The sequence below is a fragment of the Tachysurus vachellii genome, chromosome 1 (assembly GCF_030014155.1).
Source record: "Tachysurus vachellii isolate PV-2020 chromosome 1, HZAU_Pvac_v1, whole genome shotgun sequence".
NCBI classification, from domain to species: domain Eukaryota; kingdom Metazoa; phylum Chordata; class Actinopteri; order Siluriformes; family Bagridae; genus Tachysurus; species Tachysurus vachellii.
In genome coordinates, this window is record NC_083460.1 from 18,718,436 (window position 1) to 19,004,787 (window position 286,352).

At 40.2% G+C, this 286,352-nt stretch overlaps 8 protein-coding genes and 1 long non-coding RNA gene across 18 annotated transcripts; 7 read left to right on the forward strand and 2 right to left on the reverse strand.

Moving 5' to 3' along the window:
* Positions 1-4,588: 4,588 nt before the first annotated feature.
* psmd14 (proteasome 26S subunit, non-ATPase 14) lies at positions 4,589-21,938 on the forward strand. Its single transcript, XM_060875999.1, has 11 exons — positions 4,589-4,732; positions 5,750-5,804; positions 12,235-12,306; positions 13,732-13,851; positions 15,698-15,768; positions 15,887-16,037; positions 20,141-20,248; positions 20,613-20,687; positions 20,787-20,912; positions 21,502-21,564; positions 21,768-21,938. The coding sequence occupies exons 2-11, from the start codon at positions 5,757-5,759 to the stop codon at positions 21,864-21,866; spliced, it is 933 nt and encodes a 310-aa protein (XP_060731982.1). The 5' UTR covers positions 4,589-4,732; positions 5,750-5,756; the 3' UTR covers positions 21,867-21,938.
* A 571-nt stretch (positions 21,939-22,509) lies between these two features.
* LOC132850001 (T-box brain protein 1-like) lies at positions 22,510-26,043 on the forward strand. The gene is made up of 6 exons (XM_060876069.1): positions 22,510-23,391; positions 23,589-23,743; positions 23,904-24,025; positions 24,379-24,537; positions 24,759-24,820; positions 25,282-26,043. Exons 1-6 carry the CDS (start codon positions 22,751-22,753, stop codon positions 25,997-25,999), a joined length of 1,857 nt encoding a protein of 618 aa, XP_060732052.1. The 5' UTR covers positions 22,510-22,750; the 3' UTR covers positions 26,000-26,043.
* Positions 26,044-28,478: 2,435 nt separating this feature from the next.
* Positions 28,479-80,800, forward strand: slc4a10a (solute carrier family 4 member 10a). 4 transcript variants are annotated; one of them, XM_060876012.1, is made up of 27 exons: positions 28,479-28,652; positions 34,516-34,542; positions 45,478-45,559; positions 45,790-45,933; positions 46,056-46,197; positions 50,121-50,281; positions 50,384-50,572; positions 52,765-52,853; positions 52,992-53,149; positions 53,524-53,611; positions 53,685-53,831; positions 55,476-55,576; positions 56,522-56,696; positions 56,790-56,923; positions 67,699-67,944; positions 68,208-68,313; positions 73,092-73,253; positions 73,365-73,478; positions 73,750-73,911; positions 75,270-75,521; positions 75,598-75,666; positions 76,102-76,275; positions 76,372-76,494; positions 77,154-77,218; positions 78,041-78,151; positions 78,510-78,547; positions 78,925-80,800. In XM_060876012.1, the coding sequence occupies exons 1-26, from the start codon at positions 28,605-28,607 to the stop codon at positions 78,535-78,537; spliced, it is 3,297 nt and encodes a 1,098-aa protein (XP_060731995.1). In that variant the 5' UTR covers positions 28,479-28,604; the 3' UTR covers positions 78,538-78,547; positions 78,925-80,800. The 4 variants fall into 4 exon arrangements, with proteins under 4 accessions (XP_060731995.1, XP_060732004.1, XP_060732018.1 ...); XM_060876021.1 differs by having other exon boundaries at positions 46,059-46,197; XM_060876035.1 differs by lacking the exon at positions 78,510-78,547.
* Positions 80,801-82,057: 1,257 nt separating this feature from the next.
* si:ch211-227n13.3 (uncharacterized) lies at positions 82,058-84,936 on the forward strand. 2 transcript variants are annotated; one of them, XM_060876057.1, is made up of 6 exons: positions 82,058-82,144; positions 82,288-82,377; positions 82,922-83,139; positions 83,281-83,356; positions 83,443-83,556; positions 83,802-84,936. In XM_060876057.1, exons 2-6 carry the CDS (start codon positions 82,325-82,327, stop codon positions 84,478-84,480), a joined length of 1,140 nt encoding a protein of 379 aa, XP_060732040.1. In that variant the 5' UTR covers positions 82,058-82,144; positions 82,288-82,324; the 3' UTR covers positions 84,481-84,936. The 2 variants fall into 2 exon arrangements, with proteins under 2 accessions (XP_060732040.1, XP_060732031.1); XM_060876048.1 differs by having other exon boundaries at positions 82,865-83,139; positions 83,802-84,935.
* A 483-nt stretch (positions 84,937-85,419) lies between these two features.
* nxph2b (neurexophilin 2b) lies at positions 85,420-93,868 on the forward strand. 3 transcript variants are annotated; one of them, XM_060863941.1, is made up of 3 exons: positions 85,420-85,528; positions 85,833-85,940; positions 92,558-93,868. In XM_060863941.1, exons 2-3 carry the CDS (start codon positions 85,881-85,883, stop codon positions 93,296-93,298), a joined length of 801 nt encoding a protein of 266 aa, XP_060719924.1. In that variant the 5' UTR covers positions 85,420-85,528; positions 85,833-85,880; the 3' UTR covers positions 93,299-93,868. The 3 variants fall into 3 exon arrangements, with proteins under 3 accessions (XP_060719924.1, XP_060719916.1, XP_060719907.1); XM_060863933.1 differs by having other exon boundaries at positions 85,432-85,591; XM_060863924.1 differs by having other exon boundaries at positions 85,445-85,591; positions 85,796-85,940.
* Positions 93,869-94,611: 743 nt separating this feature from the next.
* On the reverse strand, positions 94,612-105,154 carry spoplb (speckle type BTB/POZ protein like b). 2 transcript variants are annotated; one of them, XM_060876081.1, is made up of 13 exons: positions 104,967-105,154; positions 102,719-102,838; positions 100,556-100,667; positions 100,206-100,322; positions 99,406-99,527; positions 99,097-99,248; positions 98,877-99,004; positions 98,462-98,639; positions 98,317-98,372; positions 97,857-97,979; positions 97,611-97,753; positions 97,092-97,145; positions 94,612-95,627 (listed from the first exon to the last, which is right to left on the reverse strand). In XM_060876081.1, exons 3-13 carry the CDS (start codon positions 100,583-100,585, stop codon positions 95,483-95,485), a joined length of 1,248 nt encoding a protein of 415 aa, XP_060732064.1. In that variant the 5' UTR covers positions 100,586-100,667; positions 102,719-102,838; positions 104,967-105,154; the 3' UTR covers positions 94,612-95,482. The 2 variants fall into 2 exon arrangements, with proteins under 2 accessions (XP_060732064.1, XP_060732073.1); XM_060876090.1 differs by lacking the exon at positions 104,967-105,154 and adding an exon at positions 104,850-104,874.
* A 21,213-nt stretch (positions 105,155-126,367) lies between these two features.
* thsd7bb (thrombospondin, type I, domain containing 7Bb) lies at positions 126,368-239,184 on the reverse strand. The gene is made up of 28 exons (XM_060863954.1): positions 239,008-239,184; positions 204,901-205,039; positions 167,086-167,920; positions 164,816-165,064; positions 164,452-164,612; positions 157,409-157,564; positions 155,639-155,839; positions 151,100-151,291; positions 150,024-150,258; positions 148,595-148,710; positions 148,371-148,503; positions 147,305-147,408; positions 145,871-146,062; positions 144,586-144,885; positions 143,999-144,177; positions 142,331-142,485; positions 140,955-141,105; positions 140,663-140,801; positions 138,730-138,845; positions 138,492-138,606; positions 135,719-135,864; positions 134,029-134,203; positions 132,642-132,815; positions 130,586-130,681; positions 130,206-130,288; positions 129,567-129,747; positions 129,344-129,431; positions 126,368-127,989 (listed from the first exon to the last, which is right to left on the reverse strand). Exons 2-28 carry the CDS (start codon positions 205,025-205,027, stop codon positions 127,908-127,910), a joined length of 4,881 nt encoding a protein of 1,626 aa, XP_060719937.1. The 5' UTR covers positions 205,028-205,039; positions 239,008-239,184; the 3' UTR covers positions 126,368-127,907.
* Positions 239,185-250,616: 11,432 nt separating this feature from the next.
* Positions 250,617-258,179, forward strand: lims1 (LIM and senescent cell antigen-like domains 1). 3 transcript variants are annotated; one of them, XM_060876104.1, is made up of 10 exons: positions 250,617-250,798; positions 252,638-252,800; positions 253,028-253,094; positions 253,310-253,430; positions 253,540-253,689; positions 253,880-254,030; positions 254,552-254,644; positions 254,978-255,026; positions 255,545-255,620; positions 257,149-258,179. In XM_060876104.1, the coding sequence occupies exons 1-10, from the start codon at positions 250,770-250,772 to the stop codon at positions 257,261-257,263; spliced, it is 1,014 nt and encodes a 337-aa protein (XP_060732087.1). In that variant the 5' UTR covers positions 250,617-250,769; the 3' UTR covers positions 257,264-258,179. The 3 variants fall into 3 exon arrangements, with proteins under 3 accessions (XP_060732087.1, XP_060732096.1, XP_060732105.1); XM_060876113.1 differs by having other exon boundaries at positions 252,641-252,800; XM_060876122.1 differs by lacking the exon at positions 257,149-258,179 and adding an exon at positions 256,009-256,224 and having other exon boundaries at positions 252,641-252,800.
* Positions 258,180-271,420: 13,241 nt separating this feature from the next.
* Positions 271,421-272,182, forward strand: LOC132841587 (uncharacterized). Its single transcript, XR_009647941.1, has 2 exons — positions 271,421-271,700; positions 271,808-272,182. It is a non-coding gene; the product is annotated as an uncharacterized LOC132841587 (long non-coding RNA).
* Positions 272,183-286,352: the final 14,170 nt, after the last annotated feature.

Consider the following 286,352-nt stretch of genomic DNA (forward strand, 5'->3'; position numbering starts at 1 on the left):
AAGTTCGAGTGTATGCACTGTTTACAGTAAATGAGTGTTCTCTACTTCTCACTGATACTTTTGTGATTCGGGGAGTTTTGACAAGTTTTATAGCCTTGATATTGTTTCTTATTCAAAAGTGGTGACAGAAAAAACTCAGCACCCCCAACATGAAACCTCTTCCCACGCCCCTGTCACAACCACATTATAATCAAAATGAATAATTAGGCTTAAAAGCAAATGTATATGTAAGGGAATCAAGTTTAACAATTACATGTAATATTGCTCCAAATATCATCAATAATGGTGTGTGCAATACCATGTATAACTTGCATTAAGTCGGTAATTTATATATATTTATATATATAAATATATATATATATATATATATATATATATATATATATATATATATATATATATATATATATATATTTATATACGTATATATATATATATATATATATATATATTTATATACGTATATGTATATGTATATATATATATATATATATATATATACCTACAGTTTTGATCTTAGGCTTTTCATTAAGTTATTTATTTCCACTATAACACTTGTGTTCCTGATATTATTGCATTTAATGAGGCCTCGTTGTATTTATTCTTACAATAGATTCCAGATGTGGTCAAGCTACAATTTTTTGAATAAAACTAGACTAAAATGACGAGACTTTTAGTCAACTAAAACTAAGACTAACAAAAAAGATATGTGATTGACTAAATATGACTAAAACTAACAAGGACATTTGGCACAAGACTAAGACCAAATTAAAAATAGGTGACGAAATTAACACTAGCTCAGAGCCCTAGCAGCTTTTAGAGACTGTCTATAGCTGGACATACTGTCCTTGTATGCAATTCTTAAAATCTCTAATTTATTTTTTCTCCACTTTTGCTCGAGGTTACAGGTTGCTCTCTTGAGGGTGTTAATATGACCATTATACCATTGTGCAGGTGTTTTGTCTCTAACCTTCTTTAATCCGATGGATGCAAAAGTGTCTAGTATGCTAGTAAAGATAGTGCCTATGCTGTCATTTCATCTAAATCATTTGCGATCAGGCTTTTTATTTGTGAATCTGTCTTTAGTGGTCTGAATAATGTCAAGTCGATAATGTGGTGAGACTTTATAGATTTTTTTGAACATGAACAGTAAGAAAAAAAAACAACAGACACATATTACAAACTAAATACTTAAAAAAATAACCATTTTGTAGTAGGGGTATCCATTGAACAGACCCTGCATCTGAAGAGTTCTAATGTAGTGTTTGCCATCAGATGTAGGGAGTGCCAAAATTACACAACAGAGACAATGCAACAGAGAAGAAAAGTGGAATGGAGGTGGATTAGAATATCGAATACATTCGAACCTCTTGGCTTAAAGGTGGGATCTCTGATATTTGAGAAATGCTTCAGAAAACTGAGTCGGGATGACAAGCTAAACAAAAATCAAAACAAATGTGTGGCCAATGAGCAGTAAGGGGCGGGTCTTGTCAACATGGGAGGAGAGAGTGTTCAGTGTGCATGTGTGATATGAGCAGAAAGCAGTTTTATCATTGACATGGAGGATAAAAACAAAGAAAGAAAGGCTTATGATAAGGCAAGAAGTAGGACCCGTGTTAATATAGGATCAGCTTTCCAGCGCTGGAGAGAACTGAAGGAGCGGGAAGTTGGACGCATATTCACAGATTGGAGATTCCCGAGTCAATAACTCCTGAGCTAAACGCTGTTACTATACAAATAACACCTCTTTTCTATCGTAGTAATATAGAGAGGCAGCTACAACCGAGTTTTGCTAGTAACAGCGTTTAGCTCAGGAGTTATTGACTCGGGAAACGCCAATCTGTGAATATGCGCACATGTACACATGCACACTGAACACTCTCTCCACCCATATTGACAAGACCTGCCCCTTTCTGCTCATTAGCTACACGTTTGTTTTGATTTTTGTTTTGTTTGGTGGCCTAACACAGTTTTCAGAAGCATTTCTCAAATATCGGAAACCCTACCTTTAAATGAAATAAATTTTAACTACAAACTAGGCCTGTCCATAGAATGGGTCCTGCACGAAGTTCTTCGCCCCTACTGGTGAAGCATATGTATGCTGTTAATGTTTATTAATGGATAAAGACTCTGGGAAAATGTCATTTTAATTAAGAAAGACCTAATATGGACCTATTGTTGTATTTATTATTTACTTATTTATATGGATTATATTTTGCTGTGACAAATTTTAACTTGGGGTGGATGGCGTGAGGTTTTTCACTTTTAATGTGTGATGAGTCTTTAGCACTTAAACTAAAGTGATGGGGAGTACTTAAATACAATACTGATAGCACTTAAAAAACAAACAAAAAGAAATTGGTCACTTTTGGCCCGGTTTTTTACCATTTTCAGCATTGATCCTGCAATTAATTTTAAATTGATGTACTTATTTTATTTTATATTATTTATTTAATTACTTATTGATTCAGTTCTGTCAGTTTTGTTCTACCTATCCAACCACACAGTTTTCAGACTGTAATGGGGGAGTCATTGTAGAACCTAATACTAGACCTGGGGACACCCTAAGGCAAAAAACAGACTTGAGCACACCTTAAGGACAAAAAAACAGACATGGTGACACCTTGAAATCACAGAAGCAGAAGTGAGGACAGACCTCATCTTATCTATCGAATCTGCTCACCATTTATCTAATCTATCTAATTCAAATTCAAATTCGATTTGTCCCATACACACATGACATGCAGTGAAAAGTTTTCGCATATCCCAGGTTATTATGAACCTGGGGTCAGAGCGCAGGGTCAGCCACAGTACGGCGCCCCTGGAGCAGGTGAGGTTAAGTGCCTTGCTCAAGGACCCAACCTTGATGTCTCAGCAGCTTGTGGGCTTGAACCCCGACCTTCTGATCAGTAACCCAACGCCGTAACCACCTAACCATAATGTATCTGTGCATTTTAGCTTGTTTTTTATTTCTTCTCTTTTCCCCCACAATATCTAACCTAGGGTGTTGTATCCTTATTAGAACAATAATTGCATGACTAGATAACTTCTTTGACTACTACTATTACTATTTTAAAACAATAATCAATTCATCTTACTTTAATCTGAAAATAAATAAATAAATAAATAAATACTACTACTAATAATAATTATAATAACAACGCTCACTTTAATTTGCTCCATGTTTCCCGTTTGAAAGCTGAAGCAAAATCATTTTTCGGTTTAATAATTTTTTACACCAGCTGTGATATCAGGCAAAAAAGATCCCAAGAAGGCAGAGCAAAATAATAATAATAATAATAATAATAATAATAATAATTCATCAACAGTTTAACAGCAGTTCTCTAATTGATGTTCCTAGTGATGATGATGTGCTGAAGACCTCTGAGCACAATGAGAATATAATGAGATTTTATCTTTATTCAGGAACAGGGAAATCTGAATGGCCACTATATTTATTGCACAATGATGAATACAATAAAAATGTGTATGATATTAAAATGCTTCTGAAGTGTTAAAACAATTGTTTTACAAAAGCCCATTAGAAAGTATATGGAGCTACAATACTATCATGATAAGTGGTGGTGCAATAGTGTGTTGGAATAGTGACAACAATAGGCCTTGTGAAGAGATTATTTCCTCCAAAGAAGCACAAACATGACTTCCTTAGCTATATTAGAAAAAAAAAACTATCACAAGAAATGAAAAACAGAAGGTGTGTAGTTTAATGTGTTTTATATAATGTTTTTTACATTTGAATTTTTTTTCTTGAGTGTGGAGGGGGATGAAATAGAGGTCTGTGCTCAGCGGAGACATGGCAGCAGGCAGATCTTAAGGTGTCAAAATTGCCTGGAGCAAAATGAAGGAGAAGAAAGAAAAAAGAAAGCAGAGACGGGTGGCCTCACACTGACAATTCATCTTTTGTGGAAGACCAATGATTAAATGGTCACTAATAAATATAGATATATTCAATCAGTTCGTCATCTTGTAGTGATTGAGCCATTGTGGGACAAATAAAGGTATATTTTATCTTATTTATAAACACAGCATTATCGGTACATGATTTTTTTTTTAAAGCTTACCCGTTATATATACAGCATGGTCATATGGTTTCATTTTATTATTATTATTTATTTTTTTATATAAAACAGTTCTTGGTTTTCAGAATTATTAAAATTATAATGATTGGAATATCAAAGTGTAGTAGAGGTTGTTAGTGTTCCATGTTTAATGTATTGTATATTGTGTGATACATACGGTTTATTTTACAGCATGTTGTCTTTGTGTGTAAACTATGCACTGTTTTTAAAAAGCAGGGGAAAAAGCTTTTTCATAAAAATACTTTTATTCAATAAATTCTGTGTGTGTGTGTGTGAGTGTGTGTGTGTGTGTGTGTGTGTGTGTGTGTGTGTGTGTGTGTTCCCTGATATTTTATCATCTGATCTTCGATTGGACCACAAAGGAAATAAGTCTTTGACACTATTTTGTGTTAAATCGTGTATTTTAGTTTCTATTATCTTTTGACGTTATCATTATTCACAAATTCCAGCCTTCAAGAACACCGTTTTCCTTCAACATGTGTAAAGTGAAAGATACTTTTATTTTGAAACATTTCCTCCCTCAATACTTTAAACCGGTACGGTTGCAGACTTCCGTCTGCTAATTCTAGCTGATTCACTGTAGACTTACTGAAGCTTAGCCCAAGTTCTGAGACGTTTTTTTAATAATACAGGTAACATTTTAAACTTATTTTTATTGTTTTTTTTTCCTGTTATACTAACACTCAGTTTGTTGAGCTGTTTTAGTGAATTAAATTTTACTCCAATAGTTTAGTGCATCACAGCTAGTTACCGGTTAGCTAACATTCACAGTGCCTTTGTTTTTAGCTTATTATAGAATTATAGAGTATATAAAATATATATAAAATTATATATATATATATATATATATATATATATATATATATATATATATATATATATATACACGTATGTATATATATACACGTATGTATATATATACACGTATGTATACACGTATGTATATATATACACGTATGTATATATATACACGTATGTATATATATACACGTATGTATATATATACACGTATGTATATATATACACGTATATATATATATACACGTATGTATATATATACACGTATGTATATATATACACGTATGTATATATATACACGTATGTATATATATACACGTATGTGTATATATGTATATGTATATATATGTATATATATGCATATGTATATATATGTATATATATGCATATGTATATATATGTATATGTATATATATGTATATGTATATATGTATATATATATACGTATGTGTATATATATACGTATGTGTATATATATATATATATATATTACTCGTTTCAGCGTTTACCCGCTTGACAAACAATAAAGCGCAGTTTAAATGTAAAATTCGTCGAGCATTCGCGAGTCCAAAATTGTGTGTATATTTTAGAAAGTGTGTGTGTGTGTGTGTGTGTGTGTGTGTAAGAGAGAGTGTATATTTTATAAAGTGTGTGTGTGAGAGAGAAAGAGAGTGTGTGTGTGTGTGTGTGTGTGTGGGGCTAGTTTAGTGTATTAGGGCCTCTTGTACATTTAAACTTCTTTCCCTAAATCAGATCATTTCTCCTGGTGATGATCATCATCTCATCTGTAGCTAATTACAAGTCATTTGTATGAACAGGATTTATTCTCACTCTAATGTTTGTGTCTGTAGATTTAACATGGACCGGCTGCTGAGGCTTGGAGGTGGGATGCCTGGACTGGGACAGGTACAGTGTTCAAGTCAAGTGTTAACCGTAGTGTTAATGTTTAGCTCAGAGCTCAGTCACTGGGCCATCTGTCTGTCTGACTGACTATAACATTTAGCTGAATATTCTTTATAAATTTTATTTGTAACATACATAACCATACACAGTGTGACATGCAATGAAATACTTTTTGACTGTCACACAAGTAGATTAAAATTGAATAGATAAAGAACATTTTAATTTTTTGATAAAAATCGTAACCATAAAATAAAAATAGATTACAAACTCTTACGAAAATAGAAATAGGATTATCCGTTCAAGCATTAATGTAGTTTTGAGTAAAACCGCAATGCAGTTCATTCTTTTTTTTAGCTCATCTCTTTGTTTGTTTGTTAAGCGATGCTCTGCCTGACCTACACTTGTTGTTTCCTGGGAACTTTGATTTAAGGATTATGTTCATGAGCTGTTTTTATTAAATAACCAAAAATCATTTTATTCAGCAGCATTTAAAACGCCACACAGTTTCCTACATGAATCCAAAGATGTTTGTGATTTTCATTCTTTTAGTCCAGGGGTGTCCAACTCAAATTCACAGTGGGCCAAAATATAAAACTGAGATAGTCACGGGCCAAACTGAATATTTATTGACTAATTAACTGCAACTGATATGTAATGTTCAACCTTTTTCATTTGGAAACAAACTTTAGTTTTGCTTGAACACAGGATTTGGAACAACCAGAGCTTGATATTACAAACACATAAATTAAATTTGAAATAAAAGACACATCAGTGGTGTTCATTTCTTATTTAAATAAATAAAATTAATTATGCCTCTCACTGTATCATTTTAAGTTCCTTTTGAAGTGGATCTTTTTTCAAAACCAACAACAAAACAACCAAAAATAATAATTTCATTCAATGAAAATCCAACCTTTCGACTATTAACAGTTCATGCCTTGGAGTAGAAAAAGTGCATAAAGAAAACATATATTCAAACTCAGTTTGCTACACTCTGATTTACTCTGCACATTGATCTAAGCCAGACACCTGGCATCTTTTCTTAGATGCAAGTTCATAAATGTCTGGGGTCAGGCTCTGAGCTGAGGAAATTCTCAGGATGGATTGAAGGTGTTCATCACTGAGTCGACTCCTGTGAGGTGTTTTGTTCAACTTCATAATAGAGAACAGTTGCTCACATAGATATGTGCTGCTGAACATAAAGAACATTTGAGCAGCCTGGGTACATAATTGGGGCATTGTGTCAGGGAGGAAACATAGAAACTGTGCAGCACTAACAGAGTCATACTTTGATTTGAGCGCGTCACTACACTGGAGTTCAATTAGCTCCATTTGGAGGTTGGTTGGTGCGCTTTCCACGTCGATCGCAAATGGATTAGTGAGCAGTTTAAATCTGCCTTTCTGGGCTTCAAAGTCGGCAAGTCGTCGGGAAAACTCGGTGCTGAGTACGTTGATTTCAGTTTTTTTTGAGTACGTTGAATACGTTTTTCAGCAAACTGTGCAGCATGGCAGGAGAAATTTGCTCTTTCATGGTTTGGCAGCATGGAAAATGACCCAAGTTTCCTTGCAGCAGCTGAGTCTTCCACAGACACAACTTAGCTTTAAAGGCCCTCACTGCAGCGTACATGTCTGTGATGATGCGGCCCCGTCCCTGAAGCTGCAGGTTAAGCACATCGAGATGGCTCATGATGTCACACAGAAACTTTTCATCCCTGAGCTCTGTTGTGTCTTTCCCTGTTGCTTTCCATGAACTGACTGATTTCCTCACGTAGCTCAAAACATCTGTTCAGTACTTTTCTTTTGCTTAGCCATCTCACCTCTGTGTGATATGGCACATCTCTGTATTCCGAATCAAACTCCTACAGAAAAGACAGAAAAGAACTGGCGGTGAAGTTAACCACTCGTGTTATGGTGCTCATAACATGTTCTATTTACAGGGCTTTGACACACAATGCTTCCCGTTGAATGATACAGTGATAAACTGTAAGCTCACCTGCATGTTCTTTCCGCATCTTCTGCCGAATCCTGCCGACCAATCCACTCTTTTGACCGCACATTGCAGGCGCACCGTCTTTCGTCATTCCCACAAGTCTATCCCAATGAAGCTTCATTTATTTACACATTTGGATACTTCTTCAAATATATGTTTTCCCGTAATCGTGCCATGTATTGATTTTAATCCTAAAAGTTCCTCTGTAGTGCACAGGCTCGAGCCTACTCCACGGATGAAGATTGACAGCTGGGCTGTATCAGATGTGTCACTGCTCTCATCTACAGCAAGGGAGTATGCAATAAAATCTTTTCCCTTTTTTTAGTTGTTCATGTAGATTGGTGGAAAGCTCACATGCACGCTCAGCCACGGTGTTCATGTTCAGGCTCACATTTAAAAAAATTTGCCTTTTATTTGGGCACACAATGTCGCAAACTTTGACAATACACTTTTTGACAAACTCTCCCTCATTAAAGGGCCGGGCAGATTTTGCAATCTCTGCTGCCACAATAAAGCTAGCCTTTACAGCAGCTTCACTTTTTGATTTTGCTTTCATGAACATAATCTGCCGGGAAATCAGACTTTTTTTCATCTCCTCCACCTTCTGGAGCTTCTGCTTTATGTCCAGGTCCTTATACTTCTCATAATGTTTCGTTTCATAGCGTCGTCTTATGTTATATTCTTTCGTTACAGAAACGTTAGCTCCGCACACAAGACAAACAGGTCTGTCCTTTATATTTGTATATAATCTGCCTCCCACCTGTCTTGAAAGGTCCTATTGTCCATTTTTCGTTTGGCCATTTTTGTGGAGGGTGGAGTTAACTTGCCCGATGTGACTGTAGCATGGTTATTAACGACTGTCAACAGAGAATGAGGGGCGCTTACTGTTCATGACTACGCGTCAATACAGTGGCAAGGCATTCTGGGATTTGTAGTATTACCGGAGCATGCGGCTAGCCAGCTGTAATGCACATTTGATTTGGCCCGTGGGCCTGAGTTTGACATGTGTTTTAGTCCTTAGTAACATTGAGGCTCCAGTCAGTTTGCTTGTATTTATGTATTTGTTTGTTTGTTTATGGGTTATCTGTTCAAACTGTGTTTTTGTGCTGTCTTTATCTAAACAAATTACAACCCTAAACTGACTTGCATGTATGAAGGAACAACATTACGTCCGTTATTAATGTTATTCATCCTCAGCTGCTTCTCTGGATCATGTCAAAATTTCAAGTTATTTTCATTTGCCAGTTTTCTGTTTAACCCTTTAACTTTTTGGCACTGCAGCCAGATTCTCCTAAAACCACGTTCACGTTTCTTTTGAGATCCCTTCGTGCACTTACGACGTGTGAGGTCTTATTTTGCTTGTACATTACAAGCTCTGGTAGCGTTGCTTCTTCAGACAAAGGTTGCGTTGTGAGTCATATTTTAGTACCACATATAAAACTAACTCAAATTTTTTTGCAAATCACACTGTCATGGAAGTAAGAAACCGGTGTCATGTTTGAAGATAACTATCAGATTTTGGCCACTTTTGCCTGATGTGTGGACGTAGCCCTAAAGACTCCTGACGTAAACACATATTTGTTGAGTTCAGATTCAAGTGAGATCTGAGATGTTTCCATATTCCTAGTGCAAACAAATCTTCCCTATGATTCACTTTATGCCTTTCCTACTTGGAAAGAGTTCTAAGACAGAGTGTAGACTTTTGAGTCTCTATTTATGTGAGAAATCATTAAATGCTTATAACAGCAAATAGTAACATTATAGTAACAGTAAAAGCAACTAATAATAATCATCGGACACAGATTTTGTCACCTAGAATGAAGGAAATGTAGAAAATGTTTTGCAGTCTGCACTTTAACTACACTGTTGTATTGAAAATGGAACATGCTAGAACGTTGAGCCATTGGATTTATGTGTGTAGAAATTGAAATAATTTTTAGCATTTAAAAAAAAAAATCCTTTTGTATGGATGCTGTAAGGGTTTTAAACTCTCTAATATTGTATGATTTATTCCCCTCTTTTAAATCTGACAAGCAGTGCATGATATCTAAAGTGTCTGATCCATATTAGTCAGTGTGAATTCTGTAATTAAACACCTTATCTGCCACAGTAGCAGTTATGAAGCACACAAATTCCCATATTTGACGTGACGTAAGATGTGCTATGTATCTAATTGTGCACAGGACCCAGAAAAGGTGCATTTGATGTTCTGCAAGTGCTAGACTTATATAATTTAATACCAGAATTATAAAGGCTGGTTTGTTCTTAACATTTTACTGTACTTCAGAAAGACAAAAGGAGAGGGGTTAAATTCCTATCTCCATTGTGTGTGTGTGTGGAGTTTGCATGTTCTCCCTATGCTTCAGGGGTTTCTCTACGTAATCTTCTTTCCTCTCCAGTCCAAAGAATTCCGTTAAAGATGGATTAAGTAGCGGAAGATTCATGTGGCTGCAAATGTTTTTTTTTTTTTTTTTGTTTTGGTTTTAATTCACTGTATCCTGCTAAAGCTAGTGCCAAAGATTGACATGTTCGACATTATTCACATTCACTAAGAAATGTCTTATATTTCTGGTTAGTTAAGAAAAAGTTCATCTTCATTTTGAGATGGTGTGTAGCAGGTCATTTGGGATGCAGCTAATATTTATTTTTTTTGTCTTTATATGTAAGAATTGAGAAAAATAGCATCTTGCGTGTCTACGTACTGAGTAACACGAGCCTTATTAAAACCTGTTCATGTTCCTGACACTCAGAATAATGTTTAGATAAAAACACCATTGATGTTAGTGGTCTCACTCTACTGTGATTAGCTTTGCCCGTTGATTACATTTGTCATGAATCGAGTGAAATACCATAACATATCAGTTTGAAAAGTTGCTTGAGAGTGCGTGTCTATGCTCTCATTCTCTTTTTAAGGCCTGTGGTGTGGTTGTGCTTGGTGGGGAGGGAGAAATCTCCAAAACCCTCTCCAACTCTGCCAATTAACACCTCCAGTAACAGGCTGCCTCCCTCAGATTCACACCGCTCCCAGCCAGCCAGTTGGGGGGGTTGTTGGGTAGGAGGAAGGGGAAGAGGAGGGGAGACTAACAGCTACTCTTATTTATTTATTTATTTATTTATTTATTTATCTATCCCTTCCTCCCTGTTTCTACCCCTTTCCTCTGTCTCAATATGCAATAAATCAGGTTTGGAAAGATTCTCAGTGATTTTTATTTAGATATATTTTAATTAAATCTTAGATCCATGGGAATCTGTAGAGTATTTAGGATCTCCCAAAAATCAGGGTTCCTGAGACACACACACACACACATTTATCCTTAATCTCATTTTCAAACCAAGCCACGGTTAGCTGTATGATTTTCGAATTCACACATGTCCATATGGCCTTGCATGTTCATTGTAAGGAGCCAGGCCTGAGCGTGCCTCACAGCCCCTTTAATTGTCTCCTAGCGGCACTTTTGGTTAATAATATGCATCACATGATCTTCCGTTTTGACGAGGCATATGTCTCAAGCTTTCCTCTTTCTCTCTCTCTCTCTCTTTCTCTCTCTTTTTGTTCTCTTATTCTTATCCTCCACTCTCACTTTCACTATATGTGGTTCAGGCTCCTAAACCCCACCTTTGAAAATGAATTTTGATTAGCCCCTGCTGGCAGACAACACCACTCCAGGGTGTGAACGTTCACCGCACCTGCTGCGTTCTCTTTATAAATCTCCCTGCTATTCCACTGTGGTGCACTAAAAATGCAAACCCCCCACCACCAAAACACACACCCCATCCCATGTCTCGTCATCATTAAAAATGTGTTGGTACAGCAGAGTTTGTGTAAGAGGACAGCAAGTAGTGGCCTGAAAGTTTCAACGCTTGTTAGAGGTAAAAGAGAGAGGGCTTCTACTGCAACCAGTCACATGCTGGTGATTGTGTAACTGATATGACTGCTCTAGACGTCACGTCTGGATGTGCCGGTCACACTCACTTTCACAAGTCATTAGCAGGTGTTTTTAGGGGTCTCATTAATGAAAGGCTAGCAGGCTAATTAATGCTGATTTCTTGCTGCTTGGGTTGGGGGCATGATTCGTTTATCTTTTTTTTTTTGCAGTGTTAAATATGTTTTTTTGGTGAGAACAGCAGAAATTTCTGGAGCATTTAGCGTTACCTAACCTGACACACCAAGGCTAAAACCCTCTGATTCAGAGAGTAACAAGGGGACTAGTCTTGGCCCTGTTTAGCCACAGTCTTGGCTGGCAGCAAAGTGAATATGTGAGGTGTGGCACAGAGGCACACGTCCAACTCGTGGTGCTTTTTTGAAAGGACTATTGAGGATCAACTATCCATCCGTCCATTTATCCGCCTGTTCACCCATGCATTGCCCCGGAGATTTGCTGATCGCCTTAATCTCTGTAATCCCCACAAGTGACCTTTGGTGCTGTTTTGTGTTTGATGCAGGGTCCTCCTACAGATGCCCCCGCTGTGGACACAGCTGAACAGGTGTACATCTCCTCTCTTGCCCTGCTTAAGGTAATTATACACACTCAGACACACAATTTAGGATCTGGAGCTTCTCAGCTTCGTCCGTTTGCCGTTATATCAGTTTCGTAACATAAAAGGAAAAGGCCACCCTGAAACATATAAGCATGTTTACATTTTATTTCCCTTTGACATGGTGGTGGCTAATAGCACTGATGCTGTAGGCGTAATTGTTAATATAGTTACAAAGCGCAAATTCAGCAATCTCAGACATGAGGGTTAAGTCAGGCTTCACTATTCATAAGTAAGGTTGCTCAGAATTTTCAAGAATTTTTTTTAATAGACAACAATTTTAACAAACAGACCTCCCAGCTGTTTGAGATTTATTCTAGATGACAAGCACGATGAAGTTGCAGCTTTAGACTCTTATCTGTTTGATCACAGTCCAGGTGAGCTGGAAAGACACAAAGGGGCTTTTTACACCTGGTCACTTCATGTGTTTTCTGTGATCCGATAGCTATCCGATGGTAAAAAGACCAGGTCTAAATGCCCTCAGAAACGTTTTCGAGACGGATATAAATCTGATGGTACAAACCACTTCAGGAGGTGGTCTGGGACGCATTTCAGATGAAACTGGACAGGTGTAAATGAATGTGGTTGTTCAAGCCACATACGTCAGCGCTATACTCCTCCCAAACAGAAGTATGTCACTCGCAAGTGATCTTTCACCCAGGTGTCTCGTTGGGTCTTAAAATGCACTGCTGCCACCAGCGAAAATGCAGCAAACAGTAAATGTTATTTTTTGTAGCATAACCCTCGTAACGAGTTTTTTCGTCGTCTTTTTTATTGCGTTCTGAAAACCACATACACCAAAGCGTGTTCCACTTCAATTACACCGGAAATGAGGTAAAATATATTTGCATTTTGGGCGGGAGTAGAAAGATCGGATTGATATCGATTTGCCAAGACGCATTTATGTGGCCTAATGTAAATGGAACAGATTTAACAAATCAGCTATCAGATCAGAGAAAACAAATGAAGTGACCAGGTGTAAAAAGGCCCAATGACTGAGCACTTCTGCATCAGTCACTTCAGTTAGTTCAGTTCCCACTTTAACAAGGAATCAGATGGCATTGTGGGTAATGAGGAACACAGTAAACAAATTATACAAATAAGCGTGTAATCCCAAAGATTAATCAATAACAAGAACTGAAATAAACTTAAAGAAAAATCTTTTCTTCCAATTATTTAAAATTGTGTGTAGTAAATAATAATAAACCATGAGTAGACACATGAATTAGAATAAGAAATGTGAAAGTGTTGTGAAAGGAGGAAGTTTCAAGCTGGAAAATGAAGACCAATGTTGTGTGGGAGTCTTCACTTCAGTCTCTGTGCTTTTGTTCTTCACTTGAAAGTGTAATGAATAAGATTGGTGTAAACGAGTTCCTGTGTTGTAAATCCTGTTTCCATTGGCAGATGCTGAAGCACGGCCGTGCAGGAGTGCCGATGGAGGTCATGGGACTGATGCTGGGCGAGTTTGTGGATGACTACACCGTACGTGTGATCGACGTGTTTGCCATGCCTCAGTCAGGCACAGTGAGTTTCTACAAAACATTCACACTCACCCACATACTCTCACCATGGCACAACTGCCAGCTCATAACATCGAAGTCAAGTTTAAGGTGTAAAACAGTTTTGTAAATATTGTATATTTGCTGAAGACCACAATGCAGGCTTACCTTAAATTAGAACAATCACAATTTTAACCGGGTATGTAATGTTTTTGATTCATTTTTACTCATTTACACACAGCACTTTTGTAGTTTTTTTTTTTTTGTCTGATTGTGCTCCATTTTATTTATTTATTTATTTATTTATTTATTTATTTATTTTTTCCCCCCCCTCACCATTCATGGAGGAGAAATGTAGCATATCTTTGTGTTTCATTAGTAAAGTGTTCTGCCAGTTCATGGATGCACACTGATTCTTCTCTAGCAGCATGTCTTTGTGTAATTAATGCATAATAAAAAACAAAGCATATTTCTCCAGTGTGAACAAACTTAAACAGCAAAACTATTACAACATATTTTTGTTTATTAAAATAGAATGATCCACTACAGACTGTTGGTGCAATACGTTTACTTCCACAGAGAGAAAAAGCAGCTCAGAGCTTCATTAAATCAGTCCTGATGGTGTGAATTAAAAAGGTTGACATGAACAGTAGGCTAATAACAAGATAATGGACTCATTTTTATTGCATCTGGACTGTTGAAGTTAAATGTGTGTAAAAGAACAGACTGCAGTTTTAAAGGATTTACCTCTAAATCAATATGGTAATACCTGATTAGAAATCATATTTGTGTCTGTTTTGCAGGATGAGAGAGTACTGTGTGTGTAAGCATGAGCACACAATAACCCTAGTGCTGGGTAAATATTAGAGTAGAATCCTGCATTTTAAAAACTAACGCTGTGTTACATATTCTGCAGTGATATAAACCCAGCTTTATTTAATAAAGAATGCTTTTATTTTTCACAACATTTAATGATAGAAATAATAAGTAGGCACACTGTAAATTATATTAATACTGTCAATATTCTACAATATACGTTTAAATTCATTAGAATTAATAGATTAAAAAGTAACACAATTTATTGAAATAAAAAATGTAATTGTTTAAAAATGTGTGAATGAAATTAAGTGATTTTTATAAGAAATGTATGTATGAATAATGTTTGTACAAAGTTCCTTCCTCTTTCATCAACATAGAGAAGATGAGAAATTGTGTCGAACTCCTTAAAACATACAATGACTTTTTAATAAAAAAAAATATCCACAGCTGAAAATTCCCATGTCCACAGTAGTCAAGACTTTAGTACAACTGGAATCACGATGAACTTGTCTAGAAGATGTTGCAAATGTTCTTTTGCCCCACACACACTGAGGATGGATAGAGAGAAAAAAAATTCTCCAAGGATCACCGAGGTTTAAAGAAGACTGAAGCCTTTTTGCATCACCAAGACTCTAAAGCTATAATTAGACTCCACCTCCATGCCAACAAACAATCTTGAAGGTGCCAGGGTTCTCTGGTTAAATGTTGCGTTTTGGTAGCAAAAGTTTAAAAATTTTCAAAGTGTTATCCAGAAACATCCCAGTCCCAGACCTATTTAAAAACCTGTAGTGTGAGTTAAAGAGGAGAGGGCCTAGGGGTTAGGGTTAGGGTTAACAAGGACCTAGAACCCTGCTGGATGTGGAGTAATCCAAAACCAAGGAGTCACAAATTAATACATTCAGCTTTGGTTTTATTTTCATGGAATAGATTTATTGCAGTTACAGGGGAGAATTTTGTTACTTTTTTTTAGCACAAGGTGAACAAGTTGAGACTTTCTTTCTTTCTTTCTTTCATGAGGGTGTCTTGATTATTAATGCTGATTGTGTTGACAGGGTGTGAGTGTGGAAGCTGTGGATCCTGTTTTTCAAGCAAAGATGTTGGACATGTTGAAGCAAACCGGAAGGTAAGATGAAACAAATGAAGTAAAAAGAAAATTAAAATAACTAATACAGATTTCTTACTAGGAGTATACGGCATGTTGGTGCTGTAACTCCTGTCATATTTGTGTGTGTGTTTTGCAGGCCAGAGATGGTAGTAGGCTGGTACCACAGTCACCCAGGTTTTGGCTGCTGGCTGTCCGGTGTAGACATCAACACACAGCAGAGCTTTGAGGCGCTATCTGAAAGGGCTGTGGCCGTGGTGGTGGACCCCATTCAGAGCGTCAAGGGAAAGGTACCTGTTAATACTCAATGTTTTATGCATAGCTTAATATGCAGTGTAGCATGCATGTATTCACACATCCATTTGGACACTGATTAAGCCACAAGCATTGTAAATAAGGATTTTTGTCCTCCATTGATCTCTGCTCATTTCACTTATCTTATTCATTCTTTCTTTTCTCCTGACCATGTCCTGTTACCCCCCCCCCCCAACACTTTATTTAGTTTCACATGTACTAGTACATTTTGACTCGCTTTCTGCGCGTGTGTGTGTGCGTGTGTGCATGTGTGTGCATGTGTGTGTCTGCATGCACATGTGTGTCTGTGTGAGGGAGAGCAAGCAAGAGAGATTTCCTGGCTGCAGGATTCAGTTCTATTAGCACCTTCTTTGAGCTGTATGAGGAAGTGTGAAGCAAATCTCTTCCTCTATTCGGTGCATGTAGGGGGTCGTTGGGATAACAAATGGGGGATTCTGAAAAGGTTGGTGAGATTGGATTGGGACAAGAAGAAAGGAGATGCCCACTGCACTCCTTCACACATGGTCTCTACAAAACCTGTTATTTTTGGGGTGATTAAATATGCTTCATGCAGCAGACTAGATTACTGAACAAAGTCCAGTCATTTATTGGAAAATTTTATCCACTCAAGTTTACCTTACCAATGTGGGTTTTTGTGTGTTATTGGTATTGAAAGCTCATTAGTTATCCAGTGATAGGAACACTTTCATTTCTTTTTGTGTCACCTTATGTCTATTTAAACAATTGCTAATCTGAAATGTTAGCTGTCAAATTTGAAAGTGGGCCATGTCCTCATTTGTCACAATTTAAACTTATGTGTCCCTTCACACCTCTTGTGATTGGCTGTATGCAGTGGTAAAATGGTAGCAGTGCTGTGGGAATGAGGTGTGCTAATGGTATTATTGTAGAACAATACCAGCATTCGGTTTTCAAGCTGGAGGGCTTGGTGTATACACCACAGAGAATTCAGCCTCTCCATGTCGTTTGCTCAAACAGGAGGCTCAACACGACAGCGCAGCGACAGCATGGCAGCCATGGCAGGCCAACATGCTGGATCCTCCTGCTCTATTTAAAATGCTCAGACTCACGATGCGAGCACAACTCTGCTGGTTTTCACAGAACTTCGCTAACGAGTCTCTTGGGCCAGGAGGTGCGGCTTTGTGCTCGCGCATCCAGTAACAGGATTGAGCCCTTTTTCTATTTAGTTTTCAGCGTGTCATCTGCTGTATTCTGGCTGGCTGTGAGAGTATTTTCACTTGAACTGTCTCTTATTTCAAAGGGTACCTCTTATGTTTACTAGTTAAATTCCCAGGCAGGAGTTACAGTGCCAGCTGTATGTACTAATATACAGCAATGAAAACATACCGATGTGCTGGGGGTGTGGTCTGCAAAGGAGGGGATTGGGTCTTATTAAGGACATATGTTTTGTGGTAGATGCCACTTTACCAATATTGTGTAATTGTGTATTGAGATGAGTTAGATGGTGATCACAGATTGACATCCTTTAAGGCTCTGTGTTACTAAAAATGGGTCAACATGGGAGGTGTTTCTTAGGTGCCATTTTCTGTCTGCAAAACTGACATAAGAAGTTAATAGAAACGCTATGACTGGTAATCCATCAGTGTTATGTACTTCATCACACTGGAATAGGTTAGAAATAGACCACATGGCCAGTGCACCAGGTTTTGAATACGTATACTGCTAACTTGGAGAGTTCAAGTAATGGGAGAAACATGTCCAAGAAACACCTGAGCCAACAGCTACCTAATTAAGTTATCTAGTTAACTAATTGTCTTCTGAAATAGAGGTCAAGTGTCAGGTCAGTATGGATGGTACAGTCCAGTGACAATTTATAGGAAAAATAATCTGTTCTTTGGAATGACTTTGGGTGGCATGGTTTTGCTGTCAATCTTCCTTGTACTGGATAAATATTTTGGCAGATTTGGCTTCTTTATATTTACATTTATGGCATTTGCCAGACACCCTTATCCAGAGTGATGTATAACAGTGCTTTAAGGGAATGCATTAACACTGGTTCAACTAGGTTACAGACTTAGGATACCACCAACCTAAAACTATATTCAGGGTTTGTTTTTTTATTTTTTATTTATTTTTTCATAAATGTACAAGTACAACAAACAAGGAAAGTGCTAGTTTAAGTATTTCAGCAAGAAGTAGGTCCCCACTTGCCGTGTGAAGACATCTAGTGACTCCTGTCATATTTGTGTGTTTTTCTAAGGGAAGCCTTAAGGGACCTCTAAGGAAAGTTCATTCATTCCTTGGTGCCAGAACAGAAAAGAGTCTTGTTGTATACTTGCCTCTTACCCTGAGAGATGGTGGGACCAGTTAGGGCAGTGCTGGTAGATCAGAGGGTGTGGAGTGCAGTGCGAGGAGTGATGAGGGCTTTGAGGTAAGAGGGAGCTGGACCATTTTTGGCTTTGGAGGCAAGCTTCAGTGTTTTTAATCTGATGCGTGCAGCTACTGGAAGCCAGTGGAGGGATCCACTGCCAGTGGGGTGGTATGGAGAACTTGGGCAGGTGGAAAACAAGTTGTGCAGCTGCATTTTGGATAATTTGCAGAGGACGAATTGCGTTCATAGGTAGATCTGACAGAGAGAGCTCCAGTAGTCCAGTCTTGACATGACAAGAGACTGCACAAGTGGACAAAAATGGCCGAATCCTTCTGATTTTGTAGAGAAGAAACCAACATGAGCAAGTCACATTAGCAACATGCAAGGAAAAGGACAGTTGATTATCCATGGTTACCCCAATGTTGTGAGCTGTGACTGAATGGGAGATCAAAACATCGTGTAGGGAAATTGAAAAATCTTGACCTGGGAATAAATCACCTGGATGATCAGCAGTTCAGTTTTGCTGGTATTGAGTTTCAACTGATGAGACATCATCCACAATGATATGTAAACCAGACATGTTTAGATCCTAACAAAAGCCATGGCAACTGAGGGGAGGGAAGGAGAATATTATTTGAGTGTCATCAGAATAGCAGTGGTAAGAGAACCCATGTGAGGAAATAACTTCACCAAAAGCATGAATATACAGAGAGAATAGGAAATGACTAAGTACTGAGCCCTGTGGGACACCAATGGAGAGTGGACCAGATGTCATCTTTATCCTAGAATAAAATGTTTTTTTTCCTGGTGTGAGTGGTCTCTTCCAATATGACTCCACCCCCACTCCATCCACTGTGCATGAGGATTTGGAGAATGAGTGTGAAAATGACAAACCAAAAGCTTGGCATTCACATTGGGGGATTTTAGCACTCTTCACAATCCTCATCAAAATGCCTGTTGTTGGAAAGGTTCCACAGATTTTTAAACTTTGTCCTACGGTGCAGTAAAGCTGTTCTCATCTTTGAGGTAGCCCACAAGATTGAAAGTAGCCCTTTAACATTTTTTTTTTGCCCTGTAATTTGTCAGTCTTTTGTGGATACTCCAATTAAAGCTAACATTATTCACATTAAACTTGAAGTTTAACCCAAGCTCAGTGTGATTAGATAAAATAGCATTACTATCTAAATACTCGACTTTGACTGTCCTATTTAGATAATGGCGTACTCCAAAGAAGCATTTCTTTCTTATTTTTTTTGTTCCCATGATTTACTTATGGATAAAAACCTTAGATGCATACATGTATAAATTCAGCAGTACATTCACATCAAGTCTTTCTCACCATTAAAATAGATGTGCGTCTGTACCCGTGTGTCTGTGTGTGTGCGTAAGTCTTTGTGTGCAAGTGCATGTATGTGTGTGTTCAGCTAACACAAATAGTTTCTCTCTCTCCAGCTAAAGTTTCAGCATGTGGCCATATAACTGTGTAACTGTTTTCCAACATCCCAGTCGGCAAACTTAACCTGAACAATTGCACCTGTGGGAGATGAGTATGTGCATGCACCAGTGCATAGCCAAAGAGATTGAGAGACTCCCATCATGCTTTATTCTTTTGTAGACCCTGACAGTTCTCCTCTTAGTGTCGTCGTCTAAACCTCATGAAATAATTACCAGAGGGAGCACAATGGTTCTGTCTCTGTACATGCAGTGTTTAGTAAATAATGTTCTGTAATCTGATTTCTTTTCCCCCAGGTGGTGATTGATGCTTTCCGACTGATCAATGCTAATATGATGGTCTTGGGACATGAACCACGGCAGACAACCTCTAACCTGGGACACCTCAACAAGCCTTCCATTCAGGCACGTGCACCCGTTTTATTTAGTTGAAGGCTAATTCAGCACTTTGTTTTTGAAAGCATGTGTGACAGCTTAGAAGTTTGGTCCTTAGTGAAATGTTCACATTTTCTACAATATAGTTCTGAAAACTATACACATTTTCCAAACTGATGACTTATTATGCAATCTGATCATGCAAATATTAGATAGATGTATGATATCTTAAAATTCAGATGTCGCATTTATAAAACATACACTCACTGCATTGTTTAATTATTTGGACACAGTGATGTCTGATGGGTTTTCTGAGACTGCCACACACTAACGGCCATGTTATTCTGTGCTGGTACTTTATGCTTACCCGATTTTTTTTGTTTTGTTTCCTCAGGCATTAATTCATGGATTGAACAGACATTACTACTCCATTACCATCAACTACAGGAAGAATGAGCTTGAACAAAAGGTGTCTAAACTCTTTAATCCCATAAAGTTGCTGGAAATGAAAACGTTATTCAAACTTTCCAGAGTGATCTGATCTCATGCTCAATTGTATTTCCTCCAGATGCTGTTGAATCTACATAAGAAGAGCTGGATGGAAGGTCTGACACTGCAGGACTACAGTGAACACTGCAAACTTAATGAGACCATTGTAAAAGAGATGCTTGAGCTGGCCAAGAATTACAACAAGGTAACGAGAAAACTTTTAGGTGAATTCTTGAGCAATGAAAGACAACGTGTATAATTTACCAACCAAAATTACAACCAGACAACAGGTTCTATAGAGTCATACCATGATATGACAAACCAGTATAACCAAATGTCAGTGTGCACCTACTTTTTAGGAACAAAGATGTTTTGTGTGTGTTTGCAACATATATAAAAACAAGTGTTCATGGCAATTTAAAACTTACACGTGAACAATATTACATGAGCAAGAATGCAGTGATACTGAAGATCATTATGAATGTGATTCCCCACAGGCATCTACACTACAGGGTTAGTCAGGGTTAGTAGCACTTTAGTAACTGTTTCGAACTGGGAAGTGGTATTTTACATGGTGAAATCACACGAATGGAGTTGATGGAAATCACATTGAAAAGTCCCAATGCAGTTATAGGAAACATATAAGCACTCTTGGAACAATCAGATTAGTCTAATGGAGCTGACTGTTCTTTATAATGAAGTATTAAATAAAATATATTTTAGGCACAGTTATGTAAGTTTACTATCTATACAGTTCTTCAACACTGTTAACGTTGCTGTCTGTGATTCTTTAGGCTGTTGAAGAGGAAGACAAAATGACTCCTGAGCAGCTGGCCATCAAGAATGTTGGCAAACAGGTTAGAAACATTTTCATTCATTCTTTTTTCAGTCTTTCTCTCAAGGGTTTGCTGTATATCACTGTAATTTTACATGTGCTTGCACTGGTTTTTGGCTCCTTCCAGGACAGAGTGATTCTCCATTAATTAAATGTGATTTTTGTTTTTAAAAAAATTATTTAAAAATTCTGTTATTCGTCTCTATCCTTTTTCTTTTTCCATAGGATCCCAAACGGCATTTGGAAGAGCATGTGGATGTACTGATGACCTCCAATATCGTGCAGTGCCTAGCTGCCATGTTAGATACTGTTGTGTTTCAGTAAATTTTCACTGTGCATAAACGTTAATATTCATTGTCTGTTGTCTTTTTAAGAAATAAACCTATACAAAATCCAGTTTTTTAAGTGTCTGGCTGTGTCTTTAGTCTACACGGTTATTTCCTTCTAAAGTACCACAAATCACATACAGTTTCTAAATGCTGCATAACCTGCCTTTTGAACAAATGAAACATTATGACTTGCTGTTGGATCTATAGCTCCATCTTATATTTCTGTTGGTGCATATCAAAGTCAAACCAGAATCCGTTATATAGCAGTATGTGCAATACAGAATGTTAGTCAATTAAATATCAAATATTAATTTTAATTAATTTCCAAAACCAGAAATAATTCTGCCAGTTAAAGTTTGTTGATCTTCACATGCTCTATAATTCTCTCTGGTAATAGAAAGTTAGCACTTAGAAGTAATTAAATAAGCATTTAATTCATATGGTTTTCCATATGATCCCTCAGCACTAGTAGTTGTCGAAGAATGGTCGAAATGTATGTATTAAACTATTAGTTGCAACTATCAAACAGGTGTAAGTGATATCTGTAGGTGTAGCTTTGCACTTATTTGTTAAAATCTTCGTTTTTCTTCCACTTTTTGGAACCTGCCAAGTTCTTTGGAACTTTTGCACGTAATTACATATTCAAGCCTTTGAAAGTAAGAAAATAAATAAACAAATCTCAGCGCGATGCTTTTGCACACTTCCCCAATTACGGCACGGATCGACGTCAAGTTGCTATAATAAATCGAGCTGTGCTCGGTACAGCCGGCTCAGTGCAAGGCGCGCGCACTGCCTCTTCATTAACGCGCGCTGTATTCACGAGGTTAAATACAACCAAGAACTTTGGCTCGCTTCGAAGTAGCCGAGTGTATCGGCGTGATGCACCTGCAACACTGCACTTCGCCATCGGCCAGAAATGCTGCCAGTGACTTTCCAGTCGAGTTGCTCACCGAGCACCACCCCGCGACGTCCTCCGGCGCCACCCCAGGGAACCACCCGGCACTAACAAAACTCCCCGCCGAGCTGACCAGCGAAGAAGACAATAGGAGCGAGCTCGCGCCCGCGCGCAATACCTCCATTGGGTCCGACGCGCAGCGCACTTTGGATGGGAGCCACGTGGAGAAGCGAAACGCGCCTGAGACGAACCGAGTGCGCACGACGACCGCCACCATCTCCTCCTCGTCCACCGCGACCATGTTCTCATACGCGGCGCAACACGGACACACGCTAACGCCTTTCTCCATAACCAATCCGGGTCACTTTGTGGCACATCATACCGTCATTCCAAACGGGCCGTACGACGGAGTCCTGTCAGGTGCGCCTCGACAGAATTACTCGAGCGCCGGTTATCCTTACGCACAGGCTTACAGTCAGGCATATCAGAGCGGCGCGTTGTACCCGCTCTCTTCAGCGCACGCGGGACTCATGGCCGGCAAAGCACAAGTCTATCTCTGCAACCGTGCGCTATGGCTCAAATTTCACCGGCACCAGACAGAGATGATCATCACAAAACAAGGGCGGTAAGGCTGGCAAATTTTTAATATGAAATCATCAAATCATCATGAAATCATCATCATCATCATCATCATATTATTATTATTATTATTATTATTATTTTGTTGTTGTTGTTGTTGTTTTAAGTATTATTTATTATGATTATGCCTAAAATGTTTAGAATATATAGTCTAATTAATGATTGCTCGCTATTTTTCTCTAGACGCATGTTTCCGTTCCTTAGCTTCAACATTTCTGGACTTGACCCGACGGCTCATTATAATATTTTTGTGGATATTATTCTGGCCGATCCGAATCACTGGCGTTTCCAGGGAGGAAAGTGGGTTCCGTGCGGAAAAGCGGATACGAATGTAACAGGTAATGTTCTTGTTAATAAACGCATCAAGTTATATTAGGAGTATAAAAATTATTCCAATAAAATTATTCCCAGTGTCAAACTATGTTTATTTTCCCTATTAAGTTTGTTTCCAACATACATTTTTGTATTGTATTTAATGACTAGATTGTATATTTGTAGGAAATAGAGTGTACATGCACCCGGACTCCCCAAACACAGGAGCGCACTGGATGCGTCAAGAGATTTCGTTCGGTAAACTGAAATTAACTAACAACAAAGGAGCTTCAAATAACAGTGGACAGGTAAATGTACAAAACGTTTATTGATTTCATTATTTGTTTTAATTTAATGAACTTGGCACGACTGAAACTTTGTTTCATTCTTAAATAGCCTTAAAGTTAACAAAAAAAGATTTCCTTTTTCTTTTCAAGCACCACTCTTCATGCTAACTTCAATTATTTCGACTTTTACATTATGGTTAAGCCAGGGAGGAGGTTTCTAAACCTTTTTGGCACAAGTATTACGCCTAATTGGCGCTTGTTTGTGGTTTCCAGCCTCGCCGTCAACCTCTGGCGCCTTGTCAAGTGGCTGGGGATCATGCATGATGGATTTATTAACACTTCTATTCTTTGTTTTTTTTTAACGGTTCGCCAAGATGGTCGTCCTCCAATCGCTCCATAAGTACCAGCCCCGAGTGCACTTGGTCGAAGTGAATGAAGACGGGACAGAAGACTCCAGCCGGTCCGACCGCGTTCACACGTTCACCTTCCCGGAAACGCAGTTCATAGCGGTCACCGCATACCAGAACACGGATGTAAGGACAACTCTTCACACTGGTGCACTAATAGCGTACACATTCGCACAGAACACTGCCGTCACACTGTTATAATAAAAGGCCGGGCTTAATTTTAACATTTATTTTAGCAATGTGCGTTCAGTGGATGTAGCTTTAGTTCTGAATGTTTATGGAATTTTCCTCTTGAAAGTTTTCCCCCCAAATTTCATTGTATTTTATTGTATTTTATTGTATTTTAGATCACCCAGCTGAAAATCGATCATAATCCTTTCGCCAAAGGATTTCGGGATAATTATGACACGTGAGTACTCTCGTTTTTATTATGACTGTTGCTTTTACTTTTACTCACACGCTTTGGATATATTTGTAGATTTACCGAAATGATCCATAAATTGGTCATTAGAGATTGGAATAAATATGTCTGTAATAAAAATGATGTAAACAATTTTACTCTTAATATTTTTTCATTTCGTTTGCCTGCATTTTTATTAATTGACTTCTTCCTATACACAGTTTCAGTGAAATTTGAAAAGTTTCTTTTCCTGAACGATTTATGTTCTAATAATATAGACTTTGTCTCTTATTAAATCGATCAACCAACCAATCTATCTATCTATCTATCTATCTATCTATCTATCTATCTATCTATCTATCTATCTATCTATCTATCTATCTATCTATCTATCTATCTATCTATCTATCTATCTATCTATCTATCTATCTATCTATCTATCTATCTATCTATCTATCTATCGTGTGCAGGATTTACACAGCCTGTGACACTGAGCGCCTTAGCCCGTCTTCGTCTGACTCCCAGCGCGCGCAGCTGATGTCGGCCCGGTACGCGGCTACCAGCTCCCTTCTCCAAGACCAGTTCGTCGGACATTATTCGGGTCCGGCGGGGAGCGTGGAGCGCGCGCTCTCTTTCACTAACAGCCTGGGGGGCTCGGAGCAAGCTGAGGACAGATGGTTTAATAACAGATTAGATTTTCCCGCTTCGACTTACGAGGCAGCTGATCTGACTGGCAGCCTGCCCTCCTTGCTGCCCTATCCTGCCACCGCAGGGGTCAAAGGTCAGACGCTTTCCGCTAGCCCAACTTCTGGTCGCGCGCTTCCTGCCTACTGCGCCACGCAGGCCGGCTGGGAGTCGCGCGCTACGGGTCTGCCGAGCTGGATAACGGAGACCAGTTTTGAGCGCTCGTATTTGTCTGAAGACGGACTGAACGTGGAGAAGGACGAGACAGCACCGATAGTTTCCGAAGCGAGCAAAGACAAGGACGCAGCGGATTCGGGATGGACAGAAACACCGTCTTCGGTGAAATCGGTCGATTCAGGCGACTCGGGGATTTTTGAGCAGGCCAAAAGGAAGAGGATGTCGCCGCCCGTTTCGGAGGAGCAGTCACCGCTCAAAAGGGACCTCCATAACGCACACGACGGAGCTCGGAATATGAACTACTTCACTTTTTATTCACATAGTTAAACCAGAGACCGTGTGGCATGGATCATATTTACTTTATATTTTTGTTTAGGTCTATTTATTTATTTCTTTGTTTCTTTATTTATTATGGAGGTCGGTGTCAGAAAAAAAAAAAATCTTGATCAGGCGCAGTAGGCCATTTGTTTCCAGAAAGCGTTGTGACTGAATCCATAAATCTGTAGTCAACTCAAATCTGAAAGTCAAATCGATAACAGACGCTGATGAACCGTTTATATACATTTACTTAGGGTTAATAACTAAGGGTTAATAACTTAGGGTTAATTCATTTTTCTGTTGTGGCTGGAGGAGAATGATCTTGATCTTAAAAGGACTAAACCATGACACCATTTGATTTGCGTTTGTTGTCATAATTTGTAGAGAGCCAATGACAAATAATAAAAAAAACGCCGATTAAATAAAATCAGTGTTAACTAATTCAATGTAATCAGTGTCTATAGCGTAGACAGAGTAGTTTCAGGCTAATTAACCTTAATGTCCCTTGCAAAAAAATATATATATATATTGATATATACATAGCCTAATATGTACCATACTAAATGGGCTATTTAGTCTTATTAATTGTACTTAATGAACGTAATTAAATGCAGCATATCCAGTCAAGATATTCAGTCCGTTGTGGATGCCAAGTATTGTAACTGTCTACTTTTTCACTGCAAACTGTGCAGGATACAATTTCCCTGTCAATCAGACTAAGTAGTAGTGGGTTATAGTCCTCCCCTAACTGGCGTAGAAAATACTTTCCAAATGACTATTAAAATGGGTCCTTATTGAATTGTAAAAATCTGAATGTACTTTAAACGTGAATTAAAAACGGAATGTCTTGTCGATTTTACTTTTTAAGTCTTTTTTATTTCCGTGCACGTTGATGTTAAATAAGGTGACTGCCATCTAGCGGCAGGTTGGAGTCAATGACGGATAGGGAAACGGGGTTAGATGGAGGCAAACGACGGGTCGTTCCTTGATATGACAGGTTTATTTAATTTGAGAAACTGAATCATAATTTTGGTAATCTGAAAATATTTTGTGTTGGGATTAAAGCAATGTATACTACTATAAAGCTATAAACAATGTTCAAATTGATCATTGGTAGTGCCATGATAATCCATTTAGTTTGCTACATAACAATTAAGAGCATTTTTAATTTTCGATTTTGAGATTTATCTAATGTTATTGGGGCACAGTGGACTTGCACCTTCAGGAATGGGGGGTTGATTCCATCTCTGCCATGTGTGCATAGAGTCTGCATGCTCTCCCTGAGCTTCAAGGATTCCTGTGGATTCTCCAGTTTCCTCCCCAAGTCTGTATGTGTGAGTGTGTGTGAGAGCTTGTGTGAGATTGTGCCCTGTGTTTTCTAGCACCCTGTCCAGGGTGTTCCCCACCTTGTGATCCAAGTCCCCTCAGATAGACGTAAGGTTCCTCGCAACTCTGGGTGAGATAAGCGGTGCAGATAATGGATGGATGGAAATGTTCATATGATCATATAGCAAGGTAGGCAATACATTTTCCTACATTCCATTTTTAACCTCATAATTCTACTGATATTGAGGTATAAGTGAATTTGAGGCATTTTTCAGTAAATATATTAACTCCATCTTGGTGGGTGGCACATAGGCTACACTCCATATTAAAAATATGAACACCGGACATTGACATATATATGCCTTTTGAACAGCCTATAAGGCATGGCATTAATATGGACTCCCCCTCTGTTTTCTGCAACCTCCACTCTTTTGGGAATTCTTTCCACTGGATTTTGGAGCATCAGTGACATCAGGCAATAATGTTGACAAAGGAAAACCCTTAACATACCACGTCTACATGTATGTCACTTTGTGCACAGCAACATTGTCATGCTGTAACAGGGTTTGTGTCTCTTTGTTCCAGTGAAAGGAGATTACAATCCTACAGAATACAAAGACATTCTTCACAACTGTGCGTTCAAATTTGTGGCAAAAGGTTTTGGGATTTTTGGTCATCCAAGACATTAACACACAAGTCTCAGGATTACTTGAGCAACACTAGCCACAAGGTGGCGACAGAGTCGGTGTATCACCAAATAATCATCCATAATCGTACAGAAGACGTGTTTATATATCCGAAATCTAAAATGTAAATCTAAAACATATCTAAAATGTTTTCATATATGTCTTTATGGCCACCAAATAAAATACAAAAGCTGTAGTTGTTCTTTTCTTTCTTTCATTTTTAGGATAATAGCAATGTGTGTTGTGTGTTGTTGTGTCTTCTGAAAGTAAACGCACATAGTCCTAGAATAAGCTTGCACCTTATTCTACCTAATGTCCTAATCCAGAGTCATGCAAAGGTTCCGCTTTAAACGTGTTGCATCTCGGTATAAATACTCACGTGTTAAGCGAGATGCGTCACACGAGCGCAAGTTGCACGCGCAGGGAGCCACGGCGTGCGCGAGCAGAAAAAGTGCGCGCGCTCTCTCGGAAAAAATTAAGAGGTTGGACGACTAGCCAATGGGTTCAGTGTAAATGTGCAGCTGCTTCAAGCACATCGGTGTTTAACTCGATATATTTAAACACTCAATACACGTTCAGTGCACATTTCGGAAGCGAAAAGAATGGACGTTAAAGACCAAGGAGCGCAAATGGAGCCTCTTCTTCCGCCGGTAAGAAAGAAATGTTTACATCTGCGTTTTTAGAGGAATAATAATAATAATAATACTGTAATATTACTGTAATATGAACACAATAATAATAATAATAATAATAATAATAATAATAATAATAATAATAATTAACATTGTTGCTTTTCTGGATGATATACAGTCTGTCCTGATTATACCAAGCCTCAAACAAAACAACGCGTTTCATTCATCTGTGTTTATTTCACTACTGAGCTATTGACTGATACAGACCTGATACACCTTTGTTCATTGTCTTCTGTCATGCATACGTTAAGTATCCACATCCTCATCCACATCCTCATTCACATTCACATCCACATCCTCATTCACATCCACATCCTCATTCACATCCTCATTCTCATCCTCATTCACATCCACATCCTCATTCACATCCACATCCACATCCTCATTCTCATTCTGATTCACATCCACATCCTTATTCACATCCGCATCCTCATTCACATCCACATCCTCATTCACATCCTCATTCTCATCCTCATTCACATCCGCATCCTCATTCACATCCACATCCACATCCTCATTCTCATTCTGATTCACATCCACATCCTCATTCACATCCACATCCTCATTCACATCCACATCCTCATTCACATCCACATCCACATCCACATCCTCATTCACATCCACATCCTCATTCACATCCACATCCTCATTCACATCCACATCCTCATTCACATCCAAATCCTCATTCACATCCACATCCACATCCTCATCCTCATTCACATCCTTATTCACACCCAAATCCTCATTCACATCCACATCCTCATTCACATCCACATCCTCATTCACATCCTCATCCTCATTCACATCCACATCCACATCCACATTCACATTCACATCCACATCCTCATTCACATCCACATCCACTTCCACTTCCACACCCTCATTCACATCCTCATTCATATTCACATTCACATCCACATCCACATCCTCATCCTCATTCACATCCACATCCTAATTCACATCCTCATCCTCATTCACATTCACATTCACATTCACATCCTCATTCACATCCACATCCACATCCACATCCTCATCCTCATCCACATTCACATCCACATCCTCATCTTCATTCACATCCACATCCACTTTCACTTCCACACTCCATTCACATCCTCATTCACATCCTCATTCACATCCACATCCTCATTCACATCCTCATCCTCATTCACATTCACATTCACATTCACATCCTCGTTCACATCCACATCCTCATTCACATCCACATCCACATCCTCATCCTCATTCACATCCACATCCTCATTCACATTCACATCCTCATCCACATCCTCATCCACATCCTCATCCACATTCACATCCTCATTCACATCCACATCCTCATTGGGCCTTTTTACACCTGGTCACTTCATGTGTTTTCTCATCCGATAGCTATCTGATTTGTTAAATCTGTTCCATTTACATTAGGCCACATAAATGCGTCTTGGTGAATCGGATATCAATCCGATCTTTCTACTCCCACCCAAAATGCAAATATATTTTACCTTATTTCCGGAGTAATTGAAATGGAACACGCTTTGGTGTATGCGGTTTTCAAAATGCAATCAAAAAGAAGACGAAAATATTCGTTACGACAGTTATGCTACAAAAAACAGCATTTACTGTTTGCTGCATTTTCGCTGGTGACAGCAGTGCATTTTAAGACCCAATGAGACACCTGGGTGAAAGATGACCTGCGAGTGACATACTTCTATTTGGGAGGAGTATAGCGCTGACGTATGTGGCTTGAACAACCACATTCATTTACACCTGTCCAGTTTCATCTGAAATGCGTCCCAGACCACCTCCTGAAGTGGTTTGAACCATCGGATTTATATCCGTCTCGAAAACGTTTCTGAGGGCATTTAGACCTGGTCCTTTTACCATCGGATAGCTATCGGTTCACAGAAAACACATGAAGTGACCAGGTGTAAAAAGCCCCATTCACATCCACATCCACATTCACATCCACATTCACATACACATCCTCATTCACATCCTCATTCACATCCACATCCACACAGCTGCTTCATGTCGCATAGGCTCAAGATTAGTACGTGTGTAAAACAAGAGTCTTGGTTAAACAGCAGCCTGTAAGTTTAAATGTGTTTCCTTGAGTCTCCTCTGACTTTAAGAGCCTCATGTTCTCTTCCTGAATCTCTCTCCCATCATGGGTCTGGAAGAAGGTCAAATCAAACATGCAGTGATTTAACGAGTGCCAAGGCTCTCCAAGTCAACATGTTTAGCCCCGCGCATTTTCTGAAAACTATTACAGAATATTGCAAAATCATTATGAGACTCATGAGCATATCTTTTGTAATTGTACTACTAGGGGATAGAAGCCACATTGCACACCTGCTGTAGTACAGTTAGGACATATGGAGTTGGTGAAATCTCACAGGTTTGTGTGACAGGAAATCATGTTGTTTGCTTCATAGTGTCAGCTCAGGATCTGATCAAGGGATGTAAGGTTTGTCTACATTGTTTGGCTCACCATTACAGCCAAGAACAGGTACACTGTTTCACTCAGGGCTTCTGGACCTTTACTAACCATTGTCAACTGCCATGGCTTCTCTACAAAATGCCATTCTGAATACTAATGGTCCCATAAAATTCATGAAGCACTTGATCTGAGCTTGGAAGACAGAGACCTAATTTTTTTATGTGGTAACAGAAAAAGTCAGTTCCTGCTTAGCAGGAATACCAATGCAGCCAAAGAGTGTGTTGTATGTGAGAAACAAGAGCAGTAAAGAACAGTGCAGTTACTGCAAAATCTTTTAGATAAATCAACATTGCAGCATGTTTCCTTGTGGTTTGCTTGTAATGAATGAAAATGGTAACAAAGTGCTGTCAATGGAAAAGCAGCTTTAGAGGTCTGTAGTGAGTAGCCCCTGTCAGCCAGCTGGCTAGAAATATGAAACGAATGATTCATTAATGAATACTTAGTCAACTTGTCTGCTGCTTTTATTTTAGAAAACACATCCTTTTGGATTTTTTTAACAAGATCAACTAGGGTGAGTTGTGATGTCTCCATGTGCAGCTGTTTAGTTATGTAATTAAAAAGATAGAGTTCCAGGCAAACAGTGTGCAGTAGGAATTCCTAAGCAGTTACCCATAAATGTTTCACATAATCACTGAAGAGATCCTGAAGTTAGATTTATCTCAGTCCCTTTAGTAATACCCTTTTCCTTGGATTGGGGTTGGTGGGGGTGGTCTGGATATTGGTTCAGGATGTTTTTCTTGTTGAGCAGATAGAAAATGTAATGTTCTCAATGCTTAAAGTCAAGCAGAGGAGGACAAATGGCGGTGGTTTCATGGAACAGGAGATCCCATTCCAGTCATGAATTGCCGAGACTGTTGATAGCTCACATGACCGTAGATGCATACAGCAGAGCCTGATAGTCTGAAGCAGAGGTGTCCAGTCCTGTCTGCAAATGGCCTTTGTTCATGCAGCTTTTCATTCCAATCAAAGTTTTAGCTAGACCCAGGCGTGTTTTCTGCTTGGTTGGAATGAATAAGCCTGGACACCCCTGGATTAAGGAATTAATTGATGAGTGTTTAAGTGAAATTCAAGTGTATTTGACCCAGTCTCCATTTGAGTCTCCATTTCCTTTGTTTATTGCAGAAGTATATTGAAGAAATCTTCCTGGTTTATGGGCAGTAGGAATACATGAGTTAGCACTAAGTTCAAAAGATATCTATAAGAGAACTTTCAAGGTTTTATTATGTAATGAATGCATAAGAGGTGGATGGATGTGGAAAATATCCTATAAACACTAGTCTTGAGTCTGTCAAACACTAGTCACAGTCTGTCATGACAGGAACTTGAAGTTGAACAGGGAATCCTGAACCGTCTAAATGTCTGGGACACGATGTGTATTAGAAAACATTGTTTTAATATAATGCATTATTAAGTGACAGAGACATGGTGACACAGCAGGTAGCATAGCGTGTTACATAGACTCGGGCATATTACAGCCCCTGGGTCACATCCAGCACTTTGGCTGTCTCTGTCCAGCCCGTGTGAAGTCAGTGAGTAATTGGAAATTAAATGTAAATAAGTGTACATCATGAACACAATACAACTGCATTGCTTTTATTTTGAAGGTTACTGCTACTTTTTTAACTTAGGCAAGTGTGTGTCTGCACACCTTCACAGTAATGTGTTGTAGGCACTGAGTTAGGTAAATATTTATTGACTGAAGTCAGATGTAAAGCCATGTGCTTTGTTTGTGAAATACAGATTGCTCTGTTTAAGGATTACAGTTTGACTGAAACATGCAGAGAAACACAAGACTGATGCCCAGCATCGGCAGGATGGTCAGTGAAAGGGACGGCAGCAGGGAGGGAGGGAGGGAGGGATGTGTTCACGGGCAAAATGAAATTGGACAAAGTGCCAGGTTTCTAAGTGACTAAATTAAAATGGAACAGAAATTAATTTTTTTTCATTCATACATTTCACATTCTCATATCATTCAACCAGACTTCAGTGCACTTGACAGACTGGATTTTTCTGACTGAACAAGAAAAACGCTTTTTTTTACTGTAAATTAATTGCTGGTCTTTATCACACTTATTTTCAGTATTGTTTTAAGTTTAAAAGTATGTTACATTAAAAATAAAATGAAATATTGATGCAATTACTGTTGTTTCTACTATTTTTTATTGCTATATTTGACCTTCTCCACATTTTCATTGACTTTTTGTAACATTTACTGTAGTCTAACAAGAAGCAGATAATCAAAGCGTTATAATTTAATGCTTTTCAATGAGGCATTCTGTTTTGTTGGCTTGTTTGTCCATGCAACAAAATTCTCATCGGAGCAATATCTCAAGAATGAATATCTAAATGTTTGTAACATTTATAATGGATTATTATTGTAGCAGCAATCTTGTCAAATATAGCAATAAAAAATAGTAGATCATGTCCGCTACAGCAAAATTTATCCAAAATGGGTCACATGGATTTTCTTCAATAGCTTCTTATCTATTATATATAATTTATGGGTATGTCAGGCATACAAATCAAATTAGTAGCACAAAGGACTAGATTCCTCTGTGCTGAGCTATATGTGTTCTGTTATATTTTACTTTCAATTGGTTGAATCAAAATAATTTATGAGTCATTAATTGGCTCTGATGTGTGGAGTAACAAAATGATCCTAAACTGACATTTATGAACAACCTGCAGAGCTCACAGAAATATAGTCCCCCCAATGTAAATGCACTTTGCATTTAACACACTGAAGCTTTGATAAGTGAGAGAACAGTTTCACTTCACTGCACATCCTGTAGTAGGCAGTGTTTCAGACTGCATGCATCATTAACACTTACAACTGGGTCAGGATTCAAGTTAAGAACATGTTGAAACATGTTAAAAGGGATGAAAATAGACATATATAGAGGTTTGGAGTTCAAATAAAACATTTGAACCAACTTTCAGGGTTAACTCCACATTTGTTCTGGTGATAAAGTGTGCATGTTGAGGAGTTTTGGGGTGGTGTAAAACAGAGTCATGCAGGGTGAGCAATCTTTAATTTTTTTATCTTTAGTTCAGAGAGGAAACTAGGAAACACCATAAACACCAGTTCCTATTTCTACAGTAATCAATTTGTTCCATGGATGTGCAGTTTTCTGACACAGGGTACTGGGTTTTGGACTTAAACCCTGCATTTATACATCAAGAACAATCCCATATTGATCCTGAAAAGCATTAACTTTTATACTATAAAAACACAGAACAAAAACATTGCTGAAGCTGAGTGTGAGAATTTGTCTTTGTAAATCCTTCTGAGCACCTTTAAATTCCCTTTGTGTCTTTTTGCAGGTTCAAAGCCCCGTGAGCAGCGAAGGGGTGAGTGTTCATACTGACTGTATCTGTGTCCTGCATGGTGCATGCTCAGTGTGCATGAGAGAATGGGCTTGTACGACTGCCGATTGATTTGGTTCACTGTATCACACCCATGCTCTGCGGCTGGGCTTCAGTCGAATCGAAAATGCGAAGAGGTCACAGAGATTTGCACAGTCACCATGGAGACAGATGTAAAATTGTGTCCTGATAATAATTTTCAATCATTATCTAAAGGGTTGCCAGACTGAGATGAAACCAGAGAGATAGAGAGCAAGAAATAAGTGTCAGTCTAATAGGAGTTTTAAACAAATGAAAAGTAACAACCTTTGTAAAATATTATCCATTAAGCGTTTAAAGAAAGAAGACTGACTGTTAGTCTAACATTTATTGAGGGAGTAGATACATAGAATGGCAATATTTATCAAAAATAAGCAAATGTATTTGCTCTAGCGTTTCCATTCAGTCTTTTCATTTTCACATAAAAATGTCTGAGTGAGAGATAAAAGAATGAGAGAGAGAGAGAGAGAGGAAGTGGGAGTGGTGTTGTAATTGTGTTCGAGCAGGAGAGGTTGCTGCTCGATTTTGGTCATTGGAAGAGCAGAGCTAGCCAAAGGCCCTGTCAAACAGACGGACACACAGGGGGAGTTTGAACTGCTTTTGTAGTCATGCTGATCTGGGATCTGTGTTAAAGATTTGCTCTTTTTTTGTCACCCCAGCCCAAGGCTTTTAGTTATATTTACACATCAGTCATGTGTAGCTTTAAATATTAGAGTCATTGTGAATAACTGATAATATTGTGCTGTGCCACAGAATTCTAAATAAGCATGTGCTAGTTCTCTACATATCCCAGAGTGCATTAGTTGTCTTTACGGAGGATGCTAAGACATCAAGAAGGCACAAGGAGAGGAGACAGAGGAGGGAGCTTGGTTTAGCAGACACACACACACACACCCACCCACCCACGGAGCAGTACTCATCAGACATACACACACACCAACAAAACACATGAGCTTAGGCTGCAGTCCACGCAGTCAGTGATGTCAATGCTCAAACATCCCTCCTGATTGGTGGATGGTGGATTCTCGGAAAAAAAAAACACGCACACAGGCTGGAGATCACAGTCGGACGGGTTTGCTGTGCTGAAAGGCTTGTCTTGGCGTGAGGCTTGAGCCTGGTGAGGAGTGCCAAAGCCCCAGCTCTGCCTGGAGTTCACCAGCCGCTGAAGCAGGCACCAGCGGGTACACAGCATGCAGCAGCGAGACTCTGAGCGCAGCAGCTTTAACTGCCAGGTAGGACCAAAACCTCAGAGTTCCTCAGAGCTGGTGGAAAAACTCTGACCAACTGACACAACTGCTGTGCCCTTGAGTGTGTTTATTTTTAATATGCGGGCAGCAGATTGTGTACTAATGTGGTGCATCTAAGAGATTGGGCTGTATTGTTAGTTTAGTGTTCAATATGATAATATAAGAGGACATATGCTAATGCATTCTGGGTATTAGGACAGGTTTATACAAATGTGCTCTTTGCTACAGCTTTTGCTACACCAGAAACAAGGCTTTATTCAATCTCCTCTTCCTTCTTTCACTCTGCTACTGTTTGTTTCTGTTTTTCATTTTGTTTCCCATTTTCTCCTCCCTCTGATGATCACCAGTCTGTCTCTTTCTTCTTCCTTCCTTCTGTCTGTCCTTTCCATTACTTTGCTCTTGCTTGGTGAAAACATAACTGACAGATTGAGTGCTTGATTCGTGCATTTACACACTGAGAAAGTTGGAGATCCCAATTCAATGATCTTTAGACCAAAAAAGCAAAAAACTAATAACAGATTAGAGGATGCACATGTGCATGGATGAAAGGGCAGATAGAGATCAGAGCTTATACAGCTTGTTACTGATTCATACATGGATCTTGCAGTAACAACACAAGTTTCTATTCAGACATTAACAAGACAACATTGTTGATGTATGATTAAGTGTTGTGATTGTGCTGATTTGGCACAGTTTGAGTGTGTAAGCTAGACACATTGACACGTCATGCGTGTGTGGCAGAATGCTCCACCGTTGGCTCCATTAAAGGATACTGATGCTGAGCTCCTTATCGCCATGGCAACCAGGGCCATCTGTAGGGATCAGACCCAAGGCTTTCAGCCAATCACATGGCTTGGATCCTACCCCCTCCATTCCTGATAATCTCCTCCTTTTGCTTCTTTTGGCTGAGGCTTCTGCACAATCACATAGTCCAGACGCACGAAATACTCACACATTTACATGCTGTCACTTGCACACAAACACACACACACACACGGAACAGATGTATGTAGGGGAAAAAACATTCAAATATGGACCGTGTTGCATTCTGTCACTGGTTATTTAGATCTCCTTTCTGGGTTCTTCTGGTTTCTGCTATTGTAATTTGGCCTGATCACGATGCTGTCACTCATCTATGGAAATGAGCTTTTTGTACACGTCAATCGCCACACAATAATTTGCTCTGAATACTGCAGCACACAGAATTGGGTCACAAGGCTCATTTGTCCTAGAAAACTGCATAACAGTCCATGTTTCACTACCCAGAGATTAGTATGTAGGGACGGTGCACGTGTACGAGAAAGAGAGAGACAGAGTTAAAGGGAGACTAAAGCTATTTTTTATTATTTATCAAGCACATGATAGGATACCAGAAATGCAGAAATACTAGACACAGACATAGATGCTGGCTAGATCTGTCTTTCTCAGGACTTCAGAATCAGCATGTGCAATGTCATATGCAACAAATATGTTGTCTTTGATTTTGTGAACATTTTCTAAGATATGGCAGGTGTCATGGTATAAAAACACAATTACAAACAGCTGATTTGATATTATAACTTAACACCTAATCTTTATAGTTCACAAATGTAGAATACCTAACTGAGGTATGCTGTAATAATCTGTAGGGTTGTGTAACTCTGTTCTGTTGCGTGAGCTGCTGATCAGCAGTGTTTTGATGATTGCTGTTCACACCAAGCCACTGTAATGAGTGCTGACCTACAGTCATTAAGCCGTACTCTCTGTTCAACACAAAACGCCTATACACATTAAACTCTTATGATATAATAAAAGTCATTTAGCAGCTATGAATGAAGTCGAATTCAAATTTTCATTAAGATTCCTTTTTAAGTGTGAAGATGCCAGTATTGTGTTGAAAAAAGCACTTAAATTCATAAGCTTGCAGTATTAGAAGCATTATATTGTATATATGTTTACACACACAAAGATCATCAGTCAGTAGATTGTATGGTCCCTTGTGCTTGTGTACATGCCTGACAACTTCAGGGCATGTTCCTAATGAGATGACGGATGCTGATCTGGACCAGGGCATCACTGAACTACTCAACATTCTGAGGTGCAACTTAGTGGCCTTGGATGGACCGCAACATAATGTCCCAGAAGTGTTCTATTAGATTTAGGTCAGGCGGGCAGGGGGGCCATGACCACAATTATCATTGTGCACCAGGAGGAACCCAGGACCCTCTACACCAGTGTAGGTTCTATACTCTAATATACCCTAAGATACCTAATGGCAGTTAGATTGCTGTTGTCTAACCTGTAGAGGTATGTTTATCCCTCCATGGATATGCCTCCCCAGACCATCACTGACCAATCACAAAACTGATCATGCTGAACAATGTTACAGGCAACATAATGTCCTTTCACATCTGTCACATGTGCACAGGGTGAACCTGCTCTTATCTGTGAAAACACCTGCTAATTCTGGTGCTCTAAGGCAAATACCAATCAAGCTCCATGGTGCCGGACTGTGAGGACAGGGCCCACTAGAAAACATCAAGCTCTCAGGCCACCCTGATGAAGTCTGTTTCTGATTGTTTGGTCAGAGAAGTTCACACCGGTGACTTGCTGGAGGTCATTTGGTAGGGCTCTGGCAGTGCTCATCCTGTACCTCATTGCAGATACCAGACCTGTTCATCTCTTCTAAAGTAGCTGCCTGTCTACTGGAATCTCCTCCATGCTCTTTGCTGGGAGACACAGCAAACCTTCTGGCAATAGTATGTATTGATGTGCCATCCTGGAGGAGTTGGACTGCCTGTGCAATCTCTGTAGGGTCCAGGTATCGCCTTATGCTACCAGTAGTGATACTGACCCTAGCCAAAATGCAAAACTAGTGAAAAAGTCAGTAAAGATCAGGAGGGAAAACATGACAGTGGCCTCCACTTGTAAAACCATCCCTGTTTTGGGGGTCATCTTATTGTTGTCTCTCTTGTGGTACCTGTTGAAATTATATTACCTGATTAACAAGCTCCTCTGCTACTTAACTGACCAGATATCCCACGATTTAATTGACTTGATCATATGTATATATATATATATATATATATATATATATATATATATATATATATATATATATATATATATATATCTTTTATCATGAACACTGACCTTAACTGAGGCAAGTGAGGCCTGCAGTTCTATGGATGTTGTTGTGGGATCTTTTGTGACCTCTTTTTATGAGTCGTCGCTGAGCTCTTGGAGTAATTTTGGTCGGCCGGCGACTCCTGGGAGGGTTCACCACTGTTCCATGTTTTGGCTATTTGTGTATAACGACTCTCACTGTGGTTCACTGGAGTCCCAAAGCTTTAGAAATGGCTTTATAAACTTTTCCAGACTGATAGATCTCAATTATTTTCTTTCACATTTGTTCTTGAATTTCTTTGGACCTCAGCATGATGTGTAGCTTTTGAGGATCTTTTGGTCTACTTCACTTTGTCAGTCAGGTCTTATTTAAGTGATTTCTTGATATTGAACAGGTGTGGCAGTAATCAGGCCTGGGTGTGGCTAGAGAAATTAAACTCAGGTGTGATAAACCACAGTTTTACCACAGATAAACCACTGCATGTTTTAACAGGGGGGCAAACACTTTTTCACACAGGGCCATGTTGGGTTTGATTTTGTTTTCCCTTAATAATAAAAACCATGTAAAAACTGCATGTTGTGTTTACTTGTGTTATCTTTGACTAATATTTAAATTTGTTTGATCTGAAACATCAAAGTGAGGCAAACATGCAAAAAAAATAAAAAATCAGGAAGGGGGCCAACACTTTTTCACACACTGTGTGTATATATATATAAGCATGTGCACACTTTCTCAGATGAATACTAGGACATATGTTCACACTCCAAGCTTCAGGTTGATTGTTACACATGTTCATATGAATAGTAACATTAATATCCATCTTAAATGTGAACAAACCTGGTCCTCAATGTGTTCCGCATGTACACATTAATTTCTTGTCCAGTAGTTTCGGTATGCAAACTGCTCTTGGTTTTATTTATTCCAAATATCTAACATCACCACCAGTTTTCCTGGCCTTCCACTGAAGATATTCAGCGCTGTTGATGTCCTCCATTGTTGTCCCAAGACACTGATAAGAGAATGTAGATGAGCATGCAGGTTAGGAAAAAGACTGTATGGTCAGGGTTCAGTGGTGGCTTACTTTTTAAGTCATTGATCTAATAATTGGAATAGTCATTATTTAAAACCCCTACATGTACAAGCTGCTGCTATTGAGCAAGGCCCTTAACCCTTTCTTAACTATTTCTATTCTGTCTCATTTTCACTTTGAATAAAAGTCTCAGTTAAAAGAATAAATGTAAGTGTCTCTCTTCAGCTGTTCAGTATTGGAGAGTCTATGCTCACTGTTGCGTCAGGTTCCTGTTCTTGGCTGACTGTTTTGTGCCTGCTGGGGAGCTTTTCTGCTCATCATGTTTGTCAAGAGTGATTGAGTTATTGTAGACTTCCTGTCAGTTCAGAGCAGTCAGGTCATTTCTCATCTGATCTTTCTCATCAACAAGATGCACTGCATTGTGAGAGCAACCACTCACGGGATGTTTTTTCTGTATAAACTCTAGAGACTGTTTTGTGCAAAAATTCCAGGATGTCAGCAGTTTCTGGAATACTCAAACCTGCCCATCTGGCACCAGCAACCACGCCAAAGTCAGTGCTGATTGATGTGAACATTAAAAGAACTGAAGCTCTTGCCCTGTATCTGCATGTCTTTATGCATTGTGGGTCTGCTACATGATTGGCTGATTGGAATATTACATGAACTGGCTGTTATGACTCAGGTCACTGTACCCTACTGCTGCAGATGTTTAGTCTGTTTTGTAGGTTATGTATGCAAGAGATGGAGAAAGAGATGCCTTCTATACAGAGCTTTTGGGGAAAAAGAGCTTTTGGAACAGATGAGGCTGTATGGGTTGGTGTAGTGTAGAGTTATGTAGTGTGCATGCATATTTAATGTTACAATAGCATCAGAGCATGTAGCTTCTGTACATCCTGTGTCTTCAGCGCTACCAATTTAGATGTAAGGAAACAGTATGAATAAAACAATATGAGCTTAGGCTTTGACTTCTGGTTGTGTTTTTGCATGTGACATTTAACAAACCTGTATCCACATTGCTGTCCAGCTGATATTTCCTTCATACAACAATGACCTTGAATATACAAGGCTGTGTGTGGTGAGTGTTGTGGGTGTATGTTTTTCTGCACACTGATTAGTCTCTAAGCATTGGGAGGCATTTCTTTATCAAAATGTAATGCTGTGGGGTCCTGGGTAACATGATGTTGTGCGGTGCATGCTGGGTAGGACAGTTGGGTGCGGACAAGAAAGGACAAAGATGAGTGGGAGGATGGGAGATGATAGAAAGTTTCTGCATGATGGAGAGGAACACGAGTGGCAGGAAGGTGTGAAGAAATGGAGGAAATATATAATATATGCTGGAGATAAGCCAAGGGTGCTTTCAGGTCTAATGTTACACTGTTTTACAGGAAGCTTCTTACTAATAGAATAATCAGACCCACAGAGTGTGTCATAAGCATTTATTAAGCACTTGTGTGTTCGTGCTTGTGTGTGCTCACTGTTTAGTGCCAAACAGGTGTCTTCATTCTTAAACCTAGATCTTTTTTAAAGCTCTTTTGATGCTGTTTATGTATTAAAACAGCATACAGCACAGAGCGTGTCCTTCAAATCACCTCTGTGAGCTCAACTGAATGAGAGCTGAGGTCTCAGCCTGATGATGTCACTGACAGACTGGAAACAATTTCCCTAGGGTTTTTTGGGTTAGGGTTAGGGCTGTGTTTCCATGGAGATACCGGGTTCTTATTTATGGCTGTATCACAGACATGACATCTCAGCTGATACACAGACAGAACAGTGTGAATCACATTATCAACACTATGCCCTTAGGCAGATTCCTTCATTTAATTATATTGCACTTGTGAACCATCAAATGTTACAGCGACAATCTATTTTTCAATCCTTTGCAAATTGGTCCATAGATGGATTGGAGAAAGTTAAAAAAAAATTGTAACCACCACAAGAAAAAAACTCCAGTGGATATTTATGGTCTTAATGCGAGTGACCTTCTTCCTACAGTGTTGCTTGAAAAACAAACAAATACAGTGTGAAAAAACACAGTGGTGTTTTTGTGTCCTGTCTATTTTACTAACATTCACACAGATCACACAAATCTGTTGGTTTTTGTTACTATTCTGGTTCCAGTGTATACATCTTCACTTCCAACACACTGAAAAAAGCTTACTACAAATGCATACATTGGTTCCATGTGAATGAACTGAGTAATATTAACACAATTTAAATTCAAATTCAATTTATTTGTATAGCACAAACAGAAGAGAAATGAATAATAATAATAATAAATGAATACATACAATTAAAGTTTAAATGTAATTTAAAAATATTAATTTAAAATTTATAATACTATATATCTATCCTTATCACTAATGAGCAAGGAAATACTTGCCAGGTTTCTCCGGGCGGCTCCATGCACAACAATCCCATGGTGTTCCATGTTTTGGCCATTTGTGTATAATGGCTGTCACTGTGGTTCACTGGAGTCCCAAAGCTTTATAAATGGCTTTATAACCTTTTCCAGACTGATAGGTCTCAATTACTTTCTTTCACATTTGTTCCTGAATTTCTTTGGACCTCAGCATGATGTGTAGCTTTTGAGGATCTTTTTGTCTACTTCACTTTGTCAGTCAGGTCTTATTTAAGTGATTTCTTGATATTGAACAGGTGTGGCAGTAATCAGGCCTGGGTGTGGCTAGAGAAATTAAACTCAGGTGTGATAAACCACAGTTACAGTATGTTATGTTTTAACAGGGGGGCAAACACTTTTTCACACAGGGCCATGTTGGGTTTGATTTTGTTTTCCCTTAATAATAAAAACCTTCATTTATAAACTGCATGTTGTGTTTACTTGTGTTATCTTTGACTAATTTTGTAATTTTTCTTGATGATCTGAAACATTAAAGTGTGATAAACATGCAAAAAAAAAAAATCATGAAGGCGGCCAACACTTTCTCACACCACTGTATATAGTGAAAAGCAATGGGCCTAAAACAGAACCTTGTGGAACACTGAACATTGCCTTAGTTTGTTTAGAGTGGTCACCATTTAGATCTACAAACTGATATTGATCCGTCAAATAAGACCTGAACCAGGAGAGAGCTGTCCCTTTAACACCAAAATGTCACTATCAAGTAGAATACCGTGGTCAATGGTATCAAAAGCTGCACTAAGATCAAGTAATAATAGCAAAGAGACACAACCCTGATCAGAAGCCAGTAGCAGGTCATTTACTACTTTAACCAGTGCTGTCTCTGTGCTATGATGAGGCCTAAATCCTGACTGATACATTTCATGAACATTATTCCTATGTAGCCAGTGCTAAGGGAATAATTTATTATCTGGGTTGGAAAGCTACTGGTAATAACTGTTTAAAGAAACATGTGGGTAAGGGATTCAGTATGCAGATTGATAATTTTGAAGAAGAAATATAAGAAAATAAGTCTCTTGAAAATAAGTCTCTTGAAGGGGATCAAAACCACATCCTCTTGTTAAGCCTCTCCTGAACCACAGACAACGTCAGAGGCGTCTTAGCTGGGCTAAGGAGAAGAAGAACTGGACTGTCCAGTGGTCCAAAGTCCTCTTTTCAGATGAGAGCAAGTTTTGTATTTCATTTGGAAACCAAGGTCCTAGAGTCTGGACAAAAGATGGAGAAGCTCATAGCCCAAGTTGCTAAGTCCAGTGTTAAGTTTCCACAGTCTGTGATGATTTGGTGTAAAATGTCATCTGCTGGTGTTGGTCCACTGTGTTTTTTGAAAACCAAAGTCACTGCACCCGTTTACCAAGAAATTTTAGAGCACTTCATGCTTTCTTCTGCTGAGCAGCTTTTTAGAGATGCTGATGTCATTTTCCAGCAGGATTTGGCACCTGCCCACAATGCTAAAAGCACCAGAAGGTGGTTAAATGACCGTGGTTTTGGTGTGATTGACTGGCCAGTAAACTCAGCAGACCTGAACCCCATAGAGAATCTATGAGCTGTTGTTGAGGGGAAAATGACAAACAAGACCAAAAAAATGCAGATGATCTGAAGGCCACAGTTAAAGAGACCTGGGCTTCCACACCACCTCAGCAGTGCCACAGACTGATCACATCCATGCTGAACTGAGGCAGTAATTAAAGCAAAAGGAGACCCAACCAAGTATTGAGTACATATACAGTAAATTAACACACTTTCCAGAAGGCCAACAATTCACTAAAAATGTTTTTATATTAGTCTTATGAAGTGTTCTAATTTATTGAGAAGCCAAAATCATCACGATTAAAAGAACCAAAGACTTAAAGTACCAAAGTACTTCAGTCTGTGTGTACTGAATTTATATAATACACAAGTTTCACTATTTGAGTTGAATTACTGAAATAAATGAATTTTTCCATGACATTCTAATTTATTGAGATGCACCTGTGTAGCTGCTGTTTGAAGACAAGAAGCAAAAAAGTGTCTCCCAAAGAGGAATAAAATTAACTGTGATAGAAAAGTAAAGAATTTCAAAAAGTGAAAATAAAAAACAGTATATGTCTACAGTGTGGGGATAAAAACAGACCCAAATGCAGGATAGCTAAAATAAACTCAATTTATTAACTAAAAACACAAAAAAGGACGCAGACGATACCAGACATGACACAAGACTTGACACAAGACGACAAAGACAAGGATTCCGCGCTGCCATAGGCAACGCAGCACGGTTAAATACACGACAATTAGACATAAGGAACAGGTGTGCAGAGGCGGGGAGGAAGAGACAAGGGCGGGGCAGACACGTGAACTCAGAACATAAACAAAAGCACGTGGCCAAAGTCCGGGCTGGATCCTGACACCAAGTGCTCGTTCTTTAATGTAATTAAGTAGACTGCATCTCCTGAATAGCAGATCAGGTTGCTAAACAACAGGTCCAGGAATCTCTACTGACTGGAAATGTAGCCTGAGCATCATACGATTCACACACAGTGACAATGCAGTCATTCATTTTCTATGATAGCTTCCAGAGTTTAACATACAAACAGCAAATCTCCCTCAGGAATGTTTCATTGTCTTGGTAAGAAAACTGATTTTGAAAGCTAGCTGCATAATCAGCTGATAATAAAAACACCTCCTGGTGACTTCAGTACAGTGACTGAAGACTGAAGATAAAATCTCTGTAGGTGTGAACATAGCATTATGTGGTGGTATCTGATGATAATGAACGTACATTTATGATATGTATCAATTCTGGCTGTAAAATAAAAATATTTTTAGAGGTAAATAATAATGTAATCATTTATTTTTGGTGTGTGCTTGTGTGCATGCATTATGAGCTTGGTTTATGTTATTTTTATACAGGATCTGTATATATACATGGATAAGTAAATTCACTAATCTGTGTGTGTTTGTGTGCTTGTGTGTTTGTGCGTGTGCGTGCGCCTGTGTGCACATATGTGTGGGTGTTTGTGCGCTTGTGTGTACGTGTGTGTGCATGTGTGTGTTTTTGTGCATGTGTGCGTGTGCATGTGTGTATGTATGTTTGTGTGTGCAGAGAAATGATGAGGAGGCAGTGTTGGACAGAGGTGGGACTCGCTCCATGCTCAATACCAACTTTGAGAAAGAGGAGCTAGAAGGTAGAAATTAATAGTTCTTAAATTTTAATTTAAACTGTGTGTGTTTGTGTGTGTGTGCGTGCATGCGTGTGTGATTTTTCTTACTGCTTTATCTCAGATGTATTTGGAATGTGTTGTGGTAGTCAGACAATCATAGTTTTTCAACTTTTTTTTTATGTGTACCAGTAGACATCACTAGACATAATTTGCCATAAGAATGCATTGATCTTTATGACTGTTTTTTGTTGTAGGCCACCGTACGCTGTACATTGGGGTGCATGTCCCACTCGGTCGGAGGTCACACAGGCGACATCGTCACCATGGACACCGTCACAGAAAGAGGTCGAGAGAAAGAGACTCAGGAACTGAAGATGGCAGAGAATCTCCCTCGTATAGTAAGTGTGTGAGTGAGAATTCTGCACAAAATGAAAGGCTCGTAATGTTGCTTCTTCAAATCTCTTTTTCCCCCACCCCACCAAATAAAAAAACATTTAAAAAAATCTCCCACCCCCCACAGCAGACACTCCATCTCAGAGGGTGCAGTTTTTGTTGGGGATGGAAGATGAGGATGAGGAGCACATTCCTCATGCACTTTTCACTGAACTGGATGAGATTTGTCTGAGAGAGGGAGAGGATGCTGAGTGGAAAGAGACTGCAAGGTACAACAATAAGCACACACACATACACACACACTCACAAGCGTGCATGTACATACATATACATGGACACACAGACACACACGCTTGCAAGCATGCACACACACAACCACACACTTGTATACATATGCTTGCAAGCATGCACACATACATGAATATGCACACAAACACACAGAAATACATTTGTCTTATTGTTTTACTTATTGTTTTGACTGCTTTCTGTGGAAACGTTGATAAATAAATGTCTCATGGAATTATATATAGCTCAAAGAACTTTTAACATCTGGCCTTCGCTACAGAGCCCCAAATACCAGGCACCAGAACAGTGTCTTCCTCCAGGCATCTACCTCATGAACAGTTAAATGTTCCACCATTATGCAACAACAATGTGCAATAATCTTACATTTATTTGTTACCATTTCCATCTTAGAACATCTCTGCACCTCATTCTATTTTATTAACTTCTATCATCTATAGCACTGAGGACTGCACATACAATTTATTTTTAATTTTATTTTTCTCTATTTGTATTTACATATGTGTATTTTTTATTCTCATCTTGTTTTTATTGTCTATGTGTTGTTGTCTCTGTGCACTGGAAGCATATGACACTAAAACAAATTCCTTGTATGTGCAAGCACACTTGGCAATAAAGCTGCTTCTGCTTCTGAAGACTGTTAGGGTAGATATTCAGTCTCACACCTCACATTGCATTTATACTGTGAACATGTTTTATATATCAGATGTTAAATCTCACCATCTGTCACCACTAAGTGTATATTTAGCTGGATTTTGTGATTTTTTTTTTTTACAGATGTTTGAGAATGCTTTTCTAATACAGTTTATCAGTACAGAGGCAAATGTTTTATGCTAATGACTTATTTATATGAATAATAGATGTGTGCGTTGCGGCTGGAGTTAATCCTCACCTGAGAATGGAGAAAATCCTGACAGAAGATGAAATTTTTAATATTTTTTTCTCTTAGTGTAATTTGTGTAAACTAAAGTGAGTCATATTGCAAATTGATTTGTGTAATGAGCACACAGTACATTCTCTCCCCTCCCCATTTCCTATGGAAAATAAATAGTGTGGGTATTGATTTGCTTTGAGCAATTGATCAGTGCAGTACGCTGGTTCCTGTGTGTCCGAGTACATCCTCTTTGATAATAGCACAGTGGCCCAATGATCTGTTGTTCCTCATATTTCACTGTGTTCACTGTGTTACATTCACTTCTTCTTCACTTACACATTATTTTCTTTATACTGTGTACTGTACTTCTGATGGACTGTAATATGCACCTTTACCAAGTGCTGAAGCTTTTCCCCCATTTTCTCCCTGATTTGGTCATCTGCCAATTCCTGCCCACTAGCCAGCGCTCTCCTATTACACAGTCACACAATTATTTATTTATTTTTCAAGATGCCATTGATGATGATATTTTTTATTTGCAGTATTTATGAAACTGCTACTGATACTATGAACAACTTGCCTGATTATACTTTCAAAGTGGACAGTGGACTTTCAAAGACACTGCCACCTTTTCTAGTGTCTCTGCCTGTCTATATACGGTGTTCTGTCTGTCCGTTGCATTGCAACAAGAGGCACAGGAGATGCAGAAAGAGAGGAAGCATCAAACTTAAAGCTTATCTGGCCTCCCGTGTGGATAATCCTGGCATTTGCTCTGAATAGAGGATACACTGAATATGGGAATTTTGACCTGTACTCTCAGAAGTACAGTTATCTGTAACTCAGAACAGCTATTACAGACGGCGGATGTTCGATTTCATGTCCAGCCAACTGATAAATAAGTTTGAACTTCTTTGATTTGACACAACAGTATCTGAGTATGATCCGAGGTATTAGCATGCCCACACACTAGACCTTATAATTTCACATGGTCTTCCTGTATCTGTCTCAGAAATAATTGATATTTGCATTTCGCACCACTTTCCTTTTATTTTTTGTATTTACTTCCTTTTTCTGTTATCAAATCTCCTGCTCCAGCATGCGGAGACCGTACCATCACTTCCACCAACACTAGTTTTTACATCCAGAACGAGTTAGCTTCTCCTCTGTGCCCAGAGGATTTAATCTTCGCTCTCTATTCCACCTGCTCAGATAGTTTGGACCCATTGCACCTTCTAATTACAGACCTATGAAAGCCAAACCTGACCTTTGGCTTGATGATAGCACATGTTCCCTCAGGCAGCGGTCTTTCTGACTATTAAAATGGCTAAATACCAAAAGATGCTAAATGAACGTACTTCTCAAGTACTTGATTGAAAGTAATTTACATCAGCTTTAATCGTCCTAGGGTGTTATTTAATACACTTCAGTCTGTTAAGAATCTGTCTTGTAATCTTCTGAAACATGTATCAAGGTCGACTTGTAATGAATTTCCCAATCATTTTGTTGACAACTGGCCTCTGTTAGGCAGAACATTTACTCTACTTCTAATGGTCTTGATATATGCTCTTCTTTTATGCCCTTGTCTATGTTTAATATGTTTGAGCCAGTGTCAGTATCTCTCTTCTCTGAGGTGGTCCAGCGGTTATCCACAACTAACTGTCCTTTGGACATTATTCCATCCAGAGTGTTGAAACAGGTTTTTAACATTGTGGGCCCTTGTCCCCTCTCATTTATTAACAGCTGCCTTAGTTCAGGGTCTGTCCCAGATGTCTTTAACAATGCTATGGTTACACCTCTTCTCAAGAACTCCAATCTTGATCCTGCAATACTGTCTAACTTTAGACCAGTGTCTCAGTTATCTTTTTTATCTAAGGGTTTAGGAAAAAGCTGTTTTTATCCAGTTATCATTTTGTCAAGCAGTCAAAAATTTAGGGGTGACTTTAGACAAGAGTTTAAATTTTCAGACACACATTCTGTTTGTCAAGGCAGGCTTTTTCCATCTTTGCCTCCTCACGAAGGTCAAGCCTTTCAGAATCTGAGTGAACTGGAGAAAGCCATTCATGCTTTCATTAGTTTGCTGCTAGATTATTGCAACACTGCTTATGCTAGAGTCAATCAAGCTTGTCTGCGTCATCTGCAACTTGTGCAAAATGCTGCAGTTCGTATGCTGAAAAATACTTGCAAACATGATCACAGCACACCAATACTGCATTCCCTCCACTGGTTTCCGGTACAGTTCCAGAATCAGTTTGAATTTTGATGTTTGTTTTGTATTGATGGCCTGGCTCCTTCTTACCTATGTGAGACAGTTAGGTTTTACCAACAAAATTGAGTTTTACGTTCTGCTGACCAAAACTTACTAGAGGTCCCTCGGTCGAGGTGTAAACAATGGGGTGATCACGCTTTTACAGTGGCCGGTCTTAAACTCTGGAATACTCTCCCCTCTGAGTTGCATACTATCACTGACCTGCCTTTGTTTAAATCCAAACTTAAGACTCACTTATTTAGAATGGCTTTTGGTTTATGATCATATTCTGGGTTTTGTATATTTTATTGCTATTTGATTTGCCATCATATTGTAATAGGTATTTTGTCATTTATTTTAATGCTGTGAAGCACTTTGGTTCAACTTGTTTGTTGTACGGTGCTATATAAATATATAATTGATTGATTGATTGATTGATTGAACAGCCTTCCAGGTGAAGGTGAATGATAACATTTATTTTACATGAAACGTTTCAAATCAAAATCTCAGGGCAGCATAACAGACTCAGACAAATGCACCATCTGCCATTTTCCTCATACACAAGCTCACAGATACCCCTGACTGATACACTGATTGACTGATTGCCAAGTTATTGCTAAACTTCATTACCCATCATCCCTGCACATCACATGACCTGGCCACATCTCTCACTAGCACCAACACCTGTCCTTGTGTACACTCATTTTGTCTGCTATATGTTTTTTTTAATCCATTTCTATCATTTTATTGTTTTATGTTGGTCTATGTAGATGGCTGAAATTTGAGGAGGATGTGGAGGATGGAGGGGAAAGATGGAGTAAACCCTATGTAGCCACACTGTCTCTGCACAGCCTGTTTGAGCTGCGTAGCTGCATCCTCAATGGTATCGTCATGCTGGACATGCGAGCTAACTCGCTGGAAGAGATATCAGGTGTTGTAAACCGTTACAACAAGACTTCTTCCAATGGAAAAAGAAAAACACAATGATATTACTGTATTATTCAGCTTGCTTTTGTCTCTTCTGAATGGACAGACATGGTTCTCGACCAGCACGAGATATCGGTCACGATCGGTGAGGAGGTACGTAGGAAAATCCGCACTGCTCTTCTTAAACAGCACCACCACCAAAACCAGAAGAAACTGGCCAACCGCATCCCCATTGTCCGCTCGTTCGCTGACATTGGAAAGAAGCAGTCTGAGCCACACTCTATGGATAAAAACGGTACTGGTGCTAAGTTTAAGTCAACTAAATTCAGAAGGTGTTTATTTTGCTATAGAAAAGAGAGCGAGTATATGATCAGTGAGTCTGCTATTAGTGAGTCTGCTATTAGTCTGCTACAAGAACTGACATTTTTTACTCAATAGTGCTACATTTAAGTTTATGCTCTGATTTAATATATTACTGTTGAGTTGCTTTGTGATTTTCATTTGTGAACTGATAATAATAATATTTTATTTATAAAGCACTTTAAAAACAGCCACAGCTGTAAACAATAAAATAAAGATAATAAATATGTAGTCAAAACAGAAAAAGATAATAAATCAACAACAAATACAATAAATAAACAAAAACTATAGGACATAAGCAGGAATAAGAGATAAGACACTGCAGAAACAAAATGGAATAGAACAATTTAGAGAAATAATTCTTGCCTATACAAAAGCCAGGAAAGAAAAAATGAGTTTCAAGTTTGGCTTTAAACATGGAGACTGTTGGCACCTGTCTAATGTGTGGAGGCAGGTTGTTCCATAGCCTAAGGGCAGATGGAGTGATGGCTCGTGCAGAATTGTAAAACATTTCAGCAAGGTAAGATGCGGCAAGGCCATTTATAAATTTAAAAACAAATAAAAGAACTTTAAATTGAACCCTAAAATACACAGGCAGCCAATGGAGTGAGGCAAGGATTGGTGTAATGTGGTCACTTTTCCTTGCTCCAGTTGCAGTGTAGCAGCATTTTGAACCAGCTGGACATAAGAAAGAGAAAGAGACTGGCTAACACCAACATAAAGTGCATTTACTCCAGCCAGGCATGGATTTCCATCTTAAAGTGCTGCCTAGACATACACATAGACAATACAGGGATTGGAATAGAATCCTACTGTTTGAATTAGTCCTGATTTACAACTCCCACAGATGCGCTCTGACCCCCGACACGCTCCAGGACTGCCAAGCTGCCACAGATTTGGCTAGTTAAATACTCCGTGGCTGCCAACCTTATGTATAGAAAACAATCAGCATTAAATTTTATACATTTCTACAAGAGTGTCAGAGTGCAGTGATAAAAACAGACCCAAATGCAGGATAGCCAAAAAAAAAAAACAGATTTATTAAACAAAACCAAACACAGACACAACAAAGAGAAAACCAAAAGACAAGGATTCCGTGGCACGGCTAAATACTAAAGACAATTAGACACATAAGGGACAGGTGTGCTGAGGTCGGAAGGAATAGACAAGGGCGGGTCAGACACGTGAACATGAAACGTAAACAAAAAGCACATGGCCAATGTCCAGCTCGATCCTGTCAGTACACCCCCTCGAGGCGTGGCTCCTGATGCGCCAATCCCGTATCATTCCTAATATCAGAGGAAACCATCCCGATGAGATCCAGGAGGGGGGAGTGGGGCACACGCAGAAATATAAGGATAGGAAAAAGGAGAAATCTCTCTGATTTCAATGGCCAAACTTTGCTAAAGCCTATAAACCCTGGTCAATGATACTGCCTTAAACACAATTGAAAGTATGTCTAGAACTGCTACTGATCACTTATTAATCAGTATTAATCAATTTCTAATTCTGATAATATTCTTATAATTAAGTCATGTGTCATCTAAGTTATCTCAATTTCATTTTGTTTGAGACTATGTTATAAATGTCAGTCTGTCCTGTCAAACTCTATAGTCATGAGCCATTGCTGGCTATGCCTGTAAAAACTGTGATCCAACAGCTCACACATGCCATCTTACTTTCCCAGTAGAAACACATCTCATTCATACATGGTGCATGGTTTTGCAGGAAAACAGGTCCAGTGTACTGTACTTTAGCACTAAGGGAGCTGTCCAGTATCTAGTTCTGAAACCTAGATGTTTGATGTGTGTTGAACAGTGCAGATAGAGTTTCATTTTATTTGAATCTTATCTGAATTACATCAGTGTAGCTGTGTAAGTAAAGTGCTATTACCTAATGGATATAATATAAGCAGCTTCAGACCAAAGAGTCATCCATAACATTAAAACCATGTTCCTAAGATTGTACAGCATTTTGTTTTGATGTTTTTTACATTCCTTCAGAAACTGATTTGTTCCTCACATTTGATGTTGCAATCTTGATTCTTAATTCTAATTATGGTTCACCACGTATTTGGTGTGATTTTTTGGGATCATTTGAATGAGCAGTGTTCTTTGTTGTTCTCAGGTCAGATGGTGTCTCCTCATTCACAGCCATGCTGCACAGAAGGCAGAGGCGATGGCAGTCGAGAAAACAGTGCAGTAGACTTCAGTAAGGTAAAACCCCTTTCTACACTCACACTGATTCTCAAGAGGAATGTCATATGAAACCCTATACTGTGTGGAAACATAATCCAAGTGAAAACAGGAAATTATCAGCAATATATGTAACTGCATCTTGTTTGAATTTTGCAGATAGATCTCCATTTTATGAAGAAGATCCCACCTGGAGCAGAGGCATCAAACATCCTGGTTGGAGAACTGGAGTTCCTGGAGAAGCCAGTGGTGGCGTTTGTGCGCCTTTCTCCAGCTGTGCTGCTCAATGGCCTGGCTGAAGTTCCAATTACAACTAGGTGTGCACCAGGAAGAACACGAAAACTCATACAAGCGCAAATATGAAGAAATGGGAGAAGTCACACTCTATAACAGAGGTGTCCACTCCTATTTGGAAAGAGCCATTGTGGGTGCTGGTTTTTATTCTAATAAAACATTAGTCGCACCTGAGTCTACTGAAAGCCAAGATCCGATAAACTGATTAAATATTTGGAAATAGGTGTGTATTTTCCTTGAATAGAATGAAAACCTGCAGATAAGATTGGACACCTTTGTTCTAAGAATACTGTCTATATTTCTTGTCTTGAACCTTTAGAAATTAATTGACCTAAAATATTTGGGGACTATTGCTATAATCTCATTCAAACTGCTGTATATTTGTGGTTATCTTCAGATTTCTGTTTATACTGCTGGGGCCGATGGGCAAAGGGCCTCAGTACCACGAGATTGGACGGTCCATTGCCACGTTAATGACGGACGAGGTGAGTGCCATTTTCCAACATTTCACCATCTTACTCATTTGCCTTTGCATTAATGGTTCCATGTCTTTTCAAGGTGTTCCATGATGTGGCATATAAGGCGAAGGACCGTAGTGATTTGGTTGCTGGAATTGATGAGTTTCTGGACCAGGTGACAGTGCTACCTCCAGGAGAGTGGGACCCCACTATCAGAATAGAGCCACCCAAGAATGTGCCCTCTCAGGTAACACATAAAACATTCGCAAAAGTACGGTTTTATAGAAATTGTAGCTCTTTTGGGGCAAACTGACCCTTAAAAGTTCAATAATACAAAAAGTAATTGTTGTCACATGTGATTTCTATCTGGTGTCATTTCAGTAATGAACATGGAACATGATAATTGTAGTATTAAGAAAAAATAACAATGTATATAAATATATATATATATATATATATATATATATATATATATATATATATATATATATATATATATATATACATACACTCACCGGCCACTTTATTAGGTACACCTGTCCAACTGCTTGTTAACGCAAATTTCTAATCAGCCAATCACATGGCAGCAACTCAATGCATTTAGGCATGTAGACATGGTCAAGACGATCTGCTGCAGTTCAAACCAAGCATCAGAATGGGGAAGAAAGGTGATTTAAGTGACTTTGAACATGGCATGGTTGTTGGTGCCAGACAGGCTGGTCTGAGTATTTCAGAAATTGCTGATCTACTTGGATTTCCACGCACAACCATCTCTGGGGTTTACAGAGAATTGTCCGAAAAAGAGAAAATATCCAGTGAGTGGCAGTTCTGTGGGCGCAAATGCCTTGTTGATGCCAGAGGTCAGAGGAGAATGGCCAGACTGGTTTGAGCTGATAGAAAGGCAACAGTAACTCAAATAACCACTCGTTACAACCGAGGTATGCAGAAGAGCATCTCTGAACGCACAACACGTCGAACCTTGAGGCTGATCGGCTACAGCAGCAGAAGACGACACCGGTACTAGTAAGGTGTACCTAATAAAGTGGCCGGTGAGTATATATATATATATATATATATATATATATATATATATATATATATATATATATATATATATATATATATATATATATAAGAAATATTTCAGGTTTACTCTATGAAATACAGTATGATAGTGCATGATTATATAAATAGCAGTAGGCATTTTGGTTTTCTTTGAACAGTACTAGACCACACTGTTAATGTTTATTTAATGTTCTATTTTCTTCCCGTTGTAACTGTCTGCACCGGTCATGAATACACATCTCAATTAGTTCTTTATAAAGAGTAATCTACAAAGAACAAGTCGTGAACTTCACAAAATCGTAATCTCATTAACCTTAATTCATAATTTATTATAAATTATAATAATGTCAAAATAAATGGTGTTATTACATTTATGTTTACATTTATGGCATTTGGCAGACGGCCTTATCCAGAGTGTGCTACAGAAATGCTTTAAAGTCTGTATTAATGAACATCCTGATACTGGTTCGGTGGGTCAGGGACTAATTTTATCATCAGTTTAAAACCTCTGATGGACAGTAAAATATATCTGAGTCAAGTAGATAGTACACAAGAGTCACAATCATGCCTTACCAATAGAGAATAGATTTAAGATAGAACAATTTAAAGCTTAAAAACTTAGTTATTAGTTACAATTTGCATGGATTATTGTCCATCTATAAATTCTAGTTTTTGTCCTACATCTGAAAGTTGTACCTAAAAACTATGCACAACTCAAAGTATGCAGTGAAATTCTGAATTCTGAGTCCACATATAGTTTCACTGTAAATGAATAGTTGATTGAGGTTCATAAAATTGTTGATCCTGCTCAACTTCTTTTATCTAGGAGAAAAGGAAAATTCCTCCCCTACCTAATGGAGTAACTGATCTGGGAGAGACAGAGGAGCATGGAGGCCATGGAGGACCTGAATTACAGCGCACAGGAAAGTAAGTGTGTGTGTATGTTATTGTGGGGTGGATGGGTTTTGAGGTGGTTTTCCAGCATTTTAGATGAGAATTCTCTGGTAAGATAAAACAACTCCAACTGTTCAGCTAAAATGATATGCAATATGAATTAAGTAATTCGGAGAACATCATCTGTAAATCATGGTAGTGGAAACATCAGGTGTGAGGGTGTTTTGCTAGAAAAGAGACTGGAAAGGTTAAGAACTAGAGACTCTCAATCATCACCTTGAAACATGTGTCAGGATTGGGTCTTCCAGCTTTTTGATCCAAAGCATGCCTAAGCAAAGTAACAAAAGAGCTTAAAGACAACAAAATATTGTAGTGGCCATCACAAAAGCTCCCACAGAAGATTTGTGGATTGAACTGAGAAGCAGGACTGAACAAGCAGGGCACCAAATCTTTATTAGAATATTAGTTATTAGAAGAAAATTAATGGATCTTCTGTAACTACTGACAATTATAGATTATAAATCATTGCCAAATATAATAGAAAAATAGATAAAATGTTGGCTACCTAGGAATCTAAGTTGCTTTATGTTCTGTGGCTAATTCTGTTTTGTTTCTACCAGGGTGGCATTTAGCTGCTGCCTTTTCTTCAGTCTATATCAAACCTTAAGTATTTTTCTGAGACATTATTACTGAATAAAAAAATATATAAATGAAGTATTGAATGTTAACTTATAGAAATATTAACGGCAAATGAAGTTATTTAACTTATTCCATAACTTACTTTATATACAGTATATATATATATATATATATATATATATATATATATATATATATATATATATATATATATATATTGCAGATCTTTATGAATCAATTTGGTGTTCATTTTAGAGTTACTATAATACATGCAATGATGTATATCATTTTTCACTGTGGAAGGAAATGCTGATATATAGGTTCTATCTGGTTCTTCAGGATTTTTGGAGGCTTTGTCCTTGATGTAAAACGCAAATCTCATCACTACCTGTCTGACTACACTGATGCCATCAGCCTACAGTGTCTAGCCTCCTTCCTGTTCCTCTACTGCGCCTGCATGTCTCCTGTCATCACTTTTGGGGGCCTGTTGGGAGAGGCCACGGAGGGTCGAATAGTAAAAACACAATCTTCATACAGTATGCTTTATTAGCACCCATGCCTATAGACAATATGTAATTCATGTTAATGATCTGTTTGTGTCTTTCAGAGTGCTATTGAGTCTTTGTTCGGTGCCTCTATGACTGGGATAGCATACTCTCTGTTTGCTGGGCAGCCTCTCACTATACTGGGCAGCACTGGTCCTGTTTTGGTGTTTGAGAAGATCCTATTCAAATTCTGCAAGTGAGTAATGTTTAATCCCCGGCTTTAATCCCCGGAATCAGAAAATTTTGGTTTTGTAATAAGGCTACATTCTCAAAATTTGCAAAGGAATAAACTGTTTTTCAAATGTAATTGTTTATTTTCCAAGTATGAAATCTTTTACACATTTGTAGTTTATCTTTAACTACAAATAGTTTTGTTAATGTGAGGTCAGGATCTAGTAAATCGTTGACTAGTATATGAGACATAAAAATAATACACTTAATACATTTATATCCCCCGCTATTCCTAAACAAACCTTTGCATGGATCATTTGTTATGGCTCATATTGTCATTCTGAGAAAAGGAACATCCTTTTTAAATATAATTTTAGGATAGAAACATATCCAAGCCCTAATTGGATGGTGTTTTTCAAAAGGAAACATTAAATTCATCTTGTCATGTATTTTCTCTGCCACTGTCCAAGTGCATTTTGTTTTGGTCCAAGTTTAATAAATGAATTATTTTATATATAAAATATATAACTTATATACAGTATATATATATATATATATATATATATATATATATATATATATATATATATATATATATATATATACATACATACAACACTGAAGAAATGACAATTTGATACAATGTAAAGTAGTGAGTGTTCAGCTTGTATAACTGTAAATTTGCTGTCCCCTGAAAATAACTCAACACACAGTCATTAATGTCTAAATTGCTGGCCACAAAAGTGAGTGTCTTCATAACTGAAAATGTCCATATTGGACCCAATTAGCCATTTTCTCACCCTGGTGTCATGTGACTCATTAGTGTTACAAGGTCTCATGTGTGAATGGGGAGCAGGTGTGTTAAATTTGGTGTTATCGCTCTCACTCTCTCATACTGGTCACTGGGAGTTCAACTTGGCACATCATGGGAAAAAACTCTCTGAGGATCTGAAAAAAGAATTGTTGCTCTACATAAAGATGCGCAGGCTATAGAAGATTGCCAAGACCCTGAAACTGAGATGCAGGACGGTGTCCAAGACCATACAGTGGTTTAACAGGACAAGTACCACTCAGAACAGGCCTCGCCATGGTCGACCAAAGAAGTTGAGTGCACTTGGTCAGCGTCATATTCACAGGTTGTGTGTGCGAAATAGACTTATGAATGATGCCAGCATTGCTGCAGAGGTTGAAGGGGTGGGAGTTCAGCCTGTCAGTGCTCAGACCTTATGCGGCACAATGCAAATTCTAAAGATGATGCACAAGTAAGCCTGCAAACAGTTTGCTGAAGACAAGTAGACTAAGGACATGGATTACTGGAACTATGTCCTGTGGTCTGATGAGACAAAGATAAACTTATTTGGTTCAGATGGTGTCAAGCCTGTGTGGCTGCAACCAGGTGAGGAGTACAAAGACAAGTGTGTCTTGCCTACAGTCAAGCATGGTGGTGGGAGTGTCACGGTCTGGGGCTGCATGAGTTGCTGCTTACACTGGGGGAGCTACAGTTTATTGAGGGAACCATAAATGCCAACATGTACTGCAACATATTAGTAGTAGTAGTAGTAGTAGTAGCCTTTATTGTCACTGGTCACAGGTACCAGCGAAATTAGCCATCAACCTGCCCATACATACAATACATACAATACAAGGGGAGGACAGGACAGGAAGACAGGGGATTGAAAAGAAATACAGCATAACATGAGGGAAGGGAGGAGAAAAAAACAACAACCCCCAGACTATGCTCCGGTGGGGAGTACAGTGTGGGAACAGGGAAAAAAAAAAAAAAAACATATTGAAGCAGCGCATGATCCCCTCCCTTTGGAGACTGGGCTGCAGGGCTGTATTCCAACATGATAACGACTTCAAACACAACTTTAAGACAACCATTGCCTTGCTAAAGAAGCTGAGGGTAAAGGTGATGGACTGACCAAGCATGTCTCCAGACCTAAACCCTATTGAGCATCTCTGGGGCATCCTCAAACAGAAGGTGGAGGAGCGCAAGGTCTCTAACATCCACCAGCTCCGTGATGTCATCATGGAGGAGTGACAGATGACTCCAGTGGCAACCTGTGACACTCTGGTGAACTCCATGCCCAAGAGGGTTAAGGCAGTGCTGGAAAATAATGGTGGCCACACAAAATATTGACACTTTGGGCCCAGTTTGTACATTTTCACGTAGGGGTGTATTCACATTTGTACACTTTTATTCACTTTTATTCACATTTATTCACTTTCCTGCCTCAATGGATCTCAGTTTCCATCTTCACTGGATCCCGATGTCATTGCCACGACCCTTAATCTGGCCCATACCGACCTGGACAATAAAGTTACATTTTACATTTCCAGCATTTTGGCAGATGCCCTTATCCAGAGTGACTAACATTATCTCTTTTTTTATACAACTGAGCAATTGAGGGTTAAGAGCCTTGCTAAGGGGCTCCAATAGTGGCAGCTTGGTGGAACTGGGATTGAACTCACAGCCTTCCGTTTAGTAGCCCAACCCCTTAACCACTAGGCTACCACATGCCCTACATATATACATACATATACATACATACATACAGTAGTTTAGGCACCCCTGACAATTTCCATGATTTTCATTTATAAATATTTGGGTGATTGGATCAGCAATTTCATTTTAATCTATCAAATAACTGAAGGACACTAAAGTAATATTTCAGTAGTGAAATGAGGTTTATTGGATTAACAGAAAATGCACAATATGCATCAAAACGAAATTAGACAGGTGCATAAATTTGGGCACCCCAACAGAAAAATCACATAAATATTTAGTAGAGCCTACTTTAGCAGAAATAACAGCCTCTAGACGCTTCCTATAGCCTGTAATTGTCAGCGAACGCGGGATAAAAACGGACCCAAATGCAGGACAGCTTAACAGAAACAGGGATTTAATAACTAAAAGACACAAAACAGGACACAGACAAAACCAGACATGAAGACAATTACAGAAGACAATAACAGGAGACAATAGGATTCCGCGCTGCACGAAGCAACGCGGCTCAATTAAATAATACAAATAACATAAACATAAACAAAAGGCACATGTCCAAAGTCCAGGCAGAGTCCTGACAGAACCCCCCCCTCAAGGCGCGGCTCCCGACGCGCCAAACCGTCCTGACAGTCCCGACGGGTCCAGGAGGGGGGAGCAAGGCACACGGCGAGGCAGGCGGGGGGAGCAAGGCACACGGCGAGGCAGGTAAGGGGAGCAAGGCACACGGCGAGGCAGGTGGGGGGAGCAAGGCACACGGCGAGGCAGGTGGGGGGAGCAAGGCACACGGCGAGGCAGGTGGGGGGAGCAAGGCACACGGCGGCGCAGCCAGAGTGGCCGAGCGACGTCCACAGCCGAACAGGAGGGCCGAACGACGTCCACAGCCGAACAGGAGGGCCGAGCGACGTCCACAGCCGAACAGGAGGGCCGAGCGACGTCCACAGCCGAACAGGAGGGCCGAGCGACGTCCACAGCCGAACAGGAGGGCCGAGCACAACCCCCGACGCACCACGGCCAGACCCACCTCTCAGAACCAGGAAAAGGGGAGGGAGGGCAGGGAAAAAAACAAAACCTTAACAGAACAGAAAAAAACTCCAGTGGGCAAAACACGGGCCTGCAACACCCCCCGCAGACAGGAAGTGGGGCGGCGTCCTCCACGGAAACCGGATGTGAAGCGACGCCCTCCACCGGACAGATGCGGGGCGATGTCACAGGACACCGAAAAAACAAAACAAAACTCGGGCTGGTGACACGGCCCGCAACCAGGAAGTGGAGCGGCGCCCCCCACGGAAAAGCCGGAAGCGGAGCGGCATACCCCACCGAAAAAATGCGGACCGATGTCACCAAAACCCGCAAAGTCCAGGGAAAAAAAAATCCAATAAAAAAAAAAATGCTCCCAAGCGGCCGGTCCAGGCTGAAGCTGTCCTGCTGGGTCCTGGTCTGGCGGAATCCTTCTGTCAGCGAACGCGGGATAAAAACGGACCCAAATGCAGGACAGCTTAACAGAAACAGGGATTTAATAACTAAAAGACACAAAACAGGACACAGACAAAACCAGACATGAAGACAATTACAGAAGACAATAACAGGAGACAATAGGATTCCGCGCTGCACAAAGCAACGCGGCTCAATTAAATAATACAAATAATCATTATACACAAGGGACAGGTGTGCAGAGGCAGGGCAGAAAAGACAAGGGCGGGGCAGACACCTGAACATGAAACATAAACAAAAGGCACATGGCCAAAGTCCAGGCAGAGTCCTGACAGAACCCCCCCCTCAAGGCGCGGCTCCCGACGCGCCAAACCGTCCTGACGGTCCCGACGGGTCCAGGAGGGGGGAGCAAGGCACACGGCGAGGCAGGCGGGGGGAGCAAGGCACACGGTGAGGCAGGTGGGGGGAGCAAGGCACACGGCGAGGCAGGTGGGGGGAGCAAGGCACACGGCGGCGCAGCCAGAGTGGCCGAGCGACGTCCACAGCCGACCAGGAGGGCCGAACGACGTCCACAGCCGAACAGGAGGGCCGAGCGACGTCCACAGCCGAACAGGAGGGCCGAGCGACGTCCACAGCCGAACAGGAGGGCCGAGCGACGTCCACAGCCGAACAGGAGGGCCGAGCACAACCCCCGACGCACCACGGCCAGACCCACCTCTCAGAACCAGGAAAAGGGGAGGGAGGGCAGGGAAAAACAAAACCTTAACAGAACAGAAAAAAACTCCAGTGGGCAAAACACGGGCCTGCAACACCCCCCGCGGACAGGAAGTGGGGCGGCGTCCTCCACGGAATCCGGATGTGAAGCGACGCCCCCCACCGGACAGATGCGGGGCGATGTCACAGGACACCGAAAAAACAAAACAAAACTCGGGCCGGTGACACGGCCCGCAACCAGGAAGTGGAGCAGCGCCCCCTGCGGAAAAGCCGGAAGCGGAGCGGCGTCCCCCACCGAAAAAATGCGGACCGATGTCACCAAAACCCGCAAAGTCCAGGGAAAAAAAAAATCCAATAAAAAAAAAAATGCTCCCAAGCGGCCGGTGCAGGCTGAAGCTGTCCTGCTGGGTCCTGGTCTGGCGGAATACTTCTGTCAGCGAACGCGGGATAAAAACGGACCAAATGCAGGACAGCTTAACAGAAACAGGGATTTAATAACTAAAAGACACAAAACAGGACACAGACAAAACCAGACATGAAGACAATTACAGAAGACAATAACAGGAGACAATAGGATTCTGTGCTGCACGAAGCAACGCGGCTCAATTAAATAATACAAATATTCATTATACACAAGGGACAGGTGTGCAGAGGCGGGGCAGAAAAGACAAGGGCGGGGAAGACACGTGAACATGAAACATAAACAAAAGGCACATGGCCAAAGTCCAGGCAGAGTCCTGACAGTAATGAGTGTCTGGATTGTGGATGAATGTATTTTGGACCATTCCTCCTTACAAAACATCTCCAGCTCAGTTAGGTTTGATGGTTGCCGAGCACGGACAGCCTGCTTCAAATTACCCCACAGATGTACAATGATATTCAGGTCTGGGGACTGGGATGGCCATTCCAGAACATTGTACTTGTTCCTCTGCAGAAATGCCCCAGTAGATTTCGAGCAGTGTTTTGGGTTGTTGTCTTGTTGAAATAACCAGCCCCCGGCGTAACTTTGTGACTGATTCCTCAACATTATTCTCAAGAATCTGCTGATATTGAATGGAATCCATGCGACCCTCAACTTTAACCAGATTCCCAGTACTGGCACTGGCCACAAAGCCCCACAGCATGATGGAACCTCCACCAAATTTTACTGTGGGTAGCAAGTGTTTTTCCTGGAATGCTGTGTTCTTTTGCCGCCATGCATAATGCCCCTTGTTATGACCAAATAACTCAATCTTTGTTTCATCACTCCACAGCACCTTATTCCAAATTAAAGCTTGTCCAAATGTGCGTTTGCAGACCTCAAGCGACTCCGTTTATTTATCCAATATCCAATATTTTACGTGGCCGGCCACTTCTGGCCTTTACAAGAACTGTGCCTGTGGTCTTCCATTTCCTCACTATGTTCCTCACAGTGGACACTGACAGCTTATATCTCTGCTATAACTTTTTGATAGATCAGTTTGATCTTGCATAGTGAAATGAATTGCATCAGCTATATATAACTGAAATGACAAGAAAAGCTTCTTGACTTGACTTGAGTTGGTAAGGGATCTAAAGATCTCAAAACAAATTTGTAATCAGCCGTTCCACTGTCCAAAAATCATTTACAAGTGAAGAATATTGAAAACAACTGCCAGCATAACCAGGTCAGGCCATCCAAGCAAATTCACCGTAAAAGTAGATGGCAAGATTTTCAATTCAATTAACTCCCTTAAGATGGTAAAGGAAGAAACCTTGAGAGGAACCAGACTCAAAGGGGAACCCATCCTCATATGGGTGACACTGGAGGATGTGATTATAAATATACAGTCAAACAAATGTTGTATTGGTGTAAGGATCACATGGAGTTCAGATCTCTTCTTTAGTATCACAGAGTCCAACTGGAGCTGGTAGGTCTGTAGATGTCTCAGGATTCTCACAGAGTCGGCCTCATCTCAGTGGAGGTCCAAAATATTGCACGGAAGACGATCGGAGCTGGTTACAATGTCTGGATGCCTCAGGATGGGTAGAAAGAGAGAAGCAGTGGAGAGGGATTAACAATCTGCTGTTCATAAAGATGTGCAAGTCTGATGTAATAGTGCACAATATTATGGGATGTATTACGTGTACGCCTGACTAAAGAGATGAGTTTTTAATCTACATTTGAACTGGGAAAGTGTGTCTGAGCTCCGAACAATTTCAGGAAGACTATTCCAGAGTTTGGGAGCTAAATAAGAAAATGTTCTACCACCTTTAATGGACTTAGATATTCTGGGAACTACCAGAAGTCCTGAGTTTTATGATCTCAGAGAGCGCAAAGGACTGTAACGTGCTAGAAGACTAGTTAGATAAATGGGAGCTAAACCATTAAGAGCCTTGTATGTAAGTAGCAGCAGTTTGTAATCAATTCTAAACTTAACAGGTAGCCAGTGTAGAGATGATAAAATTGGGGTTATATGGTCACACTTTCTTGTCCTAGTGAGAACTCTGGCAGCTGCATTTTGGACTAACTGTAGCCTATTTATTAAAGATGCAGGACAACCACCTAGTAACGCATTACAATAGTCCAGTCTAGAGGTCATGAAAGCATGAACTAGCTTCTCAGCATCAGATACAGACAGGATGTTTCTCAGCTTGGAAATGTTTCTAAGGTGGAAGAAGGCTGTTTTTGTAGTATGGGTGATATGATTTTCAAAAGACAAGTTGCTGTCTAATATAACACCCAGATCTTTCACTGTCGAGCTACTAGTAACAGAACATCCCTCTAAATGGAAGTTAAATTGTGAGAGTTTCTGTGTGCTGGTTTTTGGATCTATAAGTAGTATTTCTGTCTTATCAGAGTTTAACAACAGAAAATTCCAGCTCATTCAGTCTTTATCTCTCTAAGGCATTGAGTTAACTTGGACACTTTAGCTATTTCATCTGGTTTTGATGCGATATATAACTGTGTGTCATCAGCATAGCAGTGGAAACTAATCCCATATCTTCTAATAATGTTCCCTAATGGAAGCATGTATATCGAGAAAAGCAGAGGTCCTAGAACTGATCCTTGAGGGACCCCATAATTAACTGGCAATAAACTGGAGGATTCATTATTTAATTCCACAAAATGGTATCGATCAGACATGTACAGTAGGATCTAAACCAACTTAAAGCCTATCCATGAAAATTTCCATGAATATTTTGAAAGTAGTCTCCAAAAACCCTAAAATATCATCAAGGGACCTACAGCAAGCTCTTGCTACATTTGATGTCAAAGTGCATGAATCTAAAAGTAGAAAGAGACTAAACAACTTTAATTATCATGGGAGGTGTGCAAGGAGGAAACCTGTGCTGTTTACATTGAAGATGAAGTGGAACTAAACCTTGAATGACAATGACCTAAACCAGTAAATCCACAAAGGACTCGCTGAAAAGTAAAAAACTGAGCATTCAGAAATGGCAAAAAAGTCAAAGCCCGGATCTAAATCCTATTGAGACCCTGTGTGGTGATATGAAAATTTGAATTTTGCTTTGAAGACTGGGGGAAATTTTCTCCAAGTCGATGTCAGAAACTGGTACAGTAGATGGCTATAAGAATCATCTCACATTTCAGCCAAAGGGGGAAACATTAGCTATCAGGGCACAGGGTGTCCTAACTTTTTCCTCAGTTGAAATATTCATTTTGTTGATTTCTTTTGTTTCATAAGTGAAAACAAAATGATTTTTTATTATTTACATTCAATTACATATCTTTCATCTGCAGGTACAAATTAAAACATGAACATGTTGACATTACTTAATAAAGAACTGAATATTTAATGGGGTGTCCTATTTTTTTCACATAACTGTATGTATAATTATTATTATTATAATATAATATAATATATAATAATAATAATATAATATAATAATAATTATATATATATATATATATATATATATATATATATATTGAATTGTTTCCCGATATTATTATTATTATTATTATTATTATTATTATTATTATTTGGTGAGCACAATTTTTGGAACATATACAGCATTAAAGTAAATAACACTTATTTGGTTACATATCAAGTCAGCAATCCTCTGATGTCACCAAACTGTTGCATTCTTCTTTTATGAAGATTGTCTAAGCTTGTTCTGCAGTTTCATTTAGTTCCTGTTTGTTTCTTCTAGTTCCTGCATGTTGAGGGTTTCTTCTGTCTCCTCTTCAGGAGGTGAAACGGAGTAAGGCTGCTCAGTTGTGTTAAAATCACTTTTCTCCCTTTGTTGCCAATGTGTTTTGGGTCATGATGCTGCATGATGCATCCTTCCAAATAGATTGGATGCATTTTTCTGTAAATCAGAATGTTTCTGTAGACTTCCAAATTAATTTTACTCCTACAATCATGAGTTACATCACCAATAAAGATTAATGAGAATGTTCCAGAAGAAGCCAAGAAAGCGTCTCATGACACAGGGTGAGCTGATATGGTTTGGATTACAGTATGAGCAGATCATTTCTCCACACTTTGGTCTTTCCATCACTTAGAGGTTCATTTTGGTTCCAGAGCTTTTGTGGCTCATCTCTGTATTTCTTAGTGAATCCCAGTCTGGCCTTCGGATTGTTACTGCTGATGAGTGGTTCACATCTTGCAGTTTGGCCTCGACACCAGCTTGCTTTCAAATGTCTTGGATGGTGAATTTTGAGACCTTCCCCCCTGCTTTGTGGAGAATGTTGCTGATGTCACTGACTGTTTCCAATGTTGTTTTCCTTGGCTGACCTGTTCAATCTCTGTTGCTCAGTACACAATTGGTTTCTTTCCTTTTCTTGACATTTTAAATGGTCTTATTGTCTTTGCCTATGCTTCTGCATAGCTTACTTTTATCGCATATACAGCATTTTGTCTTCATCAGTGTTGTAATGTAACGGAGTACAAATACTTCGTTAATGTAGAAATTTCATGTATCTGTACTTTACTTGGCTATTTAAATTTATGTCAACTTTCACATTTACTCCACTACATTTCCTAGATAAAATGTATACTTTTACTCTATAACGCTATATTTCCACTAAGCATCTTCGTTACTCGTTACTACAAAATAATATCAGAAGAAACGTGTGCGATTGCAATAAGGGAGGTTTGGCGAATCCTAGATTGCATTACGCTCCGCACGGTCTATTTCAGCGTAATGTTGCCAAAGGAGGTGGAAGCACAACTTAAACCGCCATGGAAGCACCTACTGGAGGACCTCCCGTTATCGTAGACCAGGGGTGGCCAACCAGAGACCAAGAGCCACATTTTTTACTGTGTTACCGCAAAGAGCCGCATTATACACACGGGCACATATGAACATCACCTTTTTCCCCCCTGCCATTTTAAGAGCGAACTTGACACAAATTGTTTACTAAAATGATCTTGCTCCTACTGGGAAACTTTGAGGTATTTTCATCCCACTCACATGCGTGTTTGACAAAATTACCGTATTGAACTCAAGCGAAGCGAACACGCACATTAAAAAGACACAAATACAAACTTCGATATGAACGTAAGAGCCGCATGAAACTAGGCAAAGACCCGATTGCCCCACCCCTGTCGTAGACGACCACCCCGACGATAGTGGTGAACAGGGTGAAGACGATAATGTTATACACCCGTGGCCGTATTTGCAAGAAATGTTTCTGTACATTGGAATGAAAGATTCTTCCTACCGGATGAAGTGCCTCTTATGCCTACCGAAATCACTGAAATTTTACTTTTTACTTTTACTTCAAATACTTAAGTAGCTACATTAAATATCAGAAAATTACTTTTGATACTTAAGTACAGTATATATCAGATACTTTAAGACTTTTACTTGAGTAATATTCTAAAAGGTAACTTTCACTTCTACCAAAGTCTTTTTCTAGTACGATACTTGTACTTTTACTCGAGTATTGTTTTCTAGTACTTTATACAGCACTGGTCTTCATGTTGGTTTATCCTTTAAAAAATATGCTGTCTTCACTGTCAAAACTTATAATCAGTCCAAGAGTAGATATTCAGACCTATTAATTGTTTAACAATCTATTTAACATAGAATAGAGTATATTTGGGCAACAAGGCACCCAGTCAGTCACATGTTCCTATATTTTTGGACCGTACAGTCTTATGATATCTTTAGGGTTAATATTTCTAAAGCTTAGTGATGTTTATGTTTTTAAGGGAATATGGACTGTCCTACCTCTCCTTGCGTGTGTGTATCGGGCTATGGACAGCTTTCTTCTGCCTGCTCCTTGTGGCCACAGATGCCAGTTCACTGGTGTGCTACATCACCCGTTTCACTGAGGAAGCCTTTGCTGCACTCATTTGCATCATTTTCATCTACGAAGCTCTGGAGAAACTAGTGCACCTGGGAGAAACATATCCTTTCAACATGCACAATGATCTCAACAAGCTCACCCAGTACTCGTAAGTACATGTACACAAACACACACAGGAGCACGCACACACGCACACACGCACACACACACAGGCAGACAGACAGACAGACAGACAGACAGACACACACACACACACACACACACACACACACACACACACACACACACACACACACACACACACACACACACACACGAACGAACACGCAGACTATTTTATTGTCCTTCTTTTACTAGCACCATGATTCTCCTTTAAATGACTTATGTCTAAATCACATTGATTCCTTTCAGCTGTGTGTGCACAGAGCCAAAAGACCCAAGCAACAACACCCTGCAATACTGGCAGGAAAAAAACGTCACTAGCTCTGAGATTGACTGGTTAGGTCTGGATGTCAAGGTGAGAAAATGGGACTAATTCACATGTTTTCTGCCTTAATCATACTGGAAATATTTTGTGGTGTGTGTATTTAAAAAACAAACAAACAGTGATTTGGACTCATGGTATCTTAAGTCTTTAACCTAGTGAACCAGTGTTAATATTCAATGATAGAGACTTTTAAAGCACTTTTGTGCGTCGCTCTGAATAAGAGAGTGTCACATACTGTAAATGTAAATGTAATACACAAGTGGTCCACACTGTCATGGTTGGGGTGTTGTTTTGTTGTGGAGTTTTCTTACTTTCTGGAGAATAATACGCTTGTTAAATATTTGCTTTTATTCATAAGCAGAGAATATTACACAAAGTCAAAGATCAAAAAGTTCTACTTCCTTTTTTAATAAGGGTTCATCAGATTCACAAGAGATAACCTGACTAAATTAAAAAGCCAGTTCATGGAAAATAGAAGTAAACATCAAAGGAGGTAAACACAAGGAAAATAGATTTGTTGAAATATGACTGGGGGAAAATGACAGTTTTCTTTATCACACCAGTAGCATTCAGCACAAACGTTATATTCTTCACACATATTCAGAAAGGTTGCTTAGAAATGAAGTAAAAAAATACAGTGATGCCTCGAGATACGAGTGCTCTGACATACAAATTTTTTGAGATACGAGCTGTGATTCGACCAGATTTTTGACTTGAGATACGAGCATCCGAGCGGCCGCCGCCGAAACAAAGATCCCCAACAAGCACGTGTGCTCTGTTTCCCCCGCCTCAGCTTCCCGCGTCTCACTCGGTTAAAGCCGCCTTTTCACTGCACACGACAAACGATGGCCGATAAACAGGAAGTCATTCATTTCCTATGGAGAGTCGCAAAGGCGCTCTCCAAAGGCGCGCCGACCATCTGCGGATCCGTAATGTTCGGATCCGTTTCGAGGGTTTGATCCGTTAAAAAATTTTACTTGTGCGACTACACCGCATCTGATATGCCGAACGGACAGGTTTTTATTAAAACGACCGGCAGATGTAAGTGAGGAAAGAGTGACAAAAAAGGCAAAAACAAGTGAAGAGAAAAGCGATGAAGAAAATTAAGCAAAATTAATTCAATTCAATTCAATTCAATTCAAGTTTATTTGTATAGCGCTTTTTACTCATTGTCACAAAGCAGCTTTACAGAACATACATTGTCAGCTTGGCAATATTTCTGAGGTGGAAGAAGGCTGTTTTTGTGGTTTGGGCGACGTGATTTTCAAAAGACAAGTTACTGTCTAATATAACACCCAGGTCTTTCACTGTCGAGCTACTAGTAACAGTACATCCCTCTAATTGGAAATTAAGTTGTGAGAGTTTCTGTGTACTAGTTTTTGGGCCTATAAGTAGTGTTTCTGTCTTATCAGAGTTTAACAACAGAAAGTTACAGCTCATCCAGTCTTTTATCTCTCTAAGGCATTGAGTTAATTTCGACAATTTAGTTATTTCATCTGGTTTTGAGGAGATGTATAACTGTGTGTCGTCGGCATAGCAATGGAAGCTAATCCCATGTCTTCTAATAATGTTCCCTAATGGAAGCATGTATATCGAGAAGAGCAGAGGTCCTAGAACTGATCCTTGAGGGACCCCATAATTAACTGGTAATAAGCTGGAGGATTCACCATTTAATTCTACAAAATGGTATCGATCAGACAGGTAGGATCTAAACCAACTTAAAGCCTGTCCATGAATACCTGTGTAATTTTGTAAGCGATCTAGGAGAATGTTGTGATCTATAGTGTCGAATGCAGCACTAAGGTCAAGTAGAACTAATAGTGACATACAGTCTTTGTCCGAAGCTAAGAACAAGTCATTTGTAACTTTAACAAGTGCAGTTTCTGCTATGATGGGGCCTGAAACCTGACTGAAACTCTTCGAGGATATTGTTCTCCTGTAAGAAGGAGCTCAGTTGAACAGACACAACCTTTTCTAGTATTTTAGAGATAAACGGAAGGTGTGAAATCGGTCTGTAATTTGAAAGTCCATTAGGATCTAAATTAGGTTTCTTAATGAGTGGCCTAATAACTGCCAACTTGAAGGATTTAGGGACGTGACCTAAAGATAACGAGGAGTTAATAATATTAAGAAGAGGCTCACCGGCTTTATGTAACACTTCTTTCAGTAGTTTAGTTGGAATGGGGTCTAGTGAACAAGTTGGTGATTTAGCTGTAGTAATAAGTTTAACTAACTCTTCCTGACCTGTACTTGTAAAGCAATGTAGTTGTGTGTTTAGAACCTTAGGTGAGACCGGGATGCTAGTTGCTCTTATGTGTTGAGCGTCACCTATTTTATTCCTGATACTTTCGATTTTATCAGTGAAGAATCTCATAAAATCGTCACTACTGAACTGTGATGGGATTGTGTGTTCAGATTTTTGGTTTTTTGTTAGTCTAGCCACTGTGCTAAATAAAAACCTGGGATTGTTCTGGTTATTTTCTATGAGTTTGCTCAGGTGCTCAGCCCTGGCTGCTTTTTGAGCCTGTCTATAGCTGGACATACTTTCCTTATATGCAATTCTAAAAACCTCTAATTTAGTTTTTCTCCACTTTCGCTCGAGGTTACGGGTCTCTCTCTTGAGGGTGTGAGTATGACTATTATACCATGGTGCAAGCGTTTTATCTCTAACCTTCTGTAATCTGATTGGGGCAACAGTGTCTAGTGTGCTAGTGAATATAGCGCCTATGCTGTTAGTAATTTCATCTAGGTCGTCTGTGTTTAAGGGTACAGTAAGAAGTCCAGACAGATCAGGCAGGTTATTTGTGAATCTGTCTTTAGTGGTCGGAATAATAGTTCTACCGAGACGATAACGTGGTGAAACGCAGTTAGCCTGTTCTACAGGTAGTGTGTACATTATGAGATAATGGTCTGTGATATCATCACTTTGAGGAATGATATCTATATCAGTGACATCTATTCTGTGTGATATTATTAAATCTAGTGTATGATTACGACGGTGAGTTGCTCTAGTGACGTTTTGTTTGAGCCCAAGTGAGTTTAGTAAGTCCATGAATGTGAGTCCTAGCGCATCATTTGTGTCGTCAACATGAATGTTAAAATCTCCTACAATTAATGCTTTATCAAAGCTAACCAGTAGGTCAGAAAGAAAATCTGTGAATTCTCTAAGAAAATCGGTGTAGGGCCCTGGTGGTCTATACACGGTCGCTAGCGCAAGAGACATTTCGTGTATTTTCGTGTGCGTGTGCGATAGTGTAACATTAAGGACAAGCACTTCAAAAGACTTAAATCTATACTGTGTTCTCTGGGTTACAAAATTACAAAATTAATGTAAAGAAAACAGAAATTGTAGCAATTAAATTCAGTTAAGTTTAGAGAATTTCAGTTCTGTCAGGATCACTTGTCAAAAGAGAATTTATTAGATGATATGCATGCAGTTAGTGTTGGCGGTATGGTTCTGTTCTGGACAAAAATCCACGCGCCCATCCGTGCGCATGCGTGGTCAGAGCGCGAAGAGCAGCGACTAGAAAATAGAATAAACCCCCCGTATAACAGAACCACTAATCATGCATAGTATGCTGGCTTACGAGTTTTTGGAAAGTAATAAATGAATGAATTGATAAATAAATAATTATATAATTAGAGAGAGAGGGAGAGAGAGAAAAATATGTGGAGATTTATGACGTAAACTGGTACAAGGAACACAGGTTCCGGCATGGTGGAGTCGGGGGTTTGAGGAGGGAGTTTAAGTCTCTGCAGCAGTGAAGCGCTAGAGCGGCTCAATGAATGGGAATTTAAATTGTCGGGTAATATGGATGTAGTAACCGGATTGGTGCGTGTCGTCGACAGCTGATTAACAGCTGATGCACGCTTGACGACATGGCCTGCCAGAACGCGATGCTTGATTTAAGTTCGTTAATTTTAGTGAAGTTTAGTTAAGTTCCATTTAAGTGTAAAGTAGCATTAAGAGTGTACAGTAGCGAGTAAGTGAACGAAAGCGAAAGTGTACGTACGAGACAAAATTCCTCCTGTTTACTCCTCCCTCAACCTCCATGCGCATCTTCCGTAAAGTAAAACCAGTTTATTTTTTTAACATGTTCTTTTATTACTGTATGTATTTATACAACATTTGTCATTTATAAATACAGGTGCTGTACATTTTTCATATTCAAAACACAAATAAAACAACTGGAGTGGAATTTTGCGAGCTGGAACGGATTAATGGGATTTCAATTCATTTAAATGGGGAAAATTGTTTTGAGATACGAGCAAAGTCACGGAACGAATTAAACTCGTATCTCGCGGCATCACTGTACATACAATTTTATATGTTGCTGTTTTTATGTTTGTTCTTTATTCTTTATTTTGTTCATTTTATGATCTTTGAATGCTTAAACAATGTAATTAACTTTTTTGTTCATGACCATGTTAATGATCTGTATTCAATAAAGAGGGAAGAAAAATATTACAGGCAAGTGTGGGGGGTAGAACACACATGCAAAAGCATGCAAACGCACGCAAACACACACACACACACGCAAATGCACACACACACAGATGCAAACACACACACGCAAACGCGCTTGTACTGTTCAATAAATGATTTCATTTGTAATTAATGATATTCACAATAAATATTTTTTCTATGGAGCAGTATAGTCTGTAAACAAATCTTATACTATACTGGCCAGAAGAAGCTTAAGTGAATCAGTTATATTATTTAAAATATAATGACTAAAATGACCCTTTTAATTAAGAGAGTTTTACAGCAGTGTGGTGTGGATGCTTGGTGTTGTTTTGTACTACAGAGCTGTGTGGAGCTCAGGGGTGAGTTCCAGGGCAGTGCATGTGGTCATCACGGGCCCTACATCCCTGATGTTGTCTTCTGGTGCGTAATCCTGTTCTTCTCCACAGTTGCCATGTCTTTCTTCCTCAAGGATTTCAAAACTAGCCGCTACTTCCCCACCAAGGCAAGTGTGTTTGTATGTCACTGTAGTAGTTTTAGTGCAGTGTGGGAATATTTATGTGGATGTTTAGGTCTGTATCCTCACCTGTATCCTGCATGTGACTCTCTGCTACAGGTTAGGGCAATTATCAGTGACTTTGCAGTCTTCATCACTATCGTCACCATGGTGGGGATTGACTTTGCTCTGGGGGTTCCCTCTCCCAAACTGCAGGTCCCCAATGAATTTAAAGTGAGTCGCCCAGTAATACAATGAAAAACATCACTAACAGGACTTTCTGCAATCACTGAGCTGTGTCTTGTGTAACTTCCTGCTAGACATCACTTATATAAACATTGATGTATTTAGTTCTAAATCAATGTTTATATAAGATGTTCTAAATCAATATGTCTAGCTCTTAATAATAAAACACACACACACACACACACACACACACTCACACACACACACACACACACACACACACACATTAGCATGATGTCTGATCTCCTGCCCCTTACAGCCTACCAGAGATGACCGCGGCTGGATCATCAGCCCTCTGGGACCAAACCCATGGTGGACAATCCTCATCACCTTCATTCCTGCACTGCTGTGCACCATCCTCATCTTTATGGACCAGCAAATCACAGCTGTCATCATAAACAGGAAGGAGCACAAGCTGAAGGTAGAAAAAAGTCAAACAGCTCTATAACACAATTGCTTTCTGTCTTGGCTTCTAGGTTTTGGAGTATGTGGAGTATGCAGTTGTCTTTGCATCTGTCTATCTGTGTGTCTGAGACTTGAGATATTAACTCATCATTTAGAATGATTCATAGAGCTTCATTCCTGTTTGATGAATAATTTATAGGTACGTCAGTAATAGAAATTAGTAATAATAGGGTCTACGTAGTTAGCATATTTAGCATATTTACTTCCAGGGCTGGGAGTTTGATTCCCACCTTTGTCCAGCATGCATGGAATTTGCATGTTTCAACCAGGTACTTCTCTTTCTTCTCCTAGTCACTGTTGGCTGAAATGTTGTGTGTGTGTGCCTGTGTGTGAGTGCGTGTGTCTGTGGATCCATTTCTGATCTATGAGGTCTAAGACTTCTATCATCATCTTTCATTCATTCATTCACTACCGCTTATCCGAACTATCTCGGGTCACGGGGAGCCTGTGCCTATCTCAGGCGTCATCGGGCATCAAGGCAGGATACACCCTGGATGGAGTGCCAACCCATCGCAGGGCACACACACACTCTCATTCACTCACGCACTCACACACTATGGACAATTTTCCAGAGATGCCAATCAACCTACCATGCATGTCTTTGGACCGGGGGAGGAAACCGGAGTACCCGGAGGAAACCCCCGAGGCACAGGGAGAACATGCAAACTCCACACACACAAGGCGGAGGCGGGAATCGAACCCCCAACCCTGGAGGTGTGAGGCGAACGTGCTAACCACTAAGCCACCGTGCCCCATCATCTTTCATAAACATCTAAAATTTGTAGGTGTTATTTTCAACAGCTAAAATTCTCTGTAGATTTATCTGTACAGAGATAAAAATGTCTGGCACTAAACACCAACACTACTCTGACTAATTTATATCAGATTTGCGGTGATAAATTATTAATTTTTATACTGAATGAAAATGTCTGATAAGCTGATTTCTATTCAACTGACAGAAGGGAAAGTCAGTGTATTGGTAAAAAGAATTAATTAACTAAAAAATCAATTAGCAGGAAATGTTTCAATGATATGTAACAGAACAAGAAAATTATAAAATAATGCACTTTAAATGACAGGAATGTCAGTGCTGAAGTTTTACAACAAGGGTCATAGTCATTATACAGCATATAAAGTCATGATTGTCCTAATGTGTAGTAAACCAGGGTACTTACTAATGTCCTAATTTGAGTGCACAATATACTGATTCACCACCTGTGGGAGACGTTGAAGCTGAGTGAGACCCTGTGCGTTAAACATGGGCTCCTGATGAATGAGATTTTCATGCGCTTACAATTTTGCCTGTTTCTGCAGAAAAGCTGTGGCTATCACCTGGACCTTTTTGTGGTGGGTGTAATGCTTGGAGTGTGCTCAGTTATGGGACTACCATGGTTTGTGGCTGCCACCGTCCTCTCCATCACACATGTGAACAGCTTGAAGCTGGAGTCTGAATGCTCAGCACCCGGAGAGCAGCCCAAGTTTCTGGGAATCAGAGAGCAGCGCTTCACAGGTCTCATGATCTTTGTCCTCATGGGATGCTCTGTATTCATGACTTCTGTCCTAAAGGTCAGTTACCTTTGACCTTCAATATGTAAATCCCATTACTGTCTTGTGTGACTGAATGTGTTTGTTTTCTCTGTAGTTCATCCCAATGCCTGTGTTATATGGAGTTTTCTTGTACATGGGGGCGTCGTCTCTCCGAGGCATTCAGGTAATTGTAACTAGTGTATGCAGAACAGTCACTTTCCACTTGTTCATTAAACACTGATGGGGTTTCTGTAGGTGTAGAGCGCTCATCCTGATGAACCGTTTTTCTAAATAACGAAATGTATCAAATGAAGCAACACAAAAATATAATACACAATGAATTTGAATTCCAAATGGGATTGTGTTACTGAAGTCAAGAAGATTTTATTGTGATTTCAAACATATACTACTAATGCAGTACACAGTAGTGACCTCAGAGCTACAAAAAACTCAATAAAAATCTGTTTAACTTATTTTAATTTCCTTTATAAGTGTAATGTTAAACTGTCGTTGTTGCTTTCTGAGATTTGCCTACTAAATTTCAGTGTATTGTATCCAAAAAAATAAAAAGCTTCACTACCTTGTGGTTGCACCGGTGTGTTTCCTGTTCTGTTCTCAGTTTTTTGACCGTCTGAAGTTGTTTGGTATGCCAGCGAAACACCAGCCGGACTTCATCTATCTGAGACATGTTCCTCTGAGGAAGGTTCACCTGTTCACCATCATCCAGCTGAGCTGCCTTGTCCTCCTCTGGGTCATCAAAACCTCCAGAGCCGCCATTGTTTTCCCCATGATGGTAAATCCAGCTCTTGTTTAGGTGTGAGAGCAGAGGAAACTGTGAAGAGATGATGTTTGTTATGTTGCTAGTAAATTTGAGCCACTTTGTTTGCAGGTGTTGGCGTTAGTTTTCATCCGTAAGTTGCTGGACTTCATCTTCACAAAAAAGGATCTCAGCTGGCTTGACGACCTTATGCCTGAGAGCAAGAAGAAAAAACTGGAGGATGCACAGAAAGAGGTAGAACATTAGTCTATAGAATAACAGCCATCAATCCTTTCTTATGTGACTTGTTAATCTTTAAGGAGAGCTTTCAGGCTTAAGACATTAACTTTACAGTGCAAATGAACGAGCTGTTATTGTGGAAATTAACTTTTTCATATTTGTAATTTCATATTAAAGCAAAATCTAAGTATTTATGATCATTTGATTCAGTAAGTAAATATTTTTTTCTGTAATTTGAATACAATTTTATTATATTGAATAATCAAGTGGGGGGTCACGGTGGCTTAGTGGTTAGCACGTTCGCCTCACACCTCCAGGGTTGGGGGTTCGATTCCCGCCTCCGCCTTGTGTGTGTGGAGTTTGCATGTTCTCCCGTGCCTCGGGGGTTTCCTCCGGGTACTCCGGTTTCCTCCCCCGGTCCAAAGACATGCATGGTAGGTTGATTGGCATCTCTGGAAAATTGTCCGTAGTGTGTGATTGTGTGAGTGAATGAGAGTGTGTGTGTGTGTGCCCTGCGATGGGTTGGCACTCCGTCCAGGGTGTATCCTGCCTTGATGCCCGATGACCCCTGAGATAGGCACAGGCTCCCCGTGACCCAAGGTAGTTCGGATAAGCGGTAGAAGATGAATGAATGAATGAATGAATAATCAAGTGATTATTTTTTTCTTTTACAGGAGAACCAAAGTGTAATGGTGGAGGATGAAGTAATTGTTCAGGTGCCACTTGAAGGACATTACAAGTAAGCTAATGCATCACATTTTTTTGTTCATTGTAATCCTTTCATACTTCATTCAGGAAGAATTCTCAGGATTTGGCCTGGACTTTTTCCTGTTTGGACACCAGGGGGACATTCTGGCAGGCTTTGTTTGTTTGTGCCATGTGCCTTTGTGTTTTTGCATCATGTGTGTTAGCTCCTTTCCTTATCCGTTCCCACCTCTGCACACCTGTTCCTTGTGTTTTAATGATAGTCACCCCAATTTATACCAGAGTCCTTCTGTCAGGGAAAGGGGGAATAGTTGAAACCATTCCTACAAGAATATTTTCTTTAATATAAATTCTAATAAAAATCTTGACTTTGGCCTGCAAATAATTTGTAAACAAATTAATTTTTCTGATCTGAAATGAGTCAGGTCTCATGTGTGTTTTTCCCTCTGTTGATGATCTTACACTGAATTTTAGTGGTTAAAGGTAAACACCTTTAAATTTTAAATGATTATGAACAAACAATTGGAACAGAAATGGGTTTAAGATCAAAATGTACTTATTTATAAGTATATTTATTTATTTATTTATTTATTTATTTATTTATTTATTTATTTATTTTTACTTTTCCTTGAATATATTACCTTTAGCAACTTAAACAGAAATACAGATTGTCTACTTTCATATGAGTCATTAACCACCACTGTGGAGTTATACATGACAAAGACATTCAATACTGAACATGGGCACAAACAAAACAGAAGCAAATTAAATTTTTTGACCTCTGGGGAAAAAAGCGTTTAAAAATAAAGTATGACTTTCTTTTAGTCACTGAAAAGGTTTTCTGTGTTATTTTAAGGGATGACCCATCAACAGTCAACATTTCAGACGAAATGACCAAGACGTCTTTTGGAAATATCTGGAAAAGCCTGAGTACTGACGACAGCAAAAACGATAAAAGTGCAAAAAGGTTTGAATTTGTTCTATAATTCATTTCTATTAATTCTTCATTGCAGTAAACTTAGTGCATAGTAGTTAGGGTTGTTATGAAATTGGCATTTATTATAAATTATGGTAAGTAATTGTATTAGTTAATATTTATTTTTTTGTAATTTTCTTCTGGACAATTTCTGTCTGTATAAATGATGCTTTAAACTCCTGCATTTTCATCATCTGTGCTGTTTATGAGAGTGTGAGTTATTCTAATGAAAAGCTCCCTGAGCCATAATCCTCACACTGCCCCATAAAACACTTCATATATTCTCCTATTTAAAGAAAGAACCTTTCTCCTATTTTGACTGAATTTCTTATCCCATGTCACCCCTTAGCTCCCTCTCCTTACCTCCCAGCTGCTGACTTTCCAAAGGTAAGATAAACTCCCAGATTTTGTCCCCATCTAATCCTGCTCACATTAATGACAATCATATTTCCTATTTGTAAATATATAAATATATATAGGTCTCAGTGGATCCTGTGAACATGAGTCAGGAATATATGCTGTATATAATCTATAGACACCACACACACATCAACACATCACCACACACACAACTTTCACATCTTGGGGCAATTTAGCACAGCTATTCCACCTATATGCATTTTCACTTTGATTACATGTAAACATTTTTCATTAAAAAAAATAATTATTGATAATATATTTTTGTTTATACTTTGTTTAGACTTTTCATTTGCCTTCTTTATTTGTCTGACCCTCTCTTCATTTCTCTTTCTCTCTCACTATAGATCTTCAGTGAAAGGAATCAGAAGTCCTAAGAAACCCGATACAGTGAAGGACTGGAACGTTGACAGAGAGACGAGTTTGTGACGTCTCATGTTGCTTTTAAAAATATAAAGAGAAATTTTGTGCCACGATAGTAAAGAACTAATCTATGTTTTACTGTCGCTCACTGTGTGTAACACTGTGCACACTCCTTTCGACAATGTGTGTGTGTGTGTGTGTGTGTGTGTGTGTGTGTAAGCTGAAGGCCTGACAAAATGCATATTTGTAATTTTGTGTGAAAGTTTTGTGTGAAATCCTTTTACAGGGTTAATAATATCTTGACTTTTAGGAGTTTTACATTTGAACTTGCTTTTTGTTTTAAACCCAGACGTATTTTTATGTTTTGTATTTTTATGGTAGTGTTTAACCTTTTCAAACTTTTCAACCTTTTTAATATCCTTGTCATACAGTATGAAATATACCAACTTCAGATATTCTCATCAGATATTACATGTATTTTCAACTCAACTTCTTTGAACAAAATGGTGACAAATTAAAGAGAGAGACGACGTACAGTGCTGACGAACCGTCAGAAATCTTTCAGATTCTACAAATCTCTACAACCACAATAGAGACATGAACACAATTCTTATGACAGCTATTTCTTCACTAGGTGTTTTGATAACATTGGTACACAGTGCTGTCTCCGCAAATGGACTGTAAAAGCTATAATATACGAGTTCCATTTTCATTCTCTTCAACCTATGGATGTGGAAATTGTAGATTCATTTTGTAAAAGATCATCAGCACAGAAACATTTCCTCCTAAAGGAGATGAATAAATTTGTAACAATTTGCAGTGAGTCTTTCCTTTTACCAGCAAAACCCTGCCACACGTTTTTCCTCTAATTTGTCTCCTGTCTGTTTATATTACTATAATTGTGAAAGCAAATGAAATAAATATAGATCTATAAAATAATTTCCAAATATTTTCTGACCGCAAATACTATGATATATGGATCCCAGTAATCTCAGTCCACGTTATTAATGTATATGTGTGTACACGTGTCTGAGGATTTCACTCAGCATACAAACACTTTGATATGTTGACGCATTTCTTTGTAAAACCTTCCATAATAACAGCAACCAATATTTTTAAATGTACATTTATGGACTGTTGTATCTTGTATAGTGTGAAATTTATCTTCTTAGATTTACTCTCCAAAATTCTGAACATAAAACCTTTACACGTGGAACATTCTACATAAGAGCTGATGATGCTGCACACACTTGCAAATACTGAGTACTATATTTTGCTAAAATACTGCTTAGAACCATAATGTTTAGTAATACATCTGTTTTTTCTGTGCTTTCTAAGATTTATAACCATTGTGTCGTGATTAAGTGGAGATTCCTTGCAGGCAAAATACTGACAAGAGATGCAATAATCCTTTTCAATAAGAGGGGCATTATATCATGTATTGACCAGAGACAAAATGACCTCAGACAAATGTTCTGTACATCCAGTTGTGTATGTTGTTCATGTGTAATATGCAATAACTAAGAGTGTTTATTTCATATGTAGGTAGGAATAAAATAAATGACAGTGTGAACAATTCGATGGTGATGTGAACACCATGATGCTGTAATGACTTTGTTGCCATTTCTTTTTGCTTTTTTTGTGTAAATACTGAACCTCACTTACAGATTTTTGCAGAGTGATAAATTCAGCATTGCTTAATTTAAGTTGTTTCTGTTTATGATGTTAATTGATGACTGTGTGACATTACACCTGTGACACCTTCAGCAGATACAGAACGAGCAAATAATCATCTTTTAAGAGGGAAATTATGTACAGATTTTCTTTTCTTCACCATGCCACTGATATGTAACCACTGTATCATCCAAACACATTAAATATCTACAATTAAAAATTTAAGAAGTCTTTTCCTCATTTTTTTCCTGTTAAAAAGGCTAAAGTAAATGACTTAGTGCTGAATGACTGAGTTTGAGCCTGAACACGTAGTAGCTTGAAATCAGTCCTTATTTCAGTTTAGTAATATTATACACAAGAAAAAGCACATTTAAATATGTAGTCATTTTTCTTTCTGATAAAAATAAACCAACAATCAGGAACAATCAGGTGGGGAAAATATAAGTACACCCTTTAATCCAGTAACTCGTTTCTCTCACAGCGTTTTGACTCACTTACAAGGACACTCGATAAATAGAGGGGATGGTTGATGGTTATGAGCTGGTGAAGTGTGCCATGATTAAGCGTAATTAATCTTAGTGTATAGTGCTCTTGTTTTCTCAAACCTGAAGGTGTTGATTAATTTTCTTTAACAGCATGGCTCTTGTTGTATATCACGATTTAAACCATACATTTTATCAATGTGCTAATTCTATTATGTTATTTCTTATGTATACATTTAATGAACTCTGTGAATTCATCCAGGATGTGAAAATTAATTAAGTCATGTTACACTGTATGTAAGCTGCATTCAGCATTATGATCACATCTTTAGACAATCAGACACTTAATTGAGTCTCTGTGGACAATCTTGTGCTGTGTGCTTTCCCTGGCAGATGGAGTGCAGAGAAAGCATCAGTGCGTCGCTCTTAGCTCGAGTGTGTAAGGAGGAAGTGACACTGAAGCAGTTTCTCAGCTGATTTGTCTACCAAAGGGCAAGAATTAAATGTGAACCACAAGCACAACAAGTGGCCTGACAGAGAGAGGAACTGCTCAGAATTAAATACTCAAATGCTTTTCTGCCGAATGTACGAATGTTCTAAATGATTATTTGATTGATTTTTATGCTATAAATATAACTACTAAACTCGGCTCAGTCCAGTCTGGTCATTTTCCTGTCTGTGTGAGTGTGTGTGTGTGTGTGTGTTTGTGTGTATATGTGTATGTGTGTGTGTGTTTGTGTGTTTATTTGTGTGTGTGTTTGTGTGTGTGTGTTTGTGTGTATGTGTGTGTTTTTGTGTGTGTATGTGCGTGTATAGGTGTATGTGTGTGTGTTTGTGTGTGTGTGTGTGTGTGTGTGTGTGTGTGTGTGTGTGTGTGTGTGTGTGTTGTTTCTTTCTTTATATGCACAGTGCTTGCCCTTTATTCTCCGGCAGGGGGCGATACACATCACAGCCTAAAACTGCTTAAACTATTTGTTCCACGAAGAAGAAATGTGGCACAGTGTAAATGTTAAAAACAACCAGAGATAAAGAAACATGGATTTTTCAGGTAAAAGTTTTTTTTGTTTTTTTTTTTTAAGTAAGATGGAAATCATATAACTTATATTTCATCTTATATTTCTGTCACAGTGATGATTTAGACTGATTATTGTAAACTCTGATGATCTCTGTGTTTTCTTCTCTTTCACACAGATTAATTTACGTTTAAAAACAGCTTCATAAACTGAGCATGGACTTCATTAAAGAAACACAACAAACACGAGTCTGTCGTTTGGAGTCAAAGTAAGATCTTACATTTGGTCTCAGGAGACTTAACAACTAAAGTTATTAGTTGTTAATGATAAACCTTGGTGGACATTCTGTCTCTCACACATTTGGGTGTTTAACAAACAAAGTTTGTAGCACAAAATCGTCTACAATGTCTTTGTTTACGATGTGAAAGTTTTCACACTGGACGTGGACTGAATCTGATTTTTCCAGCTTCTTTTTTCACACTCACTTCATTCTTCATCACAAACATTTATGAAGAGAACATATTTTACAAATTAACATAGTTTTGGTTTTATATTATATTGTATTTGTATTATGGCATCTCACCTGTTTACAACAATGTTCTCCTCCAAAACTCAGTGTACTTCCTGAACAAAGTCCCGGTGCAACTGAACACACACCAGACCACCAGTGTGAAAACTCCTTAAAAGAAACAATATGCCATTACAATGACAAACAATTACAATGTTTTTTTAATTCTTTTGAATAATCAATGTAGGAAGAAAATATCTTTACCTATGGGGTCAAAAGCTGACGATACCCTGAAAACACTCAGGTTGACTAAAAACACATCAGGCCACACGCAGGGATCCGACAGTCCACCCGAGTCTTGTGCCGACAGTCCACTGGACGGCTCAGGTTCTGAGGACTCTGTGGTGTCCGGCCCCAGCTCACCTTCTGCTGCCTATCATTCACTGAGATGCAGGGAGTGTGAGAGACTTTTCTCCAAAATGATGAGACAAGAGCCTCCGAGAAAAAAACAACGAGACAAGAGTAAACATTTTACTGCCCATTTTGACAATGAATTCATGCAAACCTGGCTTGATCAGAATAATACGAGTCAAAAGGTTTTGGTTAAGGAGACGCTAATTTCTTGAGTATGTACCCTAACCCATCCTCTCTCTTTCCTCTCAGATCCAGCCTCACTATCATGTGATGAATGGGTCCTTAATAAAACATGGCAGCCGCAGAGACCGCAGCAATCCAGAGGGTATGTGTGGTTTTTTTTTAAAAAGTGCTTAAAAATAATTTTTTTCAATATTGTGATGCTTAATAACTTGTATGGTTTTTCCCTAGGAGGTTATGGGTGCACTTAAAACGCATCAGGTTGCAGGCTGCCAAGCAGTCAGATGATGGCATGACAAATAAAGCCTGGACTCTCTGCTCCAGACCTCACATGTTCCTGAAGAGGTTAGTCTCATAGATTGGAACCGCAATAAGAAATATACTTGTCTATTAACTGCTCACTAATTCTGACTAGTATGTGACAGGATAAAAAAATACTGTTCTTTAAAAACATCATTTTTATATTTATAACTATCAGCACTTATGTCTTTTAGTTATTTGTTCTCTAACAGACAATGGTTTAAAATATTTGATAGGGCTTCCAATGAAATGGACATAATGATTAGGGGCTTTTTAATTATTATTTCTAGGAACTTGTGTCTCTGCAAAAAGTTGCTTGGAAAGTCATCTAAAAGCAAAGCAAAGCCTCTGCATCAGCGGAGAAAACGAGCAAAACCTATACTGACTCTAAACAGTCTGAATTATCAAAGGCGAAAGAAAAGGAAATCCACAGAGATTGACACATTGACGCATCTGTCAGTGTCAACATCGGATCTCACAGGAACCTCGGAAGACGAACTTCCTAGAAATGATGACAGTCACCATGAAGGTTTTCAGAAGTTGGTGAAAGTTCCTATGAAACAATCTGTTAGTGATGTGAGCGCTGAGATTGATATACAGGGTAATTGCAGTGACCTGGAGGGAACTCGTAGGGTTCTGAAATTTGACACTTCACCTAACTGTGTGCTAGATGAAGAGCCACAGAAAACAAAGCACCACCTTGTACTTAAGAGTGCAAGAGGAAATTTAAAGGAAGGCCAAGCAGATTGTACAGTGCAAAATGGAGATCGCCACAGAAGACTTCATGATGTTCTGGGTGAGGATTCAGATGTGTTTAGAACACCCACAGATCTCTACAGCACTGATTTGAAGATCAGTAGGACGAGCAGGCCGTTGCGTTCGTTTGGTGCACAGAGAGACAGCTTCAGGACCATGTTAGCTGCACTTCAGCACGGTCAAAACCAGATTATTAAGGAGTCCCATCACTGATGCTTTTGCAGATATCAAAATTGTATTGCTTTTTTGTAATTTAGTGTTGTTCAGTCTACATGCCTCACATGCTACAGTATATTTGTTTTACGTGACTTTGCATCACTTAATGCTGCTAACAACACTCACTTGTCAAGTGTAGAAAATGTTAAGACTATTTAAAGGATAGCATGAAGCACACAGTGTTTGTGGCTTTATATGAGTAGTTCAAAGTATTTTGGGTTTTATTGTATTTTTTGGTCATGTTTGATCAACTTCAGTTGTTTTAAAAAATACTAATAAATCCATTTTAATAGTGTGCCGCAGTTTCAACTCTGACCACAAGGTGGCGGGTGTAGCACATAAACCCGACAAGAACTATTTAGGTGTATTACAGACTTAAACATTGTCATCCTTATATTACTATTATATGCTTGCAATAATTCAGATTAGATGTGATGTCAGCTTGTTACCAATAAACTGTTGTAAGAAGGAAGCTCAACATTCATTAATTACCTGCTAATTTGTTAAACAGTTTCCTGTTAGACACTTCATTACTGTGTGTGTGTGTGTGTGTGTGTGTGTCTCTTTATGTCTGTGTGTGTGTGTCTGTGTTAGTCACGCTTGTAGGCAAACCTACAAAAACAAATAACTATATTGAACATACTGCACTTTACATCTCCCATTTTAAGATGAATTATGATCTGCAGCCTGAACCAAAGTAGATCTGTTTACTATCTTATGTCACATATAGTCACATAATCATGTTTGAATATTTTACGGACACTTTATTACATAATTTTATATATTTGTGACGGTGACAATTATAATTTCATTTATTTTTATGTTGACGGTGAATTAAATATTTATGAAGAAATAATGATAACAAATAATGAGCACTTTGAGTCTTCGCTCGTGATTGGACACAAACTATCCGAACTGGAAATCTGCGTCCAATCAGAAGCCGCGCGTGCTGCTCGGCGCGCGACACCTGCACAGAGCGCTCGGGCCAGCTTTAAGCACCGGAGCTCAAAGCGGGAGCGCGTGCGAGTTTAACGGCGACCGGCAGGTGAGGAGCTTAGAGGGGATTTATAGAGAACGCGCTGCGCTTCATCATGAACGGAGTTGACCAGTGAGTTCTAACCGTTATCATATAGACACGTGACTGTAAAACACGTGATGGAGGTCTTTAGGTTAAATGTGCATTTGTTTTGGAGAAGTTTGTCTTACACCGTTATTTACAGTCATACAAATAACCTCATACAAAGCGAGGTTTCTGACTTAATGGTGTGTGTGTGTGTGTGTGTGTGTGTGTGTGTGTGTGTTTAATGTGGAGTCGTGTAAGTTTTCTCTCTTTTCTTCCTGACTTCCAGCCTGAAGAGCAGTTTAATCTGTGGACCTGTTATTTAATAACCATATTCATGTTAAAAGCCCTAAAGATGAAGCATCTCTCAGCTCTTCTGGTTTTGTGCTTGCACATGGTAAGATCATTTATTATTTACATTTTGTTTATTTATTTGTTTGTTTGTTTGTTTGTTTGTATTGCAGGTTAAATTGGGTAAAACTACAAAATCCAAAAAAAAAAAAAAAAAATCCTTCAGGGCCAAACTTGAAGAAATTTCCTGCTATACAGTTAGTTTCATAATATTTATTATTGGTTCAGATTAGATAAGTTTTGCCCAAAATGTAAAGTCAAAGAATGTCCTGTAATCAGCAGGTGTGCATTTTAGAGCACAATCCTACACATCTAAGTGTTTCTCCAACACACTCGATTTAACTAATCTGCTGTATAACAGATGAGGTGGGTGTTTGAGAGCAGCACAAGGTGTTCTCCAGGAGATGGGGTTCTGTAAGCACATGATACGCCTGCTACACACTCATATACTTAACATGATGTCATTTCTATCATGGATAACAGATTGGCTCACCCTATAAAATGTGTGTAGTTTAATAAGGAAACATTGCTGTTTCAATTGTGTGTAGACGAAGTCCGAAGAATCTGCAAAAACATTGCATTCCTGATATAAAAAATACAACACAATTTATATATAATACATCACACTATACTGTTTATTTTAAAAGACTTACTATTAAATATTTCTGAAATATAATCACTTGAAATGGTGAGTCAAGAGAAAAGAGTACATACAAATCAACAACTAACAGCCTATTAGCCTAAGAAAAAAGAGAGAAAGGACAATTCCGGTAATCCAGTGAATGGGGTACAACAGCTGGAGGTTGAGTAATGATCCTACACTCAGATTTTCATGACAATATGCAGTGTGAGCAGCACAATGCGCTCCTGTTCAGTTCAATTTTATATTTTCCAATCCTGTTGTGTCACATGCATTTCTATACAATAATTTAAAGTGAACAATGCTGGCTTTCTGCATGTCAATAAATAAGATGCATTTTAGTCAGTCTTTACTGCTACATTAAATCCAGTGTGTCACTGCAATGTATTTAGTGCAGATTAAACTGACAGATAGCAGGTCGGTGGAATATGCAGAACTGCAGAATGCTGTATTTATCTAATCCGTCTCCAGAAGAAATCCTTAATCCACCAATTTTACAAACCAAATTCTTTCTCACAGAGAAGCAAGTGAATGATTTATTTTCCAACATTAATTTGAAATGGTACATGTTCATAGTGAGGCCTACACACAGGAAAGGTTGTAGAGCTTAAGACAGTTAAATCACAAATGAGAATCAGCAGTGAGAACAGCCTGTCCTTAATCCTCTGTTTTTCTCTAAAATTCTTTGCACTTTATTTATCTTTAAACTGTAATAAAAATGTGCTTTCATTGGATTACAGCTCTAATCTTATGGTTTCTGAGTAGATTTATTGATACTTTTCAGGGAAGTGCTTATGTTGGAGTAAAATAATATTTTGTCTTGTGTCTTTTGTCTTTTTTAAAACCCATTCTTATTAGAGTTGCAGAATTTAAACGAGGGATTAGAGCTGACAAAATCTCAGTGTAATTGACTTGAATATTGGGTTTAACTTGGCCCTAAGGTTTATTTAATTGTATAAAGTGCTAAAAGAATGAGTTTTCACTTCAAACCTAATACACCACACACCTTTGAAGTGTGCATGGATTTTGCATCTTCTCCCTGTGTTTCAGGGGTTTCCTCCCCAGTCCATTGGCAAGGCTGATTTGAATCTTTTAAATGCCCATAGTTTGTGAATGGGTGTGTAAATATAAGTGGGCTTGCCTTCTCTTTACAGGTATGCTTGTTCCAAATGCTAACATTAACTTTGCATTCTCATTTCAGAGAAGTGCTGTCAGTGTGAAGAATGCTACTTAGTCTCTGAAAAAAACAGCATGTTTAACTCTGAAGACAAATCAATGGTTTTGTAGTTGCTTTGTGAATTGTGGTGCCTTAGTGATTGATGGTGTGTGTAGTTCATCTCATAGGCTCTGCATGCGAATATACAGAAGTGAAGGCAGAGATACTGCTGATGTCTAAGCTGTGGAAACTGCATATGGAATGATGATAAGTAGATTGCGTACTGACTGATTACTGACTAAGAGGCACCTCTACACCTACCAGCATTCTTTGGTGTCGGTTGAGGTTCTCCACATTATTGTTCTCACTGGAGGAACTATCTAAATATATAGTTTCAGCCTCACCTGCTAACGTGACAGAAATTGTGGCCCATTGTGTATGCTAATTGGCAGTGATGACCCAATAACTGCTTAGGTCACCTCCATATCACAAATCTTACATTAAAGAGTAAATGCCACCTCTGTACTGTTTAATTTTCCTTTTTTCCAAACCACCGTCTGTAGCTATATGTGAAAATATAACCATTGAAAGATTCAGAGATCGGTCACATGACAAATGCTGTTCATAACATTTTGACATTTCTGACAAAATCCTAATGATATTCAGATTGTATTGTTATCCTTCTACTCTGAATAAACAAATTGGATCTCACAACCCCATCATTACCTTTCAAAATTCAAGTTCAAATTTTATTTGTCACATACATAAACATACATGGTATGACATGTAGTGAAATGTGTTTCATGACTGTTCCTTATAGTGAGAAATAATTACAATAAAACTGAATAATGTAGGAACAATAAGAAGGATAAATAAATAGAAAAAATAAACATAGATCTGTGAATCTGGATATAAAAGATACAATAAGGATAAATAAAAGTAAGAATAAAAACAGATCTGTACGATTTGTAATGAATGGGATGGAATGCGTATGAGTATGAAACATATAATTTAGATCTATGGTGTATACATGATAATGTGCAAAGTTACATAAGGTAAACTGACCAGTGCAAAAAGAGTCACAAAGTGATGTGTGCAATGTATAGTGTGTAAAAAGCTCTGTCTGAGGCAGTAGTGTCATGTGTAAGTAGTGAGTTTATAGGGGCCTTGTTCTAGGTGTTCTTTTGGTTGAGGTCTCAGATGGTCTGTGGGAAGAAGCTCCTACTCCTTCTTTTTGTGATTGCCTTCATGGAAAAGAAACGCTTTCCTGATTACAACAGAGAAAGGAGTCCATTATTGGGATGGCTGAGGTCCTACACAATTTTCCTGCCTTTGGTCCAGCACTGCTTGCTGTAGATAGACTCCAGGTCAGGGAGCTCAGTGTTTCAGGTGTTTCAGGGTTCAGGTGACCACACAGCCCTCTGGAGAGCTTGCCTATCCTGCTTAGTGCTGTTCTCAACCAGGCTGTGATGCTGGTAGTGGCCAGTGAGTACAACAGAGGGCTCAGTACACAACCTTGGGGAGCTTCAGTGCTGGGGATGGGGGGGGTGAGAAATGTTTTCCCACCCGAGCTTGTGGTCTGTCTGTCTGACAGGAAGTTGGAAAGCCAGTGACACAGAGACTGAGTGAGTCCCAGTCCCTTTAACTTTGAGGTGAGTGTGAAGGGAATTAAGGTATAACATGCTGAACTGTAGTCTACAAAGGTTCTTCCCCATTTCTGCTGTCCATGTGACTCAGGACGGTGTGGTGAAGGTATGCGATGGTGTCTTCTGTGGAGTGGTATGCAAACTGAAGGGGTTCTAGTGTGTCAGGCAGTGAGGAGATTATGAAGGGCTTTGAAAGACTAGTCAGCAACTTCATCACGACGGAGGTCTGGGCTACAGAGCGATAGTGATGCTGTCTGGTCCTGCTCCCTTCCTGGTTTTCACTTTCCTGAACACCTTCTTCACATCATGCTCTGAGATCGTTTTCCTCTCCAGCTTTCTCAGCATGCGCACTGCTATTAGCAGCCTCAAAACAAGCATAGAAGGTGTTCAGCTAGTTCAGTTCAGAGGTCCACTATCAACTCCTTTGTCTTGGTGATGTTAAGGAGGAGATTGTTCTGACACCAAATCTCCAGACATTATAGACAATGAGGCAGGCAGGCTGGGTTACTTCAGGACAGGAACTATGGTAGGCTGTTTAAAGCATGTGGGGATTGTAGACTGTTCAGTGGAGTTGTTAAACATCTAAGTAAACACTGAGAGGCTCTCAGGACCCGCTTACGTAAAAATGTTGTGACCACCGGGCGATGAGACTGCAACCAGGAGTAGGGCATCAGGATTGATAAAGTAGGTCGGGAGGAAGAGACGATCAGACTAGGAACTCAGAACACTTTGAGCTCAGGAGTGGCATGTATAGCTCAGATTTCCCAAATGGAGGACATGATTTGGCCTTGTAGCTGTGTTAAACCGAGTGTAACAGTGGTCCAGTGTCCTCTCATCTCTGGTGGGGCAGGTGATGTGCTGGTAAAAATTTGGCACTGCGCATTTGAGGCCGGATTGTTTCCCATGTGGCCTTTTCCTCAGGATTTTACTTGGCCAGCTTGGGTCCGATCTAAACAACTGTAACTGTGTGAAAGTGAGTGGAATGTAGACTAATAGAAATGACAGTATTTCTGTCATTTTTACATCTTTGATCAGCTATTTCCTTAAAATCAATTTGAAAGAAAATCTTTCATTAGTTTCAGACATTCCTATTACAGTCTAACTCAAAATATCTCGAGCAATATGTAACGTTACATACAGTAAGATATACAGTTATTTACAATCCGATGTACAGATGGGTAAAATTAGATAATTAGGTTAATTAGCTTTTTACACTGTTGAAAATATGAGAGAAATCATATAGACTGTTGGTATTGAGACCAAAGAGTTCAGTTTTGGTTCATCAGACAATAGAATCTCAATCTTTAAGACTGAAATCCTTTAGGTACCCTCACATAATCCAAGTGAACTGCCATGTGCTGCCTGGCCATGTAACCATAAACACCAGATTAGTGTGGTGCTGCAAGGAAGGGTTTTTTTCGATTTCTGCATCAGAACTCTGGAATTCCATCATAGTTTCCTTAAGGGCTTGTACTAAAGCTTTTCTCCACCATTCATTCAGTTTGGGTTTGTGGCCTACTGTTGCTTTCACATGTCAGATCAATGGAAGCCACTGTCCTGTTCTGGACTTTCACAACTGCCGAAGGTATTTGTTACCTTACCCAAGATCTGGGCCTTGACATAGTTCTGCTTCTGTGGTCTACGGACAATTCCTTTGACTTAAGGCTTTCTCTGATATGAACTGTCAGCTTTGAACAGAGTGAAAAATTAAAGTGTTCCTTTTCCATCTCGTGTCCAAAGCTGACAGTTCATATCAGAGAAAGCCTTAAGTCAAAGGAATTGTCTCTTACCTTGTGAACTATTTACTATCAGGTGCAAGTAATGAAAAAGGTGATGTTGACTAAACATTACTAAAACTTAGCCACTTGGGCTGTTTGACACCAAACAGTAAATGCTGACTGGCCAGGCTTCTCTGCCTAGTCAGTACATTTATACTTACCGTATTTGGCAGATGCTCTTATCCAGAGCAACTTACATTTTTATTTCATTTTATACAACTGAGCAATAGAGGGTTAAGGGCCTTGCTCATGGCTCCAGCAGTGTCAGCTTGGTGGACGTGGGATTTGAACTCTCATCCTTCCAAGTGGTAATCAAACACCTTAACCACTAGGCTAGGTTGTCTCACATCAGCAAGGTGCAATAGAGACAGAGAATGCATACTTCCTAGAAATGAGGTTGATTCCTGAGTCAGCATATGTGCTTATCTTCTGCAGAAGTTGATCGGCACAAAAATTGATAGCACCACTGCCCAGGAAGCCCTCACCACACCACACCACACCACACCACACCTAGAATATGGACCTTACGTTAGATTCGTATCACCGATCATTGTTGTGATCTTTGGTAGTATGTTCACATTCTCAGGGAAGAAGCACTATTGCCCCTTTTCCAACAAAAAGAACCGGGTGCTGGTTCAGAGCTAGCACTGGTGCTGGTTCAAAGTTGGTTCCACTGGCGAACCTTCTAAGAACCGGTTTGCCTTTCCACCGGCTAGAGAGCCATCACAGAGCCGAGTCTGACATCACTGTATACGTGTCACGTGTCCCAGCAACTTTAGTGCAGCAGCGGCAAACACATCAACAATGGCGGATGTTGCTTTACTGTTAATGCTCATGGCTTTGTGAACCTACATTAACACCCAAACGCGGCGAATCCAATGTGTACGTGCAGCTCCATGTAATCTGTATAAACGGAGGTTGTTATCGAGAAAGTACATAACGTTATTTTATCATTAACACAGAAAAAATCAGAAAAAAAAACGTACTATCATGTGTGCTGATAATGTATCATATCGTGGTAAAGTAAAAGTGTATTAAACATTAGTATACTTAAGGTACAATATCTAACAGTAGCCCCGCCCACAGCCCCTGACATAAGCGGTTCTTAATTCTAGACCAGCAACGTTTTGGTGCTACTTAAGAACCCCTTTTCCTGGTTCAGAGCCGGTGCTTTGGCTGTAGAAAAAGAAAGAAAAAGTTCAAAATTAGGCTCCGAACCAGCACTCAAACTGCCTCGGTTGAAAAGGGGCATATGTTGCATAAGAGTGTGTACTATGTCCTCTTTATTTAGTCATGCATTCTATCATACAGCATGTCTCCTAGGCAAATGTAGAGATCTTTAGTCTACCATCTTATTCTCTTTACTAAAGCAGTCGTTGATTTGTTTTGGAAAGTAATGAAGCCATGAGGTAACCATATTTTTCTCCTGTTTTGTGTCTAAAGGCCATATGTGATGCAGAGCCCACTGCAGCACTAGGCCTTCTAGGATGGGGGGAGAGTACTAAAGATAAGAGCATTTCCCAGCATGGTTCACGCTCAGATATCCTCAAACCCCTGTGGCTTTTCTCACACCTGTCTTTAAACAATGAAGCCCCCCAGCAGCTTGCAGTACAAGACCTGTGGGCCTGGCTGTTTAATCATACAGAAGAGAACGAACAGAGTCTGGCTAGAGCCAAGCGGCGTCCCATTGTCAAGACGGGCAAATTCAAGAAGATGTTCGGTTGGGGTGACTTCCATTCCCACATTAAGACAGTTAAGCTTAACCTCCTCATCACGGGCAAGATTGTTGACCATGGCAATGGCACATTTAGTGTCTACTTCCGCCACAACTCCACAGGCTTTGGCAATGTTTCTGTGAGCCTGGTGCCACCCTCCAAGGTTGTCGACTTTGAGATCAGCCAACAGGAAACTCTGGATGTCCCCAAAGACACAAAGACCTTTAACTGCAGAGTTGAGTATGAGAAGACTGACCGGAGCAAGCGGACATCCTTTTGCAACCATGACTCCACGACCAGGGAATGCTTTCAGGAGCAGACACAGAGCCACGTCTCCTGGCTCTGCTCCAAGCCCTTTAAAGTCATCTGCATCTACATTGACTTCTTCAGTGCTGACTACAAACTGCTGCAGAAGGTCTGCCCGGACTACAATTACCACAGTGACACGCCTTATGCTTCATCGGGGTAGAGCACCAAGATTAATATGAGCAAAAATGTCTGTCGCGTTAAATTTGTCATCACAGCCCACATTTCTGTGTTACCTGCTTGTGCTGAGAGGGCAGAAGAAAGCAAACTGAGCTGATGGACATGCTGTGAACAAACATCACTGAAGGTTCATGATTATTTTAAGGAAAAGAATCTTAAAAATATGATAAATATACAAAACCAAACATAGTTTCTTGTGAGACACTTTTTACTAAATGTTCCAATGTTTTGCATGTTCTGTCCAAAATATAATAGTATTTGTAAACTTAACAGTATTTGCACACGCATCCACTCATAGCTTCTCACACTGACATCATGAGTGAAACATTCATTCAACTTGAACCATGATACCTTACTAGATGACTAATAAGAAAATAGATGTTTTTAATGGTGCATTATGACATCACCCCTTAAATGTGTTCAGTGTCTTTGTTGTATGCCAACAAACCAAGCTACAACGTGATTTGTTCTATAATCATAGTGAATTCCTGTCTTCTTGATTTCTGTACAATTCATTTTGAACATTAAAAATGTGTAAGATGCAAACAATTAAGCCAAACTCTGTTCCTCATTATAGTTATATAGACGATTTTTTAAACACAGGCCTGATTAGGGATTATGTAGCGCACTGCTAAATCACAAAGGCAGCTATGTAAGTAATGTATAGAGAAGTTAAAGGCCTGAAGCTAATCACATGATTTCACAGCTAGACAATATGAAAAGCTTTAGCAGTACATCTCAAATACTGCATAGATATAGAAAGGTTTCTGATTAAACTGGGGTTTTCCCCTTCTACAATACTTCACACTGATCTCCAACAATGCTGTTGTTAACTAACTATATTTATGTATTATTGTGTACATACTGTACAGTTCATTTCTACAGATGCTATATGTAAGCAATTCATTTGAACCAGCAAACATTTTTTGATTATCTAAAGAGTGTAGGGAGACAACACGACTCGACTGGATAATAAACACCCTAGAACACGCAGAATCTAAAACATCTGACTATTGGCTTGATCTGATTATAAAGGTCTAAACTGAAGACGGTCACTATTGAGTTTTGCTTTGTTCGTCCTGTCTTCCTTTGGGTTTTCTCTGGTTTTTCCAGAGCTGGGAGAAAACGTGTTGATGGATCAACTATGATAAATTGCCACTCGATGTGATGGATGGACTGAACGTGAGACAGGCTTTAAGTCCTCTGCAGTTTATCCTGCTTAAGGAGAAACAAACTGAGAATAAATGTTAAACACTGGGACTGTGTTGGTACGTAATGTCCAAAAATAAGCAATACTACTTGTGATTTTTGTGTTTTAATTTCAAAGCAACAAATCAAAGTTCTTTTAAACCACAATACATTTTCCAAACACAAAGAACTCTGCCATTTCATTGAGTAAGCAAAGCTGCTAATCATAGAAAATAAACTCCATACAACTAAAGTCAAAAATAAGTCTGTGTGAAAAGGAAAAAATGCTTTGTAAACAATATGATAAACAAATCTTCATATTTACCCAATAGTTAAGGAGGTGCAAAATATCGACATGTTCAGTTCTGCTTTCATGTAATACTCGTAATTACATACTCCAAAAGAATGCATCACATTTCACCAAGTATTCTAATGCAGAATCTCAGTTAATACTTCTGCCCATATTTACTGATGTTAAACACACTAGTAAACATTTCTGATAACATGGGCAACATCAGTTTTAAAAAGTCTCAGAGGAAATGATTTTGCACTTCATGTGTGGATCTGTTTTTTTTTCTGAATTCACACGTTATCCATTTTTTCTTCCAAAATGTCAACATCACAGGCAGGGCTTTAACATTCTGGATGCCAGTTAATGTGCCCCTGTTGAAAACACTTCACAGACAAGGGATCTAAACATCACCTTAAAACTACGGTGTTATGGACGAGTTAGTGCAATCTGGACAGGCCTGGAGGGCGAGGACATGTCCTTTAAGGCCATTTATCAAATGACACATCACTGAGCAGAGAGAAGCCAGCTCGGCCATCTTAAAGCTGGTTCCTTCTTCTCGCAGTGAGCAAAGAGCACTGTAAGCTAGTGCAGTCCTCCAGCTGGGCTTTAGTAAAGGAGGAGGGAGTGACAGGGTACGAGGGAATCAGGGCCGCTGCTGCATCTGTCTAAAGGGGGAAATAGCGAAGGTCAAGACTGTTTAAGCCGTTTCCTGGGAAGGCCGAACGGAGGGCACTGGGCTGAGGCGAGGGCACGAAAGGCTTCAGCCACTAGGTGAGGATGGGATTGGATCATGGCCTTCCAGCCTGCAGTCTCCATTATGTCTGCTGCATGACTGAAAGAGCAAGAAAGAAATGGGTGATTAAAAAACAAACAAACAAACAAAACAGTATTACACAGTATTTTATGAATTGTTTACAGAATGCATAATCCAAAACTGCTCCAAAAATTTCCTTCATACCTAAAACACAATTTACAAGCTTTGTCAGAATAAAAATGGCTTAAAACCTACAAAAAGTCCAGGAGTGTAACATGGTCCCTTATCCATGCTCACTCATTACTGCTCCAGACACCCAGCGTGAGCTGAAGAACATCACTGAATCATTTCCATTTCATCCTAGTTTAGTCAAGTTAAATTAAAACCAATTCAGTCTGAACAATTTAGTTCTGCATTCATTAATAATCTCTATTAGGGCTGGGCGATAAAACGAGCGGCGAGCAGCATCCCTATTACAAGCCCTGATAAAGGCCTGCTGTGGGGTTCGGTTGTGCCATTGCCATGTGGAAATGAGTGCTATGGCCGCCGGCGGTGAGGAGATTGTAAATAAAAAAGGAAAATGTCAGCAGTCTGTTTTTTTTAAGGAAAGCAAGCAAGTGTTGATTATTCTACATTTACCCAAATTAAGTACATTTTATTTATTAAGTATGAGTTTATTTAACACTTTAATCTTCATGTATATTTAATTTTTTTGTTTTTTACTTAAGGCAAATTTAGTTTAATAAAGAGTGCAAATTAAAAATACAGTAGTTTAATTAAAACTTTTTCTAGTGGTCATTGTTTAAAAAGGCTAATAAAATGTCTCATTAATATGGAATATATGAGAGACTTTTTTCACCGAGCTCTATTACATGAATTACTTATGAATATAGAGTTTTATTTTCCCTCGTATACAATCACTTAGGAATTTAAGTAGAAGAAGCAAAAGCAAATATGTTTTCTTTTCACATCCCAGCTTTGGAAGTGCTCCAGTGGTAGTGAGGGTTGGGGACCTTGCTCAGAGGCCCAACGGTGGCAGACTGGCTGTGCTGGTGCTTGATCCACAATCTTCTGAGCAACAACCAAGAGCCTTAAACCCACTTGAGCACCACTGCCCCTAAGGGAAGGCTCCATTCATAATTATGCTGCTGTTAGTTTAAAAGAGGATCCTAATCAATATGATTCATTAGGATAACAGCAGGATAAATAAATATTAGTAAATATCAGAATAATTTAAATATTTTAAATGATATCTCTAGCTCTAACTCTTTCCAAAATTTGCCTTATAATCCATCTCAGATTAGCACAGATTATGATCCACATCACATCATGCCTAGTTCGTTCAGCTATACAATACTGACACCTGATATATATCTCTCTCTATCTATCTATCTATCTATATATATATATATATATATATATATATATATATATAGATATATATAGATATATATCTATATATATATATATATATATATATATATATATATATATATATATATATATATATATAATAACGCAGCAGAACGCTGTCATACGTACTTGCTATTCCAGTTCTTCCCATCTTTACAGCCCAGTTGTCTTAATACGCTGCATCTGGAAAGGAAAAGTTTAGCGTTACAAAACATTTGCACTACTTACAGCGCTGACTGGTAGCAACCACATAACATAACATGATAAGCCTGACAACATTGTCAACATTTATATAAATATCTAAAAATATGGATATAATGTACCTTTAAAATAATTGGACAATAACTACCTTTGCGTAAAAAAGGCACATTTCTTGATAAAAGCTGCATATTAAAAAGGTACAAAGACATGATTCCAGTACTAATGTATGTCGTTATCACAGATTTCAATATATATGCAGTGTGTGTGCGAGTGAGTGAGTGTGTGTGCGAGTGAGTGAGTGTGTGTGCGAGTGAGTGAGTGTGTGTGCGAGTGAGTGTGTGTGCGAGTGAGTGTGTGTGCGAGTGAGTGAGTGTGTGCGAGTGAGTGAGTGTGAGTGGCAGTGGAACAGAGCAAGCAAATAAATAAAAGAAACAAGAGCAGACTTGCCTGTTGATGAAGTCTATGGCTTGTGTTTTGAGCTGTTCTGCACTGTGCAGATCTGCTAGAATGAGGATGTCTGCCACGTTTTCTACAGACAGACTGTTACACAAAGCCTCCTCACACATCACCTTCAATCTCTCCAAAGCGTACTGCACAAACGGAGAGAATAGCAGATAACATTCCAACCAATGACTCATGCACTTCAGAAGATCTTATCAATTAGTAGCTGGTCTACAGTCACTGCTTCCTCACCTTGTCCGCTGCAGCTAACAGATGATCAGCCATCTTCTCCAGGTTTGGAGCTTTGTCTGTGTAGATAAAGACCATCATTTCTCTAAACACATCCGGCTCCACATCGCTGATGTCCACACGGTTCTGTGGGAGAAGTCAAGAAAATCAACTTTGAAAATAGCTCTGGATCATCAGAGATCTGTTCTGTAATCCTCTGGAAGTGTAATCTAAAAAGACTCAGTAAAGACATATATAGGCAACACTGGTCTGTGCGGCACCTTCACTCTCCTTTCTGTATGAGTCACAGTACTAAATGTCTATGCAGTGCATCTATTAACAGATAGTGCTTTGGAAAAATGCAGTTGTAATAAAGCAGGTATTTTTGTAAATAGGACTTTAATAAAAACAAAAAAAAAAAAAAAAAAGGTACAGGGTTGGTTAAAGTTTGAGTCATTTTTTCAAAGAAAAAAGTAACCCTTACCTTCTTACTCTCTTCCATTTTGTGTTCAAACATGGCATTGAAAACTGGCGACCTCGCTGCAAAGCAAAGTTGACCTGATTAGCCGTCACAAATTCAACACCAAACCCCACAAATACAATTACATTTGTGTAAATGATCAGCCAACCTGCCAGGATGGATTTGTGTGCTTTAAACTCCTGTCCACCCACAAACAGGCTACAGTCAGTGAACCTGGAACCTTCCCACAGGCTGCCCAGGTCATCAGCCAGCTGACACTCAGGCACCTTCAGCATGTTCATGTTGGATTGACCGGAGATGTTCACCGAGTCTTGCACCACACTCACCTTTGAGCAACAATTAGAATATAAAATTCAGTCATTAAAGAACAGCAGGATGTGTGTGTGTGCGCGCGCACAGTAAATCGTGTTTTAAGGTTAATAAGAGTTTTGCTGTTCCACTGTTACTCATTACTGACTGCAGATCCCATGGTCTCATCACTACTAAGGTATGAAGCAGGATAAATGTCTCCAATCCCATTTCTTGTAGTAGTTCTCTATACTTCCATACAGAGATCACAATACCTCACAGAAAAGTGTAAGCTTGTCATCTGGTAGAAGTCCATTCGCTTCATCAAGTAAGAAGTCACGCCTAATAAACTTTTTGAAGCCCCAATCCTTTCCCTGGACAAATCGATATGCTCTTTGACTTTCTAAAGAACAATAAAGAAAACATGATCATTAGCAACCACACATACACACACCACTAACAGGGAGTAACAGATCATGTGGGGTTTTTCCTCACCCATGGCTTTAGTTTCTTCTCTTTTGGCATTCAGCAGGGAGAACTTGAACTTTGCTCGCACTTCACTTTTTGGACAGTTTACAAGCAGTAAGTAGAGGGACAAATAATCTTTACTCTCATCATCTAGTCCTTTTGGATTTACTCTTAAACACCTACAGAAAAGAAAGTCATGCAATATGAAAATTAGGGTTGGGGCAAGATATTAGTTATGATTTAGTATTTGCTCCATATGTCTGTAAAATGCTGTAAATAAAAATTAGGGAAAGGAACTTGAAGGGAAACAGTTGTGTGATAGAAAAGTAACCTCACCACTTCATTTTGTCATTGGGACCAGAAGAGAAGGTGGAACTTTTCAGCACTTCGCCCATCTCCTCTCTGCAAAAACTGAAGTTGTTTATGGTCCACATGTAGGAGAACTTCACTACTTTGACCTGCCAGGTAAGAGATTTTCCGTATTAACAATTAGCTGACAGACATTTCTTCTAAACAGAAAATGGTTTCAGAACCAGTTCCTAAATTAATCTGCTACCTAATAACTGTGACCAAACCTGCAAACTTCCTTGTCATTCATTAGAAATGCTATTAGAAAGGTTGAGTAATATTTCTGCACAGAGCTACTTTATGGGTAAAACTTAAAGGTGCTAATTACTATTAATAACAGTGCTAATCACACTGTTTCTTTTTTAAAAAGATGTTTTTACATTTTTAATCATTGCAAGTCACATTCAGTTGTTTAGTCCTTTACAATAATAATGTGCTGACAGACAGAAGAACGGCTTCCCGGTCCAACAGAACTGATTTATCTGACTACTTATCTGACTGTGACAGGCAGACTATTACATCATATAATAATAATAATAATAATAATAATCTCTATTAGTAGAAATGTATTTAAAATCTCATTACAGAGTCTTCTATAATATTTGCAAATATGATGATGCAGACATAAAATCTCTCTCCCAAAACCCCCTCCCCTTCTCCCTCAAATCAAATAAAAATTTTATTTGTCACATACATACAGAGTACGACATGCAGTTAAATGTTTTTTGTGTCTGTCTGGTATCCCTCCCCTACCCCCTCCCTCATCTCCCTCTCCCCTCCCCTCCCACCTGTGTGTAACACCAGCTCTCTGCCACAGGTCCTGAGGTCATCTCCCCTGGAGGGGGGGGTGTTGGGACCCGTGACATGGCCAGCTTTGTCCTCTCACGTCCCTTATGAAGCTTGACCTAAGCAAAAGAGAAAGTTATGCTACAACATCCAGAAAAAAATGAATGAAAAATTGAGAGGTCAAGACTAACATCAAGAAAATAGAAAAGCATGTAAGAAAAGTATCTGTAAGAAAAGTATAATAGTAATTTTTTAAATCAGGAACTGATTAAAATATGAATAAATCAGTCAGTATATAAAACAGCTAAAGTTACACTGACTCACTGATTTATTTATTGTATTGATCTCTTACCTTGTGTTTGGAGGGGGAAGGGGTGCTCATGCCATCCCGAAGAGCATGCTAATAAAACAGGACTCTACAGCTTCAACAGTGCATGCTGAGTTCACAGTCCTCACAGCCCATCCTACACACACACACACACAGGAAGGTTAGTTAGTTATTTATGTGTGCATGTTTAACCCACAATCCTTATCTGAGGGATTCCCTTTTAGTGTTAACACTAACATTGGCATTATTAATTGTATTAAATGAGGACAATTAACTTCAATTTGCTAGGCAGCTCTGCAGATTAATATCAGAGTGTCCTGGGACGAGATCACAAACTCTCTCCCCCCAGACAGGGATTTGCTAAGTACTACCTGATGTCACCTGGAATCCCCACCCCTTTCCTTACACACTAACTAGACAAGCTAAAAAAATATACTCATAAGTTTATATTTATATTTCATATTATCCCTAAAACATGACAAATATATTTACCCAGATGTAATATTAAAACTAACAAAAAACAATTATTCAGTCAATAAAATTTTCCATTGTCCAAAGATTCTAAAGATGAAAAATCAAAGGTTCACCTTTAAAAAAAATACAGAAATTACACACATGGTTTAAAAAAAAAATCAAAAAAAAAAAAAAAATCAGGAAAACAATAAAAACATTTGAAATGTCTAACAGATGGAAGTTTCCCAGGAAGATGATGTATTAGAGACTAAGGGGTTTGGTCCTAACTCTACACACTCTACATGCTACGGTGTAACAGCATGTTTGGGGGAAAACCAACAGTACACCTACCACAGGACACAATAAGGGGTGGATTATCGACTGTCTGGGGCTATTTTGTGGTATGGGATCTTTCATAAAGATTTATTAGGACATGAATATGCATGAGACAATAGTTTAAAGCCACAATATGAGATATAGCCGGACATTTAATCAACAAACAAATGTTTTAAAAAGTGTTTTCATTTCTAAGGCACAAAAGGTTTCAAAGGTTCCAAGTGAAGAACACTTGGAACAGAAGAGAATCTTTCAGCCTATGAAAATATCTTGAAAGGTTGAATATCTTGAATCTGGGCTTTTCTTGCCTCTGCTCCTGTTTTAGTGTTCAGGATTCCACAATCAGGAGAGATCTGGCAAAAATAAGATTCATGGGAGAGCAGCAAAGAGGATGGAAGAAAAGAGAGAGAGAAAAATAATACCACTAAGAATATAATAGATGCCTGTCACAGATAATGTGGATGATACACAAGCCATGTGGGAGAAGGTTCTGTGGTCAGATGAGTCTCAAACACATGCCAGGACTCTTATTATGTCTGGTGAAAAGCAAACAACATTCCACAGTGAAATCATCAACCTGCCAAAACCTGCTGGTGTCTCTACACCAGTGTGACTCAAAATAAGGAACAGTGTACATTTCTGATCAAGACAATGACAAAGTAAACATCCTCTAAAGAGCATTGTGAAGAAAACTATAGTACATTGAAGTGAAGGACAGATGCTCTGTTATTGAGTCTTATGCCTATATTCAGGTTCTCTTTAGTTAATTTAAGGTTGAAAACCTCTAATGTGCTTGAACATAGGAATCATTACCAGACCCTCACTTTCTGCAGTGCAAATGGAGAAGTTAAGTTTATTAACTAATTTAACTAATACAGACAATTATAAACTGAACCAGTTACCATTATAAATGTTAAAAAACCTATAAAGATTTATGCTGAATAAAGCCAACAGTAGGATAATGTCAGCTACTCAGAAAAGGCATTTGAGCTCTGTTAAAAGTTACTAATCTACATCCTTGTAATAACACAGAAATTTCTGGATTTCTTCTTTATACCTGTTCCTGAGCAGGAAAATATTGCACTTTCTGAGCTCAATGATCTCAAACTCAAAGATTTAAGATGCTAGTTTGGTCTGTGAAAGTGTAATGCTAGGTTATCTGTTTTAATCCAGAGTCTCTGAGTTTGTTCAAGACCAAGAGTTTATATATAAAAGATATTCTAAGAAAAAAAATATATATATAAAAAGCAATGATCACAATATTCAACATTTGAGTCTAACATATTTAGCTACATTTAATGATTTATTTTGTTAAAGCACTTGTAGACCAGGACAACATGGCTTACGCATTACCAAAAAGAACAGGTGGAACTGCTCTGAAACGCTTAGAACACTCACCACATTTTGGTGTGCTGAAATTAATAAGACGAGGCACCAGGATGAAGACCTGTAGACCACAATACTTGGCAGATGAGTAGAATTCTGGGAAAAGCCACTGCAACAGTATGGGAGTGAACCCTGCAATATAAATACAAAACTACTAAAACTAGATCTTCTAAAGTGTCTTTAGCTTACATTAAGCATTTAAAAAAAAAATAAATAAAAATTACCAAATATTTGTCAAAAAATAGAGTACACATTAAACTTGACTCATAGTATTTACATTTCATTCAAATGTGTTTAGTGTGATTATATTAACGTTTTATTTAAAAAAAAATCCACTTTTATTTCACTGAAATCTTTATCCTCAACATGAAAAGCTGAGACAAAACCATCCTGAATACCCAGGTGATTTATTGGCCTGCTTGTATTATGCGGAACTGGAAGCTACCTGGAACACAGCTGAAGCCCAAAACAATTAACTAGATTGTTACATGTAGGGTGGATTATTTCAAAAATCCACAGTTACAAAAACATGTGATGCAGAGACGATAGTTATAATGCCTCACCGCCTCAAGTGCTTTGTACCTTTATACACCTCTATACACCTCAGTATGAAGATTAGAGTTACAAACCAAATCAACATTTCATTTGACTGATAGTCGTCTTGTTCAAACATGAAAGTAACTAAACACACATCAGGAAATAAGAAAATAACACACACCAGTGTTGCCTGCTTTGTTGCTTGATTTGGTAACTTTTTAGACCCCTTTAATAACTTTTCTTTAAACCTTCCTTTTTCTCTTTCTGACCAGACGTTAATGACTGTCTACAACTTGATACAGATCTCCAGCTCGCAGTATAACTGTTCTTATATGAGAGCCCAATGACCAATAAAAACTTTACTGTTTCTAGTGTCTGAGCTCTTCATAGAATTCATACGTTAGATGTTTTGTAAATGTGTAGAAGTTTGTATGATTCCATGACAAAGATAACATTTCTATAATAACTAAATTTAAGCTAATTTATCATTTTCTATATTGATAACACTCTAATCTATTACACGAAAACCTTCCTATTTTAAAGGAATATCTAGTGAATATTATAATAGCTACAAGTAGGGAAAAGCACCTAGCCAGTAGAGCTACAGCTACATGTAGGGAAAAGCACCTAGCCAGCAAGGCTACAAGTAGGAAAAAGCACCTAGCCAGCAGAGCTACAAGTAGGAAAAAGCACCTAGCCAGCAGAGCTATAATAGCTACATGTAGGGAAAAACACCTAGCCAACAGAGCTACAGCTACATGTAGGGAAAAGCACCTAGCCAGCAGAGCTACATGTAGGGAAAAACACCTAGCCAGCAGAGCTACATGTAGGGAAAAGCACCTAGCCAGCAGAGCTACATGTAGGGAAAAGCACCTAGCCAGCAGAGCTACATGTAGGGAAAAGCACCTAGCCAGCAGAGCTACATGTAGGGAAAAGCACCTAGCCAGCAGAGCTACATGTAGGGAAAAGCACCTAGCCAGCAGAGCTACATGTAGGGAAAAACACCTAGCCAGTAGAGCTACATGTAGGTACAAACACCTAGCCAGTAGAGCTACAGCTACATGTAGGGAAAAACACCTAGCCAGTAGAGCTACATGTAGGGAAAAGCACCTAGCCAGTAGAGCTACATGTAGGTACAAACACCTAGCCAACAGCGCTACAGCTACATGTAGGGAAAAGCACCTAGCCAGCAGAGCTACATGTAGGGAAAAGCACCTAGCCAGTAGAGCTACATGTAGGGAAAAGCACCTAGCCAGCAGAGCTACATGTAGGGAAAAGCACCTAGCCAGCAGAGCTACATGTAGGGAAAAACACCTAGCCAGCAGAGCTACAGCTACATGTAGGGAAAAACACCTAGCCAGTAGAGCTACATGTAGGTACAAACACCTAGCCAACAGCGCTACAGCTACATGTAGGGAAAAGCACCTAGCCAGTAGAGCTACAGCTACAAGTAGGGAAAAACACTTAGCCAGCAGAGCTACAGCTACACGGCCTACATTTCATCCACGGCCCAAAACAAGTCATCTACAGAAGACAAAAGCGAACTAATCATTCCGAGTTGCATAAAAGACAAAGTAAATGTCATGACAAGATTCAAAGCCGTTACCTTTTAATAAGTAACAAAGCGATTTCGCCTCTTTTTCTTTTAGTTTTATAATTACACGGGAATGTTTTCTGTCTTTGTGTCGAACAACAGCGTCAAGATGAAAATGTTTTTACAAACCTCTCAGATAATCCTCACAATTGGTCTCGCTTTTACAAATAAACACATTCATCTATTTCTGCAAAAAACAGGGGACTTTTGGTCCTTTTGTGTGATAACGAGTGCTTTTCTGTCTCAACGCGAACACATAGCGGCGTCTGCAGTTCTACCGGAGAGCAGTGCGCATGCGCAGCAGGAGCAGCACTCTCAGAACTTCCTCCTGAAACCGTCCCGCACAATCACTACATAAATAAACTGTGTGCTAACTTTATATTGTGCTTAAATCAAAATAATCCCTGATCACATTAAATTAAAGTGTTAATTACATTCACACGGTAAAAAAACACTAATGAAAGTGAAATACAAAATACAAACATGATGCCAAAGTGTCACACTGTAAAACACACAACCTCCAATCCAAAGTTTTTACTTCATTTCTTCAGTGAAACCTTATTAGACTTAAATGCTGACTGTATGTCAGAAGCTAATAAACAACCTGTAAAACAATCTGCTTCTGCATTTCACTGTGAAACTTTGGCCCTTTACATACAATGTACATGACATGAATCTAGGACATTATATACCTCAGCGAGAGCAAAAACATATCTGCTATAATACAAAACAGTAGCTACAATAAACAAAAAAAAAAGAGAGATGATTCAGGTTTAGTCATGTTACTGTGCCTTAAATACTCTTTACACTGTACTTTAGACAGGAAAGAAGCTTTAGAAGTAAAAGCATTTCAGATGTTTGACCACGCTGTGACCTTAAACCTGTTTGAACCAATTCCCAAATCTTATCAGTGGATCTACAGTTACATTCATAAGATATTGTACTAAAATAATCTTGGGTAAAAACAGGGACATATGGACTGGTGGATGGACAGGTACACAGACGACAACACAAAGACATGACTCTTTTTCTGAAGTCGTTCTTTTACACTCAACATGTGACCTTGCAGTGCAGTATTCTGGCATGCTGTTATTGACCAGAAATTCTGATTGTCTGAATATCTAATAAACTTTACTTCTGTAAAAGACACACAGTGCCAAACCTTTTTACAGAATCAGACCTCTACGTAACCCATATAAGACTCGTATTGTTAACAGACAGCAATGTAGTGCAGTGAACAAAAGCTACAATAAATCTAAATCAAATTAAATCCCAGAGAATCAGATGTAATTCAATATGTTGATTTCTTAGCAGGAAAATCCTTGATTAGGTCGGTAATATCCACCTTTCTAAAGTTTTTTTTTGTAATTTTTTTTTTTAATCTTAAAAGGGCAGTTATGTATATTATTAACTACATATTATTATCCAAACATAATAATACATAACATAAACCAATACAACACACAATGTAATAATAAGCAAATCTAAGCACATAGATCAACAAAGTACATAAGAGCCAGAGGCAGAATTTCTTGGAAATGTGTATCACTTGATTGGAAATATATTTTTTGCTATTTTAGTTTTAATAAATGTATCTATAATCTAACCAACTACTCTATTGTTATAGGCAGCAAAGTTTTCATTAGTAACATAAACTTAATTAGTAATATCACAATAAATCTTATGTCACATGATCTCTTTACTGAAAAAAAAAAATCATCAGATAGCGACTTTAAAAAAATAATTCCTGTGTAAGACATAAAAACTTGTCAGAAGTGAGTGTAATTACTTCCATCATGTGTTGAAACATTTTTAAATGTGATCAGGCAAATATATGATGAAAGAAAATCTAATATAGAAAAACTAATATAGTTTCTGACCCCAATTTACCACCAAAATTGCCAACGTCAGGTAAGTAAGCATTAGAACTGGACTATGGACCAAAAGAAGGTGGCCTGGTCTCATGAATCATGTTTTCTTTCACATCATGTGGACAGATGGCCAAATGTGTGTGCGTCATTTATCTGGGAAAGAGATGGCACCAGGATGCACTACAGGAAAAAGACGACCCATCAGAAGCAGTGTGATGCTCTGGGTAATGTTCTCCTGGGAAACTTTCAGTCCTGGCATTCATGTAGATATTTTGTTGACACATACCACATAGCTGAATGTGATTTCAGACCAAGTACACTGCTTCATAGCATACCCTAATACATTTACAGCATTTAGCAGACTCACTTATCCAGAGTGACTTACATTTTTATTTTAATTTATACACCTGAGGGCTCAAACTCACAACCTTCAAATCAGTAGTCCAAAACCTTAACCACTAGGCTACCATGTCCCTGAATGACTGTGTCCTCTTTCAGTAGGATAATGTTCTCTGCTACTCTGCAAAAATGGTTCATGAATGGATTGAGGAACATCACAAAGAGATTAAGGTGTCGTCTTGGGCTTCAAATTCCTCAGATCTCAATCCTATCGAGGATCTGTGAGATGTGCTGGACATACATCTGATCCACCTTGCAACTTACAGGACATAAAGGATCTGCTGTTAATGTCTTGTAGCACAGCACACTTTAGGTCTTGTGGAGTCCATGCCTCAACACATACAGTAAGAGCTGTTTTGGCAGCATAAAGGGCAGTTTTGGCAGCATACTAATAATGAGGTAGGTTTTTAATGTTATGGCTGATCTGTGTACTGTGACGGTTGACTGTGCCCTTAGAACAAACTCTGTGCTGTTTGTATCAGCAAATAGCAGATTCTAGTGCTGTGGTAGCAGCGCCAATGGTGCCAACATGCAAACCAAAACACTAAAACGATTCAGTTAGGAAGATGATTCCAGGGTCACTTACAGCTTTCCAAAAAGACATGAGATCATCAGCAACTGGGTATTTTTGTCTGAAGTACAGACGCTAAAAAAGAAATTCACTCCTTTACGGACTATTCAATGGCTTGAGGAATGACTGACTTGCCATGAGATCCTTCTTGAAGGTGTCTCAATTATTGATGCAGTAATGAATTTATCACATAGTGACTATACATATCTCATATGCAGACTTTCTATATCTGGCCAAGAAGCTATTATTTACTTTTGGAAATGTTGCCCCACGGGCCCTTTTGGTGTTGTCTGAATGCATGTATCACAAACAAAAGGGCAAAAAAACTCATAAGTGATGCTGAAGTTAGCTCTGGATACAACAGATACACACATTCACACTTAATAGTGGCCAACTGACTGAGCTGATGTGTTCACCTAATGTCTAGAACATCAACCGAACTGCAGAAATTGATCTGAAAATAACTGAACAAATGACACAGTATAATTTATCACAGTCTTATTTTATCACTTTCTAGCAAGCAAGATTTGGTTTTCTATTTTGTTAGTTATATTTGTCTTGTATTGGTTATCTGAGATTTTAGAGAGAGAGACGGATTTTTTTGTTTTTGTTTTTATAAATCTGCATTTGGATTCAACCTCTAGTGCCTTGTTTCAGGAAACTAATCTGCAGGGAGATTAGTTTACATGGAAGTTTTAATAATATTTATTGATGTCATTTCTGATTTTGAATCATTTATATTGACATAAATTCTGATTTCTTAATCCTTAATACATGAGTTTATGTTTGCCCAGTGAGAGAGGAACACTGAAATAAATGCTGAAAAGGTAAAAATAATCAGTGTCACAGTGCTGCAGAACCCAGGAGAACTGAGGAAGATCCTCATCATTTACAGACGTGCCTTGACACTTTAGGCCCACTGGCCGATCAGCAGGAGTGTGCTCCAGCTCTTGGATACAAACCAGCACATTTTACAAAGGGGAAGGGGACATGCTGTCCCAGGTGGCTGAAGGAGAAGACCGCCTCATGCTGTACAGTACATCAACTGCAAGTACAGCACAACTGAGATAAAGTGTCTGGACATCAAGAGTGGTTCTTATACTCCATATGAGCCTCCACCCACTTCACCCTGCCTGCTAAAGTAGCATCTCATTCAGGATGTGATACAAGTTTGTGCTCAGTGTTCCAGGTTAGCTCAGTTACTAAAAGCGGCTACTGCAAATGAAGGAATAAAATCATACTGCAATTTGACATTATAAGTCTAAGGAGAAGTTTTTCCCTTTAAAACATGTTGCTGAGGAACATTTTTGTGCCTGTTAGAATAAAAAAAAGCATCTGCTTAGCTGCTTAGCTCCAGTTGGTGTGTCAGATTTCCCCATCACCCTGCCTTATAATTATCTGTCTTAATTAACTTTTTTGTTTGCGTTCTGGAGTCTAATCTGGGAAATGGTAATGAGTTTTAAAACCTGTGTGTGAAAGAGAGAGGGAAAGTGTGAGTGTGTGTGTGTGTGTGTGTGTGTGTGTGTGTGAGAGAGAGAGAGAGAGAGAGAGAGAGAGAGAGAGAGAGAACTACAAGAGTAAAGAGAGCTAACAGTGAATAACCTTCAGATATCAAAGTCAAATTATAAAAGGAATATCGCGAGTGACAAAATGCAGGTCTATAGGGGAATCTTCTAAATTTGTATATTTATTACTTCTCTCTTGACTCTTCATGCATATTATCTATTATATACTTCCATTTCTCCGTTCTAATCCCTACACTCATGCTTGTTTACAACAGAAAGTTAAGAGCTGACTGAAATCCTGCCCTTAGTAGTTCTGCTTCATTAACAATCCTGTTACAATGAAAACTGCTAAATTGTACAGATAAATAAACATAAATCAAATGTTAATTTTGTCATAAATTAGAGACACATAGAGACAAATCTATGTTCTGTATGTATTGTGTACAGAATGAGGAAAAGTTCAGCTGCTATTACCTACATTTCCCACAAATCACCTTTATACTCATTAATTTAGTCAGAAGCCATAGATGGTTAAGGGACATGTATTAGAGGACAACTATTGCAGCTTGGTACTTATGTGAACTCTTAACCTTCCAACCAGTAACCCAAAGCCTTAACCACTGAATGACCACAGCCTTCGTCAGCGTAGACCAGATAACATTATTAATGCTAACAGCCACTTTCACTGTTATCAGTCTGTTTATCCATCTAAACACAAGACTTTTGCTTAAATAGAGGCAGAACAGCCTAATGGTGTCCTTGGAGGTGAAAGCTGTCTTGTTATATATTTCTTTTAAAATTTTGCCATAAAAGTTCTCTCATCAGATGTTATACACTTTACCACATGGTTTGAGGAGATTCAGTTGGACTTGAATGCTCTAGCCTCCTACATCATAGCTCAAACATGTGAAAAATGTAAGTGATTGTTGACACATACACATGAAGTGAACTGTACTTGCCAGATATTGCATATTATATATAGGTCTCTTGGCACTGATATGTTTTCTTCTTGTCCTTTTGTCTACTTTGAAAGACATCTTGTTCTTTTTAATGGGTGTGTAGAGGTTTTATAACCACTGCCATTTTACAAAATGCTGTTCAAACAGGCAAAATTACATTCCTGAGAGAGATCAATTCAAGTCTTGATGTTTCATCCAAATTTGGTATTGCACATTGTTAGGATAAAATAGGACCTCTGCCAGCTTATGGGACCTCCGTATACTAAAAGAATTGTTGGCTATTTATGGACAGGAATGTCTTTACTGAAGGACCTACAGCCTAATGCAGATCAGACATTTGATGAGACAATTTATAGTGGATTGATTTATTTACTTAGATTGTGATTAATATAAAATTTAATATAAATACATATTTTCTGTTCATAGTTTTGTAGCAGTATATATGAACGGGGCTAAAGTGTGTTCTTTTCTTTTTTTTGTGGCCGGCAAGATTGTGGCTGAAAGCGAGAGGAATGTAGGAGAATCTATAACCTTTACACCTCAGGACGGAACTGTGGCATACTTCCCTTTTAAAAACAAGTAGTTATTAACACCAGCAGAAAGTTTGTAGGTCATGAATAATTAAAAAACTGGAGAATACCAGCTGAGTTTGTTAAAGAGGAAATACCCCACAAGATAATGACCATTTTGCTCTTAAAAAAAATGCAACATGGAAAAATGGCTTTATAGATACATGAATACAGCAGCATGAAGGATGACCTACATCTGCATTTCATCATATATTTATACATTCATTCTTCCTCATTTCTCCTTTTCCAGCTATCTTTTCGGAAATAAGCAGATACGATTGGTGGGAAAAGAGAAGAAGAGCAGAGCGAAGACGAGAGGGGTGTTTGTGCAATTCTTGCACCGCCACAAATTATTAGGGGTGTAACAATTCATCGATCCATGTTGATGCATCAACTAAATAGGAAAATAATCCGACATGATGCACAGAAGTCGATTGCATGCATGATTATTTCCACATGTGCTCCAACACATGAACTCGATCCACTTAACTCTGACACTACAGGTGGTGCCGTGGTATGCAGTTGTTAGCACTCTTTGAAACTTGAATACAAAACAAAGTGCTGCCAAAAGTTGAACAATGCAGCAACAACAGTCAGCAACTTGTCCGAGCAGTAGCAGTAAAAAGGGTTAGAGAAGTTTTACATTCTCCCATAGATAATAAATAATGGGCGTGGAAACATTTCAGTTTTAGAAAAATTAATGGACAGATCGATAGAACCTTTGCTGTTTGCAAAAAATGTAAGTGTGAAATTAAAACTCATATCTCTCAAATCACTTGAAAAGGCACCACGATGATGAAGACGGCGGTTCTAGCTTCAAGCAACCCCCTACACCTGCATCTGTAGCCCCACTTTTCCCTCAAAAACTGATCCACACTTCAGAAAGAGCGATGTGAAGAACATCTGTTATATATTGTTTAATTTGCAAAGACATGAGGCCCTATAGTGTTATTGAAAGCGAGTGTTTCCTTGAGCTGCTGCACACACTGGAGCTGAAATACAACATACCATCTAGACAACACTTCAGTGAAACCTGTATACCGAGGCTATATAAAGAAGTGAGAGATGACATTAAACGCGAACTAATAGATGCAGAATGAGTCGCAGTTGCAACAGACGGCTAGACTTTACACACAACTAAAGCATATGTAATGGCGATTTCATCAACAGTGACTGGGAAATGAACTATGTTCTTCAAACACCCTTTCATCTCAGAAAGGCATAAAATGTGCGGGTGAAGTCCGGCTCTTGGGGCTCTTGTGAGTTTATTCGATTGCAGCATGGTTGCTAAAACAGGATCTGATGACTTGCTGGAATTGTGCATTTGATTTGTTGGAGCGATATTTAGAACAGCAGGCAGCAGTGTGTGCTCAATAAAATGACATCACTACAGTAAAAGAGATGGTAAAACTACTTGGACCAGTGAAGTCCTCCACGACCATCATGTGTGAGGAGGGGCAGCCTACATTGTCAGTGATTGACACACACACAACTAGATCACAACTAGACAAATTATTGGATCATTTCCAAGTTGCCAAGGGTGGTGGCACCTTGATACAAGAAATGAAAGAAACTATGGCAAGAGAGTTGGAACATCGATATCTGGATGTGCAACGACTCTTACACCAAGCATCTGCCTTAGACCCCAGATTAAAAAAATTGTCCTTCTTGAATGAAAAAGAGTCTCATCCAGGAAGCTGCACAAATGATGGACCAAAAGGTAAGACTTTTTTGTCTGTTTAGTGGTGTATTTAAAATTGTGAGAGCATTCATTATCTATTTGTGTCTTTGTTTACAGACTGACAAAGCAATACAGGGTGAAGAAACACATCCTTGCTCATCTAGTGACCTAATTCCTGTTGCTTGTCCTAATGTATCCCAGGCTCAAACTGCTGATGAAGGTATGCATAATGATTTGTTTTTATTCAGAGTGCACTTTCAAATAGTTTTCGTCTAGCAATATCATGTGTTTCTATACCCAGAAATCAAAACAACAATTACACCTACTGTATTAGGTCATTATATAAACAGGCATTAAAAGTAATAGACCAAAAACCTATAAGATGGCACCATTGTATCATTCTAAGGAAGCATAATATATTGAGTTTTGACAGTTTTGTAAATTATTCATTTTTAAAACAAATTTTTAAGTGTATGAACAACCTTGCACCAGAAATACTCTGTCAATTTGTAGTGAAACAAAAGAGCGGAATAAGAACTAGAGGCACAACTAGTGGAAACTGTATAGCCGCAAAACGTAGAACAACATTTGGTCAGACGTCATTTTTAGTAAGAGGCATACATTTATGGAACGATTTACCACCAGAAATTAAAACATTAACAAGACTCAAGGTTTTTAATACACATTTAAAGCAGTGGCTGAAACTGAAACAACTCGACTGTATAGGATACAACGCAATGTATGCAAACATAAGGTTGCATATGTCAGCATGCACAGACATAAGCATACTTTTGTGTTTTGTATTGTTAAATATGTCTAGACTCTGTTTTATAGTGATTGTTATATTTATTTAAGCCCATTTTAGCTTATGGACGGAATGTATTTATTGCATGTATTTCAATAGCTATAAATTCTTGATTTAATATTCTGTAATTTCTGTTTTAACTTTACAAGCCTAACCAGGGACAGGGGTTGCAAATTAGTCATGGCTATAAACCTGTATGCATGGCATCTACTTTGTATTTTATAAAGCAATGTTCTATGCATTTGTCCCTGTCAAATAAACATCAATAAAAAAAATAAAAAAAAGACACTAGAGTATCTTTTTAGTGACACATTCTATACTGAAGACACTAGCCAGAGAATCAAAACCTCCAGATTCTTAAATACCAAGTCACACCACCCCAACATGTGCCAAATTATTGCTCTTCCTTTTGCTGAGTGCCTGAGGGGTCTCCAATCAACTGACCTTGCAGCTTTCTATGAAGATGAACCAACAGAGCATTCCTTCATGTGTCCAGTATATGCTCTGTGGTGCTATTCAGACTATTCAAGCCTCAGACCAACTCTCCTGTCATATATAGAAGACATTGGAGACTCCCATCAATAAGCAAAGATGGTGCTAGTGGATAAGGAACTCATCACTATGGCCTATGGGTTAGCTGTGACAATCCACTTTATGAGGAGCATCGCCTTGTCATGTAGTCTACTAGGTTAACTAGTTTCAGGTTTAACTTTGAACAAGGTTATCTGTGTATCACCTGTATATTTAAACCACATATTTATATAATTAATTATTAGGTTATTAATTTATCAATGACATTATCAGCCGTCTCATCAGAATAAAGAAAAATTGTGATCGGAGTGAAATGATTTTTGGTACCAGACAAGATGGTTTAAATATTCCTGATTCTGCTGAACTCCACAGAAGTCTCTGAAATTTGTTCAGAATGGTGCAATAAAGTAAAAACAGTAACTCAAATAATCACTCTGTCAGGACTCAGCCCATACTTTTGGCCACGTGCCTTTTGTTTACGTTCCACGTCACGTGTCTGCCCTGCCTTCGTCTGCCCCTCCCTGTCTCCACACCTGTTCCTAATCGTGTCTCATTGTCTTTTGTATTTAACTGTGCCGCGTTGCCTTGTGCAGCGCGGAATCAACTGTTGTCTTCGTCTGGTTTTGTCTTTGTCCTGTTTCGTGTTCTTTTAGTTAATAAATCCTGTTTTTGTTTAGCTATCCTGTGTTTGGGTCCCTTTTATCCTGCGTTCGTGACACACTCTTTACTACTGTGGTGAGAAATCTCTCACTCACTCATTTTCTAGCCTGTGGCGTCATCTCAGGCGTCATCAGGCATCAAGGCAGGATACACCCTGGACAGCGTGCCAACCCATCGCAGGGCACACACACACTCTCATTCACTCACGCAATCACACACTACGGACAATTTTCCAGAGATGCCAATCAACCTACCATGCATGTCTTTGGACCAGGGGAGGAAACTGGAGTACCCGGAAGAAACCCCCGAGGCACGGGGAGAACATGCAAACTCCACACACAAGGCGGAGGCGGGAATCGAACCCGCAACCCTGGAGGTGTGAGGCGAATGTGCTAACCACTAAGCCACCGTGCCCCCTTGGTGAGAAATCAGAATTTATTTATAATTTTTTTCAGATTTCATCTGCCCTGTACATCTGTGCCCATGATGGTCTTGGATTCTTGTTCTTGGCTGATAGTGGACCCTAATGTGGGCTTCTGCTGTTCTGCTGGTCTCCTCCAACTCAGACCTCTATGTATTGTGCATGCTGAGATGCTTTTCAACTCACCACGGTTATGAAGATTGATTATATGAGTTACTAGATCCTTCTTGGTAGCTTGAATCAATCAGGCCCTTTCCTCTGATCTCACATATCAACAAGGTGTTTATACCACAGAACTGTTGCTCAGTGGACGCTGTTTCTTTATTGCACATTTCTGAGTAAACTCTAAAGACTGTTGTGTGTGAAAATCCCTGGAGATCAGCAGTAATAGGAATTTTCAAACCGGCACCAACAATCATACCACAGCTGAAATCACTTATTTTCCCCACATTCTGCCTCATGACTAACTAGATAATTGAAAAGTTAGTAATCTAATAAAAATCTTCAAGTCATTCTCTTTACAAAGCCCTAATTTATTCTGTGTCTTTATGAAGCATCTGTAATCACACCAGGGTTTACACTGAGTTTTATTTGAATGGCGATAACAATATAGGCAGAGATGATAACAAAGCTGTGAACAAGATAACACCTTTCTTCAGCAGTGACAAGTTGCTTAAGATTCGAATAAAATAAATGAGCATGCTGACTGCTGACAACCAGAGAAGTAACTAATTTTCACTCTAGAACATCCCACTAGATGTCTTTGTTGTCTTTTCTTCTTCTTTCAATATTAATATTCTATATTATAGTCCAGTGGTGACTGTTATTATATTTTTTAATAAGAGAAGCAAAGGTCTCTGTTATTGAAGTACATCTGTACAGTATACATCTGTGTATTCCTTTTGAATTCTCTCATCTGTTGATCTGAACTGTGGTCTCTTCTCATAAGTCACAGAATATTACGTATTGTCTGCCATTTCAAAATAAAAAGCAGCTAAGCTTATAACTAGCTAGCAAATTACACTTAGCTACATTTCCACAGATGTACTGTGCCCATGACTAACTTAATGATATGAAATGTATTTATTATTATTATTTATTATACATACAGGTGAGGAACATTTTAAAGTTTGTTAAACATCCTCAGATGGAGTCTCCTCTTTGCTGTTATAATGCGCTCCATTATTCTAAGAAGGATTTCCACTAGATGCTGGATTGTGTCTGTTTGGATTTGTGTTCATTCAGCTACAAGATCATTAGTGAGATCAGACACTGTTCAGCTCTGGGGTTCAGTCGGTGTTCCAGTTCATCACAAAGGTGTTCAGTGGTGTTGAGTCAGAGTCAGGGCACTGTGCAGGACAATCGACTTCTACTCCAACATTAACACACCATGTCTTCATGGAGCTCTGTGTTTTGTGCACAGGGACATTGTCATGATGGAAAAGGGTTTTTGTCTCTTAGTTCCATTGAAGGGAAACTGTAAAGCTACAGGGTATAAAGACATTTTAGACTTTTCCATACTGTTGTGTATGTATTCTAACTTGTTGTAACAGTTTGGTGAAGAACAACATATTGGTGTGTTGGTCAGGTGTCCACAAATTTTTGGCCATATATTCAAATTCAAATTTAAATTGATTTCTATAGCATTTTTAACAATGGACATTGTCTCAAAGCAGCTTTACATAACATAAAAATAAAACAAAAGGTTAATATAAAGCTTAATATAATACATATATTTACATAATTAATATATAGTGTATTTCAGAAAGGAAATATAATGTCACACAATTTCCTTTTGGTTGGACTGGTATGGCACGTAGAGTTAAATCCCGTCTGCTTTTACTCACAGCAAACCATCATTGCAACAGTCCCTTTAATTAACCAGAAAAAGACTATTTTGTCAACATTTTCCCCCAAATAATATTAACATTGCCAATATATAATAATGATTTGATTAACACTGATTAATGTTACAGTAGTACAGCAGTTACAGTATTAAAGGTTTATAATAAATTGCAAATGTGTATTTTGTGCTTCTTTTTCTACTCCCTTCACATCCACTGCTATTGTTTAATCAGTACTTACTGACCTTGTCACCTGTCCGAAGCTCCAGTGTATTAGTTGGGGTCTGTATTAAAATTCAACCCTCTGGGGAAAGTAAAAGCCTTTTAATTTCCCTGTGACATTAAAAGTGCCTGGCTGCAGGGCAATCTCTGGTGTTCATGCAGCGCTATGCAAATTTCAAGCAAGCAGCAGTCGCTCTGCATGGCTCTTTTTTTAAGACTCAGTGTTATGCTGAGAATAAAATCACACTGAGGAGAAGTTATCATCTTATAATCTTGCATAAAATTGCTTGTTAAAATGAAGGTATGCAAGACAGCTTATAATGTTATTCTATGTTTCATCGATCAGAAAGAAAACACACACACACAAGCACATACACAAGCACATACACACGCACATACACACACACGCGCACGCACGCGCGCGCGCGCGCACACACACACACACAGTCATTTATTCGGTATCATCTCAGGAATCCTTCAATCACATGAGATTACAATTCGTTTGTCTGTATCATTATGCATGAGTGAACTTCATAAAAGTAAAGTTCATAACTGACAATCATTTAATTACAAACTAAAAATCAAATGAACCGGAGGTAGATTAATTAATTGACATTTGCATGATGAAATGTGATTGATTGCAGTCCCAGTAAACATACATACACGCTGCTTTAGTAAACGCAGTGTAATCGCTCAAGATATAACACTAAATAAATGGCTATAAGAATAGTTAATAGGATCATGGCTTTTTGCGATTCAGTGGAAATACTGCACTTATATTATAATTATTTTTATAAATATTATAAACTTATAAATACATTTGGATATGCAATTGGAAATACCAGTAATACAGCAACAAAAAGATTCAATATCATAAAATTCATTAATGTTTAGCTGACATGGAAAATATTTTCCATTTTAAGAAAGATCTGATAAATTGTAATCAAAATGAGATCCATTTTACAAATAAGTATTAAATGTATTAGGTCATTTTTATCTTATTTGTACCAGTGGATATTTGAGTAGCTATTGGGAGCAAGAATTCATATGAAATTGAAATTCATTTAAACTTTTGCCAAATAATAAAAATTGAAAAAATGTAAATGTACCCTGAGTAAATAAGTATATAGCAGCCTGTACTGCCAGAGACACTTTGCTCTGCGGTGCCTTTTCACTGAGAAAAAGAGAGAGTTTAGCATAATGCCTGACAAACAGGAATAATAGCTAGCACCTTATCTGTGCAATCAGGAGAGAATAGATGGTGTTGTCAAATTCCAGCCAGAGAAGTACACAAGGACTTTTACCCAGTGGAAAACAGCCAGTGCTTATTAACTCTGGTTCATACAGTCAAAGCACTGATACATGAGGCTGTAGCACTTGGTCCTAATCAATGAGAAGTAACTACACTGAAATAATGTCAAACTGTAGAGAGCTGGAGATCTATTCAGCCTGGAATTACTCAGTACTTATTATGAAGCTCACTGGCTGTTGGCTTATTATGAAGCTCACTGGCTCATTGGTACAATCTACAATCTATTGTAAGAATGACAATACATTATGTAATACAGAACATGCTCATATCTGTATAAATGTAAAAGTTTTCTATGTAATGCTTCAAACTGGCTCCAAGTCACTTCCTGTCTAGGTTGCTGGTATATTTAACACTCAGGTCACGGTGCATCACGACAGCCGTTTAGATGGTAGTTCTGGAGACGAGGAGCCGAGTGACATTGATGTATGATCTCTGTTAAAGCAGTGTCTTAGTCTGTTGATTACCATGGGCTGGGACTCCTCAGCTGGTTCTGCTCTTGGGAAACACTGATATTTTTTTCTAATTAACCTCAGGAGCATTTTTTTGCTCACTAACAATAAAGAAGAATTTGCGTTCGCAATGCTTTGTATTGCGTGGCTTTCTAAAGGACTTCACTGAAAGCGCCAATGGCTATTACAACACAAATAGCTTTTTATATCAAAGTTTAGATTGTTTCATTCTTGGTCAATGGACTCAGACGTTCACTTTGTTCAAAAGGTTATCACCCTACGCAGAGATGGTTTGAGAACGTCTTGCATCATAAATCCCAACATTGCTATAAAGATGTCTTAGCATGACATGAGATAAACAGCTCAGTAGTCCAAGCTGGCCATGTTCAGGTTTTTATCTGAGCTCACAGCAAGCCCAGCGAGGACGTGTCAGGATGAGCTTCGGCACTCGGCGCATTTACAGCGTAGTATTAAAAGAGAGATGTTCAACCATTGAACATCACCCAGAGCAAAACCATCAAATCTCTCAGGAAAGAAATGGATCAAGTGAAATATAATGTGGTCACAGGCTCCCTCCAGGCAGCTGCACTTAAAGCCTTGCATTACAAAGTGGATTGCAGCATGGTGCCGAATTGTGTCTGGGTTAGGGAGATGATGAGGTGCTATGCCAGGCCAGGCCCTGAGCACCAAATGTGACATAGAGTGAAAAAGAGAGAGACAGAGAAAGAGAGAGATAGAGAGAGAGAGAGAGAGAGAGAGAGAGAGAGAGAGAGAGAGAGAGGCCAGAGTAATTCTGCCTGCTGGAACGAGTTTTCTCTGCCTGAAGAGCCCGGGCATGCATCCATCGTCTATCTCACAAAACAGCATTTACACACTCAATTTTTACCCACAAGTCCCATATTTCGGAGAAGTTTTTCTTTTTCATTGACTAAATGGACAAGTATAAGGAGAACGGGAGATAGAGAAGAAGAGAGAGTCAGAATGTACATTTGGCAGTGCCGATAAGACGTCAGAAGTGGGTCAAGGACTCTTGCGGCTTGACAATTTGCTGTAATTACAGAACTCCCAGTGCCATAAGTGGGAAGATCAAATCCGACATGGGATTTGGGAAGCCATTGTGTTGCTCCCCCTTTCTCTCTGTTTCACTTGTTAGCCAGGCGTTTTAGCTGGATTTATTTGCATAGCCATTTGTAGCCAGTTTGTGTAATTTAGACTGTGTAATGTTCTAAATATAATAAACAAGTCCAGTTTTTCAAGGACAATATAAATCCACAGAACCATCCATTTCAAGATAAGGGAAGAATTTGAAGAATAGTCTTTTTTTTAATGGCCAGCAACAAACTGTTCAATTTTATGAGCCATCTAATTCCCTTTCTTTGAAGCTGAATACATAAAGCTCAATGATGTAACCTGGTTCCACAGGTAGGATAACCTGATTGTTGCCTTGACAACACTATTGGCAGGTGGAATTGACAAAGAGGTGTTCAAGCATTAAATGTTACACGTGCAACACTTCACAAGTTATTGAATATAATACTTGCACGTGATGTGTAGCCTGCGGCTTTAATTACCACCGTGCTTCATTCAGCAAGCGTTTGCAGACAGATTCATCATGTAGTTTTCTAGCCACAGTCGATTATTTCAAACTTTGTGATAGGGATTTAAAAATGACACCTGGTTGTAGGGAACCTGGATATTATCCCAGGGGACTCAGGGCACAAGATAGGAGACACCCAACCCATCACACACACACACACACACACACACACACACACACACACACACACACACAAACATACATACTACAGATCATTTTGTATTAGGATGAAACCTGAGAACATGTAAACCCCACACACAGGGCAGAGATTGGAATGAAACCCAGCAACCGTGGAACTGAGAGGCAAATATGCTCACCATAAAGCCACTGTGACTCCGGTGTTTTATTCATCTTCTACCGCTTATCCGAACTACCTCGGGTCACGGGGAGCCTGTGCCTATCTCAGGTGTCATCGGGCATCAAGGCAGGATACACCCTGGACGGAGTGCCAACCCATCGCAGGGCACACACACACTCACACAATCACACACTACGGACAATTTTCCAGAATGTCTTTGGACCGGGGGAGGAAACCGGAGTACCCGGAGGAAACCCCCGAGGCACGGGGAGAACATGCAAACTCCACACACACAAGGTGGAGGCGGGAATCGAACCCCAACCCTGGAGGTGTGAGGCGAACGTGCTAACCACTAAGCCACCGTGCCCCTCTCCGGTGTTTTATTACAACCAAAATATAATTTCAGCTTAAAGTATGGTGGAGAACTTTGGGGCTAATATCACAGCTGCCTGAACTGCTCTCAAAAACCGAGAAAACAACAAATTCTTTTGCAAGACATTTTACAGGACAATGTCAGGGTCGCGGTTTCTCACTTCAAGCTAAGATTAAATATCTGGAAGAATGGCCTTAAAGTCCTCCTTGTCATTGTGCAGCAGCTACAGGAAATGTTTGGTGCAGCTTTCTAAAGGAGCTTCTAACAATTATTAAGTCCCTTATGTGTTTTGTCATTTTTTTTCAAGCAAGCTCTAAAATATTAATCAATGTGTTGAATAAAGATCTAATAAGGGTGTAATTATTTCAAGCATGATGTGTTGATCCATAGATGTGTTAGTTTGTGTTTCTGTGCTGAAGAAAAAGGAAGTAACAAGGTAGTGACTTCTTTATTACAATGAGACAGAAGTATATTAGTTTGATTTAATTTTATTTGTATAACTAACATTTTTATTTTTGGTGGTGGTGAGAAAAAACTCTGAGATGATATGAGGAAGAAACCTTCAGAGGAACCAGACTCAAGAGGGAACCTATGTTCATCTGGGAAAGTGTGATTATAAACCAACCCCCTTCTGTAATTGTATACTAAAATGTTCAATGAGCATCAGCATCATTTCTGAATTCATTATAGTTTTAATCATTATTGCTGAAGCCATCAAATATATAATGAAAATATGTACATTTAAATTTTATTTGTCACATATATAAACATACACGGAATGTAGTGAAACGTATCATGAAAGGATACTGGAACAAATATTTGTGTCTTCAAGAAGGTTCTAATAGACTAATCTTTGTTTATGAAGACAAGTTCAGGTAAAGTAATGTACTGTAAGGTACTTTATTATCATTGTTTACAATACAAGACATTTAGTGTGCCAACTGTCAGACAGCAACAAGGACAGTTAGACGTAAGACTCTAAAAGAACTGACACCATAAAAATATATACAAGATTGAATTAGTTAATGAAATGTATAATGAGATATAACATAAAACCATTAGAAACATATTGTACATCGTATATGGTGAACTGTACAAGACAAGGCACAGACAACAGGGATTGATCTTAACTTTTTTGTTTGTATCTTCCATAAACAGGCTTTAACAATCAGCAAAATCCTGAAGTATTCTACAATATATATTTGAAGAAGGTGTGGAGAGGTTGTGTAACGAGGCAAAGAACAAACCATCATTATGAGGATGAAAGAAAGTGTCTGTCAATGTTTGTGTCAAACATACTCAAGCAAGTGCCATCATTCCCCTGACCTGTCCTGGTCTGACAGCAGACCCACTCATAACCAGCGCTGCCGGGGCTCCATGTTTGATTGATAACGCCTGCATGAAATTCAGAAGGTGTCGAGCCGCCTCCTTCTGGTGAAGACGGAGTCAGAGAAAATGAAATCGATCAGGTTTTGTGGAGACAAGTCGCTCCAACCGCCTCTATCGCACTTTTGTCAATAGGCCTCTACCTTTATTGATCCTGAGCGAGAAAACTTCTGCTGGCATTCTCACCGGTCTAACTGATTAAACTGCTGCAGAAAACAAATGATAGATTTGATTAGAGGAGAAAAACGCTGAGGTTTTAAAGCAACCAGTCAGTAAGATAAGAGATCTCTTATTTATGACTCATGGGTAGAGAAAGACTCTTCTGATGCCAAAGGTGTAAATTCAGGGACAGACTCAGATTCTGCATAAACACATTGGTGGGAAGCTTTTCTCTTGGAAACCTCTCAGCTATTTTAATATAGCTTTACTAATATTAGGCAAAGAATAATTCCTTGTATTACAGGATCAGGTACAAAATGTTTAAGATGGAGGCTAGGACCCGGATTGAGAAATGCACATAGATTTACATAAAGAACATGTTTATAATTCTAAATGATGAGGCATCTTCAGTTCTAGTAACTGAATAAAAGATAGATGAAGGAAAGTTAGTCATGTTTAGATGAAAACTGATTATCTAGTGGACCATTCAGATACTTCACACTTGCCCACATCACATGCTGCTGGAGGTTTTGTGCTGGTTTTCATATTTTGTGCACACACTAACTCTCTAAAAGTTATTTTCCTGTTACATTTCTCATAAAAAACAGTGAGCTGGTGATTAAGAAAACACAGCATGTTTGTGTGTAGAATGACTACGTTGTTATTAGGTGAAGAAGGGGATTCGTCATCCCTGTGGGTGAGTACTTTAAATAGTGTAAGAAGTGGCAGACTTAATTTTCCCAAGCACAATTACACACATCACCTCTCTCCTGAGACATCAGGAAAAATCAGAGGAGGTAGAAAATAGTCTTAATAAAACTTTTTTTTAATCCTCTACCTTTTTTTGACTGGTTTATGCTGCATGGTGATTGGAGTCATGTTACACTGGTTTAATGAAACAGTGAGTTAAAATCTGTGACCATAAACTTCTCACAAAGAATAAAACACATTATGGTTTTCTAAATAATTTTTAATAGATACAAAATATTGACAAGCAGCAGACCGTTTGTGGTAGTTTAAGATGTTCCCTTGTTCAGTGAAGATGATGTGTTTCTAGATAAACTACATCCACACACACACAAACACACACACACAGACACACACAGACACACACACACACACATGCTTTGGAATAGTCTTCCTGATAGTGTTCGGGGCTCAGACACACTGAGTTTAAATGTAGATTAAAAACACATCTCTTTAGTCAGGTGTACACATAATACATCCCATAATATTGTGCTCTGTTTGTTTTTGTTACATTCATTCATTCATTCATTTTCTACCGCTTATCCGAACTACCTCGGGTCACGGGGAGCCTGTGCCTATCTCAGGCATCATCGGGCATGAAGGCAGGATACACCCTGGACGGAGTGCCAACCCATCGCAGGGCACACACACTCTCATTCACTCACGCAATCACACACTATGGACAATTTAATTTTCCAGAAATGCCAATCAACCTACCATGCATGTCTTTGGATCGGGGGAGGAAACCGGAGTACCCGGAGGAAACCCCCGAGGCAAGGGGAGAACATGCAAACTCCACACACACAAGGCGGAGGCGGGAATCGAACCCCCAACCCTGGAGGTGTGAGGCGAATGTGCTAACCACTAAGCCACCGTGCCCCCGCTCTATTACATCAGACTTGCAAATATTATGAATAGCAGCTACGCTAATTCCTCTCCACTGCTTCTCTGTTTCTACCCATCCCGAGGCATCCATAAATTGTACCAGCTCCAATCTTCTTCCGTGCGATAAAGATTTTGGACCTCCACTGAGATGAGGCTGACTCTGTGAGAATCCTGAGGCATCTAGAGATCTACCAGCTCCAATTAGACTCTGTTATACTAAAGAGGAGATGTGAACTCCATGTGATCCTTTGCATCAATACAACATTTGTCAGACTGTATATTTATAATCACACCCTCCAGTGTCACCCATATGAGGATGAGGTTCCCCTTTGAGTCTGGTTCCTCTCAAGGTTTCTTCCTTTACCAATTTAAGGGAGTTTTTCCTCCCCACAGTCACCTGAATCACCTCAGACTTGCTCATCGGGGATAAATACAAACACATTTAAATATATCTAACATTAATCTTTAATTTTTGTATCATATTAATCTTTATATTAACCTTTTGTTCTATGTTTATGTTCTGTAAAGCTGCTTTAAGACAATGTCAATGTACTGTAAAAAGCTCTATACAAATAAACTTGAACACACCTGAAACTACAGTAAACTTCAGGCTTGTTCTCAGCTTTTACATAAAACATTACATGCACATTTATTTCTGAGGTACAGTCCACTCCATAAACCCACTTTTCCTTAGGCACTTAGACTTTACCTTTATTTGCAGTAAATTATCAGATTTAATTTATTTGATATAAAATAAGAAATTTGATGCAGCAGAGTATTTATTTTTAAATAGCTTCATTTGAAACCCAGTCAGCCGTCACATTCATCACTGTTTCCCTTCACAGCGACAGCATGATTCCTGTCCCACAGTTTCCATGTAACAGTCTCTCCTGGACCTCCTGATTTGGCAATTGCAGGAATTAAAGCAAAATCATGCAAACTCCATGATATTCTATACTCCATGAATAAATAGAATTTTTGAAAAATGTAGTTTTCCATCTAAAGCACAAAAAGCCCAAATTTGCAAATTTTGAAACACAGCAGCAGAAACATCAAACATTTTTGGCCAAAACAATCACAAATAAAATTCTAGAGGGACTGTTTTTCTGGAGTTAGATAGACTGTTCCTTCTCATGATTATGCAACATCTAGAAAGGCAAAGTAATCATAGTACCTTAGATTAGTCAAAGAGCAATTAGAAATGATCACTGGCCAGTCAAAAGGAGATGATTATTTATCTCAACATAACAGAATTTCAAATGACTTGTGAATGAGTTTGTGTATATATATATATATATATATATATATATATATATATATATATATATATATATATATATATATATACAGTATATAGTGAGTTTCTGTCTGCTGGGAAAATGCTACTTGAAGTAAATTTTCCTGGAATGTGGCAGTGAGTAAACCCTGGGTTTGATGTAAGAGCTAGTTTTGTGGTAAGGTACCGCATGCTGTACAGGAATGATGTATGATCCTGCGGCTGGATGATGTGTTTGTTTGTTCAGCGCACACGTGAGAAGAATCTCACTGGGCCAGGATGCTATTAGGACCCAAGCTCACAGTCTTATCTCATCTGATAAGACACACACTGAGCAAGAAAGTGCTTCCTCTCAAATACAGCGCAGACAGAGGAGAGTGGAGAGATAGAGGAGTGGAGAAGAAAGGAGGAGTGGAGTGTCCTAGAAGATAGGACAGGTGAAGGAGAAAGTCAACTCCAATCTCTGGATAGTGAAATGCTTGATACAATCATTGAGGCTGTTGACTGTCTATAATGTCTCAGAGCGTCAGTTTTTAAACCTGGTTCAGCAGACAGGCGCTAGAGGAAAAGTGTGTTCATGTACTTGATGACACTGCAGGATGTGTGTGAAAGATAAGTGCGAGTATTTTAAAAAATAAGTGAATTATTAATCTTGTGGTGAACTCATTTAGAGATAAAATGATTCAATGTCTAAATAGCCTTCAGTACTATCTGTTTGGAGCATAATAGGTTCTTTTTAACTTAAACTCATAAATCAATGTACCCAATTTCATATCTGAACCTGGGTGAGGCTTATCGCAGACCTCCAGTGGTGCTGGGGAATCAAACTACCTTAGGAATGGAGTTGACTCAGACTGCTCCCAGTCTGAAACTCTTCTGTAAGTTATTTGACTCGATTGATGCTACGTGTGAACAGAGTGCAAAATACAGACAAGTGAGGAGGATGTATTTTCATCCAGGTGCTCAATTTATTGTTTACCAGATTTATACAGAGTTGAAAACTGGACAAACTGGACTGACCTTTGTTGCAGTCAAAGAGGACAACTATTTATTTTTTCTGTGTATAGTGAAGATCTAGAATCTTGAAGTTTTTCTGTGCACTAATTTCTGCTAGTTTTTAGCTTGCATTATATTACCACCTATCGTGCGATGAAGATTTTGGACCTCCACTGAGATGAGGCCGACTCTGAGGACTCTGAGAATCCTGATGCATCTAGAGATCTACCAGCTCCAGTCAGACTCATACTAAAAATGAGATGTGAACTCCATGTGATCTTCTGCATCTATACAACATTTATCAGACTGTATAATGAGGATGAGGTTCCCCTCTGAGTCTGGTTCCTCTCAAGGTTTCTTCCTTTAAAATTTTTCAAAAAACTTTAAAAAGTTTTTCCTCCCCACAGTCACCTGAGTCACCTCAGACTTGCTCATTGGGGATAAATACACATACACATTGTGAACTAAATATATCTAATATTAATCTTGAATTTTGCATTCTATTCATCTTTATATTAACCTTTTGTTCTATGTTTATGTTCTGTAAAGCTGCTTTGAGACAATGTCTATTATAAAATGCGCTATACAAATAAACTTGAATTGATTTTAATTGAATTGTAATGTCCACGCTTGTGCAGCCTTCTCCTGGAAGTTTATCCTGTGCATCTACAGTACATATAATGATTCCACTAACTCTGTGATGCTGCTTGTCTTCAGCTTGGTATCCGTTTAAGTTTGGTCCAGTTCAGCTGTTTGGGACTAATGGGAAATGACAGAAGCGCTAAGTAGTGGGGCAGCTTGCACAGATGTCAGTGACGGTTTCACTTAATTTCAGAGCAGGCAAAAGAGAATCTGACAGATTAAATTACTAAAATGAATTAGCAAAAGATGCAGCTGGCTTAGGGTCACGTTAGCTGGCTCACATTTTTGTCACAATGTGGATTAAAAATCTACCCACAAATTCTAGGCAATTCACTACAGCATCCATCAATGTGGGTTATGTCCAACATGTGTGCATGATTCTCTGTTCTCAGAAGATTTACATTTTTCTACAAACCATTCAGGACACAGTCCTGACAGACATATCACAAAAAGCTATATAACCGCTGCTGATCCTCTGACTGAATTAAGCCATACACTATGATGATGATCCAATGTCTAGAATTAACAATATGCAGTGGTGGTCATCCTGAAGAAGATGAAACTGTAGCATCATAAAAACAACACCAACATGAAAGTTTACAATATCTGTAACAAAACAAAAGCCACATTATTATACTGCACTAACATAGTGCATAAAGGGAGTCCATCTGTTTGAAAAATTAACTAAATCTATTTTCAGGTCACTTTTCTCTGTGTGATAATTCTCCAGCTTTTTTTAAGCCCACTGTACATTTATAGTACATTTGTTTCGTAAAAAAATGAAAGCACACACATTACATGTAGAGGCACAGGGCTTGGTTTGAAACAGCATGGTTCTTGCAGCTGGAATGACCTTGGTTTTTCTCAGGAGGTCTCTGTGTTGCATAAGTTGTTTTCTCATCGGCAGAATAGTCACATGTCTGTGTCTCCATCATAGGCCAGTGCTAAAGCCCTTTGGGTCCTGCTGGAGTTTGGGTCATCCTTAGGGTTTTTGCTAGTAGAATACACGCACACACACACACACACACACACACACACACACACACACACACACACACACACACACACACACAACAGGAAACGATATCTCATACACTTCCAATTTCCACCACAAGAGGGCAGCACTTTACTAGTAAATTATCCGTCTGATTCTGTGACAGTGCGGTTTAATTTTTAAGTATTTTATTACCACATTAAGTTTTTTAACCTATTTATGACGTCATGAAAAACTTTTACGTTTTAAGCTTCATGCCATCGCAGTTAAATTGATGGCTCTTATAAATAACTTTAGTGTAGCTGTGTTAATATATCCAAGATTGTGTTAGAATTTTCTGTGCTATTTGTTAGAATAGTATTATTTGTGCATATTTATGTCATCTTTATGTCTTATTTGTTGGTTTGTCATTAATTTTGTTTTGTTAGTTTTTATCCTGGTGAAATAAAGCTTATTACTACTTTAGGAGAAAACGTCTACATGGCACCTAAATAAGCTGTTCATCACAACACAGTAAATGTACACACATGTATAAAGACTCTTAGATTCCAATTGAAATGAATTTCAATAACGTTAGAGATTGAGCAGAAAAGATGATAAACTACAGATTAAATGTAAAATAATAATTAAGCGAGATAAAGATTCTGAAAACAAACTAACATATTTCCAATATCTTCTAAATGAATTTTAAATTCCTGGATAGATAAAAACTTTGATAAGTGTCTCACACTCATTCACACACGCCCTTAGACACTTATTCACATTTTGTGCCTTTTTTCTGGTCTCGATAAACAGTGCTTTATTATTTAACCCCCTTTCGCCACTACACTAGAATTCCATACTGCATTAATTATTTTATTGTCATAAGTCTGATCTAAAATGAGTCAAATGAATAAAATGAATCAGACTTCATCTAAAATGTTATCTTTCCAAGTGAGATGTGTGTTTTTCCCTCTGTTAATTTATACTGATCTTTAGTAGTTGAAGGAAAACACCTTCACATTTTAGATAATTATGAACAAGTTCTTGGGGCTGAATTGGGTTTGAGATCAACATTAAATTTGAAGAAAAAAAAGGTTTTTATAACTTTATAACTTTTCTATGAATATTTTGCCCTTATTAGGCTAGATAAAACCAGAAGTGTTTATAGATGTAAGTTTATAGATGTAATGTTGACTTTCATATTAACACCACTGTGGAGTGAAACATGATAGAGACATTCAATGAACAACATGAACACAACAAAACAGGAGCAAAGTATTTTTGGCCTCTGGGAAAAAGAATTAAGATCATCATTACAGTCTACAAGCACTGGTAACACTACAGACTGTGAATACTGACATATTACACTTACCACAGTAGAAAGGACATTGTGATGATGAGTAGGATCATGATGAATCCACCTGCCATTAACCCGTACACCCACAGCCTGACCTGTCCATCTGGTGATTAACAGAGAAGGCAGCTTCATAACAATGACTCACCTTCTGATCTGTAAATAGCTGAAATTAAGAAAAACTAGAACAGTAAATAAGAACTATTGCATTAATATAAGGAGATAAATGAGGCTTTTTCACCCGGTCCGAGTGGCTGTAGAGTCCAGGCTCTACTCTCATTCTGCTTGTGTAAGCGCCTCAGACGACCACCACTTCTGTTTGCTTTCTTAAAATCTGACTCTGGGGTTTTCATACAGTAATCTAAAAAGCCACTAGAAGTCATGACCTCAGTAAAGCCCTTCTCACAGCCACACATGCCACTCTGAAAGAAAGAAAGAAAGAAAGAAAGAAAGGAGTGATGTGTTGTCATCAGCCATTAACCCTGTGTTTTTAACCCTGTCACACTTTTTTGAAGTGTCAAGTATGGTAAGAATGCTCGACTATCCAGTGTATCGACAATACACATATTCCTCATATTATCTCAGTGAGTTATTCCTCACCACCATCGCCTCAGCTTGATTAGGGATAGATGTTAGAGATAAATAATAATTACATTTAAATTAAATGTTTATTCTGTTTGTATACTTCTGTAAAGCTGTTAAGACAATATAAATTTGTTAAAAGCGTTATACAAACAAACTGAATTTGAAATAGAATAATTTATCTTAACATATTATTTTCTTTGTGAAACCTTTTGACATCTTGTTCCACATCATTATTTGTGTCGTTATACTAATATGTAAAGTGACAAATCTGTCACAGTGCCACAGAACTGGTTACCTGTGTACAGAAGGAGAAAGGCTTGGTACATGCTGGAGTGCACTGACGCACAGTAGAGGGTTTAGTCTGAAGAAAACACCCTCCTAACAAGAGAAATACATGACCATAATCATTCATTCCTTCATCTACATTAAATCAGGGCTACAAACACAGGAGTGTATAGAACTGTAATATGGACTGTAAAACAATGCACCACCCCCTCATAGGAAATACATACAGTCCTCATTATATTCTTTGAAGTGTTAATGAAATAAGAAGGAGCCCAATATGATGCTGCCACAATGTTTATATTATATCAGTAAGCTCACATGTATCATCCACAGTAAAAGCTTATTTTCACTATATGAAGTACTTTAATAATGTGTAAATGGCATTACTACCAGTGACATTAACCCCGTCAGAGCGCTGGCACCACACTGCTCTTTGATTTTCTTTCCATTCACCTGTGACCCACTCATAACTGAGACAGGTTCCTCCTGCAAATAGACACAACAAACACACAGACAGAAATGTCAGCAAGTACTGTATACACTACTTAACGAATGTATTTGTAACATCGCGGGTGCCTTTCAGGAAAATCCGCAGACATCAGCACACCTCTTTATAGTCTCTTGTTCATGTGACTATAATTAGCGCAACTCACAACTTTTCACAGCATTATTTAAGACCCTGGGTTTCAAAACAAATAGTCTGTGCCAGAGTAGTTTGGTAATATATAGCATAGTGGTCATTTCCCTGAGAGCCAGGAGTTAAAGCTTTAGGAGTCAGAAGTCAGTCTCAGTCTGGGGCTCTCCCCTCTTCTCCCTCGATCCAACCCCACCTCCACCAGGGCCTGCGGACATAGAGGGTGTCCCAAATGACTTCAGAGACCTCCAAGAGGTCTTCTCTAAGCAGAGGGCCCAGGCCCTGCCACCTGACCAGCCTTTTCCAGGGGCAGGCTCAATATATCAAAGATTATATATCCACATTATTAATATTTAGTGATACCATTTGGCCTAATGAATGCCTCGTTTCCCAATACCTTATTAACAAGGCCCTCAGGGAGACCATGAGCCACTATGCATTTGTGTACCTAGATGACACTCTCATCTTCAGCAGTTTGTTGAAAGAGCATATCATACAGGACCATTGGGTCCTACAGTGCCCTGACCAAGAAGCCTCTGGGTAAGTTTGTATGGACCATTGAAGCACAGGGGGCATTCGTGGCCTTGATGAAGAGGCTGATTTCGGTCCCAGTGCTTCAGATGCCTAGCCGAAATCAGCCAGGCGACTCAGAGGCCCAGTTCATAGTGGGCTTCAATGTTCCCAACATAGGAGTAGGGGCCGTCCTGTACCAGCGATCAGGATCTAAGAAAGAGCTGCACCCCTGTGCATACTTCTCTCATCGACTGATGACACCAGAAAGGAATTATGATGTAGGATCATGATCTCCTGGTGGTTAAATTGGCCCTGGAGGAGTGGAGGCACCCATTCCTCATCTAGATGGACCACAAGAACCTGACCTACATACAGCAGACCAAGCGACTGAACCCATGACAATCCAGATGGTCCCTGTTCTTTATCCGATTTGATTTTGTTATCTCTATCAAACCTGGTTCGAAGAACGCCAAATCAGGACCCTGAACCCCAAACAATAACTCCATCTTTTAGGACAGAGGCACCTTTATGTTGGAGTTTGGAGGGGGCAGCATGCCGGGCACTATGACATTAGCCCGACCCGGCCTTGAAGCACCCAATAGGAGCTATATAGCAACCCTATTTCGACAACAGGTTCTTGCCTGGGCCCACCCCTCACCTTTCGCTGGGCACCCAGGAGTAATGAAAACCTTGGAGTTCCTGCGGCGCTGGTTCTGGTGGCCCTCTCCTAGATTGAGATGTCTGGGCTTTCGTGGCTACCTGCCAGACATGTGCCCGTAACAAGGAGGCCCGGACGTGTCCACAGGGCTTTCACCGGCCCTTACCTATAATCTCATCCGTGGTCACACATCTACCTGGACTTCATTACTGGCCTGCCTCACTCCCAAGGAATTAATGTGATAATATTGGTAGTCTCACTCCTTCCTGCGCATGTCACCCTTCAAATGCCAGTTCGGCACTTTTTTGGTTTGCTGAGCAACAAACCACCCTTCAGACAGCTGCTCAGAGAGCATGCACGGCCAACTGTAAGAGATGTGCGGCACCCACACTCCGCCTAGGTCAGAGGGTCTGGCTGGCGACCAAAGACCTGCCCTTGTGGGTGGAGTCCAGGAATAGTGCATAGCACACCGAGAGGTAATATATAAGAGTAGGATTAAAAAGGTTTCAATTAAGTTCCAGGGTGGTAATTTGTATCAGAACGCATGCCTCCTTGCATCAAACCCTGTTTTGGCCATTTCCAGTTAACATAAGCACTCCACCTTTCCCTATTATTACTTTTAGTTGTATATATATACATACGTTGGCATGGTCGTGTTTCGTAGACTTGACTCGGACAGGAGGCCTTGTTCTCCAGAACCTGGACAATCACTGCTCTGGATCGAGCCTGGTGTCCCAACATCTCAAAGCTCCGACCGTCCAGACAAAGCAGCTGACACACACTCCATGGTGACCAGCTGGTCAGATGACAGTCTCCTGATGAGATGTGACAATTAAGCAAAGTGAGTCATGTTCAAAGTAAAATAAAAATTTCTTTAAATGAAATAAGGTGATTTTATTCCCATATGACACACCTCCTATGTCTTCACGTTACCAAGCATGGAGTATCTGTTTATTAACACAAATAATATTTAGACAGAGGCTATTTGCACCTGAGTTAAAAACAGTGTGCACCATGACTCCTACCTCACATTCATGCTTTACCATATAAAAGGATATAGTACAAAAATACTAGGTAATTAGCCATGTCTCAATATTTTATTGCACCTACATATTACTCAGTAGAATAAAGTTCTATGGACTTTAATAATTAACAGTTCCAGTTTTGTATTAATTAGTATAATATATTAATTAGTGGAATTTGCTAATAAAATTACATTAGAAATGTTTTTTAATGGTGAATGTTTAGAGCAGCGGTGTCCAATCTTATACGGAAAGGGCCGGTGTGGGTGCAGGTTTTCATTCCAGCCAAGCAGAAGCCAGAGTCTATACTAAAAGCCAAGAACAACTGATTAAACAGGTGGAATCAGGTGTGGCTTCTGCTTGGTTGGAATGAAAACCTGCACCCACACCGGCCTTTTGTGGATAAAATTGGACACCGCTGATTTAAAGGTACCCAATTTTGACTATTAAATCACAATATAAATAAAAGAGTTCATTTTTAACTCCCAACATTAATCTTGGTTCCATAACTCTGCAAATACTAACAAAAAAGCCAATCTATGTGAGGGCTAATCATTTTTGATCTAAGATGATTAGCAAGTTTACTAATGATCTTAACAATACAAGGTTAATTTAATATAAGCCAGCTTTAACTAATGTAACTTGCCTACTGGTTTACGATATAATAAGAAAGGTTTAGCTAGTTATTCTTATTATTGTTTTTAAATATGATGTGCAGCCTAAGATGACCTCCTGGTGAAGAGGAAAGATCAACAAACTGAGCAGCTGGTAAAACTGTTGTGTTAAGGTTTGCTTTCTCTTGTAGTTAACAGGGCTAAAAAAATTTACATTCTGTTAAAATATGAACAACTCTTCTTTTTGGTGTTAATGATGCAAATATTTGTACTGTGTGGCCTTCTATGTGCTAAAAATAAGAACTATATACTGTTACACATATGAAAACCCAACGGCCTTTTTTCCCCCAGGATAATTGTGTAGGTAGTGAGAGGTAGTAGGGTTTTTTTACCTGGACATGGGATGGAGCAGGGCTGCTGTAGTTCAGTCATCATTGCTTTACTTAGTCCGTTCTCCACACAGTGCTCCCCCTGCACTGATTTGGGTTGAGGAGGACCAGAGAGAGAACCCCAGTGCACCACACATGACATATTTCTCTCCTTCACCCCGTCACCACACTCCGCACCCTCAATATGTACACACAAGCAGGTTTATTATGATTAAGGTATTATGATATATGCGAAGTTGTTATCTGGACAGTATATTGAAGGAGTGCATTATTCTTTGGATAATTAAGGTTTCTTAGTAGGTATGTATCTTTTACCAAGAAAGGTGCTTATAATAATCTACCTTTTAAGACTTAATTTAACGACAATTATGGTTCAATCAAAACTTTTTTATAAAATCCACATTTCCAGGTGAAAGTCATTAATGTCTACTCCCTTTTTTTTGGTAGAGTGTACTTGAAACTCTTTGTGGATGTCAGATCTACTCTTCTAGGATAGATTCACCCTGTGGCACATTATCGCTCAGGCACTGAAAATATTTCATCACTGACACATCAGTTTACATCCTGAGTTATAGAAGTATTTACTGACACATTCTGCTTTATTTTAAATATGCTATTTTCTCATTTTGGACCTTTAAGACTGCATTGGTGTCATATGAGATTAGAACGGGAAAGATTTATTAGGTATATCTACCTGGCTATTGAATATCTATTCTTTCAAACTTAAAAGAATAATTCCAGTCTCTGTTCATGTCTCATCAAAAGTTTTTGGTAAATTCATGAATAAGTCACTTTTAATTTCCAGGTTTCACACAGCCACAGATGGTAAGACAACAGTTAAGTAACAGTTAAGCTTCTCGTGTGACTCCCATAACAGTGCTGAAGAGAAGGCACCGCTTCAGCACCTAAGTTAGTACTGAAAGTGCTGCTGTGAGGCAGAGCTGGGGCAACACCATCAGACCAATCAGAACCGCCGTGGTTTCCTCCAGTAGAAGAGGAAAGAGCCAAGCAATTCCAGGCTCTGCTTAGAGGTATTGTTGGCTATTTAGCCAAAACTAGCTTGTTTTGTGTGCTGTCTCTCTTTCTTACAGAGAGCCATGAGAAGCATGGCTACACCTAGCAAGGCTAAGTTCATGCTGCTACTGCACTGCTACTTCCCCTAGTGCAGTCTCGCATACTCCACCTCCCCATCGAGGTCATGGACTTCACTAACAGACCTCCTTCACCGGCCTCCATCACTTCACGCAGGACAGCAGCTTAAGTTACATGTCTTCTTCTCACTACTCTTTCACTCCTTTACTTTCTTCTTCTTTATTCCATTGTAAATTAACTGCTCAAACTTTTAATACTTCAGATACTTCAAATCTGAAAAAGTGATCTCCTGGGGTTTTCACACAGAACATGTTTTAGTTTAAAGTGTGGCAGAAGCACTTAAAAAATATAAAACATCCAGTGAGTGGCAGATCTACAGTACAGCATCTTTTTCCATGTTTTTGTAACTGAAATCACATTTTTCCTCATGTAGGATGTAACCGAAACTCTTGACCTGTATCTGTAATTACATATTTTGCTGATGGGATGACTGCATGAACGAGCAAGCAAATAGTTTAATTATCAATAAATTAGTTAAATTGTATGCTGTCTGTAAGTGTGTACTTGTGTGTAAACTGTACAACAGGAACAGCATTGCTACCTCCACATTGCAGGAGCTCCAGTCTCCCAGCATCCAGCTGTAACATGGCTGAATGGGACATGGTTTTGTTTGAGAGAGCTGAGAGGGGCAGGGCCTTCCACTGTCTCCTGCCTGATGCACAACTAATCTGGATCGTGTCATCTGACCTGACACACACACACACACTCGTTATATTCCCAGGAGCAACAGCATTATTTATGCAGTTAACTGTAATAAGCACCAGGAGCAGAGTTCCCTGCTGAATGAAGACGTGTTAAATTAACACATAATGAACTGATACTTTAGAGGATTACGACTCTGAAAGGCTTATGAGTGACCTTTTAATGAGCTCTGATCACATAGTGAGCAACAGAGATCTGAAGTGATCTGATAATTATGCTTTAACACGATACAATTTATAAGTTTCTTTAAATCTTTGTGCATACTATATATTTATATTCAGAAGAATAGGCTATGACTGACTAGCTATAACTCCCAGAACAAACATTACACAATCATTAGATAAAATATAGGTAAGTCTTTAACTTGTTCTGTGGTTATGATCCTGCATCATAACCACAGAATAAATCATGAGTTGCCATGACAGCTTATGTCCAGCGATATGAGAGTGACATGCATCCGCTATTGGGAATTGCCATAATAATATTTGATGCCATCACAGCTTACATGTTATACTGCTAATATTATATGTACTCTCTTGATCATATTAGTCAGTTTAATGACAAATGACAGGCAATGCTCTTTTCTGATTGGCTGGGAAGTCAATTAATGTCTTAGTTTCTTAAGGAATTCAAGTCCTTATTATTTTGCTTATATTTGGTTAAAAATGTTAGTGCTTCTGACACTTATTTTCTAGCATACTGAAATGTAACCCAAGACAGTAAGCATGAAAAACAGCTTGGACTTGACTTATATTTATGAACAGTAGGGGAGAAAAGTTTATTTTACAAAGTAAAAAGTTAAATAAATGAAATAAACTAAAACAGATGGAAATGTTTTAATCAGAAGTGACAAGAACAGAAGCACTTAACATTCTTCAATAATGTGACATCTGTATTAAAAAAAATCTACTGATGTGGATGTGGATGTAAAATCAGGTAAATAAAATAACACAGTTGATGTTTTCAATTAGAAATGAAACATATAGAAAGCCTTCGAAGACGCTTGAATCTGAAATTTGAAAAATTCAAGTTCAACTAGAAATTTCACACTTCTAATTTAGAGTCTGGGGTCAGCATGGATTTTTCCACAGAGTTTCCCCTAAAGAAGAGTGTAATGGGTGCTGAGACGGATCCATACGTGGTATATCATGGAATATTAATGAAGAAAAACCAGCAGATAAATCCAAAACTATAGGAAGAGACAACAAGACGAAACACAAGGCAGGCAAAAGTTTCAGCAACAATCAAATCAGTCCGTGAAGCAAACAAATCCGACAATGGCAAAAACAAAGAAATGTGTGTGTCTCCTGTGCTTGGCTTGTACATGTCGTTGGCAAATCGCCCTCTGGAAACATGTGTTGGTGCTCTCCCAGAGCTCGTTGCACCAGGTGAAACCAGTCGTCTACCGCCAGGAAGTCATATGGCTCCCCAGACCGTGAAAATAGGGCTGGCCTAGAATGCACTGAAAAGGTGTGAGGCTGATGGAGGCTCAGGTAAGGGAGTGCTGTTATCCACCGCTGTGGTCCTCAAGGGGATTGGGCAGGGAATAGTTCCTCAATGAGCGGGTGGTGGATAATGTTGACAGTTGACCCAGAGTCTATTAGGGCTGAGACAAGATGAACAGTACCACCATAATAAATCAGCACAGGTATTTGGAAGCTCGAGGGAGTGGCAGGAAAGCTCACCTTGGATGAAAGAACAGCAGAGTTTTTGGATTTTGGAGCAGATGGAACAGTGCTGTCTGTGTTGGGGTTCTTCCAGGGGGACCCGGGTGCATCCAATTTGCATGTGTTCCTGTGTTCCAAGATATGGGTGCACACGGTTGATGCAAGCATGGAGAGGCTGATTTTGGATAAAATTTCTCCAGTCAAATGGCTGTGGTAACGTATTGTGACAGTGAGATTCTTGTTGTGGTAGGCAAGCTCAGCCTGCAGGGAGGGGTTGAGACTGGAAGAATCCTGATTGCAGAGATGGATCCATATGCAGTATAGCAAAGGATCTTTAATAAAGAAAACCTGACAGATAAATCCTAAACAGTAGCAAGAGAAGTCAAAAAGTTTACAAAGCTGTAAAAGAATCTGCTTGGGCACAGAATTTCTCACTGAAGCGAAATCATGAGACAGACAGTTATTCAAAGTGCTCATGTACTGTATTTATTCAGCTCAGGCTGACTGTTTGAGAGACTAGGTCAGAGAGAATAGATTAAAATGGTTTGGACATGTGAAGAAAAGGGAGATTGATTATGTTGGTAGAAGGATGGAGGTAAGGATTACCTGGATTAATTGTTAAACCTGGTTAAACTATGAGCAGAGTGAAACACGAATCAAGTAAACAGGGGAATTATTTCAAGTGTGAAAAGATCTTTTTTTTTTCATTTATTTAAATGATGGTAATTTACACCAGCCAAAGCATCAGAACAGAATGAATTGCTTTATTGTCATCTGTGATTTTCTATTTTTGGTAATAATTCAATCATTATCTTGGCTATTTATAGATTTTTTTTATACTAAAGCATTGTTGAATTCTCAAATCCGATTGGTCAGAAGGTGTTTATCAGTTTTTATAACAACTCTAACAGTATTACATAAATAAAGTTTGATTTATTTAATTACTTTGCGCTCCACAGGTGTGTGAGCACTCGGACCAGAGTGACCAGTCAGACAGCAGGCAGTCAACAGGACAGCCGACTTCACATGGAGCAGACAACTTCCCTCGTGAAGGACCCCACTGGTGTTAGATCACAGATAAGGACTGAATCGATCAGTGTTTAACATTTCTCAAATCGACACAGATGACAGAGTATTATGGAAGAACAGAATAATGGTAAAACCATGTTCATGTGTTCGTCACCTCCTTGCACATGCTGAGTTCTACGAGCTTTCCTTTTCCATCAATGCAGTTCAGCAGGCGCGTCTTCGTTCCTTGGCCACATACTGCATTGTCACTGAGCCGACAACTGCTCCAGTCTTTGAAACATTTATGAAGTTACATTATTACATGCTTATAAAGATATTTATATCATGATCAACTGAAACAAATTTATTTCTTAGAAAATTAATAAATTCTACTTATTTTGTTCCTAATCGATGGTGTTATCATAATAAACAGCATTTCACTGCATGTCGTACCCTGTATGTATGTGCATGTGACAAATAAAATTTGATTTGATAAATTAGATGAAAATACTGACAGCTATTCTGAGCTAATTCTGTTACACAAGTTGGTATTGCCCAACTACTGCCTCCCAGTGCCGGTGTTGACCGTGACCGTGAGAACAGATCACAGAAAGCTTTAAAAATGAAGAGGAGGAGCTGCTTTTCATTTCAGGTCAGAGAGGGAGGGTGAAAAAGAAACATACTTAGAGCTAGCTAGGATAATCTTGTTAATGACACTGTGTATTGTAGCTAGTTATCTAATTTATTAAAATTCTGCCATAACTATTAATATAATTAGTGACAAAACACTAATTATAAAGATTTTTACTATATAGTATTTTATAGTAAACATATATTTTGTTATCTTAAATGTTATTTTAATAGTTCCTATTATTATCCTTAACAACGAGGTTGTTCACTCTGGACATCAGGTTGCTCTGTTCTGGACATCAGGTTGCTCTGTTGTCTGTAGACAGATGGCTCACTTCTGCTTTATGTATCTGAACATTATGAGGTGACGTAAAGCTTCGACAGAATCATCACATCCAATGAGAACATCCCCTGTCAGGGTCATGACTGGACATTCGCTGCTGGTACTCTAGTGTATGTTTTGTATTATGTCATGTGCTATTGTCTGGTTCATGTTCACATGTCCTTGTCTCCCCCTAGCCTTAATTCCTTCCCACCTCCGCACGCCTGTCCCTTAAACGCCTTAATTGTGTCCGCTGTCCATTCCTGTCGTTTTGCAGCATAGAATCCTTGTCTTTGAGTTTACATGTCAGTTTGGTGCCTCCAGTGTCGGTGATATCTGTTTGGTTATGTTAATAAATCATGGTTGTGGTTATCCCTGCACCTGGGTCTGGATATTTGCCCTGTTACAGGTATCCCCTCACTGACATACTTACAATTTCACTATTTTCACTTAGTTTGTGTATTTTAGACATTTCTGTTGTCTGTGAACATTTTTCATAGATATGCTTTGGACATAGATAGATAGATAGACAGACAGACAGACAGACAGACAGACAGACAGACAGATAGTTAGGCGCTACCAGCCGGCTTTTCTGTGTATTCCTCATGATTCTTGCTTTGCCATTTCCTATTGTTCTTCCTTCCCATCATGTCACCTGTTCCACATCTGATCCTAATGTTCTGCCCTATATATATTAGGCTTTTTGTATCTCTCTTTGTCAGTCATTGTTTCATGTTTGTGAGGCATGGTTTGATGTTTCGGGTTTGCATGTTTTTGTTATGTTTGATTAACCGTGCCGCATGTGACTTGTGTTAGATTTAAGTCTTCTTGTAGTCCATTTTGCTCATTTAAGCCGTGTTTCAAATAATCCTGCATTTGGGTCTGATTCTCTGATCGTGGGTGATAGTGACTAGCATGTAGATACAGAGTCCCCACCCGTTATAGACATTATGCAGTGGAATGGCAGATATAACAAAAGTTTTTTTCCCTATCTATTTATTTACTTTTTTAAATTTAGTTTAAAAATAAGAGTAAACCCTCATTCATGTCACTCCACATTGTTCAAACCAAATGGTGGTTTGCTCTATAACAAATGTCTATAACACTAGCAATGTTAGTAAGAACAGTGTGTTTGTGCGTTTTTGTGTATAAGTACCTGAATAAGCATAGGAGTAGGAGACACAGGTAGTGTTGGTACAGGACTGTGTCTGATTCAACTCAGGACAGGTGTGTCCACTTCCTGGCATCCTCAGCACTCTTTTACTCCTCCATCTAAATTCCTTCTCATTACAGCTCTACACACACACACACACACACACACACACACACACACACACACAGCTACTAATTGCTATGCTAAACCTTAACCTCGGTAACCAAAAGAAACCTTTCCAGCTCTTTAAGTTTTCAGAAACACTTATAAAATAAGTCGTCAGTCCCTCACTCACCATAGGACATTCAGTCCACAGGCTCCATTCTGATGTGACACACTGGCCAGGGCAAGGCAGGTAGCAGGCTTGTGCTGCGATCGGCCGAACAAACTGGCGACATAAAGAGTCACTCACACTGCTGCGCCGTTCCTCTTCTTTCCTCACACACCTGCAGTACAAATCCTATAATGCACTGGATGATTTCTACAACTTTCATTATTCATTAGGCAGAAAGACAACAAAGAAACATTCATAGGATGAGTTGTTCCTCTTGTAGCAGTCAGGGAAGTGCTTCTTCTCTCTGAATGCAGAGACATAAAGGGAGAGCTTCTTTCCACAGACCATTCAGTCCCTCAACCTCAACCAGACACGAGTGGAACTTGAACTTTTATGGACCTGTCTGCACATCGCCCACTACCTAAAGTGGATATACCTGCACTTTACTCATAATAGTCATTGTCACCAATATCTCACTTTGCCGCACAGCTCATGTATCAAGTCATGATCGCTTTCTTCTTTTTACATTTACTTTGTTTGCACTGCTACACATTTTGTTTTGATTCATTTCATGTCTCTGCCCCATATTTCCACCCATTGTTACCATGTTTTGAGTTTTGCCTTAGAATAATCTATCTATTTTAAGTCGCAGTCTTGAATTCCTCTCAAAGTTTCGTGTTATTTATGTTTAGTGCCTGTTAATACCAATGCTATGTTTTGCTTACTCTATCTTGACCACAGTTCTCTTCCCAGTTCTTGTTCTTCTGTATTTTTTCACTTGCCTGTTTGTTAATCTCCTGACCTCTGCCTGTTTTTTGGTTTTAGAATTTTCCTCACGTTTTTGCCTGATTGGATTATTATGGATACTAAATTTTGTCCACATCTATGCCTCCTTCGTGACAGTCACACTGTCATCATATCATTTTATTCATTTTATATCAGCAATACAATCTCTCTACTCATTACACTTTCTTACCTGTAGAGTTACATACTATTTTATAAAAGGAAGCCTGTCATGTTAAATAAGTCTCAATGTCATAGATTTTGTAGCCCAGTTGTAACCCAAGTCCTTGTGAATACTGTGACTTTGTACTCATCAATCTATTTGTCAGTCTTATATCCTGCTCTCCATTTTAAAGAGAGATTTATGAGCCCATCTATTCATATGACATTGGCAGGATGTCTCCAGTCTTTCTTATTTTTATTTAAAGAGCTGAATTTCAATCAGCTATAGCCATGTTTAAGAAAGTAACTTTCAAAGTCAGAGCACACACAGAATACCTCACTGATGAGTACAGGTTTAGCCTGAAGGGGCTGAGAACACTTTAAGCATCAGTGATGATGCAAGAAAAATCACAATTCACGACAAGTGTGGCATAGCAGTGAAGTGAGCCCACCTGATTCTCCGGGTCTGGATACCTTCTCCACATGATGGCTGGGTTTGTCTTGTGATGCTGATAGCACTGGGTGGGTTGATGACACACATGGACCATGGCTCAGCTTCCCAACTGTACTGATTGCACTCAGAGTAACAAGGCACTACCTCAGACACCTGGAAACGAAATCCATGATTAAATCGCACCGTCCTGGCTGAAAACACAGACACATACATTTGTATTTGTAACAGCAGCATGCATTTCTGAGTAGAATCACTAACCTGAGCCTTTGTAGATGTCCGTACAGAGATCCGAGAAGAAAGAAAGGGATAGAGAAAGTTTCCATTAATGACTATTTTGAACTTGTTCTCTTTCTTGATGACCCTGGGTCAGTGTTTTAAGGGTTTATTTATAAGAGTGAAACTAAGCTTGAAAAAATGTCTCCTGGTTCTAATAAAACATTAATGCAGTTCCATTTGCCCCGAAGGAGCACGGTTTAAAGGGCAGTAAGGCGCAGCATATAAACAGAAGAGACAGAAAAGAGATGCTGTTGGATGAAAGATCCAGAGAGACACTAACTTATTTAGACTTGCTTTACCACAAAAGCACTTTGGAAACTTCAGGTACACATAACAGGGTCGAATAGAAACAGCTTGAACCTAAGGTACCAAGAACTGAATTTTCACACCACATTCTCTTCTGTGGTTCCCTTTCATAGTCACACAGATGTTATATGGTTGAAAGTGCTGTTTTATTTTTATCTAAGCATAAGCAGAAGCCATTTTTATTTCCTTTCTCCTTCACTTGCTATTTTCACAGGACACATCAGTGTTGATGCAGGTCTCGTAGCACAATGAGAAACACTTAAAATCTGTCAGCAAAGTGGAATTTTTAGACCAATGTGATACAGTCATATGCAAAAGTTGAGGCACCCCCAACAATTTTCAGGATTTTCATTTATAAATATTTGGGTGTTTGGATCAGCAAATTCATTTTGATCTATCAAATAACTGAAAGACACAGTAATATTTCAGTAGTGAAATGAGGTTTATTGGATTAACAGAAAATGCACAATATGCATCAAAACGAAATTAGGCAGGTGCATAAATTTGCTTTAGCCAGTATTTAGTTCTGGAGAGGTACCAAATGTGATTGTGTTTTCTTTCATTTGAATGCTTTTATGTGCTATCTGAAATAAATTATTTTGTAATTACAACCCGGTCTGATACCCGACTCAGCCATAACTGAACTTGTGTGTCTTTGGAGATTAATGTAAGGCTGAGTCCCCTGTAGTAGTACCCCCAGGGTGGTGCAGTTGGCTAATTTGACTTGCAGCCCAGAGTTAATATATTCCCCTTGAGCTGCCAAGAGTGAGGTGTTCAGGCATGCGTACCGCCACATTAGCAAAATCAGGAAACTAGTATGTGCAAGCAGGTCTTGAAGGGGCAAACTAAATAAAATCTCAATCTCTTGTTTTATGTAGCATGATGTTCCTGGAGAAACGTTGCACCACCACCGTTACCAGAATAAGCAGTTGATGAAGCAGTTAATGAAGATAAATGATGTAACTCATCACCAGTGTATACCGTTCATACATGGTTAGTCACCGGTCTAGTGAAACAGAGCCGCTCTGACCTAAACTCCTATTAACAATAATGCAAAATTTATCTGGAGCAGCGCTACTCTCACCTGATTTTTGACATTCAGCTTCGGACAGGGTCGTCCTCCATTAGAAGGCTTCTCTCTTAACCACCGAGCACGCACTTTCACTCCACCACCACAGGGGGCACTACATGAGGACCAGGTGGACCATTCACTCAGCCTGCAGTCGACAGGACACGGCACTGCACACGCTTCCTCTTCAACACCTGGAATCCCAGACCATTTTTAGCAGCCAATCAAAACACCTTAGTGCATCTTATTATTCAGTGACAAATTCCAAAGTCCAAAACACTGCAAAGAATTGCTTTCATTAACAGTTATGCAAGAGAACGATTTTTCAAAGAAAAGTTTCATAGATTTAGAGGTTAATTTAAATAGTTGAGCTTAAATTTATTCAAACAAATTATGTGTTTCACATAAACATTTATTAACTGCTGCATCTGGTGCCTCTTAGGCTTTTCCTTTCTTTTTGCACTACTGAGAAAATGCATAAAAATTCTTATCCCAGGTTATCACAAAAGCAGTATTAAAGATTAATACTGAAGATTTTTTCCCCCTATAACAGACACTATTGTGCATATCCTACTGTATAGCAGGTAAATGATGTGCCTCACCACTGATGTTGCAAAGAGCAGGATTAACCAGACGCTCATGTTGGTCCAGACATGCCAGGGCTCTATAGCGCAATCCTTGTCCACACTCCTTTCCCTCTGCATGCATATGCTCGGCTTGGGTGATCCTCTGGACCAGATGGGAGCTCCTCTTAGTAAAAGGATACCCAATAGGTGGCTGAAGCTCAGAGAACAGGCAAGGAGACCATAGTCCATGGGCTTGTGTGTGATACTCAGAGCAAGGACATGCTTCTTTCTCCACTAGTCTCTCCTGCTGGCAACGCCACCATTTCTTACTGCGGCCTGGAGGATAACATCGGACAAAGGGAGGTGTTGTTAAAGTGATGTTTTCATTACCCACTTTAGAAAGAGCAAAACAGACCCATGTGCAGCAAGCTGGTGAAATCAGTCTAAGACACTCTACTAGATGTCTGACATGCAGGGCTAACTTAGTGCTAGCTGCTGCACAGAAAACGTTATAAAGACAAAATGCTGTAAACCTTATACATTATATAATGAATAAAAGTTGGTGTTCAAAAGAGTTACAAGTTATAAGTCAGTGGTAGTACAATACGAAGCCAATTATATTATTTCATATACATTTACTCAAGTAACAACTAGTTCCTACTGAAACACAATTTCTCCATTAAGCTAATCAGATGGACTCAGTGTTGCCAGGACACACTCTGGATCTATTGTCACCCTGAGCAATGCATATGAAACATGTACTAGACCTCTCTCTCTGTGTGTGTGTGTATATATATATATATATATATATATATATATATATATATATATATATATATATATATATATAGGGAAAGTGGCAGATGGTTTAAGTATTTCACAAACTAATGATCTCCTGGGATTTTCACACACAACAATGTCTTGACTTTACACGGAATGGTGTAAAAAACAAAAAACACCACGTGTGTTAAGGGTCTGCAGACTGAAACACCTTGTTGTTCTCACTCCTCTTGGAGATCTTAAAAGCTCCGGTTCATTTTCATACATCCTTCCACAGAACTGACCCTCATTCAAATGTTTGTCAATTCTGGTGAATCTGCAGTTTCTGAAATACATAAAACTAGCACATCTGACACCAACATGCATGGCATGATCACAGACATAGAGACGCGTATCTGCAGGTGTTTCTGCATTGCACTGCAGCAGTGATCAGCTGATTAGACATCTTAATGATGGTGCATGTGAACAGGAGTTTCTAATGCTTCAGAAACTGGCAACCCATCAACAGACATGTTCTGGTATCAGTGCTTGTATGTGATACCCAAGAGTGTGCGAGTTCGAGTGCGTGATCCTCCACAGCTCTGGCACGGTGAGAATTTGCTCCAGGAGCTGAAAATGCAGTCATCTTTGCATGCTACCCTGCATTTCTGCACTGCAATTGGCATGGCCCCTGCCCACTGCACACATTCTGCCATGTCTGCAGGAGCATCGTCCATCCCAACACATGTCACTGCTGTAGAACAGAATTGGGAATAAACAATAAAAATGAAAAATACTGTTATTATCCTGATTTCTTCATTAAAACATAAAATTGGTTAGAATTAGTTAACCACTTACTTGTTAGCACTCGCCTGACATTACGCCTGACACCTCATGAAATTAACATACAAGGTGAAGGAAAGTACAACGATCCTCCAGGAAATGTGAAGAGAGTCACTGCATCTTTCCCAATGCACCTTTCCAATTTGAACCCTTTCTTCACTAATAAGAGACACTCAAACACTGGCAGCTGATCAACATTACAACAATTTTTGTTGCCAGGGTTACGAGTGCATCCCTGCTGTGAGCTGATTGGTCACTACTTACACTTAAATGTGTATAAAATGCACAGCTGGCTAATTACAGCAGGGCAGTATGGTGATGTGAGCAGCTGCATGGCATTTCAATAAACAGTAATAAATATTATTTAGTGGTTTAAAGCAAATCTATATAAAAGTTTCTGTTTTGAAGATTAATTCAGACATTCTACAGTACTGCAGAAAATGTCACTGCACCATAGAAACAGGAAAATCACCTCCATTTTTAAACCTCAAAACCCCATTCTATGTGAAATATGCAAATTAGAAAGTTTCCATAGCCTATGACATGCACATCCCCTTCTTGTGGTAAAATGGTGTTATGTGCTTTCATAAATTTTGCGTCTCGTATTTTGTGTTCATTATCTTGGTTTGTGTCTTGTGTATTTTTTATTCCCAGGATCATGTGCCTTTGTTTTTGTTTCTTATCTTTGCCTCTGTCCTGTCATTGGTCTAATGAGTTTCAGAGTTTTTTGTCCTCGTTCTTGTACTTATTAAGTCTTATTGTGCAGTTGTGTAGTTCAGTCTGAGTTCAGTCCTTAGTTTCCATGTTTCAGATTTTTTTGGTTTTAACTCACTTAAAATAAAATAATAAAATAAACAAAATAAAATAAGACCCTAATCAGATGATGCCTGTCTGTGCTGTGAGCACTGATCCATAATTGTAATAATATAATAAATAAACAAAATTCTCAATATACACACGTGTATCTTGTTCAAATCCACAGAATGTTACACAAAAGCCTGGCTTTTACAAATTAGTGCTCATAATTAATGATGTTAGCACACTTCACTGTCACACGGCATCTCAATTTTTAAAACGTTTTTTTTTCATTTTTCAACAGTAAGTCCATGAAACAAGTATTGGTTTAATCTAAAAATCCCAAATCTTGACTCACATCTGGTCTGCAGACCGATCCCACAGGTTTCACTATGGCTACCAATCGTCTGTCTCACTGAATCAGGGACCAAAATGCACTGATTCCAGTGATGCGTCTGCCACCTGCCAGAAAAACAGTATTGAAACATTTCAGTAAAAAACAGCACATAATTACTGACATTGCATGAGATCATTTATCTTATATTTGAAAAAATACTAAAGAACAAAAATAATGGAAAATCCAGTAGAGAAAAGAAAATTAGATTGTGATCACAGTGTGTGTCAAGATTAACTAGTTAGTTGCTCATTTCTTGCTTTTTGTCTACTAGATTTACATTATATATATATATATATATATATATATATATATATATATATATATATATATATATATATATATATAAATAATGTTTTTTATTAATGCAAAAGCTGAATCTAAATATCTCTCTTACTTTACTATACAGTAGATGTAAAGCGGTATTTAAGCCACTTTACCGATATTTAAGCCATAATATGTCCGACATAAGATGAGCAACAGCTTCACAGAGATTGTGGGGACCCTGTGCTCCCATAATGCAACTGGACTGGGCTGAGTGTAAGCAGGCTGAGTGTAAGCGGGCTAAACCATTCTTGACTAACAAGAGTAAATTTTTAAATTGTTTAAGGTTTAAGCAAGGGGGAAAAAACCTTGTGTTTGCGGCTATTATGACATCATGGGTCACATCACAAGGTGGATGTACAGAAATATGTCTGGATTGTGTTCATGCGACACACACATTGTGCATGTACTGTATGAAAAGTCAGTGGGTACTGAGTCAAATGCAGTAAGTAATGAATAGAATGCAGTAAATACTGTCACAGTACACAATTCCGGAGGTACCAAAGTGTTCCTGCTTAACCACAACTATTTTATACTCAAGGCGCATGGATCCTAAGACTCCTGCTGAGTACAATTCAGCGTGTATGAACCAGGACACTCAGTTGCCTGAGATATGCATCAGAAGCGTTTGGACAATGTCACTCAAACATTTTACATTCTGTAATATTACACATCATACAGGATACATTTCAGCTCCAGATTTCACCTGTATGTTGGGCAAAGAGGCTGCAGGTCACATTTTCTCTCTTCCAACAGTGTAGCTGGACATTCCTGACCACCGCTGGCTGGCCTCTGTATGATGATGCGATGTCTGGACTGGGTCCTAATACTGCTATTCACTGAGAAAATGAGTTCTGATGATAATCAAACATACAAAACCTGATAAATGCTGTACATTTACCTATAAATGGGATGTGTGTCTATATTTACTTGGTGAGCAGGAGGTTGGACACGGGCCCCATTCACTGAAAGGTGTAACGATGCAGTCCATCTTGCATGGAAGAATACAGGAACGCTTCTGTTCTGGACGAGTTGATTCAGGACAGCTAAAGGAGAAGTCAATCATATAAACAAATGTGTGCTTAATTAGGAATTATATTTTTATATATGTATGTATATATATATTTATATATGCCACTGATGTTATCAGTAAATCAAGGTCATCATGTGTGTTTCATCACATTTTGAGATGCTTTGATTTGTCAGTGGTTTCAGCGAGCAAGCGTTCTGCTAGTGGATTAACACCTTGTCTAAAGTGTTGTTCACAATTTTATCCAATTTACTTATACTTATCCAACTTTTACTGCATTAAAAAGGGACAATTAATACAATGAAATTAATTAATTGTGTTATAATTAGGAACATATCTGAATAGAATTCACTGATTTTTTTTTTTTGTATTTACCTACATAAAGAATTACAGAGTGACATATTGGGCTGTCTGCCACGAGCTTTAGACTTTAATAATGCAGAAATGAAAATCAAATATATTTGGAGGATCTCGCAATTTTATAAGATGACTTGATTTTTTGCAGATTTGGGCTGAGATGTTGTAACCATCACACATTAAAGTCCTCTTTGAGTCGCATACATAGAAAATAATTACACAGGTCTCTTCACTGCAAGGACTTTAAGCAGTTTCACCAGTCAAATAGTTTTCTCCCAAAACACTCCAGTAATTGCATCAAAAGCTTTAAAAAAGCAGCAACAAAGTCAAGTATTTTGGCAGCAAAAATTACAAAAACACTCACAATCATGGAGGGACTGATTATGGTTACAGGAAACTACCAGAAAATGACCCACAGTGAGGAAGTGGTTGTTTATTCTTATACGCTACAATGAAATGCTTTTCTTTGCTTACTGCAACTTTTAGAACACATTGTAGTGAGAGCTGAAGACAGAGCTGTTTATTTACCCTAAATAGACTCACAATGTGAATGGTACATGCTTTGGTCTGTTCACACGGCTAACGATGCTGTAAAAGAGAAATCATTCAGCATGATCTGTGACTGCACCGATATGCAGAAAACTAATGTTTCAAATGATCAACTGTTCAATTAAAAAATAATTGTCAATAAATGTCCCAAAAAGAATTCTGTTTTAACCATTGTAGGATTCATTTCTATGTATTTATTTCTTACATGGTCTTGAGTGTGTTCTTTAGTGTGCATGTGCACCTCAGTATAAAAGTCTTACAGAGTGCACAGTGACAGCACATCTCATGTCTTTGACTAAACCCTGGCTCTTAGTCTGCTGATTCTTCAGTCATCTAGAAATCAAATGAAACCATGTTTGATCAGCCAACAACAGTATTTGTCCCAACCTGAGACTCCTGTGCTGTTATCCTCAGAGTTCCTACCTGTAAGGCTCCAGCTTGCCGCTGTCGGATCTCCTACAGGACACAAAGCGAGTCTGTATCCCAGTGCCACACCCCCTTTCCTCCACCTCTTCCTGTTCTGTGATGTTCTTGTCTGTGCCCGAGTCTGGAGTGCAGTGACCCCATGGGGAAGTTTCCCAGTAGTACACTGTGAAGCCCAGAATGCCACAGACTCTCCACTGCTCTAGGACAGGTGCAGGTAAGCATCCTATTCCATCTGTATTCACAGAGCATACACGGTCAGTGAAACCTGGTAAAACATTATAACACTATCGTATGCGTATTAACTTAAAAATGCAGTCATGCTGAGAGGTGACAACTTACTGGGTGTTCTATATAGATGTGAGTTCAAACAGGCATCAATACAACTTGCTAAAAATGTACAAATTTTTTTATACATTTCAGTTTGACAATTTATGAGTCATTGTTTAAGATTCTTAATTAACATCATTAGTGTATTATCCAGAACCAGAACTGATCTACAGTCCTCTGATCCAAAGATCTTTCATTTAAATCTTAGACATAAATGAAGAATAAATAAAGGTTTCTACTTTCATGTATGTATACAGGAGTGTGGCTCATAAACACGTGACTCTTTCAAACATTACTCATTCGAACACATCAAAATATAGTGTAACTCAAACCATGCATAACAACAACAACAACAACAACAACAACAATTATGTAAAAAAAGTTCTCTCTACACATGTTTAAGAAATTATTTCTGACAGCAGAAACCGTGTCTGATTTCTGCTTTCTGGATATAAAAAAAACAAAAAACTAACTAACTAATAATTGCTTTCAGACATAAAGCATTCAAAGGAGCTCATTTGCATGATATTCGCCCACTGTTTTTGTTTGCCATCAATTATTTTGCCACAGGACTGACCAGTGGTGCATATTAATTTGAATCCTCAAGCAAATCAATAATTCAAGGCTATTTTCACACTTGGTGTTACATATTCAGTGCCAGCCGCCATTGCCATAAATTATAATTAAGATTAGTTGTTTCCCTGCTGGGGTATTTATGTGATTTGATGGAGGTTGAAATGTCTTACGCTCTCCTGAAGGTGCGAGAATGACACGAGAGCGGGTTTGTTTGCCCTGCACTTGTTTGCTGGAGCAGCAGTGGGAACAGGAGGACCAGGAGCTCCACTCTCCAAGCACACAATCTTCAGGACACGGCATCTCACACGACTTCTGTAGAGGAGGAGGATCACCTGGACACCGCTCATTGGGAACGACGTCTCCTGTAGTATAAGAAAGTGTGATGGATGTTCGGTTTGCTTCTAGTTTCATTTGTCTTTGTTGTAGATTTTAGACCTGAGAGCTTCAACTTTGATTCAAGTTCATTGCACTTCGATTCAATTCACTCATTTTCTACCGCTTATCCGAACTACCTCGGGTCACAGGAAGCCTGTGCCTATCTCAGGCGTCATCGGGCATCAAGGCAGGATACACCCTGGACGGAGTGCCAACACATCGCAGGGCACACACACACACTCTCATTCACTCACGCAATCACACACTATGGATAATTTTCCAGAGATGCCAATCAACCTATCATGCATGTCTTTGGACCGGGGAGGAAACCGGAGTACCTGGAGGAAACCTCTGAGGCACGGGGAGAACATGCAAACTCCACACACACAAGGCGGAGGTGGGAATTGAACCCCCAACCCTGGAGGTGTGAGGCAAACGTGCTAACCACTAAGCCACCGTGCCCCCCGATTCAATTCAATGTGCTTTATTACAAAATACATTTTATAAAAGTAGAAAGGACTAGTTCACAGACACACACAATTATTAACACAATCTCATTCAATCTCACACAATTACAAAAATGCAAATCAATTTGAACAATGTGCAATACTAAAATGTACATTTAATGACTCACTAAGTGAAATTAGCACAGAGTTTGTTATTTTATGAAAGTGCCATTTGATTCCTCTTTGAAAAATCACAATGTTTAGATGTTAAAAAATAGCTGTTTTGGACAGAGTCATTTTCCTGACTGATCGAGTTGAAGTATATTAGATATGAATCAAGTAGGCACAATAGGAAACGGGATCAAAGAATGTCTGTACACAGAAAAAAAAAATTCACACTTAAGTCTTGTCTGGCATTTAATGCCATGTTTAGGATTGCTAAGCATAAAATATCCACCAGCTTCACAGTATAAATAAACTGAAGATCTAGGATATTGAATTCAACAATAAGTTCTGATTGAATATTTTACATAATTTTACTGGGGGAAAGAAGGCCAATGATCACTATTTAACAATTCTGTACAAATGACTTACATATCTGATAAATGACTGAACCAATAGACTGGATGTAGTCATACAAAAGGATCTGAAGTTAAACTGATGATCACAAACATTCTCAAGTCAAGAGTTGAAATGGCAGCACAGTGTCAACAAGAACATACTGAATAACTAACATGAGCTAATTCCATATAATGGATTGGTTTGTGTGTGTGTACTCATTAAATGGAATGCACAATTTCAACATTCACCCCTAACTAATATTTTGTTGAAGCACCCCTCAGTCTTTTTCGGCATGGAACATATTTTTTTTTATCTTGTGACAAACAATGCATACTTTTTTTAAGCTCTTTTACATAATTTATTTTGCTAAATTCATGATCGTTAGTCATTTACATCTTTATTTGATCTTGATCTAGTTGATCTTTACTGCTGTGACATGCAAAGGCTTTATTTGGCAATGAATTCCTACCCAGTCAGTTTTCTATTACCAGACATGCTGCACCTAAATGGCTCCTCTCCTTTGGTTTCAGCAGTAATGGACTGTTAACATCATCCACCACCTCGTCCAAGACCTCGAGCTTCCTATCACCCCATGCACCGTCCGTCTAAATATCACAGCATAAGCATCCAACTGGGGGCAGTCTCATCATGCACCAAACACTCCTGCTGACTATCCAGATTGGACTCTTCCACTTTGAGTAAATAACCATGCTAATCACCAACTCTCCTGCTAACCAAATCATCCTAGGCTTTTCTTGGCTCCAAGATCATGACCTACAGATATCTTGAGCAGGAAAGGAAATTAATCACTGGTCCTCCTAATGTCAGTCCATTGCCTAAAACATACCATGCACCAGACCTGCCGTACTACCACCATAAAAAGTCATGACCATGTCCAGGGAATACCGAGACCTGAAGGAGGTCTTCAGTAAGGAACAGGATACTATGTTACCCCCCCACCGACAATGGGACTGCTGCATTGACCTCTTACCAAACACTATCACACCCAAGAACTGCATCTACCCCGTCTACCCCAAGACTCAGACCATAGAGGAACAGATCAAGGAGGCTCTGACAGCTGGCTTCATCCGACTTTTTCTTTGTAGAAAAAAGAATGAGGGCTTGCGACCATGCATTGACTATCGGGGCCTTAATGCCATCACTGTGTAGCACCCCTACCCCTTATTGCTGTTACCACCTGCCCTAGAGCAGCTCCAGGAAGCTCAGATATTTACTTAGCTGGATCTAAGGAGCGACTACATCCTGGTTTGCATAACAGGAGTGAGAAATGGAATATGGCATTTGTCACTTTACTGGGCCACTATGAATATTTAGTGATGTAATTCCAGTGCAGTGTAATCTTTTTTGTAATTTGTCATAAAATGTTTCTTTTTTAATATTTTATATGCCTTAGTTTCACATTGAAGATAAAAAATGTTCTGAAATTATTTATGATTTTATTTTGATTGATTTGTACTTTGATTTTAGACTTTGTTTGAAAATATATATATATATATATATATATATATATATATATATATATCTATATATATATATATATATATCGTCGCTGTCAGTCAGAATCCTCGTATCTCCAAAACCGTTATTTTTCAGGAAATTAAAAAAATGCTATACCTTATCTGTAATGCACAGGGTTTAGTCCGCGTTGCAGTGGATTGTCTTGCGCTAAATTCCTGCCCTCAGACAAGCACCAGAACTAGCGGGGGTCAAGGATTTTTTTTCTTTGAGCCCAGTGTTTTGAAGACATTTACCTCAGAAGATGTGTTGATTCGTTGCAACTCTTCTTGAGGAGAAATATGCCGCGAAGCTCTCCCACGGAGTGAGGAAGAGGTGGACAGTTGAAGTGTCCAATGGAGTTAAGAGATTTGCCCTCAAGCTATTTTCAAGACTTTAGATTGGTTAATAACTTGTAAAAATAACAGACCCACGTGGGGACTGACCAATAGCATCGATATGTGAAAAAATATGAAATTGACAAAATTTGGACATACGAGGTTTCTGCCCGACAGCGACGATATATATTTATTTATTTCACATCAGCATGTTCTATATATGGGGTGTTGTATGATCTAATAAATTAGGCTAGACAGAATAAAAAAAAGGTTGTATTTTGTGAGATGTAAAAAAATGCTGAATCTTTCAATCAAGCCCACACTCCCTCTTCTGAAAACACACTTTCCACAATTCAACAACTCTGAAAATAATTACAATTACACATTATTTGTTATTATTACTAAAATTCTAATCTTTCTGAAACTTGCACAAAACTCCTAGCAGGTTCTTCTAGCAGGTTTTGATGACATTCAATTTAACTGAAACTTTAACATAACTGAAATCTGGAAAATGGATTCTAGTGCAGGCAATTTATTAAATTAATCACATGAGTCATGAGATTTGAATGACAATATTGCTGATGTGGCACCATTTCCCATGAACTCTTTAATATTAATGTTGATCTGATGATCAGTTAATGAGTACCACGATGCTACAATCTAGTAGTTAAAAGGCTTGGGAATGAGAGTATTGCAAGATGTTAGTCTAATGATTAATAAAATAAGTGCAACATAAATAAAGAATATTTCAGGATTTGGTTATAGAATTATAGAACTATCACAAAACTAATTATAATTTTTTTATGACATATTTCATCAATATTTAATAATTTAGAAGATTCGAAACATAGAATCCGGAGCAGTGTGTCCAGCTCCCAAAGCTGAATTGACTACATTATGTCCAGTCACGGCTCACATGCAGGAATAATGCTTTGTATTTTTTTTTCCTTTTAAGAATTTACAGCCTATATTTCCTGCAGTGACTGTTTATTTGTAAATTACATTTGACTAGCTTTGTGACATGCTTCACACAGCCAGAGGAAAAGTGACGAACACACTTGCACTGTGTGTACGAGTGTGTGTGTGTGTGAGAGAGAGAGAGAGATGCGGCAGACAGCCATGAGACATCTGTGCCCCTGACTGAAACCCCAAAGGAGCCTTCAAAACATGGCTGGAAGCCTTTAGCGATCATCTCAGGGATAAAATATATGGAGCTCTGGCTCCCACTGGTACAGAGGCTACTATGTCCACGTCTCTTGGTGTTTAATGACGGTCATTAGCAGAGTGTCCCATGATGTCCTGCTCTCTCAAAGTCAGTGTGTATTCTGATAAATGAGCCACATTTATCTCTGTGGGGATGAGGTTAGTCCATTCCAGTGAAAGACAAAGAAGTGGAAACATGATGTCTAATATCAGTGTGTATAGGATACAGTACTGTGAATTAAGAAAAAAACATGACAAAAGAGTGAGGAACCTGTCACAGAAACACACTCCACTGCCTGCTCTTGGACTCCGTGGCCACATGCTCCATCCTGAGGCATGCAGGGTCCCTGAGATATCACATGCCACTGGAAGCTTATGGGGTGATCACAGGTCATCGCTTCACTAACATGAGGGCAGCTCTCAGACTCACCCCAGGGCTCCTCAACAATAAAGCGCATTCTCGACTTAAAACCTGAGAGAGAGAGAGAGAGAGAGAGAGAGAGAGAGGGGACGGGATGACTGTAGAATCGTTTTGCCTGTGAGGTGGAATAGTACTAGTGTGACAAATGACAAGGTAAGTATGAAATGGGTTTCTGCACCTGTCAAAATCTATAAGCATTTCTCTCAGTTTACTTATGCCATTACATTCATATTTGAGCAATCTTAAAACAAACACACCAGAGGAGACTGCACTCATTTTATGTCTCAGACAGAAAGCAATCTAGAGCTGCAGAGGGTTTTTTTTATATCTGCATAATGATTTAACTGATACAATGGAGAGAAACAGTAAAAGCAGTAAAAGAAGCCGGCTGCAGACCAGAATATGAAATGAGAACAATGAACATGTCATGAATCAATGGAAAAATGGAGAGAAAGCTGCTAATTAAGTACAGACTCAGTGACCGAAATCTACATCATAAACACAAGTCCTATAGCAGGTACATGGAGGTTATTCTTAAATTATGGTAACATTTCAACATAGTTATAACTTTATAAGTAGAGTGAGAATGCATTGCATGTGGGATAGCTGGTGAAATAGTTAATGACATATATATAATCAGAAGAAATAGAGTTTAAGCATTGAATCACATAAAATGCAGGGATTATAAAGACTACATATGTCAACCACCATAGTAAGCTCTTTCACACATTTACAGCCATTAATTTATTTAGCAAATTTCCAAAGCAACTTACAAATCTGAAACCGATAAATCGATATATAAAGCAAAGGACAATACGTCCACACCATACAAGATATTAAAATTGCAAAATTTCATCAATGAGTGATAGACATGGTAACAAGCATCACAACATTTATTACATTAAACTAGATCCTCTAGGACTGCAACTGCACGACTGAATGCAAAATAAAAAAATACAACACAGATTTGAACACAAATACAGCTCCAGGAGAGACTCTATGCTACAATACTATGAACATACTATAATATTTTATAAGTTTGCAGCTGTTATTTTTTCACTGCTATGCCTCATGACAAAAAAAAAACAAATACAAGAGGTTGATAAATTGAGTCAGTGTTTTACGGCACAATCATTTGAATAGATACCATAAAGTGAATACAGGACAAAAGACATATTTACTACTTCACCAGTTATCTATCCCAGATTTGGTAGACCAAAATCATGTTTCATGTTCAATACTGAGTACTGGTGTTACTCAACAAAATTAAAATAGTTAATGCTCTGAGTTGGTGATCAGAAGGTTTCCCTCTCAGTTCAAGCTCAAATAAATGTATATGTGTCCTATAAATAATTCCAGTGCAGCATTCAATATTCCTTTAAGAAATTAAAGAGAAACAATTTGCTTTCCCCCTACATTCTTTCTCTCTTTTACTATATCTTAATTAAACATAGATTAAAAATGGGCACAGAGAATAAACTGGGTCCAGGATATACAGATTATACAGCATCACAAATTCTGACATTAGCTCAACCTCAACAAGAAAATGTGCTGGAAATGTGTGAGTTTACTTCGATTGAAATCTCCCATGAGCTTTGAGTGGGATGTTTCATCTCTCACCTTTTGTTCCAGGATGCTCTACACTGTTGTCATGGATACAAGGTCCCCAAGGTGACCAATCAGAGAGATGGCAAGGTTTAAAACATGGAATGGAACAAAACTGGATCATTGATGGAGGAGGATTGTAGCATAGGTTCTGCCCAACAGGTCGGGATACTGGACAAACAGAGAGACATGTTATACAACTTTTGTCTGTGAGTGATATTAATACAGAAGGATAATGTGTAAGTAATGGTCAAGTCAAGAAGCTTTTATTGTCTTTTTTAATCATATATATCTGTTGCAGTGCACAGTGAAATGAGACAACGTTTCTCCAGGACTATAGAGCTACATAGAACAAAGAACAAGATAAGGATTTAATTAAGTTAGTCCTAGACACATAAAGTGCATCTGTGCAACCTGGTGTACACAGTGTACACAAGACAAAGACAGTGCAGGACAAACAATACAAGACAATAAACAAAAGCAGCACTGACCAGAAATACTGTACTGAACACATTAGCATTATAGCAGCTGTTATATGAGGTGTTGTAATGTATTGTACAAAACAGCAGTCGACTGAAATGTGTAAAACAGAATGTGTAAAGAGCAAAAACAGTGTGTAAAAACATCATGTAAACAGTTTGATATGGTGGTGCTGTAGACTTGGATGTATATTGGAAGAGCATGTACAGTATTTGATGTAGGTCAGTGCAGTCCACATGGTTGATGCATATGTGTGTGTGTGTGTGTGTATGTGTGTGTATTGTGCCCGGTAAAGTTCAGTTCAGTTTTTGTGGAGTCTGATGGCTTGTGGAAAGAAACTGGCACACAATCTGGTTGTGTGAATGCTTTCATGACCTGTTACTGACCTCTGATCAGGGTTTTGCCTCATTGCTAGTTTTACTTGATCTTAGTGCAGCTTTTGACACCATTGACCATGTTATACTACTTGATAGGCTAGAACATGTTGTCGGTGTTAAAGGGACAGCTCTCTCCTGGCTCAGGCCTTATTTGACAGATTGATACCAGTTCATAGATCTAAATGGTGACCACTCTAAACAAACTAAAATAATGTTCGGTGCTCCGTAAGGTTCTGTTTCAGGCAATTTGGTGCAATTATTCATAAACATGATATTAGCTTCCACTGCTATGCTGATGACACCCAGCTATATGTTTCAGATAAGTCAGATATGAGCTAATAAGATTGTTATTACTATTAAAGAATAGTTCTTAAGAAAACTATTAAAGAATAGTTCTTTAACATTAGACAGTCGATGCTTACTAATTTCCTCCTGCTTAACTCTGACAGACAGAAGTTCTTTAACTAGGACCACGAGCAGCCAGAAGTAAGCTTTCTGATTACAGAGTAACTCTGAATGGTCTTTCTATTACATAATGTACAGCAGTAAAAGACCTCGGTGTGATTATTGATACCGGTCTCTCATTTGAAGCTCACATAAATAATATCACAAGGCCTTCTTTCATCTCAGAAACATTGCTAAGATAAGAAATATGATGTCATTACATGATGCAGAAACACTAGTTCATGCATTTGTTACCTCTAGGTTGGATTATTGTAATGCTTTGCTGTCTGGATGTTCCTTATGTAGGAGCATAAACAAGCTCCAATTAGTCCAGAACACAGCAGCTAGAGTCCTAACTAGAACCAGAAGATATGAACACATCACTCCTATTTTATCCTTATTGCATTGGCTTCCAGTCAAGTTTCACATTGATTTCACATGTGAGGGGTGTGTGGGGTGAAGTGTGTGTGTGTGAGAGGGGTGTGGGGTGAAGTGTGTGTGTGTGAGGGGGTGTGTGGGGTGAAGTGTATGTGTGTGTGTGAGGGGTGAAGTGTGTGTGTGGGGGTGAAGTGTGTGTCTGTGTGTGGGGTGAAGTGTGTGTGTGTGTGTGTGGGGTGAAGTGTGTGTGTGTGTGGGGGTGAAGTGTGTGTGTGTGAGGGGTGAAGTGTGTGTGTGTGAGAGGGGTGTGTGTGTGAGGGGTGTGTGGGGTGAAGTGTGTGTGTGTGTGTGTGTGTGTGTGTGTGTGTGTGTGGGGTAAAGTGTGTGTGTGGGGGCGGTGTAAAGTGTGTGTGGGGGGTGAAGTGTGTGTGTGTGGGGGGGGTGAAGTGTGTGTGTGAGAGGGGTGTGAAGTGTGTGTGAGGGGGGGGGGGTGAAGTGTGTGTGTGTGGGGTGAAGTGTGTGTGTGTGTGAGGGGTGTGTGGGGTGAATGTGTGTGTGATGAGTGTGTGGGGTGAAGTGTGTGTGGGGGAGTGAAGTGTGTGTGGGGTGAAGTGTGTGTGTGTGTGTGAGGGGTGTGTGGGGTGAAGTGTGTGTGTGTGTGTGAGGGGTGTGTGGGGTGAAGTGCGTGTGTGGGGTGTGTGGGGTGAAGTGTGTGTGTGAGGGGTGTGTGCGGTGAAGTGTGTGTGTGTGTGTGGTGAAGTGTGTGTGTGGGGGGGTGAAGTGTGTGTGTGTATGTGAGGGGTGTGAAGTGTGTGTGAGGGGTGTGTTGGGTGAAGTGTGTGTGTGTGAGGGGTGTGTGGGGTGAAGTGTGTGTGTGAGGGGTGTGTGGGGTGAAGTGTGTGTGTGTGAGGGGTGTGTGGGGTGAAGTGTGTGTGTGAGAGGTGTGTGGGGTGAAGTGTGTGTGTGGGGGGGTGTGGGGTGAAGTGTGTGTGTGTGTGAGGGTTGTGTGGGCTGATTGTGTGTGTGGTGAAGTGTGTGTGAGGGGGTGAAGTGTGTGTGTGTGTGTGGGGTGAAGTGTGTGTGTGTGTGAGGGGTGTGTGGGGTGAAGTGTGTGTGCGTGAGGGGTGTGTGGGGTGAAGTGTGTGTGTGTGAGGGGTGTGTGGGGTGAAGTGTGTGTGAGAGGTGTGTGGGGTGAAGTGTGTGTGTGTGTGGGGTGTGTGGGGTGAAGTGTGTGTGAGGGGTGTGTGGGGTGAAGTGTGTGTGAGGGGTGTGTGGGGTGAAGTGTGTGTGTGAGGGGTGTGTGGGGTGAAGTGTGTGTGTGTGAGGGGTGTGTGGGGTGAAGTGTGTGTGTGAGAGGTGTGTGGGGTGAAGTGTGTGTGTGTGTGTGTGAGGGGTGTGTGGGGTGAAGTGTGTGTGCGTGAGGGGTGTGTGGGGTGAAGTGTGTGTGTGTGAGGGGTGTGTGGGGTGAAGTGTGTGTGAGGGGTGTGTGGGGTGAAGTGTGTGTGTGTGAGGGGTGTGTGGGGTGAAGTGTGTATGTGTGAGGGGTGAAGTGTGTATGTGTGAGGGGTGAAGTGTGTGTGTATGTGAGGGGTGTGAAGTGTGTGTGGGGTGAAGTGTGTGTGTGGGGTGAAGTGTGTGTGTGGGGTGAAGTGCGTGTGTGGTGAAGTGTGTGTGTGTGTGTGTGAGGGGTGTGTGGGGTGAAGTGTGTGTGTGGGATGTGTGGGGTAAAGTGTGTGTGTGAGGGGTGTGTGTGTGTGGGAGGTGAAGTGCGTGTGTGTATGTGAGGGGTGTGTGGGGTGAAGTGTGTGTGTGTGAGGGGTGTGTGGGGTGAAGTGTGTGTGTGTGTGTGCACTGAAGTGTGTGTGTGTGTGTGTGTGTGTGTGGGGTGAAGTGTGTGTGTGGGGGGTGAAAAGTGTGTGTGCGTGAGGGGTGTGTGGGGTGAAGTGTGTGTGCGTGTGTGAGGAGTGTGTGGGGTGAAGTGTGTGTGTGTGAGGGGTGTGTGGGGTGAAGTGTGTGTGTGTGCGTGTGTGAGTGGTGTGTGGGGTGAAGTGTGTGTGTGAGGGGTGAAGTGTGTGTGTGCGTGTGTGTGTGTGGGGTGTGTGGGGTGAAGTGTGTGTGTGCGTGTGTGTGTGAGGGGTGTGTGGGGTGAAGTGTGTGTGTGTGTGTGTGTGTGTGTGTGAGGGGCGAAGTGTGTGTGTGAGGGGTGTGTGGGGTGAAAAGTGTGTGTGCGTGTGAGGGGTGTGTGGGGTGAAAAGTGTGTGTGTGTGTGAGGGGTGAAGTGTGTGTGAGGGGTGTGTGGGGTGGTGTGTGTGTGAGGGGTGTGTGGGTTGAAGTGTGTGTGGGGTGAAGTGTGTGTGTGTGGGGGTGAAGTGTATGTGCGTGTGTGAGGGGTGTGTGTGGTGAAGTTTGTCTGTGTGAGGGGTGTGTGGGGTGAAGTGTCTGAGCGTGTGTGTGTGTGAGGGGTGTGTGGGGTGAAGTGTGTGTGTGTGTGAGGGGTGTGTGGGGTGAAGTGTGTGTGTGAGGGGTGTGTGGTGTCAAGTGTGTTTGTGTGTGTGATGGGTGTGTGGGGTGAAGTGTGTGTGTGTGAGGGGTGTGTGGGTTAAAGTGTGTGTGTGTGTGTGTGTGAGAGAGGGGTGTGTGGGGTGAAGTGTGTGTGTGTGTGAGAGGGGTGTGTGGGGTGAAGTGTGTGTGTGAGGGGTGTGTGTGTGAGGGGTGTGTGTGGTGAAGTGTGTGTGTGGGGTGAAGTGTGTGTGTGAGGGGTGTGTGGGGTGAAGTGTGTGTGTGTGAGGGGTGAAGTGTGTGTGTGAGGGGTGTGTGGGGTGAAGTGTGTGTGCGTGTGAGGGGTGAAAAGTGTGTGTGCGTGTGAGGGGTGAAAAGTGTGTGTGTGTGAGGGGTGAAGTGTGTGTGAGGGGTGTGTGGGGTGGTGTGTGTGTGTGAGGGGTGTGTGGGGTGAAGTGTGTGTGTGTGAATGGTGTGTGGGGTGAAGTGTGTGTGTGTGTGTGTGTGTGGGGTGTGTGTGTGAGGTGAAGTGTGTGTGTGTGTGTGTGTGTGTGTGTGTGTAGGGTGAAGTCTGTGTGTGTGTGTGTGGAGTGTGTGAGGTGAAGTGTGTGTGTGTGTGTGTGTGTGTGTGTGTGTGTGTAGGGTGAAGTGTGTGTGTGTGTGTGTGAGGGGTATGTGAGGTCCACAATGCTGTTGGCTTTGCGGATGCAGCGTGTGGTGTAAATGTCCATGATAGAGAGACGAGAGACTCCAATGATCTCAGCTGTCCTCACTATCCGCTAGTGATGGCCGAATGAACCAGCTCACCAAACCGGACTGATTCGTTCTAAACAGTTCGAGTCTTGAGTCAGCGCTGATCCACAAGTTACTGAAGTTACTCACTTTCGGTCATGCCTGACAGCCCCTCCGACTCTAAATAAACTAATAATCCGGAGTATATGTAACCCCTGTACACTGAACTGAGACATGTGCTGAGCTCGAGCTGTTGATACTGCGCATGCGTGAATACTGAACCGATACAGCGAATCATAGGTACAGAACTGAGAACTGTTTCTTTCAGACGCGTCCGAAAACCGATGAGCTGTTGATACTGTGCATGCTTGAATCACTGAACCGATACAGCGAATCATCAGTACACTGAACTGAGAACTGTTTGCTTCGGACACGTCCGACATACTGAGAACTGATGAGCTGTTGTTACTGCGCATGCGTAAATCACTGAACCGATACAGCAACAAAGGGAAATGATTATGATTTAATGTTTTATCAACGTATGAGCGTTTAACTCAGTTGCATTAGTTTTTGAAACAACTGATGGAGCGAAAGAAACATTTCAAAATGATACTTTTTTTGTAAGTTTTTGTAAGTTGATGAAGATTAGTTTATTAACTTTATATCTTTAAGACACGTAAAACACCCACGTTTGCACATCAATGCCTGTACTGGGTGTTTTAGTTGCAAAACTTAAATGTAAGAAACGTATTCAAGTAAAGTTATGATTACAAAGAAATTTTCAAATGTGTTAAATTGATTGTATTAATATCTGCCGGCAGTGGCGGGATGAAGGAATTTACGTCATTACGTTATTGTGAATGACGTCATTACGTCAGGACATAAAAGAACTGGTGAACTGGATTATTGAACTAGTTCATTAAAACGAACTGTCCGAAAGAACCGGTTTGCGGAAAAGAACCGAACTTCCCATCACTACTATCCGCTGCAGGGCCTTGTGATCCGAGATAGTGCAGTTCCCAAACCAGACAGTGATGCAGCTGCATGGCCAGGATGGGGGGAGGGAGATGTGCCTTTCTCAGCCTTCGTAAGAAGTAGAGACGCTGCTGGGCTTTCTTGGTGATGGAGCTGGTGTTGAGTGACCAGGTGAAGTTCTCTGCTAGATAAACACCAAGAAATGTGGTGCTCTTGATGATCTCTACAGATAATCCATCAATGTTCAGCAGAGAGTGGTCGCTCTGTGCTCTTCTGAAGGCAACAACCATCTCTTTAGTTTTATCAACATTCAGAGACAGGTTGTTGGCTCTACACCAGGCAGTTAGCTGTTGCACCTCCTCTCTGTATGCCGACTCGTCATTCTTGCTAATGAGACTCACCACGGTCGTGTAATTGGCGAACTTGATGATATAGTTCGATCTGTGCATTGCTATACAGTTGTAAGTCAGCAAGGTGAACATTCGACTGACCATGCAGCCCTGAGGGGCTCCAGTGATCAGTGTGGTGGGGCTGGAGATGATATCCCCAATCCGGACTGACTGAGGTCTCCCAGTCAGAAAGTCCAGGATCCATGTGGAAGAGAGATGATTGTGTTGAATGTTGAACTAAAGTCTATGAACAGCTTGTCTTGAGGCATGTAGGAACAACAGCGCTGCTCAGGGAAATGTTAAAGATGCCAGTGAAGACATCCACAAGCTGTTCTGCACATTCCTTGAGCACCCTGCCAGGAATGTTGTCTGGTCCAACAGCCTTCCGTGGGTTAACTCTGCATAAAGTTCTCCTCATTTTCAACAAATCTCCCGTCACTTTCATGGGCAGGTGAAGCGGTCTTGTAGTTTGTGATTTGTATGCCCTGCCATATGCGACGGGTATCTCTGCTATCCTGGAAGTGGCTATGGATTGTCTGGGTTTGTGAGCATTTTGCTCCTCTGATGGTTTACCCCATGCTGTTCTTGACATATGATATATTATATATGATTAAATTTTTTAACTTGCATGCAAAGCCACCAAAGAAGTGATGAATAGCATGGTATTAAGGAACCATTTCACAAAACATTACAGAAACAGCCATGCAATGATGATAATAAGAAAACCTTATGGTGCTGCACAGCAATTCAGCATTCCCAATGTTTATACGAGTGATGTTCTTACTGTGGGATTTTGTTGTGTTGGCAAATATCCTAACACAGTAGGCCTCCCGGGTCTGGATCCCACCTCCACATAGGAAACTGCTGTTGCCATGGCGATGGTCATGCTGACTAATAAGAGGTCTTATCTGACATGGACCCCAGTTCGTCAGCTTCCAGTCATACCTGTGTTTCAGCAATGATATCAGCAGTGAATATTACTCAATTCACATCACTCAATCCACATCATTATTGTTCCTTTTGCAGGTTAATTTTTTGTGATAAATATGTCCCAATCCTGCTGTTGGAGTATCTATTAGGTATCTCAGAAGGCCAAAACTAAAGGGATTAAATCATTTACTATATAATGGACATTTCTGATCATTTACCTGGGACAAAGTGGAAGCAACTCTTCCAGTGTGTTACAAGTCTCTACTTCTTCCAAGGCAGGACATTCTTCTCCTCCAGCAATAGGAACTTTCCTCACACTGCGCTTCCTGCTACGAAAGCCTGCTGATTGCTCTATTGCCCTACATGTTTTAGAGCACAGGCTCCATGCTGACCAAGCAGCAACGTCACAGTCTCTTGGCATCAAGCAAGAGCGAAAGTTTACACTGGTGCCAACATGGTCACAAAGACTGGAAAAGGAGGAAAAACTTATCTCATGATCATTATTCACTGTAGAGAACTGATCTAAGCCCAAAACATTCACAGTATTACATAAGACTCACAAAGAATAATTTCCAAAGTATATTTGTTAGATTTTAGAATTAATGACACATTTGTTACTCAATTGGTGAATTTCATCTATTCGCTCTGTCTGAATCTATTAGCTTTCATGCACAGTCCTATTACAATGACATTTAATCCTTAATAAACAAACAAACAAACAAATAAATAAATAAATAAATAAATAAATATAAATAAAACAGTGTCTTCAAAATCTTGTTTTTTTTATCCCAATAAAAATCTTGGTTAATTTTGAAGCGACTGGAGAACATTTGGACTTCACACCTGTTCTATTGTGCCCTTGAACTTTATATGCTCTACAAACAGGAAATCCCCGTAACAAGAGAAGAACAGCTTTAGATTTTGTGGGATCTCTCTCTGGTTGTGTGGAGGTGAATTGTCCCTGCTGAACCTGAATGGTGTTTCAGTATTTATTAAGAAGTATATTGAAAACATCAGCGTAGACATATTTGGTCTATTGCAAATTCATAAATACTGCATGAGCATAATATTTTCATGTGTAAAATTACACACTTTACATACATACTCTGCATGTATGTGTATGTGACTAATAAAATTTGATTTGATTTGATTATTTCTTACAACGATAACATAAATACACAGATATTCAGAAAAAAACAGAAAAGAAATTGAAGATTTAATGCGTTTATTATTTTAATTTGTGAATCATTTTTTAGTTCTTCTCATATGCAAATTTGATGCTGTGATAAAAGTAACAGCTACTACAGTTTATAGACACAATTAAGCCATAATTAATCAGTATAATTAACTGGTTGGGCTTTCCCAGAAATGTTAATTACTTTACTCTCTAATTACATTCTAATTGAACAACTAAATTTGACAGAGATGCTCACATTTTCTCAGTGTTAATATGATTGAGCTTCTCTTTGGACATTTTAATATGTATGCTAATGAACTCTCAAATAGGTTCTTTAAAGGATCATGAGAAAGTGTTGGAGTATCTATTGTTGGTTCATGGTACAGGATTATATTAAAATGTGGAGTTTTAGTGGCATCTAGTTTGCTCGTCCTGTATCGGAGTTTTGAGACGTGCTAACGTGGATCAAACATATTGGCTTGTAGGATATAACTGCTAGATGCATTCAATGCATGGTTCTAATTTAAAAAAATAAATGTAGTTTTTCGTAATTATACTTTAATAGTCATTTTAAAAATGTCCCCATTTTTCTCACCAATTTGGTCACATGCAAATTCCCACCCACCAGGTAGCTCTCCCATCATACAAAAGATACTAACCTAAGCTAAGCTAAGCTTAGGAAGAGTGAGGCAATGCGTTCCTCCTCTAACCCTTTGTTTTTATCCATGGCAGTGGCAGATGCTGTTGGTTCATGCAATATTGTTTTATTCTTACATCCCACACCTTTATATTGCATAACACTAGTCATAAGGTTTCGTGTGTATTTATCGCATTATGTGAGAAACAATATCTTAAAAATAGAGAGAAATTAATTTTTGGTGAGTATGGAAATCCTCATAATACACACAAATCACAACACACACACACACACACACACACACACACACACACACACACAGAAGACTGAGAAGATCTGTAAACAGACAGAAATATTCCTGCAGTCAGTTGGCATTTTCCAAACAGGCACAAACATTGGTATTCATTAGCTGTGAGTGTCAAAGGGCTTGGATGTATTATTTGCATATGCCGAGCTTGTAATGACCCAATGTGCAATAATTTGAAACAAAATATTCATACACATGCAACTGAAAGCAGATACAAGGGAACACATATACAAGACTGTCACCAGGTTGCAGTAAAAAACAGTTTTTATTGTATCTGTTAAGATAATTGCATGGTGCATGGGTATTTATGATTTATTTCATTAATTGTTTAGTGATTATTCATTCATTGATTGATTATTTAACTCACCTTAACATAGCGTTTTTGCCGTCACTTCTCACGCAACGAACTTGCCGTGTTTGGTAGCCGATGTGCATATCCCATGCTGCTTTGAGGCTTCTGTGATGATCATGGTGATGATGAAAGAGGAAATTCCCAGCATGCTGCTTGACGTTATGTGATGATTTGACCACTATGTGTCCACTCAGACTATTACTAAATTCAACTGTAGTCCTTCCACTAGGCATCAGGCCTTTGCGTCTGCAAGGACTCCACGGTCCTGCCCACAAGCTGTAGCTGTGTTTTTGTTGGTCAGAGGGACACTGGGCAACATTTTGACTACAGGGGCGGACCTGCGTGAGGCTCGGACATGGAGATCCACCATAAAGAGGCGGGGCTAACACCTGCCGTGTACGGTGCTGTAGAGCAGGAGCACAGGTACGGCTGCAAGATGACCAGTGAGAGAAGCTTGAAACAACACAGTCAAGCGGGCATGGCAGCAGACACGCCATTTCCAGCTCTGGGGTGGGAGAAAATGTTTCACACATATGAGAGCTCACGGTGGTGCCATTCAAATGAAGTACACAGATTGCAGTACGCTTCTGCAGGCCATTCTGTGCTGTCACACATTGCTCGGTAGCCAAGGGAGGAGTTGGAGAACATGGACCCCATGCAGATGTTTGCCATTCAAACAGCTGGCGCTGCCACTCACACACCTTCACACATGTGCGCTGGAGAGCTGGACGCTTCCAGAGCTGACAGTTGGATTGGTGTGTGCTCCAGCCTTCAGAGTGAACACAGAAGACAGAGCGAACCTGCAGGCCTGCAGAACCACACTCTGAAGCTTTGCACTCACTCCACATGCCTGTAACGAGAGTCAGAAAGGGAGAAACACAGTAATTGCTCTTTATTTTAGTTCTGTTCATGGTCTGAAACCTGTACACCTGTTTATTTACCAATTATCCAAGCAGACAGTCATGTGTCAGCAGTGCAGTACATAGTAATGAAACACGCCACAATAGTTATTGTGTTTAGCTATTGTTCAAATCATGCATTTAAATAATAACGGTATGTGACCTCAGTTACCATCTTATGGCTGTTGGCATCAAATGGGTTGGTTTGAGTATTTTTAACTGCTGATTTCAAGAGATTCTCAATGCCTCCTTCAGTTGTAGCCTATCCACCTCAAAGTTTAATGTGTTGTGCCTTCTGATGGTTTTAGGCTCATCTATGGTTGTAACAAGTGATTATATGAGTTACTGCAGCCTTGTAATTCTCCTCTAATCTATCTCTTCAACAAGGCATGCAGAAGTGCTGCATACCGGATGTATTTTGCACCATTCTGTGTTTATACTTTTTAAAAAATCTGCATTTTCTAAAATTCTCAAGCCATTCAGGTTGGAACCCATAACCATGCCACAGTCAAAACCACTGTGATCACACCTTTCAATATTCTGATGTTTGATATCAGAGGTGGGTAGTAACGAATTACATTTACTTTGTTACATTTACTTGAGTACATTTTTTGGGTAACTTGTACTTTTTGAGTATAATTAAAGATGCATACTTTTACTCTTACTCAAGTAGATTTTTAGTGGAAAAACTTTACTTTTACTTTGCTAAAATCGGCGGCGTTCCTCCGTTACTCAAATGTTAATAAATATGAGATTTAATAAATAATTAGTTTATATGACAAGTTTCGCGAGACATTGGAGAGGCTGCTTTGCGAGAGTATGCTGCGCATCTCCTGCTGAAGTTTAGCGCACCTTTAGTTGGAAGATGATTGCTGAAGCAGAGGAAGACGTTTGCGCTTTATCAAAGGCAGATCACCCGTGGCCTCAAATTAACTCTATATTTTCACTCCAAGATGTAAAAAATAATAGCTTTATAATGCAATGCATTCTGTGTGCACCAAAACAAACAAACATCGCAGCTTACAAGAATTCCAGCTCCAACCTAAAAAACACGTAGCGGTAAGTGTCAAAATTATGCCTATTTGATGGTAATTTGGTAACTATGGGCACTTTGACCTTAACGTAATACTACATTTCACACACTGTCTGAATGTTTTCCCTCATATACGCTCTCGTGCAATCCTGTGAACCCTACAAACAACACGTTCATGAACAAATGTTCATTATTGTCGTGACGAGACAAAGGCGAGTGAGGATCCAAGTGCAGTTCAGTCTTTTAATAAACCAAAACAAGAAACAGGCAAACAAACGGGCAGGCAAAACAGGGCAGAACACTGAGCACACAGGAAACAGGAACATCGACACCAACATACAACAACGACCAACAGCAGGGAAGTGAACAAACAGATTAGATATAGCAAACAGGAACCAATCACCAAGCAGAGACAATCAGCGACTAACACGATACACCTGGGGGGCAGATAGAGTGCAATTAGTGTCCATGGTAACCAATGAGTGGGTGGAGCAAACAATTAACAGCAAGGCAGACAGCAGACAGAAACAGGGCAAAACACAGACAGACTCATTACAATTATAAGCGTCTGCATTTTCAAATCCATGTTCCACAAAATAAATTGAATTGCATACTGTAAGATGTTTTGCATTTATACGCAAATCCTGACATCTCACTTAAGTTTTTTTTTACTTTTTTTTTCACTAAAGCGTAGAACATATACAAAATAAAAACGGAATTATATTTTGTTTTATCCATACCTAAAGAATACATGTACTTACTTATAAAATGTAATAAATGTAAGAATAAAGTAAATTAATCTTATTAATCTTATAAAGTATATATATATATACACTTCAACCTGTGTTTTATAATAGCAGAATAAAGAGACTTTTAAGGAGAGGTGTGTGAAAGCTCTCCAAGTAGTTTGAAAATCAGTGTTTTTGCTTCATATCAATCAGATGAGAAGTAACTAGTAACTAACTACTTGAGTAGTTTTTCATCGGATACTTTTTTACTCTTACTCAAGTAACTATTAAGATTTTTACTTTTACTCTTACTTGAGTAAATATTTCCATAAGTACTTGTACTTTTACTTGAGTACAGATTTTAGATACTCTGCCCACCTCTGTTTGATATGAACACGATCTGAAGCTCTTGATCTGTAGCTGTATGCTTTTTATATACTGCACTGATGTGATTGGTTGATTGTATAACTATATTATCAAACAGATGTGTATTCCTAAGATGTGTATTCCTGTGTAAATAGTGAAGATAGAAGATATATTATATATGAATACATGAAAATCATGATTCCATATGGAGAGGAAAACAACATTACTCTAAAATATTACATCAGTGTAACCCAGTCTACTATATTAGATTAGTATCACTGTAATAAGAGAGCAGGGGTGGAGGGGGATTGGGGGGATTGGGCATTTATAGAGATTATAGGGCTCATACCGAAACTGAATGCTTTCTAGAGACTAAGAAAGTATGACATCATCATCTGTTAGACCACATGGAGAGTTAAGGCTTGAGGATCATATCGTCAAATCCCCAATTCTCTAACCACAGCCACAGGAGGTCATATCAGAGTGTGAAAACAGGTCCAATAAGAAAAAGAGGTACATGGACATGGAGAATACATTTAATATTGTAAGCTTCAAACAGGCATCTCAACTAGGCTATGTTCTTGTGCATATTATCATTTATTTAAAGAATAATCTCTATTATCCTTTGATATGGGATCTTTCTTATTATAGAAAATAATTCAGACACAGTCATCTCAAATTGATTTATTTATATTTTACACTGAAAATAAAAACAGTGAATCTACTGTTAACATGTTAATTACTACATGAAAACTACCTCGAAAGCATTTCTGCTCATTGCCTTCTATTACATGCTGTTAATTACTCCTAATGAGCTGGTTGTGCTTTAGCCTAATATTATTTAAACTACCCTTGGTGAAAGATATAGCCCTGTTATAACCAAGATAATGCTGGGACGTGCGATAATGCTAAAGTTGGCTGTCAGAGTGGGACTTGATTACTTAATTTCAGTACATTTCCTAAGATATGGTTGGGCAGATTTTATAATATTGGGCTCATTAAATCTCAATGCTGAGTATTGCATCTGTACTGGTAATGGTTTAAATATACTGCTAGCAATGGGTGAATTAGGCACCTAAAGCTTTAAGAAGCTGTAAAGCTTAGTAATATAAAAGAGAAATTCATCTTTTGGAGTCTACAAAATTTCCAGCACTATTCACTCAGCAGAATTTTTCATTTGGCAAGTACCCGAATAACAAAAGACACATTATCAAGCCCAAAAGGCATTACTTAGTATTTTATTAAACCTCAAGAAAACATAAGTTCCTCCATGGTACAGTTTATTGGATTCAAAGGTGTTCAGAATTGTTCAAAATGAGTCTTTAAATAATTCTGCACAGCCAGCTTTCTCATATGCAACTGAATGTGGTCTCTGATTCTTTAAAGTTCACTCCTGCTCTTAGACCAGTGAACTGACATGTGAACTGACTTTAACTATATCCACAAATAATGTATTTATTTGTAATGTTTAGCTAATAAAATCTAATTAGTCACAACTGGCCGTATACATACATGAACCAGACCAAATATCAAAATGCTCTGACTGTACAGTGATTGTTGGCACCAGAAAGTTTTTTATGACTAACTATTGAGAAACTGCTGGTCTGCTGGCAGTTTAACATACAACAGTTTCTATAGTAAGGTGTGAAAAGCAAAATGCACTGTAAACAGAATCTGAGTCAGAAGAATTTCTTCAACCAAATAAGTAATTGAAAAATAAACATGTGCAATCAGTCAGGCTCGCACCAGTAATCAGGAAGGATCAATAGGCTTGGAAGATTGCAGGAAACAATTTCAGAATAATTGTTAAATGAAATATGCCATAGTAGTTCACAAACGAATGCAAAGCAATATGAGTCAAATATAAAAAACAGTTATGGTGAAAAATGTGTTTCTTTAAAAAGACAAGTGTCCAGCCTTTGGAAGACAGACACAATCCTAAAGCTCCTGAAGGCAAATTCCTTGCTCACTCCATCAGTAAGACTGTTGGCATGGTAGCAGCAAGCAGACAGATGGAGAGAGAGAAAGGGGAAAGGGACCATTCTCTTGCCAATGTACATGTTAGAGGAAAAGAAACGAATTACTGCTTTAGGTGGGTGAAAGATAAAAAAAGAGAATGATAATTATGTGCAACGGAGGCAACGAATCAAATCCTACAGAACTGTATAAAGCTTAGTATAACATCCATTCAGACATCAGGTTTGTAAGCTAATCTGGTGTCTGGTTGTGTTTGTTATACTGTATATTATTTATGTAAGTGTGTGTGACTGATGTTTCTAATTGATTTATTCTGGCATTGATTTATTGACATAAGATTCTGTTATGACAATTTCTGAGCTGACACCTGTCTCTGTGGCTTTATATTATTATATTCATATTATACTGTATATTTATGGTATATTTATGATTAGATGTCATGAATCTTTACAAAATATCATGACAGTGACGTGATGGTTATTCATTTGTTCATTCTCTTCATGCTTTATACTAAATACTTTATCAGCTGCACCACCATGCACCTGAGAAAGAGAGAGTTCTTTAAATAAATTAAACACTACAGGCTGAACTCACCTGCAGAGACAAAGGCACCACCTTCGCCCAGTATATCACATTGGTTATTTGTTTGGACAACCTAATTCGCAGTTGGCCCCCACGCTCACATATCTCATTGGAACCCATCAGCTGTTGGTGGACGCGTCATTGTCGGTCCTCAATGGACAACCACAACCGTCCAAGGTCACAGGTATGCTTCATGTCCAGAGAAGTATGACCTCCGCGTTCCCAAGGTGAGCCCCTGTGATCATCCTCAAAGTTAAATATTGACTGAATTAATTCTCCATGGTAATACTACCTACCCTGTCTTAGTTCTAATAGATTTGGGGTCCACAATTATCAGAAAAAAACATTATCCACTGTCAACTGGTGGAAGATCTACAACTCCACACCATCCCATGCACCATTTCCCTGAGAATTAAAGTGGATGACAAACCCATAGGGGATGGCCTCATCACACACCAAACTATTTAATTCACAATACAAGTGGGTCTTTTTCACATGGTGAAAATAATATTGTTTGTCACATTCACCCCTACTAACCAAATAATTCTTGGATCCGCCTGGCTTCAAGACCACAACCCACAGATATCATGGCCTCACAAAGCTGGTCATCATACTGCCAGTGTATTAATCACCTGCTCACACTCCCCACTCATATCATGTCAGTTGAGAGTCTTAAGACCGACAAACAACTGGCCATCCCTGGTGTTTATCATGACTTAATGGAGGTATTCTGTAAGAAACGGGCCATCCAGTTTCCCCTGCATTACCGTGGTGACTGCACCATTGAACATCTCCCTAACGCTGCCCTACAAGGGTCTGATTTACCTCCTGAAACTAAGGCTATGGAAGAGTACCTAGAGGAAGCACAAACAGCCAGCTTTATCAGACCCTCCAACTCTCCAGCTGCTGCAGGATATTTTGTTGTGGAGAAAAAGCATGGTAGAATAAGGCCTTGCATGGGTTGAATGCCATTACAGTCAGATATTCTTGTCCTCAGCCCCTAGTTCCCTTAGCTCTTAAACAACTCCGGGAAGTGCGAATCTTCACAAGATTGTCTTTGCGCAGTGCTTATAACTTGATCCAGATAAGGTATGGGGACGAGTGGAAAACTGCCTCTCTCACCTAGGAAGCACTAGGGAGCACTATGAATATCTTGTTATGCCAAAGTCCTGTAAACACCAACTGTTTGTGAAAGGCTAAAAAAGTTAATTCCACCGTAATACTGTCATGTTCTTAGGATATAATATTAACCTGCTAAAAGGATGAGAACTTTAGGAGAGTGTGTGCATGTGCTTGATAAGATCTGACCTTGCTGAGATGAATGGGAGGTCACATAAACACAAATGAATACACACATATCAACACACACACACACCAGACAACAAAAGCACACACCTATGGTACAAAAGGGAATGCTGAAACACTAGAATTTGCCTCTTCACTGTGTAGACTTGGCACTCTTTAGACACCTTTTGCTGCAGCAAAATAAAATTCTTTCTTTACTTCTGTGCTTTTACCACCACCTCTGAGTCTGAGTGTTTTTTACATGTAAATCAAAACCACAGTCCTCAGACATAAAACAATTTGTCGACTCCTGCTCCGCCCACGTTGTCATGGTGCTGGTTTGTCTGGGTGATTCTGGTGAAATTCAGCAGTTAGAGAAAGAGAAGTAGGAGAAGTATATTTTTGGAATTAACCGATGATTGTTCTTCAGGGCAGGGGGGCACGGTGGCTTAGTGGTTAGCACGTTTGCCTCACACCTCCAGGGTTGGGGGTTTGATTCCCGCCTCCGCTTTGTGTGTGGAGTTTGCATGTTTTCCCCGTGCATCGGGGGTTTCCTCCGGGTACTCCGGTTTCCTCTCTCGGTCCAAAGACATGCATGGTAGGTTGATTGGCATCTCTGGAAAATTGTCCGTAGTGTGTGAATGCGTGAGTGAATGAGTGTGCGTGTGTGTGCGCCCTGCAATGGGTTGGCACTCCATCCAGGGTGTATCCTGCCTTGATGCCCGATGACGCCTGAGATACTGTAGGCACAGGCTCCCCGTGACCCGAGTTTGGATAAGCAGTAAAAAAATGAGTGAGTGAGTGAGTGTTCTTCAGGGCCGTATCCCTCCCATTTGACCAGATACTGTAGATGGCCCCTGAATCTCCTGGAATCAAGGATAGAATTGACCAAGTAGGCCCTAGCTTTATTTACCTCTATGGGAGGTGGTGGTGGTGGGTGGTTGTTGTTGGAATTTCTGGTGTGGGCAGGTTTGTGGAGGGTGTAATATGGTAGCTCGCAGGCAGTTATAGTTGATAAGTTACCGGGTTAATTTGTCTTACTATTTTAAATGGGCCTATGTACCTGGGGTTGAGCTTGCAAAATGATGTCTTAAGCCGTAGATTTTTGGTGGATAACCAGACTTGCTGTACAGGTTGATACTGGGGATGAGGGTGCCTTCTAATGTTTGCCTGAATGCACTGGTTATTAATTGCCCTTTGCAGTCTCACATGAGTTGGAACCATTCATCGACCAATGGGATATCCGACGGTTCACCTGACCAGGGGTTGCTGGTAACCAAGGATGCATTTAAAAGGAGTCAGGCCAGTGGGATAAGGGTATTCTCGACATTTTCTGCCCATGGGAGAAATTACTCCATTGGTTCTAATTGTTGGTTAATAAGTGCACAGATATCGTCCTAGCTTCTGGTTTAACCGTTCTGCTTGTCCATTGGATTGTGGATGATAGCTTGACGATAAACTGACATTAATTCCCAGTTTTTCACAGAATGCGCTCCAGACCCAGGACATAAACTGTATTTCTCTGTTGGACACAATGTCCTCTGGAATACCATAGTTTCGGAACACATATTCAAATAGAGCTTTGTCTGTCTACATAGCCACAGGCAAATTTTTTAGGGGAATCAATTTGTAGGCCATTGAAAAGTGGTCGACCGCCACAAGGACCAAAGTCTACCATCATGTGGGTCCAGGGACGCTGAGGTATTGGGAGCGATTCTAGGAGAGCAGCAGGTAGTTGGCAGGAGGTGCGTGTTTGGGCACAAATGGGGCAAGCCTCGACGAAAGTTTTAACATCTACTGACAATGCTGGCCACCAGAAGGCATTGTGAAATAGTTTGTACGGTTCTCTAAATACCTGGGTGTCCGGAACTCTGAGAGGAGTGGACCCATCCCATAGTACGCTGTCTGAGATCTATAGGTACATACTTTAATGTGGGTGGACATTCAGGTGGGGGCGGTTCATCTTGTTGTGCCCACTGAATTTCCTCCATGATATCCCATTGTATGGGTGCTATAATCAAGTGGGTGGGAAGGATAGGTTCAGAGTTTGACCTTTGACATAAAGGGTCATATCAACGGGATAGAGAATCTGCCTTGCCACTCTTGGTGCCTGGTTGATAGGTAACAGTGAATTGGAATTGTGAAGAAAAGTGCTCACCTTGCGTGAATTCAGATGTTTAGCATTTTGGATATACCGTAAAACTTCAAATAATAGCCCGGGCTTCTATTTACCCAAATCGCCAAACTGCACCGGCTTGTATTTGAAACAGGCGTCTATAAGAGACAGGCCTTTAATTTAGTGTTGAGATGTTCAAGCATGACAGTAGAAGGTTACATTCTACTAAGGTTATATTACGTTTTATTCATAATTTATAGTTGTGCGTCTTCTGACTGAAAAGTCATTGCGCTTCAGGAATTTGTCCAGCCAGCCAGCGCTTGCAGTAAAACTCTCCTCATCCCTGCTGTCACTCACTGTTGCATACACTTCTTTTGCCTTGGCCCTGATCATTTTACGTGAGACTCTGAGATGCTTTGCCCGCATGCTGTGGATCCACTCACACACGCTCACCTCCAGCTCTTCACTGGCCTTCTTCCTCCCTCCACCTCACAGTCTGGCCCTTTTGTCATCTTCCTCGGACAGACGTTGCAGTTCAGCTTTATTTTTACGCCATTCTCGCACTCTCTTTGGATCAACCGAGAAATGTCTTGCCGCTGCTTCTCCCGAATTGTTTTCAGCAAATTTGACAACTGTCAGCTTAAATGTCAAATCATACTTTTTTCTTTTTGTCTCCATGGGGGTATTGAGAGAATTAAGAAAAACTGAAGACTAAAAGAAAGTTCGTTAACCTCTTTGTTATGTTGCCATAGTGATGAGTCGTTCATGAACGGTTGCATATGTCATGTGAAATCTAATCAAAACATAGAACAGACGATCTGACGGGTTTTAGAAGATCAAATACAACCCGATACTAAAAAACAGACCAGGCCTCTATTTGAGACTGGCCTTTATTTACCCAAACCTGTCGTCACACCAGGCGTTTAAAAGAGACAGGCGTCTATTTGGGACTCGGCTATTATTTGAAGTTTTACGGTATTCATGATGTTTTTGTAGTCTGTCAAGATGTGAAATGGATGTTGGGCCCCCTCTAGCCAATATCTTCATTCCTCTAGAGCCTCCTTTATGGAAAGTAGCTCCCGGGTTCCCACATCAAAATTTGCTTTGGCTAGGGTAAGTGTTCTTGAGGAAAATGCACATAGATGAAGCATGGCAGGAACCCCATGATGTTGGGAGAGCATGACTCCTATACCACAGCATGAGGCATCAACCACTACTACAAACGGCAGGTTAGTATCAGGATGTCGTAGAATAGGGGCTGTGGTAAACTGGTCCTTGAAGTTTTCAAAGGCCTTCTGCACTGCATCTGACCACTGTAAATTGCAGGGTGTACCACATAGCAGAGATGTGAAAGGTGCGGCCACTGTTGCTGCGGGTAAAGTGCCCTGCCTCCAATGCCTCCGTGATATAGTCCAAGAGAGTAGTTAAGACCCATAGGTGGGAAGGAGTTTGGGAACAAAACAATGGCACAATCCCAAGGCCAGTGAGGTGGTAGTGTAGCTACTTGTGATTTACAGAACACTTTCCTCAGATGCTGATATTCCCTGGGTATACAAATGTTTTGACTCTTGTTGGGGCTATCAAAGGTGTTAGTATAACATGGGAGCTTTCAGACACCGGTTAAAACAAGGTGGAGACCAACATAAGAGTTCCTTGGTCGACCATGAAATCTGTGGGTCATGATCTCAGAGCCATTGGAATCACAGAGTGATTTGGTTAACTGGGGAGGATGTGATAAACAGGACCCCTTTCTCTGTATGATAAAGTCCTAGGTGCAAGGTAATAGAAGGGGTTTTTTGAGTGAGGAAGCTGTGTGAGTGGGGAATAGCTTTTTCTGGGCAGTGGTAGCATATGTGTCCAGCTTGGCTGCACTAAAACAGAAATGATGGCAGAGGTGCCATTGGCACTCTTCAGCGGATACCTGGATGGGATACTTGCATGGGCTTTGGTGTTCCTTCAGCAGGAAGCTCTTGTGTAAGTCGCAAGCTGGATGGCCGGTTATGGATGAGGTTGTCTAGTCGAATGGCTGGTGAAATATATCGTAGCATACGGCTGTTTATCGGTGTCTTATGTAGCGGCGGCCCAATCCAGGGCTTTTCCAGTGAGGAGAGACATAAGGGAAGCACACTTCACCACATCCTCTTGGTAGGCATCTGGCTGGTAGTTAAAAAATATATTGCATTGATGAAGAAATCCCTTACAGTGATCAGCTTATCTATAGAACTTTTTCGGGCACACCATGCATACATATTCCATCCTGAGAGGGTTACGTAGCATTCGGAGGAGGTAAGTCTTTGTGTTCTGAAACGTGATTAATTCCTCCTGGTACGCTGTTAATTGTTCTCCTTGTTGATCCACCAGGGCTTGTAATTGCATTACGTCCGCTGGATCCATGGGGGCTACATTACAGTATCCTGTAATGATGGAGTACATGAATGCAGAATGATAAACAGCTTTATTAACAAAGCAGGCAAACAGATCCAAATCGAAAAAGCAAAGTCTTAGACCGGAAATACAGGCAGGAAGGTCGAAAAACACAGGTAAGCAGTCAGCAAGGCAAAGGTCCAGGCGAGGGCAAGGCAAACAGAGAGTAACCCAATAAACACTGGCAATGGTCATAAACTGAAGAAAAACATTAAGCAATAGGCAAAATAAGGCTTGGTACACACAGAGAGACGATACTTTGTGTGGTGTGTATAGTGCACATTGCTTAAATACCCGGAAGGAACACAGAAGTTAGTATTATTTATTTACATATTTATTTTTACAGTTCCAAAAAATAGTAACATGAATTTGCAAGGTGTGTGGTGTTACTTTTTTGTTTATGTGGTATTATTTATTTTATTTTATGTGGTACAATTTATTAGTTTGAAGATGAAGAGGATTTCTTACAGAATGTACTGTATATGTCCATGTGTACCTGTTATAAGAAGCCTGTAACTTCTTAATCATCTAAATAATTCAAGGAATGATTTTGTTCATAGAAGACCTTTAAACCTGATGTCAAAAAAAAGAAAATGTACATGGTATTGTAGGTTTAGTGGGCCATAAGTAAAACATAATAAGAATCAAAATGAAGAAACTATAAGCTATTTTTTCTGTTAAGTGTTTTAGTTTATTTATTTAAGAAATCAAAAAGCAAACAAACAAGCAAAATAATAACACTCAACCTTCCTTAATGATATTACTGGTTTGGTTTTAATCAGTGGCTTATTCATTAAAGTGGAGTGCATATTTATAATCAACTAACTTATTCCACTGCTTCTACTCTTCTCTGCATGAACAATAGTTAAGTTTCTAATATTTGCTCATGCATAATCACTTTAAAAGCATACATTATTATGAATTTAACAAGCAAGCAATGGAGTCAAATTAGCGAGAGCAAAGGGCGATTGCTGTAGGAGAGAAAAGTACTAGGAAACATGATTTCAGAATAAAACAAATTAGAACTGGAAGAATTATGCACTGCAGAGCATTAATTAGACTATAATGTAGGAAATCTTTATAGCTATGGTTATGGGGCTGGTAATAGCATACAGATGGAATTCAGGCTTGAGCGACCTTGTTTTAGTATAGAGGATAAATAATGCGTCTCATATTGGCACAATATTTCATGCCTGCTCTGTCAGTCAGGCTGTTGTCAAAGTAATGGAAGGCAGACAGATGGAGAGACGGGGAAAGGGAAAGAGGAGCATTCATTTAGCACTGTAAGTGTCACCGAGCTTTGATGGGGTTAGTATGAGGACAGCAGAGGCATGCCTGATACTAAGCGTCTGAATTGAACAGGTCATTGGATTTTATATGGAGTTGAAGAAAGTGGAGTAAAAAAAGAAACAAGGTTTAAATAGTGCTATCTTTCAGTTACACTTCATGTTATATCACATCCCTCTGAACTGGCAGCTTGTAGAGTATATCCTTTGGAAGTATCATTTAAAAAGGCAGATATATTTAAAAATGTTATATGATGATATGTGGATCAACAACCCTATAAACAATGCTTACCTTGGTTGTCACAAGTAAGGAAACCTTAATGGATCTACATTCCATTCCCCATGAACATCACCACATCTATATGTGCTTGTTCAACATCGCATTACAAGGTTTCCTGCTATATTAAAATGCACTCTTTTCGGAAGAATTTCCATCACATTAGTGAGTTTGGGCATGTAATTCTTGAGACTCTTGCAGCATTCTAGTTCATAAACAAGGTCAGGGCTCTGTGCAGGATAATTGTGGTCTTCCACTTTACCCATAACACACCATGTCTTTATTGTGCACAGGAGCATTGTCATGCTAGTACAGGGTTTGAGTCTCTTACTTCCAGTGAAGGGGAGTCTTAAAGTTACAGCATTCAAAGAATTACATCTGTGTAATAGTCAGGTGTCTGTATACTTTTGGCCATGTATTTTATGTAGAATAAAAGCTTACAATAAATAAAGAAGATGAGCATGTACAATAGATAAAGGAAGTAAGAGTGATAGGTGACTGAGAATAATAGTGATCAGTAATAGATAACTGGGAATAATAGTGATCAATGATAGGTAATTGGGAACAATGGTGACCATTAAGAACAACAATGATCAGTGATTGGTCACTTGGAATAATAGTGACCAGTAGGAATATTGGTGATTAGTGATTTTTCACTGTGAAAAACTACCAATATTAATAAAGCTAATCAATAATTTGCCCCTGTAAACAATGGTGACCAGTCTTAATAATGTTGATCAGTGATATAGGTTACTGTGGACAATGGTGACCAGTGATTGGTTGTTTGGGAACAGCCAGATTTTACACACTGGTAGTGATTCTATGGAACCTGCTTTGTGAACTTGTATATAAACATCATTTGTGATAAAGAACTGTATTGAGTACAGGACTGTTCCTAAGGTCTGTTTAAAAAGTCTCTGGATGTTTTTCTTAATATAGAGGCACTAATTAAAAATAGGTTTCAAGTGTGTTTAAAAAATGCTACTTCAAAACTTTCTATATTCTAAATTGTTCTGATATTAACAGTAAAAGTTCTAGGGAGTGAATAACTAAAAACTTTCCCAATAGTCATTGTAAGTTATCGGGTCTTTCAGACTTATTTATCAAATCAATTACATTTCCATCTTTGTACATATCCAGTTAATTATTAATACTAGAAATAATAAAATAATTAGAACCTTTTAGGCATGACATTAATGTGACTTAGTTATTTTGTAGAATGAATTCAGTTTGCCTTGCTGTGCTGCCCTTTACTCACCATGGTTTCTATTCACTTTTTAAATATCACCTCTGCATCCCAGAACCCATTTTCTGGTGCACAGCAATTTAATGCACTGCATGCACTTTCTCACTCAAAGTGAGCTTTTGAAAACCTCTCTCTTCACAATAAAACTACAAAACTGTACTTACTCAGAACCGAGCCTTTCTACCTTCCTATTCTCTATGTGCTAATGGATAATATGGGCACTTTTTCTTTAATTTTTGTTGTGCAGTTACTTTGTACATGCATCACACAGTATAAAACTGCTTTCAAGTCTCTATCAATGAGTACATTACAACTATTTCACTAGGTTACTGACTTAGGACACCATCAACATAACTAAAGCTTGTTCAGGGTTTTTTGAATATACACATAAAACAGGAAGTTTCAGGAAGTTGTAAATATTCACCCATCGTTTGAAGATAGCCAGTGACTCAGCTCTACAGACATCTAGGGGAAGTTCATTTCACCACCTTGATGAAAGAACAGAAAAGATTCTTGATGTAGCTCTAAGGTAGTGAGGTGCAGTTTGATTGATAAGAGCTTTGAGGCAAGAGGGAGGGTGGGGTGGTATGTGAGAACTTAAGCAGGTTGAAAACAAGTCATGCAGCTGCATTTTGGATCATTTGCAGAGGATGAATTGCGTTCATAGGTAGACCTGACAGCAATTAGTTGCAGTAGTCCAGTCTTGAATTGACAAGAGACTGAACAAGTACCTGAGCAGCCTGTGTGTACAAAAATGGCAGAATCCTTCTGAATTTGTAAGGACAGTTGATTGTCCATGGTTACCCCAATGTTGCAAGCCAAGACTGAAGGGGAGATCAGATCATGTGCAGAGATTTGCAAGTTCCAGACCTGGGGATGAATCACCTGGATGATTATCAGTTCAGTTTTGCTGGGATTGAGTTTCAAATGATGAGCCATCATCAACAAGATGTGTCTGCCAGCCATACTGAGAGCCATGGTATCTGAGGGAGGGAAGGAGAATATAAATTGGGTGGGATCGGCATAGCAGTGGTAAGAGAACCCATGCGATGAAATAACTTCTCCAAGAGAGTGATCATACAGGGAGAAAAGGAGAGGACCAAGTAATGATCCCTGTGGGACAGAAAACAGATGAAGCTTGGCTGATCTAGCAGCAGGTAGTATAGGGTAAGAGGCAAGATCTGGCTCGAGTTGTGATTTCTTTCACTTCCTCTCTGATGATCTTAGTTCTCTTCTATTGCTTTGCAACACATCTGATAGCCAGGGAGCAGAACAAGAACTCTTCTTGGGTTTAGTGGACAGAGAACAGAAATCGTCCATAGTTGAGGAAAGAGAGGAAAGGAAAGTGTCTTTGGATTAGTCCAAGGATAGTGAGATGGAGTCAGGATCAGGAAGCTACAGAAAAAGGGAAGATAGTGTGAAGGTTTCCACGGGGAAGAGAAAGATAGTGATAGTGACGGATACCAGGTGATGGTCAGAGATGTGAAGTGAGGTAGCTGTCATGTCTATAGCTGGGGAAGGATGGGTGAAAACCAGGTCTAGGACATTTCCTCCCTTGTGTGTGGGGAGGCGGTTGTTGAACATCAGGGAGAAAGAGTCCAGAGGATTCAGGAGGTAAGAAGACTGAAGCTTGTCGGAGAGGAGGATGAAATCGCCAAGCACTGGCATACTTGTGCTGTCAGAAGGGATTAACAGCTATGGTCAGGTTAAATGCATATTTAGAAGAACCATTAATTAATTGTTCTTACCAGTCACTATTATGAAAACCATAATTCCACCAGGTACTGCTAGTTCCTAGTGACTGTCATGGTGGCTTGGACAATTCCCTGCTGGAACACCAGGGGGCATTACAACAGGGGTTTGTATATATTCTGTGCCACGAGTCATTGTTTCTGTTTTGTGCTCATGCATGTTTACTCATCGTTCGTTACCTGGTTTTCTCTGTTTTATGTTTTTTGGTTTTTAGTTTTTATCTTGTTTTGTATATTAGTTGCTCAGATTTTAGTAGTGTTTTCCTGTGTTCATTGATGTTGTTATTTTTTTTTAAAAAACCCTGTCTGTTATCTATCCATGCATTTGAGTCTGGACATCTGTTTACACAGAGTCACCTGTTTCTAACAATGAAATGGAATGACAAAGTGTTAGCAATATTCCTGTGAAAGTCAGGTCCATGTTGACAAAATGTAATTGCTGCAGATTTGTTAGTCATATTTATGCTCTGAGTTTCCCATTATACCACATCCCAAAGATGATCTATTGGATTCAGATCTGGGGTGTGGTTCACAACAACAAAACTCATTGGCTGTGGCAGTTCTTGAATGTTAATGGGCCCAGTTTATACCAAGAAACCATTCCTCACTCTGTTACATCACTTCCACCTCTTCCACCAAAATCATTTTGCTATGTGTGAAAATCCCAGTAGGTCAGCAGGATCTGAAATACACAGATCAGACTGATCTTTACCAGTGTCTGCATGATTGCATGCATTGTGCTGCTTACAATTGGTTGATTGGATAATTGGACAAATGAGCAGTTCTACACATGTTTCTGTTAAAGTGTAAAGAAAGATTAGAACATAAATGGCATCAAACTAAATTATCATGTTGTCATGCCTCTAGAGAAGCTATATGACTCAACTTATTATAATAATTTGTTAAGACTGGCTAATAATATAATTTCTGATCCCAATCATGTTCTGCCTAATGAGTTTGAACTATTACTATCAAATCGGAGGTACAGAATCCAAACAGATTCAAAAAATTGAAATACTCCTTTGTGCATCAGGCGATCCTTGAGCTAAATTGTAATTATAAATATTGTAAATGTGCTGTGTTGTGTAGTGGGATGTAGTAAAAGTGAGTTTGTGTATTAAGTGATGTTGTGTAAGAGATGATTGCTGCAAACATACTGTGATGCAAGAAAAATTTCAGACATGTTCTGACAATAAAGTATTATATCATTATATCATATCATCAGTATTTTGATTAGAATGGAACAAAAGCCTTCATAGCTACAGAAAATATCTTAGTGCTGTTAGATCAGTGTATTTCTCCAGCCTTATCGAAGATAACAAAAACAATCCTAAATTTTTAACACTAGCAAAATTAACTATGAATAAAAACACTGTCGAAAAGCGCACACCATCTTTTTGTAGCAGTAATTACTTCATGAATATATCAATGAAAAAAATTTATATCAGGCATAAAATTCAGACCATTATACTAAACAAATTAATAGATAATGCCATATATAATATTTCTGTTTTTGATCAGTATTTAGACCGTTTTAATCCTCTTCAAGAGACTGACTTATTTTCACTGATTTCTTTTTCAAAATTATAAATCTGCATACTGAATCCCTTACCCACCTGTTTCTTTAAACAGTTATTACAAGTAGCTATCCAACCCATTTTAAAGATAATAAATTATTGCCTTAGCACTGGCTATGTGCCGAAATCTTTAAGCTAGTGGTTATCAAACCTTTGATTAAAAAACCTGACCTCGACCCAAGCCAGTTGTCCAACTATAGGCCAATATCAAACCTTCCCTTTATATTCAAGATCCTAGAAAAGGTTGTAGCTCAGCAGTTATGTTCAGACCTACATAAGAATAATATTCATGAAATGTATCAATCAGGATTTAGGCCTCATCATAGCACAAAGACAGCACTGGTTAAAGTGCTAAATGACCTGTTATTTGTCTCTGATCAGGGTTGTGTCTCTTTGCTAGTTTTACTTGATCTTAGTGCAGCTTTTGATACCATTGATCATTCTATACTACTTGATATACAGTAATAGAACTTGTTGTTGGTGTTAAAGGTACAGCTCTCTCCTGGCTCAGGTCTTATTTGACAGATCAATATCAGTTTGTAGACCTAAATGGTGAACACTGTACTGTTCTCTTTATATGTTTTGCTATCCAAGCGTTAATATAAATAAACAGCAAGCCAAACTCTGTTCAAGAGCCAGGAAATGAGCGCCTTGCTCCTTTAATGATAACTTGCAGTTACAGGGCAAACTCACAGGTCAATGAACCGAGTAAAACTGTAAATGAAATGAAAGAAATAAACTTATTAAAATGCAAAATAGCATTATATTCAACAGCAGTGTAGCAAACAAAATCCACACAAAAGATTATCTCAAATTAGCAAGTGGCTAATGTAGCATGCTAGCGCAGATCAACAATAACAAACATCTCAGATTATAAAGTGATTAAACATACACTTTAATATTATCTGCCATAGAAAAATTATTCGATACAATCTTACAACCGGTGCTTCTATAGCATTTTGAAGAAGGATTAACTTGGATGCAACTCAGCATACACTACACCATGCTCGCTGCTACCTGGTTACCCAACATGCTGCGCTTGCAGAGACGCGTCAAAATAAAAGTCCTCCTATACATATTACACATTACACAGCCTCTAAAAGAGGAAGAACAACCACTCTAAACAAACTAAGGCAATGTTCGTTGTTCCACAAGGTTCTGTTTTAGGCCCATTGCTTTTCTCCCTATATTTGCTACCCCTTGGTGAAATTATTCGTAATTATGGTATTGGCTTCCAGTGTTATGCTGATGGGGGCACTGTGGCTTAGTGGTTAAGCCCTCCACGGTCGGGGTTCGATTCCCGCCTCCACCTTGTGTGTGTGGAGTTTGCATGTTCTCCCGTGCCTCGGGGGTTTCCTCCGGGTACTCCGGTTTCCTCCCCGGTCCAAAGACATGCATGGTAGGTTGATTGGCATCTCTGAAAAAATTGTCCCTAGTGTGTGATTGCGTGAGTGAATGAGTGTGTGTATGTGCCCTGCGATGGGTTGGCACTCCGTCCAGGGTGTATCCTGCCTTGATGCCCAATGACGCCTGAGATAGGCACAGGCTCCCCGTGACCCGAGGTAGTTCGGATAAGCGATAGAAGATGAATGAATGAATGAATGAATGAATGTTATGCTGATGACACACAGCTATGTTTCAGCTCAGTCAGATGTGAGTCACCAGCTTAATAAGATTGAAGATTGTGTGAAGGACATTAGACAGTGGATGCTTACTAACTTCCTCCTGCTTAACTCTGACAAGACAGAAATTCTTGTACTAGGACCAGACACAGCCAGAAGTAAGCTTTCTGATTACAGAGTAACTCTGGATGGTCTTTCTATTACATCATGTGCAGCAGTAAAAGACCTTGGTGTGATTATTGATACCGGTCTCTCATTTGAAGCTCAAATAAATAATATCACAAGGGTAGCCTTCTTTCATCTCAGAAACATTGCTAAGATGAGAAATATGATGTCATTACATGATACAGAAACACTAGTTCATGCATTTGCATGCATTACCTCTAGGTTGGATTACTGTAATGCTTTACTGTCTGGATGTTCCAGTAGGAGCATAAACAAGCTCCAGTTAGTCCAGAACACAGCAGCTAGAGTCCTAACTAGAACCAGAAGATATGAACACATCACCCCTATCTTATCCTCATGGCATTGGCTCTCAGTCAAGTTTTGCATTGATTATAAAATACTATTATTAACCTATAAAACACTTAATGGTCTTGCGCCACAGTACCAGTGAGAGATCTTTTTTATGATCCGTCATGCCTACTTCGATCAAAAGGTGCAGGCTATTTGTTAGTACCTCTAGTAAAAAAGTCTCCAGCAGGGGGCAGAGCTTTTTCTTACAGAGCCCCACAGTTATGGAACAGACTTCCAATTAGTGTTTGGGACTCAGATACAGTCTTAGTATTTAAGTCCAGGCTAAAAACACATTTGTTTAGTTTAGATTTTTATGAATAGGTAAAGGAGGTAAAGGAGTAGATTTGGAGGGATCATCGTCATAGAGTGTTTGGTGAACAGGGATGTCTGGATGTTGTCTCCTTACCACCCTCGCAAGTCGCTCAGGTTTGCAGACTGTGGAGCAGTGTGGCGCTTTACATCCCAGGAAGCCGTCATGTCTGTGTCACCTTCTGGCTGTAGCCTTTAAGTTATGGTGTCATAGCTAGTCTTGCCTGAGTCCCTGTCTGCAGTCCGCACATAAATTACATTGTCCATAAACCAATCACAGTCATGCCTAACAATTTTCCTCTCTCTTTGTCGAGCTATATATGCCACTCCGGAGCTCCCAGTGTTCCAAGTCCTTGGCCAGATCGTCTCTTCTTATGGAGCAACTTCCTCAATCCTGATGTTCTACCACTAGCTTCATCAGGGATTCCTCTGCATGGTCAGCCATTTTATCATGGGATTGTTGTGGACGGAGCCGCCGGAGACTGTCATGCCTTCTTCTAAACCAATTTTGTGTCAGCCAGCTGTATGGTCTTTTCTTTGTGTCAGCCAGCTGTATGGAGCTCGGAGTTTACGATGACCCATTAGTTCCTCAGGAGCTCTCGGCTGCACTATTATAAACTGTTGTAGAAAGGACATTATTTACATTTACATTATTTACTGTAGAGTGTCACCCAAATGAGGATGAGCTCCCTTCTGAGTCTGATTCCTCTCAAGGTTTCTTCCTCTTATCATCTCAGGGAGTTTTCCTTGCCGCCGTCGCCTCTTGCTTGCTTATTAGGGATAAGGATAGATATTGTCATGGTCGACGCACCTACCTGCCTCCCAGCCGGCAACACCGAGAAGCATTGCCGGAATATTAGGCAGTTCCGGACTACTATTCCCACAAAGCCTCACGCCGGCCTAATTACGCCACCAGCTGTTTCCCATTTCCCACGATATAAAGACTGAACTTGAACTTCCCCCCAGTGCGAAGTCTCGGCTAGCGTTTGCTGTCATTCTGAGCGTTTCCTTGTTGCTATCCTGTTTTCCGGTTTTGACTCTGTTCTGATATACTGATTCTCTGATTGTTTGCTGCCTGTCCTGACCTTCTGCCTGCCTTTTCGTTTATGATTTTGTGCCTGCCCTTCGATATCGTTTTGCCATATTTTGACCCTGCCTGTCTGTGTACGATCTGTTAATAAATTCACGCTGCACATGGATCACCAGCCATACGACTCCTTCTTACAGGAGACTTCGCCACCAAACGATCCAGCAGCCGTGTTTCAGCTCGCCACCCAGCTCTCCCCCAAGCCCAACAGCTCGCTGGGCACCATCAGCAGTTAACGCGACTCACCTCGCTCACTGGAGAACTCGCTGTCACCCTACAGGGCCTACGCGTGGCCACCGCGGCGCCGAATCCTGGCCCGCCGACGGCTCTCCCTCCCATTGGTCCGGCAACCGCTCTGGCCGTCTCCAGCCCACGGCTCGCGTTTCCGAAGAAGTTCAACGGGGACCCCGGTAAGTGCCGGGGGTTCCTGATGCAATGCTCGCTCTTCGTAGCGCAGCAGCCGGCATTGTACCTGACTGCCGCCAGCCACATAGCCTTCGTATGCAGTCTCCTCACCGGGAAAGCGCTGGAATGGGCCACCGCGGTATGGGGAGAGGACGCGTGTGTGTGTTCTGTGTGTGTGTGTTCTGTGTGTGTGCGGTGTGTTCTGTGTGTGTGCGGTGTGCACTTCCTCGCCCAATTTCGGACCGTCTCCGACCACTCCGCCCCACAAGGGAGAGCGCGGAGGTGCACCTGTTAGCCGTCGGCCAAGGCGACCGCCCGTGCACGGAGTACGCGCTCGCCAGCTGGCTGGGAGGAGCGCCCCTTGTGAGTGCTGTACCGCAAGGGCTTGAATCCGGAGCTTCAAGCCGAGCTCGCCTGCCGAGACGAGGGGTGGACCTTGTCAGAGTTTATGGACCTCTCCATCCAGATCGTCAACTTAATGCGGACTCGCCGGACAGCTGTGTATGCCCCCCGAGCGGAAGCCACATGCGCACCCCGTACAGCAGATCCTGAACCGATGCAGCTGGACTACACACGCCTCACGCCTGAGGAACAAGCGCGCTGTTTCCGTCTCCACCTCTGCCTGTACTGCGGGGAAGCCGGACACAGACTGGCGGCCTGCCCCACCAGACCTCCCAGCAGGCGAAACACCACGGTGAGTTCTGACTCCTTCACTCCTCGGCCCCCTAGCTGCGCCCAAGTTCAAGTGCAAATCAGTATACGGGGGAAGTGGATTAGTCTACCCCCTCTCATTGATTCCCGGTGCCGCGGGGAATTTTATTTCAGAAGAATTCACTCACGCTCATGAAGTACCAGTAACCTCATGTGTTTTTCCTCTGGCAGTGGAGGCGATAGACGGCCGGCCGCTCGGTGAAGGCCGCATCACTCACATCAAAGAGGACCTCCAGCTACAGGTGGGCCCTCACCACCAAGAACTCATCCGGTTCCACATCATCCACTCTCCGCGTCACACCCTCATCCTGGGCCTCCCCTGGCTGCAGCTCCATAACCCCGTCATTTCCTGGAGGGACCTGCGCATCTCAAGCTGGGACGAGACATCAGCAACTCACCCCAGGGCCGTCACATCTCAACACCATGATCATGGTGTGCGCCGCCTCCAACATAACCGAACTCCCCGCAGAATACCAGGATCTCGCGGAGGCCTTTAGTAAGACACGAGCCACCGAACTGCCGCCACACCGACCCGGCGACTGCGCCATAGAGCTCCTTCCCGGCACCACACCTCCTCGAGGGAGAATCTTTCCCCGTCACAACCTGAAACCGCGGCCATGAAAGAGTACATCGAGGAGGAGCTCAAGAAGGGGTTCATCCGACCCTCCGTTTCTCCAGCATCATCCGGGTTCTTCTTTGTAAAGAAAAAGGACGGATGCCTCCATCCTTGCATTGATTACCGAGCCCTGAATGACATAACCGTCAAGTTCCGGTATCCTCTGCCCCTTGTGCCATCTGCCTTGGAACAGCTCCGCCGGGCTCGATATTTCACGAAGCTGGATCTGTGTGCGCGTACAACCTCATCCAGATCAGGGAGGGGAACGAATGGAAAACCACCTTTTCAACCCAGTCGGGCCACTACGAATATTTGGTCATGCCGTTCGGCCTTTCGAACAGTCCAGCCGTGTTCCAGTCGTTTATTAATGACGTGTTCCGCGATATGTTAGACCGATGGGTAATCGTATACATAGACGACATCCTAATTTACTCCGAAACCCTGGACGAGCACATCCAACACGTGCGAGCCGTACTCAGACGCCTCATCCAGCACCGCCTGTACGCCAAGGCGGAGAAGTGCAAATTCCACCGAACTTCAACGACCTTCCTAGGCTATGTCATCTCGGCCGAAGGGGTCGCGATGGATGACTCCAAAGTGCGCGCAGTACTGCAGTGGCCCTGACCGCAGAGCGTTAAAGGGCTGCAGCGCTTCCTGGGCTTTGCCAACTTTTACCGCCGTTTCATCCACGGGTTCAGCGCGATCGCCGCGCCACTCACGTCCATGACTAAGAGGGCATCGACTCGGCTCACCTGGTCCCCTGAAGCCACGACTGCGTTCCACCGCCTGAAAGAAAGTTTCACCTCGGCCCTCATCCTCCACCATCCGGATCCGAACCGCCCGTTTATAGTGGAGGTGGACGCCTCCAGCATCGGGATTGGAGCGGTATTGTCTCAACGCCAAGGGGCGGCCAACAAGATGTTCCTGTGCGCGTACTACTCGCGCAAGTTGTCCCCGGCAGAGCGTAACTACGACGTGGGGGATTGCGAGCTGCTCGCCATGAAAGCTGCTTTTAGGGAATGGCGGCACTGGCTAGAGGGTGCTCTGTACCCGTTCACGGTTCTCACCGATCACCGTAACCTGGAATATCTCCGCGCCGCCAAACGCATGAACACGCGCCAGGCCAGGTGGGCCATGTTCTTCACCCGATTCCGATTCTCGGTGAAATACCGACCCGGAACCAAGAACGCCAAAGCCGATGCCCTGTCCCGAATGTTCCGGGAACCCGGCTCGGACACGCCCCCCGAGCCCATCATTCCTGAGACCCACATCCTCGCACCCATCCAGTGGGACATCATGACCGAGATCACCCAGACCAACGCACAGACGCCACCGCCTGCCGAGTGTCCGCCCTCAAAGATCTACGTGCCAGAAAACCTACGCGCCAGCCTCCTGGAGCTCTTACACTCCACGCCTAGCTCCGGTCACCCCAGCATTGCCGGAACAATGCACCTAGCACAGAATCAGTTCTGGTGGCCGTCTCTGTCTGCGGACGCACAAGCATTCGTCCGCGCCTGCGCCGTCTGCAGCACCTCCAAGCCCTCTCGCCAGCTCCCCGCGGGCCTCTTGATGCCATTACCCACACCACAACAGCCCTGGTCGCACATCGCATTGGACTTCATCACCGATCTTCCCCGCTCAAATAACTGCACGGTCATCCTCACAGTAATAGACAGATTTTCCAAGGCCTGCCGTCTGATTCCCCTGCCTAAGCTCCCCACGACTTTCGAAACCGCCGAGGCTCTGTGTAATCACGTCTTCCGGTACTATGGGCTGCCCGAAGACATCGTTTCCGATCGCGGGCCCCAGTTCACCTCGCGCGTCTGGTCAGCGTTCTTCAAGCAGCTCGGCGTCAACGTCAGCCTCACCTCGGGGTACCATCCGCAGGCCAACGGGCAGACGGAGTGGTTGAATCAAGAACTCATCCGCTTCCTCCGCTCTTACTGTCACAACAATCAGGCCGACTCAAGCAAATTTTTGTTATGGGCCGAATATGCGCAAAATTCCCTCATTAAACCCGCCACCGGTCTGACTCCGTTTCAGTGCATCCTGGGCTTCCAACCTCTGCTGTTCCCATGGTCCGACACGCCCTCCAAGCTGCCGGCTGTCAACGACTGGTTTCGCCGCAGTGAGGAGACGTGGAGCGCGGCACACCGGCAGCTGCAGCGAGCCGTGCGCAGACAGAAGACGCAAGCTGACAGGCGTCGCCGAGAGCATCCCGACTACCAGCCTGGTCATTGGTTCTGGCTACATCTACCCGTGACCTCCGCCTCCATCTACCCTGCCGTAAGCTCAGCCCCCGGTATGTGGGGCCGTTCCAGATCGCCAAACAGATCAACCCGGTCTCCTACCACCTGGCACGCCCTCCAAAGTACCGCATCTCCCCGACCTTCCACGCCTCTCTGCTGAAACCCGCCGAGGGACCTGCAAGCCGCCTAGGGCGCCCCTCCTAGTTGGCGACGAGGCGGCGTACCAGGTCTGCAAGCTACTCGATTAAAGACGCAGAGGTGGTCACCTGGAGTACCTGGCCGACTGGGAGGGGTACGGACCGGAAGAACGCTCCTGGGTGAAAGCAGGGGACATCCTGGACCCCTCGCTGACCGCCGATTTTCAGCGGCAACATCCGGACAAGCCGGCACCCCGGCCTCGTCGGGAGCCGCTCACAAGGGGGGGCTCTGTCACGGTTGACGCACCTGCCCGCCTCCCAGCCGGCAACACCGAGAAGCATCGCCGGAATATTAGGCACTTCCGGACTACTATTCCCACAAAGCCCCGCACCGGCCTAATTACGCCACCAGCTGTTTCCCATTTCCCACGCTATAAAGACTGAACTTGAACTTCCCCCCAGTGCGAAGTCTCGACTAGCGTTTGCTGTCATTCTGAGCGTTTCCTTGTTGCTATCCTGTTTTCCGGTTTTGACTCTGTTCTGATATTCTGATTCTCCAATTGTTTGCTGCCTGCCCTGACCTTCTGCTTGCCTTTTCGTTTATGATTTTGTGCCTGCCCTTCGATATCGTTTTGCTGTATTTTGACCCTGCCTGTCTGTGTAAGATCTGTTAATAAATTCACGCTGCACATGGATCAGCAGCCGTATGACTCCTCCTTACAGATATCTAGTATTTTACATTTTAAATGAATATTTTTAAAATTTATTTTAAAACTTCAATTGTATATATTCACTTAGCTATTTTCATTCTTATTTTTCTTCTTATTATTATTATATATTTATTTATTTTCTCTCTTCTGTTACCATACTTCTGTAAAGCTGCTTTGAGACAATGGGAAGTTAAAAGCGCTATACAAATAAATTGAATTGAATTGAAGTGAATACTGTATGAACTTGTCACTTTGTTTTTTATCAAATATGATGTTGCTGATGTGTTAGCGTGTCATTGGCTCACAGGTTTAGTTTCTGTTTTGCATTTTATACATTAAAAATCTGAGCTTGCGTCCTCACTCATCTCATAACCCTGACAATAAATGACAGACTTTTTTGACCAAATTTGAACAAAGACAACTTAACAGAACAAACAGGGGTTGATAAGCATGCTTTTATCAGCGAATGTTGAGCTTAAACTGTTTTGTACATTGACGACAAATAAATCATTGCAATTTATTACTTGCACCAAAACGTAAGTTGAACTGTATTGTAAACTGTTCCTACACGCCCAGTTTTCCTCTGTTATAATCACTGTTTTCCATTAATTGTGTTTCTATAAAAAAAATAGAGTGACATTTGGGATGGAAGTATTTGTTTTATTAATTGTCACTTTTATCAATTAATTATGTTTCCTGTAGTCTTTTTTGCTATTGCCTTCACCAAAAACAATATTATAAAAACCTACAACTTTAAACATGTATATCCTTGTTACTGGATATCATTACTACTGTAAATTAGTTAAGTAATGAAAAATATTGGTATAATAGAACATACAAATTCAAACATAACCACAACATAACACTGGCATTTTGCTATGGCAGCCCCACTTTGCAGTAACAAGTCCAGATTACAGCATATAAAGAAATCTCAGACAACTGTGTGCTTCCCATTTTGTGGCAACAGTTTTGGAAAGAACCACATATGGGTGTGATATTCAGGTGAGTTCAGATTTTTCACATTCAAATTTTTTTTAATAAAAAAAAACCTTTTATTAATGCTTGTAATGTGAAGATGTAATTAACTTCAGGTTAATGTCTTTGTTTTAATCAAGTTTACAGATCTTAATTAAAGCACAGGAAAGCTGCTTTTCTAATAATGAGCATCTTTCGAGATCTCACTATTTGAATAATAGCCTCTCTTGGTTTCTACGTACATAGGGGATGTAAATGACATTATTAAAAAGAGAGACAGATGAGAACCCTCAACATCACGTAGAAACACAACCAAACAAATTATAGTTTTCACAAGAACAATAGGTCTTTTCTTTAAATACTTCTCTCTTATACCCACCCCCACCATTGAGAACTGCATGAGGAATAGGATGTCAGCTCTTGTCAGTTGTAACAATAGGGCAAATGACAGAATAATTACATAGTAATAGTCATGGAAAGAATTACAGTGCTCTTATTCTCACACAGGATTTGGCAGAGAAGATGTGGGTACTATTGTCTTGTCATTGGTGTAGAGAGGACGGACAATGACACCCAGCTGGTTTACAAAAAAGGCATGTTTAGAGCCTTAAATGTGACTGTGACCTGTGCTGTGAATGTTTACTTGTGTTTGAGTAGATTATTCAGTAAGAGATATGAGTAGCAGATATGATCATATAACCTGTGATTCTGCTCATGTGGAAGTTTATAAGAAGCTGATAAGAAAATGTAATGTTTTAATATACAGTTATTAATGTTTTTAATATCCATTAATCTTTTTGTCTATTGTAATGCCATTTTTTTATCAACTTCTCAGCTACAGTTTGTTGGATGTATACATAGCTGAAGCATGACCAACTCTCTGGCTATGGCAAGCTTAGCTAGAAAGATCTTGGGTGAATTCCCTTTTCACAAAGACAAACAGCTGAGCAACACTAGATTTTTGTTCATTATTAGACATGAATTCATTCTGCAATCATGCCAGCATAGACAAGGCCTGTTATTGCTCTCATAAGATGTTTCTAAAGATTCCTATTAAAGCAAAGGGACAAAGGGAGGCTCTACCCAATATTAGTAAACTGCTTCTAATAAAGTGCTCTCTGTGTGTTGAATCAGCTTGTATAGATAATTATGATATTTCCATGCTTTTATATGCCTGTGTATAATTACAATCCAATATTTACCTATGTGTAAAATTTAACAACCTCAGGGATCGGTCTTGTGGAAGTCAGCTCTGTCTGCTTCGTCTCACAGTACATGAACAGAAAAGTATCAGAAAACAGTGTTCTGTTCTGGGAAAGATTCAATACTCTCTACTCCAGAGCCTTACATAGATGTGACATCAGAGAATACTCTGTATAATAATAATAATAATAATAATAATAATAATAATAATAGTATAAATATGTATCTGTTTGTAATATATTATTATATTAATAAAAGAAGACACATCTTCACTACTATTTGCAACATGATCCTCATAATTTGAAGAAAATGACTTGCAGTGTGCTTTCTGCCGAGCGGTTTCACTCATGTTGAAAGGTGATACACACTTAAGAGTGCTGAACTGCAGAATGTGGACTAAATAATAACATATTACAAAACTAGAACTATATTCAGTTAGAAATGATCATTATTCCTGCATTACATGGAAATTTTCCATATGAAAAACAACAGATTTGTAAGGTTTATACGTATACAGTAGTGCTTGATATTAGATATTGAGGATCAGACAATATGAGAGAAAAAGAATGGAAATACGGTGAAGGAAAACTCTATCTTCACCTTTATTGGAACAAGAACTGATCTCCAGTAGAATTCATGTATATGTGCTGTTCAAAACCAATTCATCTTTTTTACATTCTCACAGCTCACTGTTTTTTTTAACACTTCTTAATTCCACTCCCACCGTAGACACTCTTTATCAAACTCCTTAAAATCTTTAACAACTGAATAATTCCACTGAATATTTTTTTAATAGCTAACAATAGCATTTTTGGCTGGCGATATAAGTGCATTTCTTTCCTATTATAATGACACACACACCAAAGATCGTATACACTGATGCCGGATAAGCTGGTCTGAGTATTTCATGCAGTGCTGATCACGGATTTTCAGTCTTAATAAGAAAAGGTGAGGAAAGCAAAAGAACATCCAGTGAGATGTTGATGAGAAAGGTCAAGGAAGAAAAGACCAGTCAGGAAGTCAGGAAGAAAAGTGCCATGGCAAATAAAGTCTTTAAGGAAGCAAAAGACAATTTCATTTTGGATAAGAAGTGCAATAGTGATGCAGTAATGCGGTAACTGTCAGAAGTTTTGTTTACTTCATAACAGTTGATAACTTCAAGACTACATTCTATAACTAAAATTAATTTCCTGGTTTCACCAGAGCTCTCAAGTGTGACGCATTAACGTGACAGTCCCTCATGTCGGTCTTTTGTCACGCTCTCCCACCACACATTGTATTTGTCACGCAGAAAAACTGACTATTTATCATATATTTAATAAGCCGCAGCATATAAGCCCAAAATGTATCAGTCCGCACCGTTGTCTCTATGGAACCGGGCAGGAATCAAGCGCATCTCCCTTGGAGTTCTTAGTCAAAAAAGAGGCTATACAACAGCCAATCAGAAAATAGCACTATTGTATCTGGGAAAAATTTAACGCAACAACCAAGGAAAAAAAAGAAGATCCTGGAATTGTTCAGCATCATCCTCATTCACCCACAGAGAAAACTACTGGAGCTGCGAGCATCACTTTGAGCACAGAGTAAGTCATGATCTCCTGTTTTAATGTTACAACAAATTCACAACTTGTTTGACACAAACAATGACATTGTGACTGCTGTTAGTGACGTTTCCCAGATAAACAGCATGAGTTTTTCATGAGTGTCTGTAACTTGGCCAACAGTTTTACAGCCTGTTCACAGACAACACCTGCTCAGAACAAGTAGTCTAGGCCAGTGGTTCTCAAACAGGGGGCCCTGAGATGGTGCCAGGGGACCCTGGGTAACTGACAACACCTGCTCAGAACATGTAGTCTAGGTCAGTGGTTCTCAAACTGGGGGCCCTGAGATGGTGCCAGGGGGCCCCGGCTTTATGACATTTTATAAAATAATAAATTTATCATAAATTCTGTAATATGTTTTGTTTACTTCAAATATTAAGTTTTGCAAAGTTTTATGTCATAAATTTTCTTTTGGGGGGACAAGTAGGGATGCACTGTATACACGGGGGGCCGCACGCCGAAAAGGTTTAAGAACCACTAGTCATATTTTCATTATCACACGATGACTGACATTTTGTCACATTAAACATCTCTCTCCAAATAGGCTTAATAATTTTATTAGCACTAAATAAATTAAAGATTTCTCTCTGCATTGTCACCTCTGGCTTGCTGATTAGAGATCAATTTAAATTCTACAAGCTTATATATTTCTATAACACTGTTTTGTGACAATGTCCATTGTTATAAGAGCTATACAAAATAAATTAGTTATATCAGTTAAGAAATAAAAAAAATCTAGCCATGGGGGTCACAGTCCAGTGACTTCTGTGCCGGTCCCAAGCCCGGATAAATAGAGAGGGTTGCGTCAGGAAGGGCATCCGGCGTAAAACATTGCCAAATTTAATTATGGGAATCATCAGTACGAATTTCATACCAGATCGGTCGTGGCCCGGGTTAACAACAACTGCCATCGGCGCCGTTGACTTACAGGGCACCTGTGGAAATTGGGCTACTGTTGGTGGAAGAAGTAGAGGAGGCAGCGAGAGAGAGAGAAGACAGACAGAGAAAGAAGAGGAAAGGTAAGAGTGTAGGACTGAGAATAGGAACTCTGAATGTTGGTACTATGACAGGGAAAGGTAGAGAGCTGGCTGATATGATGGAGAGAAGGAAGGTGGATATACTGTGTGTACAGGAGACCAAGTGGAAGGGTAGCAAGGCTCGTAGTATAGGAGCAGGATTCAAGCTGTTTTATTATGGTGTGGATAGTAAGAGAAATGGGGTAGGTGTGGTCCTGAAGGAGGTGAAGAGAGTGTCAGACAGGGTGATGAGTCTGAAGTTAGAGATTGAAGGGGTGATGTTGAATGTTGTTAGTGGTTATGCCCCACAGGTAGGTTGTGAGTTAGAGGAGAAAGAGAGATTCTGGTGTGAATTCGATGAGGTGATTGAGAGTATTCCCAAGGGTGAGAGAGTGGTGATAGGAGCGGATTTTAATGGACATGTTGGTGAGGGGAACACAGGTAATGAGGAGGTGATGGGCAAGTTTGGAGTTAAGGAAAGGAACCTTGAAGGACAGATGGTAGTAGACTTTGCTAAGAGGATGAACATGGCTGTGGTTAACACTTATTTTCAGAAGAGGGAGGAACATAGAGTGACTTACAAGAGTGGAGGTAGGACAACACAGGTAGACTACATCCTTTGTAGAAGAGGCAATCTGAAAGAGATTAGTGACTGTAAAGTGGTAGTGGGAGAGAGTGTAGCCAGACAGCATAGGATGGTGGTGTGTAGGATGACTCTGATGGTCTGTAAGAGGAAGAGGTCAAAGATAGAGAAGAAAACTAAGTGGTGGAAGCTGAAAAAGGAGGAATGTTGTGAGGAATTTAGACAGAAGTTGAGGCAGGCTCTGGGTGGTCAGGTAGTGCTGCCGGATGACTGGGAAACTACAGCAGAAGTGATCAGGGAGACAGGGAGAAAGGTGCTGGGTGTGTCATCTGGAAGGAGGAAAGAAGATAAGGAGACTTGGTGGTGGAATGAGGAAGTTCAGGATAGTATCCAGAGGAAGAGATTAGCCAAGAAGAAGTGGGATATGGACAGGACTGAAGAGAATAGACAGGAATACAAGGAGTTACAGCGCAGAGTGAAGAGGGAGGTGTCTAAGGCCAAGCAGAAGGCATATGATGTGTTGTACACTAGGTTAGACACTAGAGAAGGAGAGAAGGACTTGTACAGGTTAGCTAGACAGAGGGATCGAGATGGGAAGGATGTGCAGCAAGTTAGAATTATTAAGGATAGAGATGGAAGGGTGCTCACAAGTGAGGAGAGTGTACAGAGGAGATGGAAGGAATACTTTGAGGAGCTGATGAATGAGGAAAATCAGAGGGAAAAAAGAGTAGAAGGGGTGAACTCTGTGGAACAGGAAGTAGATAAGATTAGAAAGGATGAAGTCAGGAAGGCTTTGAAGAGGATGAAAAGTGGAAAGGCAGTTGGTCCTGACGACATCCCGGTAGAGGTCTGGAAGTGTCTAGGAGAGGCAGCAGTGGAATTTTTAACTAGTTTGTTCAACAGGGTATTAGAAAGTGAGAGGATGCCTGAGGAATGGAGAAGGAGTGTGTTAGTGCCGATCTTTAAGAATAAGGGTGACGTGCAGAGTTGCAGCAACTATAGGGGGATAAAGTTGATGAGCCATACAATGAAGTTGTGGGAAAGAGTAGTGGAAGCTAGGTTAAGGAAGGTGGTGGAAATTTGTGAGCAGCAGTATGGCTTCATGCCCAGAAAGAGCACAACAGATGCAATTTTTGCTCTGAGAATGTTGATGGAGAAGTATAGGGATGGTCAGAGGGAGTTGCACTGTGTGTTTGTAGACTTAGAGAAAGCGTATGACAGGGTGCCAAGAGAAGAGCTGTGGTACTGTATGAGGAAGTCAGGAGTAGCAGAGAAGTATGTCAGAGTGGTGAAGGACATGTATGAGAGGAGCAGGACAGTGGTGAGGTGTGCTGTAGGTCAGACAGAGGAGTTCACAGTGGAGGTGGGACTGCATCAGGGATCGGCTCTGAGCCCTTCCCTGTTTGCTATAGTGATGGACCAGTCAGAGGAGGTCAGACAGGAGTCTCCTTGGACGATGATGTTTGCAGATGACATTGTGATCTGTAGTGAGAGCAGGGAGCAGGTGGAGGAAAACCTGGAGAGGTGGAGGTTTGCGCTGGAGAGAAGAGGAATGAAAGTCAGTCGTAGTAAGACTGAGTACATGTGTGTGAATGAAAGGGGGGGAAGTGGAACAGTAAGGTTACAGGGTGAAGAGGTGAAGAAGGTACAGGAGTTTAAGTACTTGGGGTCAACAGTCCAGAGTAATGGAGAGAGTGGGAAAGAAGTAAAGAAGCGAGTGCAGGCAGGTTGGAGTGGGTGGAGAAAGGTGTCAGGAGTTCTGTGTGATAGGAAATTATCAGCAAGAATCAAGGGGAAGGTGTACAGGACAGTGGTGAGACCGGCCGTGCTGTATGGTTTAGAGACAGTGTCACTGAAGAAGAGACAGGAGTCAGAGCTTGAGGTAGCCGAACTGAAGATGTTGAGGTTCTCTTTGGGTGTGACAAGATTGGACAGGATTAGGAACGAGTACATCAGAGGGACAGTCCATGTTGGACGTTTGGAGGACAAAGTTAGGGAGGCGAGATTAAGATGGTTTGGACATGTTCAGAGGAGGGAGAGTGAGTATATTGGTAGGAGAATGTTGGACATGGAGCTGCCAGGCAGGAGGCAAAGAGGAAGGCCAAAGAGGAGGTATATGGATGTAATTAATGAGGATTTGAAGCTAGTGGGTGCAAGTGTTGAGGATGCAGAAGATAGGGTTAGGTGGAGAGAGATGATTCGCTGTGGCGACCCCTAAAGGGAAAAGCCGAAAGAAGAAGAAGAAGAAGAAGTTAAGAAATAAAAAGCTTATTAAGTAAAAGTCTAGTTGATTTGTCAATTTAGGAAATATTTACTAATTTCTGAATGTGTAGTACACATTATCTGCCAATTATACACAGATTTCATGGCTACCAGACTCTGCAAATCCTGGCAGCGATTCATTTGATTGAACACATCAGCAGTAATGTAGGCTCTGATTATTAGAGTGTGATTAGCTAAAACATGTGTAACAGAATAGATCTTTAAGGTGACAGATTTGATGTGACGCAGCGTATTTTTATCTCAAACTCATTTCAGGTCTGAGATCTTCTGCAACACAGAACCAGGCAGTAATAGACAGCACTTATTTAAAAGGAACCTGCACTCTATGGCCATTAAATATTTCAATTTCAAGAGCAATTTAAGAAGTAAATACATGAGCAACAAGTTAAACTCAAAACCGTGTGTGTGTGTGTGATTAATTTTGTGAATTGTCCTGCTTTTTTTAAATAAATCCTGTGACTTTTTTTTTCCAAAGTGAAGGTCAAAATGTACCACAAACTGCTATGACATGATCTGGTCCATATCTGACCAACTTTGTTCAAAATTTGAGGTATGACTGCCGTCAATCCCTAAATAATGATGACATAGGCTAAGGATGACATTAAGCATCAGAGCTACAGACAAATCACCTCATAATTCTATTTAATTACTTACACAATAGCTGTTTTTTTATAGAATCAAATATATTTTCTAAGAACTCACTCATTCTTCTATTTTCTGTAGCACTTTTCCTACACAGGGTTGTGTGAGCATGAAACAAGGGGCAGCCTGGACACAGTGCCAACTCATCTCAGGACACAATCACACACACTGCGGACAGTTTACACATGCCAATTAGCCTACAGCTCATGTCTTTTCATGAGGGAGGAACCTGGAGCACCCAGAGGAAACCCCCAAAGCACATGGAGAACATGAAAGTCCAAACACACACAGGGTGGAGGCAGGAATTGAACCCCAGATGTATGAGGCAAACATGCTACCCACTAAGCCACTATGAGAATTTCTTCACAATTTGTTGATTGTTGTTATTTCTGTTGATGGATTGCATTGATTCAGATCATCTGACCTCTATGGTGTAGGTCCCCCTTGTGCCACCAAAGCAGGTCTCTCTTGTTGAAGACATCAGAAGGTGTGCTGTGGTATCTGGCATCAAGACAGATTATTGAAGTCCTGTACTGTAAGTTGCAAAAGGAGACCTAAATGGATCAGACGTGTATCCAGCACATCCCACAGATGCAGATCAGATTATGATCTGGGAAATTTGGAGACCAGGTCAACACCTTGAACTCTATCATTCAAGGTGAAGAGGACACTATCATTAGGGAAAACTGTTGCCATGATCCTTACAGTTTTCCATTTTTCCTGTTCCATCACATCCACTTGGAGAACTGACTGTTCACTTTGCTGCCTAATATTTCAAACCTTTCAACTGCCACTTATAGAGATAATCAATGTCATTCATATCAACTGTCAGTGGTTTTAATATGATGCAAAGGTCTTTTGGCCTTATGAAGATGTTTGGTTACTGATGTTAAAGTTAAGATTACATTTAGTTGAGCCATTGAATTTAGAAGTATGTCACTGGTAGGTGCTTAAATGTATAATTAAGAACACAATTATAGGATGTGGACACCCAAAAGGATAACAAAATACAGACAGGGATAATTGCACTGTGAGATGTGCAGCTTTTACTGTGTCTCTCTTGATTGCCACTCCAAGTTTTTCTATCCTAAGGGGGGTCCTATCTTTCTTATTCTCCTCTTCTATCATTCTCTTTCATGCCCTCTGTCACCCATAAATGACAGAAAGACAGGTGAAAAAATTACATGAAAAAAGTTGTGGTAAGAAAAGGTCTAAAAGGGAAAGGAGTTCGATCTGGAATGAAATTTAAATCTCAGAAGCACTACAGATTTACTCTCAGCATGTCCTTCTACTTGATCTTTCATGTCAAACGAGACAGGCCATCAATGCATTGTTGAAGTTGTCATGGCGATGGAGATGTCTCATTAGATATGATGTTTGCCTGGTAATGAAATGTACATGCACAAAGACTCATGGGAGATGCAGCAGGCGGTAAAAAGGGGATTTTTCTTTTCTTCAACTGACCGCATAAACAGAGCTGCAAATCAAACCAAGGATTTGAAGATAAATACATTCAGAATTGATTTTTACTCTTATCTCTTTCGTGTTTTCTTCACTCTCAAATTATTATAAATTCTAAAAGAAAAAAAAATTTAACTTGCGGATTAATTATAAGTGGTGTTTTTCTTTCCATCTGTAGTAACTTTGTAATAGCTGGAGCACCTGCCCAATATTCTAGTTTCCCTTTATTTTAAAGAGAAGGCCATTTACAATGTCCTGTTAATTACATCTACCAGACTGAAGGATCTCTTGAAATTGAAAAAAATTTACTTTCATTTGCATGCTATCATTTATGCCTTATCATTTGATCCAATTAACCTACCATTAGCCATGTGCAGAGAGGTGAAATAAGAAAGTTATTTTATATACTTCCAGTCTTTGCACATGTCTTATTTCAAATGTAAAGTGTTTTCAAAAGTTTTCACACATATAATATACAGTATTTTGAAAACAGAATGCATGTATTTTTAAGCATTAACAATGTTCTGAATAAAGAAAAATGAACATTGCTGCAGGGGACAAAGTAGCTTAGTGGTTAGAACATCTGCTTGCTCTCCCTTTGCATTGGGGGGTTTCTTCCGTGTACTACAGTTTCCTCTCGGGTCCAAAAAGCTGATCTGTAAATTGTCTGTAGTTTGTGAATGGGTGTGTGAATATGATGGGCTGGCACCGTGTTCACTGTACCCCCTGTGTTACCCTCTGTATTACCCCCTGAGACCCATAGGATAGGCTCCAGGGTCCACAAAATTCAGACATGCACAGTAAGAAGTATTCTTACTGAATAGTTCCTATTCTTCTTAGCAAACTGTCATCAATTCACCTGAAGTATTTACATACATTTTCAATGGGATTTACGTTAGGCCATGAAATGCATGTTATTTTGGCTCTATGTTTGGGGTCATTGTCGTTGCTCAAGTTTCTTGGCTCATGAGAATAAATTCTCCTGGTTTATTACTCCAAATGCTTCCTTCAGTGATCTGTAGTCTCAATACCCTGTCCAGTTAATCAGCTTTACAGCACGATGCACACACCACCATGCTTTAGTGTAATTATGCTACAGTGTAATTGGGATCATAAATGAAACCCTTCTTTTTCTAAAACTGAGTTCTACTTTTGTTTCTTTGGACCAGTTTTAAAAGACTTCTTATTAGTGTAGATGATTGCGGTGCACATCATTGCTTATTATTCTCTGTGTAACTGTTTATTCTGCTTTCTGTTAGTCCTTCGACTCTGTTTCCTTCTTTTTCATGGACATTAAAAGATTAAGCACAGAAACAACACTCAGACAGTAACTGAAGCTCAGGATTAAAATTAGGACCCTGAAGCTATGATGTTACCCTCTGCAACACAGTGCTGCCCTTTTGTGCAAATCATGTTTTATTTGTGTCAGTCAGTATATCTTTTTTGTCTGGAGATTTTTTACATGAATCATTCTAAATGATCTAAACATGTTGAAATAAACACGGTCAATGGTCTAAACATGAGGAACAGAATCATTAAAATGTAATGCACAGCTCTGTAGCATGGTCAGTGGAGCTCCAGCTGGGCTGTAGGGTGTGGACACTAATCTCGCATTACACACACAGGGGGACTGACATGATTACTGTAATTCTACAGCAGCCATAGATTCACCCTTATCCTGGAGCTGTGATGGCTAAAGATGTTTTTGTGCTTATTTGCTTTTATGTACTAATTTGTAAACTTTAATGAACATCCTCAAACACTCTGAGGACTCGTCTATCGAGTGTCTTTGAGACACATTACATATTTCCATATTTTATCGTAACAAATCCCTCCCTCCTGAGTTTTTCCTGACTCAAAACTCAAGACAGACTCCACTGAAAACTCTAATAACGGTTAATTCTTTTTTCCCCAATTTCTTTTATTTTCATTTTCAATATTGGTAGAGGGAAGACATTGGGATTTTAATGGTTTTAATCTCTTTCCTTGTCTGATCTGTAAGTTCATGTGCTTAAGCAGTATTACACCCAAATGCACCAAAATCCCCTCAGAATCGAGAACTGAATTAAATATTCATACTGTATCTGCTCGACTAGTTTCACTGTGCTACTGGTTTCTGAAATGTAAAAATTGAGGCAGAAAAAAAATGAAGTCATACCTGTTTTCCATGAGAATGGACTCTTCTTTGGAGCATCTGTGCTCGCTGCGGTGACAATTAGAGAAAGGCAGAGGAGAGAGTTCTGGATGAAGGAGAAAAAGACCAGGCCGTGCTTTAGAAACCTCATGCTTCCTTACACCTGAAAGAGAAAGAAACATGTACAGCACTGAGATTGTCAATCACCGGTCATTAACTGCCCTGTTACAACACAGCTTGGTCATTTCTTTTCTTTAAGACACGTATTTAACTTGGTAATTAAGCAGGGAACTGAAACAGTTGTCTATCAGCTGAAAATCAAACAGAGCAATTAATGAATTCAGATTTATATCTTTATATGTATTTTTTTAATCTTCTTAATTGTGCGCATATAAAACATGCTGTAATAAAGTAACAAAAAAAATAGAAGGAAAAGAAAACAATGAACAAAATGCATAAAGCTTTGTCCAATGTGCAAACAAATTCTAATTCCATCAGACACTTAGTGCTCCATCAAGGATGAGATGCACACAGACATGTTTCAGGGGGAAAATAGTCTCCTGCCGTGTCCTGGCTCCTGCTCAGGCCATAGAAAAGGATCTCTCGGCTGGAGAGGTGATATTTAAGAACTGAATAGGAAACTCGGTAAGAGCAGAGCAGCGTGCTGAATTCATTCAGCCAAAAATACATGAGTCAGATTCACTCCATGCAAAAAGCATGTAGAGAGAAAAAGAGAGCAAGAGAGAGAGAGAGAGAGAGAGAGAGAGAGAGAGAGAGAGAGCATCTGCCATGTCATTATAAGGCTCCAGGCTTCTCTTATCCACAGGAAAACTGAACAGAACAAAGTACTAATCAGCACCACCTGCTCTGCATTTATCAATCAACACACACCCTATATAAGTCGATCTCAGTCACTCAGTCTTTGTCTGGTCTCGTATGTACTAACGTGTTTTTTCCCGCAGTCATTCAAGCTCCAGACTCCCGTTTGCTTTTCAACAATCGGCTCTCCTTCCTTCTCCCTCGCCTTCGGGGCTACAGGATTATTCTCCAGCATCTACTATCTCCTGTCAAGGATCCTGTCTCTCTTATCCCTGTGTTTTCCCCAGCGTGTGTGTTTGTGCGTGCTGCAACTTTGTGGTGCTTCTTACAGATCATTTGCGATACATCTGTGCACGGACTTCAATAAAACATCTCGTTTGTTTTGCTTACCCTGGCCCGTGGCTTGTGTATCATTACAATATATATATATATATATATTTTTTTTTTAATCTTGCTAAAATGATTTCTTAAGTCTGCACCTCTCTAGTTATTCTGATTCTCCTTAAATAAAGAAATTTCAGTTCAAACTCATGACTTGGGAAGACTCAGAATCAATGATTCCTTATAGAATCAATGCTAGATCTTCTGCTGTGTTCCTTTCATTACACATGACAGCAATTATTTATTTATTTATTTATTTGTTTATTTACTTATAAGCGTATCATGTTTCCACACACTGACTCTTCTTTTAAATGGAGAAAAGAAAGCCAATTTTATTTTTTTATAAAGAAATGATGTTGGATTTTCTTCTTTTAAGAATTTACAAGAAGGACTGTGGTTAATTAAAGTCCACATGTGCTAGATGGAAAAATACTGAAAACAGGAGCTGTGAGAGAAGGAGAGTACAACACCAAAAATATTAAATTTGTTTACACGCATTCTGTTGAACTGAACATTTGCTGGAGTCTTTGTTATTTGATGTGTCAGATTTCTTTCACTTGCCTTGGATGTAAATGCTCTGATTTACAAACTCACTATAAATTAGGCTGAAAATGATCAGACAGAGAATTTAGTTGTGTTTTTATTATATCAGAAGCATCTAATTAAATCAATGGTCTCTCTCTCTGTCTCTCTCTCTCTCTCTCTCTCTCTCTCTCTGTCAGGGATCAGCGCGGATCTTGGGCCATGTGCTGTTGTTATTGTTATTGTTGTTGTCACGTGTCTGCCCCACCTTCGTCTGCTCCTCCCTGTCTCCACACCTGTTCCCAATTGTATCTCATTGTCTTTTTGTATTTAAGTGTGCCGCGTTGCTGATGGCAGGGTGGATTCATTGGTTACGTCTAGTCAAGGTTAGGTTTTGTCGTTTGTATTATCGTAGTCCCCGTCATTTACTGTCTTTGTCTTTATCATTTATTAAACCGGCTCGGCCGTGGACATTGCTCGGCCCTCTCTGGCTGCGCCCCTGTGTGCCCTGCTCCCCCCACCTGCCTCGCCGTGTGCCTTGGCTCCCCTCGCCTACTTCGCCGTGGTCCTTGCTCCCCCCACCGGCCTCGCCGTGGTCCTTGCTCCCCCCATCTGCCTTCGCCGTAGTCCTTGCTCCCCCCATCTGCCTTCACCGTGTGCCTCGCCCCCTCCCCCCCCGGACCTTGTCAGGATTTGCCGCTTCGGGAGCCGCGCCTCAAGGGGGGGTACTGTCAGGGATCAGCGCGGCCAACTTTCGGCCATGTGCTGTTGTTATTGTTATTGTTGTTGTCACGTGTCAGCCCCACCTTCGTCTGATCCTCCCTGTCTCCACACCTGTTCCCACACACTCTCTCTCTCTCTCTTTCTCTCTCTCTCTATAATCCGTCTCTAAATGAAATCATTTGATCCCATTCCCAGCTCCATACCTGCTCTACTCTGCTTTCTCCTCCCATTCTAAACACTTCTAGCGAAACTTATTCACTGTTTTGTCACTACATCCTTCACAATTTGAAAACATTATTCATTTCTGTTTTGTGGAGTCCATAAGTATAGCATAATTACAGACATTATTGAGTACTCCAAAGGTGAGATGTAGAGGCTGGATAATAACCTCTTCAGCTCTTAGCTTTTTTACATTTCTGTGTATCACTAAAAGGCCGCAGCTTGACACTAAGCGTCGGACTGGATGCTATAAGATCAAAAGATTCCCAGCCGCGCCTGAGTAATTACAAAGATAATCATTTCAGACACGGCCCCGTTCACAGACACTCACACAAAGAGAGACCAGAGTTTCCAAAATGTTGGCTGATTAAAACGATCAATCTTTGTTTTTAATTAAATTGATTCGTAAAAGAGGTAGTATCTGTCAGAGAGTTTGATTAAACAGTTTGTTTGACCAATTAAAGGGAAACCACTTTTTCATTACAGAAAGCCTATAAATAAACGTCTTGTGGATTGTTAGGACAGGGTTGTTAGTGCCAAGGAATGAAGATCACGTGCACACTACACACTACAAAAGGGACAAATGTTTACTGAAATGTTACTTGAATCTGATTGGTCAGATCAAACAGCAGCTCTGAGTGTGGTGCAGATTGTTAAATGAGGGTTTTATTAATATACTTGTTCTAATAGATACACTACAGTTAGTGTTAATTACATGCAGATGCAGATACTCTGACAATTTAACACAACTGAAGACTAAGAATAATAAATGGATTAAAGAAATTTTCTTAGTCATGTGACTATGCTTGGAATCAAACAATTACATTTAAACTCCCATTTAAAAGTAATCATCATTCAAAAGACATTCTGATTAATGATCAGCTGTTTCTATAGGATCATCTTCTGTAAGTTTTTCTTGATTTTTGTTTAACTGAGCAATCTTCAAAAAGTTTAGAAAGCAGGTTCAGGATCTCTTTGCCAAAAGTTATTTGATCAGGACAGGGTTTCAGAAGAACTTTCCAAACATTACATGTCCCATAGAACACTGTGAAGGCCATCATCAAGAAGTGTAGAAAATGGGGCAGCACAGTGGCTTTACCTAGAACAGGATGTCCCTATAAAATAGATGACATGATGTAATATCAGGGAGGCTGCCAAGAGACTTGTAACATCATTAAAGGAGCTGCAGGAATAATCTGCTCACCTCCTGAATGTAACTTATTTTTTCTTAGAACCCTATGGCAAAATGTGTGATGGTCCACTGAAACCGAAGTAGAACTCTTTCAGCATCAATTTAAAAGATATAGTGAAGCACGGTGTTGGCAGCATCACGCTACACAGCTGCTTCTCTTCAGCTCAGACTGAAGCTCTGGTCAATATGGAGAGATTCAGAGATAACTGTAAAATATCTATTTTGTAACAAAAGCTGCAGGCCTCATTTAGACAGCTGAAGATGTAGAAAAAAAGGATCCAAAGCACAAATCCATGTCAAAAAACAAAACGCTTCAAGAAGAAGAAGATCAGGATTGTAGTTGTTGAACTTGGTAAACTTTTTGCATTATTAAATGTAATTATAAACTGATAAAAAAAAAAAGCCATGGCAATTTTCCATGATATTAATAGATACCAGATGCAAATAATCAAAGTGGAAATGATAATTTTTCTCCATCTTTTTCTCCTGTTTTGTTGCTTACTAAATACATGAAATATAACAAAAGGATCACTAGCAAATAATTCCAGGCATTTCACCTTCTTTCATGTCCTCCACACATAATGTATTAATAATAACATTCTTATAATATAATCTCTCTTTCGCTGCTATTTAAAGTGCCACCTGATTTAAGTAGAACTGTAAATGATCACTTCTCCTGGAAGATAGAAGTTAAATGCAACTTTTATCTAACCTCATTGTTAACACTATTGCTTTAATTAACCTGGAAGAAACTCAAATTAACCTCAGATCACTGCGTCTTGAGTGCAGAACAGATGGAAACAGCCTTCTTATGGAAAAAAAAAACAACAAAAAAACAGCTCTCTTTATGAAAATAATTCACTTTCACCGTCAGATCCAGTATATTATATCTGCAGTGAGCTGCAGCACAGCAGCAGAATGAAAAATGCTAATTGTCAGTAGTAAAGGTTCTCTTTCATCATCTCGTGTTCGAGATCCACCTATGGGAAGGGCATCCGTACCTGACCTCTGCAAAAGCATCCAATTGCACCAAGTCTGGCTTGACAGACAGGAGCGCGTGCCCAATGGCAACCTACCTTTCCTCAGTTAACATTCGCTTCTCGCGACTTCTGCTATCCTACCTCACAGCTCCCTGGTTTTTTGGACTGCACTTTTTGTCTTTAGGAGGACATATCGTTTGATCAGCCTCCGCTGGACGTGCTTGTCCTCAGCCAGGTTAGCTTCGTGAGCCGCCCACGCTCGCACCCCCCTTTTTTCTGTAGGCTGCCCGCCTGCTTTTTTTGCTTTTTTTTCTATGGCGCTTTCTAAAGCGGCACCGGCTACTCCGGTGGACAACCTATCGTGAGCCTGCCCAGCTGCATGCGGCGCGCTCATCGCTGCGAGGGATTCCCATCCCTTCTGCGTTGTTTGCACGGGTCTCAAGCATGCGCAAGAAGCTACTGACCTCCCGGAGAACTGTAGCCATTGCCTGGCACTCCCAAAAAAGCTCCTGCGTCGCAGGCTCAAAACGGCCACTTCCCAGTGTGTCGACTTCGAGCTGTCCGACTTGGAGGGGGAAAAAGGCAACTGCGCTGCGCACCTCCTGTGGTGCGACTTCCTCTGACTGGGCCAACATGTGTCCTTCCCCGTTTGAGGATTTGCTTCCGGCCGATGACCATTTCCCTGAAGGGCCAACAGGTTCCGGGCATGAGGTCCAGGCGGGCCTTCTCGATGGCTCGGATGACGAGGAAGCCATCCCGTCTTCCGCCGTCCCTCAGGCTCCCTCCGCCCCACCTCAATTGGTACTGTTGGAGCTTTGTGAACGCGTTGCTGCACGGCTCAGTATCAAATGGCCGGCTCTCCTGAATGCTTCGGATCAGGAGAGAGATGTATTTAAAGCAGCTTCTGCCCGTCCTCCCTGCATGTGCAAAACACATGAGATATGATCTGAAAACACGGTCTGAAGTGAAGTGAAACACATGAAGTGAAGGATATGGCGAGTCTTGGCATAGGCGATATCCCCCATGATCGAGCCTTCCATCGCCAGACACCTTAACCCATCTCAGGGCGGGCTGCTCGCCCCACCCAAGCCCGTCCTCCCAGGCAAGATGGATTGCTTCTCCGCGTCGAATTCATCAGGCGTTGTGTAATGCCTCAGCTCTTTCTATCCGAGCACTCAATGTCTCCTTGCTGTTGTCGGCGTATCAGGCCGAACTCCTGCTTGATTTGGGTCAACAACTGGAGAATGGGTTGCCATCGCCCGATCTCTGGAAGGAGATCGTCACGGTTAATGACCTCGTTCTCCGCAATACCTGTCCAGGCGAGCTGGCGCACTATGGCTTTGTCGGTGGTCAGAGAACGCGCACTGTGGCTCAATCTATCCGGTCTCCCTGAAAGTGAGAAGCGTTGCATCGCAGGAGCGCCGGTTGAACCGGGTCAAGCTCTTTTCGGCCCGGCCGTTGCGCTGATGGAGCAGCGTTGCGATGATAAAAAGAAGGAGGACGAGGCTTTCAAACTGTGTCTTCCTAGGAACCCGGCGCAGCACCAGAGTCCATCTGGGCGGCCGCATAACGCTCCTGCTGCGGGATGCCATTCCCACTACACTGGCAGGACCAACAAACCCCGCGGGAAACCACTGGCTCAGCAGAGTGGGCCTCCCCCCGCTAAGCCCTGGGGAAAGATGTTTTTCGCCGCAACCGCGGCTAGGAAGCCTCCCAACCCCGCTCCTTCCGTTCCAAAACGAAAGCGGCCAACCTGATGTTCGGCCACAGGAGGTTTTCGATCCGCGTTCATCGGCGGCCAGCCCTCTGGACAGCTGTTCTACCCTCCAGGTTCGCCCATCCAAAAGACGGAGGTTCTCCTTCGGCGAGGTCAGCCCCCCCTCGCAGGCGAGGGTCATTCTCTGTTCCGCACAGGCTTCACTGTTCCCCGTGTCGTCCAGGATGCGTTTCCCCATTCCAGTGGAGAAGGACGTGAGATTGAGTGCAGAAGCAGTGTCACCAAACACCTCCCTTCACACTCCTCTCACAAATTTAATAAAGGCTACAGCCCCAGCTTTCCACAAAAAATGAAAACTTCTCTGGTTTGGCCACTAGATGGCGCCGTTGTGCCATCAATGAACAATCCGGCTCCCGGCATTCCACAAAGTTGTGTGTAAGCCCTCGGGGGTCACGTGACAGCCTGGCTGTCTGTCTCAGCCCCCGATTAGGTGATTCACACAGTCACGAGGGGTTACAGACTTCAGTTTGCCAAATCACCCCCCGCGGTTCAACGGACTGGTCTGGTCCCATATGGACCAGAGCTCCGCTCACATTCTGAAAGACGAAATCTCATCTCTTCTCAAGAAGGGAGCGATTCGAGTTGTATCCCCGCATCTAAGCGGTCAGGGGTTTTACTCTCGCTATTTCCTGGTCCCGAAAAAGGACGGTTCTCTCCGGCCTATTCTGGATCTCAAAGTGTTGAACAAACATTTAAGGAACTACAACTTCAGAATGTTAACACATGGCTCTCTCATACGTTCAATAAAGCAGAACGATTGGTTTTGCTCGATCGATCTAAGTGATGCTTTTTTCCACATAAGCATCTATCCTCCACACATGATATTCCTTCGTTTTGCCCACCAGGGCGTATGTAACGAATTCACGGTCCTTCCATTCGAGCTCGAGTCCGAGGATGTTCTGTCTGTGTGCGGAGGCGGGGCTTGCGCCGCTGAGAACAGCGGGTCTCAGGATCCTGACGTACATAGACGATTGGCTTATTATAGCCGATTCGAGAGAGAAAGTGATTCAAAACTCTGCCCGTGTGCTCTCACACATGTGCTCGGTTTCAGAGTCAATGTGAAAAAGAGCAATTTCACTCCCACTCAGGAGGTCATATTCTTGGGTTTGGAGCTGAATTCCCTTACAATGCGCACGCGCCTGTCACGGAAGTGCATTTCTTCATTCATGAAGTGTCTCTCACGGTTCAGGGAAGGAGTGCGGATACAGTATCGCACGTCTCAGAGTACAGGGTCTTATGGCTTCAGCTGTCCATGTCTTGCCTCTAGGTCTTCTGAGAATGAGGGCTTTCATGAAGTGAATTTTGTCCCTTCATCTCAGCCCATTGCGCGATCTTTGCCGCTATGTCACGGTGACACACGCTTGCATGCTGCGGAGTTTTACACGCATGGGACCCCTCTCGGGGCGATCAGTGGTAACGAGTGGAAAGTGGCACCCCCTTCGGCATGGACGCTCTGGCTCATCCATGGCCCAGCGTGCTGCTCTACGCTTTCCCTCCGCTCTGCCTGATATCCCTGACCCTGGCCAGGGTCGCTGTGCAGGGTTTGTCTCTGATCCTCATAGCTCCCAGGTGGCCTTGGCTAGCGGAGATAATTCCTCTTCTATATGCGGAGCCTTGGCCCCTCCCGTTGCGCACGGACCTCCTGGCCCAAGCGAACGGGGAAATCTTTCATCCTCACTCAGACAGGATGGCTCTCTGGGCCTGGCCCGTGAGAGAGAGAATTTAAGCACTCTGGGGCTTCCCCCGCATGTTATTGCCACAATTCAGAGTGCCAGGGCCTTTTCCACACGTTCTCTCTATGATTGCAAATGGTGTGTGTTTGAGGAGTGGTGCGAGGAGCACCAGCTCGTTTCATATCTGTGCTCAGTTGCTGATATTCTGGGCTTTTTGCAGGACCTTATCGTTTTCGACGATTAAGGTCTATTTAGTGGCTATCGCTGCGTGTCACGCCGGTTTTGGCAACACTACAGTGGGACAGCACCCCCTTATCTGTAGACTTATGAAGGGCACGTGGCGCTCCCTGCCGGTCACCAGAAGTGTAGTCCCGGATTGGGATCTCTCCATGGTGCTGGAGGTGCTGGCCCAACAGCCTTTTGAGCCCCTGGGGGATATCTCCCTCAAGCAGCTGTCCTTCAAGACAACTCTGCTCCTGGCTTTGGCTTCCGCCAAATGTGTCAGTGATTTGCATGCGCTCTTGGTTCATTCCTCGTGCACCAAATTGTCGCTCAGTGGAGATAAGGTTTTGCTTAGGCCTAACCCAGCCTTCATGCCTAAATGCTTTCCAGCTTTCACTGTTGGCGTGATTGAGCTCTCCGCTTTTCACCCTCCTCCTTTTTCCTCTGCGGAGGACCAGAGGTTGAAGGCTTTGTGTCCTGTGCATGCCCTACGGGCGTACATGGACAGGACAAACTCTTTTCGACGGAGTGACCAGCTCTTCATCTCTTGGGCCCCACCGAACAAGGGGCTTGTAGAAGCCATCTCCTTAGCGTATGAATCTAGGGGCATGCAGCCCCCAGGTGGCCTTAGACCTCACTCCACTAGAGGCTTGGCTGCTTCTTGGGCTCTTTTTGGAGGAGTTCCCTTGCAGGACATTTGTGCCGCTGCGAGCTGGTCCTCTTTGCACAACTTTGTTAGGCACTACCGGCTTGATGTTACCCGTACCACGGTGGCTCATGCGGTCTTAAGTGTGGGCTCTTCGTAGCCACATGCTACTAGGCCCGCACTCCTTTCAACCCTGTCTGCCCTGCCTGGTTATGCACGTTTCAAGCATATAGTCTCCCCCTCTCCTGACACCCAGGTTGGTCCATTCACATGTTTATAAACATGTTCTTTTTCCTGCAGGTGGCCCGCTTGTTAGACATCAGCGGGGTTCTAACATGCGTGTTACCACATGTCGTGTTTTTCTTTTTCTTCATGGCTGGGTTTTTTGCCCTGCGCAGTATGTTATGTCTGCTGCTTTGTGACGTGCCGAGCACCACCTTTTTGGCCGTCCTCTGGCTTACAGGGCCTCGCTGTGAGTGTATTGGGCAACCGGGGAGTTGTCTATATCTCCCATAGGTGGATCTCAAACACGAGATGATGAAAGAGAACAATAGTTTACTTTCGTAACCCCGGTTCTCTGAAACATCGAGTGGAGAGATCCACCAAATTTGCCCCGCTTGCTGCACATGAAGCGAATATGCTCACTGAGGAAAAGGTAGCGCGTGCAGGTTCATTATGCACTCGGTTAAGGGGCGTTACCTTACCTGCCATTGGGCACGCACTCCTGTCTGTCAAGCCAGACTTGGTGCAATTAGATGCTTCTGCAGAGGTCAGGTACGGATGCCCTTCCCATAGGTGGATCTCTCCACTCGATGTTTCAGAGAACCGGGGTTATGAAAGCAACCTATTGTTACTGAAGGGGGAAATAAGAGCTCTTGTTTAATCATGTTTGTAACGATACCATCTTTCTGTGGTTGTTTGACAGACCCTGATGAAGCCATTCTAAAGAATTATACTGTGAATATCTGTAAAAATGAAAGACAACACTCTTTTCCGATACCGATACAGTGCAACTGATATAATGCTTGAATATCAGTCAAAATGCTTGTATGGTATCACCATTAAGGAAACAATTAACCTTTAAAATATGGCCAGCTTGCTGAGCAATGAGCACATGGAATGGGGATTGTGGTCACTTAGTGGTTAGTAGGTTTGCTTCACATTTCTGGTGTTAGGGGTTTGATTCCTGGCTTTGTGGTATTTGCATGTTCTCCCCAGGCATTAGGGGTTTTATCAGCATACTCTTGTTTCCTCCCCAGTCCAGTGACATGCATTGTTGTTTGATTGGCTTCTCTAAATTGTCCACAGTAAGATATTGTGACCTGTTTCTTGTTGGCACCCAATCCAGGGTGTCCATCTTGTGCACTAATTCCCTTGGGATAGACTCCAGGTTTCCTGCACCCCTGTGAAGAATAAATGCTAAAGACTTGCTTCTATGAGGTTTGTCTGACATCTATTCAAAAAGCACTCGTCTATCTAATTGTACAGGTCATGCTTTAAGGAGGAGGCATACGGCTGGGGATCCATTTGCAGCAATTTATTAAATACACACAAACAAAGTCAGACAGGCAGAGATCAGGACGGGCAAAAACACTAGTATCAGAGGACAGGCAAAAATCGGAATCGAGAACAGGCAAAAAGGTCGGGGCAGGCAGCAAACAATCAGAAAAGTCAGAATCAGGAAACAGAGTCACAACGGGAAATCAGAATACAGGAAAATGCTCAGAATGATAGTACAAAGACAAGTCGAGACCTCGCACAGGTAAGAAGTTCAAGAGTGGTTAAATAGAGAGCAGAGATGAGGATCAGGTGGTGGTGGTAATCAGAGTGACGGATGGTTGATGGGAAGTGCAGTCCAGAAGCGCGCTAATACTCCGGGGACGCATCTCTATGGTGACACTCGGACGGCGGCTCGTTGCTCGTGACAGAGCCCCCCCCTGCGAGCGGCTCCAGCCGCGCGGACGTTTGTGGTGCCGGGGTCGACCCTGTGAATGGAGAGCTGGTTTATTGGGGTGCCATTGGTGGTAGTCGGCGGCTAGCGAAGGATCCAGGATGTCCCCGCTTTCACCCACGAGCGTTCTTCTGGACCGAAACCCTCCCAGTCAACGAGATACTCCAAGCGGCCCCCTCGGCATCTGGAGTCGAGTAGTTCACGAACTTGATATATTTCCTCGCTGTCGAATAGCAGTGGCGGCGTTACATGCGGAGCAGTGGCGGTGTCAGAATCCTCTCTCGGCTCATCGGCGGGTTTCAGCAGAGAAACATGGAAGGTGGGTGAAATGCGGTAGGTGGCCGGTAGTGCGAGGCGGTATGAGATGGGGTTGATTTGCCTGAGGATTTAGAATGGCCCCACGTACCTGGAGCTGAGCTTACGGCAGGGTACCACGTCTCCTTGCTCCTTGATCATCGACGGCCAGCAGATCGGTGGGTGTGTCGGACCATGGGAATAAGGGGGGCTGGTAGCCTAGGACGCACTGAAAGGGTGTTGCAGAAAGCGGATGATTTCTTAATTGAGGCGTTCAGTCTGGCTGTTGGATTATGGGTGGTACCCTGATGTGAGGCTGATGTTTATATTTAACCGCCTGAAGAAGGCCATCCAGACCCGTGAGGTGAACTGGGGACCTCTGTCCAAGACGATGTTTTCGGGTAGACCATAGAAGCGGAAAACTTGATTGCAGAGTATTTCCGCTGTTTCAACGGCAGTAGGAAGCTTGGGTAGCGGGATCAATTGGCAGGCTTTCGAGAACTGGTTGATGACGGTTAGAATGGTCGTGTGGTTGTTGGATCAAGGCAGATCTGTAATAAAGTCCAGTGCGATGTGTGACCAGGGTTGTTGTGGGACTGGTAGTGGTAGCAACAGGCCCACGGGGCATTGATGTGAGGCTTTGGAGGTGTGGCATACAGCCACCAGAACTCATTCTGGACCAGGTGGGTTGTAGCCGCGATGCCGGGGTGACCAGAGGCTGGGTTCGTGTGTAGCAGTTCCAGGAGCGAAGTATGCAGGTGTTCAGGCACGTACGTCTTGTCGGTCGGGCATTCGACCGGTGGCAGGATTTGCGTGTTGGTTTGGATGATCTCGGTTAGGATGTCCCACTGAATGGGTGCGATGATTCGCATCTCGGGGATGATGGGCTCGGTGGACGTGTGTTGGTCCGATTCCTGGTGCATGCATGACCGGGCATCGGCCTTGGTGTTCTTGCTCCCTGGTCTGTAGGTCACTGTGAACAGGAACCGAGTGAAAAACATGGCCCACCGAGCCTGGCGTGGATTCATACGTTTTGCTGCGCGCAGGTATTCCAGGTTTCGGTGGTCAGTGAGGACAGTGAATGGGTGCTGTGTGCCTTCTAACCAGTGCTGCCACTCCTCAAACGCAGCTTTCATGGCCAGCAACTCGCGGTCTCCCACGTCGTAATTCCGTCCTGTGGGAGACAATTTGCGTTAAAAATAGGCGCACGGGAACATTTTATTGGTGGGTCTCTGGCGCTGGGACAGTATAGCTCCGACTCCCATTTTGGAGGCGTCTACTTTCACTATAAACGGCCGGTTTGGGTCAGGATGGTGGAGAATCGGTGCTAAGGTGAAGCTTTTCTTGAGCTCTTTGAATGCTGAGTGCACCTCTGGTGGCCAGGTGAGGTGGGTTGGTGCCTTTATTGTCATTGAGGTGAGGGGCGCTGCGATTGTGCTGAAGCCACGGATAAAGCGGCGGTAGAAGTTCGCGAAACCTAAAAAGCGTTGTAGCTCTTTGATGGTCCGTGGTTTGGGCCACTGTAGCACCGCCTGCACTTTAGTGTCATCCATGGTGACCCCTTCCGCTGAAATGACGTACCCCAGAAAGGCCGTCGCGGTCTGATGGAACTCACATTTCTCTGCTTTGGCCTATAACTGATGCTGATTGTGGCATTGCAATACCGCCCTCACATGTTGGACGTGTTCTTCTTTGCTTTCAGAGCAGACGAGGATGTCGTCGATGTAAATGATTACCCAGCGGTCTAGCATGTTCCAGAACACATCATTAATAAACGATTGGAAGACCGCTGGACTGTTCGATAGGCTGAACGGCATGACCAAATATTCGTAGTGGCCTGATTGGGTCGAGAAGGCGGTCTTCCACTCATCCCCCTGTCTAATGCGGATAAGATTATAGGCGCAGCAGAGGTTGAGTTTCGTGAAATACCGCACGCTGCGGAGCTGTTCAAGGGCTGACGGCACGAGCGGAAGGGGGTACCGAAACTTCACTGTTATGTCGTTGAGGGCTCGATAGTCGATGCAGGGTCGAAGCCCCCCGTCTTTTTTCTTGACAAAGAAGAACCCTGATGACGCTGGAGACACGGAGGGGCGAATGAACCCTTTCTTTAGCTCCTCCTGAATATATTCATTCATGGCTGCGGATTCCGGCTGTGAGAGGGGAAAGATTCTCCCTCTAGGTGACGTTGCCCCTGGCAGAAGGTCAATGGCGCAGTCACATGGACGATGTGGAGGTAGCTCCGTGGCCTTGGCTTTACTGGACGCCTCTGCAAGGTCTTTGTATTCGTTTGGGAGACCAGGGATGTCGGAGGGTATGGGCGTGGTGTCTGTGGTGTTGAGCTGGCAGAGCTCCTCCAAGTCATGGCGGTGTGTGGTACATGCATTGCCCCAGCTGGTGATGCACAGCTTGGGCCAGGAAATGGTCGGGTTATGGAGCTGGAGCCATGGTAGACCGAGGATGAGTGCGTGTCGTGGAGAATGAATGACGTGAAAGGAGAGACCTCCTGATGTTGGTTGCCCACCTGCAGGCTGAGATCCTGGTGAAGTACATGATGCGTCCCTCTCTGAGTGGGACTGCTAAAGGGGACACACAAGGGATTACCAGAACATTATGAGCTTGAACGAATTTCCAAGATATGAAATTTCTGGCTGCGCCCGAGTCGATAAGTGCAAAAAGTTCCACACTCTCTCCTCGAATCTTAAGCCGCACGCTGATTTGAGCGCAGCTTGGTGATTATGGGATAATGGAACTCTGACTCACTGGGTTATTTCGCCCTTGCGGAGGTATGGCGCTCCTCCGCGCTCCTCCGCGCTCTCCCCAGTGGCGGAGTGGTCAAAGGCCGCGCGGAACTGAGCGAGGAAGTTCTCGAACGTGGGGAAAGCGTTCTCTCTCCACACCGCGGTGGCCCAGTCCAATGCCTTGCCAGAGAGCAGGGAATAGACGAATGCGATACGGCTGTTCTCCGTGGGATACAGGGCCGGTTGTTGCGCCACGAAAAGCGAACACTTCATAAGAAAACCCCGACAGCCTCCAGGATCGCCGTTAAACTTCTCCGGGAAGGCGAGACGGTGAGCTGCTGGGCTTGACTGGTGAGTTGTGTTGCAAGCTGAGCGACAGCTGCTGGATCTTTGGCTGGCGAGGTCTCCTGTAAGAAGGAGGCATACGGCTGGGGATCCATTTGCAGCAATTTCTTAAATACACACAAAGAAGTCAGACAGGCAGAGATCAGGATGGGCAAAAACACTAGTATCAGAGTACAGGCAAAAATCGGAATCGAGAACAGGCAAAAAGGTCGGGGCAGGCAGCAAACAATCAGAAAATTCAGAATCAGGAAACAGAGTTGCAACGGGAAATCAGAATACAGGAAAACGCTCAGAATGACAGTACAAAGACAAGTCGAGACCTCGCACTGGTAAGAAGTTCAAGTGTGGTTAAATAGAGAGTGGAGATGAGGATCAGGTGGTGGTGGTAATCAGAGTGACGGATGGTTGATGGGAAGTGCAGTCCAGAAGCGCGCTAATACTCCGGGGACGCGTCTCTATGGTGACGCTCGGACGGCGGCTCGTTGCTCGTGACACATGCATTTATTTATTACATTATATTTAAGCACTTTTTTTACTCTCTTTCAAATAAATTCTTGCCAAATTTCAATGTTGGTGTTATTATGAGTCCACCACTGACAGATCCAGAGTTTTCTGGTTGTTCTTTGTTGTTGAGGAAGAGTCTACAAGAGACTCTGACTATCATAAGAAATCTCTGAATGGGGTAGAGAAAGTGCTGATTCAGATAAAATAAATCTCTTTTTCTGCTCTTTTTACAAGATGATTTATCAGTTACAGGAAAAAAATCCATCTGAAGTAAAATTAACTCAAGAGTCAAATGTTACCTAGAATGTCATGCAGTCTAAAGCTTTTAGTACGAATGTGTGTGAATGTCTGAACAGAACAAAAAACATTTCAACAGATACAAAGTTCCAGAAAAGCTATTTTTCTTTGTAATCCCATGCACATGTTGATCACCTGTAAAATGCAAAGGGTTTTATTGACACAGCTTATTTACATTTAGTGACGCCCCCAAAACTCCGTATAAGGTCAAAACTATGAGCCTGAATTGAACTCTAATGGTAAAATCGGAAAGACAGAAGTGGAGGTTATTTTGAGTCACATTTTTGCCACGTGAATATTTACTAATATACATTTATAATATTTATAAGAATTAATATGTACCAAATTGTAAAGCATTTATTTCTAGCTTATTGTTATACACAAACAGACTGGACCTCACTCCCTTGATTAGTTCTATTTAATTTTTTTTTTAATTATTGATTTGTGTTTGTTTGCTTCTTTATTTTTCATATTGTTTAATTGATGTTAATAATATGAAACAACTGATTTAGCTAAACATTCTTGATAGTAGTGATGTAGTTTACATTTACAGTTACATTTACAGCATTTGGCAGACTCTCTTATCCAGAGTGATGTACATCCTGTACTGTAAGTGCTTAAACCTCACATAGAATACATTAATGCTGGCTCACTAGGTTACATACTTAAGATACCATGAGTTTAAAACATTGTTCAAAGTTACAATGAAAAAGTTTCAACATTTTTTTTTTTTTGTTGTTTTTTTTTTTTAAGAAGTGCTAGTTTAAGTGTTTCCTGAATAAGTAGGTCTTCAACCGCCATTCGAAAATAGCCAGTGATTCAGCTGTCCAGACCCCTAGGGGAAGTTCATTCCACCACCTTGCTTTGCTTTATATTGGGCTTTGAGGTAAGAGGGAGCTGGTCCGTTTTTGGCTTTGTAGACCAGCGTCAGTGTTTTGAATCTGATGCGTGCAGCTACCGGAAGCCAGTGGAGGGATCGAAGCAGCGGGGTTGTATGCGAGAACTTGCGGGGCATGTGGTAGCCTAGATTTAAGGTGTTGGGCTTCCAATCGGAAGGTTGTGAGTTCAATCCCAGGTCCACCAAGCTGCCACTGTTGGGCCCCTGAGAAAGGCTCTTAACCCTCAATTGCTCAGCTGTATATAAAAATGAGATAATGTAATGTAACTCTGGATAAGGGTGTCTGCGAAATGATGTAAATGTAAACTTAGGCAGGTTGAAAGCAAGCCATGCAGCTGCATTTTGGATCGTTTGCAGAGGACGAATTGCAGTTGCAGTAATCCAGTCTTGAAATGACGAGAGACTGAACAAGTACAGACTGAACGAGCAGCCTGTGTGGACAAAAATGGATGAATCCTTCTAATGTTGTAGAGAAGAAACCGACATGAGCGAGTCACATTAGCAACATGAGAGGAAAAGGACAGTTGATTGTCCATGGTTACCCCAAGGTTGCGAGCTGTGGCTGAAGGGGAGAGCAGATCGATGTGCAAGGATATAGCAAGATCATGACCTGGGGATGGATCACCCTGGATAAACATCAGTTTAGTTTTGCTAGGATTGAGTTTTAACTGATGAGCCGTCATCCATGATGATATTTCTGCCAGACATGCTGAGATCCGATCAGAAGCTGTGGTATCTGAGGGTGGGAAAGAGAAGATAAGTTGTGTATTATCAGCATAGCAGTGGTAAGAGAACCCGTGTGAGGAAACAGCTTCACTAAGAGAGTGAGTATACAGGGAGAAAAGAAGAGGACCAAGTACTGAGCCCTGTGGAACACCAGTGGAGAGTCTGCGTGGAGTAAATATCACTCCCCTCTCCCATTCCCAAGCCAATCTGCAAATCCCAAGACTCCTGAGGGTGGACAAGAGAGTCTTGTGGTTGACCGTATCAAACGCTGCTGAAAGGTCGAGGAGGATAAGGACGGATGACAGTTTGGCTGATCTAGTGGCATGTAGTGTCTTAGAGACGTCCAAAACGGCAGACTCTGTGGAATGAGCTGCTTTAAAGCCAGACTGGTTGGGATTTTGGAGCTTGTTCTGTTAAGGTCCTGCAGATTTCCTCAATCTTCTCATGGTAGAAAGAAGCAAAGTCTTCTGCAGGCAGGGAGGATGAAGAAGGTGGAGCTGGAGAGGGGGGGTGAGTATGTTGATGTTGTGGAGCTTCCGCGGGTCCTGTGACAAAGCTTCAAGCTTTTCCGTGTAGAAGGAAGTCTTAGCAGAAGTCACATCTGAGGAGAATTTGGCCAGGAGTGTACAGTAAGAATCAAGATCTCCATCAAGTTGTGATTTCTTCCACTTTCTCTCTGATGATCTTAGCTTTCTTTGATTGTTGCGCAACACATCTGAAAGCCAAGGAGCAGAACAAGAAGTTTTCTTGGGTTTAGTGGACAGAGGGCAGAGAAAATCCATAGTTGAGGAAAGAGATGAGAGGAAAGTATCTGTGGTTGAGTCCAAGGGTAGTTAGGAAAAAGGCTCAGTATCAGGAAGAGAAGAAAGAGTGCCAGAAGCTACAGAAGAAGGTGAGACAGAGTGAAGTTTGCAGCAGGTAAGAGCGAGGGGGTGAGAGGTAGTTTTAAGTAGAATAGGGACAGTGATGGTGAAGGACACCAGGTGATGATCAGAGATGTGTAGTGGGGTTACTGTAGTACTAGAGAAGGACAGGTGAGAACCAGGTCCAGGGCATTTCCTCCTTTGTATGTGGGGATGTAGCTGTTGAGTGTCAAAGCGAATGAGTCGAGAAGAGTCAGGAGAAGAGTCAAGAGGATTGAAGCTTGTCAGAGGGGAGGTTGAAATCACCAAGCACTGTCAGAGGAGAGCTATCGGAAGGGAAAGCAGTGTGTCCATTTCTTCCAGGAATTTTCCTAGGGGACCAGGAGGGCGGTATACAACAATGATTACAAGGTTGATTGGAGATGTAACTGAAATGGCATGGAATTCAAAACAGGAGATAGTTAAATGAGACAAGAGTAGAGGTGTAAAGCATCAATTCTTTGACAACAAACTGTAGTGGAGAACCTATGATTTTAATGAGTAAGCCCTGCACACAATTCACACCTTAAGGGAGACTGAAACTACTTCTGATCAGTCAGCTGAGAGAAAAACTAAGCAAATACCAACACAGATCAACAATGGTATAGAATATAACAAAATTCAAATCACACTAACTCACACAAAGTGAGTTAAGCAGGCAGTACACAAAAGTCAGGAACCTACTTTACCAGAAAACAATATATTCAAATGAAGAGAGTTAAAGCACACAGTGAGGTAGTACACAGTGATGTAGTAATGTAGATAATCAAAGAAGTCTCTCTGGAGTCTCATGTAAATGTAATAAAGAAATAAGAAACTTAAACTCTACAGTATATTACTGTATACGCATAAAAGTGCTGTTGAAGTCGATCCAGTTATCCAAAGTACATGTATAAATCATATAATTCATTTTCACACCAGAAGAACACAAACATTTTTTTCTCGAATGTCCGATAACAAATTTCTCATCCAGCTAGAATACTGATGTCTTTGTTCTTTTCAGATTTGTTTAATTACTGATACTTACTGTAGTACACTCTTTTAGTAAGTCTTTGTTGTTTCACTTCTCTTTGAAGAATCCTTCCCTCAGCCAATCCTTCCAAATACACAAACACTTCTAACACATGATCCATGTCTCCCTACAGCACTAATGTGTGACCTTAGGCCTAAAAAAACCCCAGGGATTCACATCAGTACCTAATAAGTCACATGTACTGACAAGACATTGTAATAAACACTGCTGTTATTTGAAGCGATTCACAGAAACACTATTGAGCCTCTTTGCTTTATGCGACGTCTCCAGCAGACGCCGAGGGCTTAAATTATACAGATAACCTAATAACTATGTTTTGTAGTTTATTGTGTGTGTTCTCTCCTTTAAACTGTCTAATAGTTATGTTTATATAACTCTGCTGTGTTCTCATGCAGAACTGCACTCCAAAAAGGAACAGTTCTACATTGAACCTGAAATATTTCACATGCTACATATATGGATGGAACTCCAAAATAGTTCTTTATATTGAATAACTAGATCTAAAGCACTTGTTATTATTATTATTAATATTATTATTATTATTATTATATACAATTTATTTAAATAAATACAACATAGTGGTTTGAAAACATTTTATAGATTATTTCTAAAAGCAAAATTTTTTGCTTTTTTTTATTTAATCTTTTAAAACATCTTGCAGCAATAAAGCAATAATGTAATGTTGCTGATTACAGCCTTCGAATTCTGTGAATTTAATATAAAGGTTTATTAGCTTCTGTGTGTGAGAAAAGATTCTATATCGAACTTTATTATACATGTACGTATATAAACTTTAGTCAGAAGGTAAAACATTAATATGTATTATGTAGAAGTGCCTCTTATGGATGTTAATATAACAGAACACAGCTGATAATATACAAATTAAATAATAGTGTTGTTGTGCTCCACTGTAATACATTTCATAAACTCATTATTGCTGTTTGCCAAACATAACATCAAATAAATGCATCTGTTAGTTAAATCACATTAGCTACCAGTTGCTACAAGATTTTAACCAGTCGTTATCATGCAAATCTCCCTTATCTGGTTGAAACATAACAACCAGCTAATTCCAGCTAAGTGATACGGATGTAACAGTTAATTAAGTAACATGGGAGGTTTACTTCAGATCTGTTAGCTCTGGGTTTATATGCTTTTTTAAAAAAACTTTCTGATAACATTCTATTGTATTCCTGCAATAATAACAATAACAAAGTATATTAAACAACACGTGCAATAACAGAAATCTGATAAATGTGCAATATGTGTGTTAGTCGTGGTCTCTTTTTTCTTCTTTGTATTTATACATTGTGTTGTGTATATACTGTATACTATATATTAAGTCTTTATTTTTTATATATTTGCATTTCTTTTTCTTTGCTGCTGTAACAGAGAAATTTCCCCATTGTGGGATGAATAAAGGTATATCTTATCTTATCTTATCTTATCTTATCTTATCTTATCTTATATGTTAATCTCCTTCAGCACAACTGTCAGGAGCATATTTATTTCCTTCACTTATTATTATTATTTTTTGATTGACATTAGATTGTGCCTTAAATAATTCAGTGATAAGTTCTGAATATAAAAATCAGGTCTACTCTGATTGGCGTCCATGTGAAAGGCACATATCAGTTTTACAGTTTTCTGTAACTCTGCTCAGTGTAGAATACAACCTCATGCCACTGTAATTTATTAAATATTTGATTTAAGATGCTAGAAATGCAGACAATTTTTACGAATTTCTGGATGACTATAATTGTTCTACTCTTGGGTAAAACATATAGCTTGGTAAGACTTGGTAGAGTTAATAAAGCTATAGAACACCTACATAAGGCCATTAGCAAAGGATTATTCCATTAGGCACGAGCTATAAATTCATATGTTGTCAAAAGTTGTTAGAACACTGATGTCCAGAAATATAACTGTGTTCTGATTATTATTAGTAATATTTAAATTTTGTTATCTCTTAAGCTCAGTCTCTTGATCCAGATGTTAATGTCTCTAAAATATCTCTGTCTTTTTTCAGTTAATTTAATGTCCTGTTGTTTATGTCTTTGTTTTAGTTTATTTTCTGTCCTAATGTCTTCATGTGGTTTGGGTCGTTTGTTATATTAACTCCAAGCCTTAATTTCCTGTGTTTCTTCTTCTTTGTTTCTAGCCTGATAACAATAATGGCACATAACAAAGCACTAACACATTAATAATAGTGGGATGAATAATAATAATAATAGCATCAGGACACCCTAGGTCGGAGGTCGATGATCGACTTTGTGGTTGTTTCATCTGACCTCCGGCCATATGTCTTGGACAGTCGGGTAAAGAGAGGGGCGGAGCTGTCAACTGATCACCACCTGGTGGTGAGTTGGATCCGATGGCCGGGGAGGAGGTTGGACAGACTTGGCAGACCCAAACGTACTGTGAGGGTCCGCTGGGAACGTTTGGCAGAGTCTCCGGTCAGAGAGATCTTCAACTCCCACCTCCGGCAGAGCTTCAACCAGATCCCGAGGGAGGTTGGAGACATTGAGTCTGAGTGGACCATGTTCTCCACCTCCATTGTCGACGCGGCCGTGTGGAGCTGTGGCTATAAGGTCTCCGGTGCCTGTCTTGGCGGCATTCCCCGAACCCGGTGGTGGACACCGGAAGTAAGGGATGCCGTCAAGCTGAAGAAGGAGTCCTATGGAGCCTGGTTGGCTCGGGGGACTCCGGAGGCAGCTGATAGGTACCAGCGGGCCAAGCGAGCTTCAGCACGGGTGGTTGCAGAGGCAAAAACTTGGGTCTGGGAGGAGTTTGGTGAGGCCATGGAGAAGGACTATCAGTTGGCCTCGAAGAAATTCTGGCAAACCGTCCGGCGCCTCAGGAGGGGGGAGCAGTGCCCTGCTCACACTGTTTACAGTGGGAGTGGGAATCTGCTGACTTTGACTGGGGACATTCTCGGACGGTGGAAGGAGTACTTCGAGGATCTCCTCAACCCCACCGACATGTCTTCAACTGAGGAAGCAGAGGCAGAGGGCTCAGTTGAAGACTCATCGATCCCCCAAGCTGAGGTCACTGAGGTGGTTGAGAAGCTCCTCAGTGGCAAGGCACCGGGGGTGGATGAGATCCCCCCTGAGTACCTCAAGTCTCTGGATGTTGTGGGGCTGTCTTGGTTGACACGCCTCTGCAACATCGCGTGGCGGCTGGGGACAGTGCCTCTGGACTGGCAGACTGGGGTAATGGTCCCTCTGTTTAAGAAGGGGGACCGGAGGGTGTGTTCCAACTATAGGGGGATCACACTCCTCAGCCTCCCCGGAAAAGTCTATGCCAGGGTACTGGAGAGGAGAATTCGGCCGATAGTCGAACCTCCGATTCAGGAGGAACAATGCGGGTTTCGTCCCGGTCGTGGAACACTGGACCATCTCTATACCCTCACCAGGTTGCTGGAGGGTTCATGGGAGTTTGCCCAACCAGTCCACATGTGCTTTGTGGATTTGGAGAAGGCATTCAACTGTGTCCCTCGTGGTGATCTGTGGGGGGTGCTATGGGAGTATGGGGTCCGGGGCCCTCTGCTAAGGGCTGTCCGGTCCCTATATGACCGGAGCAGGAGTTTGGTTCGCATTGCCGGCAGTAAGTCAGACTTGTTCCCGGTGCATGTTGGACTCCCGCAGGGCTGCCCTTTGTCACCGGTCCTGTTCATTATTTATATGTATGATTTTATATTTATAATTTCTATTTAGGACCTTCAGCGTGCACTGGAATGGTTTGCAGCCGAGTGTGAAGCGGCGGGGATGAGAATCAGCACCTCCAAGTCCGAGGCCATGGTTCTCAGCCGGAAAAGGGTGGCTTGTCCCCTTCAGGTTGGTGGAGAGCTCCTGCCTCAAGTGGAGGAGTTTAAGTATCTTGGGGTCTTGTTCACGAGTGAGGGAAGGATGGAGCGGGAGATCGATAGGCGGATCGGTGTATCTTCTGCAGTGATGCAGTCGATATACCGGTCTGTTGTGGTGAAGAAAGAGCTGAGCCGCAAGGCAAAGCTCTCTATTTACCAGTCGATCTACGTTCCTACCCTCACCTATGATCATGAGCTTTGGGTCATGACCGAAAGTGAAAGAAGGTGGCTTGGGCATCTGTTCCGGATGTCTCCTGGATGCCTCCCTGGGGAGGTGTTCCGGGCATGTCCAACCGGGAGGAGGCCCCGGGGAAGACCTAGGACACGCTGGAGGGACTATGTCTCTTGGCTGGCCTGGGAATGCCTCGGTATTCCCCCGGAGGAGCTGGAGGAAGTGTCTGGGGAGAGGGAAGTCTGGGTGTCCCTGCTCAGACTGCTGCCCCGGATAAGCGGTAGAAGATGAATGAATGAATGAATGAATGAATAATAATGATGGATGTTGCCATGAGCATCAGGTGCAGTGTTTTAAAATGTTTTCTAAGTAACTTCTTCATTCTTCACGTGTGTGTGTGTCTGTGTGTGTGTTTGTGTGTCTGTGTGTGTTTGTATGTCTGTGTGTGTGTGTCTGAGTGTGTCTGTGTGTTTGTGTGTCTGTGTGTGTGTGTGCATGTGATTCTTTTGGAATACACAGAGCTGCTATGAAGAACAACACCACAACATTCATACTATTTTTGTTGTAAGTATTTTGACTACAATAGTATAATTGAGCATCAACAATAATCTCAGGAAAGCAGATCCTGAGAGCTGGTGTCTGTGTCTGTGTGTGTGTGTGTGTGTGTGTGATCCTGAGAGCTGGTGTCTGTGATCTGTCTCAGGAAACACAGATCAAAACAAACACAATGAAAAACATTTTCTCGACACTGACCAGTTATCTTGTTACATGTGTCAGTCTCTATTTAGTTCTTTAAATATTCATATCTATATTTGTATCTCCATTTATATTTAAAAACAGTTTTTTTATTATTCACTAATTTTATTATAATTCTTTTGAGCTTCAATAGTTGCTCAGTTACATAATAGAGATACAGAGTGTTTTTTGCAGCATGGTGAAATCTTCTTGTTGTTTCCTTTAGGCAGAGAAATATGTTAGGTTTTTAAAAAAATCATATTTGTTTGTTCTTTTTCCAAATAATGTATTCATGTATGGTTAGATTTCTATTAAACATGCACCACACACACGAGAAATGTATGAGAAGCACTTATTATTTAGATGAATAAAAAGTGGAATTAATTTACTCTGTACTTTCACATTACTCATGCTGTGTAGATTTATCAAGTGTCTTCAAAACAAACAAATTGGTTGTTGATTGGTTTTTCTTTCATCTCGTGTGGAGCCTGCGGCCAAAAAGACTTTAACAGCAAAGAAGATTTAGATGTTTCCGCCTTTCATGTGGCTCTTAGAAGTGACAGAAAGTGAGAATTTTATGTTATTTTGTGATATGATATTAGTTACAAAAAGACTTAGGAAGAGTTGGAAAGGTCTATTCTTTGGCACATCAGAGACAAGACAGACTTTGTTGAATTTAGTGCAGATTATTTGGATTAAACAATGTTTATGAATACAAATCCAGTTTATTGAATAAAAGATGCACTGTTGTTGTTCTTGTTGTTGTTGTTCTTGTTGGTGTTGTTTTTTGAGACTATACATTCTCATCGATTTAAGAATCAAAATTCAAGATTTGATTTATTTACACACTGAGATATATACGGTATTCAACTTACAGTAAAACGAGAACCCGGCCTACAAGTCCGTAAACTGCGCATACTGAATACATAACAATTTAACTAGATTTGTAAAGTTAGTTGTGACAAACTTTGATGTTGACTTGTCGAAGAAAGTATTCCCAAATGCTATGGAACCAATACTTTTGGAGAGGAGTGGATACGAGCATTTGACGTCATCTGAATACCTGTGACACAATTCCCCTCATTGTGCTGAGTGTTTTGATATGTCAATGTTGTGGAAAGCTTTTTGATTTTGCATAAATTGGGGGCGGGGCTGCGGAAAAACCAAAATGTCAGTCAGTACACCAACTTAAACCTTTGTCCAGAGTATCACTCCAAAGAAGCTGGCCCAGTTTGGTGTAGATAGATCAAAAGCTTGCCGAGTTATAAATCTCAAAAATCTATAATGTGCGTCTATGGCAAAAAAGGCCATGTGGCTCTAGAAGGAGTTATTCTTGATACATTTTTGTCAGAGGAATAAGTAAAACAGAACTAAAAAATACCAAATGAATTAAAAAAATCTAAATTGAAAATATTTCTGCATGGATATGTAAAAAATAATGTAGTTATTCTATGTGCAGTAACAGTACAGTTTTGTCAGTGAAGTGAAGAGTGACAGAGAGTCTTAATGAGTCTTAATGAGTCTTAATAGGATCTGAATGGTGGACATGTCTGTGTTGAGGTGTCTGATCCTCCTGAGCCTCTCAGATTTAGCCCTTAGACTACTAAAGAACAGTGTTACCAGGGTGGATGGAGTACTTAATGAGTTTAGTAGCCCTGGTTCCACATCTTCAGGTGATGATGATATACAGAGACGAGAGAACAGACCTGAAGATACACTCAGATAGATGCAGCTCTCTCTACAGAGATGTGTATTTCTGGGTTGTTCAGATTCTCTACCAAGACAATCACTGAGTTAGTAAACTTTCAGTAACCCCAGGATAAAATGTTTCCGGCTGTGCTGAGCCCAGGTTACATCCTCAGTGATGTGTCCTTCAATGTACCTGAAGCTGCATAGTCTCTCCACAGGGAACCCGGCAATCAACACGACAACCGGTGGCTTGTTATTGTTATACAGCTTACAGGAGAAAGAAAGACTTTGTTTATTGATTTGAACATGTGGTGATTTGCACAGTCCACATTTCATGTTCCTGTCAATGAACAAGGTCTTTCTTCGTCCTGTGAATATTTACATAACCGCCTTGTAAGGATTGTGCTGCTTTACCTATGACTAGGATAAAAGTGTTTTATAAGTAAAGTATAAGTAATTTACTCAAGTGATGAGGAACTTTCAGAGTCGGAAATGACAGACAGTGCTGGTGTTTTTACCTCTGAGTTTCTAACACAAATAATAAAGGAATGTATTATATACTATACTACTGCACTACACTACACTGCACTATACTACACTACACTTTACTACACTACACTATACTATACAATACTACACTGCACTATACTATACTATACTATACTGTACAATACTACACTGCACTATACTATACTACACTGTACTGCACTATAGTATACTATACAATACTACACTGCCCTAGACTATACTATACTGTACTATACTATACTACACTATACAATACTACATGACACTACTCTATACTACACTATACTATACTATACTATACTATACTATACTTTGCTATACAGGTCATTCACATAATCTATGGCTAATAATAAAGATATAAATAACATGTTGTTGTTATATGTTAGAAATCATTTATTTACACATATATGGAAAAATCATCTGTGTTGCTGCTTTGTAAAGGTCAGTAAGTTTCCCACCCTGAAGGTTAGTTCCTCTTTATACAGTATATAAAAGGTATTTCAGCTCCCTCAACACTCGTACTTCCTCTATATTTACAGTCAGGCTATGCCCACTCAGGTTTAAATCTTTAGGTTTAAATCCAAATACAGGTACAGTTATAAATATTCGGAGCACTAAACAGAGAGAGACCCACGTAGTGACGTTGTGTAGACATACAGTAATGTCCACATGGTCACAGGGTCTAAAACTATAACTCTTATTAACACAAACCTTTTTATCTCAGCGGAAATGTATTTATTCTGCATTCAGTTTTTTTTTTCTAATGTGAAGCTGTCTAATGTTAAATTAATAATCAGTGATAGACAATTTCACTATTAACAATTTACTGTGAGCTCATTGAGGACTGATCATCTGAAAGAATGTGACATGAGCAATGGCAACCGTTGGTGACTAGATGTGGGCATGGCCAGCTACGTGACAAAGCTGAGAAAACGTTAGGCAAATAGTTACTGAGACTACACTGAGGCAAATTTGGAGTGATATGGTGTTTAGTGAAGACAGTATGTTTGCACATAATCCGTAGTAAAGAGCACACACTGCTCCTCTTTGTCTCTTTATATGAAATATGATGAGATACACACTGCTGAATTTTATACACAAACAACAAATCTCCCTCCAAAATGTTTTATTTCAGCAGCAAGTGAATTCATTTAGAATACAAGTCGAATCACGAGCCACTAATAACCATTACTATGACAAGCAACAGTAGGAACTACTTCACAGTACAGTGGGGAATTCTTTACATCCTGCACCCATGGTATACTGTATGATCTTTATTCCTCATTTAATTAGCTAATTCTAATTGAACTTACTCTCTTTCCCATCTCAGAATGTTAGAGTATATGTAGTATGAATCAAATAATATATTATGTATAATAGGAAAATATAAAGTTTTTTATTATATATTTTCTAATTATTTTCCACATTCCTATGACTAGTGACTTGACAACAATTTAATAATTTTTCTGTTTAGGTATAAATTATGTGGACAAAAAAGAGAAAGAATGATAGAGGAATAAAATGATGGGAAAATCTTTAGTTTGTATGTGTAATTTGTACACATATTTTGTGTTGAGAGAATATAAAAAGGAAATGATGTAACTCAATCCACCCATATACCTATCGATCTCATCATGCCCTGATGTTGTTTTATAGTAGGGAGGCTGGTGGCAGTGCTGCCTGTCTGGACATTACAGCTTCTCGTCTTGGTCTTCTGAAGGAGATTTCAGTGAACCTGAATAATCCTGTGGCATCTGAAAGATCTCTTGTTGCACCAGATATAATTATGTACATCATTACTGCTATGTCTGAAAAAATTATTATTAAGGCTGTGGGTTTGTTCCATTACGGCTGTATATGAGTTCAATATACAACATTTCATCCATCCAGTGTATTTAAAATGTAGATGCAGCTCTTTTATAATTAAATGTAGAACTGGCACTGGGTGTGTGACAAAGTGTGAGTGTGTGTTTTGGCTAGTGCTTAAGCCCCACAGGCAAGACTTCATAATGAGGCTAATTAGCAGATTAAAAGATATGCTCTAGACAAGCTCTTGTGAACAGCAATGAAAGCTAGCGATACACACAGTAATACACACAGCCTTCTTTCTCTTGTTTTCTTAGCCTATGGGTCATAAGTGTATATTTGGTTTTACACAAATTTGGTTGCAACTATGCTTAACGGTTGCCATTTTTTTAAATTAAAAGGTAAAAAGGGATGAAAAAGAAGTGAGTAAAGGACTGAATACATGAGTGTCTTCATCAACACATCATCATCTTTACATAATTTAATTAGAATGATTTTATGTGGTTTGTACAGACTGTGAAGCTAAAGTAAGGAACTTTAGGATCATGAAGTCTGCAGATCGTGCATAAAAAGAGAAAAACACAGCTGTCAGGATTTTGTTTTTGTTTATGTTCTGTGTCACGTGTCTGTCCTGCCCTTGTTTATTCCTCCACGCCACATTTGTTCCTGATGTGTTAATTGTTATGAGTATTTAGCCGTGTTGCGTTGCCGATGGCAGCACGGAATCCTTGTCATTATTCGTCGTCCTTTGTCATGTTTCTGTTTTGTGTATTTAAGTTATTAAACCTTTTTATTTGAGCTATCCTGCGTTTGGGTCTGTTTTTATCCCCACATCGCTGACAACAGCACCATTTCTTGATTCTGTGTACAGTTGTTGATACATGCAGTGTTTTGTACGATATGTGCTTGTTTTGTTAAATCTTTTCTCCTGTTCTCAATAGACGTTGCACGACCTCTTCTGCTCCTGATATGAATAATACATAATCCGATTGCAGACATTAAGACTTTCCCCATAGGACTTAACCAGTCACACCCTCAATACAACCCTGAAATATTCGTGTGTGTTTCAGTTGTGTTAATGAACCAGTATTTACATATATCTAGCACAAATTCTTCTACAGTCTTTGTCAATGGTGTAAAAGTGCCAATACATTATAATAATATTATAGTATATAAGTGGCTCAGATCAGCCAAACCTTTTAACTATTATAATGACTCAGAAGCAGAAATAAACAATACATTATGCAGTAGTTAGTTCTGATTTAATTTGTCGAGTTGTCCCAAGAGTACTACTTTAAACTTTCTAAATTTCTCATTTGAATATCATACTGATTGTCAGATGAAAACGATTTTATCATAAGCACCTTTAACAGGGATGTACAACTCAGTGTGATTTAGCTGTTAAGAAATCTGTGAACTATAAAGTGAGTGTGGCTTTTTCCAGAACGATTTTCACCAGGAGATAAAAAAAAATAATGTTTTGACCAATACTTCACTTGCTTAATGTTAATTTTGTTGTATTTTTTTTGTTGGACACAGTTAGACACAGTTGGACACAGATTAACACAGTTGGACACAGATTAACACAGGTGTACACAGATTGACACAGATTAACACAGGTGTACACAGATTGACACAGATTAACACAGGTGTACACAGTTAGACACAGATTGACACAGATTAACACAGCTGTACACAGATTGACACAGATTAACACAGACTGACATGGTTAGACACAGATTAACACAGGTGTACACAGTTAGACACAGGTGGACACAGATTGACACAGACTAACACAGGTGGACACAGACACATTTAGACACAGGTGGATACAGATTGACACAGATTAACACAGTTAGACACAGGTGGACACAGATTGACACAGATTAACACAGGTAGACACAGTTAGACACAGGTGGACACAGATTGACACAGGTGGATTAACACAGGTGGACACACTTACACAGTTGGCTGTGTCTACACTAGGTGTCGCAAAAATCATGCCTAAGATCCAGTCTCTAGCCTAAAAATTCAGGCCCAGAGTTCACATTAATTAGCATTAACAAACAAATTTATTAGGCTTCATTCAGTCAGGAATACAGGAAATTGCATACATAAATCAACATATGTATAAGTAAAATATGGGAAAATGTTTGATTTAGTGATATTGTTCCTAAATTAATGCATGTTTTTATTTTTTTCAAGATTTTAGTGTAATAATACGTACAATAATACATTCATTTTTCACATTAATAGATTATATTTCACTCCTATTGTTCATCATTTTTATACAGTAAAACCTGCTGTTGCACAAACAACTCTGGCCTCATGAACCCATACATGTATAATATAAGTATAATATAGACACATTTGTGTGATAACATGATTTCTTAATGTGAATTGATATTTACATTAACATTACAATTAGATTTTTATTTGTTCATCGGTTTTAGACAAAGAATGAAAAAAATCTATATAACCTTATGAATAATTGCATGTTTGTAGGCATAAATATTTTAATAACAAAATTGGTTTTAGTGGGATTGGCAACAATTTGAATGTTAAAGAGGTCTCCTGAAAGCAACTGGCTCCAGCTCTGCCTGCAGATCTGTATACTGGAATACGATTGGCTCTTCAGGGAAACTTTAATAAAATTCAATCTATTTTCATCCTTATGAGAAAAAGATGAACCAGATTCAAAAGGAAATCTCATCCTCGTCAAGTAACAGTGAGAGTGGGATTATAAATCATTGTAAACTGTCATGTATGGCTGGGACTATTTCCTGCCTGAACACCAGGGGGACATTCCGGCAGGCTTTGTCTGTCTGTCTGCCTGTGTTAGCCCTGCCCTTTCCTTATCTGTTCTGCCTCTGCACACCTGTTCCTTGTGTTTCACTGATTGTCACCCCTATTTATACCGGTTGTCTTGTGTCTGTTTTTTGCTTAGTCCTTGTGCTTGTATTTGTGTTCCTGTTTCTATGTTTTTGTGTTTCTGGTTTCCTAGTGTTTCTAGCCCTTTGTTATTTATTCCCTAAATAAACCCCCTTTTATGTTATTCCTGCACATGTGTGTATTTTATTTGTTAAGACACCCCCGTTCCCTGACAATAAACACTGAGAGTGGAGTTATAAATCATTATAAACACTCAAAGTGGGATTATAAATCATTATAAACACTGAGAGTGGGATTATAAATCATTATAAACACAGAGTGGGATTATAAATCGTTAGAAACACAGAGTGGGATTATAAATTGTTATAAACACAGAGTGGGATTATAAATCGTTATAAACACTGAGAGTGTCAGAAATCACAGGGATAAAAGCAGACACAAATGTAGGGATATGAAATAAAAACAGATTTTATTAACTAAGACACAAAAAAGCCGACAAAAGAATGAGGATTCCACAAAGCTAACCACATCTCGGAGGAAATAAATACACATACTAATAAAACCAATTAAACCTAATGTTCAGGCAGAGAATGTCCAAGCAGAAGTCCTGACAGAGAGTGGGATTATAAATGGTTATAAACAATGGTTGTGGGATTATGAATCATTGTAAACACAGAGTGGGATAATAAATCATTATAAACAATGGGAGTGTATAAATAGTTGTAAACAATTACAGTGGGATTATAAATTGTTATAAACAATTAGAGTGGGTTTATAAATTGTTATAAACAATTAAAGTGGGATTATAAATCGTTATAAACAATGAGAGTGGGATTATGAATCATTTTAAACACTGAGAGTGGGATTATAAATCATTAAAAACACTGAGAGTGGGATTATAAATCATTATAAACAATTAGAGTGAGATTATAAATCATTATGAACACTGAGAGTGGGGTTATAAATCATTATAAACACTGAGAGAGGGATTATGTCATGGACATCTTGAACTATTCCCTGCCTGAACACCAGGGGACATTCTGGCAGGCTTTGTTCATGTTTTGTGTTCACGTGTGATTGAAACACCGATCTTGCTTCTGCAGACCTGTTCCTTGTGTTTTCCTGATTGTTTCCCTTATTCATTCCCTTATTTACCAGTTGTCTTTGTTAGTCTCTGTGTGTGTTGTGGTTTGCTGAGTCCTTATGGTTTTGTGTGTTTTGGTTTGTTGTCATGGCTCCTGGTTTTTGTTTTGTGTTCTGTTATTTCAGTTGCTTTCTGTTTGTAGTTTTTGTTATTGCTCTTAATAAACCCCACTTTATGTTGTCCCTGCATTTGGGTCTAATTCCACTCTGTAAAGACACCCGTTCCCTGACAGAAGGACTCACTGACCCAGCAGGATAGCCTTTAGCCTGGCACCTAACAATTATTGGAGCATCTTTTCTGGACTATTCTTTCTGGAATTTTAGAACCCTTTTTTCTTGACTTCTGGTTTTCTTGGTTTGCTTCTGGGGGCATCCCTCTGCATCTGCTCCTGTTGGGGACGTCCTGTTTTCCTGTGGAGAATGTCACCTCACTTCATGCCCACGGCGGATGTTAAAGGCCTTAATCTTTTTTAAAAAAAAATTTATTTGTGGGCATTTTCCTGCTCCTGTGGGGGAGGTGGCTCTGTTCCAGCGGTTGGTGTTGGAACCCCCATCTATTTGGATGTGAGTCTGACCCCTGCAAGGCTGGGGCTGTTGTGCTGTTTTCATGGCTCGGCTGTGGACATCGCTCTGCCTTTCTGCTTGGCTGTGGATGTCGCTCGCCCCCCTCCGGTTTTGCTGCCATGCTGCTCGCTCCCCCCACGTGCCTCGCCGTGCTGCTCGCTCCCTGATTCTAGCCAGGATCATTGCACCTTTAGACTTTCGGGCATGGTTCTGAGTTGGTGCACCGGGAGCCGTGCCTTTGGGGGGTACTGTCATGGACTGCTTGATCTATTCTCTGCCTGAACACCAGGGGGACATTCTAGCAGGCTGTGTTTGTCTTGTGACATGTATCTTTGTTCACATGTTTGCCCCACCCGATCCTTAATCCGTTCCTGCCTCTGCACACGTTTCTTGTGTATCGCTGATTGTTTTCCCTATGTATACTGTGTGTATGTGTGTGTGTGTGTGAGCGTGTTTGTGTGTGTGTGTGTGTGTGTGCGTGGAGTCCTTGTGTTTTATGTGTGTTTTGGTTTGTCATGTTTCCTGGTTCCTGTTTTTGTGTTCTGTTACTGTATTTCAGTTGCATTCTGTTTGTAGTTTTTATTCCTCTTAATAAACACCCTTTTGTTGTCCCTGCATTTAAGACTAATTCCACTCTGTGAAGACACACTGGCATTATAAATCATTATAAAGACTGACAGTGGGATTATAAATCATTATCAATAATGTCCTTTCTAAAACTGTGGGGTTATGTAAACAGGGGCTTTTGAGTCATTATAGATTTAACTGTAACTCCTTCCTGCCATCAAATGTTCAGTGATCAGCTTGTTGTTGACTAAAACTTTTAGCTCTATGACCATGTTAGAACTTGAAAGAACTCTTCATGGATTCAACAACAACCTCAGAAAAGTAATATTGGTTTAGATTTCAGATTTCTTAGTTTCCTGTTGTAATTGGTCATCTCTTTCACTCATCACTTAATATATTCATCTTACTGAGTTAACTGAATATGAGCATGTCTGTGATTACATTTGACCTACAGCCAAATCACAGCCATGCCGATATTCTGAATAACATCACTCTTGCTTCTGCCATATTGCTTAAATATTTCATTTCCTTCCTCAGAGCTTTTAGAGAATAACATATTTTCACTATTTAGAAGTTGCTTGTTTTTAAAGTCTCATCACCTCAATGAGATAAATGACTCTGCATTAATAGACCAACACTCTCAGAGGATAGGGCGTGAGACACGCTGCCGGAGCCTCAAACCCATTCAACGGGTCTTTCCATTGCTCAGATGGTATCAGACACCTGCTCCAAAGTAAGCAACTGATCAACAACCCTAAAATATGACAGAGACTCAGTTTGGAAATGAATACAAATGCATCATGCCTTGAGTCTGAGACTTGATATAACACACACCTCAATCAACTATTTAACCTGTCCTTAGTTTCAAGTTAATAAATAATTCAAAGTAGGTACTAAATATGCTTCAAGATGACTAATAACCCTGGACATAAGACATGAGTTACTCAGACTGAGCTATAAAAAAGTCAGTACTGTATGTCTTTAATATTCAAATATGATATATTCAATAATATTCATTACAAAATTATTATTGGCATATTATTGATCATGGCTGTAGTTACTTATCTATTTTAAAACGGTGCATTTTACTTTTATTATTACTTTTATTAGCTATTATTTAATATTACATGTAATATTTAACACACGTTATTACACTTGTCCACTGTTCTTCTTATAGTCTAATTATAAACTTCACACATGGAGGAACGCTCAAGAAAAGACCAGCAATACCAGCACAAATACAACAAATCACACACACACTCTCTCACACACACACACACACATACACACACACACACATACACACACACACCGCTTCTCATTCTTACCTGTGCTGTAGCTTTTCCTGGTTCTGTTTTGCTCCTTCAAGACGGTGTGTGAGATGAGAGGAAGAAACAAGGAGGATGGAGAAAAAGATAGAGGCATACAGGGAGAAGGAGTTGAGTGAGGCAGATGGAGATGCGAGTCGAGAAATCAGGCTTGTAGTGAAGACAAGGATCCGTGTGTGTGCGTGTGTGCGTGTGTGTGTCAGTGAGAAGATGCAGAGCGTAGTGGCAGCTTCACTACCAAGCATTCTCTCATTTCTTTCCCACTCACTTTCTCTCCCTCCCTCTCCCTCTCTCCCTCGCGCTTTCTGTCTTCCCCCGCTCAACCCTCCCTCACATCATTTTGAGTAATATAGCACCATTCACACCATGCACTGTAGCCACTTAAAGGCTTTTGTACGCATTGTAATTTTTGTATTATATTACTGTGCACTGTAAGTGAATATAAATCTGATCAACACAAAATAAAGCAAACATATCTACATAGATCCTAAATAATCTACAAGAGTCGTCTGTAATACACTGTAATATTCAGTTGATATCAACAGAGTTCAAATTTGATAGCATTCATGAATAAAGTATAGCTATGGTCCAGAAATTATCCCCCTGCCTCCATTAGCTGCACTTTAGATTTTAAAAAAGACAGAATAACATCTGAATTCTTTGAATACACTCCTAAATCTTTCATGTGTTTTTTTGAACATGAGAGTGACTAATGACACCGAAGAACCAGACACCAAATATTGCATGTGTGATGTAAAAGTTGTATTTTATATGTTACGTTTAATAAGCAGATTTACTCTAAACCAGTAAATTACAACCACAGGGTGGCGGTGTGTTTATTATTTTTCAAACAGAGCATCATCCTGAAATGTTTTATTCCTGTTTTGCAATTTCAGTACTTTGTTTTATCGATGTTATTTATTGATTGATTGATTGATTGATTGATTTCAGAAACTTTATTAATTTTGTCATAAATTAACACTTAAATGTTTTGAATATGCTTGACAAATAAACTTGACTTAAGCTATGTGTCAGAACAATTTGCTAAAACATTTACTGAAAAAGATTAATTGATCGAAACTTAATTCTTGTAATCTGTTATATAGTTATCTTTAATTCTAAAACATTTGTGAGACGAATTAGGTTCCGTTATTACTTGTGTTATTGCAGCTAGAAACAGTAGTGAATAAGACAAAAAGAAAATGTAAGTGAAAAATAGAAAGGCCCAAATCCTCTACTGCAACAAAACTTTATGTTCCAGCTAGAACAAATTTCCTGTTTACATAATTACAGTTTTTCACCATATGAACACAACAATGCTGCTACAAACTGTTTTGCATAGAAAACAAAGCATCCACATTTCACTCAGACCCACACAATTTGCACAATCTTGGATTGGTTGGATTGGTTCATTTTATTTTTATTTTTTCTTTACTTTACAGTTTCATGTAGCTCTTTGTCTTTATGTAGCACCAGAGTCCTGCAGGAACATTTTGAAATACCAGTAACTACAAAAACAATATGTATTACAACACGCACATTAATATAATCCTGTAAGTTGAATGAGTCAGAACTATTATCAGAGCTGCTGTTATCTAAAGATGATCCCACCTTCTGACCAATCAGAATCTATCTACTAACACTGTTGTGTAATCTTGTTCATCCCACAGTGTGTTGAGCTTTTTTAAATACTAGCTCAGCTCTTACAGTAGTCCTGGTTTTAATTTTAAATAATGTCATGCTTCTCTGTAACACGACAAGCTACATGACACCCACACAGCCACATGCCCACCAGCCAGCTCTCCCCATCACACCAGAGCTACCAGCTGGCTAAGGTGAAAGGCTAACACATGCTTAGTGCTTAGTGTTGTGCTGATTTAGAGGGAGGACAGAAAATTATCCCTTCTGGCCAGAGGGCATGGCCATGTTTGCTTTCTTTGACTCCTGACCTTGAGTTTTATTCCGTATACTCATCGCAGTTACCATCATAAAATAGTGAAATAACTCAAAGTGACAAACAGAATCATTATAAAGTATTATAAGAAGAAAAGAAGTCTTTATTTGTCACATGTAGATTACAGCACATAATTTACATAATTCATGTTTACATGTGTCTTTAGCTTTAACCCATATTCTAACACCCAACTCCTTCTTTCAAGAAGAGCAAATCTGTTCAGCACACGGTAACGGCATGCCATTCTTCACCAGCCATTATCAAGCAGCCGAGGCCACATTAACGTTCTTCTGAGACGTGCAGAGCTGCATTATTAAAGCCAGCATGTGAGCCCTAGCAGCTGCCTTACAGGATCACTCTCACTTTCTATTGAACTATGTATCATACACTTCCACACTGAAGGATTACAGGGTGTTGTACAGTAGGATGTTTGCCAGAGGGGAAAAAGCTTCAAATTTCCCTCATGGGACATCTCAGTGGCATTATAAAAATTTCATATAACCCACTCTTCAGATTTCTAATTCCACGTGTCTTTTATAGACATCTAGAGTATGAAAGAAGTAACCTATATTACAAATTAAACAGGATCATCTTGAATGTGGACTTTTTGGGTCGGTTGTGGTGGTGTCATTTTTCCTTCAGTCTAAAAGTCTCAGTGATGAATTCATGCTTTCAAGCCTCATCATGAAGCAATGACCTTGAAGTGAATGAAGGTAGCATGTAGTTTCTTTTTATTTGACAGTATCATTTCATTTCATCTTGTTATGCCCAAGGCAGACAGTAATTTGACTGTTTTTATGACTATGAATATTAATTAAGAGTCTAGACTTTCCTGTCAGTTATATGAATACAGGTTCAATCATCTTGCATGGATATGGGTAAAGCTGCACAGTGTACAGTGTGTCACTCGTCATAATAGTGACTTTATACTAAACATCGAGACCACAGAAACTCCCTGGGATAAACTCCAGGGCCCATATTCATAAAGATTCTAATAATGTTCTTAGAGAGCTCCTAACTTAGCTTAAAAATTTCTAACTATGAACCTTATCTTGAGATTGATTCAGGACCAGAGCAACTCTGAACAAGGAAAATCCAACAACCTTTATCTTAGAGAAGGGGCGGGGCTAAACCTGTTGCTAGGTGACACATTCTTTTGTAGACTGTGATTGGTTGTCCAATAAAAAAATAATAGGGCTTTTAAAATGTGCTCTATTATAAGCCTTCACTTTGTCTCTAGTTAAGATATTTGAGACTATATCGTGTAGGGATTACGATCATATTAGAGATGTTCTAGAATCTGTATTTTATAAAAGTAATAAATGTAATGTAAATTTAAACATTTTAGACACAGAACAGAAATGTTATAGAGACAAATTATATAATTTCTACTAGAGATGTAAGCGTATATGTTATATACGTTATATATAAGTATATGTTATCGCTAATCTGATTGGTCACAAAAAAAATCTCTACATGATCTAAACTGTATCATCTTATTAACTCAATATCATTATTAAATTTTGTATACAATACATTTCTTCTCTTTACTTGATGCTTTATGAATTTATGAACTTTTATCTTTACAAGGATCTTCACTTCAATTTTAAGGAGAAACACCAACCTTTCTAAGAATTTTCTTAGAAATATATCACTCTTTGCCCTAAGAATCTTTATGTATATGCGCCCAGGTTCTCTGAAACCCAGTGCAGGATAAATGGTACAGGACAAGAAGTATGGGTGGATTGATGAATGACCATGGAGTGCTAGATCGAGGTGGATGACTGGTTGCCTACAAGAATGATGCTAAACAGTATGAGAAGCAGCAGCAGCAAGTTAAGGAGTAAAGAACTCTAACCAAAATCATCTACAAAATGTATAGTTGTACACTGTACTGATTACTGTAGCATTGATTCATCCATGTGGTCAGTCATGAGGAGCCAATTTCAGAAACACTGGCCATCAGATGGCCATAGATTGGACACCAGCCACAGCAACACACCATACACACAAACTGTATTCACAATTTGGATCAATTTAGAATAGTCAATCCTCATACTGTTTTTTTCTGTAATGGGAAAGAAACCTGGAGAACCTGAGGGAATCCAATCATGAACATTTACAGAACAGGCTTGACTATAAGAGCTAGAAGGAATCCACTCTACCTGCACCTGTCTAGCACATTAGCCTTATACCTCCATGGCTGGTGCTTTGATTCCCACCTCCTTCCCATGTGTATGAAGTTTGCATGTTCTTCCTGTGCTTCATGGGTTTCTCCCCAAGTCCAAAGACATGCATTATAGGCTGATTGGCATCTATAAATTGTTTATAGTGTGTGATGCCCTGTGATGAATCGGCACCCTTTCCATGAGTCCACTGGGATAGGCTCCAGATTTACTGTGGTCTTGTGTAGAAGGCGTAGTACAGATAATGGATGGATGGATGGATTTCTGTTGTCTTTAAAGGTTTTGCCCTAATCAATGAATAATACATGAATGATACACCATAATAATCAGTTTAAATGCTAACTGTCTGGTAAGGCCAGTGAATAATAAACTGTCTTGCTGTTATCAGGCTTTTAATCATTAAACTCTGTTATAGCTTCAACCTTTCCTTATGTAGAATTTTGTAGTACACTGCCATCCTGTGGTTGTAGTCTGAAAACACTGAACACTTGAACAAGCTTACAAATCCAGTGCAGCAAAGTCTCTGAGTTAGTGGGTTAATAAATGTGTTTTTAGCAGAAAATGTCATTATAAGTACTGTAAATTGTCATGTCAGCTTTTATCATGGCCTCTATTACCCACAGTTCACCATGACCTCAGTCACGGCCAAACCTGACTCACCTGATCACAAACCATCTGCACTCCTACGTCACTGACGTCACTGTCAACACCTTTGTTTCAAAAAGTAATCACTCAGTTCTGTAAGTCTGGGAAGTTACCAAGCCAACTGTTATGAAATATTCTGGCTTTGACATTTGCCTCATGCTTTTGACTACTCATTATCTTAGCCTTTGTTATCCTGTTTGTGCTTCATTTGCACAAACAATGCTTCAGACCATTGTCTGATCTTGACCTGTTTTTGCTGTTTTCTGGAGTTTGTTTGTACTTTGTTATTAAGCTCATTTTCAAAAAGATTCATCCATTTCTATCCACTCAATTGTTTCCAACCTTCCTAAGTTCTTCCACTCCACCCCATTGCTGTGCTCCTCCACTGGTTTCCTGTAGCTGCCACATCACAATAAAAACACTGATGCCTGCCTACAAAGACAAAAACAAACCAGCTCCTTTTACCTCATTACTCACATCACTCCCTGCACTAGACCATATTCCCTCAGATCTTGTAGCACTGATCGACTCCTCTCACCATCTCTTAGGGTACAAGGTACATACATCAAAGCGCTTCTCTGTTCTGGGACCTGGTGATGGCATGAACTTCCCCTTCACTTGCAGTTCTAGATGATTTTACAGAACATGTAACAACTTCATTTAGAAAAAGGGTTGTATAGAACTGGTGATATACTGTATAATGGAGTCTTACCTGCCCCTATGGTGGAGACTAACTGCCACTTGTAAACCCAATAGCTTTATATTGTTGTTTCCTGTCTCATGAGATTTTCTAGTAGAGAAACCAATCAGTCCTTAGTATGGTTTCTGTCTTTACAGAACTTCCTTGCATGCTTTCCCTGTATCCATGTATCCATATTCCATCAGCTTCCATTCCATCAAGCCAAGTCAAGTCAAGTCAAGAAGTTTTATTGTCATTTCAACCACATATAGCTGTTGCAGTACACAGTGAAATGAGACAACGTTTCTCCAGGAGCAGGACCATGGTGCTACATAAAAACGAGTCAGAGCTAAGTACTTAGTAAGAAGTCAACCACATAAAGTGCAACTGTGCAACCTGGTGCAAACAGTGCAGGACAAGACAAACAAGACAGTACAGGACAAAAGACAGTGCAGACAAAAAATTACAAGACAATACAAAAAAAATACACAAAAGACAATAAACAGAAACAGCGCCAGTGTAAATACTGTGTGTTCAACAATATTTCGTGTGCAGTAATACTAGAATGAACACAGTGTTATAGCAGCAGTTACCTGAGATAATGTAAAGTATTTTATATACTTCAGCAAATATTCAGCAAACGACTGAAATGTGAGACAGCATGTGCAAAGAGCAAAAAGTGTGCATATATATATATATATATATATTCCATATATTGGAAGTGTGTGTATTTGGTGTAGGTCTATGCAGTCCATACAGTTGATGTGCATGTGTGTGTATTTTGCTCGGTACAGTTCAGTTCAGTTATTAAGGACTCTGATGGCTTTTGGGAACAAACTGTTACACAGTCTGGTTGTGAGGACCCGAATGCTTCGGTACCTTTTTCCAGATGGCAAGAGGGTGAAAAGTGTGTGAGGGGTGTGTGTGGGGTGAAGAGTGTGTGTGAGGGATGTGTGGGGTGAAGAGTGTGTGTGAGGGGTGTTTGGGGTCATCCGCAATGCTGTTGGCTTTGCGGATGCAGCGTGTGGTATAAGTGTCCATGTTAGAGGGAAGAGAGACTCCAATGATCTTCTCAGCTGTCCTCACTATCTGAGATGGTGCAGATCCCAAACCAGACAGTAATGCAGCTGCTCAGAATTATCTCAATGGTCCCTCTGTAAAAAGTAGTCAGAATGGGAGGAGAGAGATGTGCCTTTCTCAGCCTTCGTAAGAAGTAGATATGTTGCTGGGCTTTCTTGGTGATGGAGCTGGTGTTGAGTGACCAATTGAAGTTCTCCGCTAGATGAACACAAAGAAATTTGGTGCTCTTGATGATCTCTACAGATGATCTGTCGATGTTCAGTGGAGAGTGGTCACTCTGTGCTCTTCTGAAATCAACAACCATTTCTTTAGTTTTATCAACAAAGACAGGTTAACAAAGTCAGAGACAGGTTGTTGGTTCTACACCAGGCAGTTAGCTGTTGCACCTCCTCTATCTATGCTGACTCGTCATTCTTGATGATGAGACCCACCACGGTCGTGTCATAGGCAAACTTGATAATACGGTTTGATCTGTGCATTGCTCGTGAGTCAGCAAGGTGAACAGCAATGGACTGAGCACGCAGCCCTGAGGAAACGCTGCTCAGGGAAATGTTCAAGATGTCAGTGAAGACATCCGCTAGCTGTTCTGTGCATTCCCTGCCAGGAATGTTGTCTGGTCCAGCAGCCATCCTTAGGTTAACTGTGTATAGAGTTCTCCTCACGTCAGCCGTGGATAGACAGAGTACCTGGTCATCAGGGGGAGGGGTGGTCTTCCTTGCCGTTACATTGTTCTGCACCACAAACTGAGCATATAAGTCGTTCAGTACATCTGGGAGGGAGGCATCACTATCACAGGCAGGTGAAGCTGTCTTGTAGTCCATGATCGCCTGTATGCCCTGCCACATGCGCTGGGTGTCTCCACTGTCCTGGAAGTGGCTGTCAATTGTCTGGGCGTGTGCGTGCTTTGCCTCTGATGGCTCGGGACAGTTTGGCCCTTGCTGTTCTTAGGGCCGCCCTGTCCCCTGGTCTGAAGGCTAGGTCTCTAGTCTTCAGCAGCAAACACAGTTTAGCAGTCATCCATGGCTTCTGGTTGGAGCATGTGGTGATGGTCTTGGAGAATGTCACGTCATCAATGCATTTGCTGATGTAGCTGGTCACTGATGCCGTGTACTCCTCCAAGTTAATGAAGTCGCCGTTGGTTGCAGCCTCCCTGAAGATGTTCCAGTTAGTGCACTCAAAGCAGTCCTGAAGAGCAGAGGTGGCTCCTTTTGGCCAGGTTTTCACCTGCTTCAGAACCGGTTTAGAGCGTCTGACGAGTGGTCTGTATGCTGGAATTAGCATAACAGTGATATGGGGTGAGGCTCTGCACGATAGTTTGTGTAAACAAGATCCGGCGTGTTTTTCCCTCTTGTTGCAAAGTCCAAATACTGGTGGAATTTAGGCAAAACTGACTGGAGATTTGCATGATTAAAATCTCTGGCGATGATAAACAGTCTGTCATGGTGAACATTCTGAAGATTGCTAATAGCCCCATATAGCTCACTTAGCGCCTCATTAGCATTAGTGCTGTGGGAATGTAAACTCCGACAATGAAAACAGTGGTGAATTGGTAAATAAATTGGCCTGCATCTAACAGTGACAAACTCCACTAGCGATTAACAGTAACTAAGAGTTTTTACACCATTCTGTGTTGATGCAAACACCCACACCACAACCTTACCGCACAGAGCTGCATTTCTGTAGGCACGAAACGAGTTGACCCATCTAGCTGAATGGCGGCGTCTGGAACTCTTTTGCTGAGCCACGTCTCCCGTGAAAACAAAGATTCAAGATTCAAGATTTTTATTTGTCACATACACAATTATATAGAGCATATATAACCCGCAGTGAAATGTGAGTCAGGTCCGCTCCAGTGCAATTATTAAAAAAAAAACAACACAGTGAAATAAAAGTAAACAATAAAAATATAAGAATAAAATATATAAGAAGATGTATATTGTGGAATGAAATATAGAATGAAAAGTGGTGTGCATGAAAGTAAACTGTAGTCTTAAGATACACAGGGATGTACAAAAGGCAATGTGCATATGTGCATTATACTGTAGTCTTAAATATGAAGATACACAGGAATGTGCAAGAGGCAAATGTGCAAACAGGTTGACACTTGCAGTATGTCAATGTGAGGTAGTGAATGATGAATATCTTACTGATAAAGTGAATATTAAGTGGAGACATGAAGATGTTAAGAGGCTGATTTTGAGTTTAGGAGCCTGATGGCTCTAAGGAGCCTGAGGAGCCTGGGGGAAGAAACTCCTCCTAAGTCTCTCGGTTTTTGCCATCAGGCTACGGAAGCGCTTACAGTACCAAATGGCAGCAAAGTGAAACGGTGGTTACTGGGGTGGATTGAGTCCTTGATGATTTTAACAGCTCTGTTTTTGCAGCGTTTGAGGTCGATGTCCTGCAGAGAGGGGGGAGCAGACCCTGTGATGCGCTCAGCTAAGCGCACAACTCTCTGCAGGGCTTTGCAGTCTAGACTGGAGCTGTTCCCATACCACACTGAGATACACTGAGTCAATACACTTTCTATGGCCCCTGAATAGAAAGTTTTCAGGATTGCAGGTTAGACCCTGAATTTTCTCAGCTGTCGCAGATGGTACAGTCTTTGCCTGGCTTTATTAACCTGTGTTTGAATGTGGGTAGTCCAAGTCAGGTCCTCGGTGATGTTTACACCGAGGTACTTGAAGCTGCTCACCCTCTCCACAGGGGTTCCGCTGATCATAAGAGGAGTATAGGGCTGCTGCTGTCTCTTCCTGAAGTCAACAATCAGCTCTTTAGTTTTGCTCACATTCAGAGAGAGACAATTGTTCTGGCACCATGATGTTAATTTCTCTACCTCATCTAATTATGCGTTCTCATTATTGTTGTGAATGAGGCCCAGAACCACAGTATCATCAGCAAATTTGATAATAGATGTGGAGCTGTGGGAAGATACGCAGTCATGTGTGTAGAGAGAGTAGAACAGGGGACTCAGGACGCAGCCTTGTGGGGCTCCTACATTCAGGGTGATGGAGTTGGAGGTTTACTGGCCTACTTTCACCACTTGAGGTCTGCCGGTGAGGAAATCAAGAATCCAGTTGCAGAGTGAAGAATTCAGGCCGAGGTCCATGAGTTTAGAAGCCAGCTTGATGGGGACTATAGTATTGAAGCTGAGCTATAGTCGATAAATAAATAGCAGCCTTACAGTACATAGTTCCTATTATTGCTGTCAAAGTGTGTGAGAGAAGAGTGCAGGATGTGAGAGATGGCATCATCAGTGGATCTGTTGGGGCGAAAAGCAAACTGAAGAGGGTCTAAAGTATCCGGGATTGATGAGCAGATGACGTTTTTAACCAGTCAAGACCTTCATGACTATTGATGTGAGGGCAACTGGACGATAGTCATTCAGACAAGAGGGTTTATTGTTCTTAGGCACAGGGATGATGACAGATTTTTTGAAGGAGGTGGGAACCACCGCTGTAGCAAAAGACTCATTAAAAATGGATGTAAACAAACCAGCGAGCTGATCAGCGCAGGACCGCAGAATATTCCCAGAAATCCCATCAGGTCCGGCTGCTTTCCTGAAGTTCACTCGCTTTAGAGCCCTCCGAACCTCATCCTCCGACACGGCGATCACATGATTATCGCTACTCTGACTGCTGCTTCCTGACGTGCTGATCGGCAGACCCGCGCTGCTTATGCAGCAGTTTCTAAACTCTCGCCGTGTAGTGCGTTTGAGTCGGATGTCCAGTTTATTGTCCAGGGAGCAAACATTGGAGAGTAGAATGGACTGGAGAGCCGGCCGGCTAGGGTTTGTTATTAGCCTAGGATTAGCCTAGAACGGACACCCGCCCGCTTACCGCGCTTCTGCTTCCTCACGTATCCACGAGGCCTGGTCTCTCCACAGCAAGCTGAGGTCATGTAGCCTTTCCAGCACACCATCGTGCAGGTTGGTTGTTGCACGATTTCTGTATTTTATTAATTTCTGGCGGTTGTATACATAAAAACGTAAATAAAAAAGTTAAAAAACGTAAATAAAACTGTAAAAAACGTAAATAGCACCATATTGAATCTGGAGTGGCCATCTTGGAACTCATCAGCAAGTTCTGATTGCATTATGGTTTCAACAAAAAGTTCTTTCTGCTGAAGCTATCAGATCTCAAATGCCGGAGATACAGTCTACAATCCAAAAATCAAAACTGTAATATCTCAGGGCAGAAAATTCCAGAAGGGAGATTCAAAGAGTAACGAGAAAATCCAGAGAAAGATCAAACCCTATTGAACACTATGTGTGTGTGTTTTTGTGTGTGTGTGTGTGTGTACCTTATATACCTATCTGGAAGAATTCTTCTTGAATTCAGTTGATTGTGAAAATTCATGTGTTGACAAATACAGTAAATGTCCCTGTATTAATGTTAAATTGGCTGCTGTGTCTGTGATTCATTCATTGTCCTTTCCATTTGTTATGGTAACTGATGACCTTTCCGTGTCAGGAATGGCTGGGACTATTCCCTATCTGGACACTAGGGGGACATTCTGGCAGTTTATTTGTCTGTTCCATGTGCCTTTGTTTTTGTTTTTTGTGTGTGTTTTTTGTTTTTTTGCTCCTGTGGTGGAGGTTGTGGAGGACGTCGCTCGGCCCTCCTGCTCGGCTTTGGACACCGCTCGGCCCTCCTGAGATGTCGCTTGGCCTTCACTTGGCCCTCTGCGCCACTGTGTGACTCACTACTCCCACCTGCCTCACCACATGCCTTGCTCCCCCCACCTGCCTCACCGTGTGCCTCGCTCCACCCAACTGCCTCGCCAAATGCCTTGCTCCCCCACCTGCCTAACCACGTGCCTTGCTATTCTCACCTGCCTCTCCACGTGCCTCACAATTTTAGAAATGACATGTTAAAATCTAAAAATACTGTATTCAACATAACATTTTACTTTTGATAGTGTTTCGTTAGTGACTACTTAGTTTATTGGTGTCGAAGTCAAAATGATTGACAGGCCCTTATGCGTGTTTGACGGACTATCGCCTTTGAAAACGCTCCCTTACTCTATTCGGGACTCAGATGACGCTTGAGTACCAGAGTGGAATTTGTTGACGGTCCCTCGGCAGCAGGGTGGGGTGACTAAAATCCAGCGCCCGGAGAAAAGCGGAGCGGAAAGAAGTGTTTAATTCCAAATATTAAACATAAAGTTGGTGTAAAGTTGTCGACTCGGTACACGTCCTGGATTAGCAGTTTATTAGGGGATGCTGGGTGTGTCAGAAATGACGGGCAGGTAAGGAAAAGGGCTTCAGACTAAACACTGGATGCTAACATGCTAACAGAGACATTAAACTAGCCGTCGTACACTAACTTTAATGTTTGTGTGTTTGCTTTATGTCACATATGTCTGTTATATATATTATTTAATATGTACACGTTTATAGACAGTTAGCGTGTTTACTAAAGATGTAAAATATCGTCCTATATAATGTAGTATATTTCTATATACGTGCACTTACACACATCTTATACAGAATAAATTTAGTGCACCGAATTTAACACCTTTTTCTTCTCTACTTTTGTGTCCACTATGGAAACATTTTCGATTCAACCATTGATTCATGAATGGTTTCCTCAAGAATAGGTGTAAATGCCCTTATTTGGTCAGCTGCGTTGTCCTCGCGCAGTTTACGTCATCTTGATTTACGTGCAGGTTTGTTTTAGTTAGAATGTGGAGACTACAGACGTTTTCTGAAGAAAAGTTTGTTACGTGCGGAGACTTTTTTTTTTTTTTTTTAAATAAATTATTGCTTTATTGTTTCCCAGACATCCCCCCTCCTCACTCGTACACAGTTTGAGCAGGAAGTACACACACTCTCTCGCACACTTACACACACACAAACACTCTCTCACACTAAGTAATGTAGTTCTTAATTTTATTTACAAATTTTATACACTAAAGTACACAAGCTGTCCAAAGCCGTGGAGAATAAGAGACCTTCCCATGTAAAGATGCCCATATAAGGGAACATAAATGTCCTGCGTCTCCTTGTCCTCAGACACATCTCACTATTACCATGGGGCTGCGTGTAGAAGCTCTTCTCACTGCTCCTCTTTATGCTGTTCTTCAGGAGAAATATCTGTTCAGGGAATCATGAAGTCACTTGACCAGCACTCTTGAGTCTCATCACCAGCACTTCTGACCTGAGATCTGCTGTGATTAGTGTTTTTCTAATATTGGCTCAACTTTGATGAGAACCACCGCAGTCATATAAAAGTGTCTCATAAGCTACTCTAAACCTCTGTCCAGGCTCTAGTGTGTTGTAGTGCTGGGTGATGTGACCAAAATACCATGTCACAATATCTTCTTTTGGAGTACAAACTATAATATGTAGGTTTGATAAGAAAAAAAACTTCTCTTTATTGTGTATAATATTAAAATGGTTTAATCTGTTCGTACAAAGTTTTGCGATTGCAGACATAAACAAAAACTCAAGCTAAAACAATGATACTTGTATGTTTTCAGATGTAGGCCGTGACTCTTTGTGTGACGTCATCACAACACTCATTCAGTCAAAGCAAAGCTGCAGCGAAATCAAGTATTTTTGGCTGCATCAATCACAAAAAGCTCAAACATTTTACGACTTAAAAGATTACAAAAAAATGAATTATTACTTTTAGATCATTACTATTGTTACTTTCAGGTGTAAAGACAGAGAACTTAAAAACTCCACAGGTGTTAATCAGCTCATTAGGAAGGTAAATATAAATTCCAGAGTAATCAGTTCTCACAGAAACCTCTGAATGACGAAGACCTGAAAATGAAGCTGATGCTTATACAAAAGAGGAAGGCTATTATACATTTTTTGGACTATAACAAGAGACTTAACTCTGAAACAGAGGAATTGGAAAAACATGGGATGCTCATTTTAAAATTGAAACAGTACTGTGTACTTATAGAGGACTTTTACTGTGCACCTAGAGGACTTTGAACAGAATTAAATTTTTACATACATCATGATTTACACTTCAGCCCCTGGATAGATTTCAGTTGTCTGATCTCAGATAGATTTAATATAAAACAGAGGAACAATTTCAGGAATTAATAAAATAATTATTAACTGTTTATCAGCAGCAATATGGCCAATGCCCTGGCGAATGCCTCATGTGAGCGCTGTAAGAGTGGCTTTGCCCCGGCGGAGAAGATCGTCAACAGTAACGGCGAGTTGTATCACGAGCAGTGCTTCGTGTGTGCTCAGTGCTTTCAGCAGTTTCCTGAGGGACTTTTCTACGAGGTACAGCCTGACTCTTAATTATACAGACCTTCTAATGTTGTGCTTTATAACACTTTAGTGTATTTCTTATCAAGACAATTGTGTGTGTGTATGTAGTCTGTTATTGTATATGTAGATAGTAACATAACATTCCCTTAATAGGACCTGCAACTTTGTCCAGACTTTCATCTGTTTACCTGTTAATTATAATTTCCAGACTGCTAAAGATTTTTTGTCTGTTTGTATAGTTTGAAGGCAGGAAGTACTGCGAGCATGATTTCCAGATGTTGTTTGCTCCTTGCTGTCACCAGTGTGGTAAGATTATACACTGTGCATCAGTCACTCAAACATTCCCTGTTGTTCCTACAAAGACTACTGTTCTATAAACTAACAGCATGAAAATATTGTGTAACATAATGTATAAAAGTTGTGCAGAACATTTATCACTAGTGTGTTAAAGAGCAGGGCAGTGAGTGTGACATGAGCAGAGCTGTTGTTGTAGCTTATGGTTAATGCTGCTTTGTGTGTAGGTGAGTTCATCATTGGCCGTGTGATTAAAGCCATGAACAACAGCTGGCATCCTGACTGCTTCTGCTGTGACATTTGTCAGACCGTGTTAGCTGATGTGGGCTTTGTGAAGAACGCTGGCCGGTGAGCTCCTTAATCCCACTGACACTTCTTTTTAATACCAGTTTGTTACGACACCGAATATACAGATTTTACAGCTGAACCGATTCTTAGGAAGCGACGTGTTTTTCAGTCATCTGTGTCGCCCGTGTCACAATCGGGAGAAGGCTCGTGGTCTGGGGAAGTACATCTGTCAGAAGTGCCATGCCATCATCGACGAGCAGCCCCTCATCTTCAAGAACGACCCCTATCACCCCGATCACTTCAACTGCAGCAACTGTGGGTAAGTGACACATTGGAGGAAATGAGAGGAGGAAATCTCTCTCTCTCTCTCTCACACACTCTCTCACACACACACACATACTCTCTCTCTCTCTCTCTCTCTCTTTCTCTCTCTCTCGTGTATTATTGTGGTACACTTTGTCCCCAGACCCCAGTTAGATGATGTATTGGACTCCTCATATCTTTTTCAGTAAGGAGTTAACAGCTGATGCTCGGGAGCTGAAAGGAGAACTCTACTGTCTCCCATGTCATGATAAAATGGGAGTGCCGATCTGCGGAGCCTGCAGAAGGCCTATCGAAGGCCGTGTGGTCAATGCCATGGGCAAGCAGTGGCATGTTGAGGTGAGTTAGTGTGTGCGAGTGAGGGAGAGTGCGAGTGAGGGAGAGTGCGAGTGAGGGAGTGTAGATATTTGGGTCATGTCTAACACATGCTAAAACGAATATTACATGAGCCCCAGTGTTACAGCATACAGATCATTTTCTCAAACAGATCTATGATATTATATATAAAACTCCAAGAACACTGAGGCTGATTTACACATTCTGATATTTTTAAAAACTTTTACAAAAATGAGATTGTAGAAACAGATTATATTTTCTGTTATATACTTATATAACAGAAATTTGTTATAATTTCTTTTGTTTCGCATAAGAAAACATGTCTCTCTCTCTCTCTCTCGCTCTCGCTCTCATATATATATATATATATATATATATCCTTGCTGAATAGAGTCTGACTGTAAATGATGGTATAAATTCTAGCTGTCAGATGTGTGATGTCACATGCACCGTTGGTTCCTGCAGTAAGGTTGTGGTGCACAAAGCTGCATTTGCTTTAATCACTCGTGCCTGTGTGTTCGCAGCATTTCGTGTGTGCTAAGTGTGAGAAACCTTTCTTGGGTCATCGCCATTATGAAAGAAAAGGTCTGGCCTACTGTGAAACTCACTACAACCAGGTAACATGGTGATGTTCACGGAACTGAGACTGAAATCTTCCTCAAATAGAAAGAAAATGGAATGGCTTTGATGTTATTTGTAGTGGACTGAATCTTGGCCTATATACAGTAGTATGCCTGAGCATGTGATAAAATGCTCTCCCAATATTGTTTTTGTGGTTATTCAGGTCCCGGGATCATAGATATGATCTACTAGATTTAACATATAGCCATGAAAATAAATGTCCTTTAATGGAATTGGACAATGTTGATTTTTCTCCACATGTTGTCCTTATGATGTTGATTATCCACATATGTTGAGCTTGATTATCTGCTCGTTCTTGTTCCACACAGCTCTTTGGTGATGTCTGCTACCACTGCAACCGAGTGATCGAAGGAGACGGTAATTTCTAGTCTATTTTTCTAGCATTCACATTTACACCTGTGCTGTTTCACAGATGCCTTCATCCATAGCAACGTATAGAAAAGCAGTGAAGTCTCCATCAGTATAAGAAATCAAAGTAATCAATGATATTTTTTTTACCTATTTATCTTTATTGATGTTTTTTTAGTGCCAGTTTAAACACTTTAGGAAGCCGTAGGTGTTTAGACGTCATTTAAAAACCCACAGTGACTCATCAGTTTGGACGTCTAGGGAAAATTCGTCACCACCCATTTGTCAGAAGAGAGAAGTCGTCTGTATGAGTGTAGTTAAAGTGGAATGATGAACAAAAACAGTGTTCATCAGTATTCATAGAATCGTTAGAGCTGATGGAGCAACTTCTGCTGAAAAAGTCATACTGGGGTGGAGGTGGGTTTTTTTATGTAAGTGTGTGATTGTCTAAAACTGTAATATCCCCTTTGTTGATGCAGGCAGCATTTTATTTATCAGATGTTAATGTGGTCCTGGTTCTGTTACAGTGGTGTCAGCTTTGAACAAAGCCTGGTGTGTCAACTGCTTTTCCTGTTCTACCTGCAACACCAAGCTCACTCTGAAGTAAGTCTAGTGCAGAAATACACACCTCTCTTTCTCTCTCTCTCTCTCTCTCTCTCTCTCTCTCTCTCTCTCTCTATCTCTCGCTCTCTCTCTTAGTCTTTCGCTCTCTCTCTCTTTCTCTCTGTGTCTGTCTCTCTCTCTCTGTCTCTCTCTCTCTCTCTCTCTCTCTCTCTCTCTCTCTCTCTCTCTCTCTGCCCATCCCTCTTGGCGTTCTCTGTTTCTGACAGGAGTTTATACCTGTTTAATCCTCGCCTATACTCTTTGCCGATGGCTCTTGTACATCTTATCTCTTTTCTTTCTCCTTTTCTTATACTGCTTCTTGTATTTCTCTCCTGTCTCTGTTTCCTTCCCATCGTGTTCTTGCTCGAAATCTACACTGTCCTCATAGGGACAAATTTGTGGAGGTAGATCTGAAGCCGATGTGTAAGCACTGTTATGACCGGCTGCCTGAGGAGCTGAAACGCCGCCTTGCTAAACGTGAACGTGACACTCGTGAGAGGAAGAAGAAGACCGTTGCTGTCTGTCCGTAACTCCTGTCTCCTCTTTTTCTTCATGCTCATCCATCCTTACTTTATGCTTTTTTTGGGGTCAGTGCCCTCCATTTCATCCATTTCCTCTGACCCATGTCTCTTTGTTCATGTATATATTTACGTGTGTTTCCTTGTGTTTGTTCATGGTGTAACATCCTGGTTTTATAGATTTACAGATTCATATATTTCAAACTTTGTCTAAATTTCACACCAGACACTTTACATTCAACATACATTCAACAAACATCTCAGTATAAAAACACCTGACATGAGGGTTAGGATTTCTGTTGAGTTTACATAATGGAGATCAGTAATTTAAACACAACACCGATAACAGATGATGTTGACTGGAACGTGTTGAATTGAAAGTGCTAACTCCTTCATTTGAGGCACTTCACACATGCATCAGAAAAAGGTTCAGAAACCTGTCTGGTATGAATTGCTCTGAGTTAGAGACAAACGACACATTAAGAAACTTTAGAGGTTAATCCAGTGACTTGCACAAGTATTCACACCCCTTCTTTCTTTTTGGGACTTGTTTTTCATTTGATTTTATCTGTCTAAGATTTAAAGGTGTTTTGTTAACCCATCTGGAAACTTGACAAAAACAACCCTTACATGTACCTCTGTGGCTGAAAACCAATAATTTAATGTTATAGCAAATTATATCCGATTTTTTTATTTTTGCATAAATCTGTTACTCAACCTCAGTTCTAATTAAAACTACACTTAGTACCTAACTGTTTGTCCAAAAAAACATTCCTCTAGCTGAAACAGAGAAAGATATGGCCAAAAAATTAGGGAAACTATGTCCCCTCATGGACAGAAACGTCCAGAGGTGTCCATAAGGGTTAATTAAACATAAACACATACGTGACGTGACGTGTTTTATGTTTTTTTATTTAATTTGTGGAAAAGTTGTGTTTAAGGATTTTAGTATTTTCTTTATATTATCCTAAAAAAAAGCAACGTTTATAAGAGTCCTTTTTTGTTTACAGGAACAAGTTTGTGGAGTTTGACATGAAGCCTGTGTGTAAGAAGTGCTATGAGAAGTTTCCTCTGGAGCTCAAGAAGAGGCTGAAGAAGCTGGCTGAAACCGTGGCCCGCAAGTAGACCTCACACCCACAGGGGGGCGCCAGAGACTCCTGCAGATCACAGCCTGTGCATTTCTATAGCTTCTGGTGTTAGTTATTCCTTCACTACTCAGTATTACTCTTGTATTTGGGGAAAGTCCAGCGGATGAGGCAGACGTGTTCCGCTTATTGACCTGAGTGCCTCTTTTATTACAATTCAGGAAGGAATTTCTGTCTTCTTTTCTCCTGTATATGCAATAAAAATATAATCTTCACAGTAATCAGTATGTGATATAATGTGCACGCTAGAATGACTTGAATCGCCCTTGTAACGGGATACACTGCTTTTACTGTATAGCCAAAGCTGTTTGCCTTTCTGTAGAATCCTAGTTTAATAACCGTATATTCGCAACAGGAAGTAAAAAAAAAAACCCTGTTTAAGACGTCTTACATTAAATGAGCTTAAAGTATATTCTAAATCAAATTCTGCCATAACACTATTATAATAATAATAATAATAATAATAATAATAATAATAATAATAATAATAGGTTATTGTGCCTTTGGAAAACTATTTTCTAAATTATCTTAAATACATTCAGCATTCTCATGTGTTTCATGGCCATTATTTTGTACCCACAGTTTGTGTACCAGGATTATATTTCCTCGTGTTTTGTGTCCCGTGAGCAAAAGTGTGATGTTTTTACAGTAAAATCTTGGGACCAGAATTTTTTTTTTTAAAAAATCTCCCTGTTTTAAATTTGTTTAAATATAAGTTGTTGAATATTTTCTAGTTTATTCTTATTTTGCAGCATTAAGTTTTCCCACCAGTGATTGTACACAGAATAAATCTTTTGAGAATTGATAATTATATGTTCATCTTATTTATGCCATTCCACAATATCTGTAATGTGCTGTTTAATCAAATGCAAATAAAATACACACTGGCTATTTTCGATCTTGTTCAGGTGTCATTCTTAAGCTCACCACTAGATGGCGGTAATGTGTAGCGAGGTTAGTGTAACAGTCTGTGGCTTTGTGTCTTTAAAGACATCACACAAAAGAGAAAAGGGAAAGCTAGTAACGATCTTTCATCCTTTTCTTCACCCTGTTCTGCTCTCAAATTCTCATTTCCATTTATAAACCATAAATCAATGTGTTGAGCCCAAGGGAAATTTAAAACACAATAATACTACAAGGGACCAGCAGCTTCCAGTGTAAATCAATTAGTGATCCGTGTTTGGTGCCATTCACTTAAGCTTCAGTTTCAAGGGCCAGAATGGACTGAATCAAAGTTCTATTACTGCAGTGGAGCAGAGAACAATGAAAATAGGATAAAAAATGTCTAGATCCCTTCTGTCTTTAATTGTGATGCCAGACATTAGTGTTCATCTCTGTCCTCTTAAGAGCTGCATTAATTCCCTTCTTTAACTTTGTCCTCTGTGGAATCTGAGACATAAAGAGAAAAACATGGGACAATGAAACAAACTGCTCAAGAGAAAAGAGACGTCTCTGCATTTTATTTCAAATGTTTCTTTAGAAAGATGTCTAATAACTTGCTTATTATTCAATAAACACAAAACCAGTGAGTCACATTCTCAGAGTTGATATGAAAAAATTAATGGTTGTATCCTTCACAGCATCGTTTGTTCACATCAGTGTGTTCGATATCACTCCTAATGACAGCGTTATCAGGAGAGCTGCATGTCGCACCTCGGGCCCTGTGTTATTTGTTTGAAGGTGTCCTGAAGTCACCAGCTCTTCTCCAGCCCTTTCAATAATGCCCTGTAAATGAAGCATAATGGAAGAGGAATGTTAACAGGTCTGTGGCTCTAAAGCTCTGCTGCCCGGCTCAATAATTCATGGCATGTAAGAACAGACATCCTTGTCTGACTTTGTTATTCAAAGTTAAAAACAAATTGATTGATTGCATTAGACATTCAGTCTTTTTAACATGCCTGGTTTAATGATTTGGCTGTGTGTGTGTGTGTGTGTGTGTGTAATGGAAGGAGGTCTGGAATGAGTGAGGGTGAGGACGGTGGGGACTAATAGCGAGTGACTGAAAATCTATCATTGTGGAGAGATGTGTGGAGAACGTCGATATGTGTCACACACACACACAAAAAACCCACAACAAAACCTCTGCTGCTGGATAAAGAAAGTGACGAGTGCAGTGCTGCTGATGGTGATAGTGGTGTGTGTGTGTGTACGCGCGTGTGTGTGGTGTGTGTACGCGCGTGTGTGTGTGTGCGTGCGTGTGTGTGAGTGTGTGCGTGTCTGTGTGTATAAGGACGTCATGTGAGTGCTGAGTGCTTATCAGGTTTCTGAGCTCGGATTGTCTATATAGAAGGATTTTATTGGAGGGGACGATGACTGAAGCCCAGACATTTAACATAACGATGTTTCTGTTGATCTGCAGTCTAATTATAACACTTCATGTCAGATTTAAATCACCTTTCTATTCACAACAGGATTTAGAGATCTACATGGGAGTTTGGTTTGTGATGACACTGAACATTTTCTGTGTAATTAAAAAAAGAATGGTTTGTTATTTTGATTCTCATCTGTGGCCATAGGACATTTCAGCTGCAGGAAAAAACCTCAAGTGTTTACATGATTTACAGCAGGATGAATTCATTCTGATGAAGATCTGAATTGTTTATATTCCTTTATATTTATCTGTGTCCTAAATTGAACAATCTGCAGATAATCTCTAAAGATATGCAGAAGCATGTCTGATGAGTTTTAAATGATTTCCGTCTCCTCAAACATCATCCGAATGTCATGACTGAAGTGATGGTGAAGACGAGCGTAGGACTGCAGTGAGCTTTGATATGATGTTGATATTCACCAGAAATTCAGCTTGTTAAAAATACACCAGAAAGAAAATCACAATCACTGCTGCCAGACGATGGGCTGATTAAATGCCTGAATGTACAGGTGTTCCTAAGAAAGTGGCATAAAGGTCAATCACAGCGCTCTTTAGATCCCTGTAGTTACCTATGGTACCTTTGGTAGACACCATAGGTGCTGAAGCAAAAGCTTATTTGTGGTTAAACTCCTTCCATGTTTGGTGTGTATTTGTTTATATGTTTATTATTTTTTTGTGGGTTTTTTGTCATTATATTTCACTAATTTATCCTTCAGCCATAATATATATCATACAACAAACTAGTTAAGGTTTAATTCTGTTTAGTTTGTGGGATGCTGGGTACTGTGGGAACCCAGTGATTAATGTCATGGATGCAACTTTATTTAAATCCCCACATTATCTCTGTGTTATAGTCAGTTATATGTTGAACGTAATGTTTATGGCCAAACATAATCCGCCTTGTTTAGGGCTATTGTGTAAAAATGAAGGGGATAAAAGGTACATTCTCAGCTTCTTAGCTCAAAGCCAGCAGTTTGAGATTAAATACAATCTAATGAAGACTAAACTATGCAAAGCTTCAGGATATTCACCACTTCAGCAGAAGAGCCAGTGCTGTGTTATAACGTTGAGGTTTTGGTGAGATTCTGCTGGATTTAATACAGCTTAACCTTCTGCCCCTTTCATTTACCCAGGTGTGAGTGTAAATGTCATCAGCAGACTCTTCTGATGAAAGTTTCCTCTCTGTCGCTATTTCATACTGAGTTATTAAGGCTAAGCAATCAGCCGTCTTGCTCCTATTTCAGTATCTCCACAGACACTATCATTGGATTATACAGAGACTATGGTGTATGTTCTAATAACTTTGCTCCAAAGCTCAGCTCTACACCTCACATCCCTATTCTGGAGAATGTGCTGTGCATGTCATGACATTTACTCGGTTTTTCATGAACTTTAAAAACTCTGCAGTCTGCATTAGGCAGCATAATAGATCTGCAGGCACTGGGGTTTCATGCCAGTCAGCCTTCAAATCCATGCCAATAAAATTCATGACTATTGGTCACATACAGTGTTTCTACCTGGGGGTTAGTAACTAATGCATGCTCAGAGAGATGATTGATGGTGGCACATGACGCCATCCACGCAATTCCTCACTCAGTGATTTCTTAGGACGAGTTTGTGAAGACACACTAAATAGAGTGGATTAAAATGGGGACAATGATGATGAGTGATTAGTCAGTGGAAACAGTGGTGATTAGTGATTTGTTTTTGAGGATAATACTGGTCACTGGTGGTGGTGTTTTACTTATTGTTAACTAATGTTCATGTTCATGTTTATGCCTCAGTCAGACACTGGTTATGACTGAACCTGCTTTCTCAATTTATTTATAACCAGCAGCTGTGATGTGAGCTACAGATCTGTACTGAGTGCAGGACATTTCTAATGTTAACAAAAAATCACTCAATATGAATAGTTGGGTTTTATTTGGTCCAGTAGTTTTTCCAGGTGATATTCAGTGCTCCACTTTGGTGGTATTGGGGTGAATTCTTTCACACTTTGTGGTGCATTGTGGAGTAGATTAAAAACATTTCATCTCTCTTCTGTATTCAATTAAATTCAATTGATTTGTATAGCACTTTTAACAATTCCCATTGTCTTAAAGCAGCTTTACAGAAGTATGGAAACAGAAAAGAGAGAAAAAGAAATAAATATATAATAATAATAATAATAATAATAATAATAATAATAATAATAATAAGAAGAAGAAGAAGAAGAAGAAGAAGAAGAAGAAAGAAAAATAAGAAGAAAAATAAATAAGTGAATATATACAATTAAAGTTTCAAATTAATTTAAAAAATATTAATTAAAATTTTTTTAAAGAACATCAGGATTGAGGAAGTAGCTCCATAAGAAGAAACAATCAAGCTAGGAACTCAGAACACTGGGAGCTCGAGAGGAGAAAATTGTTAGGTATGATTGTAATCAGGTTATGGACAATGTACATTATGTGCAAAGTGCACACAGGGACTCAATCAAGACTAGCTATGACATCATAACTAAAAGGCTAGAGCCAGAAGGTGACACAGACATGACGGCTTCCTGGGATGTAAAGTGTCCCACCACTCCACAGTCTGCAAACCTGAGCGACTTGTGAGGGTGGTAAGGAGACAACATCCAGACATCCCTGTTCACTCTAGGCCCATGAACCCTCCAGATCTGCTCCTAAGAAATATATTCATAAAAATCTAAACTAAACAAATGTGTTTTTAGCCTGGACTTAAATACTGAGACTGTGTCTGAGTCCAAAACACTAATTGGAAGTCTGTTCCATAACTGTGGGGCTCTGTGAGAAAAAGCTTTGCCCCTATTTTATAATGAATGTGAAACTTGACTGGAAGCCAATGCAATGAGGATAAGATAGGAGTGATGTGTTCATACCTTCTAGTTAGGACTCTAGCTGCTGTGTTCTGGACTAACTGGAGCTTGTTTATGCTCCTACTGGAACATCCAGACAGTAAAGCATTACAATAATCCAACCTAGAGGTAACAAATGCATGAACTAGTGTTTCTGCATCATGTAATGACATCATATTTCTTATCTTAGCAATATTTCTGAGATGAAAGAAGGCCTTGTGATATTATGTGAACGTCAAATGAATCTTTGTTTCAGACACTTCCAGTCGAGGACACAATGGTCACTTCCTGATAAGACCATTTATCCTGATGGCATCAGCTACCATCAGCTTCCTCAGTAAAACCCACAGTACTGTGCAGCGCTCATTGATCAGTCCAGTTTACGGCCCAGATGTGTACTTGGATTGCTGAATCATGATTTGCTTAAACCTTAAAATTTTCAAGATGTCATTATTTGAAAGACAAAAACAAACAAACAAAAAAAACCCAGCAGATTAAGCAATTGTTAAATTACATGACTATTATTATTATTATTATTATTATTATTATTATTATTATTATTATTATTATTATTATTATATAATATATATATATAATAATTTCTTGCACATTATGTCTTGTACACTGCATTATTTCTTTATTGTTGATGACTGAACCTGATCATCACTCCCATACTTGTGTGTCTGTAACACTTCAATCTTCAAACTTAATTTAATTTGTCTAATATTTCTGTAACATTTTCACCATGATACAACAAATTTGGTCAAATCTTTAAAAGATTTTCTATAACCATTTATTTGTTTATTTCCCTTCAGTATTCACTTTCTCCTGGACAGGATCATGGTCCATTCAGAGACTATTTCTGGAAACCTGGACATATGAGAGGAATGATACACCTTAGAGTCCCCTTGTATAGGACACCATTGCATTGAAAAACACACACAAATTTGCAGTGTAGCCAATTCAAGCTAATTTCTCTATCCGTCTCCTATCCCAGAGGAAACCCACACAGACATCATGACAACATGTGAAACTACTTTCAGACTGTAAACCTGATCTCAGAACTGAACAGGACACCTTGTGAAGCCAACTTTGATACCAAACTTAATGCATTTCTATCATATGACTTTGAGATTGTCTGTAGATTTTTCTCTGTGTATCATTAGGGCATAATAACACCTAAATGAGCTGTTCCTCAACACTCAGGTGTAAGATGTAAACTTACATGTTGATTTTTTGTGATAGTTTGTAAGAGAAAGTGGGACGATGGTTTAATTGATAAAACATCATGGCTGTCATTTCCTAATCAGGATTCATTAGACTGAATGCAAGTGACAAAGAAAATAAGTTATATCAAGACAATCTGTATGAGTCGAGTTCCTTCATTAAAATGATAAGCAGGGATAAGGTTTAAATGTCTACATTAGGATGGTAACTGCAGGAAAAATGTGATGCCATAAAAGAAGGTTTGCGTGTCCTTTTTTTGAATGTAATATAAATGTTATCTAATATTTCTCACCTTACCAAGATTACCTGGAAAATATTGTCCATTCATCATGACTTTCTGATCTCTTCGTTGTCAGACGCGACACACTGCTTCTGTCCAAAAGGGTCAAGTATTTTCACAAACAGTTTTCTGTTCATTTTGCTTTATGAGGAACCTGAGTGAAATGATTGTGATTAATCCCAGATAAAGTTCAGCTGTAGGGTTTACATTTTCTTAGTTTGATCTGTCAGCTGAAGCCGTGGCCTGCAAAGAGCTTAAAAGCATGCATGGTATCTCACTTGGTATCAGAAAGAATCGATCAAGAGGGAGGTATAAAGGATTTTCTAACCTTGAACACTGTAAAGGCCATTATTAACAACCTGAAAATGGACATCACCAAGAACTGGGCCTGACTTCGAAATTTATAAAAGGTCAAGACAACATCTTACAAGGGAAGAAGGCAACATTAAAGGAGCAGCAGGAATATCTGTACTGATGACTCACACCACATTCTCTCCTATTCTTCACGTCTGAGCTATGGGCTAATATAGAAGCCCTTTCACACAAAAATACACTATAAGAACATCATAACCAAGGTGCAGCATGGTGGTGACAGTATCATGCTTTAGGGCTGATGTTCCTCAGTCTGATGAGTTGAGTGTCATCAGCATAGCAGTGGTATGTAAACCCAAGTGATGGTTTAGATACCACTGCTATGCTGAAGACAGTCAACTCATCTTCCCTACCTCAGACATTACTGTTTCTGCTTGGATCTCAACATGTCTGGCAGACACCCCATTATGGATGGCAGCTCATCAGCTGAACCGTAATGCCAGCCATTTGTTCATCCCAGGAGATCCATCCAACAAACATCATACAATATACACCCATATCTACAGCGTTACCCATATTTAACCCTTTACATGCTGTTTTTCACACATTTCAATTCCTCATCAATCTTCTGCAAATATATAAGTGTAGATAAGTTTAAATAGAACCCTCTTTGTTCAGATCCCTATATTTTTGCACAATGTACTGTATATTATACAGTATGCACACTGGTCAGTGCTATTTTGTCCTGTAGTGTATTGTCTGTCTGCACTGTCTTTTGTCTCGCACTGTTTGCACTAGATTGAACACGATGTATATTATGTGTCTAGGACACCGTACTTTCAGTCCTTAGCTCTGTGTTGTTCTATGTACTGTAGCTCCATCGTCCTGGAGACGTCCTGTGTACTGCAACAGATATATGGTTAAAATGACAATAAAAGCTTCTTGAATCTTGACTTGGCTCTTGATGTCAGGATTTTCCAAACTCAATGGACTACTTGCTGATCTCCCATTTGACAATACTGTGTACTAAACCTTGGCATAATCGTGGACAATCAACTGTCCCTTTCCTCGCATGTTGCTAACGTAACACCCTTATGTGGGTTTCTTCTCTACAGCATCAGAAGGATTTGTCCATTTTGTCCACACAGGCTGCTCAGGTACATCCTGAATAGCTGTATTACCTCCTAACAGAGTTTGTACACTGATGATATGTATATTTATCTGTAATTTCCTGACAATAGTGATCTTCACAATCACCTGATTATTTCACACACATTTACATTGAGAGTGACATAGAAAAGTGGCTTGCTGTAGTTTCATCTTTAATCATTCAGAACCCATTTGTTCTTTAACAATATACTGTCATCTCTTTATGTATTGAAGACTGATCTCATTTGCTGTGGATTTTTTTTTGTGTACTCCAGCAGAATTTGAAAAGAAATATTGACTATGAGATTAAGAGGATTTCTAAAACATATTTTCCCAAAACCCACTGAACAGATGAACACACACTTGTCATTTTTACTGTTGTATTGTAAAGTAATTTTACATTATGATTACTTTTATATGTACAATATACAATTAATGCCCGTATATATTAATAGTTAATAATAATTTGAAAGATTGCTAGTCAGATGATTCTAGTTTAAAAGAAATTAGAGAAGAGAATTCATTAAAGTTAAAATTAAGTAAAGTTCATTGTTTATTTGTACTTTTTGCTGTATTTCAAATAACCTTTTGACATTTCACAGGCATTAAATGTGTAATAATATCACATTTTTAGTAGAGAGTTTCAAACTATCAGCCAATTAATTTAGATTTGTTCTTAGTGCAGTATGTTCTCCCTGATTCCACATGGATTTCCTCTCAGTAAAACTGTTAAATTGTCCCCATTTACAAAAAGGTATGTGGTAAACGTGTACATTCATCGACATGTATGCATATAAATAAAGGATGTTCAGATTGAGCCTTTTTGATACAAGCAGGTAGAAAACTGCCACTGCTAATGCACTCAATTAAAAGTGCATTTTTCAAGAACATATTTACAGTATGAGTATATACTGTCATTAATTGTTAGCTGTAAATACGCTTTTCCAGAACCTGCTGGTGTCATCTCACAACAGCTTATACAAACAATTAAGCTCTGAATAATGAATGTTAACCAAGACTAAACATCTATGAATCCCAAAGGCCTGGAAGTACAGCCTCGAATAAGAGATTTACTATGAAAACATGCAAAGCGTGGGTGCTGCAGGCAGGAGGATGTTATCACACAATCAGTGTATTTAAATTCAATAATTACAATCTTCATAGTCAAATTCAATATAAGCTCACAGGCAAAACCAAACAAATCCTTGAAGCACCACAGTGACCAAGTAGAAGCATTAATAGGCTTAGAAATTCTGTGCATGTGGCTCTTTACATTTTAACCCTGTATTTTGCCTTTATTATCACCTGTCTACATGAAGACAGGAGGTCCAGAAGGAAAGGGCTGGAATTTATTTTCTGTATTGTTTAGTTGACCTCTAGGGTTAGTGGGTACACAAGGCAAAAGGTATATAATTCTTACATGCTCATATATAACTCTGAAGAAAACTGTGAAGATACTTAGGTATATGGATGGAAAGATATATGGATAGCTGAATGGATGGATGGGAGGTTGGAGGGATAAAGGGATAGATGGTTGGATGATTGTTGGATGGACAGGTGGATGTATAGATAAAGGGAGAATGGATGATCCATATGTATGGCTTGAAGATAGATGTCTAGCTGGCTGGCATTTATCAAGATGGTACTTCACACAGCTGCTTCTTGGTGCTTGTGTGTTGGATGGATGGATATACTGTATGAATGAAAGCTCATCATACAAAATATTCTAAAATTAATCTTTTTTAAAAAGAAAAAAACAGCAATCTGGGAGCAGTCAGTGAATGAGAAATGGAGAGTTTTTCTAAAAAGACATAAATTGCCAGTCTGATGTTTTTTCCCAAACAAAAACTTATTTTAAATACATAGAAACAATACTGAGATGACATGCGTCTCACTTTCCTTTATTGGAAACAATCTAGACCTAACTGGACAAGGCCCAGATCTTGATCACTCTAATGAGGCACTTGTACCTGACAACGCATTTGTCTTACAATTGATAATAGCACCGTCTAGTCTTTTATCAGGAGACTTAACAGGTTCACCCTCCAAATGCCACTTTTTTTAATAAAGCGCTAATTTCGAGTCCCATTAGGATCTGAAAACCAGTTAGTAAATGCTTAAATGCAAAGCAAGCCTTTGCTGGAATGTCTAAAGATATCTAACAGTTATCATGGGGGAAAATATCAGCTCAGGATAAAAATGGCTTTAGCTTGTTTACTTGTAGTGTTTAATGATATAATAATGTCAAAGCAGCCTTATTCATCAAAGTTCATATTTGAGATAATGCGAAGGGAATTGGGCTTTTTTGGACTTCTCTGCAGACCTATGACCTTTTTATTTCTTTTGCCCAGCATATACAGAATATACACATCATTGTGCACATCTGCACTTAGACTCATAGAGGTCTTACTGTAGACATATTAGACTTATTTTATGTATAATCATATATTTTCTGTATAATCTTCCCCCTTTCCTACCTATAGAGTTCCTTTTATATTTTGGAATCCTTAGTCAAATTTTAGGAAGGTAGATATACTGTGTGTGCAGGAGACCAGGTGGAAAGTACGTAGTATTGGAGGGGGATACAAACTGATTTATTATGGTGTGGTTAGGAAGAGAAATGGGGTAGGAGTGATCCTGAAGGATGAGTGTGTGAGGAATGTTTTAGAGCTTAAAGAGTGTCAGAGAGGGTTATCAGTTTGTAGTTAGAAACTGAAGGGGGATGTTGAATGTGGTCAGTGGTTATGATCCACAAGTAGGATGAGAGTTAGAAGAGAAGGAGAGATTCTGGAGTGAGTTAGATGAGGTGATGGAGAGTTTCCCAGATGGGAGAGAGTAGTGATTGGAACAGACTTCAACTGGCATGTTGGTGATGGGAGGTGATGGGCAGGTTTAGTGTTACAGAAAGGAACCTAGAAGTAAAAATGGTGGTTGACTTTCCTAAGCTGATGACTGTAGTAAACACTTACTTCCAGAAGGGGGAGGAACATATTAGTTACATATAAGAGTGGAGGTAGGAGTACACAGGTAGGCTACATTCTATGTAGGTGGGGCAATCTGAGAGAGATTAGTGGTGGAAGGAGAGAGTGTACAGCATCAGGTGGAATTCAGACAGAAGCTGAGACAGGCTTTGGGTGGTCAGGAAGAGCTTCCAGATGACTTGGAAACTACAGCAGATGTGATCAGAGAGTCAGGACAGCATTCAGAGGAAGAGGCTAGCTAAATAGAATGGGATGTTGAAAGGACTGAAGAAAGTAGACAAGATTACAAGGAATTGCAGCACAGAGTGAAGAGGGACGTGACAAAGACCAAACAGAAAGCATACGATGAGTTGTGTGACAGGTTCGACACGAGGGAAGGTGAGAAGGACTTGTACAGATTAGCGAGACAGAGAGATAGAGATGGGAAGGATGTGCAAAAGATAAGGGTTATTAAAGATAGAGATGGAAGGTAGAAGGAGTATTTTGAGGAGCTGACGAATGATGAAAATGAGAGAGAAAGAACCAGGAAAGAGGTGAGGGAAATAGCAAAGATTAGAAAAGATATGAAAGGATGAGGTGAGGCAGGATCTGCGAAGAATCAAGGAGAGGAGAGACAGCAGTGGAGTTTCTATCTAATGGAGAAGTACAGAGATGGTCAGGAGGAGCTGCACTGAGTCCTTGTAGATTTAGTTAGTGTGCCGAGAGAGGAGCTATGGTACTGTATGAGGATATCAGGAGTGGCAGAGAAGTACATCAGAGTAGTTCCGGATATGTATGAGTGGAGTATGACAGCAGTGAGATGTGCTGTAGGTCAGACAGAGGAGGTGGAGTTGGGGCTACATCAAGGATTTGAGTCCCTTGTTGTTTACTATGGTAAATGTAGAAGAGTGTCAGGAGTGTTGTGCGATAGAAGAGTGTCAGGAGTGTTTTGTGTGTGACAGAAGAGTATCAGGAGTTTTGTGCGATAGAAGAGTGTCAGGAGTGTTGTGTGTGTGACAGAAGAGTGTCATGAGTGTTGTGTGTGTGACAGAAGAGTGTCAGGAGTGTTGTGTGTGTGACAGAAGAGTGTCAGGAGTTTTGTGTGTGACAGAAGAGTGTCAGGAGTGTTGTGTGTGACAGAAGAGTGTCAGTAAGAATGAAAGGAAAGGTGTAGAAGACAGTAGTGAGAGCAGCTCTGCTGTATGGGTTAGAGACTGTAGCAGTGAGGAAAAGACATGAGGCAGAGATGGAGGTAGCAGAGATGAGGATGTTGAGGTTCTCTTTAGGAGTGACGAGGATGGACAGGATTAGGAACGAGCACATCAGAGGGACAGCTCAGGTTGACTGTTTTGGGGACAAGGACAGAGAGACTAGATTGAGATGGTTTGGACATGTACAGAGGAGGGAGATGGTTATATTGGTAGAAGGATGTTGGAGATGGAGCTGCAGGTCAGAGATCAAGAGGAAGGACAAAGAGGAGATATATGGATGTGTTAAATGAGGACATGAAGGTAACTGGTGTGAGATTTGAGGATGATGAGGATAGAGTTAGGTGGAAACAGATGGTTCACTCTGGTGAAGAACGAAGAAGAAGAAGTATAATTGTACATCATGCTACTACATGTAACCTGTAAATATACTGCACATCACATTCTATTACCTCTTATTATATCTATCCACCCAACCCTTACATTTAGTTTATTTATCTGTACATTCTAGGAGGAGAGGCTGAGTTTTCACTTCACTGCAAGTTGTAAACTGTATATAACTGTTAGAGATGAGCCGGATACTCGGCTGAAACAAGTATCCGATACGGATAAAGCACTTCTGCCGAGTACGAGTATTATACGAGTAATACGAGTCAATATCTGTGCTCGGATTGAATGAAAATCATCATTGGGTAGCTGATTGTGTCAGCATTCTGTGATAGGCTAGTCACAGTGCCCCTCCCCTACACACATACTGTACAGATGTATTGTGTTGTTGTGTCTCGCTCTGCTCACTCACAGTCACACACAGTACAGCTCTCTGTCTCTCCCTCAGACACTCGGGTTCGCGGGTCTTTTCCGTTAACGTTTAGTGTTTCTTCAGCTTTTTACTTCGGGTTGTAACGTTAATAATACGTAATTACTAACCAGTAGAGTTCTGGTAAACGTGGGTTCGTTCAGACGTGGTGCTTGCTTGGTAGAATGCGACTCGCATTGCGTCTCTGCCTGTCGGAGCCATTGATCTAACAATTTCTGATCAACCCATATCAATTGCATGCTTAAAATAACATACCGTTTAAAGCCCCGCCCATTTCAAGACAAGTCCCACCTACTTCCGGGCTAGGCCCCACCCACTCCGAGTACAGATACAGATAATTCATATGGTTAACAGATACAGATACAGATAATGCTGTACTCGCTCATCCCTAATAACTGTATAAGCAGGAATACAAATCTTAAATCAATAAAAATGTATTTAAAGTCAAGTATGTTTTTGTGATCAGGTCCAAGATATTTTCTGGCCTCATGACCAGTGTTCCCAGTATAGGCGCAGGTCCGCTGCAAACCTGACCATAATAAAGCAGTTACTGAAAGTGTATGAGGACTAATGAGCTAATAAATAATTCACATTTACAGTATCATGTCAATAAAAAGGCAGTTGCTTTGTCATTGTTATTACTTATACTGCTGTACATACTACACTTCCTGTACTTGTGCTGATGTGGTATTGATTTTGATGATTTGACCGCAATTCAGCTTGAGGGTCCGGCTGACTGAGAGTCAATATGAGTTGACAATGCAGATATGACTTTGGGACACAGTGTGGATGAGTTGTGTAGCAGAATGTAAGAAGCTTAATGTAACCAGATGGTGATTAATGACCCTTATTTCTATTATACTTATAATATAAATTAGAGAAAAAGAAAACGGGTCCCTTTAAGGGCGTGCGTGTGACGTCATCGCCTGCGCGAGCGCGGTGCATGTCGGACAGGTAAAGCACGAGGAGCAGAGTTTTTTTGCATGTGCTGCTATAAATGTGTTTTGTGCTCCATTTATTGGGTTTTTGCGCTGGATTGCGTGTCTTATCCAATACGTGCCAGTTTCGGTGAGCGAAAATCATCTTATGAAGAGTTTTCATTAAAAGTACCGAGTTATTTGGACGTGTGTATGCGTGCGGATGCCTATGTGTAACGGTGCAGCCATTAGCACGAAGCTAACTCACCTGGTGTACCTGGGGCCTGTTCTGGAAAGATCTGCGTGTGCGTGTGTTCCAAAAGTGAGTAATGGTTTTGTTTAAAATGTATATTGTTTAAAATGTACGGAGATCTTATTTGAGGTTTAAAGGTGGTGTGATTGTGGAACATGTTTTGTTTTCTTTTACAGTCCTGCCACTACCGTATTACTTTTTTTTTTGGTAATACTTCTGGGAATACTGTTGCTACTAAAGTGATTTACTTTTGTTACTAAGTTCTAGTACTTCTACAAGTAAACTGTATTGCTTTTGTTATTTCTTTTATGAGTTTGGTTATTGATTTTATTATTTGTTTATTGGGGAAAATAGACCAAGTAGAGTTAAGAAACGAGTACATTAAGGTTATTTTGGAAAGGTGATTTGTATATCACGATTTAAATAGAGAAAAACCTGTCAAATTGGATTCTTAATTTTATTTCTATTTTTCATTTCATGACCCTTTTGAGGGCTGATTCTCTGTCTCCAATACACTTACTTTTCGGGAATAAAAAAGAACCCCATTTGTATTTGTTGGTCCTGCGCATCATTTCCAGCGGCCACATTAATAAAATCTGTTCTGTGGTATTTGGTATTTTCTGGGTTCAGGTTTGTGATTTCCTCTTCATCACTTCATGGATTTCTGTAGGTTGTTGAGCCTGGAAATGTTAACCTGGGAGTAGATCGAATTATAGCTTAGGCTTGGTTTCACTGGATTGAAAGTTGAACACAGAACCAACCCAGTTACTGAGAGGTTAACTCCAAAGCCTGGAGAAAATAAGAGGGTTGTGTCAGGGAGGGCATCATATATAACATAAAACCTGTGTGTGGTGACCGCAAACATGGAGCAGTGGAAGAACAACGTGTATTATACCAATCAGTCAGCAACTTGGGAGATACCTGTGTAAGAATAAACCTGTGATGCTGAAACCGTCCCAAAACCTGAGCTTTTTCTTAACTATATACGTTATTAAAAATGATTATTATACAGAACAAATACAAAGCCCTGTAGGTACATGGGAGTCAAATATGATGGAGAATAAATTACATTTTTTATCCAATATCTCATATTTTATCTTATCAAATAAAATAATTAATTAATTAATTAATTAAGTAAATAAAAACAGACAAGGTTTATTAAAACCACTTTGAATCTCTCTCTCTGTCTCTCTGTCTCTCTCTCTCTCTCTCTCTCTCTCTCTCTCTCTCTCTCTCTCTCTCTCTCTCTCTCTCTCTCTCTCTCTCTCTCTCTCTCTCTCTCTCTCTCTGTCTCTCTCTCTCTCTCTCACCCACTACGCTGAAAGTCGTCTTCACTAAGGCAGCAGTGAAACACCTCAGAACACTCTTCCCTTCCTTACAAAACTACTTGTGATATATTTTACCTTCATGCACACTAGTATTCTAATAATTATAGCATATGTTTTAGAAACTTATATAAAGTATACTAAATAGTCAGGGCTTAGTTCTAGTTCAGTTTTTATGTTGAAACATTGTTTAACAAGGTTCAGGTTTCTGTCTGTGCAGAGTTCCTCATCTCCTCCAGTTTAGCTCCTCTATGTTCCCTGGTTTCCTCCTCCTAAAGAAGTTAGTATGCAGATTGTCACCTCATGTCCAGTATTCTGCTGATCACGTCTGTCTTCCCTGCAACTCTGAAAAAATAAAACAAATGAAGATGGATGTGGAAGATTTATTCTAGTACAAAAGAAAAGATTCCAAATTTACTGAAGGTTTTGCACAGTTTTCCCTACACTGAATCTGTACACCAGCATTAAACTGCTGTAAAATAGCCGTATTGTTGCATATCTTTATTGTCAAAAATGTCAAACGTTAATGTCAAAAAAAAGAGTTTCACTGCAAACTGTTTGTGTGTGTGTATGTGTGTGTATGTGTGTATGCGTGTGTGTGTGTTTGTGTGTGTACAGTATGTGTGTGTATGTGTGTGTGTTTGTGTGTATGTGTGTTTGTGACATAAAATATGAATTGGAATATATGAACTGTAGTAAACACTTTACAAAATGAACTTAAGTGTAATTAGTTTTTGGGAATCTCTGTGTTGATTTATTTCAGTGTGTTGCTTCCTCACTGCTTGTTTTAACGAGGATTAATGAATGAAGTCTGTTTTCTATCCTGATTACAGCAGGTGGCTGCTGTTTGAAATTCTGTTTAAAATTCTGGCAATGTCTCTCTCTCTCTCTCTCTCTCTCTGCCCGTCTCTCTCTCTCTCTCTGACACACACACAGAATCTCTCTCTCTCTCTCTCTCTCTCTCTCTCTCTCTCTCTCTCTGCCCGTCTCTCTTTCTCTCTCTCTCTCTCTCTCTCTCTCTCTCTCTCTCTCTCTCTGACACACACTATCTCTCTCTCTCGCTCTCTCTCTCTCTCTCTCTCTCTCTGACACACACACACATTATCTCTCTCTCTCTCTCTTTCTGACACACACATAGTATCTCTCTCTCTCTCTCTGACACACACATAGTATCTCTTTCTCTCTCTCTCTCTCTCTCTCTCTCTCTCTCTCTCTCTCTCTCTCACACACACACACACACACACACACACACACACACACACACATACACATTTCATTTTGAAGTCTTGGACTGACCAAATACACTTTATATCTTCTAGCTTCTTCAAGGGAACAGGATGAACAAATTTCAAGCATAATGTTCAGTCTATTCTGAAGTTTGGACTGTTCTCATCATCGTACTTCTCATCTATGGACAGATGGTCTGCACTGGTCCTCTACCTGTAATACAGCATTTTAAATCACTCCATTCAAACTGCATCCTAATTTCTCTTCCTTTATCCAAACTTATCATTCTACAATACATCCATTTCCCTGAATATGTTGACTTATGAAACTGATAAAATCCAGAAGACTCCTGCAGAAGCTTCAGAGCAAAATCACAACCAGATAGTGAGAATAATTGGTAAATTGGAGATCCTGGTTTGCGTTAGATGAATTTCTTTTTCAAATCACGAGGTCACAAAGACCCTTTTTTATAAAGGAACAAGGAGCTGAAATAATGAGAGAACAAGATTGGAAGAAGAGGCTGGTTTAAAGACATCAAACTGAAAGAAACTCCTTTTCCCCTTTTCTTAAGGAATATCATTAAAAAAAGCAGTGATCCGTGGCTGTGTGTGCACCTGAACAGGAGAACCATTTACTTTATATAAGTCATCTAGGCCCTAAGGAACTCTGCACATGATCAGTGGACTGCACTTTGCTCACTTTTAAAGATATGTGCACTGTATGAATGATGAATGTTCTTTTACTGTGTAACTGAAGCAGTGATACATCAACAAGGTGCGTAGAGCATTCATAAGGCTAGTTCATTCTTATAACATGTGTGATTTAAATCCAGCATCTACAACAATATCCAATTTTACAAGCTAAATCTAAAAAAGTTCACCAGAATGTTTTGATCATGGTTTATAACATTTGGGAGAAAACACTTTTGTCACTTACCAAAGATAAATTTTAATCATCAGATTTCTCTTTGCATTATTTAAAATGATTGATGCCCGATGACGCCTGAGATAGGCACAGGCTCCCCATGACCCGAGGTAGTTCGGATAAGCGGTAGAAAATGAATGAATGAATGAATGGTAACACTTTATAATAACAGTACATGAAGAATCCTGCATTAATCCCTGAATTAATCCTTACTTACGGTTTATCTGATCTACTAATGAGTTAAGACATGAACTAATGAAGAGATAACTTTAACTATGACGTGAGACTTTCGACTTCATACGTGACACAAACATCACTGGATGGATGGAGCTGGATTACTGTCATCATTTACACAGATACTCCTGTGGAACGTAGAAAAATGCACTAATATAAATATCAAATATTTTTTAGCTCAAACTGGTTTGCATCCATCCATTTCTCTTCCAATCCCACTGTCTGTGCTGTGGGGCACTAGGACCAAGGGCTCTGCTCCTTAACACAAGGCTGATGACACGAGGTTGGACAAAGGCGAGTGAGGATCCAAATGCAGTTTTAGATTTTACTTAAACCAAAACAAGAAACAGGTAATACAAACAAGCAAACAAACAGGCAGGCAAAACAGAGCAGAATACAGAGCAGACAGGAGACCGGAACATCCACAACATACATACAAGCACAATACAATAACGACCAACAAAAGGGAAGTGAACACACAGAGTATAAATAACTGACAAGAACCAATCACAGAGCAGAACCAATTAGAGACAAAGACAAGACACCTGAAGGAGAGAAGGAGTACAATTAATGTCCATGGAAACCAAAGAGTGGGCGGAGCAAACAATTAACCACAGGAAAAGACAGCAGACAGAAACAGGACAGAAACACAGACAGACTCATTACAGAGCCCCCCCCCTAGGAGTGGATTCCAGACACTCCAACGCAGAACCGGAGGGTGGTGGAGCGGAGGCGGAACAGGGGGTGGGAAGGCGGGCCAGGTCCATGTGGCGGCAGAGGCCAGGGCAGAGCCGGCGAAGCTGGAGGCCAGGTCGGAGGCGGCAGAGCAGGGGGCCAGGGCGGAGCCGGCAGAGCCAGCGACCAGAGCGGGACTGGAGACCAGGGTGGTGCCGCAGGCAGAGCCAGCGACCAGAGCAGGACTGGAGGCCAGGGTGTTGCCGGAGGCAGAGCCAGCGACCAGAGCAGGACTGGAGACCAGGGTGGCGCCGCAGGCAGAGCCAGGGACCAGAGCAGGACTGGAGACCAGGGTGGTGCAGGAGGCGCTTTGAACCTATCAAGATGGACAGGAGAGGGAGAGACAGACAGAGACAGGGAGACAAAGCTGGGGATCGCTGGTTCTGTCGACCCGGTCAGTCCGGCTGGTTCTGTCGACCCGGTCGGTCCGGCTGGTTCTGTCGACCCGGTCGGTCCGGCTGGTTCTGGCGACCTGGTAGGCCCGGCTGGTTCTGTTGACCCAGTCGGTTCCGTTGACCCGGTCGGTCCGGCTGGCTCGGTTGACCCGGTCAAACCCATCGACCCGGTCGGTCCGGCTGGTTCTGTCGACCCGGTCGGTTCCGTCGACCCGGTCGGCCCGGTCGGATCCGGTGTCTCAGCGGGTTCGGGCGCTTCGGCAGGTTCGGGCGCTTCGGCAGGTTCGGGCGCTTCGGCAGGTTCGGGTGCGTCGGCGGGTTCGGGTGCTTCAGCAGGTTCATGTGCGTCGGCAGGTTCATGTGCGTCAGCAGGTTCGGGCGCTTCAGCAGGTTCGGGCGCTTCAGCAGGTTCGGGCGCCTCAGCAGGTTCGGGCGCTTCAGCAGGTTCGGGCGCTTCAGCAGGTTCGGGTGCGTCGGCGGGTTCGGGTGCTTCAGCAGGTTCATGTGCGTCGGCAGGTTCAGGTGCGTCGGCGGGTTCAGGTGTGTCGGCGGGTTCGGATGCTTCAGGTGCCTTAGGTGCTCCAGCCGGTGCCGTAGGGATGCCGGCCGCCCGAACCGGCACCATCGGGGTGTCCGCCAGCTTGGCGATCAGTTCCCCCGGGCGATCAGTTCCCCCGGGCCTCGTCCGAGCTCTCCGGTCTGGCACCCATGTGGACGGGTTCGGTCACCGGCGTACACAGGCTTGGGTCGGGCCGAGGTACCGTAGGGGCCTCGGGCGTCCGTGGCTGGCCTGGATCCGCAGCTCACGGACCCCGATGCCTACTGCCCCCCCCCAAAAAATATTTAGGGCCGGTGTCCGACTCTGTCCTGTGCACGGTTAGGGAGGACCCGCCCAGGAGCAACGCTACGTTGGCCAGGTCCGTGAAAGGCCCCACCTCTCGGCCCAATGGCACTAGGTAGCGCAGCCCGTCCTTCAAACCATGCCGGAACAGGTCCTTGAGGGCCCTCTCCCCAAAATCCACCTGATTGGACAAGTCCAAGAACACCTCTACATATTCCTCCAGTGGGGAATCCCCCTGACATAACCGGAACAAAATCTCTGCTGGATCCATGTGGTTGGTCGTTCTGACACGAGGTTGGACAAAGGCGAGTGAGGATCCAAATGCAGTTTTAGATTTTACTTAAACCAAAACAAGAAACAGGTAATACAAACAAGCAAACAAACAGGCAGGCAAAACAGAGCAGAATACAGAGCAGACAGGAGACCGGAACATCCACAACATACATACAAGCACAATACAATAACGACCAACAAAAGGGAATTGAACACACAGAGTATAAATAACCGACAAGAACCAATCACAGAGCAGAACCAATTAGAGACAAAGACAAGACACCTGAAGGAGAGAAGGAGTACAATTAATGTCCATGGAAACCAAAGAGTGGGCGGAGCAAACAATTAACCACAGGAAAAGACAGCAGACAGAAACAGGACAGAAACACAGACAGACTCATTACAGCTGAAATGAATACAGTAACGTTTATTTATTTATCAGACTCTATGATATTCACACATGAAGTCTCACGTCATAGTTAGGGTTAACTTTTTATTAGTTCTTGCTTTAACTCATCATGACTTATTACTGAAGTATTAATTCAGGTATTTAAGTGTTACCTAATTAACATTACTTGATCAGCTGTCCTGTGTTATAACTGTATGTCAAACCTTTTTGTTTATCACACAGAAATAACTCATACATATCATCTTTATATTGTTATATTGCGTCAGTAACTAGTCATACAAATATGACCTAAACATAGACATTATCTTCCTACAGCATCCTCTGTAAAACCTCTGGGAAAATGGACTTTTTTAAAGTTCCAAGTATGATGAATTGTAATATAATTGAAATACAAAATCCTTTAAAAGCTGCATCAAATGATTCAGGCGTCTCCTAGTTATATTCCCGCTAGTCTGCTGTGTGCAGTATATCAGCCGTGGATCATGTTCTCAGTGAACTTTACTCTACATCACATCTCCGTTCACTTACAAGAAACATGCCTTTACTCAAGCAAAGCAGGAAGACACATCATGTTGACAGCTCCAGTTAGCTTAACTCCTCCTCTCTGAGGGAAGATCACAGGAGGGCACAATGACAAAATATGTGCATTAGTCCATCCAGCCATATCAGGAATCCAACAGAGAACAAAACCAGCCAGAAATTAAATTGGCCTGCCTCCCTGAATGCATATGGAGAGCCAATTTTGCACTAGATTTGTGCAATTATCCTGCTTAAATAATCAATGCTGCTCTCAGAGCTGTAAAAATAAGTATTAATTTATAAAGGTTTTATAGCCACACTACTGAGAGCATGTGAAAGCTGACGTGAATGTATGATTGTACAGTGAAAGGGATCCAGATTCTTCTCCTTATTTCATGCCACATTTACAAATTGAATTGTGTATCAGGCCGTTGATGCAAAGGCAGTGGACCCCTTTAATCTATAAACCAGAGGCAGCAAATCAATGTGGATGTAAAAACCATCATGCACAGAGAAAGAAAATCACAAGCGTGTAAACCTGAGCAGCGTGTAAACCTGAGCAACGTGTAAACCTGAGCAGCGCGTGAACCTGAGCAGCGTGTAAACCTGAGCAGAGTGTAAACCTGAGCAGAGTGTAAACCTGAGCAGAGTGTAAACATGAGCAGAGTGTAAACCTGAGCAGTGTGTAAACCTGAGCAGCGTGTAAACCTGAGCAGAGTGTAAACCTGAGCAGAGTGTAAACCTGAGCAGCGTGTAAACCTGAGCAGAGTGTAAACCTGAGCAGTGTGTAAACCTGAGCAGCGTGTAAACCTGAGCAGAGTGTAAACCTGAGCAGTGTGTAAACCTGAGCAGCGTGTAAACCTGAGCAGCATTTGAACCTGAGCAGCGTGTAAACCTAAGCACAGTGTAAACCTGAGCAGCGTGTAAACCTGAGCAGCGTGTAAACCTGAGCAGCGTGTGAACCTGAGCAGAGCGTGAACCTGAGCAGCGTGTAAACCTAAGCACAGTGTAAACCTGAGCAGAGTGTAAACCTAAGCAGCGTGTAAACCTGAGCAGCGTGTAAACCTGAGCAGCGTGTGAACCTGAGCAGCGTGTGAACCTGAGCAGTGTGTGAACCTGAGCAGTGTGTGAACCTGAGCAGCGTGTGAACCTGAGCAGTGTGTGAACCTGAGCAGCATGTAAACCTAAGCACAGTGTAAACCTGAGCAGCGTGTAAACCTAAGCAGCGTGTAAACCTGAGCAGTGTGTAAACCTGAGCAGCGTGTTCATTACAAAATATTGCCTTCCTTTCATCCAGTCTCTTGTTTAATAAGAATCTTGCAAGCTTACATTTGGAAGCAGAATTTGACATGATGGCAATCATATTATAGCAGAATGGTGTAAAGAAACAGAAGCCAGTGTTAGAGTGAATGTGTGTGTGTTGGCTGTCCAAATGGACATCCTGTCCCCAACACCAACTATCATTAGACTATTTTAGTCATGGAGTAATGAGACATAATGAAGTAATTAGACATAATGTAGTCATCTTCTGGCTTCTTCAGGAGACCAGGATGAACAAGCAGAATGTTCAGTACCTCCTGATGGTCCTCTATCTGTAATATTTTATTTTAACTCTCTCTATTCAAGCAACATGCTCATGTCTCTTCCATTCTCTGCTCTTTATCATTTGCCTGTATTGTACAATATGCCCATTTACCTGTTCAGCCACAACTGGATGAGGTCTTTGCTGTCACTCCACAGCAATATGAAAGCCAGGTGAAGTGCAAACCATGAGCCTGCAGTCCAATTCTCATTTAAATATAAACAAGTAATATATATAATATAATATATAATGACTGAAAAATGTGTCTGGCAGAAGATCACACTGTACAGTAGGTGATAGAAAGAGATAATTATCACATTCTTCACACAGTCTTGTTGAGCTCTGTTTAAAATACCTCTGAAGGCTGAGGTTAATTAGTTTTCCCAGCCTTGATCGACATGCACATAATTGTTTTGTTTTTTTCATTAAGTGAGAAGCGCAATGGATTTAATCAAGGTATTAAACAGCTGCTGCAGTTAAAGACACCCTCTCACTGCTGTTGATTTATTTTCTCTCCCTGGGGTCAGTTGTCCACTGTACCCCATCACAGGAAGGACTAATTGTATTTTGGAGTAATTGTTTTTTCTCACTAATAATCAATTAGAGTACGTGAGCTGAAATTGGCTTGTACAGCTCTGTGGGTGCTTAGGGTACACAAACCATCACAACATCGGTGATGTGAAGTGACAAACAGAGCTGAATTATGGTTTGGTTATAAAGGAGTGATAATGAAACCATTCTCCAAATGAGTCAAGAATCAAATCCATCCAGAGTTTGGATTAAATTTTTTAAGACCAGTGTGAATCCATGTTTTAGTTATTTTCAGTATTATATTCAAGTGTTAAGAACTTAGTATAATCATCTCAGTGGAGACAATATACATGGGATGATGATGGTTTAAAATAAAAAAAAATTTCATCACCATCATCATCATCATCATCATCATCACCATCATCATAATGTTGCCACCATCATCATCATCATCAACATCATCATCATCATAATCATCATCATCATCATCATCATCATCACCACCACCATCACCACAAACATCATCACCACCAACATCATCATCATCATCATCATCATCACCATCCTTATAATCATCATCATCAACTCCATCATCATTATCACCATCACCACCACCACCATCATCATCGCCATCATCATCATCATCATCATCATCATCATCATCATCATCACCACCATCATCATCATCATCATCACCATCATCATAATGTTGCCACCATCATCATCATCATCATCATCATCATCATCACCACCACCACCATCACCACAAACATCATCACCACCAACATCATCACCATCATCATCATCATCATCCTCATAATCATCAACTCCATCATCATTATCACCACCACCACCATCATCATCATCATCATCACCATCATCATAATCATTACCATCATAATCATCATCATCACCACCACCATCACCACCAACATCATCACCATCATCATCATCACCATCATCATAATCATTTTCAATCAATATTTAATGAACTACAAAGGATCTTTGTTGTGATTTAAGTAAATGAATGCAGGAGACGTCCTAAAGTCAGTGCTTAAATATCACGTGCACGTTGGGTCCAATCCTAATAGTTATCACACTGTGGACACGTTTCTCAGATGTTCTTTGTCAACATCACCTCTGAATTGCTCTAAATTGTCTTCACATTCTAATAGATTATTTTTGCATTTTTAATAGATTAATTTTGCATTGTTAAAAGCTGGTTCATTTAGGTGTTTGAATCATCAACAAAATTTTGTGAAATTTTATCAAAACATGAAACATTTAGAGATGTTGACTGTGTCTACAAGTTAAGGGTTAACATGTTAACACTAGTGTCATTACTTCAGGGTAAATTTGTACATACTTTAACTCTGGATTCTAAATAGAGATTGTGGGTAGATTAGAGTAACGTGACGTGACATACAGCTACTATAAGTACGGTGACCCATACTCAGAATTTGTTCTCTGCATTTAACCCATCCAAAGTGCACACACACAGCAGTGAACACACACACACACACCATGAACACACACCTGGAGCAGTGGGCAGACTTTTATGCTGTGGTGCCCAGGGAGCAGTTGGGGGGTTCGGTGCCTTGCTCAAGGGCACCTCAGTCGCGGTATTGCCGGCCCGAGACTCGAACCCTCAACCTTAGGGTTAGGAGTCAAACTCTCTAACCATTAGGCCACGACTGCCCCAGTCGTTCCCCAGAGTGACGAGATAGAGGGAATATTACCTGTAGATGGACAAAACTAATGGCAGTTAGATTACAGATTACTGTTTATTCAGCATTAATAATTGACATTTGGTCAGCTGTATTTTAATCATTAAAATGATTTGTTTTATTATTAATTTCCTATCATCATATTAGTAATATTTTATAATTAGATTTCATTAATGCTGCTAATAGTCAATATTCATATTAACAGCAGGCTAAATAATAAACTAAACATATTAGTAGTTTAGTGTTGTGTGAAGGTTCTGTGCTGCAGTGTGTCTGATGTGGCCACAGGTCTGAAACAGAGGCAGAGGTGTGTCCTTGTTTAATTATTTAGTGTTCTGTGAGAGCACATGGCGGCGAGGCGGGCGGCTACAGAAGCTAAGGCTGGTATCCAATGACAACGGCAGAAGCTCCTCATCCTCTGAGAAAATCCAAGAGACTAAAAAAGAGGGATGCAGCAGATGGAGAAAGACGTTCAGTCTCCATTCCATGTCTGATCCTCTCTCTCTCTCTCTCTCTCTCTCTCTCTCTCTCTCTCTCTCTCTGTGTGTCTGAGTTTGTGTGTGTGCAGCAGAGGAGCGAGAGTGGTGTGTAGAGCTTGTGAGAGCGATTGGCCTATTTTTTGCTATTCTTTGTGTATGTGCAATTCTTTCTATTTAAACACCTCAGAATAATCATACGTATAGTGTGAGCATGTGTGTGAGTGTGTGTGTGTTTGTTTGTATTTAAAAAGACAAGATAAGGGACAAGGGTAAACACAGGCAAAGAAAGAAACAAAGGTAGAAGAGTCAGACAGTGAAGACTGTATGTCAGATTCTGTCTTCACCTTCAGCTCACAAGATGAACAGTTAAGTGACTTTAAAGATTGCTTAAAAAATATGAAATTGCAAAAAAATATAACTGAAGATTTTTTTCCCAGACCAAAAACACGATGTCAAACATTATAGAAGAGAAGGAACTTTTGTTGATGTGGAAGTCTTTTGGTTAAAGAAATTGATAACAAAAGTGAATCAGAAAACTTTGATGACGACATATAGAATGTGTTGTGTGTTTTATGTTGGAGAAATTTTTACTTCCTGTTTAATTTATCTACATTTTATAATGAGTGGGATTCACATTGTGAGTTTGAATATTAATGCAGCAAGAGAGCTAAATTATATGAACTGAAAAGCAGAAACATATTGACGTTGTTATGCTACAGGAAACCCACAGCGATGTCAATAATGCTTTATACTTATGCTTAAGTCATAACACAACACTAAATGGTGGAGTCGCCTTGCTGTTTGCTTGCAATTTTATTTTTTGTTCTTATTCAGTTGAAAAGATTTTAAATGGAAGGCTTTTGAAAGTGAAAGCTTTTTATGAGAATGAGGTTTTGGTTTTTATCTGTGTGTTCGCTCCCACCAATGCAGTGGAAAGATGGTTCTTTTAGATAAACTTAACAATGTTATTGCTGACTGCAACACTGAGATTTTAACTGTACAACATTTTTTAGGCCAGACCCTTATGTGGCTTCCTGTAAGCACCTGTGGGACATATGGAGACATATCCCATAAGTGACATATGGAGAACTTTTACGTTTATAAAATGTAAAACTTTAAGACAAAGAGACAGTACACATGGGCCTACGCCATATACAACAATGGAATGGAACTCTGGAACTCAGAGCGTACACCATCTGCTCGAGGATGAAGGAGGGCAGAGGCTGGTCCAGCTAAGCAGAGCTGCTGCCTACCGCCTCCTCAGTGGAGCCAGGCACCTAGAATGGAGAGCAGAAGCCAGTGGATTACTACGCACAGCGGGAGGACTGGGGCTGGACAGGACTTTGTTTTTAATGGACACGAAAATGCTGGACATTTCTGAATTACCAATTTTTTTATTTTTTTATCATAGACATTTTTAAAATCTGGAACTGTTTTAAAAAACAAAACAAAGACTTACACTGGCTACTGGAGGAGCCTCTGGTGTATAGAGAGTGCATGGACATTTCAGTGTGATCGTCTATGCACTCTCCAGAACTCTTGTCTCCTCACCTGGCAATGTGTATGGGACTGCGGACCCTGCGTGTTGTTAATCAGCTTATACACTGCTGAAGGTCTGCCCTAACATCAGAGGAACCACTTCCTGTTTTCCTGTGGAAGATGCTGTCTCACTTCTTGTCTGCAGGGGATGTTGCAGGCCCGCATCTGTTTGCTTTTTTTTTTTTTTACTCTTTGTGGTGGAGGATTTTTTCCTGCTCCAAGTTACAGTCATTGTAGGGCTGGGCGATATGGCTGAAAACTGTATCACGATATCAGTGTTTCATATCGGTCGATATCGATAATTATTGATGTTTTTTATGACCCATTAAAAATAAGGACCAGGGGAAAAATATATTACATTTAAAGATTTTTATTTTAAACTTAACCTTCCTCTGATCATAACCCTCTCAGTTATTAAGACAGAAATGTCAACAACCAGGAAAACTCAAATAATTATTATGTAAACATAAGTCTAAAGTCACAATGAACACTTAACAATTATCTCTTAACATTTAAGGTGCAAAATGAAAGAAAATTTAAGAAATGCTTAATAAAGTGTAATAAAATAAAATTAAATATAAACATAGAGAAACCTGAGAATTTAGTACACGTTTAGTGCTAGGAAGTTCACTATCTGTTCACCTTCTGGTGAATAAAGTGTGTAAAATATGTGCAGTGTTTTGTAAACATAAATAAAACTGAGGTAGACTGAGATACATCTGTAATATAAAACACCTGATACAGTACAGTAACATTGTTTGAAATATAAAACCTGCAGAAATATGGAAAAAGTAGCTGATTTTTCCTCTTTTATTTACAATTTCCTCACTCGCTGCGGCTCTTTTTTGCTTATCAGTCACCGGTTACTGAAGAGGAATCCAGCAGACCAACACAGATGATACTGTTACATGATTAGCTGTTAGCGTGTCACTCCCTATGTTGCTAGGTTACCAGAGTACGAGTGCCTTTGTTAATGCAACCAAACTTGCTTCGCAACCTCTGTTTTCTTCCAAAAAAAAAAGTAATATCAAACGTTTTATCAAACACATTTTTTATTGATATCGATCACGTGTCTATTGCGATACTTATCGTTATCGTTTTATTGCCCAGCCCAAAGTCATTGTTTGAGTTTTTCTTTTATTGTCTTTTATTGTTGATTTTACTTTTCAGTGTTTTATTTTTGATTTTAAAACAGGAGAAAGAGGTTCAGGTGCCAACTGATTAATTTTATCTTTGGTCTGTCAAAAATGGCAATATACCTGAGCCGAAAAAAACCCCAAAATTGTACAAAACACTGTGATGCCAAAATAATTTTCTTCCGACTTGTTAAATCAAGATTGATTGATTTTAATTTCTACAAATGCATGAACAATTTCAATCAACAATTTCATTTCAGCGTCTTCCTTTCACAGGAAATGGTTTCTGGTGTGTTCTGTATATATATATACAGGCCAGTTTAGGATGTTCTCCTTGCTGTAGGACAACAGGTGGGCCATGAAAATATCAACTCCGCCAAGTACTGACCAGATCTGGTAAAACTGTCGGAGAGGTGAAAATCGTTCTGCTAGGTTGCAAAAACACAAAACTTAAATGTGTCTTATCTTTTAGAAGAAGAATTTATTATCACCACATATACACATATACACCACCACATTACAGCAGAATTCTTTTCTTCACATATCCCAACTGAGGAGGTTGGGGTCAGAGTGCAGGGGCAGCTATGGAACAGCACCCCTGGAGTAAGGAGGGTTAATGGCCTTGCTCAAGGGCCCAACAGTGGCAGCTTGGCAGTGCTGGCGCTTGAACCCTGATCCTCAAATCAACAACCCAGAGCCTTAACCACTTGAGCCACCACTGCACCAGTAGGAGACAGGTTTACATTTTTCTGAACTCTCCCAAGAAAACTCATCCAGTTTGCGCATAAAGAGCGTGTTCTGATAAACTAGACCCACCTGCAGACACAGAGACAAGAACAGAACAG

Bases quoted from the DNA above. Each gene is read 5' to 3' on its own strand.
- thsd7bb (XM_060863954.1), bottom strand. From the start codon at position 205,027: ATGAGGTTTCTAAAGCACGGCCTGGTCTTTTTCTCCTTCATCCAGAAC. The intron at 155,840-157,408 runs GTGAGAGATGAA...TCTCTCTCTCAG, and splicing joins AGAGCATCCTGGAACAAAAG to GTTTTAAGTCGAGAATGCGC. The intron at 148,711-150,023 runs GTAGGAACTCTG...CTTCTCCTTTAG, and splicing joins GGCAAGCTGGAGCCTTACAG to CTGTCCTGAATCAACTCGTC.
- si:ch211-227n13.3 (XM_060876048.1), top strand. From the start codon at position 82,325: ATGGACTTCATTAAAGAAACACAACAAACACGAGTCTGTCGTTTGGAG. The intron at 82,378-82,864 runs GTAAGATCTTAC...TAATCAATGTAG, and splicing joins GTCTGTCGTTTGGAGTCAAA to GAAGAAAATATCTTTACCTA. The intron at 83,140-83,280 runs GTAAACATTTTA...CTTTCCTCTCAG, and splicing joins AAAAAAACAACGAGACAAGA to ATCCAGCCTCACTATCATGT.
- LOC132850001 (XM_060876069.1), top strand. From the start codon at position 22,751: ATGCACCTGCAACACTGCACTTCGCCATCGGCCAGAAATGCTGCCAGT. The intron at 23,392-23,588 runs GTAAGGCTGGCA...ATTTTTCTCTAG, and splicing joins ATCATCACAAAACAAGGGCG to ACGCATGTTTCCGTTCCTTA. The intron at 24,538-24,758 runs GTAAGGACAACT...ATTGTATTTTAG, and splicing joins CCGCATACCAGAACACGGAT to ATCACCCAGCTGAAAATCGA.
- lims1 (XM_060876122.1), top strand. From the start codon at position 250,770: ATGCTGGGTGTGTCAGAAATGACGGGCAG. The intron at 253,690-253,879 runs GTAAGTGACACA...TATCTTTTTCAG, and splicing joins TTCAACTGCAGCAACTGTGG to TAAGGAGTTAACAGCTGATG. The intron at 254,031-254,551 runs GTGAGTTAGTGT...GTGTGTTCGCAG, and splicing joins GCAAGCAGTGGCATGTTGAG to CATTTCGTGTGTGCTAAGTG.
- psmd14 (XM_060875999.1), top strand. From the start codon at position 5,757: ATGGACCGGCTGCTGAGGCTTGGAGGTGGGATGCCTGGACTGGGACAG. The intron at 15,769-15,886 runs GTAAGATGAAAC...TGTGTTTTGCAG, and splicing joins ATGTTGAAGCAAACCGGAAG to GCCAGAGATGGTAGTAGGCT. The intron at 21,565-21,767 runs GTTAGAAACATT...CTTTTTCCATAG, and splicing joins TCAAGAATGTTGGCAAACAG to GATCCCAAACGGCATTTGGA.
- spoplb (XM_060876081.1), bottom strand. From the start codon at position 100,585: ATGAGCACCCCTTCCCCCTCCAAACACAAG. The intron at 97,980-98,316 runs GTAAGGGTTACT...CTTCTCCCACAG, and splicing joins AAATGGAAGAGAGTAAGAAG to AACCGTGTGGACATCAGCGA. The intron at 97,146-97,610 runs GCAAGTCTGCTC...TTTCCTTTCCAG, and splicing joins GCCATAGACTTCATCAACAG to ATGCAGCGTATTAAGACAAC.
- slc4a10a (XM_060876035.1), top strand. From the start codon at position 28,605: ATGGACGTTAAAGACCAAGGAGCGCAAATGGAGCCTCTTCTTCCGCCG. The intron at 53,832-55,475 runs GTAACACATAAA...TCTTTTATCTAG, and splicing joins CCAAGAATGTGCCCTCTCAG to GAGAAAAGGAAAATTCCTCC. The intron at 56,924-67,698 runs GTGAGTAATGTT...TATGTTTTTAAG, and splicing joins ATCCTATTCAAATTCTGCAA to GGAATATGGACTGTCCTACC.
- nxph2b (XM_060863924.1), top strand. The intron at 85,941-92,557 runs GTAAGATCATTT...TTGTGTCTAAAG, and splicing joins TGGTTTTGTGCTTGCACATG to GCCATATGTGATGCAGAGCC.